Genomic DNA, 205367 nt, shown 5'->3' with positions numbered 1-205367 from the left:
GGCAGAACTATTGTTTCTGCCACCAAAGTTAGATTCACAAATAACCTGCCTGATTTATCCCAACTGCTCTGTGTACCCATAAATACACATGAACTAGACAAAATGACTAGTAACATGGGCACTATCTTCTCTAATATATTAGAAGCTGTTGCCCCCATCGAGCTAAAAAAAGTTAGAGAAAAACGTACTGTGCCATGGTACGACAGTAATACCCATTCTCTCAAAAAAGAAACTCGTAATCTTGAGCTTAAATGATGAAAAACTATTTGTTATTATTGCTGTTCAGCTTAATGACAGCTGCTTCGGCACCAGACTAGTAGAAACCCTCCAGTGCTAAACGTCTCATTTTATAGAACTTACCTATGGACCTTATTGAATCACTTTGTGGGGGTTTTTTTAATGCAATTTTTATAACGATAAAGCATATTTTCTGCATTGAGAAACACAATGTGAAAGTTTTTCATTTTCTCAGACCATCGTTTTCATCACTGGAGCGTCTCCTTAACTCACAGCCACAATGTTGTATTGTATCGATGTTATTGGAAACAGCTGCACGGGTCACATTTCCGTCTGCCAAAATCTATCGCACCTGCTCCTCTTTAAATATTTTATTCATTTCATTTTATCATTTGATTTATTCCTAATGTTCAGATGCATAACCAAATGCTCTCCCCTGATACCGCCCACCTGCTGGCTTGGCTGCTCTTCACAAGCAACAATGGGCTGAGCGATGACTCTGATGCTGCAGGTGCACACATACTGCAACACTGACCCTTGAGACGAGTCATCAGACACACACAAACACACATTCACACTCTTCACAACAAAGAGTCTCATTCACTAATGCTGCATGCACACATTTGTGTGTAAGTCAAGTTATCATAAGGTGTGTTTTTGTTTCAATGTTCCCTCTTTTAGGATGATTTGGTGTTCTGCAAGATCTTATCAGAAATGTATCCCCAGTGAACCCCAGAATTAATCCATCCAACTTTTATGTGTACTTTATTTGTTATTTGAAGATATTACTTACACTGCAAACCCTGATAAGTTAAGAAAACTCAAAAAGAAAAAACTAAGGCAATTGATTACATTACTTTTTTGAGTTAATAAACTTTAAAATTTTATGTTTGTAGAAGGTGAATATTTTGATTATGTTACATGTACTTTTTGATTACAGTTTAATTAAAAGTTTTCAATATTTGAGTCTACTCTACTCTAAGAAGTTATTATGACTCAAATTTTACACTGCAAAAACTGCTTTTCTCACTTAGATTTTTTTGTCTTGTTTCCAGGCAAAATATCCAAAAATTCTTAAATCAAGAAGGATTTTCTAGACGAGTAAAAATTGTCGTTTTTAGAAAAAAACAAGTCAAAATTAAAGCTGCAAGCAGCGATGAACGGGCCCTCGCACCCGGGCTCACCGCCGATCTGTGGCGAATGGTGGGCACTATGCTTTTAACATAGTAAATTTAGGAGGAATATGTCAAAGTCATTTAGATGTGCCAGACTTCTTGCTGCCAGCTGGTGGCGCTATGTGTATAACTGAATATTGGCATGCAGATGTCTTCAGGCCAGCGCTTTTATCAAACATATGAAGTTTGGTGCAGATTGAATATGGCATGCTTGAGTGTAAGACATGATATATCCTGCTGCCAACAGGTGGCGCTATTGTGGAATATTGGCTTTTAGATGTATTTAGGCCAAGACTCTTCCCAAACATGTCAAGTTTGGTGCAAATTGTACATTGCATGTTTAAGTTAGTGTAAAACAAGTAATTTGCTGTTGCCAGCTGGTGGCGCTATGATTGTAATGGAATATTGGTCTTTAGATGTGTTCAGGTCAGGACTCTGTTTGGTGCAGATCGGGCATTGTATGTTTGAGTTACAACAACTTCCTCTTTCATCGCATTAACAGCATGCTTTAGCACTTAGTAAGTGATGCTAGCATGTTTGAGCGTGTTTTTAGCATGTTTAGCACTCAATGGCTTATTTTAGTGTGTTGCTAATAGTGTATCACAGTGTTAAACGGCACTTTCTGTTGACAGCACAGCAGGTGGCGCTATGACTATAACTGAATATGGGCATGGGCATGTGTTCAGACCAGGGCTCTTTTTAAGCCTGTTAAGTTTGGGGCAGATTGGACATTGTATGACTGAGTTACAGTAACTTCCTGTTTCATTGTATTATTGGCATGCATATTAGCTAAATGTTGCTAGCATGCTTTACTATGTTTGTAGCATGTTGAATATTAAGCTTGGGGCAAATTGGACATTGTATGCATGAGTTACAGCAATTTTTCTTTGTATTAATATCATGCTTTAGCTCTCAGCCTTATTACGGCAGCAAACTTCCTTGACTATTACGCCGGAATGGGAGTGTAGTTCCTAATCTTATCAGCCTAGAAAATTGAAGCTTTGCATTTCCACCGGTCTTAATACACGATATAACTACAGAAGAGTCAAGTTTTAAATAGGACAAATATCGAAACTAGTTGGTCATTTTTGAACGTGATGCTACTGGTCTAATAGGATTCAATGATCTATGCGGAGTGTTCCTTTAACTCAAACACTTCAATTACACAATACTTAAAATCATGTGGCTCAAAACTCAGTTTGTGGCAACTGATCGTCTTAAGTACAACAAACTCTAACTTGAGTAATTTCTTTTAATGAACTATTTTTTTATATACATTTGCTATTTAGCTATTTAGTTTAAATTTTATAAATGTTGATTGATTTTTAAACATCACATTATCTAATAAAACTGGTAAAGGTAAAAAAATTTTTTCTTTGTGTTTTCATTTAGCAAGCTAACAGCCTAGCCTACTAGTTTAGCATAGTGCTAAAAGCTCTACCTTAAGATATGGTAATTTTCTCATGTTTTTGGTCAAGCATTAAAGGTGATGTTTACTTCCAGAACAATAATTTACAGATAATGTACTCACCCCCTTGTCATCCAAGATGTTCATGTCTTTCTTTCTTCAGTCGTAAAGAAATGATGTTTTTTGAGGAAAACAAGTCAGGATTTCTGTGCACATAGTGGATTTTTATGGGGCTCCTGAGTTTGAACTTCCAAAATGCAGTTTAAATGCAGCTTCAAAGGGCTCTAAATGATTTCAGCCGAGGAATAAGTGCCTTATCTAGTAAAACAATCAGTTATTTTCTAAAAAAAAGTTGACAATTTAAATACCTTTTAACCTCAAATTCTCATCTTGTCTAGCTCTTCGTCAACTCTGTGTATTCTGGTTCAAGACAGTTAGGGTATGTCGAAAAACTCTAATCTCATTTTCTCCTCCAACTTTAAAAACGTCCTACATCGCTGCAGAAGTACCGACCCAGTCTGTACAAAGTGAACGTGCAAAGAAGATCAAATGCCTTTTACAATTATAAAAGATTATAAGGTAAAACAACAATGTAGAGGGATTTTGAAATTGGAGAAGAAAATGAGATTGGAGTTTTTTGACATACCCTAACTGTCTTGAACCTGAATACACAGAGTTGAAGCAGAGCTAGACAAGATGAGCATTTGAGGTTAAAAAGTATAAAAATGGTCATTTTTTTTAAAGAAAATAACAGATCGTTTCGCTAGATAAGACCCTTCTTCCTTGGCTGGGATCGCTTTGAGCTTTTTTAAAGTTGCATTTAACTCGGGGGCTCCATAGAAGTCTACTATATAGACAGAAATGTTTTCCTCTAAAAAAAAAAACGATTTTCTGTACGACTGAAGAAAGAAAGACATGAACATCTTGGATGACAAGGGGGTGAATAAATTATCTTCTCCTTTAAGAATGGAGGACAGAATCTTGCACAACAATGAATCCCTTTATAACAGTCAACAAATGAATGTGCATGCTCACATTTTGAGTCAGAATACGTTGACGTATATTTAGCATTTTTTTAATCCTCTGTGCGTTAAAGTATGCTACTTCAATACAATATTAATAAATGAGGTCAAAAGTGACTGTTGATATATTCAAACTAAAATAAATTAAACACAGAACAATGATCTTGACTCTTCTGAAACGCCTGAAAGGCCAAATCCAGGCACATGTCTTTTTATTGACTGAATGAGTGATAACTGCTGAGAGAAAACACGTGTTCTTTCATGTGTGTGATGAAACCAAAGTGATTCAAGGCAAAATTGAGTTGCATATTTTCTGCAGTTTAATCGAGTGCTGAACATCTGTGCAAGGGTTTGTGGAGTGTCCTTAAAGAGTGAAATTAAAAACCAATGTTTTTGACTCATTTTGACTCACGAACATCCATTTCTATTTTGCATCTTGTGCAGAAATACAGTGGGGTCTAAACGTCCGCAACCACAAGGAAATTCTGTGATTCATCGTCTAATTTAAACCTGGAAATAACCAGAATTTAAAACAAAGGCACATTATGGTGTCAAATGAAAAAGTTACGATTCTAAATTCTTCAGCTGACGCACATAAGCTGCTTTGATTCATGCCTTATTTCCATTCAACTTTCAACTCATTGTTATGCTTATAGTTTTTAGTGGCGGGGGGAAATTAAATAAGAAAAATCCACAATAGGAGCATTTTCATTAGTGGTCTCAGAAGTTTTGATAAGCTTAGTCATTCCAGGAATTACTTCGGTGAACTACATACAAAGATCATATGAGTATTTTTTTGTAATGAAACCTCTATAAAGCAATGTGCTTAAATCCATTGCATTTTCCTGATCAGTCTGGTTAAATCTCCAAGGCCAGTTCTTTCTTTGTATCTGCTCATGTCCTCTTTGATATTCCAAACTTGGCTCTCTGTGCAGAAATGAAAGCCAGAACACCACACACTTGACTCAGCTGTGGTCAACCTCATACAATTCCAGGAGTTTTGAGTTTTAAATGAAAATGTATGCTTTGGATGTGCACTCCTCTAACAGAGAAGTCCAGTTTTGCTCCAGTAATGAGTCTCTTTTCTCTCTGGGCTCTTGGTATTCGAAAGTATATGCATCCCTTATTTTATCCAGGACAGACATAGTGATTAGTGGCATCCGCAGGCTCTGACGACCATGTTGCGGTACTTTTTCAGGATCACGTTGGAACTGTCATCAAAGTACAAAACGGAGATCCCGTGTAACTGAGTCGGAGCACAGCAGGGCTTCGGGACTGTTTCTGGGTTTATGAAATGGACCTAGGAAGAGTACAGAAATACATTCATTGACATCATTTCATTATAACATATAGCAAAGCCATTATTCGCAAATGTTCCACCAGTGATGTTTGAGCTCTATGTACATGAGTTGATCAAAACTTTTAAACTTTTACTGCATGGACAAACAGCCAAAACATTAAAATATCATCAAAGAAAGACAACCATATAAGCTGTGGCTCAGTAAATGATGGGAACATTTTTAGGGGGTTAACTATTCCTTTAAAGCAGAAAATGACTGTGGGACTTACCAGAGTTTGTACAATAGCGTGGTTTGTGGCATTCATATAAGAGTTCAAGGGGAACACACATTCCCCCTCACAGTAGTACGCAGCGTAACCCTCTGGAGCAATAATCCAATCCTGGAAACACAAGAGAGATGAGAAAGTTTAGAGGAGATAAAGGCATACAATGAAAGAGGAGTCTGAAACAGGAAGATGATTACAGTACCTGCCATCCCAGATCTCTGAAGCTGACATAGAGTTCATGCTTCTTGCAGCCCTGTTTGGGGTCTACGCTGGCACCCTCTGCATAGAAAACGAGAAAGAAGACATATGTAGCACATTAGTAGGTTAATAAACTGCACTAGGTATTTAGGAATATTTTCTAGAAATAAAACTGCATAAGCCTGAAAATTAACACTAGGTAGCATTTAATTGTTAAAAGTGTCACCTGCGGCCTCAGCTGTCTTCAAAGCCGCCTGGCTGGCTGCAACACCAGGTTTGGGGTTTTTAGAGCGGTGGTGACCCCTCTGTTTGTTTCCTGATGCTGAGCGGACACTACGGAAATGGATTCCTGACGCTTTCAAAAACGCCACCATAAATGGCTGCTTATTCTGAGGTCCACTGCTGCCCACCAGACCCGCTTTCCTTGGGTTTATTCTTTCACCTGCAGAGGGCGACAGCGAGTTGCATGATGACTTCAAGATAAATATTCCGTTTCATGAGTTAGAATCTTACACAGAACATTCTGTGAGCACGTCATTCCAAAAATTTGAATAATCTTTCACTGTTTTAGTTTGAGGGTGAGGGTCAGTAAATGATAACCGAACGTTAATTTTTGCTTAAACTATCTCAAAAGGCTGTTTTGCCTTGGTTGTTAGTATAAACTTGAAGTTACTCACCATGTGCAGTTTCCAGAGAGAGCTGCAGTCCCATGTTCTGTCCTGGGTTTATAACCCAGTGGTTAGTGATGACCGTGAGGTCAAATACCAGCCATCCCTCTTCTGCTGCCCATACCACTCGAGAGTCTAGCAGGTACAGCTCCCTACACAGGGTCAGAAGAGGTCATACATGGGTCAATAGCTTGTTACTACAAATGCAAAAAGTGGATATGATTACTGAAACAATAAAAAAAAAAACTAATAAATAAAATTCAAAAACCTAAAGATGCAATGCTAGAGTGTTGCTATGCAGCTGCTGGAATGTTCTGGACTTATTGGTGTAAGTCATAATATAATACATTATATTTTCCTGCACATTGATAGTATAGGTGAGGTCAGATAAAAAAGGTCCATTGTCTATTGTCAGCAATGTATAAAGCACAGCTCACACAGAAATCACCTTTTTTAACAAACTGTTGTTCAATGCAGGAAATCTGCAAGAATTTGCGTGGTAAAATCTTTTGATCTAAAGAGAAATTCCTGATTGCGTAGATTCCTATTGAAATGGATTTTGTGTCGGACAACAAAACCAGTCATAAGGGGCAATTTGAAATTGAGATTTATATATCATATGGAAGCTAAATAAATATGCTTTCTATTGATGTACACTCTTAAAAATAAAGGTGCTTTAAAAGGTTATTCACAGTGATGCCATAGAAGAACCATTTCTGATTCCACAAAGAACCATTTCTTTCTTACCTTTTTATAATCTGAAGAAACTTCTTTTGCCACAAAGAACCTTTTGTGAAACAGAAAGGTTCTTCTGAGGTTTAAGGTCCTTTATGGAACCATTTAGACAAAAAAAGTTATTCTATGGCATCATGAAGCACCTTTATTTTCAAGAGTGTATAGTTTGTTAGGATAGGACAATATTCGGCAGAGATACAACTATTTGAATATCTGGAATCTGAGGATACAAAAAAAGCAAAATAATGAGGAAATCGCCTTTAAAATTGTCCAAATTTAGTTATTAGCAATGTATTTATGGTTGGAAATTTACAAAATATCTTCATGGAGCAAGAAAAAAATGCAATGTATTTTTGGCTATTGCTACAAATATATCTGTGTTGCTTAAGACTGGTTTTGTGGTTCAGGGGCACTGCATTTCAGTAAAAAATAAAATCCCTCAATGAGACCTTCAGTTCAGTTTTAATGTATCACCTCATTCACATAATGCAGTTGAAATCTGACCTACTATAAACAATATTGTTTTTTTCATGAGGCTTTCTCGGCAGTTTACAAACTGCAAAAATGAGATGCGAAAATGCCACATCATGCCAGGACTTGTCCTTCTCAGATACAGATATCACAAAAAAGCTCTATTCCGTGAGATAAGAACCTGAGGTCTGGCTGATACGACCCATAAAATCACAAACATCTGACGCAGCGCAGGCAACAACATGTTTCCAAGACGGCGTCAAAGTTATTAAAAGTGATGCTTGAGATCAGATTGTCCTCTGGTGATGAAAAACGGGGCTTCTGGATGGCTCTCCAGAACAATGACTTGACTTACAGGTAGGATTTCAGACCTTGAGGGCAACAAGAGACTAGGTCTTTATGTTCCTCCCGTCTAGTCGCCTTGCTGTCTGTGTGCATCAACGGGGCAAACCGTCTCTGCATGACAATAGGAGAGGTGCAGGAAGGATGATTCACAATGGGTGGTCTTTACAGGGAATGTGTGCATCGGGGGTGGATGATAATGCTTTAGTGTAATTTAGAACAAGCAAAGGAGACCGAAGAGAGAGACAGTCTGTCTGAGCGTGCCTCACCTGGAGGACTTTTTTAGCTTTTAGTAGCTTCTCTGCTTTATGGACACAATCAGAAACTTTCCAAAGAGGTGTGATCTAGTGAGGGAATTAAGGGGAAATCATTTTGGGTGGAGGAGTGGGGTGTTTCTCCAGATGTCTGAGGCGGAGAACCTCCCTTCCACTGAGGACTTTGCATCTCAATAATTGACAGTAATGGTTTTGTAATGGCGGCTGCTCTCACTGCTTGTTAGCGGCCACACCGTAAATCAGGTTGAGGAATTCTGTGGGAGCCCTGGCACTAGACAAGTACCGTTGGGCAGACAAATCAGTGTGTGTGTGTGTGTAGGTTCATCTCTCCCACATTTAGGCTTAAAAAAGTGTGGGTGGTGGCATATGTTTCATTTCAGACATTTCACTGCGTTTTTTTATTATGCCTGCAGGCCTTTGCATACTACTCTGTTAAAAAGCCAACCAACTTGAACATACCAAAGTCGTGAATTAGCTTTTACATATCTGAAAAATTATATCCTTGACGGGCACAATAAATAACCAAACCATTAATTGCCAAAGGCAAACAGATGCACATCCAAATAAACTGGATGTAAAGTCAATGTGAAAAACCATGCCCATTTTACTTGCATAATCTTAGATTTTAGAGTAAGACTTGTTATTTTCCACTGACTCTTAAAACTCTTAAAAATAAAGGTGTTTTAAAAGGTGATGCCATACAAGAACCATTTTTGCTTCCACATGGAACCATTCAGTCAAAGGTTCTTTAAAGAACCATCTCTTTCTTGCTTTTTTATAATCTGAAGAACCTTCTTTAGCCACAAAGAACCTTTTGTGAAGCAGAAAGGTTCTTCAGATGTTAAAGGTTCTTTATGGAACCATTTAGACAAAAAGGGTTCTTCTATGGCATCGTGAAGCACCTTTATTTTTAGGAGTGTACCACATGCACAATTGAACGAGAAATGTTCTGTGTGATGTCAAGGACTGAGTGGCCAAATAAATACTTTATTTTTTTTCTAATGCATCTTATAATGACATACCTTTTGGGCTGCTGTCGGAGCACCTGGAACACATTGACACGGAAAGTTTCATTTTCATAGCGCTCGTGTACAAAGTCCTTGTAGATACGGAGCTCCGCCGCGGTCACGGTTTCTCCCGACGGTATGCGGGACAGGTCGAAGCGTAACTCTCTACGGTGCTGCTGATAGAGACGGAGATCTTCATCTGGATTCACTACAGAAAAAAGGGAAATTTGAAATGTTTTCTATTATTAACCCAGCCAGTTAAATAAAAGCCTTCTAATATTTTGAAGTTTGCCTTTTTAGAGAAGCTTCACATCTGGATTGCGTAATCAGATTCCAAAAACTAAACTTGTAATTCGAGTAAGTCACATTTTTAACTTTTCAGAAGTCACTCTTTTTTTTCTTTTAAATTTTCCTTTTTTAAAATAGTCTACTGCGTATATACGCTCAGAAAGTCCAGTTTTGTGGACATTCGCGCATAGACTAGTCATTAGTCAGGTGGCGACACAGCATTTGACCAGTGGATTTACAAAAATTGCATCAACTACTGATGAACACATTCATTTTTATTTGAATTATCACTCAGTAGATTATTTAACCATGTACTGTTATGTACAGTAGCCAACATTTGAAGTTGATCAAAACCTTTCATTAAAGTTAACCTTTCGTTCTTGTCTTAGGACAACTTTGCTGAACTTTTTCACTTGAATCCACTTCAAATGTTGACTACTATATCACTAAAAGTCTTTTGTCTGTCAAGCTCATTAAAATGCACAAACTCTCTTTATTTCTTATTTGTAGACACATTTTTGTCATCTGACCTCTTTCACCTAATATATTTACTTTAATTCATTTTTAGCTTCATATTGCTTCTAGATGTTACTACACTTCGAGTGGAGTTAAACTGTGGCAAATTAATTTGAATGAGTCTGATTTAGAAAGGCACACACCTCTCAGAAAAGGTCTAACAGCTGAAAATGCATATCAGAGCAAAAACCAAGATAACTGCCTGTAGAGCTCAGTGACAGACTTGCGTTAAGGCAATGATCTAGGGAAGAGTTCAGAAACAAATCTGCTGCATTGAAGGTTGACAGAAGCATTCTCCATAATGGAAGACGATTGGAACAACTAGGACTCTAGAAAATGTCTGCCAGCCCCCATCCAAGCTGAGCCTGAGAGGTGAAAAGGTGAGGCAAAGAATGGCAGATAATTGCCAAATGCAGATGTGCAAAGTTTGTCACATCAGACCCAAAAAGACTTGAGGCTGTAAAGGTGCTTCAACTATGTACTGAGTTAAGGGTATGAATACTTATGCAATCTACTTATTTCAGTGTTTTATTTTTAATACATTTGTAAAAATTGCAAATCTGGTTTTTGCTTTGTCATTATTATGGTGTATGGAGTGTAAATTGATGTGGGGAAAAACTTATTTAAAGCAGTTTAACATAATGCTGCAACAAAACAAAATGTGAAAAAAATGAAGGGGTATGAATACTTTTGCAAGGCACTGTAATGTTGAATACACTTAATGTTGTTAATTACAATGAAAGAAATGTATTTTTTTATCATCACGGCACAAGATTATCCTGTTTAAATCAATGTGATAAACAAGTTAGGTCAAAAAAGTAATCTAAAAGTAGTCTGATTATATTACCTAAAATGTCTAATGTAATGGCTTATGTTACTGACTAAAAATTTTGTCATGTAATTTGGAATCAGTAACAGATTACAATTACAATCTAACCAAGCTAATTTCTTCATGAGCTCATACTAATTGTAATCTTAGATGGAAAATTTCTGTTATACCTCAGAATCTGTGCTTGCACACTTGTATACAATGTTTTTTAGTCTTAGGATGTAACATTTCCTGATTGTGAGACACATATGAGTTAAAAAAAAATGAATCTAAATTTGGTTCTGAATGCGAAGGACGAGTTTTTCTTTTGTCTTGTTTGACTTCACTGTGCCGCTGCCAACCAATGAGCACACACTGACACCACAGCATAAGTCACTGTACCAGACTTCATTCCGTCAGAAACGCTGTGGAGTCACACTGAGCGCTTACGCTTGATTGCCTCACCCACATCACTGTGTCCAAAAAAGAAATGTTTGCTTCCATAAGCCCGTGATTGATCTGGGCGCTGGGTACCCCTGGGGACCGAAGCTGGGGGAGAAACCACAGGCCCTGCACCCACCCACCATAGACTTCAATCACACACATGTGCCAACCACAAGAAAAGCTCTGTTAAAGGCCTGGCCCGGAAACCAACGGTGCCCCGCATATACATATACGTAATGGATACACATGCGCGTTCAGATGGTAAATTGGCGACTCCTCGCAACGCTAACCTGAGAGACCTGTTAACTGTGGTAAAATAATCTAATTCCGGATAAGGAAGAGGTCTTGAGTAGCATCTGGCTTGTCCCAGATACTCCAGACATGGTTGACCACATCTGGGAGAAGGTTGAACCTATCCTGTTGAAAAGACCAGCATATGTTGGGCTGTGGATGCTTCTCAAGCAGCTTTAACGGCACTATTTCAGAATAATTTAGGCAGTTGGCATCTGAATCTGTGTTAATCCACATGCATAAACAGCTAGAAAGCCTAACAAAAAGTGGCTCAGTGAGTGCAGAAGGAAACAAAATCATTATAAAGTCTTGGCTAACACGGACTTAACCCCTGTGTTGTATCCACCCAGTCCAAACCCAGCTGAGCCGATACTCAGAATTTCCAATCTGATGGTGGCATGTGCAGAACATTTTCTCGAGTTGCATGCAGCTTTTACAACCCTAACCAATCTGTCATCCTCAAGTATCACCCCTCCAAGGTTTTCAAGTGATGCACATCCTGTCAGTAAGTTCATGACATCAAGTCCTAGGGATGCATTTGAATCTTTTCCAAATTCTCGCTATCTTACGAGTGCATGGTTATAGGGGAAGCACTTGGAGAGAAAGAACTCTGAGGCATGCACATACTCAAAATAGCGAGTCATTTGTTTGACCGCAATTAAACAGTGGAAAGGAAAACACGGGTATTTTATGAAGGCAATAATTGCTTGTAAGGTTTGGTGTGTTTATGTGAAAGGCCATATGATGCTAAGAGCAGATATGCACGCCGCACCATGTGCTGTGTTTTAACATTTAGCTGTTGATGTGCGAATGGGAAATAGGGCCAATACACTTAGCAGAACAAAAGTTTTAATTGCTATAATCTCTGTTGAGTAAAAACAATCGTTACACTCCCGAATGCAAGTGTGAGCCTTTAACGCTGTGGGGTAAGGCCTATCAATCAGTTAAGAGTTTTAATCAAATGTATTTTATGGCAAATAAATCACTCAGCCTTAATTGCATTTATCAAAATTTGTATAGAAAAGCAGAATCAAAGATAAAAAAAAAAGTATTATTATAATAAAAAATTTGACTTTAGAGGTCACCAACAGACTTTCTACTGTCTCCATTCTTCGCTGAATGCTAAACATCAGACAATGACGAGTGTGTTTTCTGAAAGGCCTGGAAAACTAATTGGAGGTATAATCGGCTTTTAGTGCCAAAGCTGGAAATCTAAGGAAAGACCTGCTTATTTTCTTCAAAATCAGCTTATGAACATAAACCGGTGGATTTTTGTACACTGCTTGTTTTGCACGCTACTACACTGAGTTTAGAGTTGGGGAGAATTTTGATTATAAATTCAAATAATCAATCACTATTCATTTTGTGTTTAGTTTATATTAAATGTAAACTGATTAAGTGCAGCTTATTAGTTAAAACTCACGTTCAAGGCCAAACATCTCGCAAATGATTCCGATAAGAAAGGCTGTGGTGGATTTCTACAGTTTCATTAGTAGGAGCATCAGTGTCTGTGTTTAACTTCCATGTGAAACATAATCATGGAAAATGAGAGTCATTTTTACCACAAGCTGCTCTATGAGGTCACAGCCAGGTTGATGGAAAACCACAACCTCTTTGCAAATTAAAACTAGAAAAGTGGCTAACTTTGATGTTAGTATGACAAAGCATTGTTAAAAATTTTGAAAGCAAAGACAGAAAAGCCTGAAAGTCAAAACCTGAAGGTCATATGGGCCTTTTTAGACCACAACAAGAGAAGGAAAAAGTTTGTCAAGACCAATTTTAGATGGCCTAAGAAAGCTTTGCCTGGAAGTTTAAAACAGTTTAAAGGTCATATAAACATTGTGTAGTTTGATACTTGAACAGTTTGAAGGTTATTTAAACCTGTAGTAGTTTGAAGAGATATTTGAGGTTAGAAGGGATGCATGTCTTCCTGTTGGAGGCGGTTGCTTGACAGCTACTAGAGTCTACTGACTGATAGATAGATGAATTAATTCATAGATAGAACCACAAATTTGGTTTAAGAAATGGTCCAAGAAGTCACTGACCAGATCAAGCCCATCTAAACTTAATAAATACACACTTGCAAACACATTTGCAATGCATCATTAGTTTTACACAACTGCATTCACGTCCACATGTCAGCATGCAATGCCACATCTTTCAAATATTCTGCATCTCTTTCGACCACACACATACACACACTTAACACACACTAAAAGGTCTAGTCTTGAAAGCAAGAGTGTTTGGATGATGTATGTGACCCTCCATGTCTACTGCCCTCAGCACTCCTCAAAAATGCCTCCCTAAATCCTAGTCATGCGAAACAAAGCCCCATTAAACCCCATGTCTTAGAGCTTTGAGGGGATTCTGTTGAAATTGGATAGGTGGCTGCTGCTGTTAGGCCACTGAACTGTGTTAAACAAGTCAATTTTAGAAAAATGTATTTTAAAAAAATATCTTAATCTCTGAAATTACATAAAATGTGCATTATTTGTGTAAAATGACTGACGGAGAGCTGTCTCAGATTTCGCTGAAAAAAATGATTAATTGAATTTACTCAATTTTTAAGGTAAGTGGTGGCAGTCAATTTATTTTAGCTACATTTAAATAAACAAAATTAATTGACTAACTTAACATTTGTTACTTAAATGCAACTAAAATAAATTTATTGCAACCACTTACTTTAAAAAAAAGAGTAAATTCAATTAATCATTTTTTCAGTGTGTCTCAGATTTCACTGAAAAAAATGATTAATTGAATTTACTCAATTTTTAAGGTAAGTGGTGGCAGTCAATTTATTTTAGCTACATTTAAATAAACAAAATTAGTTGAATAACTTTCAACTTTTTTACTTAAATGCAACTAAAATAAATGAGTAAATTCAATTAATCATTTTTTTCAGTGTGTCCCAGATTTCACTGAAGAAAAAAATATTCAATGAATTTACGCAATTGTTTAAGGTAAGTGGTTGCAATCAATTTATTTTAGCTATATTTAAATAAAATTAGTTGACTAACTTTCAACATTCTTGTTTACTTAAATGCAGCAAAAATAAATTGATTGCAACCACTTACCTTAAAAATTTAGTAAATTCAATTAATCACTTTTTTCAATGTGTCCCAGATTTCACTGGAAAAAAAATTAATTAAATTTACTCAATTTAAGGTAAGTGGTTGCAATCAATTTATTTTAGCTACATTTAAATAAACAAAATTAGCTGACTAACTTTCAACATTTTTTACGTAAATGCAGCTAAAATAAATTGATTGCAACCACTTACCTTAAAAATTTTAGTAAATTTAATTTATCATTTTTTTCAGTGTCCCAAATTTCACTGAAGAAAAAATTATTCATTGAATTTACTCAATTTGTAAGGTAAATGGTTGCAATCAATTTATTTTAGCTACATTTAAATAAACAAAATTAGTTGACTAACTTTCAACTTTTTTTACTTAAATGCAATGTAAATTCAATTAATCTTTTTTTTCAGTGTGTCCCAGATTTTACTGAGGAAAAAATTGTGAATTGAATTTACTAAATTTTTTAAGGTAAGTGGTTGCAATCAATTTATTTTAGCTAAAATTAAATGAACTTAATTAGCTGACTAACTTTTAACATTTTTTACTTAAATGCAACTAAAATGAATTGATTGCAACAACTTACCTTAAAAAATGAGTAAATTCAATTAATCATTTTTTTCAGTGTGTCCCAGATTTCACTGAAAAAAATGATTCATTGAATTTACTCAATTTTTAAGGTAAGTGGTTGCAATCAATTTATTTGAGCTACATTTAAATAAACAAAATTAGTTGACTAACTTAACATTTTTTACTTAAATGCAACTAAAATAAATCGATTGCAACCACTTACTTTAAAAAAATGAGTAAATTCAATTAAGCATTTTTTTCAGTGTGTCCCAGATTTCACTGAAAAAAAATATTCATTGAATATTTCAGATTTCACTGAAAAAAAATTATTCATTGAATTTACTCAGTGTTTTAAGGTAAGTGGTTGCAATCAATTTATTTTAGCTACATTTAAATAAACAAAATTAGTTGACTAACTTTCAACTTTTTTTACTTAAATGCAACGTAAATTCAATTAATCTTTTTTTTTCAGTGTGTCCCAGATTTTACTGAAGAAAAAATTGTGAATTGAATTTACTCAATTTTTTAAGGTAAGTGGTTGCAATCAATTTATTTTAGCTAAAATTATATAAACTAAATTAGCTGACTAACTTTTAACATTTTTTTACTTAAATGCAACTAAAATAAATTGATTGCAACCACTTACTTTAAAAAATGAGTAAATTCAATTAATCATTTTTTTCAGTGTGTCCCAGATTTCACTGAAAAAAAAAATGATTCATTGAATTTACTCAATTTTTAAGGTAAGTGGTTGCAATAAATTTATTTGAGCTACATTTAAATAAACAAAATTAGTTGACTAACTTTCAACATTTTTTTACTTAAATGCAAATAAAATAAATCGATTGCAACCACTTACTTTAAAAAATGAGTAAATTCAATTAATCATTTTTTTCAGTGTGTCCCAGATTTCACTGAAAAAAAATGATTCATTGAATTTACTCAATTTTTAAGGTAAGTGGTTGCAATAAATTTATTTGAGCTACATTTAAATAAACAAAATTAGTTGACTAACTTTCAACATTTTTACTTAAATGCAACTAAAATAAATTGATTGCAACCACTTACTTTAAAAAATGAGTAAATTCAATTAATCTTTTTTTTTCATTGGTCCCAGATTTTACTGAAAAAATTATTCATTGTATTTACTAATTTTTTTAAGGTACGTGGTTGCAATCAATTTATTTTAGCTAGATTTAAAGAAACAAAATTAGTTGACTAACTTAACATTTTTTACTTAAATGCAACTAAAATAAATCGATTGCAACCACTTACTTTAAAAAAATTAGTAAATTCAATTAATCATTTTTTTCAGTGTGTCCCAGATTTCACTGAAAAAAAAATATTCATTGAATATTTCAGATCACTGAAAAAAATTGATGAAATAAATAAATGAAATGGTTGCAATCAATTTATTTTAGCTACATTTAAATAAACAAAATTACTTGACTGACTTTCAACATTTTTTACTGAAATACAACTAAAATAAATTGATTGCAACCACTTACCTTAAAAAATTGAGTAAATTCAATTAGTCATTTTTTTCAGATTTCACTGAAAAAATGATTAATTGAATTTACTCAATTTTTTAAGGTAAGTGGTTGCAATCAATTTATTTTAACTACATTTAAATTTTTGTAACCACTTACCTTAAAAAAAATAGTAAATTCAGTTAATCATTTTTTTCAGTGTGTCCCAGATTTCACTGAAAAAATGATTAATTGAATTTACTAAATTTTTTAAGGTAAGGACTAACTTTCAACTTTTTTTTACTTAAATGCAACTAAAATGAATTGATTGCAACCACTTACCTTAAACAATTTTGTAAATTCAATTAATATTTTTTTTCAGTGTGTCCCAGATTTTACTGAGGAAAAAATGATGAATTGAATTTACTACATTTTTTAAGGTAAGTGGTTGCAATCAATTTATTTTAGCTAAAATGAAATAAACTAAATTAGTTGACTAACTTTTAACATGTTTTTACTTAAATGCAACTTAAATATATCTATTTTTTTATAATTAATAACACACAATCTCTTTATAACTAAATATAGTTGAGTATATAAAATGCAATTGTTTTGGAACAAAATAATCCCAGAGGACAAATCAAAAGTGAAATTGTTTGTCCCCCCAAAAAAAAGATTGTTTGTCATCACCAACAAGTCATAATTCTCAAGAATCCAACACAGCCAAAATGGTTTATGATAAGAGCAGTGAATGATAAAATCCACCAAGATTAAATTGCATCAAATTACAATCTGATAACTGATCTGATATTTGAGATGTTTGGTACCAAATCACGAAATCCCATTAACAATCCATCGACAATCCTTTAGGATTGTTAAATTATATTTTAAACACTGTATATGATAAGACTCACCCAGATTGACAAAGCTCATCACCATGTCGGCATCATTGAGAAAGCGACTGTCCTGTTGGGTCACTATCGGGGGTCCCGGGGTCGTGTACACCGGTTTATAAGAGTACACGAACCCGCTCGGCTGATTTCCGTCCTCCAGGATGGCGTTATACAGATCAAGCATGTACATGGGAGCTGCGGTGTGTCTCTCGTGCAGGAGCGGACGGGGCCGGTGCGGCAGCCCGAGGATGGAGAGGATCTCCCGCTGCATCTCCTTGCGCTCCTGGCTCTTCAGCCGCCGCTGGATGAAGCTGGACTGAATGTCATTATGCAGAGTGAAGTTTACTTGCATTGCGTCCGCGAGCACGCTACAGCCACACGCCACCAGCAAAGCTGAGATCAGCTGCACTGGAATCATATTTAATTTTTTAATCTTAAAAATAGTGAATAAAATAAGAGTAAGTCCTCAGCTGACGTCAACTTTAACAAAGTCTTGTTTACTTCGTTTGATTGTATCATAAAGTTGAGTTGGTTTTAAATGCACTGAATGTGTTTTATAATCCAATCCAGAGATAAATCCAGCATGACCTGTAATGTTGCACTGATAGTGTCTCTCTGCTGCTGATGTCTACACTCTTTAAATAGCCCGCTGAAGCTCGTGGGTGGGGCGCGCGCGCATGGGCTGTCTTATAGTAAACAACAACATAGTTTGCTGGAAATTGAAATTATGTTCGAATTAGTACATGCATATGCCCCGAAAATTAGCTATATTATAGTAAAAGCGTATTTACTAAAACCATGGTTAATTTGTGGTTACTATATTTTATCATGTTTTTTTTTTTTTTTTTTTATGTTGTTATAATTAGGGATCAGTTTTACCTCTTAGACAGCTCAGTAATGCAAACTGTAAATAAATAAGTTAAATAAGTAAGAAGACTTTGCCACCACCTAAAAAGGTTTGCATTTTCATTTACAGTTAACAACTGCGTAAAAAGCATTAGGCTTTAGTAAACAGTAGCATGAACTGTTGGGAATACTAGTTGAAAATATGTCCTAATTAGTAACGACACTTTTGCATAGGTCATTATATTTAGGGATTTTATATATATATGGAGCCCACACTGTAAAAGTTTTCACCAGATTCAACTTAAAAACCTAAGTTCAGCAGCTGCCTTAAAATTTTAAGTTAAATCAGCTTAAAACTACAAGTCATTTAATTAATTAACTTGTGAGTTGAAATTACTTAAGTTGATTTAACTTAACATTTTAAGGCAGCTGCTAAACTTAAGTTTTTAAGTTGAAACCGGTGAAAACTTTTTACAGTGCATTTTTCTGTCAAGGGTTCGTTAAAGAAACATCTCTTTCTTACCTTTTTATAATCTGAAGAACCTTCTTTCACCACAAAGAACGTTTGAGTGTACTCAAGATGGAAAAAAAAACACCTCAATTTTATTTAGAGGCATGAAAAACATGCAATTAGCTTCAGTGGATAACATTTCTGTGCCCATTGTAATGTAAATCAATGAGTACGGTATGGCAGATTATAAAATGCATATGAATATCAGTTGTCGCTTTATATCGCTCTATATCTCTCTGTAAAAAGCAAAAGACACTTTTGCATAGGTCATTATATTTAGGGATTATTATATTTTTTTATTAAATTATTAACTAAATAAATTAATTTATGTTTGTTAACTTTCAGTTGTTCAATATAGTAACTGCATTTTTTTAGGAAAGTATTTTTTTGAGGAAAGTAAGAAGACTTTGGCTCTGCTCATGTGACTATTTAAGCCAACTATTTTTTATTTTTTTTAATTTGCATTTGCAGTTGATAATCCTATATAAAATACACCCTAAAAACTGAATGTTGGTCACAAATGTGACTAGTAATATTAAATGAGTTATTAACAGTGTTGGGGGTAACGCATTATAAGTTATGTAATAGCAATACTTTTTCCAAATAAGTAAAGTAATGCATTACTTTTTAATTGACAAGAAAGTATCTGAGTTACTTTTTCAATTAAGTAACGCCAGTTACTTTCCCCCATTATTGATTAAAAGCTCTCCTGTCCCCATGTTGGGAGAAATCGGGAATAAGATGTTACTTTAGTTCTAGAATAAATGTGAACATACATTAATTCATCTCACTCACAGTATTCCTTAAAATGAACAAAAACTGTGAAATTCAACTCAGAATATGACGCAAACCTGCAATAATTAAATATGTAAAATAATACAAATATCCTTTATGTATTTAATCCCATTTATTAACTGATGCCTTTGCTGCCGACCTTCGATGATCCAATTCATCCATACTAATAAGCAAAAATTACTCAAGATAATTTAACATTTATTTTCCTTTTTTTATTGCTTAAGAGTTCTGCGGTCTACTGTACAGACGTCAATTGACTTTTCTCTAAGCCTGAGGCTTTTGGTGTGAAAAAGCTTTTACATTTGCCAAAAATAGAACTTTTTATATTAAAAACAAACAAGCAAGCCCTGCCCAGATATAAAAAGCAATGCAAACGTAACGTAACGCATTACTTTCCACAAAAAGTAACTAAGTAACGTAATTAGTTAATTTTGTAGGGAGTAGCTCAATATTGCAATGCATTACTTTTAAAAGTAACTTTCCCCAACACTGGTTATTAATACTGTGGGCTTCAGTTTATGTGGTAATATTTGCAAAAATTAACCAGGGCAACGGTGATACATTTATGTTCTTGCACACAGAATTCTGCTTTATTTTCTCGGGGTTAATAATTGTAGCCTCATCCGTCAGAGCACACAGTTACCACCTGACCTGATCGATGCAAACCCCAGCACATCCTTGACCTGTAGCCCACCAAGGGTTAACGTGCTGCACTAATCTCCGTCCGATTAGGGAACAAACATCAGGCGAGTCATGACAGGACTCTGAAAGTCAACAGAATGACAGCTCCAGCATTGCGACCTTCCATGTTACTGACCACCTGCTGTGGTTAGAGCCCTTTTCCCTGTGCCACTAGGATGGACAGCAGCCTGGAGACACCAGTCTGACAAGCAGCACCACCCTCCTGCTGAGCTTCCAGTCTGCGTGCACTCGCCAGCCTGAGCCAAAAGGTCAAACGAGTCCCACACCCTGGTTAGCTCATGTGTACTGCCCATGCTGAAAGGCACCAGTGATCTCACTTGCAACCCTCTTTGTCCTACAATTAGTCTTTCCCAGACACTTTTCCTCTGCTGTCCTAGGGTGGGGGGAACAACCTGGAATGCTGTCCCAGGGCCCGTGTTGAGGTTAGGCTACACAGAAGTGAACAGGCTGACCCATAAAAATTGCTGCAGACTGTTAAGAACGTATCCTTCTCCTTTTGAAGCTGCCTCTCCTCTTTTTGAGATCATAACGTGTTCTGAAATTAGCAAGATCTGCCATGTGTTTTTTTTTTTTTTAAATGTAAACTGTCAGGAAATAATTACGTTTAGATTCATCGTGAGAATAACAAGACATCAACTTTAATTAACATTATTTGATCCTGTAAAGCCTCACATATGAAATAATAGTCAGAAAAAGGTCATTTCTAAAATGGAACTGTTTATTGAACATGTCGAAAAAAAAATCTACAACAGTATCATATTTGAAACATCAGTCTTTAATGGCTGATAGGAGAATATGGAGCTTATACACTCTTAAAAATAAAGGTGCTTTAAAAGGTTCTTCACAGCGATGCCATTTTGGTTCGACAAAGAACCATTCAGTCAAAGGTTCCTTAAGAACCATCTCTTTCTTACCTTTTTATAATCGGAAGAACCTCCTTTCGCCACAAAGAACTTTTTGTGAAACAGAAAGGTTCTTCAGATGTTAAAGGTTCTTTATGGAACCATTTAGACCAGGGGTCACCACACTTAGTCCTGGAGGGCCGGTGTCCTACAGAGTTTAGCTCCAACCATGATCAAACACATCTGAACCAGCTTATCAAGGTCTTAATAGGTATACTTGAAACTTCTAGGCAGGTGTGTTGAGGCAAGTTGGAGCTAAACTCTGCAGGACACCGGCCCTCCAGGATCAAGTTTGATGACCCCTGATTTAGACAAAAAAGGTTCTTCTATGGCATCGTGAAAGAAACACCTCAGTTTGGTCCAGTTGCTAACATTTTGTGGCCATTGTAATGTAAATCAATGAGTATTATGGTATTGCAGACTATAAAATGCATATGAATATCAGTTGCTTTATATCTCCCAATAATAGGTCTTTGTAATATAATATTTAGATGCTTAATGACTGAGATTAACAAATAAATGTTTAATAAAAGTCTGATGTATCATATTTAATACTAACATTGCAACAAAAAAGAAGGATCCAGTCAGGTAAACCTAAGTTGCTTCAGTCCAGTAAATGATCATCCTATTACTAACATTGCAATGCTTTTCTTATTTAGATGTTTTGCCTTGTTTCCAGCCAAATTATCTAAAAGTTCTTAAACCAAGAAGGATTTTCTAGACAAGTAAAAAATATTGTCGTGTTTTCAGAAAAGAATAAGTCAAAATGAAGTGAGTTTTTGCAAAATAATTGGCCAGTGGGGTAAGAAAAATAATCTTGTTTTCTGTTTGAAATAAGATTTTTTTGCTTACTCCATTGGCAGATTATTTTGCTTGTTTCATGCAAAATTCTGAAAACAAGAAAATAATTTTTACTCGTCTAGAATCCTTCTTGATTTAAGAATTTTTAGATATTTTGGCTGGAAACAAGACAAAAAAATCTAAGTAAGAAAAGCATTTTTTTTTTTTTTTTTTTTTTTGCAGTGAACAATATAAAAGTTATTCTTACCAGGGACTTCTTATAAAATTATACTTTGACTTAATGATAAAAAATATAAACTATAAATCAGAGGGCAGAAGCAGATTGCAGATTTTGATCATGTTGATAATTTAGAGGCTTTTGAAATGTGTGTATTAAATACAATATGAATCAGGTTATTGCCTTTTTGTAATGTTTTCAGTTTCAGAATTTAAATAAACACAATGATGAAATCACAGATAGCAAAACATGCATGTACTTGTTATTTGGATAATTCTGTCATTTTGGGTAAATAGTGTTCCTCCCATTCCACCTACTAGCCCCATGGAATTTAAAACCTGAAGTCCTCGCACCTAGTATAAACAGGCCAGAAATCAGCCAACATTAAACTAATCCCCAAACATGCAAACAAGCCACTCAAACAAAGCATTGTGCAGGTGGGATCTCTCAAACTAGATTATTTAGCAAACAAAGCAAGCAGCATTTGGAATACCCATTCAACTAGATTTGGATTAATCACTTCTGATTGCATTTTTCTCATTCATAAATCACTTTGGATAAACACACCTGCTTTAGTATAACATGTAATCTCATTATGTTATTAAAAAATAATAACTTAAATAAATGAAAATGTTGAAACACAGATACAAATTAGATTTTTATTTTTATTTTAGAATTTGAAGCATTAAAATGGTTTAGCAAGTCTAAAAGGGGCACTTCACACGTTTTGAAGGGATGTTTTGCACCAGAGACACTTGGGGGAAGGGGTCTTTTTAATGTCAGCTGTTGATGGGAGATAATCCCACGATTGATAATTCACGATTTGAGTTTCTTTGTTCTAAAACAAAGAGCTGGGAGGCGCCCTTATGTGCTGACAACACATTCAGCCGCGTTAGGTATGTACTCGACTTACAAAACACAAGATATGTGCTAATGTAATCACACAAAAAGGCGATAATTGCCCTAAGGTGAGCGTGCAAGTTTGTGCGTCTCAAAATATGACCACGATCTGCCCCACACTTGTCCATGGATAACATGATTTAACCAATAATAACAATAATAGTAATAGGGATGCTGTTTGAATTGGGCAAAAAGTGTGTGGTAATGTTTTGCAATTTTTAAATGACATTCTAAAGTAGAGAAATATTGTACAGTTAATTATAGCATATCATAAAGGTATTATAAGAAAAAAAAGGCTCTTTCTAAACTATAGGCTATATGTATTTTTTTGTTGTCTAGCCTATATGAAGTCGAATCGTGTGCTATCTCTTTAAGTAAATGGGCGATAAAATTAAAAACCAAACTAATTTTTTTTATTTTTACAAACACGATTTCATGTGAATCATATTTTCTTTGAAAGTTTAATGTTATTGCAACTATGCACAACGTTTCTGTGGCAATGAATAAAAGCACCATTGCTTTGAAAAGCGAACAACTCCTCTATATAAAGTTCACAGAACACAGGCTAGAAAATATTAGAAATAATAATAGAAAAGCACAACTTGTTAAATACAGAGGAGGCGCTGTTTTAAAAGAAGGTCATTTCAAATTTAGCATTTGCTGCCACCTTTCGGACAAATTATGGAATAACAAAGAAACATTGAATAGTCAACCTTCAGTTACAGTTGCTCAGTTTTTAAACATATTCTTGTATTATTGGAAATAATTCAGGTAGGTTATGTATCAAGTCTATGTACAATATACGAAACAAATTGCTCAGAGCTGTACAATAACACTTTGAATTGTTTAGCTATTTAAATCACAAAATATTTATTTGTTTGTTTACTTAGTGTGGCCTACACTCTTAAAAATAAAGGTGCTTTAAAAGGTTCTTCACAGCGACAAAGAACCATTCAGTTAAAGGTTCAAAACCATCTCTTTTTTACCTTTTTATAATCTTACCTTTTTGAGAAGCAGAAAGGTTCTTCAGATGTTGGAGGTTCTTTATGGAACCGTTTTAACAAAAAAAGGTTCTTCTATGCATTGTGAAGCATCTTTATTTTTTTAAGAGTGTATAATTTCAGAATTCAATTGGTGATGACGGAAAATATTCTTAGCGATATAAACATTTTCTCATACTGTAGAATAAATAAACGACAACAATGATATATTGTTAAAGAAAGAAGCTATGGTGGTTTGCTGGTAACACATTCTGAAGGGTTTAAAATGTTATGTATGTGAGAAATATCTACTTAATCTATAAAAGTATTATTACTGTAGACCAGGGGTTGGAACTTGAAAGTGTTGAAACTCCCCAACGTCATCGCAACAAACCCTCACTGCGCATGCGTGTGAACTATAAAACCGGGCTTCACGTGTTCTTTCTTCCCATTTTCGTCTTCCCGGTTCGAGGTAAGCATTGTTCGTTTTGTGCATTTTTTTTTTTTTTTGTTTATATACTTAAAAACGAAGTACGTTCTATTAATGTTTCACGGAAATACGGACTGTGTAATATTAGGATAAAAACTAAAAACATGTTTTTAGTATAGTTAGTCGATGACCACGTGGCTCGTTGTCGGTGGACGCGGGAAGGTAGACAATGAAAATTCGAATGGTTTAGTATTATATTATAGTGTTTAGTGCACTTAAGGTTAGTAAAATATATATATATATATATATATAAACACAATTTTGTCATTGTTAGTCAGTGGTTTCAACGTTGCATACGGGTCATATTTAAGTTACTTTAATGCAGGTTATTTGTTTCCCTATATTCTGATATTGCTCTGTATCTCACTTTTCATTGGTTTGTTTTACAGTATGTTGGCTGTTGGGCCATGGAGCATTGCTGTATTGTATACTCTGATTTTGGTGAGTTCAGATTTACACTAGACTTTCCTTTTAAGTTTGGTAGCAATGATGACTAATTTTTTCCCCGGCAGATCGATACTGTTGACTTCCTTTAACGAAAAATAAGCCAAATGATCTGAGCAACCATATAGATGCCATGAAATCTGAAAAAATCATTTGTTCAGTGGTAACTGACATAGCTACTCCTGTCTCCACAGATCATACTGGAGCCAAATGGATGACCTTAAATTCATCAGACTTTGTTTTAGAAGTCTTTCACACAAAGTAGGTAAGACTAAATGTGTTTTTGGTACATTTGGTTGCAATCACCTGGTGCATATGATGACTTTCTTTTTTCCCCGGCAGATCGACACTGTTGACCTTTTTTCTAACAAAAATAAGCCAAATGATCTGAGCACCCATGTAGATGGCATACATTCTCAAAAATCGTTACGTGTTTTGATGGTAACTAACTTAGCTACTCTTGTCCCCACAGATCATACCAGAGTCAAATGGATGACCTTAAATTCATCAGACTGTTTTATAAGTCTTTCACACTCTAAAGTGTGAAAAAGGGTAAGGCTGAACATGGTTTTTGGCACACTTGGTTGCATTTACCCTGGTGCACGTGATGACCATCTTTTTTCCCCAGCAGATCGATAGTGTTGACATTTGCTCTAAACTTTAAGCCAATTTATCTGAAGCACCATCAGAATAGCTTGCCATACAAAGTGCTGGATTTCTTGTTCTTAAGTGCTTTTATGTTTTTTCCAAAAGGACAAATTCTGTAGTTCAAGAGGACCAGAAGACATCACACAATGAGTGACCCTTGATGATTGGCCACATGTGAAGGTATTTGTCACAGTGCATGTTGTGTATTATTCAACTTCCTAACTGTTCAATTAGATCTAATGGTTTCTTTTACATTTTCTAGGCGTTGAAAGGATCCATGTCCCTGAAGGCCCTTCAGTGCCAAACCCATGTGGATGAAGTACACAGTGGTTCATAGTGGAGAGAGAACTTTTTTTGACCAATTGTGTTTTGGCTTTTTGACCAATTGTGATTTCCATTATGCAATTTGACTACATTTTTGAAGATGCATTAAAGTTTGTTCTCATTTTTCTCAAGGTGGTCACTAACCCTAAGAATTATTGCTTGTTCTTTGTTTATTCTAAGTGTAACTAGTCTTGCAGCTTGCACTTGTCTCTTTACTTTTACAATAAAACTGTTAAACCATGAGTTGACTTTGCATTTATGAAAAATTGTTCTCAGCATCTTGCATTTATCAGTGACTTTGAGGCGTAATGTAGAGCAAAACTGACAGCTGAGTGAAATTTAAAGTTGGTTAATGGAAGTTTTATGGCTTTTCAAATTGAGCACAATGAAATTAAAATGGCTGTAATAAACTAATGTTAGGTGTATAAAATAGGAACTTAAAAAGGTCGGATCCTCTTGACAAATTTTTTTTTTTTTTTTTTTGGCTTGTTACTGGCGTGTCACTGGCGTGTCAAACACCACTTAACACCCATTTATTTCCTGACCAGCATCGAAGGTGCCTTGATGCTCTTAAACACACGTAAATATTCTATCCACAGTTTTAAAGCTTTCTTTCATGGTAACCAAACAGTAGCTAGTAAAAAATGTTTATTCTTTTATTTTATCATCACAAAGGCTTCACATTAGATGGTACATCCAAAAAAAACTGAAAAGACCATTCAAGCTCCTTGGAGTGCACAACTCTGCTTTCAATTCTATATTTAAACAAAAGTAGTTACCATGTGTTCTGTCCCCATTTGATTGACAGAAACTAAAAGTTATATTAATCATACACACTTTTGTACAAAATATACAGTTGTCTTGTAAGACATTGAATAAGACTTAAAGGATCCCATACTAAAAACCCATAACAAGAAATCCACCCAATGCTGCAGTAAATATTTCTTTTGTGTCTGTATCCTCACTTCAACAGCCATGGATTACGATCCAAATAACCTGAAAAAAGACCAAATACACAAACACTTTAAAATATGCAACAAGTAGTTTTTCAATTTTAGCAAGAAAGCAGAAACCAACATGTTTATATTAAAAGTCAACACTCACAAGATCATGCAAAACATGATAAAAATGTTCCAAAGAGCAATGAATATGCGAAAGTACCGCAGACTCAGTAAAAACTCTCTGATGTTATCACCTAAAGAAAAATAATACATAAGAGTCAAATATGATCCATGGCAATTTTTAAAACAATCTACTTTAGGTCTATCCCTTGTTAGATTAAGGTCTCTCTTATGACCAATAACTGTCAGCTGTCTGCCCAATGTCCCTTTATTAGTATATTATACTGTCCCTTTAACATTAAAATAACTATTATTTCACAATGCATCGTTAATGAATCGATGTTACCAGTTCTGGACGATCCAGATTCATCGCCAAACCCCTGAGACTGCGTTTCTCTCTTCTTTCTGCACACAGAAAGTGAACATCACCGATTAACAAGAGATCAACCAAATGTAAAGTAAGAGGTAACATTTGTGTTTTTACTCACAGTTTAAAGTTGAGCACAGCTCCGGCGTTCATGAGCAGAGTGCTGGAAACATAAGTAAGAAAATGAGTGACGTGGAGAGTAGAAAACACACCGCTGTTACACTGTGACCATAGTATACTATACACATGAACATCACAAACAACATCCTGTTTAACAATGCCACGAAATGTATCCTGCCTTTTAAAAAATGCGACATTTACCCAAATATTAAAAGATCTCCGATCATTTTGGCTGGTTATTTCCACCTAGGATCGTCCTATTCTTCTTCTAACTTTGTATGAGTACAGTATGAGATGTTAGTTCATCATCGCCACCTGATGGCAGATATACAACACGACCATTCTGTTTCAGAACAGTCTGCGAAAGCTGCAGATGCAGAGAACCTCAACTCCTGGGCCCGTATTCATAAAAAAAATCTTAGCGCAAAGAGTTGCTCCTAGTGACAAAATTCTAAGAAAATTCTTAGAAATGTGGGTGTTTCCTCTTAAAATTAAAGAAAAGGTCATAGAAAAGAAAAAAGTAATTCAGGGCCCGTATCCCTAAAGATTCTGAGAATCCTCTCAGAGAGCTCCTAACTTAACCTAAAAATTCCTTGCCAGGAGTTTTAGCTTAGAAGTGATTCCAGAACATTTTCAGTGAACTCTGAGCAAGGAACGGATGGAAAATCCTATCTTAGTGAGGAGGTGTGGTTGACCCCGTTGCTAGGTATGAGTCATCATTTCAAAAGCCGTGATTGGTTGATCCTACAAGTTTGATGAAAATGAACTTTTGGTGATAATGAGCAAAGGATGTACCCTCAAATCAATAAACATAATTATACACTCTAATCTTATGCAGACTGTAATTGTAAATATTTCACATTGAAGAAAATATCAGGAAAATGAATAGTAAGCTGTAGGGGTTATAGCCTAACATTAGAATCTAAAATATGTGAAAACTTAAGCTCATTACACCCTGTTCAAATAATGATTCGTGTCTTATTTGCTCATATTAATATCCTAGCTGGCATATTTTGTACTTTCACTCCCATATGGACCCCATTGAAAACAAGATGGGCTATCTCAAGGGGCTGTCCTTAATGAAGTAGAAATTGCAACGTTACAACTCAGTGTGGTCTTAACGAGGGTAACACGGCTCAGCTTTTATCAATGTCTGTGATTGCTGGTCTATTTATGAAGGCTTGTTAACAAATATCCTACAAACACAGAAAATGGCCATTTTGTGCAGCTGCTTAGGGGAACTCCTAAGCCACTAAAAGTCCTCTTCCCTGCTCTTAGCAGATCTCGCCTTAGGAGCCCTTTTAAGCGCTAGGAATCTTGAGGAATAGCTTTTATATTAACTGGGATTTTCGTGTCACTTTTAGGGGAAATTCTAAGAAAACGTCATGACTCTGAGAATTTTCTTAGAATTTGGCCGCTAGGAGCCACTTTTTGCACAAAAATTCTTTAGGGATACGGGCCCAGAAAGCATCTTAACCCTCAAAAGAGGTCTTAAGGTCCAAAATTGTTAGGAGTATGGACAAGGAGGGCAAAGAAATATTTTCCACACAATGCATGGCAGTGAGTTAATAAGATGCCACACATGAGATAATGTTTGTGACCGATTTTATTAGAGACATGCTAACATCTCCGACGTAGAGCAGAAATGGAAGTAATCACTAAATTTATTACATGAACATATTTGGCAACTGGAAACAATGCAGTTATGCAGCAGTGATGATTTGGGTCTGTTTACAACCTTCTATAAGCAAAGAGGTCACACAAACAATGACAGCACTTTCAGAACCTTTATGTGTTGCTGTTCATTTCCTATCAAATACTTTAAATGCAACATTAACAGCATGGTAAATGTGTGTGTGTGTGTGTGTGTGTGTGTGTGTGTGTGTGTGTGTGTGTGTGTGTGTGTGTGTGTGTGTGTGTGTGTGTGTGTGTGTACCTGGTATTCATCACGTTGTGGGGACCAAATGTTCCCACAAGGATAGGAATACCAGTAGATTTTGACCTTGTGGGGACATTTCTCAGGTCCCCATGAGGAAACAGGCTTATAAATCATGCACAATGAGTTTTTTTGAGGAAGTAAAAGTGTGCACAATCTCCTGTGAGGGCTAGGTTTAGGTGTAGGGCGATAGAAAGTACGGTTTGTACAGTATAAAAACCATTACGCCTATGGAATGTCCCCATAAAACATGTAAACCCAACATGTGTGTGTGTGTGTGTGTGTGTGTGTGGTAAAACAGGAAAAATTACACCTATAATTTCAAAGTGAAGGCTTATAATAGACCCTGCACAAAGTGCTCTTTTATTTCCTTCTTGGAAACCAACCAATCACAGTCTTCAAAAGGCTGTGTCATAGCCAGCAACGGGGTCAACCCCGCCTCCACACTAAGTTTTACTCTTTTCTTGCTCAGAGTTGGTCTTAGACTGGTCCTGAATCACTCTTAAGCTAAGACTCCTATGTAGGAATTTTTAAGCTAAATTAGGAGCTTTCTGAGAAGATTCTTAGAAGCTTTAAGAATAAGGGCCCTGGTCTGGCAATGGGCAAGGTACGGTGACCGGGAGGGGACACCTTCGGTTCACTTATGTTTGTCGTGGCCACGACTTCTTATGTTGAGAGAATACATGCATTTCTAGTGGCCATAAGTTTAATGCATAAACAAACATGCATGACCAAATCCCAGTATTATCAGAGATAGGTTTATTAATATTTTATTTTGAATTAAGACATAATTATATCAATTATTATTATAGTAATTAATACAATATTACATTATTATTAACAATAGGCGGTGTTGTATGTGCAAATGCTGTCTGTGCGCGATGTAGACAGCATTCAAAAGTTTATCATGAATAAATATTACATAAATTACATCAAATAAAAAAGCCCTACAATAAATATTTTATGCATCCCACAGTCTTGTCCATTAACTGATCCTCTTTTCCCGTAATATTTGTATTATTCGTTTATATTCGTTATTTCTCTCTTAAATTCGATCTCTTTACTTAACATTCTGAATGTAAATGATGCTGTAAATGCTCGACATGCCAATAAAGCTTTGATTATGCTATTTTTACTGGAATGCAGTTTATAGGTTGAATTTAACATATATTTCATTTTATTTCGTCTAATTAATAGATAACCTATATAAATACTGTTTCATTGACGAGTGAATCATTCACGTAGTTCCATTTGTAAATCGTTTATGGTCAAACACGGGCATAAATACAATCATAAAGTCAAAAATGTATTGGCATAATTGTCATTTACAATATTTGCAAAATATATGGCAAATAGCATACAGAACGTTGTTTAGGTAAAGCGATACACAATAAATAAATAAAAATATAGCTCTTATTCACTTATAATTTATTATTATTATTATTACTGTGTGTGATGATAAATGAGCATGTTTTTATTTACAAATGAAACCACGTGAATGATTCATTCCTCAGTGAAACAGTATAGTGTTTATATAGTCTAGTCTATTAATTAGACCAAAATAAAAAATATGTTCAATTCAACCTTTAAACTACATTCCAGTAAAAATCAGTGAAGCATTTACAGTATCATTTCCATATAGAACGTTAAGTAAAGAGATCAAAATTAAGGGGAAAAAACTAGTACAAACGAAAATAAAAATATATACAATAATAATAGTAATAATAATAATAATAATACAAATATTAATATTATTAATATTAATATTAATAGGATAATTATTATTATTAATATTAATAGGATAAATGATTTCCAAGTGAAACTATGTGAATAATTCACTCTTCAATGAAACACTATATTTGTCTCTTAATTAGACTCAATAAAATACAATATATGTTAAATTCAACCTTTAAACTGCATTCCAGTAAAAAAATCCCAGTCATAGAACCTTTACAGTATTATTTACATTCAGAATATTAAGTAAAGAGATAGAAATGAAGGGAAAAATAACGAATATAAACGAATAATACAAATATTACGGAAAAAAGAGGATCAGTTAATGGACAAGACTATGGAATGCATAAAATATTTCTTGTAGGGCTATTTTATTTGATGTACTTTATGTAATATTTATTCATGATAAATTTGGAATGCTGCCCACATCGCGCACAGACAGCATTGGCATATACAGCATCTCCTATTGTTAATATAATAATTTAATATTGTATTAATTTCTGTAACAATTAATATAATAATTTCTTAATTCAAAATAAAATATTAATAAACCTACCTCTGATAATCGTGGGTTACTATGGTCATGCAGGTTTGTTTATGCATTAAACTCGAGAAACCACGACATAATATGACGTTCCCACGAGTTAATATGTCGTGGCCACGACAAACTTAAGTGAACCGAAGGTGTCCCCTCCGTGTCACCCTAGCAAGGAGTCCCTTGTAAGCCTAAATATTACATTAAACTGAGTGTTGCATTTTAAGACCCTAGTAACAAATAGTACTATATAGCCAGCATTTGTACAGCATTTGTTAATTTTACTAATACACTTTTTTTATGTTTGAGGTACAATTCAGTACTTTAAACATGACAACTTTCAGAATAGTTTGACTGTAGTCTTGTCACAAATGGCACACTATGCACAAATGCACTATGTAGGGTACACTGAGTAGACACTTTTTGCTTTTTTCATTTGCAAATATCATAATTGATAATAGCCATAAGTAGTTTATATTTTCCACAATTATCTCATAAACATAAGGTGCATTTTTGTCTCCACTGTACCCATATGGTGTACAGTTGAAACAATACCATTGTTCAGTTGAGACAAATAAATTAAATGCTCTAAAGCTGGCTAACCATTTATTGCAAATGTATAAGATTACAAAATTACAGTTGTGCAACATATTTATTTAATTGCTTTATTTAATTCAGATTCAGGCTACGTTTACATTAATCCGGATACATTTGAAAACGGAGTTTTCATTTTAAAACGCTCTCCGTCCACACTAGCGTTTCCAAGCGTTTTCCTAAAGTTTCTCATCCACACTGAAACGTAGAAAAACATCAAATTCGCCTTACTGCGCATGCGTAAAGCCTCAAAAATTATACAGATGTAATAAGTTTTCACGCAATTCTTCTGGCGGGATAATTTATGGAAATATCTCATCATCCACTGACGCGTCTATATCGCGCTCATTCATATTTTATCTGAAAAGCAGTTGTCATCATGTTTTGCAGGACAGCAACTGTGAGTACATTTTCCGTCATCATTTTAGGACTGTAATTTGAGGAGTGTACAAGGTAAATCTCTTTAGCAGCAGTGTGTAAATAGCACAGGCACAATTACTGCTGTAAACATAGATATCTATTGGTACAATATTCGTCACATGACTATAAATATGCGTCACCGTTTTCCAAAGCCTCCGTTTTTACTGTCCACACTACAACGTGAAAACGGCGTTTTCTAATTTATCCACTTTGGCCGGAGTTTTTAGAAATAATCGTTTTCTGTGATAAAAACGGGGTTTTCGTGTAAATGAGAGGCCAAACCGCAGGGAAATATCTGCGTTTTCCCTTCGTGTAAACGGGGCCTCAGTTGAACAAAATAGGAACATATTATAGCAAACAGTACAAATGTAAATGTAACAGTAAAAATAACAATATATACCAGTATATTATATAACCCTGCCCTTAAACCACTCACATCACTCAAAATGTTCTGCATTTTTACATTTTCCGTCATAATATTATTATAAGCTTGTTTCCTCATGGGGACCTAAAAATGTTCCTATAAGAAAATTTACTGGTTTTACTATACTTGTTGGGACATTTGGTCCCTATAACGTAGGTAATTCCAGTACACAAACACACACAGCCTCTGAATATACATTTTATTTTTTTATGATTGAACTTTTACTGTATATATAGCGACCTAAAAATGGTGTATCAACTGTATCCACTTTACCACCTTGTATATTTCTTAAATGCTATGGTATCCTTTTAACATTCATGCTAGAAAATATATCCATTAATAATAGACATATCACAAATATCATTTTCTAAACATAATTTGTGTAGCATGTGTGTAAATGTGACTTTTAACCTATTATCATAACACTGTACAACTATACAGCATGTGACACAATAGGGCACCAATCCTGTACAAATTTGATAAGATTATTTTGTCATTTGTCATTCAGTTTGGGGCACACCTTATGTTAATGCATTTGTTCTTGGTGGACTAGATCTGCACACTACTGCTAAACAAGTATAGATTTGCTACTGACAGTAGATACACAGACACATTTCTGTGAGCGTGTGGCATATGCAGCTGCTGCATGAATGGGTGTACATAAATCCCATTATAGATCTAGACAGGTGGAGCTGGGGGAGGTGGAGGATAGTGTGCTGCAGGACCAGCTTACAGCAAACACTGAACCAGATTATATCCTAAATGATTTAAAGCTAATTCGCTGCAGAGTCAGCACAGGCCAGTTGGCATTTGCTGTGTATTGCTAGCAGATTGCACGTAAAGGACCTATTAGTCAGCGCCATCCAGTGTTTCATGACTCAATTAGATTAGTTGGCGGACCCACTGCGCTCACAGCCAGTCACACATTCCCGATTTGGAGATACCTGCTTTCAACTTAATATTTATAACTTAGCTTTGTCATGTCAATATATGATACCATGGTACAATGATGGAATCAAATGGTAATACCATTGGAATTTGACAACAAAACTAAAACCAAATATTGTATGGCCATGGTATACTGTTTATTTATGGGCCATTCTACAGAATTGGTTCGAAGTCAGAGTCTTGAAAAAAATATATTTTTCCACATTTTTCCACACAAATTTTGTATGTATGCAAATTGTATAATATCCAAGGTATACAATTCTAGTAATTGTGCAGGAAACTCTCATATTGTATTTTCAGAAAGTTTTGGAATATTTGTCCTCTCCCCAAATGTGTCACTACCAAAACACAATAATTTTCAGGGGTAAATCGATAACAATTGTAATTTTAACAATATTTCAAGTGTGATTTATCAGATTTGTTGTATTTTGAATCAAAATGTTCTTTGTAAAATCATACTGATTTCAAACTTAAGCGTTCATTAGTTTGAATGTGGACCAAACACTATCATAACATCTTAGTTAATAATTCAGTATACTTTATTTTTGACAAAACATCCCATGTCTCGGTCATAACTGCACATTTTCGGTAGTGACAGTAATGTTTGGAACCACATCACATTGCAAAGTTTTAACCCACATACTAAAACATACTAAACATTTGCATAACTGTACTAAAATGCTGTTAATTTCCCCAAAATAAAGGATTATGTCTTCACTTCTGGCAACTACCAAAACAATAATGACATGTTTCGGCCGTGACTGCTATGGTAGTGCATTTTATGGCATAACACCCCAAAAAGCAAAGATGTCACAACCAAAACTTCACCAAATGTTTTGGTCAAGACTGTTTTGGTAATGACAATTTTAGAGACTTTTAAATCTAGCTCAAAGATGCTAATCAGAACATGGTTAGTAAGCACAGTTCTGAACAGTTGAACAGACATAAATACAAAAGTTGTATGGAATAACTTCCAAAAAAGTGTTTAATTGTAGGAAAATTGTATTTTTCTGTTACACACAGATTTTTCATACCTTTGAAAACATTTACTTCAAAATGATGGGTCTATCTACTCACCATGTAGCTATGAGAGAGACATCATTTGCAAAAACAGATGTTTTTGAACTCGGTTTTTAGGAATTTTCAAAAATCATGTTTTTTCACTGTGCATTTCAATTAATCTCAATCAAACTGCAGTTGGGTTATTTAAGTAAAAAAAAAAAAAGCTAAAAATAAAACAATAAAAACATAACAACAAAACAACAACATGAGTTATCTGTTTTTTTTTTAACAAATAAACTCTTTATGCAGTTAATTTACAAAGAAATATATATATATATAATTTTTTTTATTATAATTTTTTTTTTTTTACTTTTTAACTTAAAATCTAAGATTAAAAAATGCAAAAATTATTTCAATATAATTTTCATTAATTTTAATTTAGGGGTTAGGGTTCAGGACTGCCACCTCCCAATTGCAAGTACCTAGCATTGTTGGGGGTAACGCATTACAAGTAACGCAAGTTTCTTAATAATATTACTTTTTCCAAGTAACTAGTAAAGTAATGCATTACTTTTTAATTGAAAAGAAAATATCTGAGTTTCTTTTTTCCCCCATTTATTGATTAAAAGCTCTACTGTCTAGCTCTACTTTAGTTCTAGAATAAATGTGAACGTGCATTAATTCACCTCACTCACTAAAAAACAGATACAGTATTCCTCAAAATGAATAAAAACTGTGAAATTCAACGCAAACCTGCAATAATTAAATATGTTAAATAATACAAATATCCTTTATGTATTTAATCCCATTTTATTAACCGATGTCTTTGCTGCCGGCCTTCGATGATCCAATTCATCCATACTAATAAGCAAAAATTACTCAAGATAATCTTACATTTGTTTTCCTTTTTTTATTGCTGAAGAGTTGACATTTTTTCTTCTGCAGTCTACTGTACAGACCTGAATTTACTTTTCTCTGCTTTTTAAATGTGTTTTTTGTTTGTAGGACAGCAATTTTATTTTTGCAATTTTTTTGTACAATGGCCCATAAAACAAAAATTGGTAACATACCCAGAAATCCACACACTATGGCACTGAATGATTTGTGCAACATGCCTTTCACATAGACATTAAGCTACTATGGCGTATTTATACAGTACACACTCTCAAAAATAAAGGTGCTTTAAAAGGTTCTTCACAGCGATGCCATGGAAGAACCATTTTTGGATCCACAATGAACCATTCAGTCAAAGGTTCTTTAAAGAACCATCTCTTTCTTTTTATAATCTGAAGAACCTTTTGTGAAAAAGAAAGGTTCGTCAGATGTTAAAGATTCTTTATGGAACCATTTAAACAAAAAAGGTTCTTGTGTGGCATCATGAAGCACCTTTATTTTTAAGAGTGCATTACGATCCATATTCAAAATCATGACAGAAGGCTCTTTTATCCCTTATTAGCCAATTATATTTAAGACTGGTTTAGGATGAGGATGTACACAATGAGGTCAGGGCTATAGCGATTTTACGCAATGATAATACAACAAATAAATAAGCATTCTTGATTGATGCTCGATTATGAGCGCGTGTCGCGGTCATCCAGTAAGTGGCAGTAGCTCCTCTCCTCCGTGTGTTGATTTCACCTCCACAGTGCGCCTGAGCTTCTGCTGTGTATTAATAGGCATCTGCATGTGAGTGAAGCCTTTTACTCGTGCATACGGCGAGTCTCTTCAAGATCTGTTCATGCGGTAGGGTCAGAACATCATGGAGGTGCTAGATGTCCTAAATCTGGGCGAAATTGCCCAGTATTTCTCGAAAATGGCGATGTTTCCAGTTTTTGATCTCGCTTACTATATCGTGTCAATACTCTACCTCAAATATGAACCAGGTAAGTGGAATTGTTCTTTATGGATAATAACAGAATAGTGCGCTAGAGCTTTATTTGGGTCAAATTTAAATGACGTCTTTATTTCCTACTCTTTGCATTTACGCGTATGGCGTATTATTGAATAACAAAGGTTAAATAATGCATTCAAACAATGCATTCTCATGATATAAGCTAATTATTGTTGGTGTCAACAAGTGTTTTATAATTTGTTTCGGGGTTCATTTCCACATGGCATTGTGTGCTATAGAATGCAGATCAGTCCTATACGTGCGTGTTTAATACTTTTTTAATGTCTCAACGTCTCATTCAGCCTATACTTTATTTTTTTTTTCGGGTGGGAAGAGTTGTACCACTCTTAAAGACCCTCCTCGAAACACGATAGAGTCTGTGCACATTCCACTGCGAGTCTCACTGCAATAAATAGAAGCGCCCTAAATAGTCAGCAGCAGTGGAAAGGACACAGAGAAGCCCAGACAATTTGTTAAGCAAATGCGTCTATTTAACGAATCATAGCCTATTTGAAACATGTCCAAGTTGTATTTTACAATAAACCACAACCACCTTTTCCATTGTGACGTTTTTCATGAAAATTAAGTATTACTGTAATAAATTTGAACGTTTTACTTTGCATTTAGTAATTATTATTCTAAATAATGATTCTCTACCGGACCAATAAAACAAAATAAACAAACGCACCAAAATAAATCAAATGAAGCTGAATAAATACCATTTTGTATATAAGTCTACTTTTCAGTTATTTTATTTTATTAAATTTTTTAGTAGGCCTAAATAATATTTTATTATTGCAATGATAATTCTATATTTTAATATGTACAAAAAGTAACTTTTTGGCATTCAAATTATGAGAATGAATTATTTGCACTACAGTTAGTATAATGAAATTATGGCAATGAAAATAGGATTTTAGCAATAATGTTTTGGCAAGTATTATAATTTAGAATTACTATTATTCTCAATGACGATTCTCTACCTGACAAATTAAATATAATAAAATAAACACACCAAAATAAATGAAATTAAGATGAATAAATACTACCGTTTTGTATATAAGTCTACTTTTTAATAATTTTTTTATATATTTTTTTAGTAGGCTTAAATAATATTTTATTATTGTAATGATAAAAAAAATTATTATGCAAAAAAATAAACTTTTTAGCATTAAAATGATGAGAATGAATTATTTGCACTACAGTTAGTATAATAAAATTATGGCAAGGAGAATAGGATTTTAGCAATAATGTTCTGGCAAGTAATATAATTTAGAATTACTATTATTCCCAATGACGATTCTCAACCTGACAAATAAAATAAAATAAACACACCTAAATTAATGAAATTAAGATGAATAAATACTATGTAAGAAACTAAGAAACTTTTTAGCATTAAAATGACGAGAATTAATTATATTCACTACAGTTAGTATAATAAAATTGAGGAAATGAGAATAGGATTTTATCCATTATTTTTTGGGCAATGTAATGTGATTTAGAAGGCAAATGTGCTTTGGAAACATTGTAGCTATACAAAATAAAGAAAAAAATACTGGCAAGATTCAATTAATGCCATTTTTTAAAATCTATTTCTTTAATTTTGGAGGTGAATATCAATTAGTCCATTAGTGGTCATTCAGTATTAAAGTTAAAGTTGTGATTTATTTTTTACATGAGTTGATGCTGTCACTTAAATGTTTTAAGATATAACAGGAAATGGTTATAATATAATACCATTATACCATCATATCACGAAGAATGTGATATAAATATCCACCTCTTCGTCCAAACATTAGCCAGTTGCTCATCCCGTCAGCTGCTTGTGTAGATTGTGTAGGTCATAGTGTGAAACAGGCCTGCAGTTTGAGATGAACGAAAAGCTTTAGGCTTCTGTTTATTTTTAGGCCACATTTGAGAGGATCGTTTTTCATTCAAAATGCCTGTTGGGTGCGTAATGACTCAAGCTACACCTGTTCTGTAAGATGTGTTCATCCCTGGAGATTTCAGAGGACTGGTGTGGACCTCTAGATCATGATATACAACATCTCTTAGTGGTGTCTGAAATCATGTGCTCGACCTAACACTGCTTTAGAGTGTAATGTTTTTTATGTTCACTGCAAAAAAAAAAAAAAAAAAAATTCAAATTTAATGGTAAAATAAATGCTACTGTAAAAGCCTGTTAATTGGAATGTTACACATGCAATAAAAATACTTTTGGGACTAAAATGTATGATTGCAGAAAAAAAAAAAAACATTTGTATTGAACATTTATGGAGCAACAGATTTTGTGTGAAAACATCATACAAGTTGTTTATTTTGTTTAAAAATCTTAAAAATGTATGAGGTGGCAAGGGGCAAAACACGGGGCAAAAGGCACAAAGAATTGATACAATTACCTTAGCTATAATAATGTTTTTTTTTTTAATTACGTCTAAGTTAATACTTGTTCAAAACTGTCACAGCATACAAGGAGGCAGAGACGGAGGTAAGTATAAAACATTAAAGGTGAGTTTATTGACAGAACGGTAAGTATTTTGCAGCAGGTTTTGAGGTGAGTATTCTTATCTGAGAAGTTCCAAAGTTTGGGTAAGTAGATCCAACGGAGAAGACAGGGAAACACAAGAGTCCAAAACAGTCATGGAGATACAGCAATCACTGGGGATGTGATCTGTAGACCAGACGCCAGTGATGTGAACAGTCCAGGTTTATATAGGGGTGTGGTAAGTTTAATCAGGTGTGTAATTAGAAGTCAGGTGACTGGGAACGTGTGTGTGTCTTCAGGGGGTGTGGCTTGTGGGTCTGGCTGTGGTAGAACTCTGACATTACCCCCTCCTCCACTTCGACCACAAGGGGCAGGACACTCAGGGTGGCTTTGATGGAAGTCCGTCAGGAGTTGGGGATCGAGGATATCATCTCTGGCCACCCAAGATCTTTCCTCTGGTCCGTACCCCTCCCAGTCGATGAGGTACTCCAGGCGACTAGGAGGTTGAGCCGTTTGACTTCTCTGAGGTATTGAAGGTTTTTATGGTCCATGATGATCATAAACGGATGGTTAGCCCCTTCCAGCCAATGACGCCACTCTTCCAAGGCGAGTTTGATGGCGAGTAACTCACGATTGCCTACGTCGTAATTCTGCTCTGCCGGAGACAGTTTCTTTGAGAAGTAGGCACAGGGATGGAGGAGCGTGGAGTCACCAGCTGCTTGCGACAGCACTGCTCCGACGCCGATGGTGGATGCATCTACCTCAACTACGAAGGGGATATCTGGGTTGGGATGATGTCGGAGAGGAGCAGTGCTGAAGATCTTCTTAAGCTGTTGAAATGCTTCGTGGGCAGAGTTGGTCCAGACAAGGTGTTTGGGTCGGCCACGTAGGAGGGAAGTCAGAGGTGCAGTGATGATGCTGTAGTTCTTGATGGAATGGCAATAGAAGTTGGAAAATCCAAGGAATCATTGAAGTTCTTTGATAGTACTGGATTTGGGCCATTTCTGGATAGACTGCACCTTGTCCTGGTTCATCTGCACACCCTCGGGACTGATGTTGTAACCTAGGAACTGAACGCTAGTCTTGTGGAACTCACATTTCTCAAGCTTAAGGTATAACTGATGTTGACGTAGGACTTGAAGGACCTGACGGACGTGCTGGCGATGTTTGGCCTGGTTCCGGGAATAAATCAGGATGTCATCAATATAGACTACCGCAAATTTGTGCAGGAATTCCCGGAACACCTCGTTCATAAACGTTTGGAAGACAGAGGGACTGATGGACAAACCGTACGGCATAACGAAATATTCATAGTGGCCAGTAGGTGTTATAAAGGCGGTCTTCCACTCGTCTCCCTCACGAATACGAACGAGGTTATACGAACTCCACAGGTCCAGTTTGGAGAAAATGCGAGCCCCAAGGAGTTCCTCGAGGGTGACAGGAACGAGTGGAAGAGGGTATGGTTGTTGAATTAGCTGGGAATTGAGCAGACAGTAATCAATACAGGGATGGAGACCTCCATCCTTCTTACCCACGAAGAAGCTAGAAGCAGCTGGTGAGGTGGATGGTCGAATGAAACCTTGCTTCAATGCTTCCTGGATGTACTCCATCGCCTGGCGCTCTGGGTTGGACAGCAAGTAGACACGTCCCTTTGGTAATTGAGCCCCAGGTAGCAGGTCGATGGCACAGTCCCATGGCCGGTGGGGAGGTAGATGGGTGGCAGCTTGCTTGCTGAAAACATCTGTGTAATCCATGTACTCCGCTGGGATTTCTACCATACTCACGGTATCCGGGCTTTCAATCTTGGTGGAAGCGACGGCCAAAGGAGCAGAAACTGGAGATGGTAAGCGAGTAAAACAGTTCTTCAGACAATGTTTACTCCAACCGATGATGTCACAGGGGTCCCAGCGGAGTTCTGGATGGTGTCAATGGAGCCACGGACATCCGAGGATGATGTCAACGGTGGAATTCTCCAGTACCAGAAATTTGATTTGTTCTTGGTGAAATAATCCCACTTGCAGGGTGATGAATGGTGATGAGTACCGAATCCGCCCACGTCCGAGTGGTTTTCCTTGGACGGTCTTGACAGAAAGCTCAGGATTATGGCGGTGACGTGGCAGGTGAAGAAGGTCTAGGCATTCTTGTGAAATGAAGTTTCCGGATGAACCTGAGTCAAGTAGGGCAGATACACAGAGATCTTGTTCAGCAGAATGAAGAGTCACAGGTATGAGTATAAGATTAGCAGTTTCGATGTCTGATTGGATAGTGCTCACCACTGGACGTGGGGGTCTGACGGGACAGGCTCGGAGGAGATGACCAGCTTTCCCACAATACAGGCAGAGTTTGTCCTTGATTCTGCGTTGGCGTTCCGACCATGACAGGCGTGTGGAGTCGATTTGCATGGGTTCTGGCACTGGAGAGCAAGCTGTCACCATAGCCGACTGAGGAGCGGTTTCAGGTGGCTGGCAGGCGGCTAGACGCTGGGATACCTGTGTGGTACGCTGTAGAAAGGTCTCCAACCCGATGGTATCATCATAGATAGCCATAGCGGCGCGAATGTCTGGGTGGAGACCTTGTCGATAGGCACCCAGCAGTGAGATCTCGTTCCATCCGCTAGCCACCGCCAGCGTGCGGAGCAGAAGGGTGTATTCGTGGATGGATGATGAACCTTGTCGCAGCCGAAACAGTTGATCAGAGACGGTGAGTACATCTGTAGTTGTGCTGATAACCTCAGACAAGTGACATGTAAATTGTTCAAAGGATCGGATTATGGGAGTATCGGCCTTCCATATTGACTTAGCCCATTGAAGAGCCTTTCAGGTAGCAAAGAAATGAGCAAAGCTACCTTCGATTCCTCGGTGGTGAATTGCTGTGGTTGCATCTTGATGAATAGTTGGACCTGAAGCAAAAAACCGCTACACTCAGCCGCTTCTCCTGAAAACGTGTTTGGTAGAGCCATGGGACTTCCTGAGGCAGATGGCGGCACGGGAGGTGGTGTTAACGCCGCTTTGAAGGCCTTGATGAGTTCGGTGAGTTGATCTGGTGCGGGTGCTTCCTCGTTGTTCATTTTGTTGTTGGTGTTGTCTTCTGTCACAGCATACAAGGAGGCAGAGACGGAGGCAAGTATAAATCATTAAAGGTGAGTTTATTGACAGAACGGTACTTTTGCAGCAGGTTTTGAGGTGAGTATTCTTATCTGAGGAGTTCCAAAGTTCGGGTAAGTAGATCCAACGGAGAAGACAGGGAAACACAGAGTCCAAAACACAGAGTGGAGATACAGCAATCACCGGGGATGTGATCTGTAGACCAGACACCAGTGATGTGAACAGTCCAGGTTTATATAGGGGTGTGGTAAGTGAAATCAGGTGTGTAAGTAGAAGTCAGGTGACTGGGAACGTGTGTGTCTTCAGGGGGCGTGGCTTGTGGGTCTGGCTGTGGTAGAACTCTGACAAAAACAATCACTTTAGCAAAGTTTGTACTATATTCAAGAATTCTTTTTTTGTTCAATAAATGTACTGTCATTAATATATATATATATATATATATATATATATATATATAATATATATATATATATATATAATATATATAAAATAAAATAAATACAGAAACAAAATCATTTTAAAAAGATAAGATTCTGAAAGTTTTGAAAGAGATTCCATAATAATTTAATGTAGATTTACAGTAGTAATAACAAATAATATTTTATTATATAAAATGATTAATATCATTTTTTTTAAGTATGATGGTTTCATTCTAAACATGGTGATTATCACAAAGATGGACACCCAAGATATATGATGTTAACAAATGGAAAAGCCAGCCATTTATTAATTATCATGTTAATTATTGTGCCTTTTAGCCCCAACAGCAGGGGTGCTTTTTACCCCAAATATCATACTTATACATATTCTTTCGTTATTTAAAAACTGCTGATTTAATCTTAAACAAAACTGAAATTCATTAGGAAGACCTTTGTCTCAAAATATATTCAACAATTTTATTGATTCTCGTTTGCTACTTAAATCTACAATATTTTTTAAAAACATCAAATATTAGATCAAAAACACTCTTAAAAATGCCACGATGCCATAGAAGAACCTTTTTTGTCTAAATGGTTCCATAAAGAACCTTTAACATCTGAAGAACCTTTCTGGTTCACAAAAAGTTATTTGTTGCAAAAGAAGGTTCTTCAGATTATAAAAAAGGTAAGAAAGAGATGATTCTTTAAAGAACCTTTGATTGAATGGCTCCTTGTGGAACCAAAAAATGGTTCTTCTATGGCATCGCTGTGAAGAACCTTTTGAAGCACCTTTATTTTTAAGAGTGTAAACACAGAATCAACTCAATGATCAGCCAAATTTGCATGTGCATTTTGAAAAGCCAATGTTTTGGAAAGTGCCATCTAGTGGTTTAGAGGAAAATAAGGTAAATTAACTATGTTTCTTAAGTTTGTTCTATTCAGTTATGTACATTATGGTTGCTTTACATCTTATGCTGTTAAATGAATGTTTATTGAAATATTTTAGTGTTGTGCATTACCACGTTGGTGTTTTGTATTTGTGTGTATGAAAATGTGCACCTTCTATGAATTGGTACATTAGGAAGAAAAATCGTTTGAATTAATTTCATTTTATTTTAGGTTCAGTTAACTTTCCTGTACACTCTTTAAAATAATGGTGCTTTAAAAGGTTCTTCACAGCGATGCCATAGAAGAACCATGTTTCGTTCCATAAAGAACCATTCAGTCAAAGTTTCTTAAAGAACCATCTCTTTCTTACCTTTTTATAATCTGATGAACCTTTAAAACAGAAAGGTTCGTCAGATGTTAAAGGTTCTTTATGGAACCATTTAGACAAAAAAGGTTCTTCTATGGCATCGTGAAGCACCTTTATTTTTAAGAGTGTAGAGAGGAAGATTTTCAGTAAATGACAATGTAAATTTTAGTCTGTTTACACAAAGCCATTACTTGGCTAACAACTGTCTAAAGTAGACTTTACGACTTTACATTTTTAAAATATAAACATTTGGACCTCAGTGTTTATTTATAAATGTTGAGCATTGCAAAGGTAAAGTGTTCTCCTCATAAGTTGTGTAATTGTCTGTGTTGATCAGGTGCTGTGGAAGTGTCTCGTAAAAGCCCAGTGGCCTCATGGCTTTGTGCAATGCTCTACTGCTTTGGAAGCTACATACTAGCAGACATCATGCTTGGTGTGTGTCCCATCGACTATTTCCATAACAACAGTCACATCCTTCTGGCCTCAGCTGTGTGGTGAGGATCTTTACATGATTCAGCGCTTGCACACTTTGCATATGACACTGAAGTCACTTTGATGAACACTTCAAGATAGACCTTTAAGATAAATCCTGATATCAGTATATAAAAACTCTACACAACAGGGGTATCCTTTTACCAAAAAGAAGTATACTTGAAGTTTATTTTATTAAGTATACTTAAGTATCGTTCAAATATATTTTTAAGTACTTTATGTAGTAAGTATACAAATATCAGTGTTCTAGTAGAATACTTTAAGTGTACTATTTCAATACTCCTTGGGACTAAATTGGCCCACATTTTAGTATATACAAATATACTTTTAAGTATAACAGTAGTAAACTTTGAGTCATGTTTTCAGTTTGTACTGCAAGTATACTAAAAGTGAATTTATAGGTATACTGATAGCTTACTAATTAAATAGTTTTTTTATGCATTTTTAGTACACTTTGAAGTATAGTCTCCGTAAACTACTGGTTTAGTAGTTTTATACTGCAAGTATACACCTACTTTTTGATGTAAGTGAACTTTACATCATACTTTAAGTATACTACTATGTCCCTATTTAGGTATTAATTTGTATATATTTTGTTATATGAATACCTGAATATACAAAACATCAAAAGAAAGAATGGTATCTGCTTGTAAACAAAAACATTTTATTCTAGCTTCATGCATAATTTTTTTTATAAACACTTGAATGTGGGTAAGTTTCATAAAAAAAAAAAAAAAAAAAAATAAACAACATTTTTAATAATAAGCTGAAAAAAGACTATTCATGATAACCAAAATGTAGATGGAGTCGATCAACACCCCAAAGCTTGACAGTCATTATTACCTCTATATGGGTCAACATTTTATTCCATAATGTTACACAGTTTTCCATATCTATGGTTTTGATGCTGTTTTATGTCTGACGATTGTGTTTGATTACATGTGGAAGCATCTGTTGTTTTGGTTTTCTCTTCACTTGTGTTTTGAAAATTCCGTACAGAAGATGTATAATAGTGCACCTAGTGTATAACAATGAAAACACAGATTCTCAGAGCACAAGTATAGCTCAAATATATTTAGATTTTTAGTCAAGTATACTTAATGTCATTTTAAGTATATTTCTGAAAAGTATATAAAGCACATTTCTGAGAAGTACTTAAAAAGTAAACTGCAAGTATACTTTCCTATTTTTTAGTTTAAAGGAAGTATGTTAATAGTACACTTGAATAAACTTCTTTTTCGTAAATATTATTGTATCTTTTTTTATCAGAATGTGTTTCTCTCTCTTTCTTTTTCTAGGTACCTGGTTTTCTTCTGCCCTCTTAACCTGTTCTACAAATGTGTGGCATTTTTGCCTGTGAAACTTGTGCTCGTGGCAATGAAAGAAGTGGTGCGCACACGTAAAATCGCTGCTGGAGTGCATCACGCTCACCATGCCTATCACCATGGCTGGCTGATCATGGTTATTACTGGTTATGTCAAGGGTAAGTATCTTATATCTCCAGAGGGATTTATTTTTGGGGGTCATGTAACGCTTTCATAAGACCCTTTAAAAACTCTCACTCTGGAGATCTGTGCCGCTCTGCTGATTGTCTCTGTTAATACTCACAGGGTCAGGGGTCGCTCTCATGTCCAATTTCGAGCAGCTGTTGCGAGGAGTCTGGAAGCCAGAGACCAATGAAGTTCTCAACATGTCATTGTAAGTTGTCTATTCACTAGAGAAAACTTTTAAAGGTAAAACTTATGTTAATCAGTGTTATGAGTATCTATAGAGTAGTACTGCATCCTTCGTATCTCCAAAAAGTCTTTCGTTTTCTCTTATTTACAAAAGAAAGAAACAGCTTTACGATTTTCTCTGAATACAGCCGAGCTCCTGGAGGCACGCCGTGAGCGGAGCTAAAGATTGACAAGAACTTGCGCGCCAATTGCCAACTAAACACAGACATACGATGCCGCTGACTTTTATAGCTGGGACCGCTCCATCTTTCAGTATCAAACAATATGCAACTCCAGCATCGAACTGGGCCTTGTTTACATTAGTCAACAAACACACTTGCAAAACTGATTCTGACCCAGAAAAAGAAACTGCATCAACCACTGTTCAAATAACGCTGGTTTCTTCAAGAAGCTAAGAACCACACTTCTTTAGAGGCATTCTTCCAGAATAAGTCCCATTCAGCAGTGCAGCCAAATGAAGCACGTTGATGGGTGCAACACGTTCTCACTCCCAAGTCGTCACATATTGACGTTTGGTCAGGATCCCCTTGGTGCTCAAGCGTCATTTTTTGATGGACAACTCCATTGTTTTCAGTTGTTTGTCTTAATTTAATGTTTTACATGCATTTGTAAAAATATAAATAATTTTCTATAAATTTATACTTTGATTGGAGCACCTAACCACCCCTACCCTTAACCTACCCACTTCTGAACAATATAAAAAACAGGCAAAAACTGACCTTAAATAAGGAGTATAAAAGCATTACAAACAAGTCGTGTTGCATTCCAAGTTTTCTGAAGCCATATGATATCTTTATGCGAAGAAGAGAGTAAAACATAAGGTTTTAATTGCTGAAAATGATCCCACTTCGTTAACAACATGCTCACATCTCATTCAAAATTAGCATGATGCAGTCGTTCATGAGACACACAAGAGCCAATGGTATTTCACAACCAAGGCAGCATTTTTTAATTCACTAATCAATCGTTTGCCTTGGAAGACTTGGAATATTTATATTTTTTAAATAAATTGTAACTGTAGTTGTATCTCTCTGTTATATCTGTGTTTTATTGACAAATGGTTAGGTTTAGGGGCAGGGGTTGGGTTACGTGCTTGTAAATGTGTAAATAGTGTAATATAAATAAAACTGTTGTGACTGTTTGCATTGAAAAATCACACCCCAATATATATGAAATAATGGCAATATTATTATCCAATATATCATTTAATCATAACGATAAAATTCACAGTGCCTTTCGCGTCAGCTTATTGACGCCAAGGGTTTCTTATTTAAAGGAGTAGTTCATTTTCAGAACAAAAATGTACAGATAATGTACTTACCCACTTGTCATCTAAGATGTTCATGTCTTCCTTTCTTCAGTCGATAAGAAATTATGTTTCTTGAGGAAAATGGTTCAGGATTTCTCTCCATATAGTGGACTTCAATGGTGCCCCCAAGTTTGAACTTCCAAAATGCAGTTTAAATGCAGCTTCAAAGGGCTCGATCACAGCTGAGGAAGAAGGGTCCTATCTAGCGAAACGATTGATTATTTTCAATACAAACTCACTATAGAAGTCCATTATGTGGAGATAATTCCTGAAATGTTTTCCTCAAGAAACATGATTTCTTTATGACTGAAGAAAGAAAGACATGGCAAAGCGGTGAATAAATTATATGTACATTTTTGATCCTTTAAAGCATGGGAGGACCCTGCATGTCGAAAAAAATGACTCTTTTGGGAGAAATGTCCATACAAGGAGTTCCACCCTTAAGGGCATCATGAAGAGCCATGATCGAAAAAAATTTTCCGAAACTTGTAAGAAACCCGGAGGTGTGTATTCGGCACAGAAATACTCTGCTATACGTCCAAATCGTTTTTTGAATCTTTGGCCTTGTTTACCATTAGCCTCAAACTCTTCAACAGAGTAAATAACATGCATGAAACAGCATTGAACATCCCCCCTTTAAAAGCAATTTCTCTTCCACTGACATTTTGTAGAAACCCTATCTGTTTAATTTCTGAAAACGACAAAACCTCCATGAAATAGCATAAAGGTTGTTCATATGACTTGTGAGTTCCATTCCAAGTCTTCTGAAGCCATTGCAATCATTAGAAAGAGCTGTTGATGTTTTAAAAGAATGCCTTTTATAAATGTTTGAAACGTGATTCTTGTATTTTTCAGCCCTACCAAGGCCAGTCTGTATGGAGCCATTCTGTTCACTCTTCAGGAGGCTCACTTGCTCCCTGTGTCTAAAACCATGCTCATCTGCCTCTTCACACTCTTCATGGCCACAACCAAGGTGATAATAAGCTTCTTTAAGAGTTCTTTTACACCCTTTAAAAGGTTCTTCAAGCAATGCCATAGAGAACCATTCAGTCAAAGGTTCTTTAAAGAACCATCTCTTTCATACCTTTTTATAATCTGAAGAACCACTTAGATGTTTAAGGTTCTTTATGGAACCATTGAGACCTGGAGTTCCTGGAGATCTACTATCTTACAAAGTTCAGCTCCAACCCTGATCAAACACACCCGAACTAGCTAATTATTCTTTTAGGTAACACTTGATAACAAGACAGCTGTGTTGGAGCAGGGCTGGAACTAAAGTCTGCAGGAAGGTAAATCTCCAGGAATAGGGTTGGACACCCCCGTTTTAGACAAGAAAGACTCTTCTATGGCATCGTAAAGCACCTTTATTTTTAAGAGTGTAGCTCATTTAGTAAATTGAAATATAAGGAACAGTGTAAATATCAAAAACAAGTGTAATTCAGTATTTTATTTTAAAAAGGGAATTAAGACAAGTTTTAAAAAAAATAAGACACCTTTAAGCGTTAAGATCTCTCAACAACTGTCCACAAATATTTACATTCCTTTTTGTAAATCCGTATATGTTCTTTGACTAAATGTCCATAATTTGTCAAGGCAAATCCTTGTTCCGCAAAATTTAAATTTATTATATTTAATATGTATTATTGTGTTATGAGATACTTAATAGGAAGTAAAATTAACTCTCGTTCAGAGGCAAAGTTTGCAAAGGTGCATGGGCAGTAGTTTTGTACAGTTGAAAAAAAAACACTACATGGACAAAAGTATTAGGATACAATTACTGAATTCAGGTGTTTCAATCAGATCTATGCCATGTGTGGGGTACCACAATGGAAAATGGCCAGAAATGAGTTTTCTATTAAATTATGAATTTCTTTTCTATTCAAATGCACATTTCCTTTAGAAATCGATGTATCCAATCTTAATTTCCATCAAAATCTGCCACTTACACATGCAGACACATATACACATGCACTGAAGGCTAACTCATCCTCATTGCCATCACATGGGAGAGCCAACTCTGCATCCTCCTATTGCCCTTTCCATGAAATATTACTCTATCAATTTATTGAAAAGAGTAAATAATTTTCTATACTACTATACTACAATAAACACTTCAAATAAATAAATAACTGCAATCAAATTATTAATTTTACTATCTATAAAAAATCCCAGTGGGCAAATACATTACTTCAGTTCCACTGTGGGGCAGCGTTGCCATATGGCAACATACCTATTATACATTGATATTTTCTCATTTTACAGTAAAACTATGTTAGATAATATTGGTTTGTGAATACAAATGTGTAATTTACTAACCAAAGATGATGCAAAAAATCCCCCTTGAGAAGAGACGTTCAGAAATGAGGTTAACAGAGCCATTTCTGGAGCACATCAGGTGTCCTCCATGTGAGGGTGACAGTGGGAAAAAGTGTTTTGGAGGAATATTCAAATGTCATTTGACCTAAAAACACATCATTGACTACCTTAGGGCTGGCCCTTTAAATTACCATATTCCAATATATTGTATTTTTTCAGAATAACAAGGAAATCTGTAGAAGTTAATTGTTGCTATATGGCAACTCTGTACCATAGGGGTTAAATCAATTCTTGTATAGGTAATAATAATTTTGGTCAGTCTAAGGTATATCAATTTAAGGATCCATTTACTAAATGTTTCCAAACCCTTAGGTTTTCTGACATAACAGGGTGGACACTAACAGAGTGGACATTTTGATCTGGCCATCAAGCCAAAAATGAATGCTAACGAAGAGGTTGTGTCAAATAAAGAATTGAATGTTTTTTAAACTACTTTTACAAATAAGAATTTGTAAATTCTTTGTATTTACTTTTTTTTTTATATTCCCCTTAACAGGGTGGGTATTGAAGTTAACCACATCAAATTGGAAAGATGAAATAAGTAAAAACAGACAGTTAACAAAACAGAGGCTCTTTTTCACCTTTCCCAGTTGTTTTCCATATTTTCCTTTTCCCAACTTTAATTTAAAGGGCCAGCAGTCGAAAATAACATGATGGACAATATTTTGAGGGACAAGCTAAAAAACTTTATGAATTTACTACTTGGAAAATATATATGTACATTAGAGAAAACTATTGCTGATACACCAAACAATGTAAAAAAATCTAAACTAATCGCTCATATTAAGTTGTATTCATCATCAAAATGGCAGACACATGCCTGGGGACATAGGAAAAAATATGATATTTGGTGGTTTAAAATGCTGTAAAATGTTTAGAATTATATATATAAATATATATAAAACTTAAATTGCCTAAACTAAAGGTCAAAAGGTGTTATTCATGTCAAAGACAACTTTATAAGAACACTCCACTTTTTTTGGAAATAGGCTCATTCTCCAACTCCCCCCTGAGTTAATAAGTGGAGTTTTACCATTTTGAAATCCATTCAGCCGTTCTCCTGTTCTGGCGATATCACTTTTAGCATAGCTTAGCATAGAATCCTATTAGAATGCTAAAAGTGATATCGCCAGAACAGGAGAACGGCTGAATGGATTTCAAAACGGTAAAACTCAACGTATTAACACGGGAGGAGTTGGAGAATGAGCCTATATGAGAATGCAATGTCATGCTGTTGGTGTAATGAGGTCCCAACACTTTTGTCCATATAGTGTATAAAAGTAAATATAAAAATGTAAATAGTTTTTAACATAAATTGAAAACCCCATTTTAAAAACCCGTAGTAAAATCTTAAGGGAACCCATGGCAGATTATTCTACCGGGATTGTTTTTTGCCATTCGCAGTAGTTTATTGTTTTTGTGTCTCATTGGTTTCTTGTTGACTGTGAACCAATGGTTCGTGTTGCCAGTGTTGCAAAAAAGGTGCATGTGCAAACTCAGCATAAATTGCAAATGCAGTTAGAAAAATCTGACTGCACGAATACAGTACATGCATACTTTGCTCATGATAAAAACTGTCACTCGGACCATACACATACCCAAGCATACATATAAAACCAAAAGTATACTCCAGCTTTAGCAATGCCCTGGAAATCATATCCAGTACCTATTATGGTTTTGACTTTTTACACAGGCAATCACCACTCACTCATTCAGAAAAGGTAATAATCTCAATAACTGAGACATTTCTAATTTAAGCACTTAAGAACATTTACAATTCTCTACACAGGTGTTTATGACAGCCCGCCACTCTCACGGATCACCCTTTGCCCTCATCGAGTCCTGGGTGTGCCATCTGCTATTCGGTTCCCCTCTTGGTGTTGAAGATGCCCATGATCACCACCACTCCGCACCAGCCGCTGCACCCTTCTCGCCCGCCAAAACCAAGGAGGAACTGAGTGAAGTTACCCGCAAGAGGAAGCCCAAGAAAGCCGAGTAGAGTTACGACAAAAAAACAAAAAACAAATCATCAACCCAACCTGTGATATGACAGAGTGGTCTGGCTCTGCTTGAGAAAGGAGGGAATTTGATGTTAAACCAATGCAAGTTTCTCTTTCAGTGGTGCTTTTAATGACAGACATGCCACATAGGGACTCTGTAAATAGCTTCCCCCTTTGTTACCAACATCTGTCTTGATTTTTCATAATGTTTTCCATCATTCAAGCCCCATTTTTCCTTTGCATCTGATGATGTGCAGTATGTCATGAACAGATGAATGAATGAAAGGCAGTGTGATGAGAAACCGTTTGAGTTCATACAAATAACTTGATGAACCGCTGGTTTATATCCCACTTCCACAGATCACTGCTGCTTTTTACATCCAGCGGCACTGAAAAAAAGCAATATATTTTCAAAAAAATAAATTCTAATAAATTATTTTTGAGCCGAAACATGTTTTTCACTTGAAAAAATATAGTAAACTTTTGTGACACTTAATGCGTACAGATTTTAAATTATTGGTTAATAAAGCCAACCTACTATCAAGGTACACTCTTAAAAATAAAGGTGCTTAAAAGGTTCTTCACAGCGATGCCATAGAAGAACCATTTTTGGTTCCATAAAGAACCATTCAGTCAAAGGTTCATTAAAGAACCCTCGTTTTATAATCTGAAGAACCTTCTTTCGACATAAAGAAAAAAGGTTCTACAGATGTTAAAGGTTCTTTATGGAACCGTTTAGACAAAAAGGTTCTTCTATGGCATCGTGAAGCACCTTTATTTTTAAGAGTGTAGCCATCACTTCGACAAGGGAGTATTGGGCATTATCACAAACGAACTGTGTCACACCCATTTGTGAATGTTGTGGAAATGTAATAATTTTAAAATAACTTACTAAATAGAAAAAAATAAGACTAATATCAGGTTTAAGTGAAAGTAAAAAGTTCGAAAATACTTAAAGTTGTTATCAACCACTGACTAATTTGAAGCTATACACAGTTTTATAGTCATATTTTTTTTCTGAGTGAACTTGATGGATAAAGCCCAGTCAAAATATATTTTTCAACTCAAACAGAAATGATATAGAAATGTATTTTTAGAAAGCCATGATATATAATATTCAATCAACTATTCCTTACCTGCCATGAAGATTCAAGGTGTTGATCATACTGTCATTATAACCAAAAATTATATTTCTAATTTTTTCAAGGATTGCTAACCTAACAGATAGCAAATGACAATTGTGCAAATATTTAGCAGGGGGAAAATCTAATGACTATGAAATGTTGTTGATTAAGAGCATTTGGAATCAATATTTCAGTAAAATGTCTTAATTTACTGTCTGTACATTAGGCAGATAACAGGTGACTTCAGAGCACCAAGCCCAAAGAGGCAGGTACATTCTTAAAAATAAAGGTGCTTCAGGATGCCATAGAAGAACCTTTTTTTGTCTAAATTGTTCCATAAAGAACCTTTAACATCTGAAGAACCTTTCGGTTTCACAAAATGTTCTTTGTGGCGAAAGAAAGTTCTTCAGATTATAAAAAGGTAAGAAAGAGATTGTTCTTTAAAGAACTTTTGACTGAATGGTTCTTCGTGGAACAAAAAATGGTTCTTCCATGGCATTTGTTTTAAGAATGTATGACAGATCATTCAAGGACATCTACTAAAATTACAGATTTTTACTACTGTACCACAGCAGTGAACATTTTCAATGAATTAAACTCATTTCAAAGGATGAAATGTTCAAATGAAATTAGTTAATTTTGTAATTTATTAATTACGTCATCATTTAGCTTTGGTTACATTCTATAGAACACATTTTTTCAATATTTTATCATTTTTCATAATACCTGAACTTCATAAATAGTCCGTTCTTGAGGCTATTGAATTAAAGTTTTTAAACAAAGCAAACCCAATTTCAACATGAACACACATTAAAAACGTTAAAGTTACAATAAAAGTTTTGAAATGGTTACAAATGAATGAAATCCCATTGCTGAGCAGCTACATAAAATATATGATCAGTGTGTTTGCCTTTTTGACTTTTCTGGAGTTGTTTGGTCAGATTTGCTGAGAATTCCAGTCCTAATGTCTGTCAACTTAGTAGAAGAGCAATTGAAAAACTTTTGTGGCAGTGTTTAATAGCGTCAGACAAGGCCACACATACCTTGATGTTGTTATATCTCAATCTCTCACACACAAAACCTGTAAATTAATAAGAAACAAAGCATTTAGCCTACAATTACTGACCCATCTATCGCTTCAACACGAGCTACGTCATTAAAAATAAAAACAAAAAGACAATAAGGGTTACAAACAATAATCCAAAGCATATTATATTATCTTATAGGATTTACACCATGAAAGAGTTTCTTAAAGAGTTCACATACGTATCAAAATCTTTCCTGAAAGTAAAAAAGAAAGTTTTCTTTGAAAACTTTTAATGAATGTAAAATTTAGGAAGGAATAACAATAATACATTTACAGTGAGAAGGGTCGAAATTCAGAGAAACCATAAAATACATTTTTGGGGATTATAGAGAAGTATTTTTTAATTAAATTTTTAAAAAGTCGACCCAAAACACTTTACAATATGCACATTCCCAAAATAAATCATTAATTGTTTCTTCAGATTGAAGACAAAAAGAGCAATTGGAGGAAATGCCATTATTAAATTGAGCAAGTTTGTAATTTACCGGATAGCAATTATGGATCACTTTAAATAGAGACTTCAACAAATTTATTAGATAAAAATAATTTTTGTCGAAGAAGCCAAACCTCTTCCCATTCTATGTCAGCAAATATGTTATTCCCAAAACTCACACAAGTAGGTAAAGAAATCTGAGATCTATTAATAACTAAACAAAAGTCTTTGTTTGACACTGTAACGAAAAGTCTTTGGTCAACAAATAAGTTAGTGCTGTCAAAAACTGGAGAGACTAAGGAACCTTTGTGGCCAGACTTGACTAAAAATATAATACAATCAGGAATTGCATCAAAAACTATGGCATATTCTCTTGGGGGAACTGGAAAAGAAAATTCTTGCATGTGTTGTTCATAGGAGAAAAGGACACCACGATCATCTAAGAATTGACTTACTAAAATTTTTATTGTTTAAATAAAATAATTATGAGGAGAAAAATTATAAATATATACGAGCTACGTCAGTTTACTGGGAGTTGATAATTGTCCAGACATCTGAGTTTGGCAAAAAAAAAGTTTGGCATCTCACCTCGCCAGCAGATGGCAGTAGACCACCAGAGTCAAATCATGGCTATTTATAGCGCTTTTCAAAATATTATTTCAAAGCTCCCTAGTGATTAAGGTCTTCATGTACACTATGATTTCTCGAAAGTTATGGAAAACTACAACGTTTTCTTAAATTAGCAAGTTCTTCTGTATTTGGTAAACGTGTCTTTTTCACAATACATTTTACAATTACAATTTACATTTTTTTTTTTTTAATTTAACCTTCAAATAACAAACAGGCATTGTCGTCCTCTTCCATTTTTAAACACATTTACATCCAGGCAGCATATAATAAACAAAATATTTAATAATACTAATAATAAAATAAAATAAATAAAACATCAAATAATACTATAACACAAATTAAAATACAATCCATATAAGTTGACAAAAGTTTAGAGAACTTTAAGGCACTTTTTGTTTTTAAATTTTTTATGGATTGAAATAAAATTCTGAAATATTTTTTAAATATATTTAAAAAAAATCAAATGCTGTGAAACAAAGCATTTAAAAGAAACGTTAACAAATCTACATTTGTGTATATAAAACTTTGCTACAATAAACATATTATTGAATGACTATCATAGACAGACAGACAAACAGAGATAGATAGATAGATAGATAGATAGATAGATAGATAGATAGATAGATAGATAGATAGATAGATAGATAGATAGATAGATAGATAGATAGATAGATGGATGGATGGATGGACGGACGGACGGACGGACGGACGGACGGACGGACGGACGGACGGACAGACAGACAGACAGATAGATAGATAGACAGATAGACAGATAGACAGATAGATAGATAGATAGATGGATGGATGGATGGATGGACGGACGGACGGACGGACGGACAGACAGACAGACAGATAGATAGATAGACAGATAGACAGACAGACAGACAGACAGATAGATAGATAGATAGATAGATAGATAGATAGACAGATAGACAGATAGACAGATAGATAGATAGATAGATAGATAGACAGATAGACAGATAGACAGATAGATAGATAGATAGATGGATGGATGGATGGATGGATGGATGGACGGACGGACGGACGGACGGACGGACGGACGGACAGACAGACAGACAGATAGATAGATAGATAGATAGACAGATAGACAGATAGATAGATAGATAGATAGATGGATGGATGGATGGATGGATGGATGGATGGACGGACGGACGGACGGACAGACAGACAGACAGACAGACAGACAGATAGATAGATAGATAGACAGATAGACAGATAGACAGATAGATAGATAGATAGATGGATGGATGGATGGACGGACGGACGGACGGACGGACGGACGGACAGACAGACAGACAGACAGACAGACAGATAGATAGATAGATAGATAGATAGATAGATAGACAGATAGACAGATAGACAGATAGATAGATAGATAGATAGATAGATAGATGGATGGATGGATGGATGGATGGATGGACGGACGGACGGACGGACGGACGGACGGACGGACAGACAGACAGACAGACAGATAGACAGATAGATAGATAGATAGATAGATAGATAGATAGATAGACAGACAGATATATAGATAGATAGATAGATAGATAGATAGATGGATGGATGGATGGATGGATGGATGGACGGACGGACGGACGGACGGACGGACGGACGGACGGACGGACGGACGGACGGACGGACGGACGGACGGACGGACGGACGGACGGACGGACGGACGGACGGACGGACGGACGGACGGACGGACGGACGGACGGACGGACGGACGGACGGACGGACAGACAGACAGACAGACAGACAGACAGACAGACAGACAGACAGACAGACAGACAGATAGATAGATAGATAGATAGACAGACAGACAGACAGATAGATAGATAGATAGATAGATAGATAGATAGATAATATAATAAAATAAGTAAAACATCAAATAATACTATAACACAAATTAAATTACAATCCATATAAGTTGACAAAAGTTTAGAGAACTTTAAGGCACTTTTTGTTTTTAAATGTTTTATGGATTGAAATAAAATTCTGAAATCATTTTTAAATATTTTACTTTTTTACATTTGTGTATATAAACCTTTGCTACAATGAACATACTATGTTAAATTATATTGAAGTATATTACATTTCTTTGTTTGCATATAGATGCCAAATTTACTAATGTGTAAAGTCAGGTATTACATTTTTCGTCTTCAAACACTCATACAGTACAATCTGTCCCAAAAGGATTTGACAATAGTACAACTGTAAAAAAAAAAAATATATATATATGTTCCTGAGATTCCATATCTTTCAAGCAGAAAGTACAGTACATTACATATATTATTGTCCAAATTAAATCTCATTAAATTAAAACTTCTTTCATTGTAGGACAGGTATCTAGTTTTAACTACAGTCAGCTTTAGAAAGCTTTTCTCAGATAAACCTTTCTTTTATCAGGAAGAGGAAACTATTCTTTGGTAATTAGTGATCTCAAAACCTTGTTATTACATTTAACATCCAAGACTTTATCATTTTCAGTAAACAAATCCACCAATGTAGGTATTACAGAAGAATATTGTACTATACCTTTAATTAAATTCCTCAAAGCTACAGGAATAGCTTTGACAACTAAAGAAAATATGAATACATCTAAATTAAATTTTAACTTAAAATAATCATAACTTAATATATTATCTTCAAACATTAAATGAATTACATTCCAAACTCCTTTGTCAAACCAGTCTTTATAAAATAAAGGTTTCCCTTTATGTAAAAAATATTTTATTAAACCTTTAAAGGACTTGTCATCTTCCATTGTTAAACACATTAACAAATGATAAAGTTTAGAGAGCTCTAAGGCACTTTTTGTTTTTAAATGTTGTATGGATTAAAATAAAATTCTGAAATCATTTTTAAATGCCTTGGAACAAAGAGAAATTTTAATAAATCTACATTTGTGTATATAAAACTTTGCTACAATCAACATATTATTGAATGACTATCATATTATCATATTATTGCACAAAAATTCGGTTTCTTTGATTTGCATTAAGATACCAAATTTACTAATGTGAAAGTCAAACAAAAAATATGTCCCTGAGATATATATACTTACCTATACTTTTAATTAAATTCCTCAAAGCTACAGGAATAGCTTTGACAACTAAAGAAACTTGCCAATATGAACAATCCGAATTAAATTTTAACTTAAAACGATCATAACTCAATAGATTACCGTCTTCAAACATTAAAAACCAAACTCATTTTTCAAACCAGTCTTTATAAAATAAAGATTTCCTCTTATATAAAATAAAAAAGATATATAGATAGATTGCAGAAGTCTTCAACCAATCGCGAGCTCCGCGGAGGGTCATGTGACCGGAGCAGGAAGCGTGAGTGAGCGGCTATTATAGGTTCTTTGAATCGTTCATACACGCGGTGTTCTGACTCACTGAGTGGAAAATGGCACCTACAGGTAAGTAATACGTGTTATATAAACTTCAAAAACATGTATTACGCTGCTAGAATATATGAAACTTAATATAACCGTCTGTTTTTTTTAAACAAAGCCTAAAAGTGCCGATGTTGTGTTTGTAGCTCGTTAGCGCTGGGAGCTAATAATCGTTGTGTCAGCTGTGTTGTTCGGGTCAGCTGGTGCCGCTAAGCTCCGGTTCCGACATTGAAAACACACGAGATTTCGTCATTTGTTCCACACTGACAGGGCCAGAGTTTCATAATGCTGGACATCGCTTGCAAAAACATTTCTGACGCTGTTTCTGTCTTTATAATGCCGGTTTAGGCTCAGCTTATTTAAATGGGTTATGTTCAAGGAAAGTTAGCTAACGTTAGTTAATCTTTAAGCTCTGGGATATAATAGCAAAACTCATCACACACAGCAATATCAGCCACAATAACTATATCGAGCTGATGTGTTTAGTTGGCGCTAAAAGGGATGGCAATGAATCTGATTTAACCTACTTCTATAATACATGTGTTTTATATATAGACCGGGAATATATTCAGTTGGCATTAAAATATGTTAAATAACAATTGCTGATTAGAAAATTATTCTTTTAGTGATTTAAAAGGGCTAAAAGTCATGGAAGCTCACTAAAAGGCATCATAAAAAATGCCAAAATCATAAACCGTCACTGTGATTGCTTAATGGATGTGTTCTTTTTGCAACAATAACTGATATGGATTTAGAAATGTGTTCTGGTAGTACATGTAAGTTCAAGTTGGTACTATTTAATCACACTGTTATATTACTCAGACTAAGTAATGTTGTTTTGAATGTTCAGGTGAAGTTGTGTTTGGCTCTGGGGATCGTGTCTGTGATGACAACCTTTTACGCTGGGATCTCACTCCCGACAAGATCCAGCAGCTTACTGAAGAACTTATTGCTAAGACCAAAAAGGTGTATGACATGGTCGGTGCGCTGGACTTGGCCAGTGTCAGCTATGAGAACACCTTGAAGGCCCTCGCCGATGTCGAAGTGGAGTACACAGGTAGAAATCAATTCATACTTATAAATACAGTTCAATAATAAACCATTGTATAAAATCAACAGTCTTCTGATTAAGTTTATTCCTTTAGTAAAAGGCCTTTTATTATAATTCTAAAATGCTCCCCTCTTCAGGTCATGGTACATGTGTCTTTATGCAGTAAAATGTCTACTGATTTTTATAAAGTAAACCTTAGAACTATTATATAGTTAGTAATATTTCAAGATGGACATTTAATGGACTGAAGCAACTTAGGTTTACTTAATTATCCTTACATCAAAAAAAAAAATAGCATGTTGGAATGTAAGCATCAAATGTGATACATAAGGCTTTTGAAGAATGTTTATTTGTACATGTTTCAATCATCACTGAGGTATTTTGCATATATTGTATATTTTTTTGCTGTGTGTGTGTATATAATATTTTATATATATATATATACTGCAAAAAAATGCTTTTCTTAGATTTTTGTCAAAATATCTAAAAATTAAATCAAGGTTTTTCTAGACAAGTAAAAATCCAGAAGAAAAAAAAAAACAAGTCAAAATTAGGATAAGCTAAATAATCTGCCAATGGCATAAGCAAAAAAATCTTATTTTAAATAGAAAACGAGATTATTTTTTTTACCCCATTGGCAGATTATTTTGCATGTTTTAAGCAAAAACTCACTTAATTTTGACTTTTTTTTTTTTTTCCTGAAAACAAGACAATCATTTTTATTCGTCTAGAAAATCTTCTTGATTTAAGAATTTAGATATTTTCACTAGAAACAAGACATAAAATGTTGCATTTTTTTGCTGTATATGTGTATGTTATTATTAATTTCATCTGTTAATTTATCAATATATCTGTTTTTTTTGTTACAATTATTAATTTATTATTATTAAATATTGTTTTGGTATGTTGTACACAATGATTTACTCTGTTTGTCATGCAAATGTAAAAAAAGGTAAACAGAGGTCCTTGGAGATCAAAAATAATCCTGAAAATATTATATAACTTTTTTTTTTTGCTTTCACTGACAGTTTTTAACCAACATCGGTACTGATCATGACTACTAAAAAAATAATTAATTATTAGGATTTTAACCCTTTAAATTTCAGCATGGTTACAAAACACGCATAAAGCACACTGTTATCCGTATAGCCACACAATTATAATTGGATCATTTCAAATCAGCCGTTTTAATGGGTTTCAATGGGGACATTTTTGTCCTTATGGTCCTGAGTGTAATTATTATTTTTTTGTACCTCATGTAAAATAGATTCATGAAAGAAAAGGTTAAAATATTAAAATTCTAATACAATTCAGATGCTGTTTACATTAACAGCCAAACTGATAAAAAAAGTATGTCCTTAAGGACATACAAGGGTTTATATTTACAAATTTTCACTAATAAATTAGCAGCTGTTTGTTTCAGATTACTTTCATCCTAATAGTTAAGTCCAGGGGCTAACATACATTTACAAAGGAACATACCAGATTTCTATGTACTTGTGTAAGCACCATCAAAAAAAAAAAAATCTGAGTGTGCAGGAAAGCTATGTAGTGGTATACGCCATTCAGCACTTTTTGCATAATGACATGCCGACCAGCTTGTGCAGTCTTCTGTGCTTCACCATTGTTCAGGTGTTGAATTAGCTAAATTTTAACTCCAGCAAAAACAAAAATTTAATATGCCCCTTTCCATGCTTCCACTGTATTTGTTCAGTAGATAGAATGTTGAAAAAATGCATATAAAATTAAGAACCTGCTGATTTAATTCAATTCTCAAAAATGACCAATAATGATTGTGTTTATAAAAACAGCACCTCACAGTTTGTACTCTGTTTTTCTTTTTCTTTTGCAGTTCAGAGGAACATGTTGGATTTCCCTCAGCATGTGTCCTCCTGTAAGGACGTCCGCACGGCCAGCACTGAAGCCGATAAGAAGCTGTCAGAGTTTGATGTGGAGATGAGTATGAGAGAAGATGTTTATCAGAGAATCGTGGCTCTGGAGGTGAGCAGGGACTGAGCACTAGCACATCTCTCTCAGGAATTAAACGCTAAAATCTCTCAGGGACTAAACTGAGCTCTGAGACAGCTGAGGAAACCTGCTAACAGACTTAACCAAATAAGTCACACTTTATTATGTTGTTTCACAAGCTTTTGCATATTTTATCAATCTGTTATTTATTTTATTTATTTGTTTAACAGGAGAAGCTGTCAGATGAGAGTTTAACCCCTGAAGCCAAGCGTTACATGGAGAGACTCATAAAGCTTGGGAAAAGAAACGGCCTCCATCTTGCTAAAGACACGCAGGAGGTCAGATATTAAGATCTTCCTTTCAGTTTGCTATGTAACAGTAGCACAAACACTCTCTTCTAGCCTGTAACAGAGTTGTATCTTCCATGTAACAGGAGATCAAAAAGATCAAGAAAAAAATGAGCACTCTGTGTATCGATTTCAACAAACACCTGAATGAAGATACAACTTGCCTCCATTTCTCTCGAGAGGAACTCGGTGGGTGCACAGAAAGACACGAAGTGCTTACAAAATCTGTTATTTTTTTCTTATCTGAAATGTAGTTTTGAAAAATAATATATGACTGGTGCATATGCTTTTATTAGGTGGGCTCCCAGAGGATTTCCTCAACTCTCTGGAGAAGGATGAGTCTGGAAATCTAAAGCTCACTTTGAAGTACCCTCATTATTTCCCCACCATGAAGAAATGCTTTGTACCAGAGACACGGAAGAAGTTAGAGGAGGCTTTCAACTCGCGCTGCAAAGAGGTCAGGCATCCAAGAAATCATCTTTAGAGGTGCTATAGAATGCATTGATACAATATTTTATATTGTTTTCTGATATCTACATAGAAGGTATATGGCATAAGAAAGGGCACAAATTCTCCAGAAACGGTTTTACAAGTAGATTTACAACCCTAGGATTTGTCCCTAGAATGAAATGGTCTGTTATTACCTTATTTGGAAGGGTAATGAATAGGAGCTCTGCTCTGATTGGCTGTTTCACAGAGTGGCTCATTTCAATAGCTTACACAGCAGGAAGGAAATGCATGGAGGAAAATTTATGTAATGCAATGTAACAGGCTAGCGCTAGCAAGAAGCAAACCGTGTCCCTTTAGTGGCTCGCGTTATTTTATTACAAAGCGTTATTTGTTTTCCGTGCCTTTGTGAGTTCAGACACCAACCCATACCTGTACTTAACATCTTAGGTAGCTTAACATTTATTCCTGTGATCTGCCATTTCCGCTATTGTTCTCGCTTTCTTTTTTTCACAGTAGCCTACATGCAAATCTTCTGATGATTCGGCTATGCAAATGTTGGGGGCGTGACTATTAATGATCATGACTCTTATGTAATAGTCACTGTTATGTTGGAATTGGCCTCTTTCAGTGGTCTTTTGCAAACACCAGATTTATATAAGTAGGAGGAAACAATGCTGTTTAAGGGTGTACTCACACTAGGCAGTTTGAACCGTGCCTGAGTGCGTTTGACCACCAAAGCGCGGTTCGTTTGACTAGTGTGAGTGCTCCGAACCGTGCCCGGGCGCGGCTCGATTAGCTGTCCCTGGCCCGCTTGGAAGAGGTGGGCCAGAGCACGGTTCAGTTGGACTCGGGCGCGGTTCGCATGCAGTGTGAGCACTAACCGTGCTGGAGCACGGAACAGGACGCGTGACGTTGCGTTTTTGCGAGGTAATCAACGTTTTTATAGTCCGTAATCAAAGCTGCAAAGTCCTTGCTGCACTTCAGCTGGTACCTTGCAAACCTCCTCATACGAGCAGCATGATTGCGCGAAGATTTTCGTGCCACAAAGGCGATAGACCTGTTTAACAATAGGGCTACAACTAACGACTATTTTAATAGTCGACTAGTCACCGACTGTTGAAACGATTAGTCGACTAATCGAATAATTATTCAATTTTTCTAAAATTTAGCATGAGATTGCTTTAATTATGTGGAAAATGATAGTAAACACCAGAAAGAAGGGGATACTTGAATGAAAAATGCATATTTTATTGAACTTTGCTGCTGATAGGCCGATTCATACTAAAAGTAAATAAAAATGCCCTGTCTAAAACCAATTAGGCACAGTGCTCGGTGAGTATAGACATAAATGCATAAATAAAGAAACTATCATTTTTTTTAAAGGACAGGCACATTTGTTTTATAAGAAAAAATAAATTAAAATCAAGTAAACATTTTCTTCCTGTAAACCAGGGGCAGGCACATTAGCAGCAATAAAACAGTAAACAAAAATGTACATCCAAAACAAAACGTATTGGCTTCCATGTTATTTAAATCTTTTCGAGGCGAGCCAAACTCCGTTTCATTCAACTGTTCGACGTGCTTTCTCTTTAAATGTTCGTGCATCACCGAGGTGCTGCCGTGATGCGCAAGAACTGCTTTGCAAACCATGCAGGTAATCTTTTTATTCGCCGTAGCAGGCTAAAATGCTCCCAAACTTTACGCCTGTTCCACACATACACATACACATACTGCAGTCCGTGTGCGTTACGTATGCGGTGCAGAAGCAGCACGGACTCGTTTTGCTTTCACACAGAACGCGTTTGCAGTTCGTGCATTGTGAACGCTCTAATCCGTTAACATGGGTGCAGAAAAAATACGCAGCGCATACGCACTGCAGACGGAGTATGTGTGAAACGGGCGTGTTTTGGTACGCGCAGCTGCTGCCATGGACGCCGCCTTTTCTGTATGTTATCGCTCAGCATAGAAGCTAATGCGACTCTCGGCAGAGAGATGCCTCACTCGTTCGGAAAAAAACATGTTTGGCGACAACATCCACAATGAAATTCATTGTCGACTATTTCTATTATCAATTTATGTTGACGAATCGTTGCAGCCCTATTTAACAATAGGCTGTGGACCACCGTGGAACAAACGACTCAAAATTACTATCCACAAAGTAAAAAGAGCGATGGACTAAATTGCGTTCAGCGAGAGCGCCGCTCTTCCTGTTTATCCTGAAACCGTCACACCATAATGGCGTAAGCGTGCTCCGGCACGAATGCTGAAACCGAATGCTATGTGAGTGCAGGCCAGAGGGGGAGTGGGGAGGGGGGACAATCGTACTCGGGCTTGGTTCATGGCAACCATGCCTAGTGTGAGTACACTAGGTAAATACAGTTTTCCATTCTATGGCACATTTAACAAGCTAGAATGCTACCCAATAACACTATGTAAGTTATGCTTTGAAATAACACAAGTGAATTGTTCTCATAATGTTACTGTAACGATTCCCATGACAGGAGAACGCTGCTATCCTGAAGGAGCTTGTGGAGTTGCGCTCACAGAAGAGCAGCCTGCTGGGCTTCAGCACTCATGCCGATTTTGTGCTTGAGATGAACATGGCCAAGACCTCCAAGACGGTTGCAACTTTTCTCGGTATGACTGATATGTGATATCTGGCTGATATACCAGTAGTAAAAAACATGAATCTCACTTTGTAAAAGGACAGAGCTGAAACTTAAAGAGGATAGTTAACCCGAAAATGAAAATTGTTTATCTGCTTACCCCCAGGACATCCAAGATGTAGGTGACTTTGTTTCTTCAGTAAAACACCAACAAAGATTTTTAACTCAAACTGTTGCAGTCTGTCAGTCATATAATGGCAGTCAATGGGACCTACAGCTTTAAGAGTCAAAAAAACATACACAGACAAACACTCACGCACTGACAGACTTTCACGTCCACTTTGTGTTTCTTCGTCCTAAAGCTCGATTGTGGCTGTGGTTAAATGCACTTGCATTTGCGATGACTTCTATACGAAATTGATGTACACACAGTCAGTTATGTTTTCAGAGCTGGACAAAACATCTGATATATGGAAATAGATCTGTGCATTAGTTTAAATGCAGCCTGTTAAAGCTGCCACTGTCTGTGATCTCATCGGTAATAATCAAACGGCAATAATGCTGAGGATAAAAGAAAAAACAATAAGTATTGTCTGTAATCATTGGGATTATGATACTTAAAGAACACTTATTTTACATCAGTATTTTTTTTTTAAGTAGCCTGCACATATAATAAAATTAAGTATATTGCACAAAATAAATTGATATAAAATGTAGGCATGTGCAGTAATATTGAAAACTAAGAATGTGCCGCATCGTGATATTTAGTTGATAATGAAAATTGTAATTTGAATCGTGAAACCAGTGAAGACTCACAGCCTTACTTTTAAGATGGTGGTACTGACATACAGGGATTACAACTACAGTGCCTTGCAAAAGTATTCATACCCCTTCATGTTTTGTTGCAGCATTATGTTAAACTTCTTTAAATGAGTTTTTCCCCACATCAGTTTACACTCCATACACCATAATAATGACGAAGCAAAAACCTGATGTGCAAATTTGACAGATTTATTAAAAATAAAACACTGAAATAAGTACATTGCATAAGTATTCATAACCCTTAACTCAGTACATAGTTGAAGCACCTACAGCCTCAAGTCTTTTTGGGTCGGATGTGACAAGCTTTGCACATCTGCATTTGGCAATTATCTGCCATTCTTTGCCTCACCTTTTCACCTCTCAAGCTCTGTCAGCTTGGATGGGGGCTGGCAGACATTTTCTAGAGTCCTAGTTGTTCCAATCGTCTTCCATTATGGAGAATGCTTCTGTCAACCTTCAATGCAGCAGATATTTTTCTGAACTCTTCTCTAGATCATTGCCTTAACTCAAGTCTGTCACTGAGCTCTACAGGCAGTTATCTTGACCTCAGGACTTGGTTTTTGCTCTGATATGCATTTTCAGCTGTTAGACCTTTTCTGAGAGGTGTGTGCCTTTCTAAATCAGACTCATTCAAATGAATTTGCCACAGTTTAACTCCACTCCAAGTGTAGTAACATCTAGAAGCAAAATGAATGCTCCTGAGCTAAATTTCAAGTGTCCCAGAAAAGGGTATGAATACTTATGCAACGGGATCTTTTCAGTTAAAAGTTAAATGTTAAAAACCTATCTGTTGCTTTGCCATTATGGAGTAGGGAGTGTAGATTGATGTGGGGAAAAAAGTAGTTTAAAGTAGTTTAACCTAAGGCAGCAACATAACAAAATGTGAAAAAGTGAAGGGGTATGAATAATTTCACAAGGCACTGTATAAACAAAAAGCATACAAATGGCAATTTTCTACTGAAGAAACAAAGTCACCTACATCTTGGATGCCCTGGGGGTAAGCAGTTAAACATACAATTAAAATTTTGGGTGAACTATCCCTTTAAAACTTAAAAACAGTTACGGTGTGGAAAAGAAAGTTTTGAGAAAATAATTTATTTAGTTAAAGGTCCCATATCGTACACATTTTTGGAGGTTTATTGTATTTGTTGATGTCCTTAAGAATATATATTTGCGGTATAAGTGCCAAAATCCATCTCAATATATTTTTACAGCTCCTTTTTTAGGAGCTCTGTCAAAAACCGGTCGATTTTGGCCCATCTAATTAATATTCATGAGCCTCTCTTCTGATTGGCCTGTTGTTTTCTGAGTGACGCACAACCAGGCCAATCACAGGTAACTACGGTTATGTATGCTGTAAGCGTAAGCGAGCTCAGAGCAATAGAGAGAGCTGATACTCAACAGGATATTTTAGAATGATCATTAATGTTTTTTCTTTTACAAACACCGAATGCAGTAAGCTACTTAACTGTTGCTTTAGTAAAGCCCCTTTCACAATGCGCGCTGATTCTGGAAAATTACGGGAACTATGTGAACCAAAGCCAGAACCTAAAGGCAGTGTTGTAGTAATGATGCACGTTATCAAGCGACTCTTCACAATGAAAAACAACGTTACGTGCAAAGTGGAATGAAGCAGCGATCATCAGGCAGAGCCAGCTCCTCACTATCAGCGCTGAAGCACAGTTTGTTCAGGTTAGTTTCAGTTTAGTGAAACGCACGTGTCGCATTACATCTCACATCCAAACGTCACATGTCTTTATGGTTTGTGTGTAAAGCATGCACAGATTACGGAAAACAACTGTGAATGAACCAAATTAAACAACTCCGGAACAAATCGTGGGACACATTATCCGTGTATTTACCGGAATCAATCACCACTGTGTGAAAGAGGCTGAAGTTGACGTGCCGCTGGTCTCTTATATTCACGTTGTTCTGAAGCCTGTGTAATGATCGTAGCTTGACATCTATCGACTGAACAGGGTTTTCTCCACTTGTTTTCCTGTTGTTGTTGCTCAATGGAATGGATGCGTTGTTGTCTGGGGGTTTGACAAAAGGAGGGTGGGACGTTGGTTTGTGACTGAAGGCGGTGACTTGAGTCGATCGGACGTCACATCGTTACGGAAGTCACAGCAGCTCGTGAAAATGAACAGCTACTTTAAGCAGGCTGTGTGCAGTTTACTGTGGATTGACTGTTTTGAAACTCATATGGTAGTTAGATAGCCCCTAGACCTTAGTTATCGTGAAAAAAGCCAGGAAATTTTGATTTTGACGATATGGGACCTTTAATTTTATTTTTTAGCATAAAGGCCCTTTTTCAGCAAGGATGCATTGAATTGATTCAAAAGTAACCGTGAAGATATTTACAGTGTTACAAAATATTTACATTTCACATTAATGCTGCTCTTTTTAAATTTCGATATATAAAAAAAAATACTTAGTATTAGTAAAAATACATATATTCAAAAGTACATTAGTTTCCAGCATAATACGAAAGTGTTTATTGAAGACGATATTACCATCATCTGACACGAAAGACTGGAGTAAGTTGCTGAAAATTAATTTTGCCATTACAGGAATATATTTCAAATGTATTAAAAACAGAAAATAGTTACTTTAAATGGTTTATCTACAATAGTCATACAACCCAAACTTTAGAAGTATTAATAAAAAAATATGCATGATATGCACACACACACACACGCGCGCACACACATACTAAATATATATAGTATGTCATTGTTTAACCCTTTGTTCCATTATCTCCTGCACACTGTAGAGGATCTGGCCCAAAAACTGAAGCCCCTGGGTCAACAGGAGAGGGCTGTGATCCTGAAGCTGAAAGAACAGGAGAGCCAAAAGAGAAATCTGTCCTTCACTGGAGAACTCCACGCCTGGGACACACGCTACTACATGACCCAAGTGGAGGAGACCCAGTATGCAGTGGATCAGAACCAACTGAAGGAGTATTTCCCAATGGAGGTGGTGACCAAAGGCCTACTGGACATCTATCAGGAGCTGCTCAATCTTACCTTTCAGCAGGTGGAGGGTGCACATGTCTGGCACGATGACGTAACACTGTACTGTGTTAAAGACCGCACCTCTGGTCAGGTCGTGGGCCAGTTTTATCTGGATCTTTTCCCCAGGTGAGCACTTATACTTGTATTCTCCAGAAATGCTTCTGGTGGTCATGCTGGGGGATCTGAAAAGTTTTCTTAAGTTGAAATTCAAATTGAAATTCTTTGAAAAGAATGTACTTAAATCATTGTAAATAACTAGTCTTAAATCCGCAAAGGTAAGGTAAATGCACTTTTTGTGTAATTAAACATTAGAGCATAACGCTAATGACATGATCTACATATTGCTACTACTAGGGTTGTGCTTGAGTACTCAGTAACACGAATAGTCAGTGATCAGTCATGATTATGCACGATGTGACTTTGAGATTTAATATCAGCTCCACAAAATGAGTCAAAAAGGGACCTCGATTTTAATTTAAGAATAACAACATAATTTTAAAGAGTATTCAGCACGTGTTTCAGCAACGCACACACAGTTACTGAAGGCATTTACAAAAGAGCGCAAGACAAGACATGCTCTTTAAAATACACAGTTATTCAGTTGTGGTGAAAAAAAGTGTGCGCTGCTTATGGGGGTTACAGTAATCTACAGCCTGTGCAAAAATAATGTACCGAAAGTAAGTTTATATTAAATTTGAGTAAAATTGTTTATTATTTGATATTGTTTTTGACTTTATTTTCATAGCGCTTTGTTACAATACAGATAGCGTCAAAGCAGCTTTTCAATGTTAAACAGTGAAATAGTGTGTCTAAGGAACCAAAACTCTATCAGAGGGCTGCTCGCTTATGGCAAAAATCATAATCACGATTATTTAACACAATTATGACTGGGTCCAAAGCTTTATAATAGTGATTCATTGAAAGATACCAATACAGCAGACAAAAAAGAATACTTTTATGCAAGTCTACAGAAGTCTAACAGCCTACTATAGAAATTGAATGTAAAATAAAACCGTGTCTTCACTGTAAGATTTAAACATGCTTTGTTTCTTATTAAAACTACAAAAGCCCTTCATTCAAGAGCAGTGAGTGATTTTTCTCTTTGTATTTTTATCTTAATATTAAGCACAGAGACGGCAGAAGGAACATTATTTGTTGCCGCTTTAAGAGCCACACAGATCCAATATACTGTTACACATGTATTTTCATTCTCAACTGTTTATGATCATTTAAGACATAGCTGACATAAATAATAATCACAGAGCGCCTCATTTTGAAATATTCTTGTATTTGACCATTTAGGCGCACACCTTGAGCTAAAAGATAACTTTACATGTCCGTGTTCTGCTCCGTCTCTGAGCGCATACACAGAACAAGCGCAAGTTCTCTTTCTCATTTTTAAAAACGCATCAAAGAAACAATAAATCAAGCATGTCCTGTTTTGTGAAAGTCACGTTACATGATTTTGCTGATTTGCATGTGAAATTAGGCTTTTATGGAGGCGAAAGCGCAGCACTGGAAAGGGGTCGGAACGGGGCGCAATAATTGTTTCATCTCGATTACTGTATTTTCATGATCGTTTGAAGCCCAAATCGAAATCAAAACTGAATTTCAATTAATTGCACAGCCCTACTTTATCATTCTCCTCTGGCCAGACAAAACCAGCAGTTTTATTTCAGGTTTCAACTAAGTCAGATTGTGCAGAGGACTCACAAGGTCTTGATTTCTGAGACACAGAACCCATTTTTATCCTAAACACAGAGCTTCAGTGGCAGTTCAGCTAGATTATTCACTAATTCTCTGCTATCCCTGTAGGGAGGGGAAGTACGGCCATGCCGCATGCTTTGGCCTGCAGCCCGGCTGTTTGCTTCCAGACGGGACCAGGCAGATGGCTGTGGCTGCCATGGTTGCTAATTTCAGTAAGCCCACCGCTGATGCGCCGTCCCTGCTGCAGCACGATGAAGTGGAAACGTACTTCCATGAGTTTGGACATGTGATGCACCAGCTTTGTGCTCAGGTCTGAATTAATTCTTTTAGTAACGTTTAGGTTGCACCTATTTTGCAGTCTGTGTAGATTAAATACGGATGATGTTCTTTTCATTCAGTCCGACTTTGCGATGTTCAGCGGGACTCATGTGGAGAGGGATTTCGTGGAAGCGCCGTCTCAGATGTTGGAGAACTGGGTTTGGGAGAAGGAGCCCCTGCAGCGCATGTCCAAGCACTATAAAACTGGAAACCCCATTCCAGAGGAGCTTCTGGACAAACTCATCAAATCTAGACTTGCCAACACAGGTGACCGTAGAACACACAATGGTCATTTACACAAATAAAAACTTAAACTTATCACACACATGGCAAATGTTCACTCTTTTTATTTTAAAATTTCCTAGTCTTATTGTGTACGTTTCTGTACATGTTTTCCGAAAGTAAAAGAATTGTCTTAGTCTTTTATTTGCTTGTGAAATAGAGGTGTTATAACCTCTGGCTTACTAACTTTTCCTTCCTGTTTCTCAGGGCTGTTCAACTTGAGGCAGATAGTTCTGGCTAAGGTGGACCAAGCTTTGCACACAAAGACTGGGCTCGATGCAGCTGAGGAGTATGGCAAACTTTGCCTGGACATTCTGGGAATTCCTGCTTCACCAGGTAAAATGAAACTTTTGACTAAATGGACACAAGGAAAAATTACTGGTGTATTGTACATAGAATTACTATGTATATTACTGTGTGAGTGCATACAATTAAAAAGATTTGTTGCAGTAGTGTACAGTATTACAATATTTATGTAAAAACTATACAAGATATATAAAGAACATGATCACTGTAATAGTTTATCCCACATTGCAAATAAAAAAGGAAAATACACTACCACTCAAAGGTTTGGGATCAGTAAGTCTGTTATGCTCATCAAGAATGCATTTATTTGATCCAAAATACAGAAAAAAAAATAATACTGCAAAGTGTTATTACAATATAAAATAATGGTTTTTATTTTAATGTATAATAAAAAGAAATTCTGTGATGCAAAGCTGAATTTTCATGAGCCATTACTCCCGGTTTCAGCCGGTGGACCAGGGAACCTAATCACAGTAAACGGCACCATGAAAAAAAAAAAAAGGAGCAATACATCAAAATTCTCAACAACATCAGGCAGTCTGCAGAGAAACTTGGCCTTGGGCACCAGTGGACATTTCAGCACGACAACGACCCAAAACACAGCAAAAGTGGTGAAGAAATGGTTAGCAGACAAAACATTAATGTTTTGCAGTGGCCCGCCAGAGTCCTGACTTAAATCTAATTGAGAATCTGTGGAGGGAGCTAAAGATCAGGGTGATGGCAAGGAGACCCTCCAACCTGAAAGAGTTGGAGCTCATCGCTAAAGATGAATGAGCAAAAATACCAGTGGAGACATGCAAAAAGCTGGTCAGCAATTATAGGAAGCGTTTGATTGCCGTAATAGCCAAAATAAGGCTTTTTTTATTGATTATTGAGAAGGGTATGAATAATTTTGGACATGCCACTTTTTTTTTTCAAATGTAAATAAATGAGTAATATATTTTTTTTCCACAATGATGCCTCTTGTACGTTGTCTTATTATCTTTTGGGAGAAGCCTGTGTCATTTCCGATCGAAAAAAACTTGCTGATTGAATAACAGTAACTTCAATCAGAATTTGCCAGGGGTATGAATAATTTCGGGCTTGACTGTATGTATGTAATAAATAATATTTATTCAGCTCTACAAGAAATTATTTACAATGCAACAGAATTGCGTTGCTAAACTGGCTGAATTCAATTGTTATTGTTCTCGGCACCTTCTCAATCTTATTTATTTTTTCTGGTGCTCCTACAGGTACAAACATGCCTGCTACCTTCGGTCACCTGGCAGGAGGATATGACGCTCAGTACTACGGTTATCTGTGGAGTGAAGTCTTCTCCATGGACATGTTCTATGCCCGTTTCAAACAAGAAGGCATCATGGAGCCCAAGGTTAGATTAACCATTCAGTGTTTGTGAATCCCATGCATAAATGTCATTTATGTGTCTGCTCATGTTTCTGTGTTGTTTGACAGGTTGGTCTGGACTACAGGAAGTGCATCCTGAAGCCTGGAGGCTCGGAGGACGCTGCTGACATGCTCAAGAAGTTCCTGGGAAGAGAACCCAAGCAGGATGCTTTCCTCCTGAGCAAAGGACTAACGGTTGAGCTGGAGCCTGGCAAACCCTGCGCCTGCTGACTGCCTGAATGTTAGGCTAAGCACTTAATGCCTCAGACTGATACCTCCTTAAAACCCCAAACGCTCATTCACTTACCACACCTTATCCCAACTCTGCACTTGTGCAAAGAGCTTTCACTATGAAAGTTTAAATCATTGTTTTAAAATTGAAAATTGTATTGAAATCTGGTCCAAAAAAGAAAAGAAAACATCTACAAATGACACTCTTGTTGCGTTTTAACTGTGTTCTGCGGAGCCTAATGAATTCCCTGTAGAAAATGGCAAGGAGCTGCTTCAGTGCACTCACAACACATAATTTGGCTGATGTCACATACGGGATACCATCTATGTGATTAACAGCAGGTCAACAGGCAAGTATCTTTGTGTTTTAATGGGTGAATCTCATAAACAAAAGTCCAGGGGCCGTATGTATAAAACTTCTAAGAAATGCTCTTAAGAGTAGTCTTAAACTTTGACTTAAATTCTTAGTAAGAAGTAGGACTTTTTTAAGAGTAGGAGACTTTTATAAAGAATCTAAAAGCAACTTTCAGTAAAGTTTGAGACTGATTCTTAAGTTCTGACTTAAGTGTTGTAAATTAAGGACTACAATGATTGAAACACAAAATGGCCGCCCTTGACCTCTGAATCAGCCAATAGAGAGCCTGCTCATGTGAGTCACAGCAGCACAACACCAATTATTTGATGGAACTACAATACAATCATTTAATTAAGACACTATTTAATATTTCAGTGTATTTAAACAAATGCTTTGCATTGTGGAAAATTATCACAAATTATTATTAATGCTTTGAAATCCATGTCGTCTCATTTACAGTTGGAGCAATGATGTGAACAGCTCCAAGAACTCAAAGCAAGCCCACAAACTTAAACGTTTCTTGTTTTGCAGCATGGTTTGACGGTCAGTTGGAAAGTCAATAAACTGCCTTTAAATTGTGGCCAAGAGAGAGAAAAAAGTGTTACTGATTTTGTAAGCATATTGTGTATTTGCTTGGAGTCAATTGTTTTACTTTTATTTTTTTTGATAATAATGCAGTAAAATGTGTCATATTTTTTGGCATTGCTGTCCTACAAAGAAATTAAGAACGCATGCAAAAACAAGAGAGGACCAACAACAAAATTAATAACTGATTATGTTGTATCCAATGTCAATGTTGACAGTTTAGTGATTTTGTCACTAGATTTGTTGACGTCCTTCCCCCTTTTGAGACTTTGAAACTAAACCTTATTTAGATTACAACACTCTCCCACTGATATATTTATATTATATAGATCAGTGAACTTACCATTATGTCCTCATCCTCATCAGCTACATTGTGTGACTGTTTTAACTACTTTCAAATGAAAGCAGTTAGCAACACTGATCAGTGTTTTTCTCATATTTTGATGGTTTAAGTGAAATGTGAGGTCATTAAAACCCTCCACACATCACTTTTGGTCACTGATGTGTTTGGTGAGGTTAGTGTCACAATATTTAAGACCCTGCTTACTGTGTCATCACCAGTGCTTTGCTGCATTTTTACAATCTTTCAAATTTTCCAGTGAAAATAAATAAACAAACAAACATATTATTGCAGCTAGAGCAGGGGTTCCCAACCTTTTTTACTCCGGGGCCCCCCTCCTTCTCCGGCCAATTTTGCAAGGCCCCCCTATGCCTGACATCTCATCTTATACTGTACTTCCACAATAAAGAAAAAATAATTTATTTTTAAACTTTTTTATTATTTATAAAACATTTGTTTTGCCTTAATTATTCTTCTACTGCATGTTATAAAAAAACCCTCAAAATTTAAATAAAATTTAAATTAAAACTTCAAATATACCTTATAATCTTTAAAGAAAACCTCTGCTCAATTCTAACTTTTAAAATTATTTTACTTCAGACATTCTTTACAACTTAAGAGTACTTTTTCTTAAATAAGTGAACCTGCTCTACAACAGGGAGATACCAAAAGACCACTAAACCTATCCCTTTGAACTTGACTGACTGAATAGCTACTGTTTGTGTCCATTAAAAAAATAATACACGAATTCAAACTACAGCAAATACATTCTAAATCTGTTGAAACACATCGATGTGAAGGTTCGACCAAGACGGGATCAGTGAACTCTGTCAGTGCGCGCCTGATACTCATAAACACCGAGCCTTACTCCTCTTCTATGGGTGAGCATCTATTATAAAACACTCACATTAATTTGGACAACTAGGCAAATGTTTGTAATTTCACGCAAAAATACGATAGGGATCAGAGCCCCGAGAGCGCGCATAGTTTGTGAATCAATAGCAGACTTATGCGTGTCTCATGCACGACTCTGATTTACACGAGACATTAGGCACGCGCAAGTTCGTTATTATGACACTAATCGTTTTTACCTTTTACCTTTACGACGGTTTGCTTCATGCGTGCAGCCGAGAGATGTAACATTAGTTTGCGTACAGCATTTGGAAGTTTTGAGCCGCCATTCAGTCTGTATTTAACAGTGCGATGAGGCTTGCTGCGCCGAGTCTGAAGCAATCAATCACAGAACACGAGAGAGGCTGTGCTTTTATTATTCTCATTTAGCGCGTTAATAATGAATTTAAACAATTATAGGATAATATTTACATTAATTTTAAGATATCTCGCGGCCCCCCTGGAGGATCACTGAGGCCCCCTAGTGGGTCGCGACCCCCCGGTTGGGAACCTATGAGCTAGAGCATTGATTTGTAGAGTGGATTAAGTTATCATGCTTATTACTTGGTCAGTTGCAAAAATAAATACATTAAAGAATGCTTGATGGTCACGATTGTATCATTTTATCAACTCCATATCATCATATAACTCCAATATGTGTATTGTAAAGTGTGTGTTTCCTCCTTTTTGCTGCCATTGTGTTACTCCTAACTAGTTTAGAAGACCTCTCCAACTCTCTTAAATAATTAAGCTCATTTGCCCACCTAAATTCACATTACAGTGAATAGATGTTTGAATTTATTTTAAAATCATAAATTTGTTTTTTTTTCCCGTAATGTTTAACACTGGTCTCCCCTAAAGTGGTAATACCTTTTTTTGATAGTCCGTGTGAAACATTACTAACGGCAAGTAACTTTGCAACTGAAAATGTCAACTAGCAGTCAATAGAGTATAAGTAAACTGTCTGCTTAATATCTGCTAACACTTTATTTTGACAGTCCATCATCAGACCTTTTATTGTCTGTAAATAACTTTGTAAGAACTACATGTCAGCTTATTCTGCCAAGTCTAATATGTAGTTCCAGATGTCTAAAGTTGACTGTCAAGGTAAAGTGTATCCCAGTATTGTTGGCAAATTGTAATTTTAAAATACAACAGTACAAAACATAGTACCACGGTTTATAAATGATACATTATGATGTGTTTGTAATTTATACAATGCCTTCAGAAAATCATACCCCTTTGAAATGGTTATTTTATTTGTCATACTGCCTGAAATCAATTCCATTCCAAATAACTTTTCCAGCTTCATTTACAATTTTGGTCTTAGGACATCAAACCAATAAAAGAAAAAAAAAAAAGAACTAGAATAACAGGATTGGAGAATTCATCAGTCCCTTGATTTAATAAAATGCTTTTCTTTCTTAGAATTTTTTTGTCTTGTTTCCAGCCAAAATATCTACGAATTCTTAAATCAAGAAGGATTTTCTAGACAAGTAAAAATTGTCTTCAGAAAAAAAGTCAAAATTAAATGAATTTTTGCCTAGAAGCAAAATAATCTGCCAATGGGGTTAGCAAAAAAATCTTATTTCAAACTGAAAACAAGATTATTTTTCTTACCCCATTGGCAGATTATTTAGTTTGTTTCATCTGAAAACAAGGCCATTTTTACTAGAAAATCTTTCTTGGTTTAAAATGTTTTAGATATTTTGCCTGGGAACAAGACAAAAAAAAAAATAAGTAAGAAAAGCATTTTTTGCAGTGTAATTACGGCTATCAGAGTATTGTGTATATATCTGTACTAGCTTTGCACACCTTGATTGGGGAATATTTGGCCATTCTTACAGAATTGCTCAAGTTGAGTCAAATTCTGTGGACTGCTCTCTTCAAATCCATCCACAGGTTTTCAATTGGATTTAAGTCAGGGCTCTGACTTGGCCACTCAAGGACATCCACTTTCTTATCCTTAAGCTATTTGGTTATTGTTTTGGCAGTATGGTTAGGGTCATTGTCGTGTTGGAAGGTGAATGACCTGCCCATCTTCAGCTGTCTTGCAGAAGAATGCAGGTTTTCCTCAAGAATTTGGAAGTACTTGACAGCATCCATTCTCTCTTCAATGCTGAACAATCGCCCAGTCCCAGCTGAAGAGAAACACATAAAACCCACGACATAATGTTGCCACCAGCATGCTTCAAAGTAGATATGGTGTGTTTTGAGTGTTGTGCTGCATTTGCTTTTCACCAAACAGCACTTGGAGTTCAGACCATAGTACCTTTTGCCAGAGGTATCAGACTCTTCCAAATGTGTTTTTGCATTGTGCAAACAAGACTGAGTGTGACTTTTTTTTAATATATATATATAGGAAAGGCTTCTTTCATTTTGTGTAAGGCTTGGGCGATAGTTGTCACATGCATAGACTGACCAGACCCAGCCATAAAGCCCTTATAAGTCCTTCAAAGTTGCCTTTGGCCTCCTGGTAGCTTCTCTTATCAATGTCCTCCTGGCTCTGTCATCCACTTTGGATGGACGGCCTGATCTACACTGCAAAAAAATATTTTCTTCCTTAGTATTTTTCTCTTGTTTTCTAGTATGAATATCTACAAAATCGTAAGTCATTTTACTTGTCAAGTAAACACATCCTGGTTTAAAATATTATGTCTTGTTTTCTGAAAAATTATCCAAATTTTGTTAGTTTTTGCTTAAAACAAAGAGATCACACAAACAATTACAGCACTTTCCGAACCTTAATAAAACCTTAAATACAAAATATAAAAATGTGTGTGCGTTATAACAGGAAAAATGACGCCTATAATTTTGAAGTGAAGGCTTATACTAGACCCTACACTTAAAAGTGCTCTTTTATTTCCTTCTTGGACAACCAACCAATCACAGTCTTCAAAAAGCTGTGTCATAGCTAGCAACAGGGTCAACCCCGCCTCCACACTAAGATAAACATTTTTGTCTTTTCTTTGCTCAGAGTTGCTTTTAGACTGGTTCTGAATCACTCTTAATCTAAGACTCCTACGCAGGAATTTTGTAAGCTAAATTGGGAGCTTTCTGAGAGGATTCTTAGAAGCTTTAAGAATACGGGCCCAGAACAGTGCTCCAGGGGATAGCTAAAGTCTTTGAAATGTTTTTTTTTTTTTTGTAGTCTTTTTCTAAATTGTGCCTTTCTAAAACTTTTGAAAGCACTTTCCCAACCACTGTGAATTCTTTGCCGTACCATGCAATACTAACAGTGGAATCCTCAAGAAACAGCCCGTTTTATTCTGAATTAATCAACACCACTACTATTGATGTCAGGTGGGGCAATTAGCCTGGTGTTTAATATGCAAGTTGGTTGCTTGCATCTGAGCAAGTTTATAATGGTATACTCTTAGGGGCTGAACACTTTACTAAACCAGGCATTTCACTGATTAATTTTTAATAATTTTTTTAAATGATATTTTTGCTTTAATAATGAGGGTTATAATGTGTACATGCAGCTTAAAATGGTATGGTGATTTTATGTAAGGCACTGTATATGCATCTACAAATACACTGCATAATTGTTAGGCATGTTGATATTGTTTCCAAGCACATTTGACCAATTCCAAACCACTTCAATCTTAATAACTGCTATTCATTTTGTATTTAATTATTTATAAGTATTATATAATTGTCCACGAAGGCTGAAAATGAAAAACTCCTTATATTCAGGTGTGCAGAATTATTAGACACACTTTCGAGTTTATCCTCCAGAATCTGGCAGTAAGTTTTGGGACTTCAGTTTTAGTCCATCTCTTATCCTGAAATGTCTTGTCTTGCATAGATGGACCAAAATGAACTCTTAAAACTTACTGCCAGATTTCTGGAAAATATATTTTTGAAATAGTGCTACAAGAGGATGTGGTGCTGGTCCTTCAAGAGCCACTCTCAACTCATCTGTCTATAAAACCTATAAAAAAACAGTCTCCATGTATTTCACAACACTTCAGAGTGTTATTCTTATTAATCGAGGGTCATTTTTTAGGATTTTTGGCCCAAGCAAAGTCTCTGAGAACCTGACACATTACACTTCTGGAGACTCGAGGTAGGTTGCAGTTCTGGAAAACGGTGGCGCTGGAGACTAAATGGTTCCTGATGGTTTCACATCTAATTCCTAACATTATTTCTTACTTTTTTCTTTTTTTTTTTGCTATTGACATGCATATTTTCTCCTCCACCTGTTTTTTCTGACAATGCAGACGCAACAAGCGTTTTTCTGTCTGGTGGTCATGCCTTAACTTTGCACATTCCAGTATTGCATCAGTATTGCATCCTTCTCATGGGCATTTAATAGTTTTTGACTTTTCAGTATGAGGTAAAAAATGAAAATGAAAAAGAAAAATAATTCTGCACACCTGAATATAAGGAGTTTTTCACTTCCAGCCTTCATGGACAATTATATATCACTTATAAATAATTCAATACAAAATTAATAGTAGTTATTAAGATTAATGTGGTTTGGAATTGGTCAAATGTGCTTGAAAAAAAAAAAAAAAATGACCACAGTATCAATGTGCCTAATAATTATGCACACAGTGTACATATGGTGGGTATTAAATGTCTACAGACCCCTGTTAAAATTGCAGCTTTTTGCAATGTAAAAACTGCAGTTAAATCAAATGAAAATTAAAAATGAAAAGAAACTTTAAAAGAAAAAAAAAACTACTATTAACATATTAAAGAAATGTTGCATAATCTTGCCTGGGGCAGAGTAAGTTTTGGTCGTGACTCCTATCATCAGCCTGACACCCGATTCCTCAGTGAGCTTAGACCTGGGTTATTCTCTCTCAGGACTGAAAGGTTCTGAGCACATTAGAGAGGCATGAAACAAACAACACAGAGTAACAATTAACGCATGCAGAGGTTTAGTTAACAGCGCAATAAAATCACCTGCTCCTTTGGGATCATGCTCGGTTGCAACAGGTTCACATCAGTGCTTGTCTTTTAAAATAATTTTATAATTATTTGCAATGAGGCAAAATGATTCCACAGATTTTGATTTACAATTAAAAATGAAAAGCATCAGTTTATGCATTATACTCTTCAGGTTAATTAAACACGGGGCAGCTGCTCATGGTCTCCAGGGTCTGATCTCTGCTGCAGGCGGCGGGTCGTAAACACCGGGTCTCTCTCGGCCTTCCTGATCTCAGCGGATAAAATGACGGGTGCAGAGGAGAACAAACAAACGAGCCAGAGCGCTTCGCAACAGCGCTGTTTTCTTTTCCTTATTATTCTGGAAAACATATTTTTCATCTAATTAATACTTAGCTTTCAGATTATTTTTCCCTTCTCAAACTTAGAAGTGATGATCAGTAGTTCTGGAGCTTTTGTTCAACCCTGTGGAGCCACTTTGGGTCGCTACGATTTGGCTGGGTAATGAGGACGGTCATACTCAGGGTTTTTTAAGGTGTGTTGGTCGGGATGGCTGTGGTGGAGATGAGCGAAGCTCTTGGATTGGAGGCTCTGCGGGGACAAAGCGCGGATGCTCTTCAACCAGTTTCAAAAATGTTGCGGGTGTTCATCAGCTCCACACACTCAGGTAAGGCTTGTGATGCTTGTTTAGTCCCCTTATCTCTCTATTTTGCATTTTGTTTTTGTGGAAAACCTGACAATATTAGTGAATTTTGAATCTAATTGAAATTAAATTGAAAGTAACATTCTTAAAGTTAAAGTCAATTGATTATAAAATATTATGTTTGGTTTCAATCTATGGGTGCGGTCTCAAAATACTACAAAAAATGTTTATCCAGCAATCACCAGTGTTGGGGGTCACGCATTACAAGTAACGCAAGTTACATAATAATATTACTTTATCCAAGTAACTAGTAACGCATTACTTTTTAAGTTTACAAGAAAATACGGAGTTACTTTTTCGATTAAAAGCTCTCCTGTCTCCATGTTGAGAGAAATTGTGAGTAAAATGTTATTTAGTTCTAGAATAAATGTGAACATGCATTAATTCATCTCACTCACTAAAAAAACAGATACAGTATTCCTCAAAATGAACAAAAACAGATCAATTCAACTCAGAATATGACGTAAACATGCAATAATTAAATGTTAAATAATACAAATATCTTTTATGTATTTAATCCCATTTTATTAACCAATGACTTCGCTGCCAACCTTCGATGATCCAATTCATCCATACTAATAAGCAAAAATGACTCAAGATAATCTAACATTTGTTTTCCTTTTTTTATTGCTGAAGAGTTGACTTTTTTTCTTCTGCTGTCTACTGTACAGACGTCAATTTACTTTTCTCTAAGCCTGAGGCTTTTGGTGTGAAAAGGCTTTTACATTTGACAAAAATAGAACTTTTTATATTACAAACAAAAAAGCAAGCCCTGCCCGGATTTAAAAAGTAACGCAAAAGTAACGTAACGCATTACTTTCCATAAAAAGTAACTAAGTAATGTAATTTGTTACTTTTTTAGGGAGTAACTCAATATTGTAATGCATTATTTTTAAAAGTAACTTTCCCCAACACTGGTAATCACAAATTATTTATGCAAATGCATGAATCCACAAGTGTGAATAAATATATGCGTTTATTTTTATTTTGTGGAGGAAGGCACAATTAGAGTCGCACTTTAATTTGGAAACATGTCTCACTGTTGATTAACAATTAGCTATGACTTTTGCATCAAACTCCTGTAGGTATGTTGTTGGATTAAAAGATCTAAAATACTGTCATGCAGAATAAGGCATTATAAGTGCAGATCGATACAATATGCTAGTAATATATATGCTAATTAGCAACTACACTCTAAAAAAATAAAGATGCTTCATGATGCCATAGAAGAACCTTTTTTGTCTAAATGGTTCCATAAAGAACCTTTAACATCTGAAGAACCTTTCTGTTTCACAAAAGTTACTTTGTGGTGAAAGAAAGTTCTTCAGATTATAAAAAGGTAAGAAAGAATGTTTTTTCACCAAAAATGGTTCTTCTATGGCATCACTGTGAAGAACCTTTTAAAGCACCTTTATTTTTTAAGAGTGTAGTTAAAAGTGAGAACCTAAACTAAAGTGTTACCAAAATGAGTGTTTGTACTAATATTGAAATAGATCTGATTGATTAAGGTGGTCAGATATTTTTCTATTATGATGTAAGATCATAAAATGACTTGTTTTGGGTAATCGTTTTCCTACAGGGTGCTCCTGGATTTGTAATATGCATAACTGTCACAAAACAAACTCCTCAAGGACCTGACATTAATACATTGTATTTACTTGGCAGACATGAAAAATGAGAGAAATGCATTCTGGGAGAAGGCCTATTCTGAGTTGCAGACACACTGTCAAAGCTTGGGTCTCGTCTTTGAGGTTTGTGCTAAAAATGAATTTGCAGTCTAATTTAACACTGGTGGGAAGCAAAAATGGTCTATTACATTTTTTATTTATTGAACATATCCACACTCTTAAAAATAAAGGTGCTTCACGATGCCATAGAAGAACCTTTTTCGTCAAAATGGTTCCATAAAGAACCTTTAAACATCTGATAACCTTTCTGTTTCACAAAAGTTACTTTGTGGTGAAAGAAAGTTCTTCAGATTATAAAAAGGTAAGAAAAAGATGGTTCTTTAACCCTTAGAAACTCAATTTGAGCAGATAATTTTACGATCGCAGTCATCCTTAGAGCCCGCTTCCACAGTACATTCAGCACCTGGCTGATATTCGCGATCTCAACCATATTCGCAAAACTATCATTTTCAATGACTTCAAAACATTTTGATCGCTGGCAGCTTATTCACCACTTCCACCATCAAATAACAGTGACATTTATATTGCATTGCGTACAGTAATTGCTCTACAGTAAAGCCATTCAAACCCGTTAAATTTTTGCCGATGATATTCATTTGTTTTATGCCTGTGATAGTTATGAGTGAAACATTGCATCATTATTGTCTATTAAACAGTGCCACCTCGAGGACTAAAGGTGAATTGCACATATTGAGTCATCAGATACTTACATATTTTTGTGCACAAAAAATATATTTACACTATCACACACCTCGGGTCTCTAGCGAACCTATACACTTTTTACAAAAAAATCAGAAAATAATCCGAAATAAATAATCAATAATAAAATAATCAGAAAACAGTCATTCTTTTCTATTTTGTTATTTTTTTCGTTATATTGTTTATAATGAATAGATTGAGAAATACTAAGAAAGTTCATGTCAAACTTGAAAAAATGAAGGAAGTCGGTAACCTTTGACTGAATGTTTTTTTGTGGAACCGCTGTGGAGAACCTTTTAAAGCACCTTTATTTTTAAGAGTGCACTGGCATGTTTTAGTTTGTTGAGTTTGTTAGTTTGTTTTTCTTGCAGGTAGTGGATTTCAGATGCGGAGTGCGTGACGTCTTCACCGCTGATCACTTGTCCACTGAACTAAGTGTTAAAGAAATCGAATCCTGTCAGAGAATATCAGAAGGCCCAACTTTTATTGTATGCATCACCAGGAACCCAATTTTATCCAGTTTATTTAGCAATAAAGACCTTGTGTTGTTCCTCTAAGCATAAGTTTAATTCTATGTCTCTGTTTTTGTTCTCAGGCTCTTCTCGGTAATCAGTACGGCCATCGCCCCATCCCACGTCTCATACCAGAGACAGAGTTTGAGTTGCTGGTTTCAAAGCTTCCCAAAGATTCAGAGAGTTTAAAGCTGCTTAACCAATGGTTCTCCAAAGACAGTAACTCAGTACCACCCACATATATCCTCCAGCCAATCACAGCCCACTATCCTCATTACAATGACAGGGGTTCTGAGAGCGGACAGCTGCGTGATAATGATGTCATATCCTGGAATCTGACAGAATCACGACTGCTGCAGGCTCTCCGCACAGCTGCCCAACAGGCTGAGAGAGACGGGGATGTCAGTGTTGACCAAAAGCACACGTTTTTCAAATCTGGTGAGAGATTGTGAAACTTTCCATGAATATGGTACAAAATATTTTTTTTGTCATTCCAAACCCGTTTTTATTTTTTTAAACTTCACTAACTTTAAAGGAATAGTTCACCCAAAAATGAAAATTTGATGTTTATCTGCCTACCCCCAGGGCATCCAAGATGTAGGTGACTTTGTTTCTTCAGTAGAACACAAACAAAGATTTTTGACTCAAACCGTTGCAGTCTGTCAGTCATATAATGGCAGTCAATGGTTACCAAATATTTAAGAGTAAAAAAAAAAAAAACATACACAGACAAAATCAAATTAAACCCTGCAGACTGCAACGGTTTGAGTTAAAAATCTTGTGTTCTACTGAAGAAACAAAGTCAAGTACATCTTAAGGGTAAGAAGATAAACATCAAATTATTACTTTTTAGGTGAACTATCCCTTTAAGAATATCAGTTAAGAAGGCAATTGGTTCTAAAACAGTACTGGGACCCACTGACATCCACTGCATAAACTTAGTGTGCCATACACTGAAAAGTGAAGCCAAAAGATTTCAATCTCCTTCTGGTGGTTGGCTGCAGTACAGGTCATAAACCCCACCCTCTCCATCTAAATGAACGAATATAAGCCAGTTTCTGCTACTGAATAATTTTTTTTGGACTTTTTATCTCAGAATTCTCTTTTTTTTCGACTTCCTTTCTTAGAATTGTGAGGTATAGGGCCTGTCCACACGGAGACGCGTTTCGCTGTATACGTATACATTTTTTATCGTATTGGCGTTTCATCCACACGGATCCGGCGTTTTAAGAGACTGAAACCGCTATTTTTTGAAACCGGGTCCCAAAGTGGATAAATCTGAAAACGACACCCTCGCGGTTTCGTGTGTACAGCCAATCCGTATATTTTGTGAAACGATGATGTCATCACATCACGTGTCGACTGCGTCACACGTAACAGCAACAACAATATTGGCGGACTACATGATTGTGTTCGTGTTGCTACTAAGCCTACTAGCTTTATTACAGCAAAATCTATTGCTTCTATGCAACTGTTATGAGCAACAAGCGATAATGTTCGCATCTTCGTCTTCTTCTTCTTAGTTCGTATACAGCGCGCAAGGTTATGCGCATGCTCAAAGTCTTCTTCTCCGTGTATAGTGTATATCTATGGCAGAATTACAGCACCCCATACTGGTCTGGCATATATACTACACCGTTTTCAGTGGTTTCGTGTTTACGGAACTTTTTTTAGAACGAGGGAAAAAAAATGATCGGATAGGGAACGCACCGGCTTCGTGTGGACGGAGCCATAAACTCACAATTACCAGTTATAACGTCAGAATTATGGGATATGATGTAATTTTGAGAAATATATAACTAGTTGTGCCATGAAACTGTAGATGACACAGGTTGATGGGTTGTTAACGTAACTGATGATATACGACTTGGCACAAGCTGATAGGTTCATGTTGCATACGCAACCAATGAGCTTGCAGCTTGCAGCTATTTAAATGGCTGGTAGCTTTTACTTGTGCATTTTGCAGCACACTTTCAGAGTTCCTCTGAAACTCTCCACCTTCCCCAGCTCCACCTGTATAGATCTGCTATGGGTTATTTTATGCTATTTGTGCAGCAGCAGTATGTCTTAAATACTCACAGCACTGTATCACCATATGCTTTGGCAGTAGCGAGTTCTGTACTTGCTTGCAGCAGAAGCAATAATCTACAACTACAGCAATAACCAACAGCAGCGTAGCAGATCCACCAAGACCAAATACATTAACATTGTCATATCCATTACCATGCTAAACAGAAATAGTCAGAATTGTGAGATATGAACTTGTAATTTTGACTTTTTTTTCTTGCAATTACAAGTATATATCTTGCAATTCTGACTCTTTTCTCACAATTGCGAGTATATATTCCACAATTCTGACTTGTTTTCTCTTAATTGTGAGATATTAACTTGCAATTGTGAGTTATAATGTCTAATGTCCAACGAGTTTATATTTTACCATTCTGACTATTTTTCCTCACAACTACATTATATCTTAAGAAAAAAATGCCAGAATTATGAGATAATAAGTTGCAATTACCTTTTTTTTATTCAGTGGCGGAAACAAACTATCGTACAAATGTGATGTGAGCCAAACAAAAAAAAATCTGAAATTTTCAGTCATTCAAGTAGTTCTTGTTACGCCGATGTATCTTCAAATGTTGGTTTTTCTTAAAAAAAAAAAAAAAAAAAAATTGATTTTAGTTGGTTTTAGTTAGGCCATCTTGGGACATTTTGGCTGTACTTTTATACAGTGGAAGGAAGTGCAGATGTGTGTGTTTTTTTATTATAGCCACTTAATTTTCTGTCCAGTTTATATGTGGTTTATGATTTTTACTACATTAATACTAAATGGGGCTGTCTAAATACATTTCAATTAATAAAAGTTAATAAATCTTAACTAAATGTTTAAGCACTACTGTTTATCTACACACATAAAGAAAAGCAATGATATTGTTTACTTTGCTTCTTGCCATGTTTTCACAACGATAATTATGCTGCTTGTATTTGGGAAGAACATATGTGACCCTGGACCACAGCAGTCATAAGGTACATTTTTGGAGATTTATACATTGCATGAAAGTTGAATAAATAAGCTTTCCATTGATGTATGGATTTGTTAGGATAGGACAATATTTGACAGAAATACAACTATTTGAAAATCTGCAATCTGAGGGTGCAAAGGAAATCAAAATATTGAGAGAATTGCCTTTAAAGTTGTCCTGATGAAGTTCTTAGCAATGCATATTACTAATCAAAAATTGTTTTGATGTTTTGATATATTTATGGTAGAAAATGTACAAAATATTTTACTGGATCTTGATCTTTACTTAATATCCTAATGATTATTGGCATAAAAGAACAATCGATAATTTTTGGCTTTTGCTACAAATATACCTGTGCTACTTAAGACTGGTTTTGTGGTCCAGGGTCACAAATGGTAAAGGGTTTTAAAATGTGGATATTTATACTTAATAGTAAAAAATTACTAAAGTTAGTTTGCAGATTATGTGAGCTAAAAAAGGACAACATCTCCATTTAATTTTTTTTAAATTGTAGTTTATCCAAATGCTAACTACAAAGAAAAAAGCCTCTAAGTATTTAGAAAACGTAACCCTATTAATGTAAAGAGTCTTATAAGTTCTATTTTTTCCCTTTTATTTTCATGTTTTTTTGTGTTTATTTAGTCTTAGAGTATGAGATGGAGCACGGCTTTCTCAAGACTCAAAAGGATGCATCATCTGTGCTGTTTTTCCGTGAACTGCCTCGACTTAGTAAAAGAGCCAACAAGAAAAACTTTGCAAAGTTTCTTCTGGACGTCACAGCCGATGGCTTGCTGGACACAGAAGCCCGGGAGCTCTTGACCGACCTGAAGCAACGCATCTGCAACACAGGTCGCCTGCAACCTCTCTGCATGGAGCTCAGCAAAGGAGCTATGGACCCGAGCCGCAAAGAACACAAGGAGTACCTGGGGAAACTGTGTGAGCAGGTAACATCCCAAATGAAGGAACTGATCAGCAGGAACGCTCTGGAAAATTCAGGAACTTGTAGCACGGTAGAACCAGGATGGTCTTGGTTAAAACAGGAGATCTTCCATCACACAGTGCTAGGTGAGAAGAAGTGCTCCGTGTTTAAAGGAAGGGACAGCATTCTGGGAAAGATCTGCATTACCATGTGGGAGTCCATTGATGCACGCCATGAACCCATTCTGGTTCATGGACCTTCAGGGGTTGGTAAAACAGCTTTGCTTTGCAAACTGGCACAAGAAATCCGAGGCGTGGTTGACCATCGAGGAGTTATAGTGCTGAGGTTGCTGGGAACATCTCCACTCAGCTCGGATGTTGACTCTGTTCTCAGAGGCGTTTGTCTTCAAGTGTGTGGAGCTCTAGGGTTGCAGTTCCCCTACCCTCATATTTCCAACACGCATGAAGACCTAGTCCGTTTTTTTCATTCCATGCTGGAAGAAGTGTCAAAACAAGGAGACACACTCCTACTCATTCTAGACTCATTGGACCAGCTGTTAGAGACAAACAAGCCTCATCAACTAGACTGGATACCTAAAGCGATTCCTCCCAATGTACAAATTGTACTCTCTATTTCTGATGACTATGCTGAGAAATGCAAATCTTTGGTTACAGCAGAGCAAAACATCTTTAATGTGGAGCTTCTCACAGATGATCAAGGGAAAGACATTATTGATGCTTACATGAGCGCAGCTGGACGCAAGCTGACCTCAGAACAGTCAGACACCATCTTAAACTGCTTTCAGCAAAACCGAAGCCCTTTGCATCTGAAACTCATGCTAGACACTGCCAAACAGTGGTCCTCTTACACCTCCATGTCTAATGTTCGCCTGAGTGTCTCTGCACAGGAAGTGATGACACAAGTTGTGGAGTCACTTGAGGAGAATCATGGGAAGAAGCTAGTTAGTCGTACTCTGTGCTTCATCTTGTTATCAAGGTAAGTCATATTTTGCGTGCAAAGTGGTTGCAGAAAAACACTGGTAGCAAGTGGAGGTAAATGGGTAAAAAAAAATATTTTTATGCCTTTTGATGTCAAAATCGGCATGAAAATCATTTGTATAGAATACTGTCATCAAAGACGCCATTTGAAGCTAAATGCAATTGTTTAGCGAAGATACCATGGATAAAAACTTCTATGATTACTCTACTTTTAAAGCATACATTTGATTTAAACAATAGGTCTACATAATATTCACATATGTGGCCCAGGACCAATCAGTAAATTTTTGGAAGGTGAATATATATGGTATACATTTTAATTGATTTATGGTTTGTTAGGATAGGACATTATTTGGTCGAGATATTGGGAAATCTGGAATCTGAGGGTGCAAAGCATCTAAATATTAATGAAATCACCTTTAAAGTTGTCCAAATGAAGTACTTAGCAATGCATATTACTAATCAAAAAATACATTTTGATATATTTACAGTAGAAAATTAACAAAATATATTCACAAAACATGATCTTTACTTAATATCCTAATGATTTTTGGCATAAAAGAAAAATGTATCATTTTGACCCATACAATGCATTGTTGGCTATTGCTAATATACCCCTGCTACTAAAGGCTAGTTTTGTGGTGCAGGGTCACATATCCTGTTCATAGGGGTCTTATTGTATTACAGTGCCTTGCAAAAGTATTCATACCCCTTCATTTTTTTCACATTTTGTTTTGTTGCAGCATTATGTTAAACTGCTTTAAATGAGTTTTCCTCCACATCAATTTACACTCCATACACCATAATAATGACAAAGCAAAAACCAGATTTGCAAATTTTACAAAACACTGAAATAAGTACATTGCATAAGTATTCATACCCTTAACTCAGTACATAGTTGAAGCACCTTTACAGCCTCAAGTCTTTTTGGGTCTGATGTGACAAGCTTTGCACATCTGCATTTGGCAATTATCTGCCATTCTTTGCCTCACCTTTTCACCTCTCAAGCTCTGTCAGCTTGGATGGGGGCTGGCAGACATTTTCTAGAGTCCTAGTTGTTCCAGTCGTCTTCCATTATGGAGAATGCTTCTGTCAACCTTCAATGCAGCAGATTTTTTCTGAACTCTTCCCTAGATCATTGCCTTAACACAAGTCTGTCACTGAGCTCTACAGGCAGTTATCTTGACCTCAGGACTTGGTTTTTGCTCTGATATGCTTTTTCAGCTGTTAGACCTTTTCTGAGAGGTGTGTCTTTCTAAATCAGACTCATTCAAATGAATTTGCCACAGTTTGCCACAGTTTAACAAAATGTAGTAACATCTAGAAGCAATATGAATGCTCCTGAGCTAAATTTCGAGTGTCCCAGAAATGGGTATGAATACTTATGCAACAGGATCTTTTCAGTTTTTTATTTCTAATAAATTTGCAAAGTTATTACAAACCTGTTTTTTATTCCATGGCTCCATAGACTGCCATTGAAAACTGCCATTTTCTGCCATCAGATATGCTCCATCCACAAAAAATGTCATCCCTGTTTCAGATCTGTAAGACTATCCCACTATCTAATGGCAATTTAGTGACAAATAATCAATATAATTTTTTAAATGTAACTATTTTGTACTGTATCCATATCTCTCCTGGGTTTTCTGCAACCATGATGCGCGTGCATCCCTAATGTTTACAAACCTATAATTGGTCTATTCCATTCAAATTCACATCCAATTGAAAGGTAACTAATTCTTAAAGGTGCCATAGAATGGAAACTGTATTTACCTTGGCATAGTTGAATAATAACAGTTCTGTACATGGACATGACATACCATGAGTCTGAAACACCATCGTTTCCTCCTTCTTATATAAATCCTGGTGTTTGCAAAAGACCACTGAAAAATAGGCTAATCCTAACATAAGCGATTATGACATAATAGTCTCGGGATCATTAATAGTTACGCCCCCAACATTTGCATTGCCCAATCATCAGAAGTTCTATAGGCTATTGTGAAAAAAACAAAGCGAAAATGGCAGATCACGAAAATAAATGTTATGTTCCAGGTTGTGCAGGAGATGTTAAGTGCAGGGATGGTTGGTGTCTGTACTCAGAAAGGCAGGGAAAACAAATAATGCGTTCTAATAAAATAAGACGAGCCACTAAAGGGACGTGGTTAGCTTCTTGCTTGCGGTAGCCTGTTACATTGCAGTACATAAGATTTCACTTACCACATAAACAGAGTAAGGAGAGATGACTGTGCGGACAATCACAAATTTAACTATTTATGGACTATTTGTATCAAATTCTGAAAAATAAAGTCAGAATTGCCAGATAAAACTCACAATCCTGACTTTTTTCCCTCACAAATTCAAGTTTGTATCTCACAATTCTGACCTTTTTTTCTCAATTGCGACTTCATTTCATAGAATTTCATGTTTATATCACACAATTCTGACTTAACTCAGTTATTAGACTTAAACTCCCAGTTCTGAGAAAAAAGTCATAATTGTAAGATAAATTTGCAAAAGTCAGAACTGCAAGTTTGTATCTCACAATTTGGACTTTTTTCTCCGATTTGTGAGTTTATATCTCACAATTCTGACCTAATAACTCAAAATTGCAAATTCTAAACTCGCAATTGTCAGATAAACTTGCAATTCTGAGAAAAAAATTGTTAACATATTGTAATTATGACTTTATTTCTCACAATTGCGAGTTTATATCACGCAACTCTGAGGAAAAAACTCAGAACTTCAAGTTTATATAACACAATTCTGACCTAATAACTCACAATTGCAAGATTTAAACTCGTTTTTATAAAGAGTTTATATTGCGCAATTCTGGGAAAAAAGTTATAACTGCAAGTTGATATCTCACAATTTTTACTTTATAACTCTCAATTGTGAGTTCATATCCACAATTCTGAGAAATAAAGTCAAAAGTGCAAGATGTAAACTCGCAATTGCGAAGAAAAAAGTCAGAACTGCAATTCTGACCTAATAACTCACAACTGCAAGATTTAAACTCGCAATTCTGAGAAAATGTCACATTGGGACATAAAGTTTTTATAAAGAGTTTATATTGCACAATTCTGGGGGAAAAAAAGTCATAACTGCAAGTTTATATCTCACAACTTTTACTTTATAACTCTCAGTTGTGAGTTTATATCCCACAATTCTGAGAAATAAAGTCAAAAGTGCAAGATAACTAAAAATTATGATCTTTTTCCTTGCAAATGCAAGTTTATATCTTGCAATTCTGACTTTTTTCTCAAAATTGTGAGTTTATAACACATTTATGACTGAATAACTCACAACTGCAAGATTTAAACGTTTTCTGAGAAAAAAGTCAATTGTGAGATATAAACTGAGAAAAAAAAAACTAGTTTAATTGTGAGTTTACATATCGCTTTCCTATATCATATACCTTCTAGATATCAGAGAACAATTTAAAATATTGTATCAATGAATTCTATGGCACCTTTAATTCTTCAATCCTTCAAAATTAGCAAACTCTTGTCCAACTCTTATTGTTGACATTCACAGTAACAGAACTCTAAATCTAACTAAGTCTAACTAGAACTTTGTCTTATATATTTTCAGAAACGGTTTATCAGAAGCAGAGTTACAGGATCTCCTATCATTAGACAATGATGTTCTGGCCGAAATTTATAAGTACTGGCTTCCCCCAAGCCACACACTCCTACGCTTCCCACGACTTCACTGGTCACGTCTCCGGCATGACCTGAGCCCTCATCTGACAGAGAGATGGGAGGGTGGTCTAATTCTGCTGGGTTTCACCCACAGGTAAAGTTTGCTTTCCCACATCTCAAGAAACATACTAGGAAAAGTCCCAGTGATTCCTATGCACGTCACCGTTCCAACGCACCTTTTACTTTTCTTAGGCAGTTCGCAGAGCTGGTAAGGAAGAGATATTTATCACACGATATAAAAGCTGACATGCACACCATCCTCGCTGAGTATTTCTCAGGACAGTGGAGTCGGGGGCAGCTCAGGCCCATCCTTCTGCCCTCACTAAATACTCTACTCAATGCTGACAGAAAGGTATCATTCGGGGTCACAAAATCACCATTATGTTAAATATGTTTTAGATGCTAAGTAACCTTTTTACAATATCTTTGGTGGTAAAACATGCTATTTTTTTTTCGAGGTACCAGCCCAGCCCTTGTGGTTCACTGGAGAAGTCGCCAACATGCGGAAGCTTCACGAACTGCCCTATCACCTCGCTCATGCCGGCAAATGGGAGGAGCTACGCCAGTCAGTGCTTGGTGAGGTTTAGATGCATATAAAAATAGCCAAATCTATTGGATAGTCTCTTGATTTCCCATAACTATAGAGACAGAGCGACATGCGTCATAATCTGAAAACCACGCCCACCGGGGGGAAAACAATCCAACACTCTCTATTGACTTTGTATTGCGGGAAGCTGCCTCCTTTTCATTTCTGACTTATAACAAAAATCAGAACAACGTCTAAAAGCTGATATGTGACAAGGTGTACCGTAAACAAGCTAAAAAACACACAACTACGTTTTTCTAAGCTGTCGACTTAAAAACGAGCATTTAAGGACACAAAAGTAGAGCGCAACATGTCAGATTACTCTGAGAACTACGCACACTGGAGGGAAATTTAACAGCAACAGTAAACATTCATTATTTAACTATGTCAACGGATTATTTCGCCACCCTGAAAGCAGTAGATATATTGAGAAACTAAATTTTATTGGTCTATGTCAGTGCTCCTTTTCCTTACCTTGCTTTTGCTGGAGAAATGATCCAACTGAATGGCCCAACGTGAAATAACCTGACATCTACATTTACATTTTACATTTATTCATTTGGCTGACGCTTTTATCCAAAGCGACTTACAATTGGGGAGAACAACAAGCGATTCATCCTAAGAGTCAGATCGAAGCTGGAAGTGCTCGAAAATACCATATATCAGGCATTGTTAGATGAGTACATGCTAGAAAGTGTCACATGTTTGTTCTGTTGTGTTCCTGTCTGTTGATTTAGTTCCTCATTTGTTCCCATGGTTTTTGATTAATTGCTACACACCTGTTTCAGTTCTCCCTAATTACCCTTCTAGTATTTAAGTCTTGCGTTATCCCCATTTCCCCACATGTGTGTGATTCTCCTTGCTCTCCTGTATTTTCGTTGTGGATTATATTAAAAGACTGTATTGGAATATTCTTGCTTCGTGCTCTTCCCTTAAGCCACACAACCTGTGACAGAAAGACAAGATCAAGAAAGTTTTTTTTTTTTTTTTTTAATTGGGTCAGATTTGAAAGAGATGGGTTTTTAGCAGTCGTTTGAAAACTGTTAAGTTCAGCATTCTGGATAGGCGTGGGAAGAACGTTCCACATCTACAACTATTTGCATCCTTAAACACTCGTTTTTTTTGGGTCTACAGGTTATAAAAATGTAGTTCTGTGTGTTTTAGCTTGTTAACTGTACACCTTGTCACATAGCAGCTTTTACACATTGTTCTGTTTTTTGTTCTAAGTCAGAAATGACAAGGAGTTAGCTTCTGGCAATACAAAGTCAATGGAAAAGGACCAATGTAAATGCACTCTGTCTCTATCGTAACTGTACACTCTGAAAAATAAAGGCTCCAAAGGTTTTATTTTTTTTGCAGTGATGCCATAGAATAACTATTTTGGTTGCCCAAAGAACCTTTCAGTGAGCAATTCTTAAAAGAACCATTTTGAAGAACATTCTAAAAATCTAAAGAACCTTTTTCCACTGTCAAGAACCTTTAGAATATGGTTCCATCATTAATGAATAATGAATAACATTCACTATTAACATTATAATAACTACCATTAACTAACAAGACATTCTGATTAATGAATCAGTAAGTAATAGCACTCAGTTGAAAGTGGTAGTTCAATATTAACTAATCAGTAATTAATATTTTTTTAATATCTCCCAGAGAACTACTAAGAACTACTATATACAGGTTCATAATTAATGTGAATGATGCAAAACGTATAATTCATTCTAAAGTAAAGATCATGATAACCCACTAGTAATGACTCAAGAATTACCAAATACTTTAGAAGGGATTACTAATTATTTGGATCCGTTTTCTAAAGTGAAGATCATGATAACTCTCTAGTAATGACTGAAATCATTGTAAGCTTTTAGGGTATATGTAAGGTTTTGGATAGTAATGACTCAAGTGCTACTACATCCGTCTAAAGGAATTGCTAATTATTTGGATCCGTATTCTAAAGTGAAGATCATGGTAACCCACTAGTAACGACTCAAGTGTTACCAAAGCCATCGGAAGTATAACTATCCAATCCTCAAGGGTTTTTAATGACTTTAGTAAGAGAGTTATCATGTTATTCACTTTAGAGTACTGATCCAAATAATTAGTTATTCCTTCTAAAGGATTTGGTAATTCTTGAGTCATTACTAGTGCGTTACCATGATCTTCACTTTAGAATTAATGATACATTTTGCGTTATTCACATTAATTATTAGCATGTACATAGTATTTCTTAGTAGCTCTCTTGGAGATATAAAAAATTTAGTTACTGATTAGCTAATAGTGAACTTCCATGTTCAACTGAGCACTATTACTTACTGATTTGTTAATCAGAGTTTCTTGTTAGTTAATAGTTACTAGAATGTTAATAGTGCATTAGTCATTTGTTCCTGTGTAGTTATTCATTCATTTTTAAGAGAGTATGTTTTAGTAAGAGTATGGTAACTCTTGGTAAATCCCATCTCCACTGAATGACACATTGACATGACAGCTATGTTCTGTTTTATGTTTCTTGTAAACTTGTGCATATATTCTCACAGGCAGTCTGGACTGGTTGTGTTGTAAAACTCTGCAGTGTGGTGTGAGCTGTGTTATTCAGGACCTGTCACTTTGCACTGACCTCACTGTCTGTCCTGAGATACAAATGCTGAAGGAGACATTTCTGCTTCTTAAGCCTTCGCTAGATTTTAGCGACGGCCGTGTGGGTAAGCATTGACTGCTAGGGCTTTCATAGGCTGTATTCTACACAGAATATTTACCTTATAAAGAAAATGCAAATAAAGAATTAATTTGTAAGGGAAAATTAATAAATAGATGTTGATTTCATGATTTCATAAAATCGTCTTGTGATTTTAGTTCATGTCTAGGTAGGTGAAGTGTGCCATTGTTGTGCCATGAATGAACATTACACCCTTCATTTTAAAATGTAGCCAAATGTTTATTGGTTGCTCCTGGAAAAGAGATTTTAATTTAAATCTTAGTTTTCTTTCCTGGTTAAATAAAGGTAAATGAATGATCAGTCACCTAATGGGCTTTAAAAAACACATAACTAATACTAAATTACAGTAAATAAATAATCAGTTAGCAAATGGATGAAAACAATTGATAAAGTATTTTAAATAATCAATTTAAAACGTTATGTATTGTCACAAGGAGTCAGAGACGTTCGGATCCATTTGCCAGGCTTTATTGAGAGAAGTCAACAAGCAGGAGTAATCACCAGAAAACAGGAACAACGTAGATAATCCAGTAGACAGTTCAATACTCAGGCAATGGTCACAATGGCGGGCGGCAAGAATCAACAACAGGGTACACAGTCCAGGGTCATACACGGGAAATCCAACACAGAGAAAAACGCTTAGAATTATGACCATGAGGAACGATAAGACCTCGCAAGGAAGTGTGTGTGTCTGTGGCTTAAATGCATGTGGGTAAATGTGAAACAGGTGTGTGCAGCAATCAGTTCAGTGGGAAACAAGGAGCAGCTGTGTGCAGTGATTGGTGCAGTGGCTTATGGGGATTGCAGTCCAGAATGTGTGTGCAAGAGTTCATGATGAGAAGACAGACCAGATACATGACAGAGCCCCTCCCCAAGGAGCGGCTTCCAGACGCTCTAACCACATAATACAACCTGGAGGGTGGTGGAGCGGAGGCGGAACAGGGGGAGGGATGGAGGGCCAGGTCCATGTAGGGGTACTGGAACCCCGAACTGAGGCGGAGCCGACGGAGGGAGAAGCCATGATGGAGGAAGGGTTGGCTCCTGCATGGGGCCGACCGACGGAGGTGGAGCCGGTGGAGCCCGAGGCGGAACCGGAGAGTCGATGGTCCTGGGCGACACAGAGGATCCGGAGGGCCAAGGCGGAACCCAAGGCTCTGGCGACCCCGGCGGAGATGGAGGTCCGGAGGTACGCAGCGGAGCCGGAGTGACAGAGGATCGAGGCTGTGCCCACGGGAGGGAGGAGGTCCACAGAGCCGGCAGGACGGAGTGACGAGGCGCAGCCGGAGGAGTAGAGTCCAGAGGCGAAGGTGGGGCGATGACTGACCGGGGCGGAGCCGGAGAGACGATGGAGCCCGGAGGAGCTGGTGGGCCGACGGCCGACAACGGAGACGAGGGAGCACAGAGCCGGGGTGGAGCCGCAGGGTCGGAGGGCCGAGGTGGAGTCCAGGACTCTGAGACTGGAGGTGATGGTGAGGGGTCCTTCAGTCTGGACACCGATGGAGACTGGCAGTCCCACGGCAAGTCCTCTGCACCGAAGGTGGGATGTGGGTGAGCAGAGGGACTGTCAGGAGACAGAGGTGGCGGAACTGGAGCAGCAGGGAGGGTGGGTGGGAACAGTCCATGCATGAGCTCCGTGACCAGAACCGGGCAGACAGGAATCTCAGGACGACTGGATGGAACCAGCGGAGTCTCTGGAAGGCTGGGCGGAACCAGCGGAGGCTCTGGAAGGCAGGGCTGAACCAGCGGAGTCTCTGGAAGGCAGGGCTGAACCAGCGGAGTCTCTGGAAGACTGGGCGGAACCAGCGGAGTCTCTGGAAGGCTGGGCGGAACCAGCGGAGTCTCTGGAAGGCTGGGCGGAACCAGCGGAGTCTCTGGAAGGCTGGGCGGAACCAGCGGAGTCTTTGGAAGGCTGGGCGGAACCAGCGGAGTCTCTGGAAGGCTGGGCTGAACCAGCGGAGGCTCTGGAAGGCCGGGCTGAACCAGCGGAGGCTCTGGAAGGCCGGGCTGGACCAGCGGAGGCTCTGGAAGGCCGGGCGGGACCAGCGGAGGCTCTGGAAGGCCGGGCGGGACCAGCGGAGGCTCTGGAAGGCCGGGCTGAACCAGCGGAGGCTCTGGAAGGCAGGGCTGAACCAGCGGAGTCTCTGGAAGGCCGGGCGGGACCAGCGGAGGCTCTGGAAGGCCAGGCTGAACCAGCGGAGGCTCTGGAAGGCCGGGCTGAACCAGCGGAGGCTCTGGAAGGCTGGGCTGAACCAGCGGAGGCTCTGGAAAGCTGGGCTGAACCAGCGGAGGCTCTGGAAGGACGGGCTGAACCAGCGGAGGCTCTGGAGAACTGGACGACCCCAGCGGAGACTCAGGAGGGCTGGGTGTCTCCAGCGGAGACTCTGGAAGAGCAGCCATCTTGTGCAATGGCTCTGGAAGGGGGCCCATCTTGAGAGCAGACTCTGGAAGGGCAGCCATTTTGCGAACAGAGTCTAGAAGGGAGGTCATCTTGTCAAGAGACTCTAGAAGGGAGGCCATCTTGCTTACAGACTCATGCGGGTCCATATTGTGATGCTGGAGAATAAAGCTGCTGGATCCTTGTAGTGGCGAAGTCTTCTGTCACAAGGAGTCAGACTGAGACGTGCGGATCCATTTGCAGCATTTATTAGAATCGTCAACAGGCCAGAATAATCACCAGAAAACAGGAACAACGTAGATAATCCAGTAGACAGTTCAATACTCAGGCAATGGTCACAATGGCGGGCGGCAAGAATCAACAACAGGGTACACAGTCCAGGGTCATACACGGGAAATCCAACACAGAGAAAAACGCTTAGAATTATGACCATGAGGAACGATAAGACCTCGCAAGGAAGTGTGTGTGTCTGTGGCTTAAATGCATGTGGGTAAATGTGAAACAGGTGTGTGCAGCAATCAGTTCAGTGGGAAACAAGGAGCAGCTGTGTGCAGTGATTGGTGCAGTGGCTTATGGGGATTGCAGTCCAGAATGTGTGTGCAAGAGTTCATGATGAGAAGACAGACCAGATACATGACATGTATTATTTCAAATTTTATCAATGCTTAATTAATTTCTTGCTTTTTAAAAATGCATTTATGAATCCTCTATAAGTAGAATTTGTCACGATGCAGGCAGGAACACACGAACAACGACTTAAATAAAAGACGTATATTTAATAAATCCAACGGAATACAGGCAGACACAGGAACACCAGGGGAAAACATCCATATAACAGTAAAGACCGACAAGAGAACTGGGAAAACACACACATTAAATAGACAGACTAATTACAAACACAGGTGCAGACAATAAGGGAGAAACTAAAAACACTCAGAACTGCGGGGGGAAATGGGAAAAACCAACAAGAAAGTCCGGGGGTGTGACATTACCTCCCCCTCCCGGAAGGCACGTCCTCGTGCCGACAAACAGACAAAAGGAAACAGTACAAAGTCTTAGGAGGGGGCTTAGGTGGAGGACGGACTCCCGGGAGGAGGACACAAGACGCAGCCCAGGGTGGTGACGGAGGGAGGAGCCAAGGAGGTGACAGGAAGGGGCTGGAGCAGGAGGAGCCAGGTGGGACCCAGAACTCAGCCATGATGGAGTTCCAAGGTGGAGCCGATGGAGGGAGGAGCCATGGTGGAGGAGAGGCTGACGACTCCATGGGGCCGACCGACAGAGGCGGAGCAGGTGGTGGGAGAGCCCGATGCGGAGACGGAAAGCCGAAGATCTTGGGTGACACCGCGGATCCGGAGGGCCAAGGCGGAACCCAAGGCTCTGGCGACCAGGGCGGAGATGGAGATCCGGAGGTCCACGGCGGAGCCGGAGCGACAGAGGGCCGAGGCTGTGCCCGCGGGAGGGAGGAGGTCCAACGAGCTGGTGGGACGGAGCGACGAGGCACAGCCGGAGGAGTAGAGTCCAGAGGCGAAGGTGGGGCGACGACTGACCAGGGCGGAGCCGGAGGGACGATGGAGCCCGGTGGAGCTGGTGGACCGACGGGCGTCAGCGGAGACGAGGGAGCAGAGAGCCGGGGTGGAGCCGCAGGGTCGGCGGGCCGAGGCGGAGTCCAGGACTCTGACTGTGCGTTCACACCGCAGGCGGCGAGAGCGTCAAAGTGGCCGGAAGTCATTCATTTTCAATGTGAGCCGGCGGCGAGAAGCGGCGAGAGCGGCGCGGCGCGTTTTGGGCGGTGTGGGCGTCGGGGAGAGTTGAAGTCAGGTCAACTTTATGGTAATGAGCTATGACGCGGTTCGGCGGCAACCAATCGGAATGTAGAAGTTCACCGCTGAGAGCTTTCCAAAGAACGCAGTCGTGTAAACTTGGTTCCGGCCACATAAGTTCCCAAGGAAAATAGAGGAGAAGTTAATTGCTGTGGCGGGTTTCCCCATAATCTACGACGTGTCACTGTTTTTAAGTTTGCACTTAACCATGAACACAAAACCCACACCATACGAATGGCTTTTAATTGATTTATTTCGTTAGCAAACATGTAACTACAATTAAATTAAATTTCTTATTTTCATGTTTAAAATATTTAATGAGGTTAACTAACTTACACCATACTTGTCAGTCTGCACAAGATCGACATGATTGTTTGCTTTGCGGCCGCTTTAAATACTAGACCAAGCGTTCGATCGTCAGAGCGTCAAGAAATCTTTCTACAGCGTTGCTTGCAGGGCGGCCAGAGCGAATTTTGACGCTCTTGCCGGCGGCGGTGTGAACGCACAGTGAGGCTGGAGGCGATGGTGAGGGATCCTCCAGCCATGACACCGATGGAGACTGGCAGACCCGCGGTGAACCCACCGCACAGATGGTGGGCTGAGGGTGAGCAAGGGGACAGACAGCAGACAACGGGGATTCATGAAGGCTGGGCGGAACCAGCGGTGACTCTGGATGGCTGGGCAGAACCAGCGGAGATTCAGGCTTAGGCAGAAGAGGGAGGGTGGGAGGGAAATCCAGGCAGATGGGTATTTCCGTGAAACAGTCAATTAAGTCCCCAGAGTGCTCTTGCTCACCCCCAGTGGCGGTGCAGTGGACGGGGCTCTCTACAGCCCTCTCTTGCTCCACGAAGCACTCCACCGTCGCGGATGTAATGGCCGGCTCACGCACCTGATCAGCAGTTTTGACCCCGTCGGCACTCCATACTGCTGTCGCTCCGGGCTCGGGCTTTCCATCTGTGAAGGGCTCATAATCCGCGGGTCGGGGTGGCTGGCTGGGCTCTGGGTCTGGAGTGGCACTGGCGAGATGCTCCTTGGAACAGGCGGGGAACGCGGGTCTGTTTCTCGCCAGTGTCCACTCCACAAATGCGGCGAAATCCGCTCGAGGGCCATCCTCGGACGACGGCGCTCTGCACGAGGCTAGCGTCATAGAACGTACAGAGCGCGTCGTCCGGGTAGCTGGTGGTGTTTGCTACAAGCTGGAACATGAATGTGTAACCCTCGAGCGGTAAATCCCCCTGCTTCAGCCGGAGGAGGATGAATTCAGGACGGAGGAAGGAATCCATGGGGGAAAACACTACGGAAACAAAAAGACTGAAAAACTGAATGATAGACAAAACGGGGTGGAATACGCAAAAAAAAAAAACACTGTTTCGGTCGGTCTTTCTGTCACGATGCAGGCAGGAACACACGAACAACGACGTAAATAAAAGACGTATATTTAATAAATCCAACGGAATACAGGCAGACACAGGAACACCAGGGGAAAACATCCATATAACATTAAAGACCAACAAGAGAACTGGGAAAACACACACCTTAAATAGACAGACTAATTACAAACACAGGTGCAGACAATAAGGGAGAAACCAAAAACACTCAGAACTGCGGGGGGAAATGGGAAAAACCAACAAGAAAGTCCGGGGGTGTGACAGAATTAGGCTTTACAGATGACACTTATACATTTTTTTTATTTATTGACACGAAAACCAAACACTAATTCATCATTCTTTCACTTTCTCTATCCATTTACATTAAGTGCAAATAACTGCCTTGTTGGCAGAGAAGTGTTTTTGGGCTAGACAAAATTACAACATACGACTTATTAACGAGAGCTTTTGTGGCGTAGATAGTAAGGTGCATAACACACGAATTTTGACGCAGTCGACCCAAGTTCGATTCGGTCTTTTGCCGAACTAGTTCTTCTTCCTTTTCACATCTCATATCACATCAGAAAGACATTTATTTTTAATAAAAACGAGGGAAATAATTGAAAAGTTGAAAATAAAATTTTAGGCAGGGTTAGGATAAGTGTAGGTGGGCCTTATTGTCCCATGAGGCAGCATCTATTTAATAATTTTAATAAAAATGATCATTTACACTCACTACATTATTACTGAATACTGTTTTGTAATGTACTACAATACTGAGATGCAGATATTTGCCACTATGTGTATGAATAGCAGAAAATACTGCTATTTTTAAATAGTGTAAATAGAATTACTTTCTATAGCTCTTTACACTTAGTGAGACTAAAATCTGTCGAAAAATAAAATATTATCCAGGCATTAGATATAATTTTTTATATTTTTTTTACTAGTGGGTGCAGGGCACTATAGTTCATTTATGTAAGTGAATATAGCAAAATAAAGTAAACTGTGACATATTATACCCAAAAATTCTTCATACAGTGTACTACCAGTAAAATAGATACATTTGGGGGAAGTCTAGAATGTCTCCAATTGAGCGATTGAGGTGTTGTGTTGTTGCATGTAATAATGAACATAGCAGTCGTCATTTACTCCCAACATCTGAGCCGCTGAAGACGCAGAGGATTAATGCTACTTTCGTTTTTTTTAAAAAAAGGAAAGCGCCGATCCCGATCTACATATGTGCCTATGTTCATGCAAATCATTCCTGATGCAGCTTCACCCACAACAGAAGTGAGTATGAGGGTTTTTTGTGCATCTTTGCAAATGGCTTTTCTTAATAATGAGCTAGTTAGCAAGTTTCACAGATAAACGCGGCTAAAGTAAACATTAGCTCATTAGCATTTAAAGGAACATGCAACAGAATAGATTGCTCTAAAAAGGGCTGATTTTGACGAGGTAAAAAGCGTATCTTTTACACTACCACTGAGAAATTTTAACCAAAGTATGTTATAGACTTCTCATTAAGACCCTAAAGAATCATATCAACTTGTGGAAAATGGGCATCCGATGACCCCTTTAAGTGTTTTTTTCTTTAATTGCTAATGTGACCTTTTTACACCACAGACTGAACAAAATTAAGCATCGCTTGGTAATTGGTCAACAAAGTATTTATAGTTGTGTCATACTAACAGTAGTCTGAATTTTTGGTTGATAGTAATCCATTACATAACTTTCTATCAAAGTTCTGACACAGTTCAAAGGGTTCATCAGATGCCCAATTTATACAAGTTGATATGATTCTTTAGGGTCTTAATGAGAAGTCTATTACATACTTATGTTAAAATTCCTCAAGGGTAGTGTAAAAAAACACTCTTTTTACCTATTCTGCGAGCTATTCTGTTGCATGTTCCTTTAAATGCTAATGAGCTCTGCTCGCCCTGCCCCTCTCTTCCGTGGGATGACGAGCCGTAATGTTTACTCTAGCCACATTTAGCCACGTTTAGCTGTGAAATTTTTTAACTAGCACATTATTAAGAAAGGCCATTTGCAAAGATGCATAAACAAAACCTTCATACTCACTTCTGCTGTGGGTGAAGCTGCATCACTAATGATTTGCACGAACATAGACGCATATGTAGATCGGGATCGGCGCTTTCCTTTCAAAAACGAAAGTAACGTTAATCCTAAAGTATTCAGACTGTTTCAGCTCGGTGTGGGTGGGTCTAAGGTAAGGCGCTCATGTCAATCAACTGTCGGGGGAGGGGCCTCTGTCTGTGTGTCGTCACACCCACGAGAAGCTGAGAATGACCTGATTTTAAAAAGGGGATATTACTTTTAAAGTTTAAAAAATACCACTGGGTGGATTTTTATCATTGTAGGTAACTATAGCGAATAAACTGTGATAATGTGAGAAATGTTGAAGCTGTCTGGCAAAATTTTGGTTTGACTGTAACTCATCTTTCACTTTTTTACTTTTACATTTTTTTTTATCTCACTTTTCTACAAGATCCCTCACTTTTGGTGACAGAGATCTTCACCAGGCTACAGGGTCTCACTGATCTCTATCCCTCCATGATTGGACAGCTGTGTTCTCAGTGCGTCGACTGGTTTGGTTCCTGTCCTGACCCAGTGCTTGTGCCCAAATGCAGCTTCTTTCAGGCCCCTGGGGGCCCACTGAAAAGCACCCTCACAGGCTTCACTAAAGGTGACATAAAGGGGCTCAATACTGGTGTTGTTAAAGATTTTAAGTAAAAATATCTTACCATGCATGGTGTTGCTAATCTGTTGTTTTCTTGACTTTTGAAGGGGTGAAGGCTGTGGTGCTGTGCTCAAAGAGGGAGCTGCTTGTAGCAGGTTCAGAGGATGGCCTGATCATAGTCTGGAGTCTAAACCATCTACAGACTCTTCACACTCTTACTGGACACACTGGTAGGTTCTAAGTAATGTATAAGCTACATTGCTAAGAACTCACTCGGTGTAGAGTGAGTTATGGAAGTAAAAGCTCCATTTATTTTCTCAATAAGGAAATTTTAGATTTTATACTGTACAACAACTGCTACATCTTTAAAGAAAGACCCATCGTGAGCTCCGATGTTCTTAATCAATTGTGTTATATTGTGATTCACCTCATTGCTGGTTGGTTTGGTTCATGGCTTATAACACTTGAACAAAGACTTTTTAAAAATCTCTATGGGAAAAATAATTGGGAATAATACTTTAACAACCAAACAAATAAATAAGGGACATAGCCAGGGTTTGAAATTACCACCCGCCAAACCACCAAATGTGGGTTTGTGTGTATGTTCACTCATTAATTTATTGGGGATGTTCATGCAAGCCAAATCTGCGCAGGTTTATCGTAAATGCTAAACTCTTGAGACATCATGACATTATGGGGTATAGGGCAAAAAATAGACAAAACACTCCTACTGAAATGCAAGCATTCACGACTGTGATGAAGTCTGGTTAAACCAATTTAGTGCGTGTGCGCTAGGGGTGTGCAAAGCAGCCGGTATTTGTATCTGTATTTGTATTTGTTGAGGGGGGAAAAGTATTTGTATTTGTATTTGTATTTGTATTCGAGTAAAATTCAAAATAGGTGTAAAATCCTGTTTTTTGTTTTTGTGCGTTACACTTATAATTTCCGTTATAGTGTAAGTATTCTTTAATTATATCCATTATAATAATTATGTATATGCAATATTGGTTGATGTTTTTGAACATGTAACAAGGAACGCCACTGAAAAGAAAATAACATAACGGCCATTACCTCATCCATGGTTAAACCAACAACTAATAAAATACCATTGTGAACATTATGAACCCCACCACCACCCATCCTTGTTGGAGGACGCTGAAGACAGAATAAAAACAAATAATACTTAAAAGAACTGTTCTTCTTCTGAATGAACTTCTTTCCCGTGGCGTCTGCCGTTACTAAGCAACCATGACCTGATCTCTCAAATAGAAATCTCTCAATGAAGACTCGGAAGTTTCAGCAAAGCATAAATGGATTTCCAGCATTGAAAATCGCTTGCAGTAGCTCTGCTTTTAAATTTATTTTAAAATGGTTATTCCTGTAACTCTTTTAACCCCACCCCCGACTCCTGAATGTCACTCACTCACGCGGGCATGCACTGATTGCGGTCTCATGAGGAAACGCAGCTTTTTGATATAAAGTTTTTCTTGTTCCCGAATACAGATATTTTTTTAAAGTATTTGTTTGAAATAAGTATTCGTAAAAAACACACTATTTGTGCCTTTCCGAATACCGTATTCGGGTTCGGCTCCACCCCTAGTGTGCGCATTTAGAGTGCGTTCCTTCACTGCATGAATCAGTCTATTAATATGCAAGAACAATCACATGATTCAAGATATGGGGCAGAATATATATATATATATATATATATATATATATATATATATATATATATTTCATATAGTTATCACACAAAGAGTGTCATTTTTTCTTAAAAAAAATCTGCATTTTTATTACAAATGTGATATTGATTGTATACAGTTCAATAAGCAATAAGAGACTTACGTATGTTCCAAACACCATAATGACTCTATTTCGCCAACAAAAATCATTCCAAACACAGCCACAGCATTGTTTTGCGTCTCAGAGCAACATGACGGTGTTTCTTTCTGGATGAATCAACCCTTTAAATGATTTGGTTCAATTGCAATGACTCACTTATATTAACAGTGGCTTACTGCCACCTACTAGCAGTTTTAAGTTCACATTTAAAGTATCTTTTTATTTTTTTTTTAAAAGTTCAAATATCAGTATTCAACGTTTTATGTTTAATTAAAAATATCAAAACATTATTTATGCATTTATAACTGCAGGTTAAAGCATTCCATGTATCTGGGCTTCATTAAACAGTGTGTAAATACATCTAAATAGCACCTTAGATGCAACATCTGCAAAGATTAATTTTGTTGATACTCATTTAATTTGTTTGGTAACAGCCTAAATGCATTATTATAATAATTGACTGATTAAATGTAAGAATTTCACTTAAAAGGTGATGCACACTCTTAGAAAAAAAATGAAAAAAATTTAACTTCTTGGAAAATTTCTATCACTGCAGTGAACTGGCCACACAGAATATAAAGAATATCAAAGAATTCAGGAGTCAGTTGTCCACACACAATAACACACTCTGCATAATATTGTCTAATTATCTTTATCAATACCATTATCTATAAAAATCCCAGAAAATACTGAGATATTATTTTTAGTCAATATCACACACCCCTAGTACTGACACCAAATGATTTGCAACGGTCGCTTTGTCATGTCTGGTGTAGACAGTCTCAAGCTGTTGGTTTATTTATTTCTTTTTTTTTTTTGGCTAGTAGAAGTTATGAATGGCCAGTAACTTAAAAATTTAGTCAAATTGGCTGGTGGACATAGCTAAGTGAAATGTGCCTATTAGAAACTTGACTAAAATGCTTTAGGGTGAACATCGTTTAACGATATGAAAATATAAACACTTTTTGTTTGTCTTTCTCTGTGTAGCGGGGGTGCTGTCCCTGAAGCTGATGGACAAAACCAATCACTGTCTGTCTACTGGACTCGATGGCACACTAAGAAAATGGTGTCTGATAAGTGGACAACAGCTTTTCTGTATCACTAATGCAGTGTCTGTCCAAACACACACCCCTACACACGTTCATATGATCGAAGAAAAGAAGATTATCATAACCAACCCAAGCAGCCTAGTATGATTTTTTCATACTTTTTTCATGAATTGTCATTATTCACTCACCATCTCATCGTCCCAAACCAATTAATATGGCCTTATGATGTTTTTTATTATGAAGGGAAAACAAAATACAAACCCACATGGTCCTGTGTGAAAAGGTGTTTGCCCTCTAAACGTGCCACCCCTAGCAGCAACAACTGCAATCAAGTGTTTGCGATAACTTGCAATGAGTCTGTTACAGCACTGTGCAGGAATTTTGTCCCATGCCACAGCATCTCAATAGGATTCAGGTCAGGACTTTGACTAGGCCACTCCAAAGTCTTCATTTTGTTTTTCTTCATTGTCCTGCTGCAGAACCCAAGTTCGCTTCAGCTTGAGGTCACGAACAGATGGCCGGACATTGTCCTTTAGGATTTTTTGGTAGACAGCAGAATTCATGGTTCCATTTATCACAGCAAGGCTTCCAGGTCCAGAAGCAGCAAAACAGCCCCAGACCATCACACTACCACCACCAGATTTTACTGTAGGTTTGATGTTCTTTTTCTTGTTTTTTTGATGTAATGGGACACACACCTTCCAAAAAGTTCAACTTTTGTCTCGTCAGTCCACAGAGTATCTTCCCAAAAGTCTTGGGGATCATCAAGATGTTTTCTGGCAAAACTGAGATGAGCCTTTATGTTCTTTTTGCTCAGCAGCGGTTTTCGTCTTGGAACTTTGTCATGCAGGCTATTTTTGCCCAGTCTCTTTCTTATGGTAGGGGGGCAAACACTTTTTCTCACAGGGCCATATAGGTTTGGATTTTGTTTTCCCTTCATAACAAAAAACTTCATTTAAAAACTGCATGTTGGGTCTACTTGTGTATCTTTGATTAATATTTAAATTTGTTTGATGATCTGAAACTTTAAAGTGTGACAAACATGCAAAAAAATAAAAAATCAGCAAGGGGGCCAACACTTTTTCACACCACTGTATATAACTATGCAGGATGTTGTTAGTTTATGTTTTCTCTGTTCTTCTTTTCCATATAGGTTAAAGCTTGGCACTTGGACACTGCAGAGCCCCTGTATGAGGTGACAGCGGGGGTTTGTTCTGTTCTTGGTGTTGTGGGAGATTTAATAGCATGCATATGCAGTGAGGGGGCGCTCTGTTTTTATGACATATCCAGTGGCCTGCAACACTCCCAGACCCCCCTTCCCTGCTCTGCTGGACACCACGATATCACCTGCTCTCTGACACTCACCAAATACTCCAAGATACTCATTGCTTTTGGAGAAGGCCGTCTACATTCGGTATATATCTTGTTTCAGTAAAGACCAAGCAAATTGTAGCATTTCAGCTTTATTCAAAGTTTTGTGTGTGTGTGTGTGTGTGTGTGTGTGTGTGTGTGTGTGCGTGCAGGTTTGGAGCCATGGTATTGAGTCTGTGGTTGATCTTCCCTCTCCAGCTTTGTTCCTCAGAACATCTGAGGATGAAAAACTGCTGTTTGCAGGTGTCTGGTTATTTTTTCTCATTTATTAAATACTCTTTAGGTGTGCATCACTAATACCAAACAATTTTTAAAAGGTTTCCTGAACACATCCCACATTCTTTTATTAATCTCTACTATTACCATTAGTTTGGTTGAGCCATAATGTTGCCCTGCCTAAAAATACAATGCTTAGACCAAGACCAAGTTTACTCTTTCAGGAACTGAACATATGAATGACTTACCTCAAGAATATCAGATATTACCTTTAATAACAATAATTTATTAAGCTTTCCATGAAAAGGTTGCAAAATAAGGCTTGAAATTCTAAAAAATGTGACATTTATTTAATGCAGGTTTGTTAAATTTGTTGTTTGTCCACCTTAGTGGATCGAACTAAATATTATATGAACTGTTTTATATTATATTAGCATGTTTATCCATGTTTCATTTATTTACTAGTATTATTAATATTGAGAAAATGGATTAAAAAAAAGAAAATGAAAGAAGAAAAAAACTTATTTAAAAAAAAAAAAAAAAATCTAATTCCACAAAAATAAATAAAATAAATAAATAAAAGTCAATAATTGCAGGACTTTCTTCTCTTTTTTTATATTTGATATAACGAAGTTATACAAACAGAAAAAGTAACAGAAAATTATTTATGTATCCATGTTTGTATTTTTTTACTATTACTATTATTTTTATTATAAATAAATATTTTCAAATTTCAAAATCTCACTTTCCACATTGTCCGTTAAAAAAAGAAAGACAATAAAACAAGAAGAAAAACAGATACCAGAAGCTTCCACAAAAATAAATAAATAAATAAAGTCAATAATTGCAGGATTTTCTTTCTTTTTTTAAAACATTTATTTAACAAAGTAGAATGTTGGCGGTTTCCCTTTAGTCCTTCTCTTTGTCTATTATATATAAATAATTACTGTTTTATTCTATGTTACTCTTAATTCAGAAAGGAGATGGGTCCAAATGCAATAATTGTGGAGGGCGACAAGTTTTGGTATTTTTGGTTTTTAGTCATTTTTGTTAGTTTCGTTTGTTTAATTATTTTTATATTTCATATTATAACCATTTTGGTAACAAGGTTAAATAGCTGAGTTTCAATGATTAATTTCAAAGCCCTCTTTAGGAAAAGAAAAACTAAATATTACTCTTTGGGTAATCTAAATGGGTCAAGTTAAACTTGGTAGTTTTAACTAACTGTAATGTGTGAAATCCATTTCTGGTATGACAACTCTTGGAAAAGTTTAGCATGGTAATGGATATGAAAAAGTTGTCTTGGCAGAATAGATGCCAAAGCATATGGCGATATGGTGCTGAGTATTTAAGACATGCTGCTGCTGCACAAATAGCATAAAATAGCCTGCATCATGAGTTTCATGGCAGAACTAGGATTTTTTTTTAATGCACTTTTTTCTTATTGAAGGTTGTGACAGAACATTGTGCGTGTTCATTGTGACGCTGACCTCAGTGCAGAAGGTTCTGGATCTTCACCATGACGCGTCAGTCCTATGTGCCGTCTCAAGCAGTGAAGGCAGCGAAATCATCACAAGTGCTCAAGATCGGATTTTACGGGTCAGTTTAATTCCTTTCTTTACATACAGTTTCATCTCTCTGTCATTTGTCTTGAAAGTCTGTTGATCTTTTTATGCTCTCCAAGGTGTGGAGCGTACCCACAGGAGCTCTGCTGGACTGGATCGGTGTGATGGATTCTGCTGTGTCCTCTTTGGCTGTACATCAGCGCACTATTATCTCTGCCTCCGTTATTACCAACCAGCTCAAAGTATGGCAGCTGGACTACAACACCAAGCACAGGAGCAAAACGTTCATCCCAGCATACTGCCCTCTAGTGGTCCTGTCGAAAGACGGTGATACTGTATTCTACGTGAAGGAAGGAAATAGTACAGAGGTCTTCGCCTGGAGCTGTTCGGAAGGTGAAACATGTAATAAGAGGATATTGTTCTTTTAGTGTTGTGTTTATTGGATATCTTTAAAGTAATCCAAAACAAATCTGCAAAACGTCTGAAGCCAAATTTGTTTATTGGTTTTTAACAGGTCTACGGTCTGGCAGTATGGATGTTTCCTCAGAAGTGTGTTGTATGGAATTAGCCCAGCAGAAACGCTTACTCTTTTGTGGACTACGGACTGGTACCATCCTTATTTACCCACTAGACTTTGCTCCAGAAACCCTGTGCCTGCCACCTCCAGAAAACCTACCAATGGTACGCAGTATGGCCATCAGCCCGCGGGAGGACAGAATGGCTGTGGCGTATGAGGATGCGGTTTGTCTGTTTGAGATCACATCGAGAGACAGTTTTCCCTGTGTGGAAGGTCCGTTTGAGAGGTACTCTTTGTGCCTTCTGCATTCCCCAATCTCTGCCATGGCCCTTCTGTCCGATTGCAGGCTGCTATATGGAACATTTGGTGGTGAAGTGGTGATCTACGACTTTAAGAGCGCCACGGCAGCTGAGCTAGATCATCACGGTGCAGCCATAACCTGCATCACCATGAGCAACTGGGATGCACAAGCATTGATTGGCTCTCAAGACTGTGTTCAGAAGTTGTGGAATCTGAGTCCTGTTTTGCTGAATCACACCATGGAATACAAGGCAAGTGTTTGCAGGTTGCTATAATTGATTGCACTTCAAGAGTTTGTTGTTGGACAGCATGTTTTAAAAGGGTCATTGGATGCAAAATTCACTTCTACATGTTGTTTGAACTTAAATGTGTGTTGGCAGTGTGTGTAAACAACCATCCTATAATAATAAAATGATAAATGATAAATGATAAAAAAACACCCAGTTTTTTTTTAAATCCATATAAATCATAAGCAGTGTTTTAGATCAAACGTTCAAGCATAGACCCGCCCTGAGTGAGCTGTAAACAGTCCGCCATTGTTTCGACGCTGGAGCAGCAAGCTTTATGTTGAGGCGGTTCTAGGAGTCACAATCCGATTCCCAAATTATTCTAGATCTACCTTTTTTCCCACGAAGAATTCTTCTGCTGTGCAAATACATCTTTACAACTTTACATTATTTTAACAAAATGTAAAATTGCAGTTTCTATGCTTTTTGTTTATAGTTGGAATTTCTGTATGTCAGTACTGCCATCTTAAAAGTAGGTGTGTGAATCTTCACTAGTTTCAAGATTCAAGTAAATTACGATTTTCATCATCAACTAAATATCACATTGCGTCACATTCTCAGTTTTTATTACTGCACATGGCTACATTTTCATATACATTATAAATCAAATATATTTTTAAATTTATTTTATTTAGATTACTTTTTTAAAAGAAGTGTTCTTTAAGTATCCGAAAGTTTACAGACAATTGTTATTGTTTTTTCTTCTTTCCTCAGCATTATTGCCGTTTGATTATTACTGATGAGCTCATAGACAGTGGCTGCTTTAACAGGCTGCATTCAAACTAATGCACAGATCTATTTCCATGTATCAGATGTTTTGTCCTTCTCTGAAAACATAACTGACTGTGTGTACATCAGTTTTGTATAAAAGTATTCGAAAATGCAAGTGCATTTAACCATTTAACGTGAAAGTCTGTCAGTGCGAGTTTTCTGCATCTAATAGTCCTGTGTTTCAAACAGCATAAATGAAAGCATATCTAAAGTAAAACACGGTGGGTGGAGGCACACACTGTCAAGCAATGTGCACGTGTCTCACAGTGCATATTCTGTGCAATGAAGCCTACTGCGTCTCTAGCGCACACACACCATATAGGTTAAGAATATGAAGAGAGAATCGCGGTGCATCAGAGAATAGATTTTTTTGAATTATTTCAGTTTTAGAAGGGCATGCGAATGCAGAATGCAAAGGGAATTGTGACCAGTGATCTGTCTACACTAAACTCGAGCAGTGTGGCATTGCAAATCCCTGACAGTAAAATGCACCCTCGTTCTGTTAATGACCTACTCACACAAAGAGTAAATTGTTTGCAAAGGTTGCTTTGTTGCATCCACTGCACTACATTAAGGTTGTCTTTGTAGAGGGCTTATAAAGGTGTTTGTTAATGACTAATAAGTCGTTTACGAATGTATTTTGAAATAGTTTTTGAGCAGTTATAATTGCATGAATAAGAATGGTTACTTTAAGGCAAGAATGGAAGAGAGGGACGGGGTAAGCAGTAGCTCATTATCATTTAAAGGGACATGCACCAAAATGGGTCGCTGTGAACAGAGCTGTTTTTGACATAGCAAAAATGGTGTTGTTGAGAAATTTTAACCAAAGTATGTTATAGACTTTTCATGTAGACCCTAAAGAATCATATAAACTTGTAGAAAATGGGTATTCTGATGAACCCTTTAAGCTGGCAATGCTAGGTTGAAGGTTAATAATAACTAAGGATGGAACTAAACTCTGTAGGACACCGTCCCTCCAGGACCGAGTGTGGTGACCCCTGTTTTAAAGAGACATCTGGCGGTTTCAGGTGCCCTCCCTAACCTCTCTCCATGTGAGGTCCACCCCTGTTTTTAAATCGATTCAGTGACCCACATTCATTTGTTTGCCTTAGACATCATCTTGAGGTGTTTCTCAAGGTGCTGTTTATCTTCCATATGTGACCCTGGACCACAAAACCAGTCATAAGGTTAAATTTTACAAAACTGGGATATATACATCATATGAAAGCTCAATAATTAAGCTTTCTATTGATATATGGTTTGTTAGGATAGGACAATATTTGGCCGAGACACATCTATTTGAAAATCTGGAATCTGAGGGTGCAAAAAATTCAAAATATTGAGAAAATCACCTTTAAAGTTGTCCAAATTAAGTTCTTAACAATGCATATCACTAATCAAATTACATTTTGATATATTTATAGTAGGAATTTTACCAAAAATCTTCATGGAACATGATCTTTACTTAATTTCCTAATGATTTTTGGCATAAAAGAAAAATCAATAATTTTGACCCATGCAATGTATTTTTGCCTATTGCTACAAATATACCCCAGCGACTTAAGACTGGTTTTGTGGTCCAGGGTCACATATTAGGTTTGTCCTTCTTATGTTACTATTGTTCTTCTCTTCTGGACTGGGTTTGCGTTTAAATGACTTGGGATATTTTTACTTCATCAACAAGAGATAATTAACTCATTAGGTGATTTATTATTTAATTTTTTTTAGTGTGCTCTGCATTTAGTGCAAGCCTATGATACTGCCAACAACACAACCATTGTGTGAGATTAATAGGGCATGTTTTGTCTTGTTCCATCCTTTAGGGTTTTTATTTTGAAGGCGTCCTATGTGCTGTCTTCTCAGTAAATGATAAATACGTCTTCACTGGATCCCTGGACAAAACCATCAAAGTCTGGGATGTCTCTACTGGTGAGGACATGACATCTTTGTTGTATGGAAGATTTACTCATAATGTCTTTGATGTCTGATTCCATTGCTTGACTTTGGTTATGTGTTCACAGGTTGTTTACTGTACATCCAGTTCGTCTACTCTCCAGTCATAAGAATGATGCCACACAAGGCTGGATTTGTTGCCATGTCCCAGCATGGCTCTTTCATCAAGGAAGGCTTCCGCTGTCCAGACACCCTTCAACCTGGATACAACCCCCTCCGAAACTTCCGAGCACATTACAGAGTCACCTCTCGGGAAAAAAGCACGAACGCTCCACACACTGTGATCAACGAGCTCCCAGATTACAACCCAGCTCAGTTCAATTTCATCGGCATCGGTTTGATAAAAAGCAAACCATCCAACACGTGTGTTCTTCTTTAAATATATTTTAGGTTCCAGAACATCTTACGATTCAGCACCCCACCTGTGTCCATAATTAAGCTTTACACTTTAAACTAGATCTGTAATTACATAATAATAACTAAGTAATTACATTTAAAATATATTTTTAAGAATAATCGGTTATGCTTTATTTTAAGGAGTCCTTGTTACAGAGTAATTATACATTTTAGTACTGAGTAATATTTATTAACTACATGCACTTCTTATATATTTGGTTTAGGGTTATTTGCATGTAATTATGCATAATTATGAATAATTGCTATTTTAATAGTAAGTACATGTAACAAATATAACAAGGACACCTTAAAATAAAGTGTTACAGAATAATCCAACTATGCAGTCATTTTATAGTAATTTAAAGTGTTAAAACAGTGTGTAAAATATATTTTATTAACATTACAGACATGAACAAAGACAGGCATTGGGAAAATATAGTTTTTTATGTTAGTACTGAATTTAATCACAGCTTTTGGCTTAGTAACTCACAGTATAATAAAAAATAATAATCACATTCTTTGCATCTAATTTGCAACATGTTATGACTTGGAATTTTATGTGCAATGCATCATTAAATTCCAATGGTGAGAGGTGAGCGTATAAAACCAGTCAAGACTTCCTGTTGCAGCAAAGGTTTTTGGTCTTGTTACGTTTCCTCTTCTTCTGCTGAACGCTTCGGATTTGAGAGAGCTGTACTGAAGCCAGTGACATCATGCATATCTGAAGAACACACAAATCAAATTTAATGTATCCTACATATCACTTATAAGCTATAAGACAGAGATAATATTGCATGTGGCTCAGTGTGGGTTTTTCTGTGATGTATGCACTTTGGGTTGCTGCTCATATATAATTAATTGTAATGAGTTTGAGAATCAGTCCTGTATAAAAAATTGCTTTGTACCATAAATGAGATTTGTTCAAAATGTAACATTAAAACACCCAAAAGACTGCTAGTTAAAAATAGTTATATTTTGCATTTCACTATAAAAATAACAATTGAGTAGAAACCTTTACACAAATTTGCTGTATTTGTATACAAAACCTGAGAAATCTGAGAATGTCCTAAGAAACATTAATACATGCATGTAAGTTTTGACTTTTTGTACTGAGAAGTTTGCATGGTCATAGAGTTTCTTTTTAAATATTTCTATATTTTATTTAGGATTATAATTTGTCCCCCTAAATCCTAAAACTGCCTATCTCAAGGTTAAAAATAAAATTAAAAATAAGACATTTTTAATAGGCCCCACTATACTAAAATGTCTTTAATGTGTCTAGAAGGGGAAAAAATTAACTATATCTATACAATCTATATTAAAAGTTGATTAATACAGTTGTTAATCATTAAATATCTAAATTATTTAATATGATTTTTTCTCCCATATGACATTTCTGTCTAATATATTTAGAAAATTATTGATTAGCTATAACTTAACAATTCAGTCAGTTTAAGAAAAACAAAACAAAATATACAATACGGTGACACATTGCTGCCACATACATATTATTTCCACTCAGCTGAGATCTTTTCTCGTTAAAACTACTTCTTTTCTTGTAATAACGAGATCTTTACTTGTTAAAACGGGATGTTCTCTCATTAAAACAACATAATTATCTTGTTAAAACATCTTTTCTCATAATAATGAAATGTTCTCATTAAAACGACATAATTATCTTGTTAAAACGTCATCTTTTCTCGTAATAACAAAATGTTCTCGTTAAAATGACAGTTATCTCGTTAAAGCAACATCTTTTCTCATAATAACAACATCTTTTCTCGTAATGAGATGTTCTCTCGTTAAAATGACATATTATCTCGTAATAACGAGATGTTTCTTGTTAAAACAACATAATTATCTCGTTAAAACGTCATCTTTTCTCATAAAAACAAGATCTTTTCTTGTTAAAACAACAATTATCTCGTTAAAATGACATCTTTTCTCGTAATAAGATGTTCTCTCATTAAAATGACATAATTATCGTTAAAACGTCATCTTTTCTCGTAATAACAAAATGTTCTCGTTAAAATGACATATCGTTAAAACAACATCTTTTCTCGTAAAAACTACATATTCTCCTGTTAAAACAACATAATTGTCTCGTTAAAGCAACATCTTTTCTCATAATAACGACATCTTTTCTCGTAATGAAATGTTCTCTCGTTAAAACAACATCTTATCTCGTAATAACGAGATGTTTCTTGTTAAAACAACATAACTATCTCGTTAAAACGTCATCTTTTCTCATAAAAACAAGATCTTTTCTTGTTAAAACAACAATTATCTCATTAAAATGACATCTTTTCTCCTAATAAGATGTTCTCTCATTAAAACGACATAATTATCGTTAAAACGTCATCTTTTCTCGTAATAACAAAATGTTCTCGTTAAAATGACATATCGTTAAAACAACATCTTTTCTCGTAAAAACTACATATTCTCCTGTTAAAACAACATAATTGTCTCGTTAAAGCAACATCTTTTCTCATAATAACGACATCTTTTCTCGTAATGAGATGTTCTCTCGTTAAAACAACATAATTATCTCGTTAAAACGTCATTGTCACAGCACAGAGGGAGACAGAGACGGAGGTGAGAGTATAAGATAAAAAGGTAAGTTTATTAACAGGTAGAGAGGATGTGTATATCTTATCTGAAATGTCCACTGAGCACGGAGGTAATATCTCGATCTGGAACCAGGAGAACATAGAGTCCAAACGGGGAGAAAGCCGGGGTGTGATCGGTAGATCAGACAACGAGGAGTGAATCTGTCCGGGTATATGTAGGGGAGCTGATTGGATCCAGGTGAGTAATCAGTAGTCAGGTGATAGTGAACGTGTGTGTGTGTCTTCAGGGGGCGTGGCTGGTGCATCTTGTAGGGGTAGAACTCTGACATTACCCCCTCCTCCAGGGGCGGCTCCCGACGCCCCTCTCCGACGTCGAGGACGACCACGACCGCGAGGGGCAGGACGTTCTGGGTGGCTCTGGTGGAAGTCCGTCAGAAGTTGAGGATCCAGGATATCGTCTCTAGCCACCCATGATCTTTCCTCCGGTCCGTACCCCTCCCAGTCAATGAGATATTCCAGACGGCTGCCCCGACGTCGGGAATCCAGGATCTCCCTCACGGTGTAGATAGAGGGTTGATCCAGGATCTCTGGAGGAGGGGTCTCAGCTTCAGCTCCAGGATCATCTGTGGCAGAGGGAAAGTAGGGTTTGAGTAGTGATACATGAAAGGTGGGATGAATTCGGTACCTGGGTGGGAGCTGAAGCTGATATGTCACTTCGTTGATCTGCCTCAGGACCTCGAATGGACCAATGTAGCGGGGACTCAGCTTTTTGCAGGGTAGTCTTAGCCTGATGTCTCTCGTAGATAACCACACCTTATCTCCAGGTTGGTATAATGGGGTGGGTCTTCTACGAGCATCGGCGAACTCCTTGTGGCGTCGGATGGCCCGTTGAAGGTGTTGATGAGCTGAGTCCCACACTCTCTCGCTCTCTCGGAACCAGTAGTCTACAGCTGGAACATTGGTGGGTTCCTCCGTCCAGGGAAACAGCGGGGGCTGAAAACCGAGTATGCACTGGAAGGGAGTAAGTCCGGTGGTCTCCTGGCGCAGCGAGTTCTGTGCATACTCGGCCCACGGGAGGAACCTGCTCCAGCTGTGTTGGTCCGCGGAGCAGTATGACCGGAGGTAACGTCCAAGCTCTTGGATCTTCCTCTCAGTCTGGCCGTTGGTCTGCGGGTGATATCCTGATGAGAGATTGACAGAAATACCAAGTGCTTTGAAGAATGACTTCCATACATGTGAGATGAATTGTGGACCCCGGTCCGACACAATCTCCTCGGGGAGACCAAAATGACGGAATACGTACTGGAAGAGTAACTCGGCAGTGTTCATAGCCGTAGGTAGGCCTGCCAGGGGGATAAATTTGCAGGCCTTGGAGAAACGGTCAACTACAACCAGCACGCAAGTGTTACCTTCTGACTCTGGGAGGTCCGTCACGAAGTCTACCCCGAGATGGGACCAGGGTCTCTGCGGGATAGGTAGTGGCATCAGCTTTCCTGTGGGTAGATGACGAGGGGTATTAGAGGTGGCACAGACTGAGCAGCTTTGGACGTACCTGATGGTGTCCCGGGTCATACTGGACCACCAGTACCGAGCTTGGATGAGCGAGAGGGTCCGTCTGCTACCTGGGTGTCCAGAGCCCGGAGACTGGTGAACTGTGTCCAGAAGGTGTTGACGCTGGGAGCTGGGTACGAAGATTTTACCTTCTGGACATTCCGGCGGAGCAGGCTCTTGGAGAGTGGCTTCGTTGATCCCGGTGTCGATGTCCCACTGGATGGGGCTAACAATGAGTTCTGAGGGAATGATGTCTTCAGGCTCGACCACGGCGTCGTGGGAGAATTGTCGGGAGAGAGCGTCAGCAGGTATGTTCTTGGATCCTGGTCGGTAGGTAATCTTGTACTGGAAACGTGTGAAGAATAATGCCCATCTGGCTTGGCGGGGGTTAAGTCGTTTAGCTTCTCGGAGGTATTGTAGGTTCTTATGATCCGTGATGATGGTAAACGGGTAGTTAGCCCCTTCCAGCCAATGACGCCACTCCTCCAAGGCGAGTTTGATGGCTAGTAACTCGCGGTTGCCTACATCATAATTTTGCTCCGCCGGAGACAGTTTCTTAGAATAGTAGGCACAGGGATGGAGGAGAGTGGACTCACCAGCTGCTTGAGACAGCACTGCTCCGACGCCGGTGGTAGATGCGTCTACCTCGACTACAAATGGGAGATCCGGATTGGGATGGTGCAGGAGAGGAGCAGTGCTGAAAATCTTCTTAAGTCGTTGGAATGCTTCGTGGGCAGAGGAGGTCCAGACCAGATGTTTAGGTCGACCACGTAGGAGGGAGGTCAGAGGGGCAGTGATGAGACTGTAGTCCTTTATGAACCGGCGGTAGAAGTTTGAAAACCCCAGGAAGCGTTGAAGTTCCTTGACTGTACTGGGTTTGGGCCACTGTAGGATGGATTGAACCTTATCCAGGTTCATTTGCACACCCTCGGGGCTGATGTTATAACCCAGGAACTGAATCTTAGTCTGGTGGAACTCACACTTCTCCAGCTTGAGGTATAGCTTATGTTGGCGCAAGACTTGAAGGACCTGACGGACGTGCTGGCGATGTTCGGCCTGGTTCCGGGAATAAATCAAAATATCGTCAATATAGACAACCACGAATTTGTGGAGAAATTCCCGGAACACCTCGTTCATAAACGTTTGGAAGACAGAGGGACTGATGGACAAACCGTAGGGCATAACCGAGTATTCGTAGTGGCCAGCAGGTGTAATGAATGCTGTTTTCCACTCGTCTCCCGCACGAATACGAACGAGGTTGTAAGCACTCCGCAGGTCCAGCTTGGAGAAGATGTGAGCCCCACGGAGTTCCTCGAGGGTGGCAGGAACGAGTGGCAGTGGATAAGGTTGTTGGGTGATGTTGGCATTGAGTTGGCGGTAATCAATGCAGGGACGGAGACCTCCATCCTTCTTACCCACGAAGAAGAAACTTGAAGCAGCTGGTGAGGTGGATGGTCGAATGAATCCTTGCTTCAAAGCTTCCTGGATGTACTCCTCCATCGCCTGGCGCTCCGGGTTGGACAAGGGGTAGATGCGTCCTTTAGGTAGTTGAGCCCCAGGTAGCAGATCGATGGAACAGTCCCATGGCCGATGAGGAGGAAGTTGGGTGGCAGCTTGCTTACTGAAGACGTCCTCGTAATCCTCGTACTCCGCTGGGATCTCCACCTGGGTGTCAGTCTCAGGACTTTCAATCTTGGTTGATGCGATGGTCACAGGATCAGAAACTGGCGAGGGTAAACGTGTAAAGCAGTTCTTCAGACAGTGCTTACTCCATCCGATGATGTCACAAGGATCCCAGCGGAGTTCCGGATGATGACGGTGGAGCCAAGGACGTCCCAGGATGATGTCAACGGTGGAATCCTCCAGTACCAGAAACTTGATTTGCTCCTGATGGAATAGGCCAATTTGCAGAGTGATGTATGGAGATGAATATCGAATCCGCCCACGTCCGAGTGGTTTTCCTTGGATGGTTTTAACAGATAGTTCCGGGTTATGGCGGTGACGTGACAATTGTAACAGATCTATGCATCCTTGGGATATGAAGTTTCCCGAAGAGCCTGAATCAAGGAGAGCAGAAACACAAAGATCTTTTTTAGCAGTACGCAGCGTCACAGGTATTAGGGTGAGATGAGCAGTTTCAATGTCTGACTGAATGGTACTCACCACCGGACGTGGGGGTTTGACAGGACAGGTACGTAGAATATGGCCGGGTTGTCCACAGTATAGGCAGAGTTTTTCCCTGAGGCGGCGTTGGCGTTCGGACCACGTGAGACGAGTGGAATCAAGTTGCATAGGTTCTGGTACTGGGGAGCAAGCTGCCACCGTAGCGGACTGAGGAGCGGTTTCAGTGGGCTGGCAGGCGGCTAGGCGCTGAGATACCTTCGTAGCTCGTAGTAAAAAGGTCTCCAACCCGATGTTGTCATCATAGATGGCCATAGCGGCGCGAATATCTGGGTGGAGACCATGACGATAGGCACCCAGCAGTGAAGTTTCGTTCCAGCCACTAGCCGCCGCCAGCGTCCGGAAATGGAGTGTATATTCGTGGATGGATGAGGAACCTTGTTGCAGTCGGAAGAGCTGATCAGAAGTGGTGAGTACATCTGTGTTGGAACTGAAAACTTCAGCAAAGTGACAGGTAAATTGCTCAAATGACTGAATTAATGTCGTGTTGGCTTGCCATATAGACTTCGCCCATTGTAGAGCTTTTCCAGTGAGGAGAGAAATGAGAAAAGCTACCTTAGATTCATCATTGAGAAATTGTTGTGGTTGCATCCTGATATATAGTTGGACTTGTAGTAGGAAACCGCTACACTCAGCCGCTTCACCGGAGTATGTGTTTGGTAAAGCCATGGGACTTCCTGAGGCAGATGGCGGCGCGGGAGATGGTTGTAGCGCCGCTTTGAAGGCTTTGATGAGTTCGGTGAGTTGATCTGGTGCAGGTGTTTCCTCGTTGTCCATTTTGTTTGTAGGTCTGATCTTCTGTCACAGCACAGAGGGAGACAGAGACGGAGGTGAGAGTATAAGATAAAAAGGTAAGTTTATTAACAGGTAGAGAGGATGTGTATATCTTATCTGAAATGTCCACTGAGCACGGAGGTAATATCTCGATCTGGAACCAGGAGAACATAGAGTCCAAACGGGGAGAAAGCCGGGGTGTGATCGGTAGATCAGACAACGAGGAGTGAATCTGTCCGGGTATATGTAGGGGAGCTGATTGGATCCAGGTGAGTAATCAGTAGTCAGGTGATAGTGAACGTGTGTGTGTGTCTTCAGGGGGCGTGGCTGGTGCATCTTGTAGGGGTAGAACTCTGACAGTCATCTTTTCTCATAAAAACAAGATTTTTTCTTAAAACAACAATTATCTCGTTAAAATTACATATTTTCTCGTAATAAGATGTTCTCTCATTAAAACGACATAATTATCGTTAAAACGTCATCTTTTCTCGTAATAACAAAATGTTCTCGTTAAAATGACATATCGTTAAAACAACATCTTTTCTCGTAAAAACTACATATTCTCCTGTTAAAACAACATAATTGTCTCGTTAAAGCAACATCTTTTCTCATAATAACGACATCTTTTCTCGTAATGAAATGTTCTCTCGTTAAAACAACATCTTATCTCGTAATAACGAGATGTTTCTTGTTAAAACAACATAACTATCTCGTTAAAACGTCATCTTTTCTCATAAAAACAAGATCTTTTCTTGTTAAAACAACAATTATCTCATTAAAATGACATCTTTTCTCCTAATAAGATGTTCTCTCATTAAAACGACATAATTATCGTTAAAACGTCATCTTTTCTCGTAATAACAAAATGTTCTCGTTAAAATGACATATCGTTAAAACAACATCTTTTCTCATAATAACGACATCTTTTCTCGTAATGAGATGTTCTCTCGTTAAAACAACATAATTATCTCGTTAAAACGTCATCTTTTCTCATAAAAACAAGATTTTTTCTTGTTAAAACAACAATTATCTCGTTAAAATTACATATTTTCTCGTAATAAGATGTTCTCTCATTAAAACGACATAATTATCGTTAAAACATCATCTTTTCTCGTAAAAAAGAGATGTTTTCTTGTTAAAACGACATAATTATCTTATTAAAACGACATCTTTTCTCATAATAACGAGCTGTTTTCTCGTTAAAATTACATATTTTTCTCGTAATATCGACTGTCATAAAACAATATGATTTTCCTGTTATAGAAGATATATGGTTACATATGTGAACAAGCTAAGCGATTGTCCGCGCTGCCGTCGCCACAGTCCTGACATAAAGGAGGATCTGCACGCTGCTGAAGTTATAGAAATACCCTTTTTTTCTGTATTTTAATGTAATGGTTTTAAATGTAGCGGCATGTTTATTAGGATTAATGTCCAATCTGTCTACAATAACTGCACTCAGACCCAGAGGATATGACTCATTTAAGATGATCAGATCAAAAGTGTTATTTCGCAATAATCGACTCTGGATCTGAAATACGATCAGAAAGAAATAGGAGAGAAATGACAAACATCAGTGTAATACAATACCATGTTCTATGGATAATAAACTTTCATACATCATTGGAGACCCCACATCTACTCTATCTACTAAAAAAAAAGAGATGTGTCTAACCTCAATGCAAAGTAGGGCGAGGGTCATCCCTCCCACCAGCAGAAGATTCTGTTTTCCCCACCAGACCATCTCATCTAAACATCCAGCGGTGTAGATGAGCCGGCTCACCACGCTTTTCTTCATCTTCTGAGTCTCATAGCCACACATAGAGTTGAACATAGTCTACACATAAATGGATAAACCATCTTAAACTATGTCTAATTTATGAAAAATGATTACAAATTTATGAAAATAAAGGTCCTTCACAATGCCATAGAATAATCTTTTTTGTCTAAATGGTTCCATAAAGGACCTTTAACATCTGAAGAACCTTTTACTTACAGCTACTTACATCTCATTGGTCTTGCTCTACATAACTGTATAATAAATATAACAAGTTTTGATTGGCTGTGGTACTAATAATTAAATATGCAAATACAGGTACAATATAAGATCAATCAAAATTCTGTATGCAATTTTTTTCACATAGCTGTTTGTTTTATTTTTAGTACTGAACATTCTTGCAGTCTAAGTACCTATTTTAAACTACCACCTTATTTTATAAAGTTGAATAAAATTACAAATTACAAAAGCACACCTAAGATTGAAAAAAGAGCATTTACATTAAAGATCATTTACATTAGGTGTGTCAGGATGAATTATCTGCAATGATACTCAAAAGAAGAGTAACATTATTAATATATGATCTGACCTCATTCTTTAGCCGTATGCAGCAGGAGAAGGGCACGCCGTAGGCCTCCAGACTGGGGTTCTGGTCAGATGCATTGAAGTACATGTTTTTAGACCAGTCTAAGTAGGAATCCACCCCACAGCACTTGAACTACAGGATATAGAAAGCTCAACAGTGTAACGCATACTTGCTTAACTGTACACAGTACTATTCAAATATTTGGGGTCAGTAAAAAAAAAAAGAAAATAATACTTCTATTCAGCAAGGATGCATGAATTTAATTGAAAATGACAGTAAAGACAGTAAATGTTACAAAAAAATTGATTTTAAGGGCAGACACTGCAGGCAAAAATGCTGTTTTTCATGCACCTGTCAAGTTTGAGATTTTGGGCTCTTTTGTTTTTCTTCTTTTTGCACAAAGCATTTTTTTTGTGGAAAGAACACATCCAAAAGACATTGTTAAGTGTTTCCTTTATTGCACTTTATCTATTTGTGTCAATAGATTTGAATTACAATACGTATGTTTAAAGGCCCACACTAAGCCATAAATCTCCACTTCAGTCGCACTTACACACACCAAACTTTACATTTTTATTCCTGTCTTTATCCTGAAGGTTTTTACAGAGGGATTTGTTCATTTATAATTTGCTTGATTTTATACAATTTATTCCCCCAAAAATTGTAAAAAAAAAAAAAACAAACGTTTTATCTGAATTATGGGGTGACAAAATAAGATACCCAAAATCCCCTCTATAAAAACATTTGACACTAATATGTCAAAATAAATAAATAAATAAATAAACAAACAAGAACTTCATCAATGTCACAGTTCTGTCAGTCTTGTCATTGGTTTTTCCCATTTGTCTTCCCCCTGTCATTTTGTAATCACTTGGTTTAGTCTTCATTTGTGTAATCACCGTCACCTGTGTTTAATTATCAGTCTGTCTTTGAGTTCAGTTCTTTGTCGGTCCTTTTGTGTAACAGACGTGTGTGAATGTTCCTGCCTTGTTCCTGCCTTGTTCCACTTGGAGATTTATATTAAATATATTGTATTTTGCATATATCGTCTATCGTCTCGTCTACTCCTGCACGCACCCCTGACATAAGGACCGACCTACAACAGTTTACCCGGCACCTCTCCCTGCGTTTATTTTCCGTTTTTTGTATCAGTGTTTTATTTTTTTTTCCCTTATGGATGACACTAATGTTTCCATCATTCTCCTGAAGCAGGGGAAACGCTCTCTCGAGGACCACATCAGAGACTTTCTGTTCCTCGTCCCATCTACTCATTACCCGGACAGCTGCTTGTGCACGTTCTTCCGCAATGGATTACATGAAAACATCAAGACGCAGTTGTCCGGGGAGGGTCCTCGAGAGAGCCTTGCCGGATACATCGAGTGGGTGCTGGCGTCCAGTGGATCTTCCTGGACTGTCGGCGTTGTCACGGAGGACGTCAGCCCCGCTCATGACCCAGAGAGCAGCCAATCATCGCCCCGACACGCAGAGCAGGAACCCGAGCGCACCGCGGATGAGGGACTAGAGCCGCGAGCGACAGAGCCAGAGCCCTCTCCGGCTGACCAGGTGCGTGAGCCGGATTCTACATCTGTGACCGTGGATTGCGACGTGGAGCAAGTGAGGGAAATGGAGAGCCCTGCCCACTGCAACTCCGCTGGGGGTGAGATAGACAACTCTGGGGACCTTATTGACTTCTTTGCCGAAGTTATGGATTATAAATCATTTGACTTAATAGACTTTTTCTCTGAGCCACTGACCTGCCTAAGCTTCCCTCCCACCCGCCCTCGTCTGTCTGAATCTGCCTGGTCCCCGCTGGTTCCGCCCAGCCGTCCTGAGTCCCCGCTGGTTCCGCCCAGCCGCCCAAAGTCTCCCAGGTCATCAGTCAGTCCCCTTGCTCACCCTCAGCCCACCATCTCTGCAGTGGGCTCGCCGCAGGGATGCCAGCTTACATCGGTGGCATGGCTGGAGGATCCCTCAGCTCCGCCTCCAGCCTCACAGCCCAGATCTCCACCTCGGCCCTCCGACCCTGCGGCTCCACCACGGCTCTCGACGCCCTCCTCTCCACCGTCGCCCGTCGGCCCACCAGCTCCACCGGGCTCCATCGTCCTTCCGGCTCCGCCTTGGTCAGTCGTCGACCATCCGCCGCCTCGGGACTCCACTCCTCTGGCTTCGCCTCGTCCCTCTGTCCCTCCGGCTCTGTCAGGCTCCTCCTTCCCGTCAGCATCGCCTTCGTCCTCTGTCGCTCCGGCTCCGCCGCGGACCTCCGGAACTCCGCCTCCGCCTCGGCCGCCAGAGCCTCCTGTTCCGCCTTGGCCCTCCGGATCCGCGGTGTCGCCCTGGATCTTCGGCTCTCCATCTCCGCTTCGGGTTCCTCTGCCAGCTGCTCTGCCTCTGTCGGTCGGCCCCACGGAGTCGGCGGTCCTTCCTCCACCATGGCTCCTCCCTCCGTCGGCTCCTCCGTGGGCCGTCATCCTGGCTGCGATCTGGGTCCTGCTCTCCTGCTTCAGGTCCCTCCTGTGTCTTCCCTGGCTCCTCCCTCCGTCATCGCCCCCATGGACTGTCTTTTGTGTCACCTGGACTTTTGTTCTGGTCCTCCTCCGGGGGTTGCGTCCTCCGCCGGAACCCCCTCCTTCATTGACTCTGGTTTCCTGGTTTTTCCGCCCCTCTCATTTTTTTCTTTTTTCCACGGCGCGAGGACGCGCCTTTCCGGAGGGGGGCGTAATGTCACAGTTCTGTCAGTCTTGTCATTGGTTTTTCCCATTTGTCTTCCCCCTGTCATTTTGTAGTCACTTGGTTTAGTCTTCATTTGTGTAATCACCGTCACCTGTGTTTAATTATCAGTTCCCTTTTATAAGTCTGTCTTTGAGTTCAGTTCTTTGTCGGTCCTTTTGTGTAACAGACGTGTGTGAATGTTCCACTTGGAGATTTATATTAAATATATTGTATTTTGCATCTATCGTCTCGTCTACTCCTGCACGCACCCCTGACAATCAAGTGTTTCGATTTTTGTACTAGAAATGTATGCATATTTCATTAAATAATGGCTCATTTGCACATTTAAACCTAACATTTTAGAAAACTTGTAATACAAAAAATGTTTGCAGTTATCAATGTAATCAATCATCTGGGTAAGTAAGGTCATAACTATTAGTTTCTTGAGAGTTAATCAGCATTTTAGAAATCTCTTGTGAAGACACTGAAGACTGAAGTAATGATGCTGAAAATTCAGTTTTGCATTACAGGAATAAATTAAAATGTAAAATATATAAAATATAAAACTGTTATTTTAAACCGTAATAATATTTCACAATATGACTATATTTTTGTATACTGTATCTATAGGTATAATGGTTTTTTTTTACCTTTTTCTGCACAAAATCAATAACATTTTCCAAGTCCTGATCATCACGATAGCGTACAATCGCCTTTATCATCAGCTGCTCTGTCCTCTCTTGAACCTGCCAACAAATATTGAAAGTAATCACTTTAAACATCACATCATTTCTCCAAGACAGGATTTTTGTTCTTGATGTTCTCTGTGAATTATTTACCTTTTCAGAGAACAGAAGGCCCAGCACAGCGGCCGTTATTTGCAGAAGCAGAATGATCAACAAAACTCCTACAAACTGGACAGAAATGATTTCTTTGTAAATAGGTGATAAAAAGAAATAAATCTTACATATTATTAAAAACCATATCACAGCGTAAGGGAGAGTATATCAGACCATGTTGAGCAGCAAGGAGATGTTGCGTAGAGCTCCAAAACAGCCCAAAAATGTGATGGTGAACATGAGAGAACCCACAATGATCAACAGCAGCGCTGGATCTGCCATCAGTGTGTCCACTACATCTGTAAACCATTAATGAATTAAATATAGAGTAACACAAAATGTAAACGAACAAGGGTATAGTTGACATAACCCCATTAAGTTTTTTGATTACAAGCTCAATTCAATACGTTAGGTGCTATACATTAACTGGCACCATTTCACAATTGTCAATTTGTGTCAAGTTTTGGCTTTTTATTATTTTATTAAAAATGTCTCTGCAGTGTGACATATTACTTAGAAATGATCAAATATATGGATTGCTGGCAATTCATTTGAACATGTAACCTGAAATACGGAACTAGTAAGCATACAACTTTATAATGTAATATGCATACATAATTTAAGCTTCTTTCATAAGAAGAGATAAATGAATATGATAAATGCTTTTTTTAATACCTGACTCTTTGGCAATTTTGGCATAGACTCCAACAGCAATTAGAACAGCACTGAACACCTTCAACATAACAACACTCATTTGTCTAAATTCCATTGAAATTTGAAAAACATTGAAAAACAACATACACAACATAAAAATCAAATATCATTTACTATGCATATGTTTTGCATGTAAACAGGGTGAATTCAGGTAAAGTGGGCCACTTTTCATTAAGCTTATAATTTAGATATTTTCTCTTCTTTGTTACCTTTGTTCATTTTCAAGTCCAGCTATAATATTTTCTCAGTTCATGTGTTGTTTGGAAGGTACATACTAATAAACATTTTAAGATCATGCACAGATAAATGTCTTTTCAGCTGAAGTGTGCCATTTTTGATTAATGTTACATTAAATGTATGTATGTATAACACATATTATAAAAACAAACATATTTACCAAAAACATATCCATAAGTTCACTCAATTCATGCATTCAGTTCAAAACAACTGACAGCATTAAGTTTGATCAAATCTAACACAATTTTGATGAAAATCAAAAAAGATATTAAAAATATGACTATAACACATGCAACAACAAATATGCTTTAAAAAACGTTAAATTAAATTTAATTGTGACCATATTTTGAAGCTTCATACTACATTTTGCTCCTGTCAACGCCCTTTTTAACTTCAGGCTTCACCCTTTCTTTCTGTTTCCATTTCTTCCATATGTGACTACACACTCATTTTTGTTTTCTAAAAAGTCACTTATATATGTAAGTTTTGAAAAATAACCAGTGAATGTCAGTTTAATTTCATTAATGTATTAGTAGAACTTATTTAATGAGTAGAATCAGTAGAATCAGTGAAGGTTGAAAGTGGCCAACTTTACTTTTTTTTTGTTAAATCCATGTTAACTGCAGTAACAAATAATACAAGTAATGCCACATTAATATGTGTTTACATTTAGAGAACAACCTTATGAGTTAAAAAAGGAAAATCTGCCAATATTGCCTTTCATGATGATTGAGACCTCCTTAGAAGTAGCCACAAGCACCAATGCAATAGTTAAATCAGCCAATGCAATTTTATTGTTTATAAAAATAGTGTCCATTTAATTTAAAACCATTTGAATCATTTAAACACATTGAGCACAATACAATCAAGCTTAAACGACCCATTACCTGATGGCCCCCTTTACCTGAACTCACCCTGCATTACATAAGAAAAACATATATTTCCGCATATAAATAACAGTCGTGTCATCACTGCTCTATAAATCAGCAAACATACATTGATTACAAGGCATGCTCTTACCCAGAAGATGTAGCAAAACACAAATAGCGTGTATTTTATGGCTCTGAATGATTTCTTTCTCCTGGTTTTCATGTTGTCTCTGTGTCATTAAAAAGCAAAGACAACTTTCTTTCTTCCGAGGTAACGTGACATTAGTGCTTGAAGTTATTCCCCCCAGTTTCGCCATAACGACATGTAAGCGCTTGCCTGCTCAGGGTACTCACATACTTGTCTGTGTCTATGCATTTCCAGCTTTCAGACAGGTTCCTGTGTTGCAGAAATAACAAGAATGGCATAATGCCAGGTGAGCAGACATTTGCACTGATTACTGCAATCAAGAAGGATGTTTCTAGACGAGTAAAAATTATTTTCTTGTTTTTTTTTTTCTGAAAACGAGAAAATAATGTTTGCTTGTCCAGAAACATCCTTCTTGATTTAAGAATTTGTAGATACTTTGGCAAGAAACAAGACAAAAAATCTAAGTAAGAAAAACATTTTTGCAATGGGCAGTAAATTATAAAAAAAAACTAAAAACTATAGTTTCAAATGATTTATGTGAATGATAAGATTAGCTTAGTTTAGTCTATAACATTATTTAAACATATTTTTATCATTTCATGGTTTATATTTCTTGTGGAAGTTGATTACTTTGCACTGAGGACATGGGAAAAATTGAATGCCTAAATCAATAAAAAGAAGTGTAAAATACAAAATAGTATTTTTAATGTCTATTATCTCTGTTTAAGTGATAAATAAGACCTAAATATATAATTTAAGCCATTTCTTATAAATATGTGACTCATGGAGAAAATGTAAGTAAAGACAGAAAAGTCACTGTATAACAGAAATGACCCAAAAAGAAGTTTATTCAAATTTGCTATTAGTATACTTCTTTTAAACTAAAAAATAGGAAAGTATACTTATAGTCTACTTTTATGTACTTCTCGGAAATGTGCTTTATATACTTCTCAGAAATATAATACTATACTGTTAAAATGACATTTAAGTATACTTGACTTATACTTAGAAAAAGTCTAAGTATATTTGAGCTATACTTGTGCTCTGAGAATTTGTGTTTTCAGTGTTATACGCTAAGGGCGCAATTGCACATCTTCTGTCAAACACAAGTAAAGAAGAAACTGAAACAGATGCTTCCACATGTAATCTAACACAATCGTCAGACATAAAACAGCATCAAAACCATAGATTTGTAAAACTGTGTAATGTTATGGAATAAAATGTCGACCCATGAAGAGGTAATAAAGACTGTCAAGTTTTTCAAGGGTGTTGATTAACTCCATCCATGTTTTGATTATCATCAATAGTCTTTTTTTAGCTTTTTGTTCAAAATGTTAATTTATTTTATTTATGAACTTACTCACATTCAAGTGTTTATAAAAAAATGCATGAAGCTAGAATAAAATGTTTTTGTTTACAAGCAGATACCCTGTTCTTTCTTTTTGTTTTGTATGTTCAGATATTCATTTACCAAAATATATACAAATTAATACCTAAATACGGGACTCAGGAGTATACTGAAAGTATGATGTAAAGTTCACTTAAAGAAAACGTACTACTACTTCTTAGACTATATTTAAAAAGTGTACTAAAATGCATAAAAAGTATTTAATTAGTAAACTAGTATACCTATGTTCACTTTTACATTGATGTAAACTAGTTGTTTACTCAAATATTACTACTGTTATACTTAAAGTATACTTAAAAGTATACTTTTATATACTCGAAAGTTTAGTCCCAAGGAGTACTGAAATAGTACACTTAAAAGTATGCTACTAGTACACTGATATTTGTATACTTACTACATAAAGTATACTACTTCTATACTTCTTTTTGGTAAGGGGACACAACAGGTAATAATTAAAGTGAACTAAAGTAGTTCAATTTAAAATGTATATAGATTAAAACAGATAATGTATTTACCTTATCTTTTGCACACGTTTTAACATCTTCAATGAAGTAGGCCTATCTATCACAAGTAATTGGTGTCGCTGCTGTCAGTCTGGAGTCTTGATCCTCCCACAGACGCGTCACTAGTCTGACAGCCAGACAGTAAGCGGATTGAGTCTGTTTAGTCAGCGAAACTATCCCAGAGAAGACACTATTCATGTTATCATTCATACACTCGTGATTAACCGCATAACGTTACACTTTTGTTGTAAGCCACGATGTTTGCCATGTTTACAAAGATAAAGGACCGCGTCGAGGCTTTTTTAAACGAGAAGAATATAATCACTGACTGTCTCAATAAAATAGAAGAAAAAACAGGCATCAAGAAACGTTATTTAGCGCTCGGTAAGTCTTCATTTTATGTAAAGTCTGTTTCAAGCTTTTTGCAAATAAAAATGATCCGTACTCATGCACTTATCCGTAATATTGATGTAACAGGTGCTCAAAGCTGCGTTGATTGACAGTATTATTGTTTTGTATCAATAACAAAATTAAGTGTTTTACAAATTTGTTCATAGTTTTGGAAAGATTTAAGCTTAATATTTCACATACCTGTGAATTCTGTGGTCAAGAAAAAGACCATTTTGCATCTTTTTTTTCCCATTGTATTTGCTCAAGATTATTTTGGAAAGATATTGAATTCTATATTAGCAGAAAAATGGAATGTATGATAGAAATTTGTATATTTGATGTGCTTTTTTATACAGAAAATGAAAGATTGGATTGTAAAGAACAACATATTATACATTTGTTTATTTTATTAGGAAAATTCCATATACATAAAAAACATTTTTTAAAACATTTCTCATTTTATAAATGCCTTTAAATTGTTTGTACATCTCTTGGAACAAACAAATAAGCACTGAAAACATGTAATGCTCTAAAAACATTGAAATTTATGTAATTTCTTACATAAAATTTTGTTTCTTCTTTTTCTCTGGCAGCTAATGTTAATTTGATATGAATATGTAATACCTCTTGTTCTTGTGGCATTGAATTAATAAAAAAAAAACAGTGTTATTGGTATGAAAAATGAAAAATATCATTGCATCATTACTATAGATAAATGAATTACTTTTCATGAAAAGAACATAAAATAAATAAAATAAATGTGAAATAGATGAAATATAAGAAGAATCATTTTCTGAATAATTAAGTTCCTCAAAGGGAGATTTTGCCTGACATTCTGTGACGTAACTAACTGCACCAACCCTTGACTTCGCCTTTATCCCTCAACATCTAAATCTATATTAAAAAGATTTTTTTCTTTCAACAGGTGCTGCTGGTGTGACTGGAGCGTATTTATTATTTGGATACGGTGCTTCTCTGCTCTGTAATCTGATTGGTTTTGTTTATCCGGCATATTACTCGTGAGTTATCTTATTTTAAGGTTTTTCACAATTAGTAGCTGTCCCAACCTACACTGAGTCTTTTTTATATTGTGTGTTTTTAATTTTTAATTTATGTTTTGTTCTGTTCACGTTTTTTAGCATCAAAGCCATAGAAAGTCCTGATAAGGAGGATGACACACAATGGCTGACATACTGGGTAATCTACGGCTTCTTCGGCTTGGGTGAATTCTTCTCTGACATTTTTCTCCACTGGTTTCCTTTTTACTACGTATGTAAGGTAGGTAGAACAGTACCAGATGCTTTCTCTGACTAATATCTGATTATTAACAGCTTCTTTTGGTTAATTCACACAACGATTTTGTCTTCCATTGTCATGTTTCATTTAAGAGGAGAGGTTAAATGTGACCCTGGACCACAAAACCAGTCTTAAGTCGCTGGGGTATATTTGTAGCAATAGCCAAAAATACATTGTGTGGGTCAAAATTATTGATTTTTCTTTTATACCAAAAATCATTAGGAAATTAAGTAAAGATCATGTTCCATGAAGACTTTTTGTAAAATTCCTACTATAAATATATAAAAATGTAATTTTTGAATAGTAATATGCATTGTTAAGAACTTAATTTGGACAACTTTAAAGGTGATTTTGTCAGTATTTTGATTTTTTTGCATGTTGTTTCATTATGTTTCATTTTTATTTCATCTTATTTTATTGTAATTATCTGTAAAAATACATAATTGAAAATGACACAATATCACTTATTTTTGTTTGTTCAAAATTAACACGATTTAAATTGGTAAAATTTAAAAGTACGTTATGAAACTGTTTTTCATACTGTGTTTTTCTTTACCCTAAATCACATTTTTGAGCTCTTGTTACTTCACAGGTGTGGCTACTAATGTATGCAGGAAAGTAGCTTGAAGCTACAATTTGAACTGGAAAGAGGTAGTTTGACAAAAAGGGAATGGCGATACCACTTATTTTGTTTTTGATAAAATACAGATACTTTTAAGGCCAGTATTATTGATATGGATACCGATATTTCTAAACTTAAACAAATTATTACATTAAAAAAATTAATTAGAGTAAAATATGTAATTATACCCTCTTAACTTTATATTTGAAATGCATTTTAACATTTCATATGCCTTAATTGCAACTTATTCAATTATATTTTTTACACAGTTAAATATGTTTACTGTAGTGGTAACTACTAAACCTATAATTGAAAATATTCCGTTTTAAGGGGCTACGCTGTTGCACAACATTTTTATTTGGACAGCGTATGATTTATATTAACATTACTACAAAACATGATCAGTGAACTTTAAATGTTAATTTATATAAATGTAATTGCACAAATTATGTAGGCTACCTGTTTGAATGCACTGCCTGAAGTGAGTGAATGCTCTCTGTGATTGGTTCTGTCTTGCAACATTTGCATGCATTCAGATGAGCAGTAGTTATATCCTGCACAGTTAATCCCTAACATAGGATATATGTCCAATTGAATGCATATTCTACACCTTATTTTTTGTTAAATAAGCAAAATCACTGGTAAATAAAACACACTTTATCGATATTTTTCACTTGAATATCGATACTTTCAATACTCGCATCAGTATCTATGTAACGAAACTTTAGGGATCGATATGCCCATCCCTAACTTAGTTCACAAAACAATGTTTAGGGTTGTTAGTGGCATTCACACTGATAAAGTCATAAAAAACTGATAAAGCAAACATTACGTAGTAACATAGTGTAGCTTTAGGGTCAATGAACCAGTCTAGATTGAGTCTTCCTGCATATGTGACCCTGGACCACAAAACCAGTCTTAAGTCGCTGGGGTATATTTGTAGCAATAGCCAAAAATACATTGTATGGGTCAAAATTATTGATTTTTCTTTTATGCCAAAAATCATTAGGAAATTAAGTAAAGATCATGTTCCATGAAGATTTTTTGAAAAATTCCTACTGTAAACATATCAAAATGTAATTTTTGATTAGTAATATGCATTGTTAAGAACCTAATTTGGACAACTTTAAAGGTGATTTTCTCAGTATTTTGATTTTTTTGCACCCTCAGATTCCAGATTTCAAATAGACGTATCTCGGCCAAATATTGTCCTATCCTAACAAACCATATATCAATAGAAAGCTTATTTATTGAGCTTTCATATGATGTATACATCTCAGTTTTGTAAAATTTAACCTTATGACTGGTTTTGTGGTCCAGGGTCACATATAACAGTCTATGATTAGGTTTTCTAGATAAGGTTTGACAAACTACTTTCTTAACTCTCTGCCGCTTTAGGTCTCTTAACTTTGGTAGTGTTATTAATGCACATTCTCACACTGGATGACCTCGTCCATTCACTCTCTTGCTCTTTTTGCCGGTGTTTAGTGCTTGTTCCTGTTGTGGTGCATGGCTCCAGTCTCCTGGAATGGTTCTCAGATTCTGTACAGGCTTGTGGTGCGGCCACTTTTCCTGAAGCATGAAGCCAGAGTAGATGAGATGGTCAACGATATAGGCGGCAAGGCCATGTCAGCAGCCGAGAACGTCACGAGAGAGGGTATGCAAGAGCTGTTACATTTTTGATGCAGTCTTTTCCAGCATTTTTAAATCTGAGAAAGACATCTAAGATTCTATTTGCACACCTGATAATCAAATAAATAAATAGTTAGAAAAATCTGAACATACAATGTTAAGATGGAGAATTTTGAATAGATATTGTCCATGTGCATTTTCAGATCACACCTACTGAAAACTCAAGTCACACATGCAATAAGCAAAAATGATAAACATTACATTTATTAAAATATAAAATATAAATTGAAATAAAATGCACAGCTTTTTATGCCACTGTTCAGCTGTAATTGGCCTGCATTGTATTTCATAACATAACACACGGTTTAATGCTGTTCAGTGCGGTCACAGAGAAGGTTACATTCCAAATATAGGATTCAGACAGATCAATCCATCACCCAGACTCACTTAACCCTTGTGCGTCAAAAAAAGAAAAGTTACACATAGGTGCAAAATGGAAAAAAATGTATCTTTTTAATGTTATAAAAATATGTTTTATTAATATTTTTTTCCACTTTCACTGATGTCGATTTTTTTAACCAGCATCTGTTCTATCCATAGATACCAAACATTCATTAATTTTCAAAATTGTAACCCTTTAAATGCTGGTTTGTTTGCATAATGCCACAGGTGTTTTTTATTGAAAAATATTAAATAGTAGTTAATTTCTATATACTAAATGCTAAGCTGATTTTTTTTTTTAACTTATTAGATTCTTGGGTGTGTCAGTGAAGAACAACAACATTACTTTTGAGGCATTTATATGTTTTATGTAGTGTTAGATTTAAAAAAGAGAGAAATTATATGCCAAATTTGAAAAAATAAATAAATAAATGCACAAGCTAGTAAAAAATGGTAAAAATGTAAAATTTGAAGCCTTGCCGATAGAATGAATATCTATTAGCAAATATTGCATCATTTTATAGTCAAATGGCCCTGGGTTAAAACATTGCAGTTTTAATGGGTTTCAATGTGGACATTTTTGTCCTTAAGTTCCTGAGTATTTTTTGTACAGAGGGTAAAATTTATTTTTTTGAAGGAAATGAGGGTGAAATATTAAAATTTCAATAAAAATAAACACCTGAGCCAAAATGTATGCAGTTAGCATTAACACAGGCAAACTTATAACAAAAAACAAAACTGAAATGGACAAAAATATCCATACGGTCGCACAAGGGTTAATACATTAAGTAATATGCTATAATATTTCTTTTTAGAATAATTAACAAGCATTTCATTTTATTAAGTAAAAGAGAAGTTTAAAAAGATAAAACACAGTTCCAATTTCAAGGTAAAATAAGGTCATTTTGATGAGTTTTTTATTGATGTCAGCTCATTATTTGTATATGCATGAATGTAAATGTTCAGTTTTTTATCAGATTTGTTATCATCTGTTTAAGTTGTTAACTCTCTGTTGCAGTTCTTCACACTCTGGTGAGAAACCGGACTATTGGTCCAGCTGACCCTGACGCCAGAAGACTGCCTAGTTCTGCTCCTGTATGTCATCATATTTCTAACAAAACTAGATTTGACAATTCATTTGTTCTTCCATTCTTTGATTTTCTTCACATTAATCTATATCTCTTTGCTGTCTTTCCTTACATGCATCTGTCTGTAGACTGAACCATCGGTTGATTAAACAGTAAGTTTACATTGTGTATTTGTGTGAGTTGGAATATATATATATATATACATTTTTATTTTTATTTTTGCATAAAGAATTACAGATGGGTAAAGTGATCAGAGGAGACAAATCTCATGACACCAACATGCAAGAGATGCAGCATCACGTTGAAGACATGACGGCAGTGTCATATGGTCTCATTGTAAAGAGTGAGTGAATCAATGCCTGATTTTCAGACAGCCACTGTCAGGAGTGGAGTTTTGGATTTTGTAGTTTAATATTCTGCTGTAATTATTTATATTTAAAAAATGTTCATAAAGTGTAAATGTCCTGAACACATTCGTTTTTGTCTTTAATTCTGTGCTCACAGTTCATATAAATTTGTCCAGATTGTCTTCAGCATTTTAACATGGCTAAACAGAAACGTACTGTAGGAAATTCAACAGACAGCATTATTTTTTGTAGTAATATATGTTGTATTCATTGCATCTGTCAGGGATTTTGTATTATTATTATTATTATTATTATGAAAAAAAATGTAAGTCTTTAAAATTCCAATAAATTTTTGTATTCAACATTTGAAAATGCATTGTTTTTTTAATGCACCACTGACCTCATCAGCCTAAATGGTAAAACTGAATGAAATATGTGTGAAATGTGAAATATGTATGAACTCTATAAATGTGCTATAATTATGAAATAATGTGAATTTTCATTGACACAATGCTCAGTTTTTTTATATTTAGATACACATATTTATTCTACAAATAATCAAATGAGATATTGTGAAATTCTGAATTAATTCTTAATTAACTGAAAAAAATGTTTTTTGTTTTTTTTTAGTTAAAAGTTAAATTAAGCTGTACATTTATTAGATGGAAGTGCCCTAGTATGCAGAGTATTATACTGCATGCATTAGGATGTTCATGCAGACAGTCAACTGTATTATATGTAACACCTATGCAGTTTTAGATCCTGTCTAAACTCTCATTTATTTCTAATGAGAACATTATGGTTTCATTTTTATGTATGTGATGCGCTTTATGTATAATAGTTGCATTTTTGCTGCATTGTTACATATGTTTGCTGTTTTACTCCGAGTCGAAAGATGGCGACAGTGTTCACAAAGATCTTCAGTGAAATCGAAGAATCATCCTCTGATGTGTCAGCTCTGGTAGCAAACATAAACAGTTTAGAAGTGAAATGTGCAAGTACATTGAGATGTATTACAGGTGCAGTTAAAACAACCCCAATATCAGCAATGCTAGTTGAAATAGGAGAAACTCCATTAGATCTAAGAGGTTTAAAATTATCTGTTACCTACTGGATCAATTTACAAGGACATAGTTTAGATCATCCTACCAAAACAATATTAGAGGAGAGTTGGGAAACAGTAAACCTTAATGGAAGAGGATTTGCCTGGGAAGTAAAGGAGTGGGCTGCAGATATATCAATAAACAATATAAAATTTTCATCAGTAGTTACAATTTCTCCAATTGCTCCTTGGTTCTTTACTCAACCTGAAGTTGATTTTCATATTCACGAATGTATGCAAAAAGGACAAATTGACATTAAAACGTTTACAGCGGAATATATTAGAACAGTATATTATGCATTTATCCCAATATATACAGATGGCTCAAAGAACCCAGAGACAAGTTGTACCGGATCTGCATTCTATGTCCCAGAATGTAAAGTTGGAAGAACTAGGAGGTTAACAGATGGGACCTCAGTATACACTGCGGAAATGGTAGCAATTCAGATGGCACTGAGTTGGGTAGAAGAAGTGATGCCTAATAGGGTAATGATCTGTTCAGATTCAATGGCATCACTCATTAGTCTTCAAACTTTTCAAACTGTTAGATACGATGTCCTTAGAAATAATGAATTTACTTTTTAGGCTAAGACATGAAGGAATAATAGTTAATTTTGTTTGGGTTCCGGCGCATTCGGGAATACCAGGAAATGAAAAATCTGATGTACTTGCTAAAGAATCACTTAATATGAATATTACTATTTCACTTACACTAAGCAAGATGGAGGGGAAAAGTATAATAAAAGAAGCTTGCAATAAGAAATGGCAAGAAATCTGGAATAATTGTAAAACAGGAAGGCATTTTTACAATATTCAAAACAAAGTACATTGAAGCAAAATGACACTAAACTTAAATAGAGAGGATCGGGTAATTTTAACAAGACTTAATTCTTCTTAATTCTTCTACTTAATTCTTAATTCTTAAAACTTAATTCTTCACTTCATATTATAGGAAAACACAGTACAGGTTTGTGTGAATCATGTAAAGGAAACAGTTGATCATATACTGACAGGTTGTCCAAATCATGAACAGGAAAGGTATGAATTGCAAAGAGAAATACAGAACTTAGGATGCAATGGATTTTCGGTATGCAAATTATTAAACTTTAAACAGGGATCCGGTAAAATAATTAAGAAAGTTATTCAATTCGTTAAGAATAGTGGACTCAAAAATAGAATATAGTCAGCACAGTAGGCTACTCCTAGTCTGAAATCACTTCACACTCCAGCACAGGAGGTGGCGGTATGCACCCAAAAGTTGGTATGCGACGCGCCAGTAATCCACAGAAGAAGAAGAATGTGCAAGTATTTACTAGAAAGGTTTGTTTCACAGTGAACAGAATCCCCATCAACATGAACACCAATGCTTTATAAAGATCATATGCGTGTTGTTTAAAATTGGAGCTGGTGCGTCTCCAGTCAGGATGAATTTTGGTTCCAAAAGCAAGAAGCGGATGGTTCTGCCAACGCGACCCGATCCGCCGACAGTGGAGCAGATCATGGAGGATGTGAACCGAGCCTTTCCCAATGATCCGGTGTTCACTGTTCTACACGATTCTGCTGAAGGTACCGGGCAGACTAGAGAATATTAGGCACAAATACAACGCTTGATGTTTCATACAGCAATACAGTGAAGTGAAAATAAGCCAGTTGTTATAAGTTTTCAGACACGTAACATACGTAAGTAATAACTCGAAAGCAAATAAACAATTGTAGCAACTATTGTGCTTAGCTAGTAAATGATTTGTGCACATATATAAGCCCCCTTAAAAACAACATGCATATTAAATTGTAACATAATCAGGTGCAGAGAGTGATGTTGGAAAATAAATCGAAACATTTGCTCATTTAGTTGTTACTGTACAAAATGAGCAACATTATGGGTCGTGGGATATGTTCGCCCCCTACTTTGGGGCAAGAACTTTGCAGAATGTATTAATGACTTTTGATCTCATCCTTACTAAAATATGCATCATTTAAGCAATAATAATGTAACACTAAATCAACTTAAATCGAATTTTGATGATTTAGTTAAATAAGTGAATAAATGATGGCAGACAAAGCAAAATTTAGTATAAAAGATACATGACATGATGTATACAGACGTATGAATATGTACATATTTTAGCCCTATTTAAATTGAAGTTATCTAATACTATGAATTATTGAATAATTTCAATCAATTTACCTAAAGGCTTTAATGAAAATAACACATTCACTTCAATATTTTTCACATTCACAAAAGCCACTCATAAGGGTCTTAACTTATTCAGTGTGTTCAGAATCTTTAAGCAAAACATGTTAAACTTTAGAGCTGTGCAATATATTGAAATATCGCAGATTTGCATGTTGGGATATGCATATCGCTAGAGCTTGCAATATTTGGGGCCATAAACAAAAGACAAAGAGAAAATCACTCTCTGCTCTTGCCTGAATAACATGCTAGTCATGCTAAAAACATGCTAGTAACTTCCAAGTCATGCTAGTGACATGTTAACCATGCTAGCAACATGATAATCATGCTAGAATCATGTTAGCAACTTGTTAATCAAGCTAGCAACATGGTAGTAACTTGTTAATCATGCTTAAAACGTGCTTTAAACCGCTAGCAACTTGGTAATCATGCTAGAAACATACTAGCAACATGCTACTCCTGCTATAAACATGCTAAAACATGCTAATCATGCTACAAACATGATAATCATGCTAGAATCATGTTAGCAACTTACTTTGTTATAAACATGCTAGAAACATGTTAGAAACGTGCAAATAATGCTAGAAACATGCAAACTACTTGCTAATCATGCTAGCAACATGATAGTAACTTGTTAATCATGCCTAAAATGTGTTATAAACATGCTAGCAACTTGGTAATCATATTAGAATCATGCTAAAAACAGGCTAATGTTAGAAACATGTTAACTTGCTAATCATGCTAAAAACGTGCTAGAAACTTTGTAATCATGTTAGAATCACGCTAGGAACTTGTTAATCATGCTAGAAACATGTTAGCAACTTACTAACCATGGTATAAACATGCTAGAAAAGTGCCAAGCATGCTATAAGCATACTAGGAACTTGCTAATCAAGCTAGCAACATGGTAGTAACTTGCTAATCATGCCTAAAACGTGCTAAAAACATGCTAGCAACTTAGTAATCATGTTTGAATCATGCTAGCAACTTGTTAATCATGCTAGAATCATGTTAGAAACTTGTTAATCATGTTAGAAACATATTAACTTGCTAAACATGCTAGCAACTTAGTAATCATAGGTGCGTTCCGATCGAAAGGGTCCCTACGCAGTGTTCACTGCTCCCTACTCCCTTAGCACGGTATATCCGTTGAAGTGGACTTCGCTGACAATAATCGCTCATTTGGAATGCCCTGGAACGTCATCAAAGCAAATCAACGGCAGGGTCACGCATTTTATGATATAACATAAATAAATATTGAAATTTATTTTACTTTCAAATTTAAATACATATAAAATACATATAAACTTATGTATATAATAAATATAGTCCAAATGTATATGTTTAGACCGTTAATAGATTGCAGTGGTCTTATCTCGCACACTTTCTTTCCAACACGCAGCCTATATTTAAGTATCTTGTGGTAATGTTAAATAAAACATGATAGAGCCTCACCTTGCCGGTTTTACTTTCATTCATACTATACGATATGCAAATGTAACATGAATCGCCATAACCATTCATAAACAGTCTAATTTGTATAATAATAACAACATTTATTGCAACCGCTCCATTTCAGAGCCTTTTAAAAACTTTAAAGGCTCTGCTCCATCGTTAGTTCTAATTGGTGACGCGGTGCGCAATGACAGTTGGGTAATTTTCCCCGTCCACTTCCTGTGAAGTGATGTACCGATGTTCCCTTATTCCCTATGCCGTTCACAGTGCCCTTCGAACTGAACATGTTCGCTTCCTTCGGTTTGGAATCTCACTTAAGATGGCGGAATACCCTGTGAAGTCCACTTCGCAGTCCACTTACGGTCGAATGGAACGCACCTCATGTTTGAATCATGCTAGCAACTTGTTAATCATGCTAGAATCATGTTAGAAACTTGTTAATCATGTTAGAAACATGTTTACTTGCTAAACATGCTAACAGCATGATAGCAACTTGCTAATCGTGCTAAAAACGTGCTAGCAACTTGGTAATCATGCTAGAATCATGCTAGCAACTTACATGCTATAAACATGCTAAAAACTTGTTAACAATGTTAAAAATGCACTAGCAACTTGGTAATCATGCTAGAATCATGTTACCAACTTGCTAACTATGCTATAAACATGCTAGAAACTTGCAAATCATGCTAGAAACATGCTAACAACTTGCTACTCATGCCTAAAACGTGCTATAAACATGCCAGCAACATGTTTATCATGTTAGACACATGCTAGCAACTTGCTAATCATGTTAGAAACATGCTAACAACATGCTACTCATGCTACAAACATGTTAAAACATGCTAGAAACATGCTAACAACATGCTATTAACATTAATCATGCTAGAAACATGCTAACAACATGCTACTCATGCTACAAACATGTTAAAACATGCTAGAAACATGCTAACATGCTATTAACATTAATCATGCTAGAAACATGTTAACAACATGCGACTCATGCTACAAACATGTTAAAACATGCTAGAAACATGTTAGCAACATGTTAGTTATGCTAGAAACATGCTATCTATCTATCTATCTATCTATCTATCTATCTATCTATCTATCTATCTATCTATCTATCTATCTATCTATCTATCTATCTATCTATCTATCAAACATTAAGCTTTTACAGCTACTTTAAACTTCTACTTCAGACTGAAAACTTTTTTAAACCGTTCAAACTTTCTGGTCCAGCTTTCTCAAGCCAGCGTCAAAGTTTGTCTCGACAAACTTTTTTATCTAGTATATGATTGGGAACACATAAAGAAGTTTTTTGTCTCTATACAAACCATTTTTTTTGTTTGTCCTTTTTATGATGCTGTTTGTTCACCTGTTACTTTTAATCCCATTCATCATTTGATTGGTAACTGGAAGTGCTGTCCTTTTGTCTGTTGTGTTTGTTCACCTGCTAATGTTAGTCCCATATTGTAAACCATCTTCATTGCTATTGTTAGCAGAGCTGGATATGGGTATTAGCTTGTGTGGCTTCGCCTTTGCATGCATGACGGGAATATTTGGCCTTGATCTTTCAGATCTGAAGGCCAGTTCCAGCAGCAGTGAAGTGGAGGTGAGATACCTGCAGAGCAGACGCTACATAGAGCTGCATGAGCGATTGCAAGAGGAACGTGGCAATCTGGCACGGCGGAGAGAAGAGCTGCGCGCGGCAGGGGAGTCTCTGGAGCGCGGCGTGATGGAGGTGAAGATGGGCGCACTGTGACAACAGGGGCCTGCGAAACACTCACGTCTGAATCTTCTGAACTTGAGATTTGCTCATTCAGTTGCTGATGAGTGAACATGCCACTTATCTTTATGTTTTACAAGAAAGGCACAGGGTTATGTTAAGATGATTTCCATGGAAGAGCCTCTCCTCTGACTAAGCTGCAGTGCATCATAATAACTGATCTTTCAATGTGCCACTTGGACACTTTTGACATTTTGATGCTGAAATTGTTTAGTTCTTTCTTTGTGATATTTTTGGCTGATTCGTTTATGATAAATTTACTTGATCAGTGTTAATGTGTTTTGTGCATTCAGTATAATTACAGTCCATTCTAGAAGCTGTGTCTTAATGTATTTTTCATTATTTAATGTAATTTTCACAATCAAAGCTTTTTTTTGATGGCAGATATTTTCAGGGCATTTACAATACTTTCAGTGTAATTTACAGTACAACCTATTGAACATATTAACTACATCTGTTCCTCACAACATCATTTTAATTTGTGTTAGTCTAAGGTTAATTGTCCTTGTAAAAATATCCTTTGTTTTAAAGTGTAGACTGATGTAAAGATCTCACAGCTCTTAAAGCATAAGTGTGTGATTTCTGTGGCATAGTGCATTGGATCTCAAGAATTTATTCTCAATTGGCTGATTAAAAAAAAGAAAAGAAAACGTTAACAGTTGACTTAATGTAGTAGCATCAAACTTATTAATAAACTTAATTAATTAACTGTTTGTGGTATATATTTTTTAAATATTGGGTTTCTGTTGTCTGTCTTATGTTATCACCTTACTTACCCAGTTGATTGATTACATTGGTAATTGCAAAAAGTTTTCTAAAATGTTAGGTCTAAATATGCAAATGAGGCATTATTAATTGAAATATGCACTGATTTACATTTCTAGTATAAAAATCTAAACATTTTTTATGATTTTGGGGGGAATAAAATGTTGTATAAATTATATATGAACAAACACCTTCAGGATATAGACAGGAATAAAATTGTCAAGTCTGGTGTGTGTAAGTGCTACTGAAGTGAAGATTTATGGCTCAGTGTAGGAGAAAAAACAAATTTTCAGAAAACAGCCTTTAAAAATATGGATTGTAATTGAAATTTGTGTTATAAAAGAAACACTTAACAGTGTATTTTGGATGTTTTCTTTCCACTAGTCTGAAAAAAAAAAAACACTTTATGAAAAACCAAAAGGGCCAAAATCTCAAACTTGACACGTATACTGTTTTTGCCTGCAGCGTCTCTCCATGAGATAGCAAACTACTTTCAACTTTTTTATTTCTGAACAGAAATCTAATTTTTGTTCATGAGTTAAAGGCAGCAGTCTAGTTGACAAAAGATTTAAGAACAAAACAGCACATTGGCAAAATAATGGTAAAAGGCTTATTATGATTAACTAAGGATAAATTAAACTACTTAAAACTAGACAATTGTGGAAGTTGGTCATTTCCTTCAGATTTTGTGTGAAATGTGGTCTGCCATGTGATACCATTGAAATGGTTTGCCACATAATAAAACAAAAAAAGTTTGTAACTCATTGCAGTAGCCCCATCGCAGTCTTCCACTATTGGCAATAAGCTAGTCAAAGTTGCCAGGTCTGGTGGATATTGGGCTACTTTTTAAACTGTTGTAGGTAGGTTTCTTTCAGTAGGTTAAAGGTTTGACATATTGTCTAAATTCTGTTTGACTGAAATGCTTGAATATTTTATATTCTGCAAATTATCTAGGTTGTTTGAAGGAGCACCGGTAGGGAACCCATCTTGAGCTCTTGTGTGCTCTTTTATAAAAAACTGTATAAATGATTACTGCTATATAGTGATTTTCAAGTTGAAATTTTGTATAGAGCATAATGCTAAATATGTATCATAGGTATGAAAGTGGCATATTGTGATATTTGGGATAGGATTATTGGGCTTTTTTTGATTTAGGCTTTTTTAAATGTTGTTACACAGACCTGCCAACCCTATTCGCGCGACTGACGGCTGAAGGTCTGGAATTCATGGCAGCTTTCATTGGCCAAGGCCCGCCCATAAGGCAGTTTGACTGACATGTCAAACAACCAATCACAGTTTGTTTCATTTGGCCTCACATTTCGGGGCATGTAAATGTCCCCACAACCACAGACTGGCGTGCAACAAGTCAGTCATTGAAATAACCAGCATTGAAAGTTAAAGAAGAAGAGGGAGAACAAGCAGTAAGTCATTAATTTGTTGGTGAATGTTGCAAAAGTGTATAACAACAATGGCGTCTGCATAAGCACCTCTTAGCAAAACACAGAGTAAAACAGTCTACGCTTTGTTTCCCGGCGGACCAAAAATAAATGCGATAATCGCGTCTCCCGGAAATCCGATCAAATTCAACTAATCAGATGACAACTTTGACATTCCTGACGTGTTTCCAGTTAAGTGTACCATATGCACCAGACGTTCTGAGGCCTAGGCTATGCCAACCCTAAAGAGAGTCTGAAGGCATTTCCCTTTGAATAAATTACTTCCACTCAGATAAATGAAGGACACCGGTTTTAATGAGATTGTTTATTTGAGGACCCCCTAACCCCTGGGCACAACTGTTTAACTGTTAATCTACAGCACATTCTCTCAAGCAACAATCTGAACCCAATTCATGCTTTGACAAGACCTCTCAAATATGCATTAAATTTCCCCTTAATGCCAATTTGAGCTTAGTTTTGCACCATATTGCTTAATTTTGACACCACTGTTAGGGGTCATTACTCATTACACTGAGCTTGGTTACTGGTCAATTTCAATATCTTCAGATAAAGTCCAACATGAAGTATTTTTATTTGGGAACAGCAGTTGGTATCAGTACTCACAGATCATCTGAAATACACTGTGGTTCTCTTTATCATTCTCAGAATTTCTGATGTGGGATTATTGACTTTAGAGAGAATGCAAGTTTTAAAGGAGACAAATTGAGTGAAGTTGCTATATTACAGTTAAAACTAAGCCCATGTAAATACTGCACCTCACTAAAAAAGACAAACACTTTTTGTGCTGGCTAATTGGCCATAATCATACCTACACTGATCATATGTCTACAATATTTGCTTGTGTAACTGCAGTTTTGGCAATAGGCTTTGGTTGAATGGAAGCCATTTGAAACATTCTACAGCAGTCTGTTTGAATTCAGCCCAACGTACTGTAAATGGCAAGTATTTAACTCAATCCACAGTTGCTACTCATTAGCTTGCTTTTAAATACTTAAAGCATAATGTGACTCTACACAAAATGACATTATGAAAGCATTCAGTAAGCAGGAATATGTACAGCCACTTAATTGTATTACATACATTTGCTGAACACTCAACAGTTACAACAATATTATATTAAAAATGTGTGGGTAGAGATTCATGGTTGTACTTACAGTCTGTCATTTTCAATTAAAAAAAGAAACAAAGTCAACATCACGTGTTTACAGTGGATAAGTGAGTATTTAGCATGCTATTTGTAGCAATGGCAGGATTACATTTTGCCTTCTGGGAAGCATTAGACTACAGTTGTATATCAGTATTTACAACATTACCACTAAATATCCATGACAATTACATAGATATTTTGTGCAGATTTTAACCTATTGTAGCTATATTTACCTGCAGTAATAATAAGTGAAGGCAATAGGCTGTTTTAACCTGTCTGTGTGGCGTAAAGGCATGTGCATACATGGTTCTCTTGTGAGAGAACAACAGTCTTTTCCGGTTAGCAGGTGGCACATGGTCTTTTAAAGTACTGTTTTTTGGAGGACAGTTTGCATATTGTTCTAAATGTGGGCTGTTATTTTCATCAGTGGATAACACACTCCGAGACAGTCTTTGTCGTGTGTAAATAATTGTCCGAGTAGCACAAGCAATGATTAATATCACTGTACAAAAAATATAAAAAAATGGATATACCCTCACTTGTGGTGCAGTTAGGTTCATGTTGTGAATCCAGTGAGATTCTATAGTACATGGGTAAATTTTCACATCCAGATTGTATATTTTTTTTAAATAGGTACAACTGATGCACTGGCAAGCACAAGACTTGTTAAATATCCGAGGTAACGAGAATCATATCCATTACCACCTGAGTTTTTACAGCATCAGGAGCATAGTACTTTGTCAACCTTGGAACTGTGGACAGATTACAGATTTTATGCTTCATGTTTGTCCCCTGTCTTCTCTGGCGTTGTCTGTGCTTGACCATGTGTCTGTGGAGAGCAGCAAACCATGGGGCTGGGGATGTAGTTGAAAGGAGTAACCCTGACTGCTTTGCTAGGAGAGCTCTGTCGGAAATGGCCAACACCACCACTGTGGGTACTTTCCACTGACTGAAAGGTGGAGGTTGATGCTGTGCTGTAGGTTTTTAGAGATCCGTCTGAATCCCCATCTTGGAGGGTATTCCCAAAGGCCATGCTTATTTTCCAGGGGAGGACCATCTTTGTGGCCTCCTCTGTCATGCCAAGAACTTTATCAATTGTGGGAGAGGTGCTTGAATTTGTTTTGTTGGCTGAGTAGTCCTCAGTTTGAACAGTTGCATCACTTGTTTTCCGTGATGCTAGAGTAATAGTAGGCAGTTTTCCTGGTAGCGGTGGCGGCATCTGTTTGGGACCCTCAGGTGAGGGCAACAGAGGCAGTGCAGTGGGTGGAAGGGTACTCTTTAATATCTGGGGAACATCCTCATCGCGAATTCTTCGCCAGGTCACTCTGTCAGAGTTACGTGATCCAGCTCTCTGTTGCCTCTGACTTGTGTTCCTTTCACTTTTAGCTCGTCCGCTTGAGTCAGAGGATGAAGAACGAAGAGAGGAGCGACTGGTGACACGGCTCAAGACATTTATGCTTGGTGAGGAGGAATATCTTTTGAAGGTATCCTCCCTCTTTTCTCTTGGCTTTGGGCCAGGTGTATTCCTCTGTGAGGCCCTGCAAGGACTTTCCGAGCTCGTTCGTCTAGCTGGCCGTTTCACAGTGACGTCCCTATCAATCGACGTGGCTCTTGATGGAGCCATGCCCTGTCTGACTACCCCCTGTTCTTGCACTTGTCTTTGTCCTTGAGTCATGGGCATTCTTCTTGGGCCTTGAACTGCTTCCTTAAGCTCCTGACAGCGAGAAGAACATAAGAAAACTGCTGGGGCCCCTGGAACTGCTCTGCGGGGTGAGGCATGCTGCGATGTTGGGACAGAACGTGAAGAAGCATCACGTCTTGACACTTTTGACGACTCTTTGATGAACGTCAGCTGTCTGAGAAAGCCATTCCGATCTGATTCACCACTACTTGAATGAGTAGATGTCATGCGAACCAAATCCAGTCGATTTGCTGGTAGGATTCTTTTCCCTGACATCTGCGCATTTTGTCTGCTGATGCTATTGGGCTGGTTGGTTACTAAAGGTGAAATGTGTCTTGCTTGCCTTGATGGATTCTGCATGAATGGTATTCTGACAGGTGATTTCTGTGTTTTTCTGTCTATAGGAGATTTCGGGTTCTGATTGGTGTTTGAAGTGCTTCCTCGTTTGTCCGGTGGACTGCATGGTGCTGATGCCACCTTCTCTGGGCATTGTTTAATGGTTAAGGTTGGGGAGGTTACCTTTTTCTGAGGGTGCCTGGAAGGTGTTGAACTTTGAGATGATCCTGAAGATGAGCTCTTTGGTATTCTGGCAGGTGGTGTTGAGCTTCTTTTGGGCAATGACAATGGAGTGGAGTCCATGGGGTGGCCCAGTCTGTGAAGGCTTCTTGATCTGTGTTGAGCTAGATTTGGATTTTTAGGGGCATCTGCTTTCTGAATCACCTTTTTAGGTGGTGGTCTTTGAGAGAGAGTGGTCTCCTTCTTGGGTGTGTATATCACTGTTCTACCCCTAAAGACCATAGGCATGTTCGGAACGGGTTTGCGAGGTGCAAAATCAAGTGGTTTGTTCGCCTTTTTGTCGTCTTTGTATACCTTCTTCTCTTTAGGAGTAAAGCTTGAACCAGACATAAATGACATAACAGATTCAGATTCTGATGATGGCTCCTGGGACTTTGAAGCTTGTAACTTGGTAATGATTGTATTGGCTCCTTCTTGTATGGCTCTCCATTCAACGCTGTTGAGATCAGAGTCTTTGTCTGATGCCATGTCATCAGAATCAAGGTCATTTTCAGGGCTCCACTCTGTTGCTTTCTGAAGAGCAGCTTTCTGTTTGTGCTTTTTCTCAGCTTTCTTTTTTCTGGCTGCCTGCTTTTTCTTGTGTTGAGGCATAGCAGATGTTATGCATTTTATCAAAAGATCATCTTCTGAATCCATGCTTACTGAGCTTGGTGAGCTGTTCTCTTCAAACTGGTTGTGTTCTTGCTGTGATTTTGGAGGGCACTGGGGGTTGGATGCTATATTATGTTTATTTCTTATCCATGTATGCTGAAGTTTTTCATGATGTTCCTCAAATTCTGCGTCACTCAAAGAGCTAAGGGAGGAACTCAAAGAGTAACATGGAGGTGCTTCTTCTAAAATTAGATTTTGCTTGATCCTGTGAAAACCCTTTTGGCGGGACTGGTAACTGTTGACTTGATCTTGTATATTAGAATTTCGTATTACGTTAGTCTTGCTTGATTCATAATACTGTTTCTGTCCCGTCCTATTCATCAGTCTACCCTGTCTGTCCATTTTATGGCAGATGGCCACATCTGTAGTTGTTGGGTGATGCCTAGACTGAAAGGCTAAAGTGTTTTCCTGTGCATGACTCAGAGAGTAGGTTTTCTGATTTTGGTACACCTCCATGTTTTGTTTTCTTATAGGAATATCTAACTGTGGCATGCTTTTTGACAGATTCTGTCCTTGCTTTTGAATTTGTCGAACTGGAGACTGGCTTTGAATTCTTTGCTGAGTCATTTTTGCTGCCATCTCCTTACTCTGTATAAGTAATCTCTGAGTGGGAACCATATTTCTGATTGTTTTGTTCAATTGGTTTGTGACTATGTGAGACTGACATGTCATTTTAGTTGGTTTGTGGAAGCGGGAGAACATGCGTAGGTCTTCAATTCTCTTTGCCTCAATATCAACCAGCTCTTGTGTCTCTTTGTTTCTTCGCCAATCTTTTATTCCTTTAGTTCTGAGTGGATATTGGAGAGTTTCATCACTCAAGGAAGTGGTGCTTGAGAAATTGATGGGTGTACCTTCAGCAGAGTCAGTGTAAGAGGAATCGTCATGATAGATTTCTTTTGAAGACATGCCAAGCTTTTGTCCAGTATTCATTTGATTGTTTTTATTCTGCAGCACCATATACACTGGTAATTGCACAGATTTTCGAGTCTGCATGTTGAGAACTTGGTTTGAGAGGTTGGGCGTCTCAGTTGGCCTTAGCTTCTTAAACCTGGAAGGCATGGCGGAATTAATGCACTCTTTCAGAATTTCTATGTCATCGTCTGAGTTGCCTTCACTATACTGGTCTTGGTCATCCAAGTCCTCTTCCTGTTCAGAATCCTCTGGATCATTGTCTTGCTGGTTTAACAAAGGAGTAAGTTTGAGCTCCACATCTTTCTGGACGTAGTGTTCATGCAGAGGGAGGGCACTCAGACTAGAGGCACACGAGAAATTCTCAATTGGTTTTTCCACAGTGAAGTAGATCATTGTGTCTAAATCTGGAGGTAGGTTAAACCTTTCTTTAAAGTCTGCGATTTCCATAAATTTTCGCAAACTGGTTTCCCACTGGCTTCCTACACCGCTAATATTCTGCGCCTCTGGTCCACTCGATTCTGCACAGCATGGAGTTTTGCTGCGACTTGGTGGCATTGTTTGTCCTGGGCTGTCTGGCAAGTCACTGGGGCTAACAGTTCCACTTATCATTTCACTACACGGATCACTCTGAATAGAGCTGGCAATCGAAGGAGATTCAAAACTGCCAAGTGAGCTTACTGAACTACAGCGGCTCATTACCAGAGGTGTTTCATGAATGTAGTTTTCTGAAGAGCTGGATGGTGTTCTGTCCTCAAGAATTACTGGAGACACTCCTCTAAGGAATCTCTTTTCATTTTTGATTGTACTAGGGATCTCAGTTGGATCAGAGCTGCTGATTTTCTGATCAGTTAATAATAACTGACTGTCACTCAAGTCATCAAGTGTCTCATCCTCTTCATCTTTTCTCTCAACATTCACATCTTCCACCTCTATGATTTCTAACGAGGAGTCACTCTCTAGCTCATTTTCAGTCTGACTCTGTCCATCAAGAGCTCCATCCCCAGAAGACAAAGAGGACAGAGAACTGCAGCGAGAGAAGCATATTGGAGTGTTCTCTACTGAATACTTCTGAGGGGTCTCTAACTGTCCAATTGTGGGGCTTTTTGCAGAGCATATTGGGGAAAACTTGCTAATACTGCCTCCAGTCATCACTGTCGGAACCCAAGCTTGCCTGCGCATTGCTTGAGCTGCCTGGACATTAATTGCAGTTTTTGCAACGCCAAACTTGGCAACACTCTGGATCAGTGGAACATGCTGATAGGAGGGAGACAACTTGACAGTAGGTATACTAGCATCCGAAGACACCTTGGTTGATACAGTTGCAGGTGTTGATATAAAAGGTTCTTGGCTCTTCTCTGTATCAGTGGAACCTAAATCAGGCAAAATCGTATCTTTGTTTGTCTCAAAATCTCTTTCAGGGATCTCATTCTGACACATGACTCTTGAAATGTGTACACCACTGTTCACTGGATCCTCATGAGTGACCTTAAGGTCAAGTTTATTTGGACGTCGTTGTTCTGTTGGTTTTGCAGAGGTGTGAGTCTGGTCCTGACTGCCACAATAGCCATCACTGGTGCTGCCACTGTTCAGGCTGTCATTGGATAAACTCGAGTTGGCTGTTTTAAGACGCAAGAAGGCATGTGCTCTGCTGAGTCGTTCTTTAGGTGAAAAAGAACTGGTATCAGAAAAAGGACAAGGGGAACAGGAAATGGCTCGTGCCTCATGAAGCTCATCTGGCCCATAATTCCAATCCACAAAATGATCTTCAGAGCTGAGGCTGAAGCTGTCCTCTGAGGATGTATGCATGGTAATGTCTTCTACCAGCTTGTCAATTTTGGCCACTGTGTTGGTAATCTTCTTAGCTAATTTCTCAGCTGCCACCGTCACTTCATCATCAGGTGGTTGCAACCTTTTATTTTCAGTTTGGAAGGTTTCAACGTCTTGTTCAGGCTCCCCCTCTCGCTTACGTGGCTGAGTATTTAGGAAGTTAGAATTGTTCAAGAACATAGAGAGCATGGAAAAGGTTCCAGTGTCCAAGCTGGTTGATACATTAGGTGCTTCATCATCATCAAAACAACCAGAATCTGAGGCATAGTCTTTTGCTAGACTCTCAATGTGCCTCAATGGTTTGTTTATACTTTGATGCTTGAAACTTTGCTTCTCAATTGAATCAAATGTTTCTGCCAGATGCTTCGCATCTAACTCAGCCTCTAATGCTTTCTGCTTCCTCATGTAGAGGGATGGCATGCAGGATCCTGGGGATATAACAGCAGTATCCTTATATTTAAGTGGACGATTTGTGAGGAGGTTTCGTAAAGCTGCAGCACTTCCCATGGCTATCATTTTGTGCTTCGAGTGGATGAGATTGCGCAACATGCTTACAGCTCCCAGATCCCACAGCAATTCCTGGTCCTTTGGACTTCTTGCAGACAGGTTCCAGAGGGTTCCACATGCATTACTCACAATGGTCAGACTGTGAGATCGCAAGTGCTGCAGCAGAGTCTGAAGGCAGTTATGATCCCTGAGGATTTGCCTGCATTAGGAAAACAGTAAAAATTAGAATGATGTCTAGACTTCTAAACCTCTGCTTAATTTGTGAATGTGAATAAACATATCACCTGTAATCGTCTCGGGTAGCAATAAGGCTGGACACATTACGCAGGATACCTCCACCACTCTCAATAATGGCCAGTGAGTTGGTTTGGCATCGATAAGTCAAAGTGCTAACCAAAAATCCAAGAGCACCATCAACAGAGCAAATTGCCACCTTATTCTCAGTGCTGTGTGCCGACAGGTTCCACAGTGCACTGAGCACACTCTTTAAAGTGGATTCCTGTGGGAAAGACCACACCATATAAAATTACTTGTCATTTACTGAGTGGTACAAATGTCACCAGTTTAATGGGTAAATCACTCATCTTCACTTTTTTAAAAATGTAAGTAATGGATATCATAAAGATGTTTGATTGTACCTTTGTAGCCTGCAGTGCACAAGTCATAAGTGCTGACACACTGCCCACGTCTCTCAAAGCCCTCTTGCTGTTGATATCAGCACGCCATGACAAGTTTCTCAGTATACTTGACACTACCTAAAAGCAATGACAAATCACAGAGCTGTTGTGAGCCTATTAATTACAAATGAGGGAAGCAAACAATACTATTAAGATGAGCTGTTGCATAATATTTGTTGCACTAAAAGTTCGCAGAGAAGTAATTTAATGATTTGTAAAAGTAGCTTATGTACCTGCTGTAATTCCTCACTTTCAGATGCAAGCTGTGCAACAATGGCTTGAAGACAGTTTTTCTTCGAGCAAAGTGTTGCCTGAAAAAGTTAATTAAGAGCATTCTGTCAACATCACAAAAGGCAATGAACTTCAATTAACCGTTACCAAAGATAAAGTACATATTTTGTTTAATTACATGAATATTTAATTTTCTATGTATTTCAGTAAAACCATTTATGGCCAGTGTGGACACTGATTACTTTATTAAAGGATTAAGGAATGAGATGACTGTACAAAAAATATGTGTTGTTTAAAAAAAGCAATGTCTTTCATTTATAACACAATTCCACACTTGTATGCAATAATTAGAAAATGTACCTTATTTACAACATCTCCATATGTGAGATTAGTGAGTGCCATTCCTGCGTAACGCCGGAGGGCCATATTGATTGGCTCATTTTGCATGCCATACAGTTCTTGGTCCAGCTGCATTAGCTCCGCAATAGCTTGCAGGCCCCCTAAAAGATGCACAAATAAACTTCTTCAGTGTGTTTTTACCTCACTGTAAATGTGCTTATTTACAACTACAGCGTACACTCTATTACTCTTTGGTCTATTTACAGTAACTGTATTCACGTACCTAGTTCATTCATCGCCCTGCGGTACTCTTCCTCAAAAGATAACTTCATTATTGCACACAAGGCCTGGCACATCTGGGGATCCACTGGCTCAGGAATTTCTGTGGATATCAAAGTAAATGTATACTTATCTGAATAATTTTATATCATGGTAACAGTATGTATGATGATTTTTTGAGAAAATCAACTAAACATATTTTTACCTAATACAGTGAGGGGAAAAAAATTATTTGATCCCCTGCTAATTTTGTATGTTTGCCCACGGACAAAGAAATTATCAGTCTATAATTTTAATGGTAAGTTTATTGAAACAAGTGAGAGACAGAATAACAACCGAAAAATCCAGAATAACGCATTTAACAAAAGTTATAAATTGATTTGCATTTTAATAAGTGAAATAAGTATTTGACCCCTTTGCAAAACATTAGTACTTGGTGGCAAAACCCTTGTTGGCAGTCACATAGGTCAGGCGTTTCTTGTAGTTGTCCACCAGGTTTGCACACATCTCAGGAGGGATTTTGTCCCACTCCTCTTTGCAGATCCTCTCCAAGTCATTAAGGTTTCGAGGCTGACGTTTGGCAACTCAAAGCTTCAGCTCCCTCCACAGATTTTCTATGAGATTAGGGTCTGGAGACTGGCTAGGACACTCCAGGACCTTAATGTGCTTCTTCTTGAGTCACTCCTTCATTGCCTTGGTTGGTGTTTTGCGTCATTGTCATGCTGGAAAACCCATCCATGACCCATTTTCAAAGCTTTCAAAGAGATCATTGACTAGATCCTCCTGTGTAGTTCTGTTCTAGACCTCATGATCACTGGAACTCCATGAGGTGAGATCTTGCATGGAGTCCCAGACCGAGGTAGATTGATAGTTATTTTGTGTTTCTTTAATTAGCGAATAATCGCACCAACTGTTGTCACTTTCTCACCAAGCTGCTTGGTGATGGTCTTGTAGCCCATTCCAGCCTTATATAGGTCTACAATCTTGTCCCTGACATCCTTGGACAGCTCTTTGGTCTTGGCCATGGTGGAGAGTTTGTAATCTGATTGATTGATTGCTTCTGTGGACAGGTGTCTTTTATACAGGTAACAAGCTGAGATTAGGAGCACTCCCTTTAAGAGTTTGAGCTTGTTACCTGTATAAAAGACACCTGGAAGCGAGAAATCTTGCTGATTGACGGGATCAAATACTTATTTCACTCATTAAAATGCAAATCAATTTATAACTTTTTTGAAATGTGTTTTTCTGGATTTTGTTGTTGTTGTTATTCTCTCTTAGCCTGGCAAGCCAGACTTACATCAAGATGTTTAGTCTGGAAACTCTCCATAGACGCGGCTTACTCCGAGGGGCGGGATAAACGGTTGTCTCTCAAAATCCCTATGCACGCAATAGGATAGCGCTTCAACCAATCAGAGCAACGAAGAAGGTGACGTAGTTGGTATAATTGGTATAATTGGTATATTAAGCTTTTTTCGTATCCAGTCGGCAAAACTCCAAACACATCTTCCTTTTTTAAAAATGACTTAAGTGCCGTTCTTTGCTCGTTTCTTAAAGAAAAACTTAACTCCAAGTCCTCCAGAGTCGCGGCCAAAGCCGATTCGAAAGACCGCTGTTCGACAGCTGCAGCCGCCATTCTTTGTTTTTCAAGTGGCAGCCGTCGCAACTCTGTCGTCATATGTTAAGCCCGCCCCGCCTACTCTATACGCGTTGTGATTGGCCTGACCCAATTTGGGTTTTTGCAGCTAGAAGGTCTATTGAGAGTGTCTAGACCCACCTGGCTGCAAAATAATTTTTGCTGCCGCTAGGGTGCGTCTAGATTTCTAGGCTAATTCTCTCTCTCACTGTTAAAAAACCTACCATTAAAATTATAGACTGATAATTTCTTCGTCAGTGGACGATGTACAAAATCAGCAGGGGATCAAAACATTTTTCCCTCACTGTATATATATAAAGTAATAAAATCACCATATTGAACCACTCTAGTTAATCCGATACTTAAAGTAAGTACTTATAAGTAATCTGATACTTATAAATACTTATACGCAAACCAAAGAATATGATTATTCATAACAAATGAATGGTAAGTAATGGTAACATTGATTAAAACTCAACCAGGTCTCACCTGTGGTTTTGGCTCCACCAGGTGAGGGGGTATTTAAATGGTTCTCAATCCAGTCCCAGCCATTCTCGCAGTGTGAGCGGATTTGCTCTAGCACATGAAGAACTCTCATCTCGCGTCGTGCTTGGCCCTCATCTGGCTGAGAGTACACAATGTTGTGCAGGGCAGCACTGGCTCTGGAACGGGCTTCTCGACTATAGCCTCCTGTCCCAGCTGCCTCCCCGGTGCCCCCCTCATGTAGTATCTGCACGAGCAGTGGAACGCAACCAGACTTACGCATGGCAATGCAGCTTTCCTGTGAACTTGACATTGCCAGAAGGGTACGGGACATCTCCTCTCGATCTCTAGAGGCCAGCATGGACAGCAGCCAAAACACCATCTCCACCTGCAACCCGAACACAATATAACTATAGTTTACATGTATTATCTCAGAGTTTTTGATTAAAGTGTTTAAACTAAAACTGTACGATTACTGCATATAAGGGCAAGAAATCAAATGTTTTGGATTAACATGAGTGAATTATATTAATATAGGGACAGTTATGGCATTTGTGTATTATTTACAGTTTTTTATTTGATGTGTATGATTTTAAAAGAAACAATTTGTTCTCCAAACTGCTTGTTTTATGTAGGGTTGCAGAGATGCTGGAGACTATTTCAGCATCTCGGGCCAAAAGCAGGAAATATTCTGGACAGATGGCCAGTCCACTCACAGTGCCATAAAGGAAACCATAACTGTTCAAATTTATGTCAATGCATTTATTATTATTATTTAAAAAAAAAAAAAAACCTTGCTATGTGTACTGCGTTAGGCTAAATGAGACTTGTCATAGCACTTGCATGTTATTGCTCTTTTGTTGATTTTGATCGCTTTTATTGTCCTCTTTTGTAAGCTGCTTTGGATAAAAGCGTATGCTAAGTGTTAATGTTATTAAAAATAGTATGAAACAGACTGCTGTGTTAACATGTTTACAGAAAGTCAAATGTTGATTCTTCGTATATGGTTAAACATGATCTATATAATTCTTAATGCATCTTCTGTCAATTTTAAATCTCAAAATATCATTGTATGTAACCAGCTGACATTGAGAAACACTGACAAACAAAACAAAAAAACTTTGGCCTTACTTTGCTCCCTGCTTCTCCAGGGGCCTCCAAAGTACCAGCATTTCCTGAATCCGAGTCGGGCACGGATGCTTTCGAGATGCACTCGGTGCTCTGTGGACAGAGGGTATGGTTTATTATTTGTTCCTATTTAGGACAGTAGATACTTCAAAAATGTTTTATATGTCTAAATTAACAATATACATTTAAGCAGCAAAACAAATCTATATTAAAGCCATATTTAGACTGATCCACAAATATTCAAAGGGTGCAAATAAATCTGCAAATAACGAAAAAATGAAGGCACTTTCCCACTGTCAAACATGAAGTGTCTGTAGTAAATGTGACGAACTGCAACAGAGCTTAAAGAAGTTTACTTCCAGAACAAAAATGTACAGATAATTGAATCAACCCCTTGTCATCCAAAATATAACATTTCAGGATTTCTCTCATATAATGGCCCCTGAGATTGAACTTCCAAAAGTTTAGATGCAGCTTCAAAGGGCTCTAAACGATCCCAGCCGAGGAAGAAAGGTCTTATCTAGCGAAACGATTGGCCATTTTAAAAAAAAAATAAAAAAAAATAATACAGTTTATATACTTATTTAACCTCAAATGCTCGTCTTGTCTAGCTCTGCGTCAACTCTGTATATTCCCGTTCATGACAGTTAGGGTATGTCAAAAAACTCCCATCTCATTTTCTTCTCCAACTTCAAAATTGTCCTACATCACTCTTTTACCTTTTTTTTTTTTTTTTTTTTTTGTAAAGGGCATTTGACATTCTTTGCATGTTCACTTTGTAAACACTGTGTCTGTACTTCTGCAGAAATGTAGGATGATTTTGAAGTTGGAGGAGAAAATGTGATGTGAGTTTTTTGACAAACCCTAACTGTCATGAACCGGAATACACAGTATAAAAAGTATATTAATTGTCAGTTTTTTTTTAAAGAAAATAACTAATCTTTTTGCTAGATAAGACCCTTCTTTCTCAGCTGGGACTGTTTAGAGCCCTTTGAAGCTGGATTGAAACTGCATTTTGGAAGTTCAAACTCAGGGGCACCATAGAAGTCCACTATATGGAGAGAAATCTTAAAATGTTTTCCTCAAAAAACAATTTCTTTACAACTGAAGAAAGAAAGCATAGACATCTTGGATGACAAGAGGGTGAGTACATTACAAAACATTAAAAAAAAAAAATCTGGAAGTGAACTTCTACTTTAAGAGTAACTTAATAAAATTGCCTTAACACCAGTTGATAGCTGGAAAAAAATAAAAATAAAAAACCTTTAGCATAATTTGTTTTCATATGTCACATGGTTTAATATTTTGTTCCCAGTGCAATGATATTCATGCATTTTACATACGACTTAATGCCTAAATACCATTTGAAGCCAATCATTTGTAGCCTATTTTTTATCTGTTTAAAATCTGTTTCTGTTTGACTGAGCATGTGCACAACATTTGCATACGGAGAGTGAATCAACACCAGTGCCAAAGCACTTGATTCACTCTTTCATGCTCAAACCCATCACTATGGCAACATTTGGCACCAGTGCTACAAATACAATCTCTAGACAACTAGATTACAAGAAAGGACACATACATAGCTTAAATTGTCTTCTAGAGTTTTCAGAATAGAATTTCGAGATTTTAAAAGCTCAATAAGTAGCATCCAATTTATTTATAACATTTACCTAACTGCTTAAAATAAGCTTTGTAAACAGTAAAGGAAAATTAGCTTCCAAATGTCAAACATACATCAATACATTGCAAAAAAAAAAAAAAAAAAAGGCTTATCTTATTTAGCATTTTGTCTTGTTTCTAGTCAAAATATCTACAAATTCCTAAATTAAGATGCATTTACTAGATAAGCAAAATGACAAGTAAACAAGCAAAATTATCTGCTAGTGAAGTAAGTACAATATTCTTTAAACAAGAGTATTTTATGTACCCCACTGACAGATCATTTTACTTATTTTAACTGAAATGCACTTAAGGGGAGCCACTGCAGACAAAAACGCTGTTTTTTTATGCACCGGTCAAGATTTGAGATTTTGGGCTTTTTGGTTTTTAAGTGTTTTTTTTTTTTCTTCAGACTAGTGGAAATAAAAAATCCAAAAGACACTGTTAAGTGTTTCTTTTATAGCACTTTATCTATTTGTGTCAATAGATTTCAATTACAATACATATTTCTAAAGGCCGTTTTCTCAAAATGAGTTTTTTTTCTCCTGAGCCATAAATCTCCACTTCAGTAGCACTTACACACACACCAAACTTCACCTTTGTATTCCTGTCTATATTCTGAAGGTTTTTCCAGAGGGATTTATTGACAGATAATTTGCTTGATTTTATACACCAATTTATTCCCATCAAAATAGTTAAAAAAAAATGTTTTATGTCTGTTCTAAGTTTTATTTGAATTATGGAGTGACAAAATTAGATCTTTTTAAAAAATCCCCTTAGATTTTCCCCAAATCCTCAAAATCCCCTCTGTAAAAACATTTGACTCTAATATGTCAAACAAAATTAAACAAGAAGTTTGAAACTGACTTCATCCAGTGTTTAGATTTTTGCACTAGAAATGTATGCAAATTCGCACATAATAATTTTGCATATTTAAATCGAGCATTTTAAAAAACTTGTAATGCAAAAAATGTTTGCAATTATCAATGTTTTTACCCCCAAGACTTACATAAGAAATATCTTATGTCATTTTGCTTGTGTAGTAAATGCATCCTAATTTAAGAATTTTTAGATATTTTAACTAGAGAACATCAAAGAACCTCAAATATTATTATTTTTATTAATAAGTTGCATAAACCACTGGATGACTTTATTATTATTTTAAAATGTGCAAAATACTAATAATGCAAAATCAGTTGAAGAGTCTAGTGAAGGTCACCAAATGATCACAAATTCTTACAGTCTCAAGAGCTCATGGTCATCGTGGTGCAGTGTCAAGCAGACAGATAATCAGAATCAGAATCAGAATCAGAATGAGCTTTATTGCCAGGTATGTTTGCACATACTAGGAATTTGTTTTTGTGACAGAGCTCCACAGTGCTACAGAAAGACAGTGACAAGACGATACATATTATAAAAAGAACAATATAGAGGTATACAAGACAGACAATGTGCAAAAATAGCAAAGACATTCGAATGGAGTAAGTATGTGCTTTAAATAAATAACGGAAAAATGAATAAAGAATGTATAGTGTTGTATGTTCCACGATCAAGTGTTCATGAGATGGATTGCCTGAGGAAAGAAACTGTTTCGGTGTCTGGTCGTTCTAGTGCTCAGTGCTCTGTAGCGCCGACCGGATGGTAACAGTTCAAAAAGTGAGTGTGCTGGATGTGAGGGGTCCAGAGTAATTTTGGCAGCCCTTTTTCGTACTCTGGATAAGTACAGATCTTGAAGGGTAGGGAGGGTTGTACCAATGATTCGCTCAGCAGTCCGGACTATCCGACGTAGTCTTCTGAGATCAGAATTTGTAGCTGAGCTGAACCAGATGGTAATTGAAGTGCAGAGGACGGATTCAATGATGGCAGAGTAAAACTGTTTCAGCAGTTCCTGTGGCAGGTTGAGTTTCCTCAGCTGGCGGAGGAAGTACAGCCTCTGCTGGGCCTTTTTCACAATGGAGTCTATGTGAATGTCCCACTTCAGGTCCTGAGAGATGGTATTTCCAAGGAACCTGAATGACTCCACTGTGTTTACAGTGCTGTTCATGATGGTGAGTGGGGGGAGAGCAGGGGGGGTTTTCCTGAAGTCTATGATCATCTCCACAGTTTTGAGCGTGTTGAGCTCCAGGTTGTTATGACTGCACCAGACAGCCAGCTCTTTTACCTCCTGTCTGTAAGCAGACTCGTCACCGTCCTGAATGAGGCCGATAAGTGTGGTGTCGTCTGCAAACTTCAGGAGCTTGACAGAGGGGTCTTTGGAGGTACAGTCATTTGTATACAGGGAGAAGAGCAGTGGGGAGAGGACACAACCCTGAGGGGCGCCAGTGCTGATAGTACGGGTGCTGGATGAGAATTTTCCCAGCCTCACTAGCTGCTGCCTGTCTGTCAGGAAGCTGTTGATCCACTGACAGACTGATGTGGGCACAGAGAGCTGAGTTAGTTTGGGCAGGAGGAGGTTTGGGATGATAGTGTTGAAGGCTGAACTGAAGTCCACAAACAGGATCCTCGCGTAAGTCCCTGATTTGTCCAGATGCTGCAGTATGAAATGTAGACTCATGTTCACTGCATCATCTACAGACCTGTTTGCACGATAAGCAAACTGCAGGGGGTCCAGTAAGGGTCCGGTGATGTCCTTCAGATAAGCCAGAACCAGTTTCTCAAACGACTTCATGACGACAGATGTTAGCGCCACAGGTCTGTAGTCGTTAAGTCCTGTTATTTTGGGTTTCTTTGGAATGGGGATGATTTCAGAACGTTTGAGAGAGGCGGGGACTTCACACAACTCCAAAGACCTATTAAAGATCTGTGAGAAAATGGGTGCCAGCTGATCTGCACAGGTTTTCAGACAGGCTGGTGTGACACCGTCAGGGCCTGGTGCCTTTCTTCTTTTGTTCTTTTTGAAGACCTTGCGTACCTCATCTTCACTGATTTGAATGGGAGTTGCAGAGGTGGGGGAGAGGGGTGATGTTGGAGGTGTAAATGGTGTCTTTTCAAACCGACAATAGAACTCGTTCAGATCGTCTGCCAGTTGCTGATTCTGCAAAGTGCTGGGGGATGATGTCTTGTAATTGGTGATTTGTTTTAGACCTTTCCACACTGATGAAGAGTCACTGGAATGAAATTGGTTCCTTATCTTTTCGGAATAATTTCTCTTTGCCACTTTGATCTCCTTTTCCAGTGTGTATTTGGCCTCTTTATACAAGACTTTGTCCCCTTTCCTGTAAGCATCATCTTTGACATGACGAAGCTGTCTGAGTTTTGCAGTGAACCATGGTTTGTCGTTGTTGTAAGTTAAGCGAGTCCTGGTAGGAATGCATAAATCCTCACAGAAACTGATATATGAAGTAACAGTCTCTGTAAGCTCGTCCAGATCAGTAGCAGCAGCTTCAAAAACACTCCAATCAGTACATTCGAAACAGGCTTGTAAAGCCCGCTCTGTTTCGTTGGTCCATCTCTTTACAGACTTTGCTACAGGTTTAGCAGATTTAAGTTGTTGCCTGTAGGTTGGTATAAGATGAACCAGGCAGTGATCAGAAAGTCCCAAAGCTGCCCGTGAGACAGAGTGATATGCATTCCTTATTGTGGTGTAACAGTGGTCCAATATATTTCTATCTCTGGTCGGACATGTGATGTGCTGTCTGTATTTTGGAAGTTCACGGGAGAGATTTGCTCTATTAAAATCCCCAAGAATGATTAAAACAGAGTCCGGGTGTTGTTGTTCTGTCTCTGTGATGTGATCAGCGAGTTTCTGTAACGCCAGGCTCACGTGCACTTGCGGTGGAATGTACACACTCACGAGAATGAACGAGCAAAACTCTCGCGGCGAATAGAACGGCTTACAGTTTATGAAAAGCGCTTCAACATCAGAACAGCATATTTTCTTTAACACTGTTACATCTGTACACCACCTCTCATTGATGTAAAAGCACGTCCCGCCGCCGCGCGATTTCCCCGTCGATTCTGCGTCGCGGTCTCCTCTGAACAGCTGATATCCCGGGAGATGAATCGCGCTGTCCGGTATAGCCGCGTTCAGCCAGGTTTCCGTGAAACACAGAGCAGCAGAGTGTGAGAAGTCCTTATTTGTCCGGGAGAGCAGAAGGAGTTCGTCCGTTTTGTTTGGTAGAGACCGGAGATTTGCCAAATGTATGCCTGGCAGTGTCATCCTGAATCCACGCTGACGAAGCTTCACGAGCGCGCCGGCGCGCTTCCCCCGCGTCCTGCGCGTCCTGCGCGTCCTGAAGCCTTTGGTAAGCGCCGCCGCTCCGCCAACTATGATGTTGAGCAAAACGTCCGAATAATCAAAAACCGGTAGGAGATTTTGTGGTATGTTCTGCCTAATGTTTAGCAGTTCATCCCTTGTAAAACTGATCGTGTTTGCAAAACAAAAAACAGGAAAAACGAACAAAAACACAAAAACAACTGGAGAGCTAAGCACAGAGGCTGCCATTCGCGGCGCCATCTTGTTCACAAAAAAACTGTAAAAAATTAAAAAAAAATTGTTCACTGATAACTGTGCTCCAGTGGGAATCCCTTAGTCTCAGAGAGCTTTTTTTCAAAATTACAAGCTCACACTTAGCATCCAAGCATCCCAGTTACTGAGCAGCCAATAGGAGGCAGCTTGCAGAGGGCATACCCTGTTTTCTGCATAGCAACACTGAGTGCCAGCCTGTGCTGTGAGACAGTGCCAGGTAAGACTGGATGGATGTGCAGCTTTGCAGTGAAAAGAAAATCCTAGAAGAATAACGCTACCAGTTTTTGTAAGCTGAGTAGCCACTGCAGAAATATCCTATGGTATAATATCCTGCGTATACTGTATTAGATTCCATCAGTAAAACAATGAATCGCAAGTTTTATTAAATTACCATAAATATTTAATATACAATTTTATGTAACAGACCAGTGGAAACATACACTTCTGATTCATTATATAAGAAAAAAACATGATGATTACAATTTATCACTTTGTACCAGCAACGTGAAAGCAAGTTTTACTTTTAGCTTTGTTATATAATGTATACAGTAATTCTTTTTTACAACTTCCATCCATTACCTGAGCCATAAATGTCACGATTTTTAATGTGAATTTTCCAGCAGGCTGGTTCAGTCAACAATGTTCTCTGTGGTTCTGTGTTGCCCCTGGCAATACAAACCCTCAGTAGTTTACAGCATCTATAAATTGTTCTGTGAATATGCCACTACTGAGAGATAAATAACTGCAGAGAAACATTCTTTGGAGCATTTTTGATGTTACTAAATAATTCACCAAAATGCAATCATCAAATAGGCATTTTGTTCAATAATAAGTTATACAGTGCAAATCATTATTATTGTTCTTAGTAATAGCAGTAGTAGTATTGAAGCACAAAATAAAATAAAACATAATAAACATATTTTTATTTATCTCATAACAAAAATCTATCCTATCGCTCAAAAGTTTGGGATCAGTAAGATTTTTTTTTCAGTTTCTAATGCTCATCAAAGCTGTTTATTTGATCGAAACTACAGAAAAAATGTAATATTGTGAAATATTATTAGGATGTAAAATAACATTCTTCTTTATTTCTGTGATCAAAGCTGAATTTTTTAGCATCATTACTGCATCAGTGTCACATGATCCTTCAGAAATCATTCTAAAATGCTGATTTATTATCAGTGTTGAAAACAGTTGAAAATTGTGAAAATTTTAAATTATTTTAGAACTTGTGATACTTTTTCAGGATTCTTTAAAGAATAAAAAGTTTAAAAGAACAGCATTTATTTAAAATAGAAATTCTTTCAAACAATATACACTACTGTTAAAAAGTTTGGGCTTAGTAAATTTTAATTCTTTCTTTTTTTGAAAGAAATGATTACTTTTATTCAGCAAGGATGTGTTAAATTGATAAAAAGTGATAGCAAAGACTTATATAGTTAGAAAAGATTTATAATGCTGTTCTTTTTAACTTTTTATTCATCGAAGAAACATGAAAAAAGAATCACAGGTTCCAAAAAAATATTTGGTAGCACAACTGTTGCAAACATAGATAGTTCATAATAATAAATCAGCATATTAGAATGATTTCTGAAGGATTATATAGAAGGAAAAAAATATATATGTATATTTAAATAAAAAACATTGTTTTATATTGTAATGACACTTTGCAGTATTATTGTTTTTTTCTGTATTTTTGATGAGCATAAGATACTTCTTTAAAAAAACATTACAAGTCTTACTGATTCCAAACTTTTGAAAGGCAGTACATATTAATATTATATTATTAAATATTTCATACATTAATGTATTATTTATACTCATATACTCATATATTACACACTGACACACTACAAAAGATAGCAAAAAATAGATTTTTGGTGGGAAAAATACTAATGGCCTAAAGCTTTTACACAATATAAAAAGCATTTTTGATCAGTTTAACAATTTTATGAATCAGGCTCAAATTCAGGCATTTATATGATTCAGCCTCAATGGAGGGCAGGGGTGTATGTGTCACCTGAGTCTCTGGTAGAGCACTCTTCTCTTGAGGACCACGCGAGCTGTGAGCCTCCTGAAGCTCTTTCTCCAGCTGCTCCAGTCGAGCAACACGGATCTGTACACAGAAACATAACAGTAATTATTCATATACAGTATCGTGAACATTCTAATGCTTTGATAATGATACATACAGAGCAAATCATCACACACTATTTCATCATACACCACTATTATTCCCAGTTTAGCCATACTGTTCACCAAACACTGTGCAGGATGTTTGAGTGTATTTTGGTTCAGGTTAGGTTTGCAAGATTATGACCAAAATCATAATTGTCGATTATTCCTTTGAAATTGTAATTGCAATTATTAATTATGATTATCACAATTTACATTGATTGATGTTTTAAATAGCTTTGTTTGAAGCAACTGCATGCCATAATTTGATATAAAAATAAGCTAAAAAACACTCTTCCTGAAAAACCTTTATTGCTTTTCTCGTTGCCACAAATGTCAATGATACATTGGTTTGGTTTCTTTAAATAAAAAAAGTAAAATTATGCAATATGCATAAGGATATGCCGGTATTACATCTTCCTGTTGCGATTAATTGATAATGCTTTTATTAAGGTATATGGTATTATCACGATATTGAAATTTATTTGCAAAAAAGTGGTGTCATAATAAACATTTAAATACAATAAAGCAACACACAAAAAAATTTATAAAGTTAAAAAATTGACACAGATTAAAGTGCAAAATAATTATAAAGACCAATAGGTATCACTTTAAGATCTCATTAGTTAACCTTAGTTAATGCATTAATATTCACAATGAGCTACATAAGTTATTAATCTTTGTTAAAAAATACTGTTAGTTCATGTTAGCTCAATAAATAACACAACTTTAGACTGTAACAATTTGTTATTAAATATTGGAATTATCTAAGATTAATGAATGTTTAGAAGAATTTTTTAATGGCAGTTTATGTTACTAATGTAAAGTTTGACCGAACAATAAAGAATCAAAACACTTTCAAACAAAATCTAGGGTGTGTTGTAGTCCAGATTTAAATGTAAAAAAGTAAACAATTAAGTCTAAATATTTAAAAGTACTAAAAGTGTTTAAATACTAAAAGTGTTTAACGCTGTGATGATGAACACCATAGCAAATACAAAAATCTGAACGGCTATTTAAATAATTTAAACACTTAGAAACTGAAAGCTGTTTTGTTCACAGGGTTTGCGGGATAACAGCTGCATTATGTTTAGCGCCATCTGCTGTCAGAGAATGAAAGTGCGTTTTCATCCAGAGCGTCTCTCACATGCTGCACCATGTGCTTCTCATCTGTGCTTGTTTACATCAGAGGACACACTTGTCTTTGACGCAGCATACAGCGGTTTTGTTCACTGCGACCAGTTGATAGGGAATGCTATCTTAAAATGCATTCAAAATTCTAAATAATTTGTTATAAATAATTATATTTTGGTATTTTGATGTCCCTATGATAACAATATCAATTCGCCTCTCACAACGTGACATGTTCTAAACATGCCTCTTAAGCATGCTAAATAATATATATATATATATATATATATATATATTTTTTTTTTTTTTTGTAATCGTGCCTTTAACCGATTACGTAATTGTGGCATCCGTAATTGTGATCGCAATTAGAAATTCAATTAATTGTGCAGCCCTAATTCAGGTCAAGTGTTGATAAATGTGTGATGCGCTTGTGACAGACACGTGACGTTTAAGCTGGATTTACACCTGGATCTTTGTTGATGAAAACGTGGCATTAAATCTATAATCTGCTCTTACTTGTGTTCTCTGAACCATTTCGTCGCTGGTGCCGAAACGTTCCTCCATCACAGACCGCAGTTGTTGAGCTTCAAACTCCAGCTGCTGACGAATAAAATCCACCTGCATGGAGAACTGTGAGGCACAGAGAAATGCATCATATATCATTTGTACTGCATGCGTGCCATTTGTAAAAACAAGATCAAACCTCTGCAAATCTGAAAAAGACTTACAGACTAAACAACCAATTCTATAAACACATACGTAAACAACATGCCTTTAATGTATGGAAAAGTGTGGTACAACATGTTACTAAGTAGGGTAGACTGAGTACTGTAGAGACACTTTTTGCTTTTTTCATCACTACACAAAAAGTAGATGCTGAAATCAAGTGATTTTTCACATGATATTTCTTTTGTTTGTGTACTAAAATATCATTATTTGATAATAGCCATAAATAGTTTATATTTTCCACAATTAGCTCAGAAACATAAGGTGCATTTGGTGTACAGTTGAAACAGTACCATTGATCAGTTGAGACGCTCATTCTTAATGCTCTAAAGCTGGCTAACCATTTATTGCAAATGTAAAATTTTTTTTTATAAAATTACAGTTGCGCAACATTTTTTTTTTTTAAATTCAGATTTATTTATTTGCTTTATTTAATTCAGATTCATTTAAACAAAATAGGACACTAGAAAAGATATGGCAAACAGTACAAATGTAAACATAACCGTAAAAACAACAATACACATACTTGTATATTCTATAACCCTTCCCCTCAACCTATGCATCACTCAAAAAACGCATTTTTTACATTTTCAGTCATTGTGTATGAATTATAAGCTTGTGCCTTTATGGGGACCTAAAAATGTTCCCATAACGTTAGAATATACTGGTTTTACTATACTTGTTGGGACATTTGGTCCCCTTAACGTAGGTAATACCAGTATACAAACACACACAGCCTTTGAATATGCATTTTATTTTCTATGATTGAACTGTTACTGTATACACAGCGACCTAAAAATGGTGTATCAACTGTATCCACTTTACCACCTTGTATATTTCTTAAAATGCTATGGTATTCTTTTAACATTCACGTTAGAAAATATATCCATTAATAATAGACATATCACAAATATAATTTTTTAAACATAATTTGTGTAGCATGTGTGTAAATGTGACTTTTAACCTATTATCATAAACCTGTACAACTAAACAGCATGTGACACAATAGGACACCAATCCGGGTAGAGCTGATACACTGTGTCTCAACCGTACCCCAATGACACATTTCTCTAGATTATGAAAAGACCTTGCAAGGCACAATGTCATAAAATAGGTCTATTTTTAGAGCACAGAGTACTGTTTACAATGATATATGTTAAAGTTTAACACTCATAGAAGAATAATAAGCTATTCATTGTGAAAGGGTCATGGTGAAATAAAAATCTCACCTTGGAAAAAAAAACAAAAAAAAAAACTTTTGTCGATATATAAGTTATTTACGGTGTTACATGTCTCAAATGCACTCAGGCTACCCTAAATCATGACAGAATTTTAATTTTTGTCTGAAATATCCCTTTAAAAATCAAAAACTACACTGTAAACAAAATCTGTAGAAATTACAGTATTACTGGCAGCTGGTTGCCAGTAACTTACTGTAGATTTAAATTTGTGCTATTTACTGGCAACAGTTTGTTCAAAGTTAATTGAACATTAAACATTAACAAGTCTTTATCTTTACAGAATAAAACTAAAATAACAGCCTCATGCAAAGCATTCTGGGAACCAAAATCTGAAGGAAAAAAACAGAAAAAGGTTGATGAAGGTTTCTGGTTCCCAGAATGCTTTGCAGTAGGTTGTTATTTTATAGTTTTATTCTGTAAAGACAAAGACTTGTTAATGTTTAATGTTCATTTAACTTTGAACAAACTGTTGCCAGTAAATAACATAAATAAAAAATCTACAGTAAGTTACTGGCAACCAGCTGCAGAACTACAGCAAATTTTTTACAGTGTAGATAAGGGCATTACCTCAGAAAATCAAAAAATCTAGGTTTAGGACAATCTGTGGTCATTAGCAGCAAAACCAGGTGACCTCATTTTTGGCTACAGATGCACACAGTCCCATCAGTGAGTAATTGGGGTGGAAGTTGTTTAGGCTGCTTACCGTATCAAGCCGCGGCAGTTCACCCAGTCTCTGAGACAAACCTTGCAGCTGCGAGTAATACCACCGCCGCTCTCTCTCCTCTTTCTCTATTTCACTCAGCAACATGGTCCTAAAACACACAAACACACATTCCTGAAACCTGAAATTACTGTACTCAGCCAGCGTTGGGCATAATTCAGATGTAATTTATTCACGTGATGGCTGACTTTTCAACATCATTACTTTGGTCTTAAGTGTCACACGATCCTTCAGAAATCATTCTAATATTTTCTATGTACTCAAAGTAACATTTCTTAAGGTTAAAATTTTTTTAGCATTATTTGATGAACAAAATGTTTAAAAGAACATTTATTTGATTTTTATATGTGTATATGTGACCCTGGACCACAAAACCAGTCTTAAGTCGCTGGGGTATGTTTGTAGCAATAGCCAAAAATACATTGCATGGGTCAAAATTATTGATTTTTCTTTTATGTCAAAAAACATTAGGAAATTAAGTAAAGATCATGTTCCATGAAGATTTTTTTGTAAAATTCCTACTGTAAATGTATCAAAATGTAATTTTTGATTAGTAATATGCATTGTTAAGATCCTAATTTGGACAACTTTAAAGGTGATTTTCTCAGGATTTTGATTTTGATTCGGCCAAATATTGTCCTATCCTAACAAACCATACATCAATAGAAAGCTTATTTACTGAGCTTTCATATTATATATACATCTCAGTTTTGTAAAATTTAACCTTATGACTGGTTTTGTGGTCCAGGGTCACATATGTGCATATATTTTTGTTAAATTAGGGGCCAAGCACTGAAGGTCTCATCATTAACCACAGCAAAATTTGGAGTCTCTAAATCAAACTCTCTAGCGCCACCACGTCCAAAGTTTCACTTATGTTTATGCTAATAACTTTTGAGGTAAGGCACAGAAGGAAAATTTCCTCTGATTCCTTGGCTCACGCTGAGTCAAATGAACACCAAAATCTAAAAATCATAAGGTTTAGTATTTTCACTATTTTTAATAGTTTTATGAACTCATCCTAGACGGTTTGTCTGATTTTAAAGACAATTGGTCATGTTCAGACTATGCTGGCGAAAAGTTATGGAATTCAAGTCGAATAATGTGCAAAGAAATTCTACGAAAAGCAATACGGTTTGGCGTATTGAGACCAAATTTGGTGTGTGTTATAACAAGCATGACCTGAGGCAACCTGCAGTGTTTCGACAAAGTGCCACCTAGTGGTCAGAAGATATGGAAAATAGCTCTTTTTGCTTATAACTTCTCAATGGTTTGACCAAAAATCACAAATCTAGTCTCTTAGATTTGGAGGAGCATGCTAAGTCAAACCCCACCCAATTTTGTTTGTTTTGTTTGGCATTTTTAATTTTATCTTAAAATGCTACATTTTACGAACACATTGGTGTATTACTACGAAACTCAGTATGTGTCTTCAGCACCATCCCCTGACATTACTCAAAACGTTTAGGGCCAGTGCCAACTTGTGGCCAAAAGTTGTAAAGTAATTAAAAAAAATGCTAATATGATTTGATTAAATTGGCCTAGATTGCATAACAGTGCCACCTATTGGTCAAAACTAATAACCCATTAAATCACATTACTAATCGTTGAATAAAATCATCTTAAAATGCTAGCTTGCTTGCCTAGTGCTTAGCCCCATAATTGCAGCTTGCAGCTATATTTTTTATTATTATTTTTCTTTGTTCTGTTGCATGTTCTTTTTTCTCATAACAAAATGTTAGGAAATGCATATAATAAAATAATGCTTTCTAAAGTTCTATGAATTTGAAATTTACAGTAACTGTTGTCCAGCTCTTTAAAATGAGAGCACCAATTTCCTGTAAAACCATCTACTTTTGACTTGCAAAAGCGAGTAATTATAGTTCATGGATGTGACCTAAACTACTATGCCACTGGCTATTAAAGTAGACAAACCCTCTAAAGAAATAACATTTCAGTTAAAAAACGAGACATATGATTAGAGTGTTTAGATGTGATGATCTCACCTCTCTTTACAGAGATCCTCTAAGTGCTGGGCAGTGACACGGCCTTCTCCATTCGCCTGATGAGGGTGTCCGGGGTGCACGGCTGTGCTCTCTCCAGATGCAGATGAGGACTGGCGGGATGGTGGACAGACGGGACTCCTGGCTCTGCCGATACGCAGTCTCTCTTCACCTTCTCCTACCTGGCCAGCCATCGTCTCTGGAAACACACGCAGGTTGTGAGGCTGGTACTTGAGCTCGTAGTAGTTGGTCAAATCCATATGCAGCTCTAGAAAAACAAGAAAAGTCAAACATTTAGTTATTTTTGGGTCTTTTTGATGAGGTATTTGATGTGTACAATCAGCTAAGAAAATTTAGTTTTGTTGCAGTTCTTGTACATTTTATAATAGCCTACTTTGAAAACAGCAGCGTGGGATGTCTTCATATTTTACTGTAGTCTTCGGCCTTCAAGAATTAGGGCTGGTTTGGTAATATTGATTAACTGATTTTAATCGTTCCTCATTTTGATTTACTAATATCAATTCTCAATTCCTAAGATTGATCTTTAAGTCTATGCTGTTTTCCGTTGATACATGACCGTAATTTGACTGAAATGTATAGTAATAAGCTTTGTGCTTTGTTACTTTCTGACGAACAATTAACTTGAATAATTAATTTTAATAAAATATGCCATTAAAACAGCTTGTAAACAATGTCACATACACTATATTGCCAAACGTATTGGGACATCTCCGTCTAGTGAACAGTTTTGACTACTTTAGTAATTTCCATGAGTACAAATCTTAATGTTTAAGCATATAATTATATTCTAGGTAACTGTGTGATTTTAATTTTATAGCAACAGTTTGGACAGTACCCTTTTCTATTCTAACATGACAATGCATCTGTGTATAAAGCAAGGTTCAAAAATAAAACTATTAATTCAGTCAGTGTGGTAGAACTTCACTGATCTGGTAAAACCAAGTCCTAATCTCAGCTGAACACCTCTGGTGTGACTTTAAATACAGACCTTGAGCCAAAAACTCATCACCAAACACAGATGACTTATACATTCACTATATGGACGAAAGCACTGGGACACACCCTTCTTTAGATTAGAAAAAGGCTGCGGCAACAAAGATGGAAACATAATTCATGTGTTGCATTTCTGTCTCTGTTGTTGTTTTGGAAGTGTCTAAAATGACTATACCCTTATGTAAAAGTCACTGGTGTTTGGTGATGGGTTTTTGGCTCAAGGTCTGCATTTAAAGTCACACCAGAGGTGTTCGGATGGGATTAGGACTTGGCTTTATGCAGACCAGTCAAGTTATTCCACACTGACTGAATCAATAATTTCTTTTCGAAGCTTGCTTTATACACAGATGCATGTTAGAATAGAAAACGGTCCTGTCCAAACTGATGCTACAAACGTAAAATCATACAATACCCTAGAATATCATTATATGCTTAACATTAAGATTTGTACTCATGGAAATTAGTAAAGTAGTCAAACTTGTTCATGGGGGTGTCCCAATACTTTTGGCAATATATTACCTTTACATTTTACCATTCAATATGACAAGAACTCAAGAGAGATTCATCTTGATAATGTCAGATAACTTTGATGGAAAGGTATGTAACAAAACATGGTCAGGTCAAAGTGTCAAATCAAAATTTTGGTCCCAAATTCTTATCATTTTTATTGGTAGTCCACCGTATGGACAATTTTTGGTTATAGCTTATATGTTTATTATCCACAGTTTACTTTATTTTGCTATAACTTATATAAATGAACTACAGTGTCCTGCACCCACTAGTAAAAAATATCAAAAATAATATCTGATATCTAAATGTTTTTTTTTTTTTTTGGTTTGATATAATACAATAATTCCAAATGATGTTGAATTGAATTTAGAGCTTGTGAACTGAAATCATGAAATCTTTGTCAATAGCCAAGACTACCGATAACAATTTATATAAATGAATGTCCTAAAAATTATTCAGTTTCTGTATTTTCAGTTAGACTTTCAATTATTATAGTTATATTCTACTTATTAAGGGGAGACACTGCAGGTAAAAACACAATTTGTTCATTTATAATTTGCTTGATTTTATACAACATTTTATCCCCCCCCTCCCCCCCAAAATTGAAAAATAATAATAATAATAATATTGTTTTCTGCCTGTTTTTACAGTGAGAAAATATTCGACTCTAATATGTCAAAAAAAAAATTAAACAAGAATTTTGAAATCCAGTGTTTAGATTTTTGTACTAGAAATATATGCAAATTAGCACATCTTTTATTAAATAATGCTCATTTGCATATTTAAACCTAAGATTTTAGAAAACTTGTAATACAAAAAATATTTGCAATAATGAATGTAATCAATCAACTGAGTAAGTAAGGTGATAACTATTAGTTATTTTTTTACCCTAATCACCTGCAGTGTCTCGCCTTAAATCCAGTGTGTTCAACAAAAATATGTTGAGATACAAGATTTTTTAAATTTGAATGAATTCTATGAAGAATGTATGCAGAAATCCAGATTAATTCAATACCTGCATAATTCTGTGAATTTTTTTCTAGCAGTTATTCATGTAATTTTTTTAGTAAAATATCTTCATTTCATTTATCAAAAACAACATTAAGTTGCCAAAGAGTAAGAAAAGAATATATTACAGTTAAAAGCTAAATTCTGCAATTAAATGAATTATGATGTCTATGTAGAGAAGTGGCTACTTAAGGTTCTTGCAGTACCTTTGAGCTGGTCCAGCACATCAGTTCTGCCTGAAGAGGCAAGAGTTCCGGCCTCCTGCTCCAGTTTACTCTGCAGCTGCCTCAGAACCTCCTATTACGGCAAAAAAAGAAAAAAGATAAGCAGTTGACAGTCTTGTCAGTGGAGTCCAGTTTAGCAAAAATCCAACTCAAGTATTTCAAAGTAAAAAGAGAAATTCTCATAGATGCTTCTCTCATATCGAGAAACCGTATGACCTCATCTTTATAATGCATGCATCAGCTCTGTTTGAGAACTGACTGCGAGAGTGAAAAGATTAGGCAGGGATTACACTCAGCATCTGGGCATGTGGGCCACAGTGGAATCATGGGATATTGAATATGACCCATGCATCACCTATAATCTCATGAAAGCAGCCGAATCTGTTTCATTCGATGATTTTGTGATGACAAAGGCTTAGAGCATTTCCATTGCATAAATAAATGAACCCACAGGGTACACGCTGTATTTTGAAAATGGATCATTCGGAAGGTTAGTTAACCCAAAATAAATAGTCTATCATCTATTACTCACCCTCATGTTTTTATTTTTATTTTTTTGTTTTATTTAGTTTGGACTCCACTGTTCTTCAAAATGTCTTTGTGTTCAACAGAATAAAAAAATGATATAATGCAGAATGGAGAATATATCCAATGTTTTAGTTATTATACACACTACAATACACTACACTCAAGCGATGCCATAGAAGAACCATTTTTGGTTCCACAAAGAACCATTTAGTCAAAGGTAAGCAAGAAATGGCTCTTTAAAAAAGTCTTTTTTATGTTATTTTTTTTTTATTTATGTTAAGTTTTTTATAATCTGAAGAACCTTCTTTGCCACAAAGGACCTTTTGTGAAACAGAAATGTTCTTCAGATGTTAAAGGTTCATTATGGAACCATTTAGACAAAAAGCTTCTTCTATAGCATTGTGAAGCACCTTTATTTTTAAGAGTGTAGATTTGGGTTGGTAAGATTTTTTAAACATTCTTTCAAAAGTTTAATGCTCAGCAAGGCGGCATTTATTTGAATAAAAATACAGTAAAATATAGTGAAATATTCTAACATATATTTTAAAAATGTCATTTATTCCTGCATTTTTAGCAGCCATTACTCCATCATTCAGATATGCTGATTCAGTGCTTACTTTATTATAATCAAAATTATAAGTGGTTCTATCTAAAAATAGACATTTTCTTGAATTAGGATTTTTTTAAATTGTTTTTAACTGTCACTTTTGATCAATTTAATCCATCCTTAATGAATAAAGATATTTATTTATTAAAACCAAATGGCATAAATGTTGCAACTGTTAACATTTGAAATTAATAGTTATCTCTAAGTCAATCTGAAATTGACAGAACAATGCTGTTGATTCCTAATGAGCTCTTCAGGGGTTTTATTCCCTATAGGATTAATGTCTCTAAGCAGTTAAACTGACAAAAACAGGCGTAAACCTGCTTTATTCAACCTACACCAAACCTTTCAAGTGCATTTCCTCATTTGAAAAAAAATTCAGTGCCATCTTCAGTAGATTTATGTGGTTTGTTGCTATGATTTCATGTGCAGAATTGTTTAATACGAACAGGAAAAAGACACTCCCACTTTTACTGGAACTCGAAAGCTGAGCTGACATCAGGCTCATGTAACATATCAAACATTATGCAATTTAAGACTCAGGGTCAATAATAAAATAAGCTCCATGGTCTAATGGTTGCCTTCTCTGCTCGACTGAGAGCTGTAATGGGCAACAGTGATTTAAAATGTGCTCAGACATCATTCAGCTTAGAGATGCTGGACATTCATCATTAGAGTCTCCAGACATTTTGTGGAAAGTGGGTCATGGCTGAGACAAACGCGTGCAATGGAGACTCACTCCTCACCACACAGATCTACCGTTCACACTGAATAATGTGTTATAAAAAATGTATGTACTTCATACAGTAAATTTTGTTTAGTATGTTGGCCTTTCAAGACAAAAATGTTAAATAATTGTAAACATTATATGGGTCATTCCTGGGATTCTGTAATATTTCAGTCCCCTAGAGTTTCTAAAGTGGTGGTTCACCAAAATTAATTGTTCAAAGCTTTTTACAATACTTTGGTGTGCCCATTTAATATTTTTTAGCATAAAATAATGTCTTATATATATTTTAAACCAAGCATTTTGTCATATCCTGGAGGCACTTCACTAAGTTTGTACTTGTCTATTTTTGTCTATAATGTAAGCATTTATTTGTGTTCCTTTCTTGTGAAAAAAAACAAAACAAAACAAAAAAAACAGCAGTCTGAACTTAGTCTGAACTATACCCTGTCACATTAACCATTCTACGCCTGTAATAATTTAGACTCTGCTCATATGTGATATTATTTACCAGAAAGGTATTCTTTTTTTTTATTCATATTTTTAGAGCATTGTATATTCAGGGAGGGTTCTGTCAAGCTTAACAACTCAACCCTGACACATGAAATTAAGATGGAAAATTACTATTTTTCAACATTTTATTTTAATTCATAAGTATATACAATGTACTTGTTTTATTGCTGCCATATATGGTCTGATCTCCTAACTACATTAGAAGCAGTGGCCATTTTGAATGAAAAACCTCAACCCCGTCACAAATAGATATATTTTATTGTTACGGGGTTGTAAGCTTGAGATGGGGATACCAAGATCATGACAACTCATTTTTGTTATGAATACAGTTTGATGTAATATGTCCACTTTGACTTGACAAGCATCCTACAAACTTCACCCACATTTGCAGCAGAAAGACAGTGTGTGGCATGCAGATATGTTGACCCACAAATAAGGGGACAACATGAGAAAGAGACAAAACCAAAAAAATCATATTTAAGCCAATGTATCCCTTCAAATGTGTTACAGACTTCAACCCAGTCACACCTTGTCACATTAATATTTTTGGAAAAATATAGGGAAGACAATTAAGAATGAAAGCATTTCTTGCTGATTACTATCAGAGATGCAAAGGACTAAAATAAAAATAAAAATGTGGTTTTAGATAAACTTTTAAATTAAGAATATTTTATACAAAATAAACAGACCATAGACAAACAGTTTGTGTATTTTTTAGCTTCAGTCCTGTAAAAATGTGAACAATATGATAAACGTTACATTTGTTATCATGGAATTGTTATCAGGGACACATGAGGTTGTTGTTTATTTTATAACAAGTTCTGTTGTAGCGTTGCCACATAAAAGAGTTTTTATAACTGTATTTCATTAGATGTGTGAAATGGCCATGCAGTTGTGTTAACTTTCTTCTGGTTCGTTTGTATCCCATAAGCATTGATGCAGTGTATTGGACTTTTGTCTTACGTCTTTTATTTTGATACTGTGTATATACAAGCAAGTTCATTTTATTAGTGACATGCTTATTTAAATCATACCGTCACACCAGTAGGGGGGAACCAGGTACTAGGACGGCGTTCACGATTCACGTCGAAGAAGCAGGACGGGCGTGAAGGCGGCGTCTGCCTGGGCCGTCTTTTGTTGGATTATTTGCGATCGCTTTATGGATTTTTAAGAGACTGTTTTCGCCGTTGTTTCATCTGCTGGGATTTGCCGTCCACTCGGGACTTGTGGAGACTGTCGCCAGAGGATTACTTATACGGAACAGCTCATTTGGATTGCGCTCACGGACTTCAATTTGCCGGTGAGGCCGATTCTCTCACACTTACATACACGCTCACGGACTTTGGGACTTTTCACAGACACGCGCTATTTGTATATTTGTATATTCTGTGTTTTGGTAGCGTATTTGTAAATAACATATGAGAGGCTGGGCAGTAAACATTCTTTGTTGGGTTTCTTTTTGTGTTTAATTTTTGAAGATTGGAGAGTGTAAGTGTTGTTCAAACAAGAGAATAGAACCGTGTTTTTCTGTGTGACCTGCCCGATATAGGCGGAGGGTTACATATTGGTGGCCCGTACGGGGAAGATTCTCTGACTTGCACTGGTTTATGGTTTATTTGTTATCATGGATTCTACATACACAACTGTGGATGAGATAAGTGGTACGGAAAGGGACACTAATTCTGTTGTACGAAATACAGATATAAGTGAAGGTGTTGAAGGTGATTATACAGGCGAGCAATTTATAGTCAGACGTAATCCAACTGCACAAATAACATCGTTGCTTAGTTCACTGTATATATCTGATGCTGATCAAAATGTTGATGATGTTGACTCTGATGTTGGGGGTGAACGAGGGATTCGTGATGAAGTTTCACAATTGAAGGAGGATTTGTTGGCCCTTTCCGATAAGGTTCAAACTATTGAGCATGATTTTAAGCTAGCTGTGGAGAGCACATGTAACCGTGAAGCTACCTTTAGGCAAGCTTTGGATGATCGTTTAAATAGCATTGAAGATACTTTTGAGGAGGCGCTTAAAAAGTTAGAGAGAGCTGTGATGGATTGCTTTTTGAGGAGGGATGAGAAGTGGGAGAATAAGCTTAAACATATATATTCAACTAGCACCCCTTTTCCCACGAGAAGGCAAAATAGGCAGACTGTTTCCACTCCACATGACTGGCTCCCTTTGGTACAGTCTCCTATACCACAGACTTCCGTAAATGCCACTTATCAGGTTTCACCTTCTAAACCTTTAGATCCTTCTACAGTTCCTGATACCGTGGTTTTATCTGGCTCATCCTCGTTTTGCACTCGACCTCCTGTGCGGCTTGAATTCCCCACATTTGGTGAATCCTGTGAGACAGCAGATGTCTTCAATTTCATAGAGAGGTGTGAGGACTATCTGGAAGTCAGACCACTTGCCAACTTGGAACTTTTAGGAACCCTAAGCACCGTCTTGCAAGGACCAGCTCTCAGTTGGTGGAAGGCTGAAAAAAGCAAGGTGAGGGACTGGGAATCTTTTAAGAGGGCATTGATGGATGCATTTCTGCCAGATGATTATCTCTCTGAGGTAGAGGAAAAGCTTAGGATGATGGTACAGCAACCTAATCAACGTTTGAGGGATTTTGCCTACAATTACCGTGCCTTATGTTTAAAGTGGAAACCTGATGCTTCAGAAGAAGAACTAGTGAATCGGATCCTAAATAGTATCAACCCAAGGGTGGCAGGATGTTTGAGGGGAACCGTACATACTGTGAGTCAGCTGGTGAAGGTAGGAGGGCTGGTGGAAAAGGACTATATGGGGGCGAAGGAGTATTGGAGAAAAGTGGAGAGTAGTAATGGGAAAGATAAGGGTAAGAAATCTTCTGAGACTCCTCATCGCAAACACTTGGCTGGAATAAATATAACCCAGCACCACCCAGTATCTTCTCTGCTGGGGGTATCTATTAGGGTGAATGGACGACAGGTACAGGCGGTTATGGATACAGGCAGTACATTTACCTTACTCCAAAAGAGTTTGTGGGACAAGATGCATGATGGAGAAGTTAAAACATCTAAGGCACTGCCTTCCCAGAAGTTTATCATGGCCGATGGGACTATGCATCATTCCCTGGACCACCAGTTGATGAATTTTGTTTGGCATGGACAGGACTATGAGATGAGGGCATTTATTATGGAAGACTCTCACTTGGCATTTCCTGTGATCATCGGCCTGGATTTCTTAAGGCTCGCTGGAGTGGTTGTGGATTTGGAGCAAGGAAGATATGGTATAAGAAGAGGAAAGGATTACCAATATTTTCCCTTCTTGCCTGCTCTGTTTCCACCTGGTAAGGGCATGCCGCTAATTCCTCCTTGTTTGCCGATACCTACTACACTCCTTATGTACTGTGCTGTTCCAGCTGACTATGAACACTCTGTGTTTGACCCATACAAAACTCATGAGACCACCTACTTAGAAGAATTAAGGGAGTTAATTACGGCTTGGCCAGTTATTACTTCCGAAAATCTCGGTCATACCTCGGTCGTCCGGCATAACATCGCCCTCACCGATGATACACCGGTAACATCTAGAGCCTACCGGGTCTCCCCACTGAAGAAGGGTATCATTGAGGCAGAAGTGGATAAGATGCTCGAGAAAGGTATCATCGAACCCTCATTCTCTCCTTGGTCTTCCCCGGTCGTTCTAGTCCCAAAGGAAGATGGAACGTTCCGGTTCTGTGTGGATTATAGGCGTCTTAACAAAAAGACAATCTTTGATGCCTATCCTATGCCTTTGATCCACGATATCTTGGAATCATTGGAGGGAGCCACATGGTTTACTTCCTTGGATTTAAGGTCAGGTTATTGGCAAGTTGCCATGGCTGAAGAAAGTAAGGCTTTGACAGCCTTTATCACCACCAAAGGTCTCTTCCAATTTAAGGCCATGCCGTATGGCCTCAAGAACGCCGCTGCTACTTTTCAACGGCTTATGGAGAGAGTGTTGGGTGAATTGAGGGGTAAGATTTGCTTCGTTTATGTTGATGACATCATTATTTATTCCAAAACCCTTGCGGAACATAAAAAACATCTACACCTAGTACTGGAGAGACTCACGCAAGCTAATCTTACCTTGAACATGAAGAAGTGTCAGTTTTTCAAAAGACAATTGAAATTTCTTGGCCACATCGTCACAGAGAGAGGGGTGGAAACGGACAAAGATAAGATCCAGGCAGTTGCTGACTTTCCCACACCATATGACCTCAAATCTCTCCAGCGATTTTTGGGGTTAGCAGGGTGGTACCATAGGTATATTCCCCATTTCGCGGACATCTCGGCCCCTTTAAATCGTTTGAGGAAGAAAGGGGTGAAATGGGAGTGGACGGAGGAATGCCAGTCCAGTGTAGATGCTTTGAAGCAAGCTTTACAACATGCCCCAATACTTACTCAACCAGACACTACACAACCATTCCAGATACATACTGATGCTAGTGATGTGGGCCTGGGAGCAGTGCTTACTCAAATGTGTGATAACCAGGAGAAGGTGATTGCTTTCGCCTCAAGGGCATTGTCTTCTGCGGAAAAAAATTATAGTACCTCGGAAAAGGAGTGTTTGGCTGTAGTTTGGGCAGTGGAAAAGTGGAGGCACTACTTGGAGGGGACTCCCTTTGATGTCTTCACTGACCATGCTGCACTGTCTTGGGCATTTAATTGCCCAAAGACCACTTCTCGCTTGACTCGCTGGACCTTAAGGTTACAACAATTTGATTTTCGGGTCCAACATCGCAAGGGTTGCCTAAATTTGGTACCTGATGCCTTGTCTCGCTCTTGTGAACCCTCATCGGTATCCAACCCTTGTTTCTCTATTACCCTCACTAATGCATCTCTGTTACCTCTCAGTCTTGATGAGATTCAACAGGCACAACAAGCTGACTTGGATTTGCTTCAATTAACTTCTTCTTCCCCTCCGCGATCTTCAAAGGATCAGGCCATCAGGTTTGAAAATGTACAAGGAATCTGGTACAGGAAAATTCCCCTGAAAGGAGACGGGGCTAAGTATCAGTTGGTGGTGCCGAAACAGCTCACCCAGACTTTCTTGCACTATTTTCATGATAACCCATTAGCGGGGCACTTAGGACAACTTAAAACACTGCTTAAAATATTGGAAGTGGCTTGGTGGCCATCCGTGAGGAAGGAAGTATGGAGCTATGTGAAGAGTTGCAAACCATGTCAGCAATACAAACCTGGTAATAGTAAAAAGGCTGGGCTCATGCAGAGCAACTTAGTTACGGAACCAGGACACACCCTCGGGATTGACCTGATGGGACCATTCCCTATCAGCAAGAAAAGAAACACCTGCCTATTAGTCATTGTGGACTATTTCACTAAATGGGTAGAGCTGTTTCCTTTGAGGGACAGTAAGACCCAAAAGATAGCAAAGGTCCTTCGGGAAGAGATTTTCAGCCGATGGGGGGTCCCAAAATATCTAGTTTCTGATAGGGGTCCACAATTTACCTCCACCCTCCTGTCGGAAGTGTGTAGATCCTGGGGTTGTATCCAAACCCTTACAACTTCATATCATCCACAGAGTAATCTGACTGAGAGGGTAAACAGAACACTTAAAACAATGATCGCTTCATATGTCGGACAGCAACATCAGTCCTGGGACCAGTGGTTGCCTGAGTTACGTTATGCCATCAATACTGCTCAGCAGGAGACGACCGGCCGGACTCCAGCTGAGCTCATGCTGGGAAGGCAAATCTACGGGCCCCTAGAGCGACTTATTCATATTCACCCTTCACCTGAACAAGCGGCTTACACAGTACTGGAGAGACAACATCTTCTTCAACAGGAGGTTGTGCGCAGGATGAGGATGAGTCAGGCTAAACAAGCTAAGTATTATAACCTTCGAAGGAAAGATGTGCAATTTCAGCTTGGGGACTTAGTTTGGTTAAAAACTCATCCCTTGTCTAATGCTGCCAATAAGTTCACCTCTAAGCTAGCGCCTAAGTGGGAGGGTCCTGGCTTTATTATGAGTAAGAAAGGGCCAATAAATTACTCTGTTGCTTGGGGAGACCCACCGAGAACTGATGTGTTTAATGTGGTTAATTTGAAACGCTTTTTTGGGCGTCCACCCTCTGTGGTCCAGGCTGGGGGGGGGGGACTATGTAGCGTTGCCACATAAAAGAGTTTTTATAACTGTATTTCATTAGATGTGTGAAATGGCCATGCAGTTGTGTTAACTTTCTTCTGGTTCGTTTGTATCCCATAAGCATTGATGCAGTGTATTGGACTTTTGTCTTACGTCTTTTATTTTGATACTGTGTATATACAAGCAAGTTCATTTTATTAGTGACATGCTTATTTAAATCATACCGTCACACCAGTAGGGGGGAACCAGGTACTAGGACGGCGTTCACGATTCACGTCGAAGAAGCAGGACGGGCGTGAAGGCGGCGTCTGCCTGGGCCGTCTTTTGTTGGATTATTTGCGATCGCTTTATGGATTTTTAAGAGACTGTTTTCGCCGTTGTTTCATCTGCTGGGATTTGCCGTCCACTCGGGACTTGTGGAGACTGTCGCCAGAGGATTACTTATACGGAACAGCTCATTTGGATTGCGCTCACGGACTTCAATTTGCCGGTGAGGCCGATTCTCTCACACTTACATACACGCTCACGGACTTTGGGACTTTTCACAGACACGCGCTATTTGTATATTTGTATATTCTGTGTTTTGGTAGCGTATTTGTAAATAACATATGAGAGGCTGGGCAGTAAACATTCTTTGTTGGGTTTCTTTTTGTGTTTAATTTTTGAAGATTGGAGAGTGTAAGTGTTGTTCAAACAAGAGAATAGAACCGTGTTTTTCTGTGTGACCTGCCCGATATAGGCGGAGGGTTACACTGTGTAAAATCCTTTTTAAACCAATCCGTTTTTTTCCATTACGGGGTTGAGAAAAAAAGGTGTCTCAATCTAAAAAAAAATGAAAGGAAGTTAACACCTGAGGTGGGGAAATATGATTTTTTGGAGGTTTGACATGTGCCTAATTATGTGGAGTATTTAGAAAATGAATCATACGTAGTTGAAAAAAATGTATATTTCAAGTCGAAATGTTACAGAATCCCAGCAATGAACCATATAGAAAGAATTTTGATTGAACTGAGTGATGCAATTGAATTGTTTTGTTCATGAGTATAGCCATTGCTGCTGACAAGGCGATAAGTCATAAATAAACAATATTATTTAAAAAAAAGAAGAGCAATTCAACCTGTCAACTTATGTCAGAGGATGATCTTAACTAATAAGCTTTTTACTAGAAAATCCATACAAGTGACAGTTTGGTCAAGCAATACAAATTTAAGAGAAGTGCAGATTTAATAGTAAACCAAATGCTTGATTCCAATTTTTGCAATTTTGTTAAGTCTCACTAATGGCTTCACTTTAGGCCTACATCATTCTCAAAGATTATCAACTGATATCCTGAGCTGTAAAGCTTCAGTTTTATGGTCTCTTTTTATAATTTTAAAGGCAGATCCATCACATTCAAGCAGAATTAATGATCTAGTATCAGACTGACTCCAGATCATGGGCCAAGATCATAATTGGGTAGACCAGGCCTCCTTGTGGAGCCAAGGCTACCATTTAATAATTCCGTTATAATCTGAGCTTCACTCACCTTCATGTCAGAGGTTTCATTCTCGAGCTTGGACAGGTGATGTGAGTTGTCCTGAAGCTCACGGCGCAGGTGAGAGTTCTCCTTACGGAGATCCTCCACCTGCCGCACCAGCTGGTCATAGGAGGCCGTTGGGTAAGACATCATCACTCAATGGGATCCCTGAGAAGGTCAGAGGGCAGGGGTCAGTCAATGCAATCTTGATCACATCTCTAGGATTTATGAGGAATTCACTGTATACAGTTGGTGCACAGTGAACACATTCATTGAGAACCACGTTCAACCATCTTAAGGCAGTCGATAGTTTTTGGAAAATTACTAAATCTGCCTATTATGTGATGGGTTAGTTTATATTTTAAATCTATCAGTTCGACATATTCTGTTCTTGATAAAAAACCTGCAAAAGTTACTGTACTTGACTGAAAAATAGCTATTTGTTCAAATTTTTAAGCTTTGACAGTGTATACATTTCCTTACTGTTCTACACACAAAAAAGTGAAACGACTAGGTCAACATCAGAATTTTTTTTCGTACACTCTTAAAAATTAAGGTATTTCACGATGCCATAGAGGAACATTTTTGTTTAAATGGCTCCATAAAGAACCTTTAACATCTGAAGAACCTTTCTCTTTCACAAAAGGTACTTTGTGGCAAATAAGGTTCTTCAGATTATAAAAGGTAAAGCAAGAAATGGTTCTTTAAAAAACCTTTGCCTGAATGGTTCTTTGTGGAACCAAAAATGGTTCTTCTATGGAATCGCTTGAAGAACCTTTTGAAGCACCTTTATTTTTAAGAGTTTATGCATCTGCCCATGATCACCCAGGTGTGCAAGGGGCATTTATTATTTAATCTACCAATTCTAATCAGGTTGATCAAGATGCTCTAACAGACTGAATCTTGGACCAACATCTGGTAGTCCACCTAATCAACCTCGTCAGCCAGTTTGGGCCAGCTAGGACCAGACAATAACTCAAAAATGGCTGGGGTGTTGTCAGGGTCAATGACCTCTCAGGAACAATCCATACTGCAGGCAGCAAATGCCACTAATGTGAATTAATCAACTGTCAAATTTAGTTAAGACCTATTTTATATTTCATCAGTGTTCACACTTGGCCAGGCTTGAATGAACTTCCTGTGGGGCCTCCAGTCAGATTGGCCACTATTAAACAGAAAAGTCATATAAAGCCTAAAAGAGCAAGTGAGCGTTTGTAACAATGAATCTGGAAAGACCCTTTCTTTCTTTCTTTCTTTCTTTCTTTCTTTCTTTCTTTCTTTCTTTCTTTCTTTCTTTCTTTCTTTCTTTCTTTCTTTAAACTCTTTAAACTCTTTAAAATTATTTTTAAACATGATGGCTATGTCACAGTATCAAACTTACTTAATGTATGCATACCATAATCTGGTGTTTTCTGGAAATTCAGATGAGAAAATAATCAACAATACAAAAACTAATTTTAAAGTAGTAAAACGTACAAATTTTTCTAAAGCAACATTGTCTAACACACTGTAAAAAAAAATAAAAAAAAAATTGTTAAGTCAAATTAAAATAATTTGTTACCCAGCTGCCTTAAAATTTTAAGTTTGGTCAACCTGAAATGTTAAGTTTTACTAAGTAACAACTTATATATTTGAGTTGATTCAACTTACCATTTTAAGGCAGCCAGGTAATACATTTTTTTAGTTTAGTCAACTCGAATATCTCAGTTGTCACTTAGCACAACGTAAAATTTCAAGTTGACTGAACTTAAAATTAAGGCAAATGTAAAATTAAAGGTTGTATCAGCGATTTCTAGCCTGAAACATAAAGTGTCAAATTCAGCTGACCTTTCATCACGATCCTCTCGCTGCCTGCCCCATAAATTGTCTGTGAAAAAAACGCGTCTCTCTGGTCAGCCTAGGGTCCGAGATATGCCAAAAAAACAATCGGCACTACCAACCTTTCCACACATAAACAAACAGTGTTCCAGCCAATCAGCGTTAGGGGTTTGGTGTTGTGGACTTTCACTCCGCCTCCCTCACATCCCAGCACCAGTAGGAAAGTCCACAACACCAAACCCCTGACGCTGATTGGTTGGAACACTGTTTGATTATCTGTGGAATAGTTGATAGCACCGATTGTTTTTTTTGGCATATCTCGGACCCTAGGCTGACCAGAGAGACGCGGTTTTTTCACAGACAATTTATGGGGCAGGCAGCGAGCGGATCGTGAAGAAAGGTCAGCTGAATTTGACACTTTATGTTTTAGGCCAGAAATCGCTGATACAACCTTTAAGGGTAACAAATTATTTTAAGTTGGTGTTTTTTTTGTTTTGTTTTTTTTTACAGTGCAGTGATTAGTCACAGTGTATATCATAAGGGAAATGTGCAAATTGTTCCACAGCTTACTATGTAAAATTGGACATATATCTAACTTTATCTGCATACAGACCGTATATTTAAAGTGTTGTATACTATATAGTGAATGTCAACTGCTTGAGTGTTTAATCATCTCGAAATACAACTATATTACCACCCAAGCTCTTTATATAAAGTTGGACAGACTGTGTAAAGGGCTTTTTCACACTTGAAATAGTTAACCCTGGGTTATTGGGTAAATGGAATCATGGGTTATCTTGCTTCACATTTAAAACTGCTCAATTAATCATTGGTATTCATAAGCTGTCATTTTATACTGTGCTGTTTCATAATGTACATTTCATACAGTACAAGAGTACTTTAAGTATGTCCAAATTTATCTGCATACATACTGTATACCATACAGCAAATCCCAAATGCTTTAATGATTGTATTGCCTTAAAATGTACACTACACTTTTAAAAATAAATGTGCTTCACGATTTCATCGAAGAACTTTTTTCGTCTAAATGGTTCCATAAAGATCCTTTCACATCTGTTTCACAGAAGGTTCTTTGTGGCGAAAGAAGGTTCTTCAGATTATAAAAAGATAAGATAGAGATGGTTCTATAAAAGAACCTTCTTTGTGGAACCAAAAATGGTTCTTCTATGGCATCGCTGTGAAGAACCTTTTAAAGCACCTTTATTTTTAAGAGTGTATATTATAATCTTTAATCTGCTGAATGTAACTAAGGCATGAATATATTAAGATATTAAAATTGAGACTTGACTTTAATTAATATTCAATTCCAAAAACAAATACAGCATTCTTTTTTCAAAAAATATAAAAAGCAAAGCCATGTCTGGAAGACATAATGAAACCAAAGTCTGTCTTTAAGCTTGTGGATGATCAAGCTCCAAAAAAATCATCACCAAGCCATCTGTCTGTATGAGCAGAGCCTCCTTGCGGTTGATATGACAGGTTTGCATTATTCACGGCTGTGTTAATTCTCTCTGTGACTGGTGCCAGCAGCTCCACCAACCCTTTATCACCATCCCCCACTTTAGTCCAGATCAGGAAGACATTAAGCATTTCTCCATGTCACTAGCCTTCTCCACTATCCCTTGCTTTTCTGTCTATTTTTTATGCTCCTGTCCTTCCAATAATAACACGTACCCTAAGCACATATTTTCATCAGTTGTGGCCATGTTTGTAGTTGAGACTTACAGTATGGAGGAAGAAAACAGATGCCTGTATTTGCGCCTGTCTTCAAACAGAGCTGGGGGATGGGGAGGCTTCAACCTCAAGCATCTTTACAGTGGGATCTACAGCACCAGTGTCATAATATAAATCTGCTGACAATACCACTATAGATATCAGTTTAGTATTGCACAGCCTTACACTGCTCAGTGCAACTTAACACACCCTAACACAGTCATATGAATCGGTTTCTTGTTTTCCTTTGTCTTTGTGTTACAAGCTGTTTGTGCATAAGTAAGATCTGTAAAGTTGCAAAGCTTAAAGTCTCAAAACCAAAGAGATATTTATTATAAAAGTTAAGACTCAGCCACACCTCCCTAAAATGCCTCGTTCAAACACGCCCCCACTTGTTCATATTCGCAAATATTCGAGTGGATGATGTGCATTTCACAGAGGACTGTTTCCTGAACCTGAGAGAGCAGCTTACAATCCCAGCTGTACACAAAGGGTTAAGGCTATAAAGTGGGGCAATTCCAATGTTGCAAGAACAGTCTGCACTTCTGATTGACGGCCTGTAAGTACATTTTCATATTTGTGACCCTGGACCATAAAACCAGTCTTAAGTCGCTGGGGTATGTTTGTAGCAATAGCCAAAAATACATTGCATGGGTCAAAATTATTGATTTTTCTTTTATGCCAAAAATCATTAGGAAATTAAGTAAAGATCATGTTCCATGAAGATTTTTTGTAAAATTCCTACTGTAAATGTATCAAAATGTAATTTGGGGATTTTGATTTTTTTGCACCCTCAGATTCCAGATTTTCAAATAGATGTATCTCGGCCAAATATTGTCCTATCCTAACAAACCATACATCAATAGAAAGCTTATTTACTGAGCTTTCATATTATATATACATCTCAGTTTTGTAAAATTTAACCTTATGACTGGTTTTGTGGTCCAGGGTCACATTTAAAGAATTCACTGACTATTCAAATGCGAGTTTTGAGCAGTGTAGAGTAGTGCTTGTTGTTTCTCGGTCTACGATCGCAATTGCAGACATAGTGTTATGTCGACGCAACGCAATGCGTAAAAAGACAGTATGAGGTATTATAATCAGTAGTTATGTCCTCATTGGATGCAACAAATGGCTCGTTTATTATGAGTTTTATTGTATCTGTCTCGTTGCGCAGAGAAACGGCATGGTAAGGGTCGTAAAATTTTCCGTCACACGCTTGAGGCATTCGGCCAATCACAATGCACCGGATAGCTGGCCAATCAGAGAACACCTCGGTTTCCATCAACGATGAGTTTTGTAAAAATCAAAGCGTTTCAGAAAGGCGGTTTAGAGAGGAGCAACAATAATGTACAGTATGTGGAAAATAATACGTTTTTTGAACCTCAAACTGCATAAACACATTGCATTACAAATACACAAAATAATGCTCTTTTTAGCAACATCATATGACCCCTTTCACGCAACTCAAAACTAACACCTTATAACATATAGTACAACAATATTAAAACAGTGCAACACAACAGACCCTGCCAGAGTCTAAAATATCTTAACACAACTTAAAATAGCTCAACGTAGCTTACCATAGCTCAGCACAGCTCAGCACAAGTAGGACTTCAACAATTACTTTTGATAATCAATTATTCTAACAGTTTATCAATTGTTGAATTTCACAGATTATCAGTAGGCTTTGATTGATTATTCAGCTTTTGCAATTAATTAAAATACTGAGTTATTCATATTCTAATGAATATAAAACAAGTTATAACTGTACCTTTTGAAAATGTCAAACAATTCTATTATTATTATACCATAACAACTATTTTTGTTTGACACCATAAACAAATATTTGGCACACAAAATGAAATGACAGACAGAAACATTCTCTGTCACCATTTTTATAACTGTATGAAAAATTAACTGATTAACACATCATTCTAGCCAACATTTCCTTTGGCAAATCATCTGGATATGGAACAAAACTGGATATAAACACAGAATAAACACAGTGAACCTTTACCAATAAAAATATTTAACATTATCTGGCTTCACACTGGAGAGCTGCTTTATAGTAGAAAATCAAGTTTTTATTGTAACTGAAAGTGACACTGGTACTTTAATACTACAAAGCTGCTATAAATTGGTTACACTGCCAAAAATGCTTTTCTTACTTAGATTTTTGTCTTGTTTCTAGCCAAAAAATCAAGAAGGATTTTCTAGAGGAGTAAAAATTATTGTCTTGTTTTTAGAAAAAAAAACCCCATCAAAATTAAGTGCATTTTTGCTTGAAACAAGCTAAATAATCTGCCAATGAAGAAAGAAAATTAATCTTGATTTCTGTTTGAAATATATATATATATATTTTATTTTTTATTTTTTATTTTTTGCCTGGCATTATTAGCTGCCTAAAAATGCCTTGGTGGACACACAGCCTCATACTGTCCAACAAAACTTAAAACACCCTAACACCGGCCAAAACAGTTACATAACTTAGCATATATTAATGCAACCCTATCCTACCTTATTATAAGCATGTTTGGGCTTGTTGTCGAAGTCAATAAGATGAGTCACAGATTGTGTTTGTAAGCTTATTTTCATAACACAATGATGAATTTGGACTGCCTAGTGCACAAAGAAGCACAAAGAAGTCTGACTACTAATAGCAACTGGTAATACATCCTAAAACCTACTGTTTGAGCTGCAATCAACATAATGATGCATAAATGAAATAGAGATGTACAGTATTTAATTATTATTGTCCACCCTATTTTTAACAAAAGAGCAGGGATGCGCTGATCTGACACATATCATATCATCTCCTATACTGCCATTCTTTGCCGGATCAGGTATCAGTAAGAAAGGGCCGATCCAAATCCAATATTGTGCATATTATTATGTGTTAACGTTAAGCTGCACAAAAGGCATAAAAGCATTATAAAGCACAAATATGTTTTTGTGGACTATATTCCATGTCTTCTGAAGCCTTCTGAAGTCGTTTCACTAAAGTTTTTTCCACTGCAACTGTCTGTCATTCAAAAAAATGTCTAATCTTAGTGTATATATTTATATATAAATATATTGTTTTGTCATAGATTATGAATATAGATTTATTTTTATTTTTTTATTTAGGGGCTAAGCACCGAAGGTGCGAAGGCACCTATTGTATCCGTTGGAATTCCTATTCTTATTATTTTTCTTCCGCTCTGGAAGTCTATGGCAGCCCATAGGACCGCTTGCAGATAGAGGACAGTCCCAACATTAGCCATAGCAATTTTGAAGTCTCTAACTCAAACCGTTGGTCCGATTTTCACCAAAATGACTCCAATCATTTTCAGACCATGCTGGCAAAAAGTTATGGATTTGGTGTCGAAATAGGAAACGTTTTTCGTTTAACGCATCAACAAATTTGCTGGAACGATGCCAAACTGCATCTAAGGCTGTATCTCTGCAAAGCTTTGACATATTTGCACCAAACTTTGTATGTGCCATTGTCACCTTACACTGACCACTCACATCCATTTGGTAACAGCGCCACCTATTGGTCAAGAGTGATAAACCATTAATTAGATATTAATTATGAAATAGATACCAATTATTCCATAGTCGACCTAACTTTCAACTTTCAACAAAATCAACTCAGATAAATTTCAGACGGTGCTGACAAAAAGTTATGGATTTTGTGTTGACAGATGAAACCGTTTTTGTACAGACCCACTACAAATTTGAGGCATGATGCCAAAATGACTCTGAGGCAAAGTCTGAGCAAAGCTTTGACCTATTGACAAAAACTTCTTGTCTGGCATTGTCACCTTACACTGAACACCCCACATCAATTTGATAACAGTGCCACCGTTGGTCAAAAGTTATAACCCATTAAATTATATTTACTAGTGGTTGTTTTTATGATTTTTCAGCCATTTTGACTAAAATCATCTTAAAATTTCCTCATTTACTCATTGCTTCAGTTGTTCTAATGCTTTCTGCCTTGCTTGCCTAATGCTTGGCCCTGTAATTGCTGCTTGCAGCTATATTTATTTTGATTTTATTTTTTCTTTAGAATGAAATTGTCTGTATTTAGTATTGTCAAAGAATGTAGAAATTCTACATTGATTTAAAAGAAGAAACAAAACTGCACTGGATCGGATCGGTATCTGGATCTGCCAATACTGAACCCCAGATATCAGAATCGATACTGGAGGCGAAAAAGACAGATTGGAGCATTGCTATTTTTAACTTTTAACTTAAATGTGGCAGATCAAATTATTTTACCTGTACAAAAGGATTTAATTATATATATATATATATATATATATATATATTTGATCTCTTAATGCTACAGTAAATAAAATCAATGATGCAAGCATCTTACCCACCCCCACACACACCCAGACGCCCTAATACAGCCTAACACAATGTAACACACCTCAACACAGCTCAATGCGTCTTAACACAGCACAGTTTGACAGAACAAAGTACATCTTGGCACATGAACACAACACAAAATCTTGCTGAGTGATAATTTCTAATGCATTTATCCATTTAAATAAAGATTTTGGTTGAATAATATTCTTTATGGAGATGCCAGCACAGATACGAAATCCCAAGGCATTCACTGCAATCACGACAATCCTCTAATTGTCTAAATTAAGTCTCTGTAATTCTGCTCTAATAGCCCTCCATTAGTCAAATAAAGATTTACTCACAAACAGACTGCTGCTTTCTCCAGACCCGAACAGATTCCAGTCTCAGCTCGTGTTAAACTACATTACCAGAGCCGGCCAGACCCCAGCACATTCAATCAGACCTCTCTGGAGGACCACGTGCCTTTATATGCTCGGGTGAGGTCCATCTAAGGACAGGCTGGATTATGTAAAGATAATGCACAACCCCAAAATCAATCAATTAAAATTCAGACCCACAGATCAATGAAGAAAACCAATTTACCAGGAACACGATGGCCAGAGGAGCAGCTGATTTTGACTGTCATGAGGACACAGTGAACACAGTATCTGACTGTAATTTTCAGCAGGATTTGGACAGCATGAAATATTCTGGACAGCACAGGAGACCCTAAATTGGAAGCTGCTGTGTCTCATAAGATATAAAAGGAGAGGGGGAGAGAGCTGAAGGATGGAGAGATGTTTGATGATGAAGCATGTGTGACCGTCCACAGGGATTTAAGCACAGCTGGTTCGTCTTTTTCATCTGGCTAGTCTCGTTTCAAATCTAATAGGCTGAATGCACGACCAATTGGGCACCATGCAGACACATTCGATGTTTCTGCATTTTAATTGGCTCCTGGAGGTGTTTCAATAACCGTTAAATTAATGAAGTCAGGAGAGGAAATGGCGATTCCTCCATTTTTTTTAATCTTTTGTGCTTTTTTGCTCTGCCGTATGTGCTGCAGTGGATGCTGGGTAATCTGCTCTAAGATCTATCCCTTGAGGAAAATAACTGGAAGAGTGTTAGCGAGCTGCCAATGCGGGGCAGCAGTTCTCGGCGGTTGCCATGGTAACACCCAATCCCTGCTCTCTTCAGGAGGGAACGCTCTAAAAATCACAGCATCTGATTTTGCATTGTGACGAGACATAAAGTGATACCCAAACGTACAGTTTGTCTCACCGTATGCGCTGATCCTCGGAAATACAGCTGTACAGCACACCTCCCAATATCTCATTAAACCACGTACTGAGGACAGATACACACAAGCCCAGGGCAGTAAATCTGTGCAGTAAATTTTGCACAAGGTGACCCAGGTTCGATCCTAGAGATCAAGACTCTCTGTTTTAAATAAATGCTGTTCTTTTGAATGTTCTATTCACCACAGAATCCTGAAAAAAGTTTAATGGTTTCCTCAAAAATATTATGCAACTTTTACATTAATAATGAAAATCGTTATTAATAATTCTCAACAATAATAATTGAAAATTAATAAGCATCAAATCAGCGTGTGTGGGGCCACAAAACCAGTCTTAAGTAGCACGGGTAAATTTGTAGCAATGGCCAATTTTTTTTTCTTTTATGCCAAAAATCATTAGAATATTAAGCAAAGATCATGTTCCATGAAAATATTTTGTAAATTTCCTACTGTAAATATATCAAAACTGACATTTTTATTAGTAATATACACAGCTAAGAGCTTGATTTGGACAACTTTAAAAACGATATCAATATAACCAAAATGGGAAAATAAGCCTAAAACCAATAAATCAGCTGATAGTTATTAAAAACACTAATATATAGGCAAATTTTAATAATTAATAAATTAAACCATATTAAATATGTGACCCTGGACCACAAACCAGTCTTAAGTAGCACATGTAGATGTGTAGAAATAGCCCAAAAATACATTGTATGGGTCAAAATTATTGATTTTTCTGTTATGCCAAAAATCATTAGGATATTAAGTAAATATCATGTACTAGGAAGATATTATGTAAATTCCCTACCATAAATATATCAAAACTTTTTTAAAGGTAATATGCATTGCTAAAAACTTCATTTGGACAACTTTTTCTGAATATTTCGATTTTTTTTTTGCACCCTTAGATTCCAGATTTTCATACAATAGTTGTATATTGATAGTTGAAGTTGTGAATAGTTGTAAATATTATCCTATCCTAACAAACCATACATCAATGGAAAGCTTATTTATTCATCTTTTAAAATTATTTTTGCACGGTTTTCAAATAGCTGTATCTCGTCTAAATATTGTCCTATCCTAAAAATTGACCCTTATGATTTCTCAAGGATCATGTGACACCCAAGACTGAAGTTATGGCTGCTGAAAATTCAGCTTTGCATCATAGGACTAAATTACATTTTAATGTACATTAAAAGCAGTTATTTTAAATTGTAATATTATTTCACAGTATTACTGTTTTTACTTTTTGATCAAATAAATGCAGCCTTGGTGAGCATTTGTAATATGCTCAATATATGCTAAATGCACTGCTAAATCCTTAGTATTTTGTCTTGTTTTCCAGTATAAATATCTAAAAATTCTTAAATCAGGATGCTTTTACTTGACAGGTAAAATTACTTAAGATATTTTGTCCTATTTTCTGAAAAAAAAAAAAAAAAATGTTGTTAGTTTTTGCTTAAAGCAAGCAAAAATATCTGCCAATGGGGTATAAAAAATAATCTTAATACAAAGGTTAAACAAGATTATTTTTCTTGCCCCATTGGCAAACAGAGAATCTGTGATATTGTGTGAGTGAGAAAAAAAATCCCAAACCAACAAAAAATAAATAAATAAATAAAATAAAATAAAATAAATAATAATAATTAAAAATTTATGAGCATCAAATCAGCGTATGTGACCCTGGACCACAAAACTTAAGTAGCACGGGTATATTTGCAGCAATAGCCAATTTTGTTTTCTTTAATGCCAAAAATCATTATGATATTAAGTTAAGATCATGTTCAATTAAGATATTTTGTAAATTTCCTACCGTAAATATATCAAAACTAACATTTTGATTAGTAATATGCACTGCTAAGAACTTCATTTGGAGAATTTTAAAAACTAATTTTCTCACTATTTTTTTTTTTTTTTTTTTGCACGCTTAGATTCCAGATTTTCAAATATCTTGTCTAAATATAGCCCTTTCCTAAAAATTGACTAGTTTTGTGATCCAAGGTCACATATTACAATGATTTCTGAAGGATGATGTGACACTGAAGACTGAAGTTATGGCTGCTGAAAATTCAGCCTTACATCACAGGAATAAATTACATTTTAATGTATATTAAAAGCAGTTATTTGAAATTGTAATATTATTTCACCGTATTACTTGGGGAGTATTTGTAACTTCATATATGCTAAATACACTGCAAAAATTATTTTTTTCCTTAGTATCTTTGTTTTGTTTTCTAATATAAATATCTAAAAATTCTTGAATCAGGATGCATTTACTTGACAAGAAAAAGTAAAATGACAAGATATTTTGTCCTGTTTTCTGAAAAAAAAAAATATATAAAAATGTGTTTGCTTAAAGCAAGCAAACATATCTGCCAATTGGCTATGAAAAAATAATCTTAATTCAAAGTCTAAACAAGATTATTTTTCTTGCCCTTGTTTTTTCTTGGCAGATATTTTTGCTTATTTTTTGTTTATTTTAAGCAAAAATTAACAAAATTTAGATAATTTCTTTTCTTTTTTTTCAGAAAACTAGACATAATATCATAAGTCATTTTACTTGTCAGGTAAATGCATCTTGATTCAAGAATTTTTAGACAACACTGTACTAGACAACAAGACAAAAATACTAAGGAAGAAAATCCTTTTTTGCAGTGTAAACAAAGCACAATTAGATTATTATTACATTTTTACCACTAACTTCTTCTATAAACTTTGACCCCTGAATATGTTGTGACTCCTGATGCAGGTTACACAATCTCTAAAAATATCAGGAACGATCTCAGAACATTATTTAGGATTAGGCAAGCTTCTGCATCATTTTACAGTATATTTAATTATAGGAAGTGGGCTTCCTGACATATGAAAACTGCAAACATAGACCTTTTAGTAATGAATACAATTATCAAAATTTTCTTAGTTTTTGCTTAAAGCAAAAAAGAAGAAAAAAAAAATCCTGTTTAGCCTTTGAATTAAGATTATTTTCTTGCCCCATTGGCAGATATTTTTGCTTGTTTTAAACAAAAATTAACATTTTTTTTTTTTTTTTTTTTAGAAAACTAGGCAATATCTTATGCCATTTTACTTGTCAGGTATGCGTCTTGATTCATACTAAGGAAGAAAATCTTTTTTTTGCAGTGTAAACTAAGCACAATTAGATTATTACTACACATTTTTTCTTTGTGATTCAAACCGCTAACTTCTCAGAACAAGTAAAACTAGACATTATTTAGAATTAGGCAACTTTTGCATCCTTTTACAGTATATTTAATTAGGAAGTGGACTTTCTGACAGATGAAAATTGCAAAAATAGACCTTTTAGTAATGGATAAGTGCTTCAGTTATAATTTCGCATTATGAATTACAGCACAGAAATGTTTCTGAAAATAATTCTGCCACAGGTTATGGAAAATACAATATAGGGTCAAAAGTTTAAACAGATTTTCCTTTCTCCTTTGATGTTGTGTGAGTGACTTTGGTTCACATGTGTGGCTGTGACTGTGTCCCAAAGTCCTCTGTAACTGTGATATAACAAGAGCCTGAGGCTCTTCAGTCATGCACACACAACAGACGAAAAACACGCTAACAGTACAAATGATGCAAAGGTCAGCCTCACTAAAATAATAAAAATAATCAATCTACTAAAATATCACAATAATATCCCTTTTATCGATTTGTTTAATAACTAGTATATATGTCTGTTAGATATTTTTATATTATATCATATAATACAGACCAGAGAAAAACTAATTAGATAAAAGCGATAGCAATTGAATGTTATGTATTAAACCCCATAATAGTAGTATGACTGAAGAAGAAATATTGCAACCATGTGTTGAGCAGAGGGTTTCTGATGCGATGAACTAAAGTAGGCCACAAGCAGCGGGAATGAGAACAAAGAAGATGGAGGATGCTTACCCTCCTCCCCCCTCCCTGACCACATCTCGCAACAACCATTCACTCCTAGACCGTCTGGTTACCAAGGAAACAGCACCTGCAAAGGAAGGCACCGTGCCTGAGAATCCCGTACCCGAGCCAGCAGGTCATGTGTTTGTTAAGAGACTGCGTTAACCCCACTGTAGCGCAGCTAGCACTGTATTGTGGACACTTTGTATAAAATGGTGGCTGCAAACTCAGGCAATTCACTCATCAGCCAAGAGGGGGATAGGAAGAGATTTCATTGAGAGTATGGTTTTAGATTGTCCTTTATTACCCTTTTCCAGCCAGTACGCTGAATTGCGTGGACTGCTTTAAAATTTAAATGAAGGCATTTCTCAAAGCTGATCCGGTGTGAGGGCTGTACAGTAGTCTCCCTGCCAAAGACCCATCAATCAACAATGTTTTTATAAAGTAAGGTAACTGAATTATTCAGATGACCAAGGGTCTAGTAATATTAATGACTCATCACAATGATTGCTAATAGTCAGCAGAATTTTGCAGGACAGGAGAGGTGCTGCATGAAATATGCAACCATACATTTTTCTGACCTTTGGTTAAACAAAAAAACAAACAACAACTGTGATCCTTCAACATATGCTCATAAATTCATCCTGGAAAATTAAATTAAAGCTCTGAAAATGTACAAGTACAGATCAACACTCTATTACACTCTTAAAAATAAAGGTGCTTCACAATGCCATAGAAGAACCTTTTTTGTCTAAATGGTTCCATAAAGAACCTTTGGCATTTGACGAACCTTTCTGTTTCACAAAAGGTTCTTTGTGGTGAAAGAAGGTTCTTCAGATTATAAAAAGGTAAGAAAGAGATGGTTCTTTAAAGAACCTTTGACTGAATGGTTCTTTGTGGAACCAAAATGGCATCGCTGTGAAGAACCTTTTAAAGCACCTTTATTTTTAAGAGTGTACGATCAGGCTTGAGCAAAAAAGATATATCTACACTGTAAACAAAATCTGTAGAAATTACAGTATTACTGGCAGCTGGTTGCCAGTAACTTACTGTAGATTTTAATTTATGCTATTTACTGGCAACAGTTTGTTCAAAGTTAATTGAACATTAAACATTAACAAGTCTTTATCTTTACAGAATAAAACTAAAATAACAGCCTCATGCAAAGCATTCTGGGAACCAAAATCTGAAGGAAAAAAACAGAAAAAGGTTGATGAAGGTTTCTGGTTCCCAGAATGCTTTGCAGTAGGTTGTTATTTTATAGTTTTATTCTGTAAAGACAAAGACTTATTAATGTTTAATGTTCATTTAACTTTGAACAAACTGTTGCCAGTAAATAACATAAATTAAAAATCTACAGTAAGTTACTGGCAACCAGCTGCAGAACTACAGCAAATTTTTTACAGTGTATATTTAAAATACAACCGACAAGTTTCGTTCCAAAAGAGTTCTCACATGTCTTTCAACAGAAATATATCTTATCTCATGGGACATATCAATCTATGCTGACCACAACCTGACTAAATCTTCATAAAAATCAGCTTGGACTTCATACATGTTGTGTATGGCAACACAATCTCATGGTAATTCATAACTGTTTATGTTTTGTAAAAATCATGCATTATTTGTAGGAAGCACAGGAAATGAATTCATACAAAAACTGACCTTTTAAAATACTTATTTTTCTTTACAAATACACAATCTGATCTCATGAGCAAGCATATTGCACTTCAGCAGTTCAAACCGTCTATTTAAACATAAAGAGCATAATAAAATAAGTTTTCAAAATAAAAGCAATCTATTTTATGAGCAGCTGAAACACCTATATATATATATATATATATACCTTAAAAGGTTACTACATAAACAAAACAAGTAAGCAAGCTCTTACACTCTTAAAATTAAGGTGCTACACAATGCCATAGAAGAACCTTTTTTTGTCTAAATGGTTCCGTAAAGAACCTTTAACATCTAAAGAACCTTTTTGTTTTACAAAAGGTTCTTTATGGCAGAAGAAGGTTCTTCAGATTATAAAACGGTAAGAAAGAGATGGTTCTTTAAAGAACCTTTGACTGAATGCTTCTTTGTGGAAGCAAAAATGGTTCTTCTATGACATCGCTGTGAAGAATCTTTTAAAACACCTTTATTTTTAAGAGTGTAGTTGGTTCGTAAAGCACAACCATAAAGTATCTTGTCTCTGAACAGCCAGGTTTTTACTAGGAACAACGTCACTCAGTGGCTGTCACTTTCTATAATACTCACATAACATTATGTAAGCGGTTCATGATTTATTTTTATTTTTTTGGGAAACACATCCGTGTCCAGGGGAGGTTGAGTCACCAAGCTGTGCAGGGGTGGTCCAGACATTGGTTTGCAAAGAAACATCTAGATTTAATACTAGTTGGACAAACCCTTAGTGCTTATATCCACAGGTAGAAGATGTGACCTCAATTCAGCCCCATTTAATTTAAGGGAGTTTTATTAATGCAGACACAAAGTCTGCATTATAATTTCACATATTATTTAAAATCAATCCGGTGCAACATTCAGCTAAGGAATATTTTGAAATAATAATGGTGTCCATATACAATATTATATATGCTACATAAATATGTTTCCCAAATAGCTGTGCTCATGTTCTATCTCTTAGTATTTTCTACAAGTATGATAATAAAAAATAAATAAACTCAAATCAATATTTCATATACATGTATTCATTCCAGCAGGATGATGTACAGTAAGCTGGTCATTATAAAATAAACTCAAATAGGATGTCAGTACACTATTCTGCTTTACATTGCCATGTGGTTGATGTAAAATATAATAATTCTTAAAACCCAGATTCATAAAACGATTTTTCCAATAGTTTTCCTTAACTCTGATGATCACTGAGAAACGTCTAAATCAGAGGCTGGTTTAGGATGAGCTCAGTTTGTGAAAGAAGACTATTTACAATAATATACTGACAAATCTAATAACATGTAATCAGCATCTCGAATAATCGTCACATTTTCTTTGTGCTCATGCAAAATTTACGGTAATGGAGGCCGAAACACATTTGCGGAAGATTCTTTTCTTTGTTTCTGCTGGCATCAAATAGCTTCAAATGACTCGGGAAGCTTTCATCATAATTTTCAATAAGAAAATAACCCTCACACTCGGGTTTCTGAATATTAAAGCCCATGCCTCGGGTAGAGCAGATATCCTTGCTGTTTTATTGTTGACCTTGGCCGTGATGTTTTAGCTACGATATTAGACATTGGAAAGATTGGATTTTTATGTCCCTAAAACAACACCTTTATTAGCCTCATGCAGTTTAATGTAATCCTATTTGGACTCGTTAACGCGTAAGATTCGTGGGAAAACGCTTGTGGTGAACGGTCCTCTCTGGCGCCCTCATAAATATTCTCATCAGGACCTCACCAAGTCTCACGGACACACAGCTTATACCGCCGTTGGATTTATCGCATAAATATCCGCAAACATGCATATGCTGCGATGTGTCTGTTACCCGTGGTTTAACATATAGCCTAATAGACTGAATTAGTTTAAATCTTACCTCATGTTCAGCAGGGTTGGTGGTGTTTGCTGGGCGTGGAGGCGCTGCTGTCTTTCTCTGTGGGGATGATGCCCTGCATTCAGTGATGCTGCGCGCTCTGATGTCACGCCTCTCTCTCTCCCTCCCACACACATACGCTTTTCTCCTTCTCTCTCTTCTTATTTTTATCTCAAGCATAAATATTGGCAAGAAAATAAGCAACTACCTCAACGTGCAAGAGTAGCCCTGTCGATAAATGCGTTTGCAGTATTATTAATTGTGAAAATGTGTCACATTGTCTTGTATTTTTAATAAAACATATCCTAATAGTAATGTTTATTTTTAGAATGATTTAAAATGCATATATTATATATAGCTGACTCATATGTCCACCATGTTTTATTTTATGTATCTTTTTACAATAGCTGTTGTGTAAATAAGTGAACACAGTAAAACCACGTTCAGTCAAGAGTAAAGGGTGTTATGTGTTATGAATTTATAAGTTGATTTTATAAGTTGATTTTTTGCAAAAACTTTAAAGGTGCCATAGAATGGAAAACTGTATTTATCTTGGCATAGTTATATAATAACAGTTCAGTACATGGACATGACATACCCTGAGTCTCAAACACCACCATTTCCACCTTATATAAATCTGGTGTTTGCAAAAGACCACTGAAAAATAGGTCAATTCCAACATAACACCAACTATTACGCAATAGTCCCGATCGTTAATAGTTACGGCCCCAACATGTACATAGTTGAATCATCAGTAACGTCAGTACATCAGTAAAATAAGGAGAGCTACTGAAGGGACATGGTTAGCTTAATGCTAGCGGTAGCGGTTGTCACGATTCAGGCAGGAACACACAAACAACGACGTAATAAAAAGTCAGAGTATTTAATAAATCCAATGGGAAACAGGCAGACACAGGAACACAAGGAGGTAACATTAAAGACCGACAGCATTGAGGGGAAAACACACACACTAAATACACAGACTGATTACACATCCAGGTGGAGACAATGAGGGAGAAGCCAAAACACTCAGATCTGCGGGGGGAATAGATGGGAGAAACCAAACTAAAAGTCCGTGGGTGTGACAGCGGTAGCTGTTACATTGCAGTACAAAATATTTCACTTACCACATAAACGGAGAGATGACTATGCTGATGATGGCGAATGATTTACAGATCCTGAGCATCACTAACAAGCATCTAAACTTGTGTGGTAAGTACTTGTGTCGCTGCATTATAACTTTAGGCAGAGCACATGCGATCACAATAGTGAGAGTAAAATGTAGCCGATTCAAAACGGCAGATTCAACAAACCGCATATTAAAAGCAGCTAGAGCTCCGTAATTAAATATATATATTTCCTCCATGTGCGAGCTATTGAGATGAGCAGCTCTGTGAAACAGCCAATCAGAGCAGAGCCCCTCATTAATATTCACGGACCTTCCAAATAAGGCAATAACAGAGCATTTCATTCTAGGGACAAATCCTAGGGTTGTAAATGGACTTGTAAAACCGTTTTTTTTTTTTTTTTTTTTTTTTTTTTTTTTACAATTTTAGCCCTTTCCTATGCCATATACCTTCTATGTAGATATCAGAGAACAATTTAAAATATTGTTTCAATGCATTCTATGGCACCTTTAAGGTTTGTGTCAATACAGAAATTGACTTTTTAAAATCAGTCTGAAGAGTATACATTGTCACTTCCCCTTGGACTGTTTGTGTTGGTTTCTCCCTCTTGTGCCCATATTTGGTTCTTCTTGTTCACGTCCTCCTCGTGCTAATTGTTAATCACCCACACCTGTCTATGTATCATTATCCTGACTATTTAAGTTGGATTCAGTTCTGTGTTGTTTGTCGGATCAAAAGGTTACTTTGGTATGTTTCCCTGCCTGTCTTATGTGGATTTACCTGTTGTGGATATCATTAAAAGGACTTGCATTTCGTCTTGGTGCGCCTCCTTCTCTACACACACCGTGACAGAAGATCTGACCAAAAAAAACAAAACAACAACAACAGTTAAGCGGCGCATATCCCCACATTTTATTTCCGTTTTGTCAGTTTTCTTTTTCTTTTTTATGAATATCGCCTCCAAGAAGAAGGGGCAACACCGGATGGAGCAACGATCTTCATCTTCCAGAATGTCAGGGACCTGGAGGAATACGTGGAGGAGTTTATCAGCACCTGCCACCATGCCAGCTGCAATGACGTCTGCCTGATGGAGGGATTTTTGTGTGGACTGGACGATGATCTCTGCTTTGTCATGCCCAGCGGAGATCCCTGCTGGACCCTGCATAGATACATCAACTTCGCACTGTGGACACGCAGATCTACGTGCACAGTAGGCGAAGCGGAGGATGACAGCAGCCACGTCCAGCCACACCTCGCAGACGTCTCGCAGCATGACCCAGAGCCCAGCCAACCGCGGATGGAGAGCCATGGTGCGACAGAGCCATCGCCAAAGGGAGCAACAGTGCAAAAGATCACCACGGAGCCTGAGCCAATCAAGTCTGACCAGGTGCAAGAGCCGGCTACATCGCCCACAACAGTGGATGTTTCAGTGGGGCGTGAGGGTGCTAAGGACCATCACTGAGGGTGAGCGAGGTCTGGATCTGGAACTGTTATATGTGAAACAAGACTTGATCACTTTCCATGAGGATGTATGCAGACATGTCTCCTCTCCTGCCTCCATCATTTGACCTCTCTGCCTGCCCTGAACAATCTGTCTGCCTTGAACTGTCTATCTGCCTGAATTTCCCACCCACCCTCTCTCAGTTATCTTCATCTATCATCCCTGCTGGCAGCCCCTCTGCTCATCCTCAGCCCTCCATCCATGCAGTGGGCTCACCGTGGGTCTGCCTCGTCTTCACCTCCAGCCTCAGAGTCCCGGACTACGTCTCGGCCCTCAGACCCTGCGGGTCCACCCCGGGTCTCAGCTCCCTTGTCTCCACCTGCGCCAGTTGGCCCACCAGTTCCATCGGGCTCCCTCGTCCCTCTGGCTCCACCTTGGTCGGTCGCTGTCCTACCATCGCCTCAGGACTTCACTCTTTTCCGGCTGCACCTCGTCACTCCATTCCACCGGCTCTGTTGGGCTCCTCCCTCCCTCTGGCTCCACCTCAGTCCTTGGTTGCTCCAGCTCCGCCTCGGTTGCCAGATCCTTGGGCTCTGCCTTGGCCCTGCGGATCCTCTGTGTCGCCCGGGATCATCGGCTCCACCTGCTCCTCCTCCGTCGGTCGCCCCCTGGAGTCGTCAGCCCTTCCTTTACCATGGCTCCTCCCTCCGCCGGTTTCTACCATCATGCCTGCGGCCTGGGTCTCGCCTGGTTCCTCCTGCTCCGGGTCCCTTCTGTATCCTCACCCTTCGTCTGATCCACCCTGGACTCGGTTAATCATCCTCCTCCTGGGTGTCCTCCGCCGAAACCTCCACCATTATATATTTCCTGTTTCCATCCCACATCCACTCCTTTGTCCACCTCTGTCCATCCATTTCCTGTTTCTACGGCACAAGGTCGCGCCTTCCGGGAGGGGGGAATAATGTCACACCCCTTTGGGCTGTTTGTGTTGGTTTCTCCCTCTTGTGCCCATATTTGATCTTTCCTGCTTGTCCTCCTCATGTGTGCTATTTGTTAATCACCCACACCTGTCTATGTATCATTATCCTGAATATTTAAGTTGCATTCAGTTTTGTGTAGTTTGTCAAATCTCAAGGTTACTTTGGTCTGTGT

The 205367-nt window shown here is 37.1% G+C and overlaps 9 protein-coding genes, 1 long non-coding RNA gene and 3 other non-coding genes across 15 annotated transcripts; 9 read left to right on the top strand and 4 right to left on the bottom strand.

The window, feature by feature from the left end:
- Positions 1–4047: 4047 nt before the first annotated feature.
- Positions 4048–18021, bottom strand: bmp7a (bone morphogenetic protein 7a). Its single transcript, XM_073825644.1, has 7 exons — positions 17482–18021; positions 9120–9312; positions 6284–6426; positions 5833–6048; positions 5611–5687; positions 5412–5522; positions 4048–5142 (listed from the first exon to the last, which is right to left on the bottom strand). Exons 1-7 carry the CDS (start codon positions 17876–17878, stop codon positions 4993–4995), a joined length of 1287 nt encoding a protein of 428 aa, XP_073681745.1. The 5' UTR covers positions 17879–18021; the 3' UTR covers positions 4048–4992.
- Positions 18022–24585: 6564 nt separating this feature from the next.
- LOC141294177 (uncharacterized) lies at positions 24586–26101 on the top strand. Of its 2 annotated transcripts, XR_012340890.1 has the most exons (6): positions 24586–24766; positions 24994–25045; positions 25243–25313; positions 25521–25600; positions 25802–25876; positions 25959–26101. It is a non-coding gene; the product is annotated as an uncharacterized lncRNA (long non-coding RNA). The 2 variants fall into 2 exon arrangements; XR_012340889.1 differs by having other exon boundaries at positions 24586–25045.
- Positions 25081–25173, top strand: LOC141294341 (small nucleolar SNORD12/SNORD106). Its single transcript, XR_012340932.1, has one exon. It is a non-coding gene; the product is annotated as a small nucleolar SNORD12/SNORD106 (small nucleolar RNA).
- Positions 25357–25444, top strand: LOC141294342 (small nucleolar SNORD12/SNORD106). The gene has a single exon (XR_012340933.1). It is a non-coding gene; the product is annotated as a small nucleolar SNORD12/SNORD106 (small nucleolar RNA).
- LOC141294340 (small nucleolar SNORD12/SNORD106) lies at positions 25643–25735 on the top strand. Its single transcript, XR_012340931.1, has one exon. It is a non-coding gene; the product is annotated as a small nucleolar SNORD12/SNORD106 (small nucleolar RNA).
- A 561-nt stretch (positions 26102–26662) lies between the features above and the next one.
- Positions 26663–27855, bottom strand: smim7 (small integral membrane protein 7). The gene is made up of 5 exons (XM_073826302.1): positions 27770–27855; positions 27570–27611; positions 27428–27486; positions 27125–27215; positions 26663–27016 (listed from the first exon to the last, which is right to left on the bottom strand). Exons 1-5 carry the CDS (start codon positions 27793–27795, stop codon positions 27001–27003), a joined length of 234 nt encoding a protein of 77 aa, XP_073682403.1. The 5' UTR covers positions 27796–27855; the 3' UTR covers positions 26663–27000.
- Positions 27856–36856: 9001 nt separating this feature from the next.
- Positions 36857–52664, top strand: tmem38a (transmembrane protein 38A). The gene is made up of 6 exons (XM_073825926.1): positions 36857–37044; positions 44653–44809; positions 46106–46290; positions 46418–46505; positions 48708–48825; positions 52018–52664. Exons 1-6 carry the CDS (start codon positions 36921–36923, stop codon positions 52225–52227), a joined length of 882 nt encoding a protein of 293 aa, XP_073682027.1. The 5' UTR covers positions 36857–36920; the 3' UTR covers positions 52228–52664.
- Positions 52665–58862: 6198 nt separating this feature from the next.
- thop1 (thimet oligopeptidase 1) lies at positions 58863–73615 on the top strand. 2 transcript variants are annotated; one of them, XM_073825639.1, is made up of 13 exons: positions 58863–58947; positions 59774–59980; positions 61827–61975; positions 62173–62280; positions 62376–62478; positions 62586–62746; positions 65241–65376; positions 68944–69310; positions 71000–71201; positions 71290–71476; positions 71699–71827; positions 73033–73169; positions 73253–73615. In XM_073825639.1, the coding sequence occupies exons 1-13, from the start codon at positions 58935–58937 to the stop codon at positions 73412–73414; spliced, it is 2061 nt and encodes a 686-aa protein (XP_073681740.1). In that variant the 5' UTR covers positions 58863–58934; the 3' UTR covers positions 73415–73615. The 2 variants fall into 2 exon arrangements, with proteins under 2 accessions (XP_073681740.1, XP_073681739.1); XM_073825638.1 differs by lacking the exon at positions 58863–58947 and adding an exon at positions 59246–59699.
- A 7418-nt stretch (positions 73616–81033) lies between these two features.
- On the top strand, positions 81034–114562 carry nwd1 (NACHT and WD repeat domain containing 1). Its single transcript, XM_073825293.1, has 19 exons — positions 81034–81151; positions 82853–82938; positions 83946–84062; positions 84170–84524; positions 87752–89024; positions 92618–92821; positions 92920–93079; positions 93186–93303; positions 95851–96015; positions 104121–104318; positions 104420–104542; positions 107142–107344; positions 108357–108617; positions 108727–108817; positions 110241–110389; positions 110475–110748; positions 110870–111423; positions 114054–114159; positions 114252–114562. Exons 1-19 carry the CDS (start codon positions 81034–81036, stop codon positions 114560–114562), a joined length of 4866 nt encoding a protein of 1621 aa, XP_073681394.1.
- Positions 114563–114952: 390 nt separating this feature from the next.
- On the bottom strand, positions 114953–129679 carry LOC141294219 (tetraspanin-33). The gene is made up of 8 exons (XM_073826301.1): positions 129538–129679; positions 128242–128299; positions 127741–127865; positions 127567–127641; positions 127378–127473; positions 124022–124150; positions 123331–123492; positions 114953–115300 (listed from the first exon to the last, which is right to left on the bottom strand). Exons 1-8 carry the CDS (start codon positions 129607–129609, stop codon positions 115190–115192), a joined length of 828 nt encoding a protein of 275 aa, XP_073682402.1. The 5' UTR covers positions 129610–129679; the 3' UTR covers positions 114953–115189.
- A 1928-nt stretch (positions 129680–131607) lies between these two features.
- Positions 131608–137618, top strand: reep6 (receptor accessory protein 6). Its single transcript, XM_073826073.1, has 7 exons — positions 131608–131829; positions 132761–132854; positions 132975–133113; positions 135242–135410; positions 136845–136921; positions 137043–137066; positions 137144–137618. The coding sequence occupies exons 1-6, from the start codon at positions 131703–131705 to the stop codon at positions 137061–137063; spliced, it is 627 nt and encodes a 208-aa protein (XP_073682174.1). The 5' UTR covers positions 131608–131702; the 3' UTR covers positions 137064–137066; positions 137144–137618.
- Positions 137619–139643: 2025 nt separating this feature from the next.
- Positions 139644–144506, top strand: c20h19orf25 (chromosome 20 C19orf25 homolog). Its single transcript, XM_073826217.1, has 2 exons — positions 139644–139929; positions 143590–144506. Exons 1-2 carry the CDS (start codon positions 139788–139790, stop codon positions 143772–143774), a joined length of 327 nt encoding a protein of 108 aa, XP_073682318.1. The 5' UTR covers positions 139644–139787; the 3' UTR covers positions 143775–144506.
- A 2061-nt stretch (positions 144507–146567) lies between these two features.
- On the bottom strand, positions 146568–185142 carry apc2 (APC regulator of WNT signaling pathway 2). The gene is given in 15 exon segments (XM_073825369.1): positions 146568–153520; positions 153606–153820; positions 153960–154076; positions 154232–154309; positions 154590–154773; positions 154848–154950; positions 156988–157351; positions 158095–158162; positions 162505–162532; positions 166260–166337; positions 168044–168173; positions 170211–170306; positions 172222–172486; positions 174957–175047; positions 185002–185142. Coding segments are annotated over 15 exon segments (7539 nt in total). The 3' UTR covers positions 146568–147939.
- Positions 185143–205367: the final 20225 nt, after the last annotated feature.

Source organism: Garra rufa, chromosome 20 (assembly GCF_049309525.1).
Source record: "Garra rufa chromosome 20, GarRuf1.0, whole genome shotgun sequence".
In the NCBI taxonomy this organism is placed as follows: Eukaryota; Metazoa; Chordata; class Actinopteri; order Cypriniformes; family Cyprinidae; genus Garra; species Garra rufa.
Note: the sequence above shows the minus strand (reverse complement) of the source record. Positions and strands in the feature narration are given on the sequence as shown.

Excerpts from the sequence above, each read along its gene's own strand:
- bmp7a (XM_073825644.1), bottom strand. The coding sequence starts at position 17,878 with ATGATTCCAGTGCAGCTGATCTCAGCTTTGCTGGTGGCGTGTGGCTGT. Across the intron at positions 6,427-9,119 it reads CTCCGACAGCAGCCCAAAAG|GGAGCTGTACCTGCTAGACT; the intron begins GTATGTCATTAT and ends GACCCTGTGTAG. Across the intron at positions 5,143-5,411 it reads ACGCTATTGTACAAACTCTG|GTCCATTTCATAAACCCAGA; the intron begins GTAAGTCCCACA and ends TACTCTTCCTAG.
- smim7 (XM_073826302.1), bottom strand. The coding sequence starts at position 27,795 with ATGATCGGAGATCTTTTAATATTTGG. Across the intron at positions 27,612-27,769 it reads GGAGATCTTTTAATATTTGG|CACTCTGCTCATGAACGCCG; the intron begins GTAAATGTCGCA and ends TTATGTTTCCAG. Across the intron at positions 27,216-27,427 it reads ATCTGGATCGTCCAGAACTG|GTGATAACATCAGAGAGTTT; the intron begins GTAACATCGATT and ends ATTTTTCTTTAG.
- tmem38a (XM_073825926.1), top strand. The coding sequence starts at position 36,921 with ATGGAGGTGCTAGATGTCCTAAATCTGGGCGAAATTGCCCAGTATTTC. Across the intron at positions 37,045-44,652 it reads CTACCTCAAATATGAACCAG|GTGCTGTGGAAGTGTCTCGT; the intron begins GTAAGTGGAATT and ends TGTGTTGATCAG. Across the intron at positions 44,810-46,105 it reads CTTCTGGCCTCAGCTGTGTG|GTACCTGGTTTTCTTCTGCC; the intron begins GTGAGGATCTTT and ends TTCTTTTTCTAG.
- thop1 (XM_073825638.1), top strand. The coding sequence starts at position 59,669 with ATGGATTTAGAAATGTGTTCTGGTAGTACAT. Across the intron at positions 62,479-62,585 it reads TTTCTCTCGAGAGGAACTCG|GTGGGCTCCCAGAGGATTTC; the intron begins GTGGGTGCACAG and ends TGCTTTTATTAG. Across the intron at positions 71,828-73,032 it reads GGGAATTCCTGCTTCACCAG|GTACAAACATGCCTGCTACC; the intron begins GTAAAATGAAAC and ends GTGCTCCTACAG.
- nwd1 (XM_073825293.1), top strand. The coding sequence starts at position 81,034 with ATGGCTGTGGTGGAGATGAGCGAAGCTCTTGGATTGGAGGCTCTGCGG. Across the intron at positions 104,319-104,419 it reads CCTCACAGGCTTCACTAAAG|GGGTGAAGGCTGTGGTGCTG; the intron begins GTGACATAAAGG and ends TGACTTTTGAAG. Across the intron at positions 110,749-110,869 it reads CGCCTGGAGCTGTTCGGAAG|GTCTACGGTCTGGCAGTATG; the intron begins GTGAAACATGTA and ends GGTTTTTAACAG.
- LOC141294219 (XM_073826301.1), bottom strand. The coding sequence starts at position 129,609 with ATGAAAACCAGGAGAAAGAAATCATTCAGAGCCATAAAATACACGCTA. Across the intron at positions 127,474-127,566 it reads GCCTTCTGTTCTCTGAAAAG|GTTCAAGAGAGGACAGAGCA; the intron begins GTAAATAATTCA and ends ATTTGTTGGCAG. Across the intron at positions 123,493-124,021 it reads GCATACGGCTAAAGAATGAG|ACTATGTTCAACTCTATGTG; the intron begins GTCAGATCATAT and ends ATTTATGTGTAG.
- reep6 (XM_073826073.1), top strand. The coding sequence starts at position 131,703 with ATGTTTGCCATGTTTACAAAGATAAAGGACCGCGTCGAGGCTTTTTTA. Across the intron at positions 132,855-132,974 it reads GTTTATCCGGCATATTACTC|CATCAAAGCCATAGAAAGTC; the intron begins GTGAGTTATCTT and ends CACGTTTTTTAG. Across the intron at positions 136,922-137,042 it reads GACTGCCTAGTTCTGCTCCT|ACTGAACCATCGGTTGATTA; the intron begins GTATGTCATCAT and ends ATCTGTCTGTAG.
- c20h19orf25 (XM_073826217.1), top strand. The coding sequence starts at position 139,788 with ATGAATTTTGGTTCCAAAAGCAAGAAGCGGATGGTTCTGCCAACGCGA. Across the intron at positions 139,930-143,589 it reads TCTACACGATTCTGCTGAAG|ATCTGAAGGCCAGTTCCAGC; the intron begins GTACCGGGCAGA and ends TTGATCTTTCAG.